Genomic DNA, 226,376 nt, shown 5'->3' with positions numbered 1-226,376 from the left:
TAGCAAGACAAAATCATGAAAACCAGCTGGACAAGAAAACAATGAACAAATAATGATTATCAGGAACTTAGCTTCTGCAGGAGAAGGCAGGTCACCAGAGAGATCCAGGAGCGAACTGAACCAATGCAAAAACATTGACAGCTGGCATGGAGTAACGATCTGAGAGGAGTTAAATAGAGCAGTCAACCAAAGGATAAACCACGTCACCTGTGTAAGGAACCTCAGAAGCAGCAGCTTCACTCACAGCCACCAGAGGGAGCCCATAGATAGAACTCGCCGAAGTACCATTCACGACCACAGGAGGGAGTTCGACAACAGAATTCACAACACTACCCCCCCCTTGAGGAGGGGTCACCGAACCCTCACCAGAGCCCCCAGGCCGATCAGGATGAGCCAAATGAAAGGCACGAACAAGATCAGCAGCATGAACATCAGAGGCAAAAACCCAGGAATTATCTTCCTGACCATAACCCTTCCACTTGACCAGGTACTGGAGTTTCCGTCTCGAAACACGAGAATCCAAAATCTTCTCCACCACATACTCCAACTCCCCCTCGACCAACACCGGGGCAGGAGGATCAACGGAGGGAACCATAGGCGCCACGTTTCTCCGCAACAACGACCTATGGAACACATTATGGATGGCAAAAGAAGCAGGAAGATCCAAACGAAATGACACAGGATTAAGAACTTCAGAAATCTTATATGGTCCAATGAAACGAGGCTTAAACTTAGGAGAGGAAACCTTCATAGGAACGTGACGAGATGACAACCAAACCAAATCCCCAACACGAAGTCGGGGACCAACACAACGCCGGCGGTTAGCGAAACGTTGAGCCTTCTCCTGGGACAATGTCAAATTGTCCACCACATGAGTCCAAATCTGCTGCAACCTGTCCACCACCGCATCCACACCAGGACAGTCCGAAGGCTCAACCTGCCCTGAAGAGAAGCGAGGATGGAAACCAGAATTACAGAAAAAAGGAGAAACTAAAGTAGCCGAGCTGGCCCGATTATTAAGGGCGAACTCAGCCAAAGGCAAGAAAGACACCCAATCATCCTGATCAGCAGAAACAAAGCATCTCAGATATGTCTCCAAAGTCTGATTAGTTCGTTCGGTTTGGCCATTAGTCTGAGGATGGAAAGCCGAAGAAAAAGACAAATCAATGCCCATCTTAGCGCAAAAGGACCGCCAAAACCTCGAAACAAACTGGGAACCTCTGTCCGAGACGATGTTTTCTGGAATGCCATGCAAACGAACCACATGCTGGAACAACAATGGCACCAAATCAGAGGAGGAAGGCAGTTTAGATAAGGGTACCAAATGGACCATCTTAGAGAAGCGATCACAAACCACCCAAATGACCGACATCTTTTGAGAAACAGGGAGATCAGAAATAAAATCCATGGAAATATGCGTCCAGGGCCTCTTCGGGATCGGCAAGGGCAAAAGCAACCCACTGGCACAAGAACAGCAGGGCTTAGCCCGAGCACAAATCCCACAGGACTGCACAAAAGAACGCACATCCCGTGACAAAGAAGGCCACCAAAAGGATCTAGCCACTAAATCTCTGGTACCAAAGATTCCAGGATGACCAGCCAATACTGAACAATGAATCTCCGAGATAACTCTACTAGTCCATCTATCAGGGACAAACAGTTTCTCCGTAGGACAACGGTCAGGTCTATCAGCCTGAAACTTTTGCAGCACACGCCACAAATCAGGGGAAATGGCAGACAAAATTATCCCTTCTTTAAGAATACCCGCCAGCTCCGGAACACCCGGAGAGTCAGGCACAAAACTCCTTGACAGGGCGTCAGCCTTCACATTCTTAGATCCCGGAAGGTATGAATCCACAAAATCAAAACGGGAGAAAAAGAGCGACCATCGAGCCTGTCTAGGATTCAACCGTTTGGCAGACTAGAGATAAGTTAAATTCTTGTGATACGTCAAGACCACCACGCGATGTTTAGCTCCTTCAAGCCAATGTCGCCACTCCTCGAATGCCCACTTCATGGCCAACAACTCCCGATTGCGCACATCATAATTGCGCTCAGCAGGCAAGAATTTTCTAGAAAAGAAGACACAGGGTTTCATCACTGAGCCATCAGAACTTCTTTGCGACAAAACAGCCCCTGCTCCAATTTCAGAAGCATCAACCTCCACCTGAAAAGGGAGCGAAACATCTGGCTGGCACAACACAGGGGCAGAAGCAAAACGACGCTTCAACTCCTGAAAAGCCTCTACAGCCGCAGAGGACCAATTGACCACATCAGCACCTTTCTTGGTCAAATCAGTCAACGGCTTAGCAACACTGGAAAAGTTAGCGATGAAGCGACGATAAAAATTAGCAAAGCCCAGGAACTTCTGCAAGCTCTTCACAGATGTCGGCTGAGTCCAATCGTAAATGGCCTGAACTTTAACAGGGTCCATCTCGTTAGTAGAAGGGGAAAAAAATGTAACCCAAAAATGAAACCTTCTGAACTCCAAAGAGACACTTTGACCCCTTCACAAACAAGGAATTCGCACGAAGGACATGGAACACCATTCTGACCTGCTTCACATGAGATTCCCAATCATCCGAAAAGATCAAAATGTCATCCAAGTACACAATCAGGAATTTATCCAGGTACTCTCGGAAGATGTCATGCATAAAGGACTGAAACACAGATGGAGCATTAGAAAGCCCGAATGGCATAACCAGGTACTCAAAATGGCCCTCGGGCATATTAAATGCCGTCTTCCATTCATCACCCTGTTTAATTCGCACAAGATTATACGCACCACTAAGATCTATCTTGGTGAACCAACTAGCCCCCTTAATCCGAGCAAATAAATCAGACAGCAGCGGCAAAGGATACTGAAATTTGACTGTGATCTTATTAAGAAGGCGGTAATCAATACAAGGTCTCAAAGAACTATCCTTCTTGGCCACAAAAAAGAACCCTGCTCCCAATGGTGACGACGACGGACGAATATGACCCTTCTCCAAGGATTCCTTTATATAACTCCGCATAGCGGCGTGCTCTGGCACAGATAAATTAAACAGAGGGCCCTTAGGAAACTTACTACCAGGAATCAAATCAATAGCACAGTCGCAATCCCTATGAGGAGGTAGGGCACCAGATTTGGGCTCTTCAAATACATCCCGGTAATCTGATAAAAACTCAGGGACTTCAGAAGGAGTGGAAGGTGAAATTGAGAGCAATGGAACATCACCATGTACCCCCTGACAACCCCAGCTGGACACAGACATAGATTTCCAATCCAACACTGGATTATGGACCTGTAGCCATGGCAACCCCAAAACGACCACATCATGCAGATTATGCAACACCAAAAAGCGAATATCCTCCTGATGTGCAGGAGCCATGCACATGGTCAATTGAGTCCAGTATTGAGGCTTATTCTTGGCCAAAGGCGTAGCATCAATTCCTCTCAATGGAATAGGATACTGCAAGGGCTCCAAGAAAAAACCACAGCGCCTGGCAAACTCCAAGTCCATCAAATTCAGGGCAGTGCCTGAATCCACAAATGCCATTACAGAATAGGATGACAGGGAGCAAATCAGAGTAACGGACAAAAGAAATTTAGACTGTACCGTACCAATGATGGCAGACCTAGCGAACCGCTTAGTGCGCTTAGGACAATCGGAGATAGCATGAGTGGATTCACCACAGTAAAAACACAGCCCATTCCAACGTCTGTGTTCTTGCCGTTCAGCTCTGGTCAAAGTCCTATCACACTGCATAGGCTCAGGCCTATGCTCAGAGAATACCGCCAGATGGTGCACAGCTTTGCGCTCACGCATGAGCCGATCGATCTGAATGGCCAAAGACATAGACTCATTCAGACCAGCAGGCGTGGGAAATCCCACCATGGCATCCTTAATGGCTTCAGAAAGACCCTTTCTGAAAATTGCCGCCAGGGCACAGCACAGACCACTTTCTAAACTTCTGACAGTACACCTCCGCTTCATCCTGACCCTGACACAAAGCCAGCAAGATTTTCTCTGCCTGATCCACTGAATTTGGTTCATCATAAAGCAATCCAAGCGCCAGAAAAAACGCATCAACATCACGCAATGCCGGATCTCCTGGCGCAAGGGAAAATGCCCAGTCTTGAGGGTCACCACGCAACAAAGAAATAATGATTTTTACCTGTTGAATGGGGTCACCAGAGGAGCGGGGTTTCAAAGCTAGAAACAGTTTACAATTATTTTTGAAATTCAAGAACCTAGATCTATCTCCAGAAAATAAGTCAGGAATAGGAATTTTAGGCTCTAACATAGGATTCTGAACCACAAAATCTTGAATGTTTTGTACCCTTGCAGAGAGATGATCCATACAAGAGGACAGACCTTGAATGTCCATATCTACACCTGTGTCCTGAACCACCCAAAGGTCTAGGGGAAAAGAAAGACAAAACACAGTGCAAAGAAAAAAAAATGGTCTCAGAAGTTCTCTTATCCCTCTATTGAGATGCATTAATACTTTGGGCCAGCTGTACTGTTATGACCTGGTGATTAGGAGCACCCGGAATGACCTGATAGTTAAACCTCATACAGGACGAGCTCTGGGATGTGGGAGCTCTGCTGACCGCAAGCCCTAATCCTATCACACACACTAGAAATAGCCGTGGAGCGCTCCTGACCAGACCTAGGCGCCTCGTCACAGCCTAAGAACTATCTAGCCCTAGAGATAGAAAATAAAGCCTACCTTGCCTCAGAGGAATTCCCCAAAGGTAAAGGAAGCCCCCCACATATATTGACTGTGAGTAAAGAAGAAAGTCACAAACGCAGTAATGAAACAGGTTTCAGCAAAGGGAGGCCAGACTTACTAAATAGACAGAGGATAGGAAAGGTAACTTTGCGATCAGCACAAAAACCTACAAAAGACCACGCAGAGCGTGCAAAAAAGACCGACTCACGGTGCGGAGGGGCCACTCTGCATCCCAGAGCTTCCAGCTAGCAAGAGAAAATCATGAAAACCAACTGGACAAGAAAACAATGAACAAATAATGATTATCAGGAACTTAGCTTCTGCAGGAGAAGGCAGGTCACCAGAGAGATCCAGGAGCGAACTGAACCAATGCAAAAACATTGACAGCTGGCATGGAGTAACGATCTGAGAGGAGTTAAATAGAGCAGTCAACCAAAGGATAAACCACGTCACCTGTGTAAGGAACCTCAGAAGCAGCAGCTTCACTCACAGCCACCAGAGGGAGCCCATAGACAGAACTCGCCGAAGTACCATTCACGACCACAGGAGGGAGTTCGACAACAGAATTCACAACAGACATTGACCCACGTTACTCACTAAGTGACAAACAACCATCTATTTCTTCAATGTGAATAACTCAAAATCTGTACTGATTACAAAATAATTACATTTTATTAAAAATGTATGTTTTATGCATTACAGTTTGTTTTCTTATCAACATCATAAAACAAAACTACTTTTTAAGTGTATTTTTTAATTCAGAATAATATGAAGGGCCAATCAAAGATCTGGTCTGACTTAAGCCAAAGCCAACCATATGCACGCAATAGCTGTTGTCCAAATGCTCGTCATCTTCTATCTCTGTGACTCACGAATGAGTCATGTTGAAGTCCGACATGTTAGATTCATCTTCCTCTTCTACACTGTATTGTTATGATCTGGTGGCCTAGGAGCAGCATGTGACGTACTCTGGAGAAGGTGGTACCTGTACTGACCGCAGACCCTGAACTTAGCACCGCAACTAGAAGTAGCCAGTAGCCGTGGGATGTACCTAACACTCCCTAGACACCTCGACACAGCCTAAGGACTAACTTCCCCTAAAGATAGAAACGGGAAAACTATCTTGCCTCAGAGAAAATCCCCAAAGGATAGACAGCCCCCCACAAATATTGACTGTGAGAGGAGAGGGAAAAGACATACGCAGACTGAAATCAGGATTTAGCAAAGGAGGCCTTTCTAGCTAAAAAGAAAGAATAGGACAGAGTACTATGTGGTCAGTATTAAAACACTAGAAAATATCCACCACAGAAAATACAAATCTCCACATCTAACTAAAGACATGGAGGGTATATCTGCATCTCCAGAGATACAGCTTGGCTGCAAAAAATCCTTACACAGACAAAGCTGGACAAGACAAAACATTAAAATGCACAGAACTATAAGACCCACAGCATGTGGACAGCAAAAACAAAGCCAGAACTTATCTTTGTTGAAAAGAACAGCAAAACAGGAGAGACCAGTCAGGGATTTGAATCCTCCAAAAACAATGGACAACTGGCACTAACTAAAGGATCAAGCAAGACTAAATAGCCCAGTCCAAATTGCAATAAGTGGACACACCTGATAAATGCTGCGAACCAAAGACAGCAGCACTACCACTCATAACCACCGGAGGGAGCCCAAGAGCAGAATTCACAACAGTATTCCCCCTTGAGGAGGGGTCACCGAACCCTCACCAAAGCCCCCAGGCCGATCAGGATGAGCCAAATGAAAGGCACGAACCAAATAGTCAGCATGAACATCGGAGGCAACAACCCAAGAATTATCCTCCTGCCCATAACCCTTCCATTTGACAAGATACTGAAGCTTCCGCCTCGAAACATGAGAATCCAAAATCTTCTCAACCACATACTCCAACTCCCCATCATTCAACACCGGGGCCGGAGGATCAACAGAGGGAACAACGGGCACCACATACTTCCGCAACAAAGATCTATGGAAAACATTATGGATGGAAAAAGAGGCTGGAAGGGCCAAACAAAAAGACATTGGATTGATAATCTCAGAAATCCTATAAGGACCAATAAACCGAGGCTTGAACTTAGGGGAAGAAACCTTCATAGGAACATGACGGAAAGACAACCAGACCAAATCCCCAACCCGAAGCCGGGAACCAACACACCGACGACGGTTAGCAAAACGCTGAGCCTCCTCCTGAGACAACACCAAATTGTCCACCACATGAGCCCAAATTTGCTGCAGCCTGACAATCACAGAATCCACACCAGGACAATCAGAAGGCTCAACCTGCCCTGAAGAAAAACGAGGATGAAAACCAAAATTACAAAAAAAAGGCGAAACCAAGGTAGCAGAACTAGCCCGATTATTAAGGGCAAACTCGGCCAATGGCAAGAAAGCCACCCAATCATCCTGATCAGCAGACACAAAGCATCTCAAATAAATTTCCAAAGTCTGATTAGTTCGCTCGGTTTGGCCATTTGTCTGAGGATGAAATGCGGAAGAAAAAGACAAATCAATGCCCAACCTTGCACAAAAAGCCCGCCAAAACCTAGAAACAAACTGGGAACCTCTGTCGGACACAATATTCTCCGGAATGCCATGCAAACGAACCACATGCTGAAAAAACAAAGGAACCAAATCAAAAGAGGAAGGCAATTTAGGCAAAGGTACCAAATGAACCATCTTAGAAAACCGATCACAAACCACCCAGATAACCGACATCCTCTGGGAAACCGGAAGATCTGAAATAAAATCCATAGAAATATGCGTCCAAGGCCTCTCAGGGACCGGCAAAGGCAGAAGCAACCCACTAGCACGGGAACAACAAGGCTTGGCCCGCGCACAAGTCCCACAGGACTGCACAAAAGAACGCACATCCCGCGACAAAGAAGGCCACCAAAAGGACCTACCAACCAAATCTCTGGTACCAAAAATCCCAGGATGGCTAGCCAACACAGAACAATGAACCTCAGAAATCACTTTACTAGTCCATCTATCAGGAACAAACAGTTTCCCCACTGGACAGCGGTCAGGTTTATCAGCCTGAAATTCCTGAAGAACCCGTCGTAAATCAGGGGAGATGGCAGAAAGAATCACCCCTTCCTCCAGAATGCCGACCGTCTCAAGGACCCCAGGTGTTATGAAAGGCAATTCAGAATCACAATGGACATGGAGGTCAGAGCACATACAGTGATCTGACAATAACCCAAAATAATAGAACGAGCTCTGAGACGTGGGAACTCTGCAGACCGCAAACCCTAATCCTATCAAACCACACTAAAGGTAGCCGTGGAGCGCTCCTGACCAGAACCTAGGCGCCTCGTCACAGCCTGAGAAACTAGCTAGTCCTGAAGATAGAAAAATAAGCCTACCTTGCCTCAGAGAAATTCCCCAAAGGAAAAGGCAGCCCCCCACATATAATAACTGTGAGTAAGATGAAAACACAAACATAGAGATGAAACAGATTTAGCAAAGTGAGGCCCGACTAGCTGAACAGAACGAGGATAGGGAAGATAACTTTGCGGTCAGCACAAAAACCTATAAATAACCACGCAGAGGGGACAAAAAGACCCTCCGCACCGACTAACGGTACGGAGGTGGTCCCTCTGCGTCTCAGAGCTTCCAGCAGGCGAGAAAAACCAATAAAGCAAGCTGGACTGAAAAATAGCAACAAAATAACATAAGCAAAACTTAGCTTTGCAGAGCAGCAGGCCACAGGAATGATCCAGGGAAAAAACAAGTCCTACACTGAAACATTGACAGGAAGCATGGATCAAAGCATCAGGTGGAGTTAAGTAGAGAAGAAGCTAACGAGCTCACCAGATCACCTGAGGGAGGAAACTCAGAGGCTGCAGTACCACTTTCCTCCACAAACGGAAGATCCCAGAGAGAATCAGCCGAAGTACCACTTGTGACCACAGGAGGGAGCTCTGCCACAGAATTCACAACAGTACCCCCCCCTTGAGGAGGGGTCACCGAACCCTCACCAGAGCCCCCAGGCCGACCAGGATGAGCCACATGAAAGGCACGAACAAGATCGGGAGCATGGACATCAGAGGCAAAAACCCAGGAATTATCTTCCTGAGCATAACCCTTCCATTTAACCAGATACTGGAGTTTCCGTCTTGAAACACGAGAATCCAAAATCTTCTCCACAATATACTCCAATTCCCCCTCCACCAAAACCGGGGCAGGAGGCGCAACAGATGGAACCATAGATGCCACGTATATCCGCAACAATGACCTATGGAATACGTTATGTATGGAAAAAGAATCTGGAAGGGTCAGACGAAAAGACACAGAATTAAGAACCTCAGAAATCCTATACGGACCAATAAAACGAGGTTTAAACTTAGGAGAGGAAACCTTCATAGGAATATGACGAGAAGATAACCAAACCAGATCCCCAACACGAAGTCGGGGACCCACACGGCGTCTGCAATTAGCGAAAAGTTGAGCCTTCTCCTGGGACAAGGTCAAATTGTCCACTACCTGAGTCCAAATCTGCTGCAACCTGTTCACCACAGTATCCACACCAGGACAGTCCGAAGACTCAACCTGTCCTGAAGAGAAACGAGGATGGAACCCAGAATTGCAGAAAAATGGCGAAACCAAGGTAGCCGAGCTGGCCCGATTATTAAGGGCGAACTCAGCCAAAGGCAAAAAGGACACCCAGTCATCCTGATCGGCAGAAACAAAGCATCTCAGATATGTTTCCAAGGTCTGATTGGTTCGCTCGGTCTGGCCATTAGTCTGAGGATGGAAAGCCGAGGAAAAAGACAAGTCAATGCCCATCCTACCACAAAAGGCTCGCCAAAACCTCGAAACAAACTGGGAACCTCTGTCAGAAACAATATTCTCTGGAATGCCATGCAAACGAACCACATGCTGGAAGAACAAAGGCACCAAATCAGAGGAGGAAGGCAATTTAGACAAGGGTACCAGATGGACCATCTTAGAAAAGCGATCACAGACCACCCAAATGACTGACATCTTTTGAGAAACGGGAAGGTCAGAAATAAAATCCATAGAGATATGTGTCCAAGGCCTCTTCGGGACCGGCAAGGGCAAAAGCAACCCACTAGCATGAGAACAGCAGGGCTTAGCCCGAGCACAAATCCCACAGGACTGCACAAAAGTACGCACATCCCGCGACAGAGAGGGCTGTTGTGAATTTGCTTTTTGGCTCCCTCTAGTGGTTACTAGTTTTTTGACTCTGGTTTTTCTGTCTTTCCTTTTATCCGCACCTGGGTCGTTAGTTAGGGGCGTTGCTTTATAAGCTCCCTGGACACTCAGTTCTATGCCTGGCAACGTAGTTATCAGAGCTAATCTGCTGTGCTCTTGTCTACTGATCCTGGTCCGGTTATTCAGCTAAGTCATTTTCTTTGCTTTTTGCTATTTGTTTTTGGTTTTGTATTTTTGTCCAGCTTGTTCCTAATCTGTATCCTGACTTTTGCTGGAAGCTCTAGGGCGCTGGTGTTCTCCCCCCGGACCGTTAGACGGTTCGGGGGTTCTTGAATTTCCAGTGTGGATTTTTGATAGGGTTTTTTGTTGACCATATAAGTTACCTTTCTATATTCTGCTATTAGTTAGCGGGCCTCTCTGTGCTAAACCTGGTTCATTTCTGTGTTTGTCATTTCCTCTTACCTCACCGTTATTATTTGTGGGGGGCTTCTATCCTGCTTTGGGGTCCCTTTCTCTGGAGGCAAGAGAGGTCTTTGTTTTCCTCTACTAGGGGTATTTAGATTCTCCGGCTGGCGCGAGTCATCTAGGATCAACGTAGGTATGACCCCCGGCTACTTCTAGTGTTGGCGTTAGGAGTAGATATATGGTCAACCCAGTTACCACTGCCCTATGAGCTGGATTTTTGTATCTTGCAGACTTCCACGTTCCTCTGAGACCCTCGCCATTGGGGTCATAACAGTTTGCCAGGCCTATATTAAATGTTTAATGCATTGCAAAAGAGGGATTATAAGAAAGAAGATTCTGAGTTTTTTTTTTCTCCTCTCTCATTTTTTTTTTTTTTTTTTTTTTCTTCATCCCCTTTACCTCAGAGTGGCTTATGCTTGCTGCAGACATGAATGTCCAGACCTTGATTACAAGTGTGGACCAGCTGGCTACTCGTGTGCAGGGCATACAAGATTATGTTATCAGAAGTCCTGGGTCAGAACCTAAGATACCGATTCCTGAACTGTTTTCCGGAGACAGGTTTAAGTTTAGGAATTTCAAGAATAATTGTAAATTGTTTTTGTCCCTGAGACCCTGTTCATCTGGAGACTCCGCTCAGCAAGTAAAAATTGTTATTTCGTTCTTACGGGGTGACCCTCAAGATTGGGCTTTTTCGCTGGCGCCAGGAGATCCGGCATTGGCTGATATTGATGCGTTTTTTCTGGCGCTCGGTTTACTTTATGAGGAACCCAATCTTGAGATTCAGGCAGAAAAGGCCCTGCTGGCTATGTCTCAGGGGCAGGACGAGGCTGAAGTGTATTGCCAAAAATTTCGGAAATGGTCCGTGCTGACACATTGGAACGACTGTGCACTGGCCGCTAATTTTAGAAATGGTCTTTCTGATGCCATTAAAGATGTTATGGTGGGTTTTCCCATTCCCACAGGTCTGAATGATGCTATGGCACTGGCTATTCAAATTGACCGGCGATTGCGGGAGCGCAAGACCGCAAATTCCCTCATGGTGTTGTCTGAACAGACACCTAATTCGGTGCAATGTGATAGAAAAACCGCAAATTCCCTCATGGTGTTGTCTGAACAGACACCTGATTTAATGCAATGTGATAGAATCCTGACCAGAAATGAGCGGAAAATTCATAGACGCCGGAATGGCTTGTGCTACTACTGTGGTGATTCTACACATGTTATCTCAGCATGCTCTAAACGTATAGCTAAGGTTGTTGGTCCGGTCACCGCTGGAAATTTGCAACCTAAATTTATTCTGTCTGTAACTTTGATTTGCTCACTGTCGTCTTATCCTGTCATGGCGTTTGTAGATTCAGGTGCTGCCCTGAGTCTTATGGATCTGTCATTTGCTAAGCGCTGTGGTTTTACTCTTGAACCATTAGAAAATCCTATTCCTCTTAGGGGTATTGATGCTACGCCATTGGCAGCAAATAAACCGCAGTATTGGACACAGGTTACCATGTGCATGACTCCTGAACACCGCGAGGTGATACGTTTTCTTGTTTTACATAAAATGCATGATTTGGTTGTTTTAGGGCTGCCATGGTTACAGACCCATAATCCCGTCCTGGACTGGAAGGCTATGTCAGTTTCTAGTTGGGGCTGTCGTGGTATTCATGGGGATATCCTGCCTGTGTCTATTGCTTCTTCTACGCCTTCGGAAGTTCCGGAGTATTTGTCTGATTATCAGGATGTCTTTAGCGAGTCCAGGTCCAGTGCATTGCCTCCTCATAGGGACTGTGACTGTGCTATAGATTTGATTCCAGGCAGTAAATTTCCTAAGGGAAGACTCTTTAATCTGTCGGTACCTGAACATACCGCTATGCGTTCGTATATCAAGGAGTCTTTGGAGAAAGGACATATTCGTCCGTCTTCTTCCCCTCTTGGTGCAGGATTCTTTTTTGTGGCTAAAAAGGACGGATCTTTGAGGCCTTGTATTGATTATCGGCTTTTAAATAAGATCACTGTCAAATTTCAGTATCCTCTGCCGCTGTTGTCTGACTTGTTTGCCCGAATTAAAGGTGCCAAGTGGTTCACCAAGATAGACCTTCGTGGTGCGTACAACCTTGTGCGCATTAAGCAAGGTGATGAATGGAAAACCGCATTCAATACGCCCGAAGGTCATTTTGAGTACTTGGTGATGCCTTTTGGGCTCTCCAATGCGCCTTCAGTTTTTCAGTCCTTTATGCATGACATTTTCCGGAAGTATCTGGATAAATTTTTGATCGTTTATCTGGATGATATTTTGGTTTTTTCTGATGATTGGGACTCGCATGTGGAGCAGGTCAGGTTGGTCTTTAAAATTTTGCGTGAAAATTCTTTGTTTGTCAAAGGCTCAAAGTGTCTCTTTGGTGTACAGAAGGTTCCCTTTTTGGGGTTTATTTTTTCCCCTTCTGCTGTGGAGATGGACCCGGTCAAGGTCCGAGCTATTCTTGATTGGACTCAGCCCTCGTCAGTTAAGAGTCTTCAGAAGTTCTTGGGTTTCGCTAACTTCTACCGTCGTTTTATCGCTAATTTTTCTAGCGTTGTGAAACCTTTGACGGATATGACCAAGAAGGGCTCCGATGTAGCTAACTGGGCTCCTGCTGCCGTGGAGGCTTTCCAGGAGTTGAAACGCCGGTTTACTTCGGCGCCTGTTTTGTGCCAGCCCGATGTCTCACTTCCCTTTCAGGTTGAGGTGGATGCTTCGGAGATTGGAGCAGGGGCCGTTTTGTCGCAGAGAGGCCCTGGTTGCTCTGTTATGAAACCTTGTGCCTTTTTCTCTAGGAAGTTTTCGCCTGCCGAGCGAAATTATGATGTGGGCAATCGGGAGTTGTTGGCCATGAAGTGGGCATTTGAGGAGTGGCGTCATTGGCTCGAGGGTGCTAAGCATCGTGTGGTGGTCTTGACTGATCACAAAAATCTGATGTATCTCGAGTCTGCTAAACGCCTTAATCCGAGACAGGCCCGCTGGTCATTGTTTTTCTCCCGCTTTGATTTTGTTGTCTCGTATTTACCAGGTTCAAAGAATGTGAAGGCCGATGCTCTTTCTAGGAGCTTTGTGCCTGATGCTCCTGGAGTCGCTGATCCTGTTGGTATTCTTAAGGATGGAGTTATCTTATCAGCTATTTCTCCGGATCTGCGACGTGTGTTGCAGAGATTTCAAGCTGATAGGCCTGAGTCTTGTCCACCTGACAGACTGTTTGTTCCGGATAAGTGGACCAGCAGAGTCATTTCCGAGGTTCATTCCTCGGTGTTGGCAGGTCACCCGGGAATTTTTGGCACCAGAGATCTGGTGGCCAGGTCCTTTTGGTGGCCTTCTTTGTCAAGGGATGTGCGGTCATTTGTGCAGTCCTGTGGGACTTGTGCTAGAGCTAAGCCTTGCTGTTCTCGTGCCAGCGGGTTGCTCTTGCCCTTGCCTGTCCCGAAGAGACCTTGGACACATATTTCCATGGATTTCATTTCTGATCTTCCGCTATCTCAGGGCATGTCTGTTATCTGGGTGATATGTGATCGCTTCTCCAAGATGGTCCATTTGGTTCCTTTGCCTAAGCTGCCTTCCTCTTCCGATCTGGTTCCTGTGTTTTTCCAGAACGTGGTTCGTTTGCACGGCATCCCTGAGAATATTGTGTCAGATAGAGGATCCCAGTTCGTTTCCAGGTTCTGGCGATCCTTTTGTAGTAGGATGGGCATTGATTTGTCGTTTTCCTCTGCTTTCCATCCTCAGACTAATGGACAGACGGAGCGAACCAATCAGACTTTGGAGGCTTATTTGAGGTGTTTTGTCTCTGCTGATCAGGACGATTGGGTGACATTCTTGCCGTTGGCTGAGTTTGCCCTTAATAATCGGGCTAGTTCCGCCACCTTGGTTTCGCCTTTTTTCTGCAACACTGGTTTCCATCCTCGCTTTTCTTCAGGTCATGTGGAGTCTTCTGACTGTCCTGGGGTGGATTCTGTGGTGGATAGGTTGCAGCGGATCTGGAATCATGTGGTGGACAACTTGAAGTTGTCACAGGAGAGGGCTCAGCGCTTTGCCAACCGCCGCCGCGGTGTGGGTCCCCGACTACGCGTTGGGGATTTGGTATGGCTTTCTTCCCGCTTTGTTCCTATGAAGGTCTCCTCTCCCAAATTTAAACCTCGTTTTATTGGTCCTTACAAGATATTGGAAATCCTTAATCCTGTATCTTTTCGTCTGGATCTTCCTGTGTCGTTTGCTATTCACAATGTATTTCATAGGTCCTTGTTGCGGCGGTACGTTGTGCCTGTAGTTCCTTCTGCTGAGCCTCCTGCTCCGGTGTTGGTTGAGGGCGAGTTGGAGTACGTGGTGGAGAAGATCTTGGATTCTCGCCTCTCCAGGCGAAGACTTCAGTACCTGGTCAAGTGGAAGGGCTATGGTCAGGAGGATAATTCCTGGGTGGTCGCCTCTGATGTTCATGCGGCCGATTTAGTTCGTGCCTTTCATGCCGCTCATCCTGATCGCCCTGGTGGTCGTGGTGAGGGTTCGGTGACCCCTCACTAAGGGGGGGGTACTGTTGTGAATTTGCTTTTTGGCTCCCTCTAGTGGTTACTAGTTTTTTGACTCTGGTTTTTCTGTCTTTCCTTTTATCCGCACCTGGGTCGTTAGTTAGGGGCGTTGCTTTATAAGCTCCCTGGACACTCAGTTCTATGCCTGGCAACGTAGTTATCAGAGCTAATCTGCTGTGCTCTTGTCTACTGATCCTGGTCCGGTTATTCAGCTAAGTCATTTTCTTTGCTTTTTGCTATTTGTTTTTGGTTTTGTATTTTTGTCCAGCTTGTTCCTAATCTGTATCCTGACTTTTGCTGGAAGCTCTAGGGCGCTGGTGTTCTCCCCCCGGACCGTTAGACGGTTCGGGGGTTCTTGAATTTCCAGTGTGGATTTTTGATAGGGTTTTTGTTGACCATATAAGTTACCTTTCTATATTCTGCTATTAGTTAGCGGGCCTCTCTGTGCTAAACCTGGTTCATTTCTGTGTTTGTCATTTCCTCTTACCTCACCGTTATTATTTGTGGGGGGCTTCTATCCTGCTTTGGGGTCCCTTTCTCTGGAGGCAAGAGAGGTCTTTGTTTTCCTCTACTAGGGGTATTTAGATTCTCCGGCTGGCGCGAGTCATCTAGGATCAACGTAGGTATGACCCCCGGCTACTTCTAGTGTTGGCGTTAGGAGTAGATATATGGTCAACCCAGTTACCACTGCCCTATGAGCTGGATTTTTGTATCTTGCAGACTTCCACGTTCCTCTGAGACCCTCGCCATTGGGGTCATAACAGAGGGCCATCAAAAGGATCTAGCCACTAACTCTCTGGTACCAAAGATTCCAGGATGACCAGCCAACACCGAACAATGAAGTTCAGAGATAACTCTATTCGTCCACCTATCAGGGACAAACAGTTTCTCCGCTGGGCAACGATCAGGTTTATTAGCCTGAAATTTTTGCAGCACCCGCCGCAAATCAGGGGAGATGGCAGACACAATTACTCCTTCCTTGAGGATACCCGCCGGCTCAGACAAACCCGGAGAGTCGGGTACAAAACTCCTAGACAGAGCATCCGCCTTCACATTTTTAGAGCCCGGAAGGTACGAAATCACAAAGTCAAAACGGGCAAAAAACAATGACCAACGAGCTTGTCTAGGATTCAAGCGCTTGGCAGACTCGAGATAAGTCAAGTTCTTATGATCAGTCAATACCACCACGCGATGCTTAGCTCCTTCAAGCCAATGACGCCACTCCTCGAATGCCCACTTCATGGCCAGCAACTCTCGGTTGCCCACATCATAATTTCGCTCAGCAGGCGAAAACTTCCTGGAAAAGAAAGCGCATGGTTTCATCACTGAGCAACCAGAACCTCTCTGTGACAAAACAGCCCCTGCTCCAATCTCAGAAGCATCAACCTCGACCTGGAACGGAAGCGAAACATCTGGTTGACACAACACAGGGGCAGAAGAAAAACGACGCTTCAACTCTTGAAAAGCTTCCACAGCAGCAGAAGACCAATTGACCACATCAGCACCCTTCTTGGTCAAATCGGTCAATGGTTTAGCAATACTAGAAAAATTGCAGATGAAGCGACGATAAAAATTAGCAAAGCCCAGGAACTTTTGCAGACTTTTCAGAGATGTCGGCTGAGTCCAATCATGGATGGCTTGGACCTTAACAGGATCCATCTCGATAGTAGAAGGGGAAAAGATGAACCCCAAAAATGAAACCTTCTGCACACCAAAGAGACACTTTGATCCCTTCACAAACAAAGAATTAGCACGCAGGACCTGAAAAACCGTTCTGACCTGCTTCACATGAGACTCCCAATCATCCGAGAAGATCAAAATGTCATCCAAGTACACAATCAGGAATTTATCCAGGTACTCTCGGAAGATGTCATGCATAAAGGACTGAAACACTGATGGAGCATTGGCAAGTCCGAACGGCATCACGAGATACTCAAAATGACCCTCGGGCGTATTAAATGCAGTTTTCCATTCATCGCCTTGCTTAATTCGCACCAGATTATACGCACCACGAAGATCTATCTTTGTGAACCAACTAGCCCCCTTAATCCGAGCAAACAGATCAGATAACAATGGCAAGGGGTACTGAAATTTAACCGTGATCTTATTAAGAAGGCGGTAATCTATACAAGGTCTCAGCGAACCATCCTTCTTGGCTACAAAAAAGAACCCTGCTCCTAATGGCGACGATGACGGGCGAATATGCCCCTTCTCCAGGGATTCCTTCACATAACTGCGCATAGCGGTGTGCTCAGGCACGGACAAATTAAACAATCGACCTTTTGGGAATTTACTACCAGGAATCAAATTGATAGCACAATCACAATCCCTATGCGGAGGTAGGGTATTGGACTTGGGCTCATCAAATACATCCCGGTAATCAGACAAGAACTCAGGAACCTCAGAAGGGGTGGATGACGAAATTGACAGAAATGGAACATCACCATGTACCCCCTGACAACCCCAGCTGGACACCGACATGGATTTCCAATCTAATACTGGATTATGGGCTTGTAGCCATGGCAACCCCAACACGACTACATCATGCAGATTATGCAACACCAGAAAGCGAATAACCTCCTGATGTGCAGGAGCCATGCACATGGTCAGCTGGGTCCAGTATTGAGGCTTATTCTTGGCCAAAGGCGTAGCATCAATTCCTCTCAATGGAATAGGACACTGCAAGGGCTCCAAGAAAAACCCACAACGCTTAGCATATTCCAAGTCCATCAAATTCAGGGCAGCGCCTGAATCCACAAATGCCATGACAGAATACGATGACAAAGAGCAGATCAAGGTAACGGACAGAAGAAATTTTGACTGTACAGTACCAATGGTGGCAAACCTAGCGAACCGCTTAGTGCGCTTAAGACAATCAGAGATAGCATGAGTGGAATCACCACAGTAGAAACACAGACCATTCAGACGTCTATGTTCTTGCCGTTCAACTCTGGTCAAGGTCCTATCACACTGCATAGGCTCAGGTTTAAGTTCAGGTAATACCGCCAAATGGTGCACAGATTTACGCTCACGCAAGCGTCGACCGATCTGAATGGCCAAAGACATAGACTCATTCAAACCAGCAGGCATAGGAAATCCCACCATGACATCCTTAAGGGCTTCAGAGAGACCCTTTCTGAATATTGCTGCCAGCGCAGATTCATTCCATTGAGTGAGCACTGACCACTTTCTAAATTTCCGACAATATACCTCTATCTCATCCTGAGCCTGACAAAGAGCCAGCAAATTTTTTTCTGCCTGAATTAGGCTCATCGTACAGCAATCCAAGCGCCAGGAAAAACGCATCGATATTACTCAATGCAGGATCTCCTGACGCAAGAGAAAACTCCCAGTCCTGAGGGTCGCCGCGCAAAAAAGAAATGACGATCCTAACCTGTTGAATTGGGTCACCAGAAGAGCGAGGTTTCAAAGCCAGAAATAGTTTACAATTATTTTTGAAACTCAGAAATTTAGTTCTATCTCCAAAAAAAAACTAATCTGGAATAGGAATTCTCGGTTCTAGCAAAGAATTCTGAACCACAAAATCTTGAATATTTTGAACTCTTGCCGTGAGCTGATCCACACATGAAGACAGACCTTTAATGTCCATTGCTACACCTGTGTCCTGAACCACCCAAATGTCTAGGGGTAAAAATAGACAAAACACAGTGCAAAGAAAAAAAAATGGTCTCAGAACTTCTTTTTTCCCTCTATGGAGAATCATTAGCACTTTTGGCTTCCTGTACTGTTATGAAAGGCAATTCAGAATCACAATGGACATGGAGGTCAGAGCACATACAGTGATCTGACAATAACCCAAAATAATAGAACGAGCTCTGAGACGTGGGAACTCTGCAGACCGCAAACCCTAATCCTATCAAACCACACTAAAGGTAGCCGTGGAGCGCTCCTGACCAGAACCTAGGCGCCTCGTCACAGCCTGAGAAACTAGCTAGTCCTGAAGATAGAAAAATAAGCCTACCTTGCCTCAGAGAAATTCCCCAAAGGAAAAGGCAGCCCCCCACATATAATGACTGTGAGTAAGATGAAAACACAAACATAGAGATGAAACAGATTTAGCAAAGTGAGGCCCGACTAGCTGAACAGAACGAGGATAGGGAAGATAACTTTGCGGTCAGCACAAAAACCTATAAATAACCACGCAGAGGGGACAAAAAGACCCTCCGCACCGACTAACGGTACGGAGGTGGTCCCTCTGCATCTCAGAGCTTCCAGCAGGCGAGAAAAACCAATAAAGCAAGCTGGACTGAAAAATAGCAACAAAATAACATAAGCAAAACTTAGCTTTGCAGAGCAGCAGGCCACAGGAATGATCCAGGGAAAAAACAAGTCCTACACTGAAACATTGACAGGAAGCATGGATCAAAGCATCAGGTGGAGTTAAGTAGAGAAGAAGCTAACGAGCTCACCAGATCACCTGAGGGAGGAAACTCAGAAGCTGCAGTACCATTTTCCTCCACAAAGGAAGATCCCAGAGAGAATCAGCCGAAGTACCACTTGTGACCACAGGAGTGAACTCTGCCACAGAATTCACAACACCCAGGAGAATCAGGCAAAAATCTCCTAGAGAGGGCATCAGCCTTAACATTCTTAGAACCCGGAAGATACGAGACCACAAAATCAAAACAGGAGAAAAACAGGGACCATCGAGCCTGTCTAGGGTTCAGTCGTTTGGCAGTCTCGAGGTAAATCAGATTTTTATGATCGGTCAGGACCACAATACGGTGCTTGGCCCCCTCAAGCCAATGTCGCCACTCCTCAAATGCCCACTTCATAGCCAACAACTCCCGATTGCCGACATCATAATTGCGTTCCGCAGGCGAAAACTTCCGAGAAAAGAAGGCACACGGTTTCATCAAGGAACCATCAGAATTCCTCTGAGACAAAACGGCCCCTGCCCCAATCTAACACCGGATTATGTATCTGTAACCATGGAAAACCTAGCACAATAGCATCATGCAAATTATGCAACACCAGAAAGCGACAATCTTCCTGATGGGCTGGCGCCATGCACATGGTCACCTGTGTCCAAAACTGAGGTTTATTTTTAGCCAACGGTGTAGCATCAATGCCCCTTAAAGGAATAGGGTTCTGCAAAGGTTGCAAGGGGAAACCACAACGTCTGGCAAATTCTAAGACCATTAAGTTCAGAGCGGCACCTGAATCCACAAATGCCATGACAGAAAATGACGATAATGAGCAGATCAAGGTCACAGATAACAGAAATTTAGGTTGTACAGTACTGATGGTAACAGAACTAGCGATTCTCTTAGTACGCTTAGGGCAATCAGAAATAACATGAGCAGAATCGCCGCAGTAAAAACACAACCTATTCTGACACCTGAATCTTTGTCGTTCAGCTCTAGACAAAATCCTATCACACTGCATAGGCTCAGGGCTCCGCTCGGAGGACAACGCCACAGTGTGCACAAGTCTGCGCTCGCGCAAGCGCCAATCAATCTGAATGGCCAGAGACATAGAATCACTCAGACCAGTAGGCGTGGGGAACCCCACCATAACATCTTTAACCGATTCAGAAAGACCCTTTCTGAAAATTGCCACCAAGGCATCCTCATTCCATTTAGTCAATACAGACCATTTTCTAAATTTCTGGCAATACGAATCTGCCGCTTCTTGACCCTGACACAGGGCCAACAAGGTCTTCTCTGCATGATCCACTGAATTAGGTTCATCATACAATAACCCTAGTGCCTGAAAAAAGGTGTCTACATTAAGCAAAGCAGGATTCCCAGATTCCAGGGAAAATGCCCAATCCTGAGGATCACCACGCAGCAGGGAAATAACAATTTTAACCTGCTGAATGGGATCACCAGAAGAACGGGGTTTCAGAGCAAAAAACAGTTTATAGTTATTTTTAAAGCTAAAAAATTTGGACCTGTCCCCAAAAAAACAAATCAGGAGTTGGAATTCTAGGCTCTAAAACCGGAGTCTGAACGATATAATCGGAAATACCCTGTACTCTAGCAGCAAGTTGGTCCACACGAGAAACCAATTCCTGAACCTCCATGCCAGCGCGTAACTCCTGAGCCACCCAGAGGAAAAGAGGGAAGGAAAGACACAACAGACTACAGAAAAATAAATGGCTCAGCACTTTCCTTCCCTTCTTCTGAGATGCGTTTAACTCATTGTTGGCCAGTTGTACTGTTATGATCTGGTGGCCTAGGAGCAGCATGTGACGTACTCTGGAGAAGGTGGTACCTGTACTGACCGCAGACCCTGAACTTAGCACCGCAACTAGAAGTAGCCGTGGGATGTACCTAACACTCCCTAGACACCTCGACACAGCCTAAGGACTAACTTCCCCTAAAGATAGAAACGGGAAAACTATCTTGCCTCAGAGAAAATCCCCAAAGGATAGACAGCCCCCCACAAATATTGGCTGTGAGAGGAGAGGGAAAAGACATACGCAGACTGAAATCATGATTTAGCAAAGGAGGCCTTTCTAGCTAAAAAAGAAAGAATAGAACAGAGTACTATGCGGTCAGTATTAAAGCACTAGAAAATATCCACCACAGAAAATACAAATCTCCACATCTGACTAAAGACATGGATGGTATATCTGCATCTCCAGAGATACAGCTTGGCTGCAAAAAATCCTTACACAGACAAAGCTGGACAAGACAAAACATGAAAATGCACAGAACTATAAGGCCCACAGCATGTGGACAGCAAAAACAAAGCCAGAACTTATCTTTGTTGAAAAGAACAGCAAAACAGGAGAGACCAGTCAGGGATGTGAATCCTCCAAAAACAATGGACAACTGGCACTGACTAAAGGATCAAGCAAGACTAAATAGCCCAGTCCAAATTGCAATAAGTGGACACACCTGATAAATGCTGCGATCCAAAGACAGCAGCACTACCACCCATAACCACCGGAGGGAGCCCAAGAGCAGAATTCACAACACTGTACATAAGAGAGTTGACTGGTTCTGTTATTATCTGTTTTTATCTTTGGATTCGGTTTTATCTTATGTGATTGATCAGCTTTAGGGCTCATGGACATGGTCAAGTTTGGTCTTTGTTTTTGTATAGGCTTTACACAAAGTAAATGGGTCCTTTTATATATCAACACCTCTGGTTTTATTAAGTTTTCCTGTTAGATTCTACAATGGTCAATCAGAAGACAGATGATGTATGCTGTGGGCATGCCCAAAGTTATTGTCTCTAAGAGATAATATTATGGCCTAGGCCACTTTATACTCCGGGAAATATAAATTGGCCTAGGCCATTTCATACCCCCTCATGCCAGATTATAACCCCCTTGATATCAGCAGTGTTGAGTGGTATACACAAGAATTACATAATTTTTCAACATCTTATTGGGGGCTCAGGTTTATCAGGTAAGCTATGTAAGAAAATAACTGACTTAAATCTTAAAGTTCTAAACACATAGACTTTTATTACTTGAACCAGAAAAACTTCAATCATTAAAAATATTAGACTTCCACAAAGCTATAATAAGGTAAAGAATCCTACCGCACTTCTCAGTAGTTACACATTAAAAGCAACTGTGTGGGGGCCGTGTCCGAATGCTGTGCTGAACGGATGTGTGTTGGTGGAGCTCCTTTAAGTGCGTGTACCAGTTTACTTACCTGCTTCTCAAATGGGACCCAGGAGGGTGAAGACTCCGGTGCTGTCGGGAGAAACTCCAGCCACCCCCGTGACAGCTCTCAATGCATTTCTCCTGAGGGAGCAGGCTAGTGCTGGAGTCCGAGTGAATTCTGTTCTTTTGTCTTTGTCTTTTCCTTGCCCTTCCGTTTTCACCCTTTCCTCCAATTCTGGTACTGTCTTTTGTAAAGGAGAAAGGTGATTATCTGAAGAGCTCAGAGAATCAACGTCTGCTGAGAAGCCTGTGTAAGGAGACATTTAGGGTTTACTGCTTATGTGAGTATTTCACTTGCTCAACATGACTTGTATAATATCAATGAATGTCAGGGGTCTCAATTCCCCTAGAAAAAGGAGGCTTGCCATGCGGGAATTGTAGTCTCAGAAAGCTGACATTGCCTCTATGCAGGAAACCCATTATGATAATACTGGAACATTTAAGATTGCCCTCAGCAACTTCCCTGAGTCTTATTCGGCTTTTATTAATAGTAAGAGGGAAGGGTAGCAATTCTAATATCTTCATCATGCCCTTTGCAGGTGAATAAGACACACATCAACCCTGGGTGCTTACTTCTTTATACGATCAAGATGTTTAATTCCTTTATGGAGGGTTCTCCCATTCTGGACTCGCTGTCACATTCCCATCTGATCCTTGTTCCTAAGGTTGGAAGGGATCCATTGGACTACTCTAACTACCGTCCACTAGCCCTATTAAATTCTGACCAAATAATTTTCACCCGCATACTGGCCAATAGGCTCAACTGCTGACTGCCTCGACTTATTGACAAGGATGAGGTGGATTTTGTCCCCCTTTGTCAGAGGTGAGACAACACTAGAAGGGTGATAGACTTGATAGAGGTTTCCAATAGAAATAATGCACAAACCCTTATTTTGAGCCTAGACGCAGAAAAGCCATTTGATGGACTAAACGGTTCCTTTTTGTTTACGACTATGAGGGCGTTTGGTATCTCGAGTGCCTTTTTAACGGCTATAAGAGCATATACAGATCTCCTTCAGACTCGATTATATTGCCTTTTCAATCCTCTCCTTCTTTTAACATCTCAAATGGCAGATGCCAGGGATGTCCCATATCGCCTTTGCTCTATGTTATGTACATAGAACCTCTAGCAGCCATGATACAGCAAAATCCTAATATTTCAGGGGTAGAAACCTACAAGATATCATTATTCACAGATGATGTCTTTTTCACTTTCACTAAACTTCATACTACACTAAACCTTATGGATGTTTTAAAAGTGTATGGGTTAAGTAAATAAGGCAGCACACTGCAGCGCTAGAACATACAAACTTGAAAAACTAAATTTGAACTGCATTACTGCACTAGAAATATGAAAAATGAGAGCGTTTAGCGCATAAAAATGGCCAATTTTATGTGTACCTGGTAGCCCCTTTATGGCATCTCTCTTATACCAGGTCCTACACTTGCCTTACCTCGCTGAGAATAAACGTCTCCATCTGAATGGATACATGTGAAACCTCTTCGTAGACTAAAATTCTCTCTCTCTATGGAGGGGTATTGGACCTGCTGTAATTAAAACACCTGTGGCTAGGAGGCGGAGTGCACGATCAGAAGGCTAGAGAATACATTTCAAAAACCTGATCGGCACATCCAAACATAGACTCAGTGTGAACAGGTGCTGAACCTAGAGTCGCCAACTCGTATATAGTTAAGTAAATAAGGCAGCACACTGCAGCGCTAGAACATACAAACTTGAAAAACGAAATTTGAACTGCATTACTGAACTAGAAATATGAAAAATGAGAGCGTTTAGCGCATAAAAATGGCCAATTTTATGTGTACCTGGTAGCTCCTGTTATGACCTGGTGGTCAGGACAATAATGGACCTGGTGGATAAGAGCACACGGAATGACCTGATATTTACTGATAATATAGGACGAGCTTTGGGACGTGGGAACTCTGCTGACCGCAATCCCTAATCCTATCAACCACACTAGAAATAGCCGTGGATTGCGCCTAACGCTCCCTATGCAACTTGGCACAGCCTAAGAAACTAGCTAGCCCTGAAGATAGAAAAATAAAGCCTACCTTGCCTCAGAGAAATCCCCCAAAGGAAAAGGCAGCCCCCCACATATAATGACTGTGAGTAAAGATGAAAATACAAACACAGAGATGAAATAGATTTAGCAAAGTGAGGCCCGACTTACTGAACAGACCGAGGATAGGAAAGGTTACTTTGCGGTCAGCACAAAAACCTACAAAAAGACCACGCAGAGGGCACAAAAAGACCCTCCGCACCGACTCACGGTGCGGAGGCGCTCCCTCTGCGTCCCAGAGCTTCCAGCAAGCAAGAACAATCGAAATAGCAAGCTGGACAGAAAAATAGCAAACCAGAGAAAAACAAGCAGTCACTTAGCTTCTGCTGGGAAGACAGGTCACAAGAACGATCCAGGAGTGAACTAGACCAATACTGGAACATTGACAGGTGGCCTGGAGCAAAGATCTAAGTGGAGTTAAATAGAGCAGCCAGCTAACGAATTAACCTCGTCACCTGAGGAAGGAAACTCAGAAACACCCACAGCCACCAGAGAAAGTCCATGGACAGAACCAGCCAAAGTACCATTCATGACCACAGGAGGGAGCCCGACAACAGAACTCACAACAGTACCCCCCCCTTGAGGAGGGGTCACCGAACCCTCACCAGAGCCCCCAGGCCGACCAGGATGAGCCAAATGAAAGGCAAGAACCAGATCGGCAGCATGAACATCAGAGGCAAAAACCCAGGAATTATCTTCCTGACCATAACCCTTCCACTTGACCAGGTACTGGAGTTTCCATCTCGAAATACGAGAATCCATAATCTTCTCCACCACATACTCCAACTCCCCCTCAACCAACACCGGGGCAGGAGGATCAACGGATGGAACCACAGGCGCCACGTATCTCCGCAACAATGACCTATGAAACACATTATGGATGGCAAAAGAAGCAGGAAGGGCCAAACAAAATGACACAGGATTGATAACCTCAGAAATCTTATACGGACCAATGAAACGAGGCTTAAACTTAGGAGAGGAAACTTTCATAGGAACATAACGAGACGACAACCAAACCAAATCCCCAACACGAAGTCGGGGACCCACACAGCGCCGGCGGTTAGCGAAACGTTGAGCCTTCTCCTGGGACAATGTCAAATTGTCCACCACATGAGTCCAAATCTGCTGCAACCTATCCACCACAGTATCTACACCAGGACAGTCCGAAGACTCAACCTGCCCTGAAGAGAAACGCGGATGGAAACCAGAATTGCAAAAAAACGGCGAAACCAAAGTAGCCGAGCTGGCCCGTTTATTAAGGGCGAACTCAGCCAACGGCAAAAAGGACACCCAATCATCCTGATCAGCAGAAACAAAGCATCTCAGATATGTTTCCAAAGTCTGATTAGTTCGTTCGGTTTGGCCATTTGTCTGAGGATGGAAAGCCGAGGAAAAAGACAAATCAATGCCCATCCTAGCACAAAAAGATCGCCAAAACCTCGAAACAAACTGGGAACCTCTGTCAGAAACGATGTTCTCCGGGATACCATGTAAACGAACCACATGCTGGAAAAATAGTGGCACCAAATCAGAGGAGGAAGGCAATTTAGACAAGGGTACCAAATGGACCATCTTAGAGAAGCGATCACAAACCACCCAAATGACCGACATCTTTTGAGAGACGGGGAGATCCGAAATAAAATCCATAGAAATATGCGTCCAGGACCTCTTCGGGACCGGCAAGGGCAAAAGCAACCCACTGGTACGAGAACAGCAGGGCTTAGCCCGAGCACAAGTCCCACAGGACTGCACAAAAGAACGCACATCCCGTGACAAAGACGGCCACCAAAAGGATCTAGCCACCAAATCTCTGGTTCCAAAGATTCCAGGATGCCCAGCCAATACTGAACAATGAATCTCAGAGATAACTCTACTAGTCCATTTATCAGGGACAAACAATTTCTCTGCTGGGCAACGGTCAGGTCTATCAGCCTGAAATTTTTGCAGCACCCGCCGCAAATCAGGGGAGATGGCAGACAAAATTACCCCCTCTTTGAGAATACCCGCCGGCTCAGGAACACCCGGAGAGTCAGGCACAAAACTCCTTGACAGGGCATCAGCCTTCACATTCTTAGAACCCGGAAGGTACGAAACCACAAAATCAAAACGGGAGAAAAATAACGACCATCGAGCCTGTCTCGGATTCAACCGTTTGGCAGACTCAAGATAAGTCAAATTCTTGTGATCTGTCAAGACCACCACGCGATGCTTGGCTCCATCAAGTCAATGACGCCACTCCTCGAATGCCCACTTCATGGCCAACAACTCTCGATTACCAACATCATAATTGCGCTCAGCAGGCGAAAACTTTCTAGAAAAGAAAGCACATGGCTTCATCACCGAGCCATCAGAACTTCTTTGCGACAAAACAGCCCCAGCTCCAATCTCAGAAGCATCAACCTCAACCTGAAACCGGAGCGAAACATCTGGCTGGCACAGCACAGGGGCAGAAGAAAAACGACGCTTCAACTCCTGAAAAGCCTCTACAGCTGCAGAAGACCAATTGACCACATCAGCACCCTTCTTGGTCAAATCAGTTAACGGTTTAGCAACACTAGAAAAATTAGCAATGAAGCACCGATAAAAATTAGCAAAGCCCAGGAACTTTTGCAGGCTCTTCACAGATGTCGGCTGAGTCCAATCGTAAATGGCTTGGACTTTAACAGGGTCCATCTCGATAGTAGAAGGGGAAAAAATGAACCCCAAAAATGAAACCTTCTGAACTCCAAAGAGAAACTTTGACCCCTTCACAAACAAGGAATTCGCACTAAGGACCTGGAACACCATTCTGACCTGCTTCACATGAGACTCCCAATCATCCGAAAAGACCAAAATGTCATCCAAATACACAATCAGGAATTTATCCAGGTACTCTCGGAAGATGTCATGCATAAAGGACTGAAATACTGATGGAGCATTGGAAAGCCCGAATGGCATAACCAGGTACTCAAAATGGCCCTCGGGCATATTAAATGCTGTTTTCCATTCATCGCCATGTTTAATACGCACAAGATTATACGCCCCTCGAAGATCTATCTTGGTGAACCAACTAGCCCCTTTAATACGAGCAAACAAATCAGACAGCAACGGCAAAGGATACTGAAATTTGACTGTAATTTTATTGAGAAGGCGGTATTCAATACAAGGTCTCAAAGAACCATCCTTCTTGGCCACAAAAAAGAACCCTGCTCCCAATGGTGACGACGACGGGGGAATATGACCCTTCTCCAAGGATTCCTTTATATAACTCCGCATAGCGGCGTGTTCTGGCACAGAAAAATTGAACAATCGGCCCTTAGGAAACATACTACCAGGAATCAAATTAATTGCACAATCGCAATCCCTATGAGGAGGTAGGGCACTGGCTTTGGGCTCATCAAATACATCCCGATAATCCGACAAAAACTCTGGAACTTCAGAAGGAGTGGAAGACGAAATAGACAAAAATGGAACATCACCATGTACCCCCTTGGCAACCCCAGCTGGACACAGACATAGATTTCCAGTCCAATACTGGATTATGAACCTGTAGCCATGGCAACCCCAAAACGACCACATCATGCAGATTATGCAACACCAGAAAGCGGATATCCTCCTGATGTGCAGGAGCCATGCACATGGTCAATTGGGTCCAGTACTGAGGCTTATTCTTGGCCAAAGGCGTAGCATCAATTCCTCTCAATGGAATAGGATACTGCAAGGGCTCCAAGAAAAAACCACAGCGCCTAGCATACTCCAAGTCCATCAAATTCAGGGCAGCGCCTGAATCCACAAATGCCATAACAGAATAGGATGACAAAGAACAAATCAGAGTAACGGACAATAGAAATTTAGACTGTACAGTACCAATGGTGTCAGACCTAGCGAACCGCTTAGTGCGCTTAGGACAATTGGAGATAGCATGAGTGGCATCACCACAGTAAAAACATAGCCCATTCCGACGTCTGTGTTCTTGCCGTTCAGCTCTGGTCAAAGTCCTATCACATTGCATAGGCTCAGGTCCATGCTCAGATAGTACCGCCAAATGGTGCACAGCTTTACTCTCACGCAAGCGTCGATCGATCTGAATGGCCAAAGACATAGACTCATTCAGACCAGCACGCATGGGAAATCCCACCATGACATCCTTAAGGGCTTCAGAGAGACCCTTTCTGAAGATTGCTGCCAGGGAACATTCATTCCACTGAGTGAGCACAGACCACTTTCTAAACTTCTGACAATATATCTCCGCTTCATCCTGACCCTGACACAGAGCCAGCAAGATTTTCTCTGCCTGATCCACTGAATTAGGTTCGTCATAAAGCAATCCAAGCGCCAGGAAAAACGCATCAACATCACGCAATGCCGGATCTCCTGGCGCAAGGGAAAATGCCCAGTCTTGAGGGTCACCGCGTAACAAAGAAATAATGATCTTTACTTGTTGAACAGGGTCACCTGAGGAGCGAGGTTTCAAGGCAAGAAACAATTTACAATTATTTTTGAAATTCAAGAACTTAAATCTATCACCAAAAAACATATCAGGAATTGGAATCCTAGGCTCTGACATCGGATTCTGAACCACAAAATCTTGAATGTTTTGTACACTTATAGTGAGATTATCCATCAAAGAGGACAGACCTTGAATGTCCATGTCTACACCTGTGTTCTGAACCACCCAGATGTAAAGGGGAAAAGAGAGACAAAACACACTACAAAGAAAAAAAAATGGTCTCAGAACTTCTCTTATCCCTCTATTGAGATGCATTAGTACTGTGGGCCACCTGTACTGTTATGACCTGGTGGTCAGGACAATAATGGACCTGGTGGATAAGAGCACACGGAATGACCTGATATTTACTGATAATATAGGACGAGCTCTGGGACGTGGGAACTCTGCTGACCGCAATCCCTAATCCTATCAACCACACTAGAAATAGCCGTGGATTGCGCCTATTGCTCCCTATGCAACTTGGCACAGCCTAAGAAACTAGCTAGCCCTGAAGATAGAAAAATAAAGCCTACCTTGCCTCAGAGAAATCCCCCAAAGGAAAAGGCAGCCCCCCACATATAATGACTGTGAGTAAAGATGAAAATACAAACACAGAGATGAAATAGATTTAGCAAAGTGAGGCCCGACTTACTGAACAGACCGAGGATAGGAAAGGTTACTTTGCGGTCAGCACAAAAACCTACAAAAAGACCACGCAGAGGGCACAAAAAGACCCTCCGCACCGACTCACGGTGCGGAGGCGCTCCCTCTGCGTCCCAGAGCTACCAGCAAGCAAGAACAATCGAAATAGCAAGCTGGACAGAAAAATAGCAAACCAGAGAAAAACAAGCAGTCACTTAGCTTCTGCTGGGAAGACAGGTCACAAGAACGATCCAGGAGTGAAATAGACCAATACTGGAACATTGACAGGTGGCCTGGAGCAAAGATCTAAGTGGAGTTAAATAGAGCAGCCAGCTAACGAATTAACCTCGTCACCTGAGGAAGGAAACTCAGAAACACCCACAGCCACCAGAGAAAGTCCATGGACAGAACCAGCCGAAGTACCATTCATGACCACAGGAGGGAGCCCGACAACAGAACTCACAACAAGCCCCTTTACGGCATCTCTCTTATACCAGGTCCTACACTTGCCTTACCTCGCTGAGAATAAACGTCTCCATCTGAATGGATACATGTGAAACCTCTTCGTAGACTAAAATTCCCTCTCTCTATGGAGGGGTATTGGACCTGCTGTAATTAAAACACCTGTGGCTAGGAGGCGGAGTGCACGATCAGAAGGCTAGAGAATACATTTCAAAAACCTGATTGGCACATCCAAACATAGACTCAGTGTGAACAGGTGCTGAACCTAGAGTCGCCAACTCGTATATAGTTAAGTAAATAAGGCAGCACACTGCAGCGCTAGAACATACAAACTTGAAAAACGAAATTTGAACTGCATTACTGCACTAGAAATATGAAAAATGAGAGCGTTTAGCACATAAAAATGGCCAATTTTATGTGTACCTGGTAGCCCCTTTACGGCATCTCTCTTATTCCAGGTCCTACACTTGCCTTACCTCACTGAGAATAAACGTCTCCATCTGAATGGATACATGTGAAACCTCTTCGTAGACTAAAATTCTCTCTCTCTATGGAGGGGTATTGGACCTGCTGTAATTAAAACACCTGTGGCTAGGAGGCGGAGTGCACGATCAGAAGGCTAGAGAATACATTTCAAAAACCTGATCGGCACATCCAAACATAGACTCAGTGTGAACAGGTGCTGAACCTAGAGTCGCCAACTCGTATATAGTTAAGTAAATAAGGCAGCACACTGCAGCGCTAGAACATACAAACTTGAAAAACGAAATTTGAACTGCATTACTGCACTAGAAATATGAAAAATGAGAGCGTTTAGCACATAAAAATGGCCAATTTTATGTGTACCTGGTAGCCCCTTTACGGCATCTCTCTTATACCAGGTCCTACACTTGCCTTACCTCGCTGAGAATAAACGTCTCCATCTGAATGGATACATGTGAAACCTCTTCGTAGACTAAAATTCTCTCTCTCTATGGAGGGGTATTGGACCTGCTGTAATTAAAACACCTGTGGCTAGGAGGCGGAGTGCACGATCAGAAGGCTAGAGAATACATTTCAAAAACCTGATCGGCACATCCAAACATAGACTCAGTGTGAACAGGTGCTGAACCTAGAGTCGCCAACTCGTATATAGTTAAGTAAATAAGGCAGCACACTGCAGCGCTAGAACATACAAACTTGAAAAACGAAATTTGAACTGCATTACTGCACTAGAAATATGAAAAATGAGAGCGTTTAGCACATAAAAATGGCCAATTTTATGTGTACCTGGTAGCCCCTTTACGGCATCTCTCTTATACCAGGTCCTACACTTGCCTTACCTCGCTGAGAATAAACGTCTCCATCTGAATGGATACATGTGAAACCTCTTCGTAGACTAAAATTCTCTCTCTCTATGGAGGGGTATTGGACCTGCTGTAATTAAAACACCTGTGGCTAGGAGGCGGAGTGCACGATCAGAAGGCTAGAGAATACATTTCAAAAACCTGATCGGCACATCCAAACATAGACTCAGTGTGAACAGGTGCTGAACCTAGAGTCGCCAACTCGTATATAGTTAAGTAAATAAGGCAGCACACTGCAGCGCTAGAACATACAAACTTGAAAAACTAAATTTGAACTGCATTACTGCACTAGAAATATGAAAAATGAGAGCGTTTAGCGCATAAAAATGGCCAATTTTATGTGTACCTGGTAGCCCCTTTACGGCATCTCTCTTATACCAGGTCCTACACTTGCCTTACCTCGCTGAGAATAAACGTCTCCATCTGAATGGATACATGTGAAACCTCTTCGTAGACTAAAATTCTCTCTCTCTATGGAGGGGTATTGGACCTGCTGTAATTAAAACACCTATGGCTAGGAGGCGGAGTGCACGATCAGAAGGCTAGAGAATACATTTCAAAAACCTGATCGGCACATCCAAACATAGACTCAGTGTGAACAGGTGCTGAACCTAGAGTCGCCAACTCGTATATAGTTAAGTAAATAAGGCAGCACACTGCAGCGCTAGAACATACAAACTTGAAAAACGAAATTTGAACTGCATTACTGCACTAGAAATATGAAAAATGAGAGCGTTTAGCGCATAAGAATGGCCAATTTTATGTGTACCTGGTAGCCCCTTTACGGCATCTCTCTTATACCAGGTCCTACACTTGCCGTACCTCGCTGAGAATAAACGTCTCCATCTGAATGGATACATGTGAAACCACTTCGTAGACTAAAATTCTCTCTCTCTATGGAGGGGTATTGGACCTGCTGTAATTAAAACACCTGTGGCTAGGAGGCGGAGTGCACGATCAGAAGGCTAGAGAATACATTTCAAAAACCTGATCGGCACATCCAAACATAGACTCAGTGTGAACAGGTGCTGAACCTAGAGTCGCCAACTCGTATATAGTTAAGTAAATAAGGCAGCACACTGCAGCGCTAGAACATACAAACTTGAAAAACGAAATTTGAACTGCATTACTGCACTAGAAATATGAAAAATGAGAGCGTTTAGCGCATAAAAATGGCCAATTTTATGTGTAGCTGGTAGCCCCTTTACGGCATCTCTCTTATACCAGGTCCTACACTTGCCTTACCTCGCTGAGAATAAACGTCTCCATCTGAATGGATACATGTGAAACCTCTTCGTAGACTAAAATTCTCTCTCTCTATGGAGGGGTATTGGACCTGCTGTAATTAAAACACCTGTGGCTAGGAGGCGGAGTGCACGATCAGAAGGCTAGAGAATACATTTCAAAAACCTGATCGCCACATCCAAACATAGACTCAGTGTGAACAGGTGCTGAACCTAGAGTCGCCAACTCGTATATAGTTAAGTAAATAAGGCAGCACACTGCAGCGCTAGAACATACAAACTTGAAAAACGAAATTTGAACTGCATTACTGCACTAGAAATATGAAAAATGAGAGCGTTTAGTGTATAAAATTGGCCAATTTTATGTGTACCTGATAGCCCCTTTACGGCATCTCTCTTATACCAGGTCCTACACTTGCCTTACCTCGCTGAGAATAAACGTCTCCATCTGAATGGATACATGTGAAACCTCTTCGTAGACTAAAATTCTCTCTCTCTATGGAGGGGTATTGGACCTGCTGTAATTAAAACACCTGTGGCTAGGAGGCGGAGTGCACGATCAGAAGGCTAGAGAATACATTTCAAAAACCGGATTGGCACATCCAAACATAGACTCAGTGTGAACAGGTGCTGAACCTAGAGTCGCCAACTCGTATATAGTTAAGTAAATAAGGCAGCACACTGCAGCGCTAGAACATACAAACTTGAAAAACGAAATTTGAACTGCATTACTGCACTAGAAATATGAAAAATGAGAGCGTTTAGCATATAAAAATGGCCAATTTTATGTGTACCTGGTAGCCCCTTTACGGCATCTCTATTATACCAGGTCCTACACTTGCCTTACCTCGCTGAAAATAAACATCTCCATCTGAATGGATACATGTGAAACCTCTTCGTAGACTAAAATTCTCTCTCTCTGTGGAGGGGTATTGGACCTGCTGTAATTAAAACACCTGTGGCTAGGAGGCGGAGTGAACGATCAGAAGGCTAGAGAATACATTTCAAAAACCTGATCGGCACATCCAAACATAGACTCAGTGTGAACAGGTGCTGAACCTAGAGTCGCCAACTCGTATATAGTTAAGTAAATAAGGCAGCGCACTGCAGCGCTAGAACATACAAACTTGAAAAACGAAATTTGAACTGCATTACTGCACTAGAAATATGAAAAATGAGAGCGTTTAGCGCATAAAAATGGCCAATTTTATGTGTAGCTGGTAGCCCCTTTACGGCATCTTTCTTATACCAGGTCCTACACTTGCCTTACCTCGCTGAGAATAAACGTCTCCATCTGAATGGATACATGTGAAACCTCTTCGTAGACTAAAATTCTCTCTCTCTATGGAGGGGTATTGGACCTGCTGTAATTAAAACACCTGTGGCTAGGAGGCGGAGTGCACGATCAGAAGGCTAGAGAATACATTTCAAAAACCTGATCGGCACATCCAGACATAGACTCAGTGTGAACAGGTGCTGAACCTAGAGTCGCCAACTCGTATATAGTTAAGTAAATAAGGCAGCACACTGCAGCGCTAGAACATACAAACTTGAAAAACGAAATTTGAACTGCATTACTGCACTAGAAATATGAAAAATGAGAGCGTTTAGCGCATAAGAATGGCCAATTTTATGTGTACCTGGTAGCCCCTTTACGGCATCTCTCTTATACCAGGTCCTACACTTGCCTTACCTCGCTGAGAATAAACGTCTCCATATGAATGGATACATGTGAAACCTCTTCGTAGACTAAAATTCTCTCTCTCTATGGAGGGGTATTGGACCTGCTGTAATTAAAACACCTGTGGCTAGGAGGCGGAGTGCACGATCAGAAGGCTAGAGAATACATTTCAAAAACCTGATCGGCACATCCAAACATAGACTCAGTGTGAACAGGTGCTGAACCTAGAGTCGCCAACTCGTATATAGTTAAGTAAATAAGGCAGCACACTGCAGCGCTAGAACATACAAACTTGAAAAACGAAATTTGAACTGCATTACTGCACTAGAAATATGAAAAATGAGAGCGTTTAGCGCATAAAAATGGCCAATTTTATGTGTAGCTGGTAGCCCCTTTACGGCATCTCTCTTATACCAGGTCCTACACTTGCCTTACCTCGCTGAGAATAAACGTCTCCATCTGAATGGATACATGTGAAACCTCTTCGTAGACTAAAATTCTCTCTCTCTATGGAGGGGTATTGGACCTGCTGTAATTAAAACACCTGTGGCTAGGAGGCGGAGTGCACGATCAGAAGGCTAGAGAATACATTTCAAAAACCTGATCGCCACATCCAAACATAGACTCAGTGTGAACAGGTGCTGAACCTAGAGTCGCCAACTCGTATATAGTTAAGTAAATAAGGCAGCACACTGCAGCGCTAGAACATACAAACTTGAAAAACGAAATTTGAACTGCATTACTGCACTAGAAATATGAAAAATGAGAGCGTTTAGCGTATAAAATTGGCCAATTTTATGTGTACCTGATAGCCCCTTTACGGCATCTCTCTTATACCAGGTCCTACACTTGCCTTACCTCGCTGAGAATAAACGTCTCCATCTGAATGGATACATGTGAAACCTCTTCGTAGACTAAAATTCTCTCTCTCTATGGAGGGGTATTGGACCTGCTGTAATTAAAACACCTGTGGCTAGGAGGCGGAGTGCACGATCAGAAGGCTAGAGAATACATTTCAAAAACCGGATTGGCACATCCAAACATAGACTCAGTGTGAACAGGTGCTGAACCTAGAGTCGCCAACTCGTATATAGTTAAGTAAATAAGGCAGCACACTGCAGCGCTAGAACATACAAACTTGAAAAACGAAATTTGAACTGCATTACTGCACTAGAAATATGAAAAATGAGAGCGTTTAGCACATAAAAATGGCCAATTTTATGTGTACCTGGTAGCCCCTTTACGGCATCTCTATTATACCAGGTCCTACACTTGCCTTACCTCGCTGAAAATAAACGTCTCCATCTGAATGGATACATGTGAAACCTCTTCGTAGACTAAAATTCTCTCTCTCTGTGGTGGGGTATTGGACCTGCTGTAATTAAAACACCTGTGGCTAGGAGGCGGAGTGCACGATCAGAAGGCTAGAGAATACATTTCAAAAACCTGATCGGCACATCCAAACATAGACTCAGTGTGAACAGGTGCTGAACCTAGAGTCGCCAACTCGTATATAGTTAAGTAAATAAGGCAGCGCACTGCAGCGCTAGAACATACAAACTTGAAAAACGAAATTTGAACTGCATTACTGCACTAGAAATATGAAAAATGAGAGCGTTTAGCGCATAAAAATGGCCAATTTTATGTGTAGCTGGTAGCCCCTTTACGGCATCTCTCTTATACCAGGTCCTACACTTGCCTTACCTCGCTGAGAATAAACGTCTCCATCTGAATGGATACATGTGAAACCTCTTCGTAGACTAAAATTCTCTCTCTCTATGGAGGGGTATTGGACCTGCTGTAATTAAAACACCTGTGGCTAGGAGGCGGAGTGCACGATCAGAAGGCTAGAGAATACATTTCAAAAACCTGATCGGCACATCCAAACATAGACTCAGTGTGAACAGGTGCTGAACCTAGAGTCGCCAACTCGTATATAGTTAAGTAAATAAGGCAGCACACTGCAGCGCTAGAACATACAAACTTGAAAAACGAAATTTGAACTGCATTACTGCACTAGAAATATGAAAAATGAGAGCGTTTAGCGCATAAAAATGGCCAATTTTATGTGTAGCTGGTAGCCCCTTTACGGCATCTCTCTTATACCAGGTCCTACACTTGCCTTACCTCGCTGAGAATAAACGTCTCCATCTGAATGGATACATGTGAAACCTCTTCGTAGACTAAAATTCTCTCTCTCTATGGAGGGGTATTGGACCTGCTGTAATTAAAACACCTGTGGCTAGGAGGCGGAGTGCACGATCAGAAGGCTAGAGAATACATTTCAAAAACCTGATCGGCACATCCAAACATAGACTCAGTGTGAACAGGTGCTGAACCTAGAGTCGCCAACTCGTATATAGTTAAGTAAATAAGGCAGCACACTGCAGCGCTAGAACATACAAACTTGAAAAACGAAATTTGAACTGCATTACTGCACTAGAAATATGAAAAATGAGAGCGTTTAGCGCATAAAAATGGCCAATTTTATGTGTACCTGGTAGCCCCTTTACGGCATCTCTCTTATACCAGGTCCTACACTTGCCTTACCTCGCTGAGAATAAACGTCTCCATCTGAATGGATACATGTGAAACCTCTTCGTAGACTAAAATTCTCTCTCTCTATGGAGGGGTATTGGACCTGCTGTAATTAAAACACCTGTGGCTAGGAGGCGGAGTGCACGATCAGAAGGCTAGAGAATACATTTCAAAAACCTGATCGGCACATCCAAACATAGACTCAGTGTGAACAGGTGCTGAACCTAGAGTCGCCAACTCGTATATAGTTAAGTAAATAAGGCAGCACACTGCAGCGCTAGAACATACAAACTTAAAAAACGAAATTAGAGTCTATGTTTGGATGTGCCGATCAGGTTTTTGAAATGTATTCTCTAGCCTTCTGATCGTGCACTCCGCCTCCTAGCCACAGGTGTTTTAATTACAGCAGGTCCAATACCCCTCCATAGAGAGAGAGAATTTTAGTCTACGAAGAGGTTTCACATGTATCCATTCAGATGGAGACGTTTATTCTCAGCGAGGTAAGGCAAGTGTAGGGCCTGGTATAAGAGAGATGCCGTAAAGGGGCTACCAGGTACACATAAAATTGGCCATTTTTATGCGCTAAACGCTCTCATTTTTCATATTTCTAGTGCAGTAATGCAGTTCAAATTTCGTTTTTCAAGTTTGTATGTTCTAGCGCTGCAGTGTGCTGCCTTATTTACTTAACTATATACGAGTTGGCGACTCTAGGTTCAGCACCTGTTCACACTGAGTCTATGTTTGGATGTGCCGATCAGGTTTTGAAATGTATACTCTAGCCTTCTGATCGTGCACTCCGCCTCCTAGCCACAGGTGTTTTAATTACAGCAGGTCCAATACCCCTCCATAGAGAGAGAGAATTTTAGTCTACGAAGACATTTCACATGTATCCATTCAGATGGAGACGTTTATTCTTAGCGAGGTAAGGCAAGTGTAGGACCTGGTATAAGAGAGATGCCGTAAAGGGGCTACCAGGTACACATAAAATTGGCCATTTTTATGCACTAAACGCTCTCATTTTTCATATTTCTAGTGCAGTAATGCAGTTCAAATTTCGTTTTTCAAGTTTGTATGTTCTTGCGCTGCAGTGTGCTGCCTTATTTACTTAACTATATATGAGTTGGCGACTCTAGGTTCAGCACCTGTTCACACTGAGTCTATGTTTGGATGTGCCGATCAGGTTTTGAAATGTATTCTCTAGCCTTCTGATCGTGCACTCCGCCTCCTAGCCACAGGTGTTTTAATTACAGCAGGTCCAATACCCCTCCATAGAGAGAGAGAATTTTGGTCTACGAAGAGATTTCACATGTATCCATTCAGATGAAGACGTTTATTCTCAGCGAGGTAAGACAAGTGTAGGACCTGGTAAAAGAGAGATGCCGTAAAGGGGCTACCAGGTACACATAAAATTGGCCATTTTTATGCGCTAAACGCTCTCATTTTTCATATTTCTAGTGCAGTAATGCAGTTCAAATTTCGTTTTTCAAGTTTGTATGTTCTAGCGCTGCAGTGTGCTGCCTTATTTACTTAACTATATAAGAGTTGGTGACTCTAGGTTCAGCACCTGTTCACACTGAGTCTATGTTTGGATGTGCCGATCAGGTTTTTGAAATGTATTCTCTAGCCTTCTGATCATGCACTCCGCCTCCTAGCCACAGGTGTTTTAATTACAGCAGGTCCAATACCCCTCCATAGAGAGAGAGAATTTTAGTCTACGAAGAGGTTTCACATGTATCCATTCAGATGGAGACGTTTATTCTCTGCGAGGTAAGGCAAGTGTAGGACCTGGTATAAGAGAGATGCCGTAAAGGGGCTACCAGGTACACATAAAATTGGCCATTTTTATGCGCTAAACGCTCTCATTTTTCATATTTCTAGTGCAGTAATGCAGTTCAAATTTTGTTTTTCAAGTTTGTATGTTCTAGCGCTGCAGTGTGCTGCCTTATTTACTTAACTATATACGAGTTGGCGACTCTAGGGTCAGCACCTGTTCACACTGAGTCTATGTTTGGATGTGGCGATCAGGTTTTTGAAATGTATTCTCTAGCCTTCTGATCGTGCACTCCGCCTCCTAGCCACAGGTGTTTTGATTACAGCAGGTCCAATACCCCTCCATAGAGAGAGAGAATTTTAGTCTACAAAGAGGTTTCACATGTATCCATTCAGATGGAGACGTTTATTCTCAGCGAGGTAAGGCAAGTGTAGGACTGGTATAAGAGAGATGCCGTAAAGGGGCTACCAGGTACACATAAAATTGGCCATTTTATGCGCTAAACGCTCTCATTTTTCATATTTCTAGTGCAGTAATGCAGTTCAAATTTCGTTTTTCAAGTTTGTATGTTCTAGCGCTGCAGTGTGCTGCCTTATTTACTTAACTATATACGAGTTGGCGACTCTAGGTTCAGCACCTGTTCACACTGAGTCTATGTTTGGATGTGCCGATCAGGTTTTTGAAATGTATTCTCTAGCCTTCTGATCGTGCACTCCGCCTCCTAGCCACAGGTGTTTTAATTACAGCAGGTCCAATACCCCTCCATAGAGAGAGAGAATTTTAGTCTACGAAGAGGTTTCACATGTATCCATTCAGATGGAGACGTTTATTCTCAGCGAGGTAAGGTGTCATGATCTGGCAATTCAGTACCACAATGGACATAGGAGTCAGAGCACATACAGTGACCTGACAATAACCCAAAAACATAGAACGAGCTCTGAGACGTGGAAACTCTGCTGACCGCAATCCCTAATCCTCTCCAACACAACTAGAGGCAGCCGTGGATTGCGCCTAACGCTCCCTATGCAACTCGGCACAGCCTGAGAAACTAGCTAGCCTGAAGATAGAAAATAAGCCTACCTTGCCTCAGAGAAATACCCCAAAGGGAAAGGCAGCCCCCACATATAATGACTGTGAGTTAAGATGAAAAGACAAACGTAGAGATGAAATAGATTTAGCAAAGTGAGGCCCGACTTTCTGAACAGAGCGAGGATAGGAAAGGTAACTTTGCGGTCAACACAAAACCCTACAAACAACCACGCAAAGGGGGCAAAAAGACCCTCCGTACCGAACTACCGGCACGGAGGTACACCCTCTGCGTCCCAGAGCTTCCAGCAAGCACGAGAAAACAAATAAGCAAGCTGGACAGAAAAAAACAGCAAACAAAAAGCAAAAGCGGAACTTAGCTATGCAGAGCAGCAGGCCACAGGAACGATCCAGGAGGAAACAGGTCCAATACTAGAACATTGACTGGAAGCCAGGATCAAAGCACTAGGTGGAGTTAAATAGAGCAGCACCGAACGACTTCACCACATCACCTGAGGAAGGAAACTCAGAAGCCGCAGTACCACTTTCCTCCACCAACGGAAGCTCACAGAGAGAATCAGCCGAAGTACCACTTGTGACCACAGGAGGGAGCTCTGCCACAGAATTCACAACAGTACCCCCCCCCCCCCTTGAGGAGGGGTCACCGAACCCTCACCAGAGCCCCCAGGACGACCAGGATGAGCCATATGAAAGGCACGAACAAGATCGGGAGCATGGACATCAGAGGCAAAGACCCAGGAATTATCTTCCTGAGCATAACCCTTCCACTTAAACAGATACTGGAGTTTCCGTCTTGAAACACGAGAATCCAAAATCTTCTCCACAATATACTCCAACTCCCCCTCCACCAAAACCGGGGCAGGAGGATCAACAGATGGAACCATAGGTGCCACGTATCTCCGCAACAATGACCTATGGAATACGTTATGTATGGAAAAAGAATCTGGAAGGGTCAGACGAAAAGACACAGGATTAAGAACCTCAGAAATCCTATACAGACCAATGAAACGAGGTTTAAACTTAGGAGAGGAAACCTTCATAGGAATATGACGAGAAGACAACCAAACCAAATCCCCAACACGAAGTCGGGGACCCACACAGCGTCTGCGATTAGCGAAACGTTGAGCCTTCTCCTGGGACAAGGTCAAATTGTCCACTACATGAGTCCAAATCTGCTGCAACCTGTCCACCACAGTATCCACACCAGGACAGTCCGAAGACTCAACCTGCCCTGAAGAGAAACGAGGATGGAACCCAGAGTTGCAGAAAAACGGCGAAACCAAGGTAGCCGAGCTGGCCCGATTATTAAGGGCGAACTCAGCCAAAGGCAAAAAGGACACCCAGTCATCCTGATCAGCAGAAACAAAGCATCTCAGATATGTTTCCAAGGTCTGATTGGTTCGTTCGGTCTGGCCATTAGTCTGAGGATGGAAAGCCGAGGAAAAAGACAAGTCAATACCCATCCTACCACAAAAGGCTCGCCAAAACCTTGAAACAAACTGGGAACCTCTGTCAGAAACGATATTCTCTGGAATGCCATGTAAACGAACCACATGCTGGAAGAACAATGGCACCAAATCAGAGGAGGAAGGTAATTTAGACAAGGGTACCAAATGGACCATCTTAGAGAAGCGATCACAGACCACCCAAATGACTGACATCTTTTGAGAGACGGGAAGATCTGAAATAAAATCCATAGAGATATGTGTCCAAGGCCTCTTCTTGACCGGCAAGGGCAAAAGCAACCCACTGGCACGAGAACAGCAGGGCTTAGCCCGAGCACAAATCCCACAGGAGTGCACAAAAGTACGCACATCCCGCGACAGAGATGGCCACCAAAAGGATCTAGCCACTAACTCTCTGGTACCAAAGATTCCAGGATGACCAGCCAACACCGAACAATGAACCTCAGAGATAACTTTATTCATCCACCTATCAGGGACAAACAGTTTCTCCGCTGGGCAACGATCAGGTTTATTAGCCTGAAATTTTTGCAGCACCCGCCGCAAATCAGGGGAGATGGCAGACACAATTACTCCCTCTTTGAGGATACCCGCCGGCTCAGATAAACCCGGAGAGTCGGGCACAAAACTCCTAGACAGAGCATCCGCCTTCACATTTTTAGAGCCCGGAAGGTACGAAATCACAAAGTCAAAACGGGCAAAAAACAGCGACCAACGAGCCTGTCTAGGATTCAACCGCTTGGCAGACTCGAGATAAGTCAAGTTCTTATGATCAGTCAAGACCACCACGCGATGCTTAGCTCCTTCAAGCCAATGACGCCACTCCTCGAATGCCCACTTCATGGCCAGCAACTCTCGATTACCCACATCATAATTTCGCTAAGCAGGCGAAAACTTCCTGGAAAAGAAGGCGCATGGTTTCATCACCGAGCAATCAGAACTTCTCTGCGACAAAACAGCCCCTGCTCCAATCTCAGAAGCATCAACCTCGACCTGGAACGGAAGCGAAACATCTGGTTGACACAACACAGTGGCAGAAGAAAAACGACGCTTCAACTCTTGAAAAGCTTCCACAGCAGCAGAAGACCAATTGACCACATCAGCACCCTTTTTGGTCAAATCGGTCAATGGTTTAGCAATACTAGAAAAATTGCAGATGAAGCGACGATAAAAATTAGCAAAGCCCAGGAACTTTTGTAGACTTTTCAGAGATGTCGGCTGAGTCCAATCATGGATGGCTTGGACCTTAACAGGGTCCATCTCGATAGTAGAAGGGGAAAAGATGAACCCCAAAAATGAAACCTTCTGAACACCAAAGAGACACTTTGATCCCTTCACAAACAAAGAATTAGCACGCAGGACCTGGAACATCGTTCTGACCTGCTTCACATGAGACTCCCAATCACCCGAAAAGATCAAAATGTCATCCAAGTACACAATCAGGAATTTATCCAGGTACTCTCGGAAGATGTCATGCATAAAGGACTGAAACACTGATGGAGCATTGGCAAGTCCGAATGGCATTACTAGATACTCAAAATGGCCATCGGGCATATTAAATGCAGTTTTCCATTCATCGCCTCGCTTAATATGCACAAGATTATACGCACCACGAAGATCTATCTTGGTGAACCAACTAGCCCCCTTAATCCGAGCAAACAAATCAGATAACAACGGCAAGGGGTACTGAAATTTAACCGTGATCTTATTTAGAAGGCGGTAATCTATACAAGGTCTCAGTGAACCATCCTTCTTGGCTACAAAAAAGAACCCTGCTCCTAATGGCGACGATGACGGGCGAATATGCCCCTTCTCCAAAGACTCCTTCACATAACTCCGCATAGCGGCGTGCTCAGGCACAGATAAATTAAACAGTCGACCTTTTGGGAATTTACTACCAGGAATCAAATCGACAGCACAATCACAATCCCTATGCGGAGGTAGGGTATCGGACTTGGGCTCATCAAATACATCCCGGTAATCAGACAAGAACTCTGGAACCTCAGAAGGGGTGGATGACGAAATAGTCAGAAAAGGGACATCACCGTGTACCCCCTGACAACCCCAGCTGGACACAGACATGGATTTCCAATCTAATACTGGATTATGGACTTGTAGCCATGGCAACCCCAACACGACCACATCATGCAGATTATGCAACACCAGAAAGCGAATAACCTCCTGATGTGCAGGAGCCATGCACATGGTCAGCTGGCTCCAGTACTGAGGCTTATTCTTGGCCAAAGGCTTAGCATCAATTCCTCTCATTGGAATAGCACACTGCAAGGGCTCCAAGAAAAACCCACAACGCCTAGCATACTCCAAGTCCATCAAATTCAGGGCAGCGCCTGAATCAACAAATGCCATGACAGAATACGATGACAAGGAGCAGATCAAGGTAACGGACAGAAGAAATTTTGACTGTACCGTACCAATGGTGGCAGATCTAGCGAACCGCTTAGTGCGCTTAGGACAATCAGAGATAGCATGAGTGGAATCACCACAGTAGAAACACAGCCCATTCAGACGTCTGTGTTCTTGCCGTTCAACTCTGGTCAAAGTCCTATCGCACTGCATAGACTCAGGTTTAAGCTCAGGTAATACCACCAAATGGTGCACAGATTTACGCTCACGCAAGCGTCGACCGATCTGAATGGCCAAAGACATAGACTCATTCAGACCAGCAGGCATAGGAAATCCCACCATGACATCCTTAAGGGCTTCAGAGAGACCTTTTCTGAAAATAGCTGCGAGCGCACCTTCATTCCATTGAGTGAGTACGGACCACTTTCTAAATTTCTGACAATATACCTCTATCTCATCCTGACCCTGACACAGAGCCAGCAAATTTTTCTCTGCCTGATCCACTGAATTAGGCTCATCGTACAGCAATCCGAGCGCCAGGAAAAACACATCAACATTACTCAATGCAGGATCTCCTGGCGCAAGGGAAAATGCCCAGTCTTGAGCGTCGCCACGCAAAAAAGAAATAATAATTCTCACTTGTTGAACTGGGTCACCAGAGGAGCGAGGTTTCAAGGCCAGAAACAGTTTGCAATTATTTTTGAAATTCACAAACTTGGCTCTATCACCATAAAACAAATCAGGAATAGGAATTCTTGGTTCTAACATAGGCTTCTGAACCACCAAATCTTGAATCTTTTGTACATTTATAACGAGATTATCCATTGAAGAGCACAGACCCTGAATGTCCATGTCCACACCTGTGTCCTGAACCACCCAAATGTCTAGGGGAAAAAAAAGGCAAAACACAGTGCAGAGAAAAAAAAAATGGTCTCAGAACTTCTTTTTTCCCTCTATTGAGAATCATTAGTACTTTTGGCTTCCAGTACTGTCATGATCTGGTAATTCAGTACCACAATGGACATAGGAGTCAGAGCACATACAGTGACGTGACAATAACCCAAAAACATAGAACGAGTTCTGAGACGTGGAAACTCTGCTGACCGCAATCCCTAATCCTCTCCAACACAACTAAAGGCAGCCGTGGATTGCGCCTAACGCTCCCTATGCAACTCGGCACAGCCTGAGAAACTAGCTAGCCTGAAGATAGAAAATAAGCCTAACTTGCCTCAGAGAAATACCCCAAAGGGAAAGGCAGCCCCCACATATAATGACTGTGAGTTAAGATGAAAAGACAAACGTAGAGATGAAATAGATTTAGCAAAGTGAGGCCCGACTTTCTGAACAGAGCGAGGATAGGAAAGGTAACTTTGCGGTCAACACAAAACCCTACAAACAACCACGCAAAGGGGGCAAAAAGACCCTCCGTACCGAACTACCGGCACGGAGGTACACCCTCTGCGTCCCAGAGCTTCCAGCAAGCACGAGAAAACAAATAAGCAAGCTGGACAGAAAAAAACAGCAAACAAAAAGCAAAAGCGGAACTTAGCTATGCAGAGCAGCAGGCCACAGGAACGATCCAGGAGGAAACAGGTCCAATACTAGAACATTGACTGGAAGCCAGGATCAAAGCACTAGGTGGAGTTAAATAGAGCAGCACCTAACGACTTCACCACATCACCTGAGGAAGAAAACTCAGAAGCCGCAGTACCACTTTTCTCCACCAACGGAAGCTCAGAGAGAATCAGCCGAAGTACCACTTGTGACCACAGGAGGGAGCTCTGCCACAGAATTCACAACAGTAAGGCAAGTGTAGGACCTGGTATAAGAGAGATGCCGTAAAGGGGCTACCAGGTACACATAAAATTGGCCATTTTTATGCGCTAAACGCTCTCATTTTTCATATTTCTAGTGCAGTAATGCAGTTCAAATTTCGTTTTTCAAGTTTGTATGTTCTAGCACTGCAGTGTGCTGCCTTATTTACTTAACTATATACGAGTTGGCGACTCTAGGTTCAGCACCTGTTCACACTGAGTCTATGTTTGGATGTGCCGATCAGGTTTTTGAAATGTATTCTCTAGCCTTCTGATCGTGCACTCCACCTCCTAGCCACAGGTGTTTTAATTACAGCAGGTCCAATACCCCTCCATAGAGAGAGAGAATTTTAGTCTACGAAGAGGTTTCACATGTATCCATTCAGATGGAGACGTTTATTCTCAGCGAGGTAAGGCAAGTGTAGGACCTGGTATAAAAGAGATGCCGTAAAGGGGCTACCAGGTACACATAAAATTGGCCATTTTTATGCGCTAAACGCTCTCATTTTTCATATTTCTAGTGCACTAATGCAGTTCAAATTTCGTTTTTCAAGTTTGTATGTTCTAGCGCTGCAGTGTGCTGCCTTATTTACTTAACTATATACGAGTTGGCGACTCTAGGTTCAGCACCTGTTCACACTGAGTCTATGTTTGGATGTGCCGATCAGGTTTTTGAAATGTATTCTCTAGCCTTCTGATCGTGCAATCCGCCTCCTAGCCACAGGTGTTTTAATTACAGCAGGTCCAATACCCCTCCATAGAGAGAGAGAATTTTAGTCTACGAAGAGGTTTCACATGTATCCATTCAGATGGAGACGTTTATTCTCAGCGAGGTAAGACAAGTGTAGGACCTGGTATAAGAAAGATGCCGTAAAGGGGCTACCAGGTACACATAAAATTGGCCATGTTTATGCGCTAAACGCTCTCATTTTTCATATTTCTAGTGCAGTAATGCAGTTCAAATTTCGTTTTTCAAGTTTGTATGTTCTAGCGCTGCAGTGTGCTGCCTTATTTACTTAACTATATATGAGTTGGCGACTCTAGGTTTAGCACCTGTTCACACTGAGTCTATGTTTGGATGTGCCGATCAGGTTTTTGAAATGTATTAAAAGTGTATGGGGGCCTATCGGGATATAAGTAGACTGTGATATTTATCTTGCGGAGACTGAGTGTCTTCCAAAGATAAATAGACATGCTGCGGTATATAAAGATGCGCGACATTTGCATATACACAGGTCTGTCACCTGCATCTTTGAAATCATAGTGGAGATGGGATTTCATAAAATGCTGTAACATCTGGCCGCTGCAAATTGGACGCTGCGGCTGTACGCATTATCCAATCCGCAGCAAATAGTGAACGTGGAAACATACCCTAAAGGTTTGAGTTTCATTATTGGGTTCTAAGCAGTTTAGGAGAGAGGTTTGGCTATCGTGTATGAGTTGGTTTAAACCGTCCTCTCCCAATTCACCAATGATATCTTTTATTTATCAACCCCTGATACCAAATAGCCTGGACCCTGCGATAGTTCACCCTTGGATCTCAACGGGATTATTCAGATTTGCGGATATGGTAGAGGGGGACACACTGGAGGTCCTTTGATTTGATGATATCAAGTCTAGATTTGCCGTATCTAATAGGGAGTTCTTTCAGTATATGCAGATTAAACATCTTGCTCTATGGCTATATGGAGGGTCAAAGGTGTCTCTGCCATCTGATTTTAAGAGGATTTGCAAACGAAAACCATTAACTGAGGGATTGATCTCAGATATATAGGATTATAAATAACCCTCAAGGAGGTCAACAGTTAAAACATTCGTGTATGAGCAGATGAAAGTCTATTTTAAGTTGGGGTTCTCGCACCAGACTTGGCAGCACTTCTGGGAAAAAGTGGCTAAATCTTCTATTTGTACTCTTAACAAGTAGAATTAGTATAAAATTCTGATGTTCTGGTATTATACCCCAGACCTCCTCCGAAGACTGAACCCTCAGCTCTCGAACCTCTGTTGGAGTTGTGGCTCAGAGGTGGGATCTCAGTATCACATTTTTTGGTCCTGCCTGGAGATCATTTATTTTTGGGAAAACGTTAGAGCCTTAATACACAGGGTTCTTTTCGTGGATGTTTAGTTGGATCCGACTATCTTTCTCCTAAATGTCTGTCCTAGGGAGATGAGAAAGAACTCAGCTAGGCTGTTAGGCTACATTCACATTAGCATTGCGTCGGGGGCAGCCGCGGCGACGCATGCGTCATGCACCCCTACAATTAACATGGGGGCGCATGGACATGCATTGCTCTTGCGTTTTGTGACGCATGCGTCACTGTGGCGCAAGCGTCAGGGCGCAGAGGACACTGCATGATGTAGTTTTTTCTGCGCCAAAAAGCATGCAAAAGTGAACGCATGCATCACAAAACGCTGCGTTGTGCATGCGTTTACATTTGCGTTGTGCATTGCGTCGCTGACGCTGCACCACACAACGCAAATGTGAACGTAGCCTAAGTCAACATTCTTACAGCAGCTAGATAGCCATACCCTGGAAGCCAACCTCCCCACTATTTCAACATTTACTGAATAGAATCGTTGATATTTGCAAGATGGAATATATGATGGCCTTACTGGGAGCGAGAGTGGACAGACTTGATACAGTTTGGGTGCCGTGGGACTATTACTGGGCTCAGATTAGTGTCTAGTTCTTTCTCGTCTTGTCTCTTCCATAGGGACTAGTGCCTCTCCCCCCTCCCCTTCTTATCTATGTCTTTTCTTTCTATGTGTGTCTTTTCTTTCCATGTGTGGATTAGTCATCAAGTAGTTAATAAAGAGATGGAGCTAGCTGATGGTGGTGTTAAATTATCCTTTATTGAGAAATATCCTCGATTTATTGATATTTAATAAATCATTTGGTTTTCCACCATCAGGGGAACTGTTCCCCTATATATATTTCAGTTTATCGTACTCTCTACTTGTGGCTCCGTTCAATTTCTGTATTTGTCCTTTTCACAGACTTCTGGAAAATGTTCAGAGTGTAATTAATTGGATTTTTGTTTTCAATTGGTGAAATATAAAATTTAATAAAAATGTACAGTTTAAAAAAAAAAGCGTCTGAGTATGACAGAAAGAGATCTGCACACTCTTCAACCAATCAAAGACAGGGTGAGAAAAGCAGTGAAGTGACAAGATCAAGCTACAATTGCATTCTAAAGGTACCGTAACACTAAACGACTTACCAACGATCACAACCAGCGATACGACCTGGCCGTGATCGTTGGTAAGTTGTTGTGTGGTCGCTGGGGAGCTGTCACACAGACAGCTCTCTCCAGCGACCAACGATCAGGGGAACGACTTCGGCATCGTTGAAACTGTCTTCAACGATGCCGAAGTCCCCGGGTAACCAGGGTAAACATTGGGTTACTAAGTGCAGGGCCGCGCTTAGTAACCCGATATTTACCCTGGTTACCATTGTAAAAGTAAAAAAAAAAAAACAGTACATACTCACATTCTGATGTCTGTCACGTCCCCCAGGGTCAGTTTCCCTGCACTGACTGTCAGCGCCGGCCGATACCTTAAGGTACCTTCACACATAACGATTTCGTTAATGATACCGTTGCAACGTCACGCTTTTTGTGACATAGCAACGATCCCGCTAACAATCTCGTTATGTGTGACAGCGACCAACGATCAGGTCCCTGCTGGGAGATCGTTGGTCGCTGGGGAATGATCAGGACCTTTTTTTGGTCGCTGATCACCCGCTGTCATCGCTGGATCGGCGTGTGTGACGCCGATCCAGTGATGTGTTCACTTGTAACCAGGGTAAATATCGGGTTACTAAGCGCAGGGCCGCACTTAGTAACCCGATATTTACGCTGGTTAGCATTGTAAAAGTTAAAAAAAAAACAGTACATACTCACATTCCGATGTCTGTCACGTCCCCCGCCGTCAGCTTCCCTGCACTGACTGTCAGCGCCGGCCGTAAAGCAGAGCACAGCAGTGACGTCACCGCTGTGCTCTGCTTTACGGCCGGCGCTGACACAGTGAGTGCGGGAAGCTGACGGCGGGGGACATGACAGACATCAGAATGTGAGTATGTACTGTTTTTTTTTTTACTTTTACAATGGTTTCCAGGGTAAATATCGGGTTACTAAGCGCGGCCCTGCACTTAGTAACCCGATGTTTACCCTGGTTACCCGAGGACTTCGGCATCGTTGAAGACTGTTTCAACGATGCCGAAGTCGTTCCCCTGATCGTTGGTCGCTGGAGAGAGCTGTCTGTGTGACAGCTCCCCAGCGACCACACAACGACTTACCAACGATCACGGCCAGGTCGTATCGCTGGTCGTGATCGTTGGCAAGTCGTTTAGTGTAACGGTACCTTTAAGGTAAAAGCACTTATCTTAATGAACAACAGTGACATCTCAGATGTAGATTAGGCCTCAGTACCACGCCAGAGATAAGGTCTGGTTATCTTCTCTGAACATTTGACTGAAGGCGCCTTCATACAAGTTTGCTCCTCCATACTGTTCAAGATTCTCAGGCAGGTTAATCCTGTGTCCTATACACTTCAGCTGCAGCCCAATTTTCAGATGCTGAATTATTTCTGCGTCTCACTATTAAAACCAACAGTCCTAAAACGGTTCTCCAAGGGTTGTTCTCCTGTCTCTGCTGTGTGTCATTTTTGGGCGTTTACACCTATTGGAAGAGGACAGTCAGACGCAGTTACTGCATCTGACTGTCCACCTCCAGTAGGCATACATGCCCGAAAATGATGCACGACAAAATGAACATTTGCTCTGCCGACACCGGCAACATCGGCGCATATGTCCAAATCCTATCTTGCAGGGGGTTTGAGAGTAAGCCACAAAGGGGCCACCAAATGGGTGCCTGAACGCAATGTGAAAGAACCCTAAGACTAAGGGTACCGTCACACAGTGGCACTTTGATCGCTAGGATGGCACGATCCGTGACGTTCCAGCGATATTGTTACGATTTCGCTGTGTCTGACACGCTACTGCGATCAGGGACCCCGCTGAGAATCGTACGTCGTAGCAGATCGTTTGAAACTTTCTTTCGTCGCTGGATCTCCCGCTGACATCGCTGAATCGGCGTGTGTGACGCCGATTCAGCGATGTCTTCACTGGTAACCAGGGTAAACATCGGGTTACTAAGCGCAGGGCAGCGCTTAGTAACCCGATGTTTACCCTGGTTACCAGCGTAAACGTAAAAAAAACAAACACTACATACTTACCTTCCGTGTCTGTCCTCCGGCGCTGTGCTTCTCTGCACTGGCTGTGAGCACCGGCCAGCCGGAAAGCACAGCGGTGACGTCACCGCTCTGCTTTACGGCTGACCGGCGCTGACAGTGCAGAGGAAAGCACAGCGCCGGAGGACAGACACGGAAGGTAAGTATGTAGTGTTTGGTTTTTTTACGTTTACGCTGGTAACCAGGGTAAACATCGGGTTACTAAGCGCGGCCCTGCGTTTAGTAACCCGATGTTTACCCTGGTTACCAGAGGACTTCGGGATCGTTGGTCGCTGGAGAGCTGTCTGTGTGACAGCTCTCCAGCGACCAAACAGCGACGCTGCAGCGATCGACATCGTTGTCGTATCGCTGCAGCGTCGTTTCAGTGTGACGGTACCCTAAGTTTATGACTGTATAAAAAAAACCATCTGATTTACATCTTAATCTTTATGCAATCTGTATGGCATTCATTTTATACATCAGCAGTGAATAACATTTCCAACACCACAAAGTTTCCTGTGTTCAAAATGGCAAAGTATCTGTAAAAATTGTATTCGTTATGACTTATCTGAATGGATTCGATTTTTGTGCACAGTAGATTTAAATGGGCGAGATTCAGAATAGTCTATGCTGCAATTTTATTTACAAAACATTCGGAGCATATAAAAAAAATGGTAATTTTGAATGTTCTAAAGCTGCAATTGTGATCTTGTTTTTTTTTTCCTCAGACAGTGCCCAGATTTAATATATTATCATGTAAACATAGCCTAATGTCACTGAGAGCAGGTTGCCGGATGCAGTGACGGACAGGAGGCAGAGCAAGAGTTAACAGATTTATTAACATGGTCAATACTCCACGCAGGGAGGTAATGGTTAAACGGGAGTATGGCAGATGTAATAAGCCCAGTATGGGTGCAGGGTGAGAGAGTTCTAACAATAAGTAAAGCAACTGTTCATGAAGGGTTAACTTATCAGTTAGACTGTAGAGTCTTAGATTCCAACGGTGGAGCCTACGCAACTGGCGCGTGGTGTTCCCGGTGTCATCGCGAAGAAGTTGAGGATCCGGTTCCCAGCATCGTCTGTTGTGAATTCTGCTCTTGGGTTTCCTCCAGTGGTTGTAGGTGGGAATGCAGTTGTCTCTGAGTCACAGACCTGGCCAGGTGTATCGGATGATTACAATTCTGACTGGGATATTTAAGTGAGCAGGATCCTTTAGCCCTTGCCAGTAGTCAATGTTCCTTGTGAAGTGTTGGATCACTTTCTGGCTTTTCCTGCTCGCTGCCTATTTCAGCAAAGAAGGGAATTTTTTCCCCAATGTGGAGCTTACTCTTTGCCACATGGGTTTTTTTTTGCCTTCCTCTGGATCAACATGTTAGGGCATGTTAGGTTAGGCTATGGGTTGAACTAGATGGACATATAGTCTTCCTTCAACCTTAATAACTATGTAACTATGTAACTATGTAAGATAAGTGTTTGGTTTTTGTTTCTGTGGCACACTGCCAGTGTGCTTGTTTCAGTTTTATTCCTGCTCTGATTGTAGGATTCACTGGAGTTGCAGATTTACGCTCCTACATCTTTTAGTAAAGATGTAGGAAGTTTTTGTATATTCTGCTGTGGATGTTTTGAAGGGTTTTTATACTGACCTCACAGAACTCTGTCCTATCCTGTCCTATCTAGCTAGAGTGGCCTCCTGTGCTAATCCTGTTTTTCTGCCTGTGTATGTTTTTTCCTCTCCGACTCACCGCCAATATTTGTGGGGGGCTGTCTATCCTTTGGGGATTTTTTCTGAGGCAAGATAGTATTCCTATTTCCATCTTTAGGGGAATTTAGTTCTCCGGCTGTGACGAGGTGTCTAGGTGTGTTAGGTACACTTCACGGCTACTTCTAGTTGCAGTGTTAAGTTCAGGATTGCGGTCAGTACAGTGGCCACTTTCTCCAGTGAAAGTTCTCATGCAGCTCCTAGGTCACCGGATCATAACAGTCGTCCTGAAGAAGTTGAGGATATGGATTCCAGCGTCGGTGAGTACTAGCTGACTTGGGCAGAGTCCAGGGCCCAGGAAATGTTGTGCGGAGTGCGGGGAAAACTGGCACACTAACGGAGCGTGACTCAGCTAGCCGGTAATACTGATGTGGGTGATAAGGACACAGTTCTGGATCAGTCACCCGGTCTGTCTTGGGCGGCACGCGCGTGGTAACAGCTGGTCGGGAGCTCTTGGCACCTCCGGTTGCCAACGAGCCAGCGGTAGATCTCTATACAGTCACTGTACCTGGCCTTCGGGGACCTATAGCGCACACCTACGCTGTCACGGTGCCCAGAGGATGGAGCACCAAACTTCCCCTGCTGCGCGCGTTGTCTTTCCGCCAAGTCTCTGCTCTCTTTCCCATGCCCAGACACTTTTATCTTCGTTCCGCCCCCCGCTGACAAGAGCAAAGGTCGGTCTGGGTTGGAAAGCTTTCCCCTGGATAACAATGGGGACTGCCCAGACAGTTCCGGAACCGGAGAAAGAGAGGTACCCCCGATCCGGTCCATGTTCTTACACCACATTCACACATTCAGTATTTGGTCAGTATTTTACCTCAGTATTTGTAAGCTAAAACCTGGAGTGGGTGGAAAAATGCAGAAATTGCAACGTGTTTCTATTATACTTTTCCTCTGATTGTTCCTCTCCTGGTTTTGTCTTACACATACGAATGTAAAATACTGACCAAATACTGAACATCTGCATGTGGCCTAATAGTGAGTTGTGAGTGGCCTATTAATTACATTATTGTTTGGTTAATTAAGATTAGCTGGCCATGTAATTGGGTAACAAGAAGTCATTTTGGTGTTACGGCATCATAAGCTTCATGATCATGGAACATACGAATGTCCAGATAAAGACATAGCATATGTGATGACAATAGAGTATAAATATATTTTAAAGTCATTTGTTGACCTTAAATGCAATGCAAGGTAAGTTTGTCTGAGGGGCTATCTTAGGGAATCATAGAATGTTAGAGTTGGAAGGGACCTCAAGGGTTATCGTGTCCAACCCCCTGCTCAGTGCAGGATTCACTAAACCATCTCAGACCGATGTCTGTCCAGCCTCTGTTTGAAGATTTCCATTGAAGAAGGACTCACCACCTTTTGTGGCAGCCATTTCCACTCATTGATCACCCTCGCTGTCAAAAAGTTATTTTCTAATATCTAATCTGTATCTTCTCCTTTTCAGTTTCATTCCATTGATTCTCATGTTTCCATGTGCAAATGAGAATAATGATGACCCCACTACACTGTGACATCCCTTCAGATATTTGTAGACAGCTATTAAGTCTCCTCTTAGCCTTCATTTTTGCAAGATAAACATTCCCAGATCCTTTAATCGTCCCTGATAGTTTGCAGTTCGCTCACCATCCACCCATCTCTTCCCTGAACTTGCTCTAGTTGTGTAGTGCTCTAGTTGTCTTATTTAAAATGTGGTGCCCAGAACTGGACACATTATTCCAGATGAGGTCTGACCAAGAAGGAGTACAGGGGGATTATTACTTGACGTGATCTAGACTCTATGCTTCTGTTAGTACATTCTAGAACTGTGTTTGTCTTTTTTGCTGCTGCATCACACTGTTGACTCATGTGAAGCCTGTGATCTATTAGTATTCCCAAGTCTTTTTCACATGTGCTGTTGCTTAGTTCTATTCCTCCAATTCTACAGTATAGATATCATTTTCGTTTCCATGCCCAGATGTAGAAACTTGCGTTTCTCCCTGTTAAATTCTATTAGTTGCTGTCCATTGTTCAAGCTTATCTAGAGCCTTCTGAATACTTTCTCTGACTTCTCTAGTGTTAGCTATCCCTCCTAGCTTTGTATCGTCCACAAATTTTATTAGTTTACCTTCAGTTCCCTTACCTAGATCATTTATAAAAATGTTGAACAACACTGGAACAGCAGGAAAAATTAAATGAATTCTAAAAATAAAAAACGCTCACTAACCACCCAGGTTCATGTAAAAATTTTATTCAACAGAAAATATTCAACTTACAGTAAAATCCAAGTCAACAAGGCATTGAAGACAGAAGAGGTCATACAACAAGTATCTTACACAGAGACGTTCAAACATTTAAGTGCATTCATCAAAAGTTTGTACATTCAGACACACTAACATTCACTTTTCTGTCTGTTCTGCTGCATCTGCTGACATCGCACATTCGGTGCCAGGCAAAAACAAGCAATAATTCAAACCAAGTTTCTAGCTAACCTGGGCTAGACCATTAGTATGAAACGGTATGGTTCATTTTCTTTGTTGTTTAAAGATCAGTATCCTTAACACCATATTTTATTATCAGAAATTCACGTGGATTCTGAATACCACAGAGAATGCTGGAATTATAAGATGAACATTGCACCAACATCGTCAAGGTCTGCTGAATAAATTAGTTACTGCCAATAATTTTTGGACAGATCCTGTCATTAGTAAATACAGGTACCACTGAATATTTTGGAGCAGGTGAAGCATGTTCGTATATATGAAGTGGATAGAAAAGTCTACACACCCCTGTTGAAATGCCAGGTTTTTGCTATGTAAGCTGAGGAAGATTCTTACCCAAAATGTCTGAATGCTGTCATAAATTCATAGGGTACTTCAACAAAGTATTAGTTTAAGGGTGTGTCTGTACGTTATTTTAGTTCATTTTTCTTTTTTTTTTATTCAATTTATTCTTGCATTGAATTGGACAGATTATAGGTGACATTAAAATACATGTATCAGCAGGTTTTTGTAAATGGAATCTGTGTGCTGCATGATGTAGGTTCAGAGAACATGGTTCCAGAGATATGTCACTGATTGGACTGCTTGGTGCAATTTTCATAGAATCCCTTTTTCTCTACTGCAGATGTAGTAGTGGTCAAAATGCTGAGATGAGTAAAACCCGGCCAACACCCTTGACTAGCAGCTTGCTGTATACACTGTACATTGTCAGCAAACTGTCAATCAGTGGTGGAGGGCGGGTTACTGTTGTGAATTCTGTGGCAGAGTTCACTCCTGTGGTCACAAGTGGTACTTCGGCTGATTCTCTCTGGGAGCTTCCGTTTGTGGAGGAAAGTGGTACTGCAGCTTCTGAGTTTCCTCCCTCAGGTGATCTGGTGAGGTCGTTAGCTGCTTCTCTACTTAACTCCACCTGATGCTTTGATCCATGCTTCCTGTCAATGTTCCAGTGTTGGACTTGTGTTTCTCTGGATCATTCCTGTGGCCTGCTGCTCTGCATAGCTAAGTGCTTCTTTGCGATTTGTTGCTATTTTTTCTGTCCAGCTTGTCTATTTGTTTTGCTGGAAGCTCTGGGACGCAGAGGGTGTACCTCCGTGCCGTTAGTTCGGTACGGAGGGTCTTTTTGCCCCCTTTGCGTGGTTTTCTTTAGGGTTTTGTGTAGACCGCAAAGTTATCTTTCCTATCCTCGTTCTGTCTAGGATATCGGGCCTCACTTTGCTGAATCTATTTCATCCCTACGTTTGTCTTTTCATCTTACTCACAGTCATTATATGTGGGGGGCTGCCTTTTCCTTTGGGGTATTTCTCTGAGGCAAGGTAGGCTTATTTTTCTATCTTCAGGCTAGTTAGTTTCTCAGGCTGTGCCGAGTTGCATAGGGAGCGTTAGGCGCAATCCACAGCTGCCTCTAGTTGTGTTTGGAGAGGATCAGGAATTGCGGTCTACAGAGTTTCCACGTCTCAGAGCTCGTTCTATTATTTTGGGTTATTGTCAGATCACTGTATGTGCTCTGATCGCTATGTACATTGTGTTACTGAATTGCCTATCATAACAGGTTACACAGATTACCTGGACTTAATTGCATGCGACAGCTAGTCCTGCAGTGATAATCTCCTACTGATAAAACACTGATTGTGTTGAAACAGCAAAACACTACCCAGTAGATGACACATCCCTGGAATCAACTTCTGAAATGATTCTTATTGGTATGATTTTTTACATGCCAAAAACCTGACATTTAACAGGTGTGTGTAAACAGTTAATTCCCACTATATATATTTATATTCAGAGGCATGTAAAAGTTTGGGCACCCCTGGTCAAAATTACTGTTATTGTGAACAGTTAAGCAAGTTTAAGATGACATGATCTCTAATAGGCCTAAAGTTAAAGATGACACATTTCCTTTGTATTTTAGGCAAAAAAAATATACAATTGTGTGAAAAAGTATTTTACTCCTTCCTGATTTCCTATTCTTTTGCATGTTTGTCACACTTAAATCTTTCAGATCACCAAACAAATTTAACCCCTTAGTGACCGAGCCAAATTTTTGAAATCTGACCAGTGTCACTTTATGTGGTAATAACTCTGCAACGCTTCAACAAATCCCAGTGATTTTGAGATTGTTTTTTCGTGACACATTATACTTTATGATAATGGTAAATTTAGTTCAACATTTTTTGTGTTTATTTATAAAAAATATCAAAAATTTGAGAAAAATGTTAAAAAATTAGCAATTTTCTAAATTTGACTGATTATCCCTTTAATCCAGATAATCATACAACAGCAAACCATTAATAAATAACATTTCCCACATGTCGGCTTTACATCAGGACCATTTGTAAAATGTTATTTTATTTTGTTAGCATTTTAGGAGGTTTAAAAATGTAGCAGCAATTTTTCATTTTTTCAAAGAAATTTACAAAATTTATTTTTTTAGGGACTTATCTATGTTTGAAGTGACTTTAGGGGTCCCATATATTGGGAAACCCACAAACGTGATACCATTTTAAAAACAGCACCCCTAAACATATTGAAAACTGCTGTCAGGTAGTTTATTAACCCTTCAGGTGCTTTACAGGAATTAATGCAAAGTGGTATAACAGAAATGAAAATGTGAATTTTTACCACCTAAATGTTGCTAACTTCTAAACAGATTACTACAGCCGTCAGACTCTAAGGCCACTATTTGGTCATGAATTGCCATGGCAAACATCAGGACAACAAAATCATGATCTGAGGGCACCAATTGGGACAAAGAAGAAGCCCCCACACTCTGTTAACCATTTATAATGATGTAGTCACTATTGACAGCAGCATCTAAGGGGTTAAACAGATTTAGATGGTGCAAATACTGATCGTGGCTGATACAGAAAGTTGTCAGCTATAGTGTACAACCGACAGATGCTAGATTGTCATCTGTATGGGGAGGCTATTCTCTTATATCTCAGGTCAGTTAAAAGACGTATTGGCGGTCATTAAGGGGTTAAATATTATTTTAATATTATTTTCACACAACTGTATATATTTGCATCTTTTACATTTTGCAAATTACAAAAAGGAAAATGGGCCAATGCAAAGGTTTGGGCACCCTTGGAGATTTGTGTGCCGAGATAACTTTGACCAAGATTTCAGACCTTAACCCCTTTACCCCCAAGGGTGGTTTGCACGTTAATGACCGGGCCAATTTTTACAATTCTGACCACTGTCCCTTTGTGAGGTTATAACTCTGGAACGCTTCAACGGATCCCAGTGATTCTGACAATGTTTTCTCGTGACATATTGTACTTCATGACAATGGTAAAAATTCTTTGATAGTACCTGCGTTTATTTGGGAAAAAAACAGAAATTTGGCGAAAATTATGAAAATTTCGCAATTTTCCAACTTTGAATTTTTATGCAATTAAATCATACAGATATGTCACACAAAATACTTAATAAGTAACATTTCCCACATGTCTACTTTACATCAGCACAATTTTGGAACCAAATTTTTTTTTGTTAGGGAGTTATAAGGGTTAAAAGTTGACCAGCAATTTCTCATTTTTACAACACCATTTTATTTTAGGGACCACATCTCATTTGAAGTCATTTTAAGGGGTCTATATGATAGAAAATACCCAAGTGTGACACCATTCTAAAAACTACACCCCTCAAGGTGCTCAAAACCATATTCAAGAAGTTTATTAACCCTTCTGGTGCTTCACAGGAATTTTTTGAATGTTTAAATAAAAATGAACATTTAACTGTGGGGGTAAACCACTGTTTGGGCGCATGGCAGAGCTCGGAAGGGAAGGAGCGCCGTTTGACTTTTCAATGCAAAATTGACAGGAATTGAGATGGGACGCCATGTTGCGTTTGGAGAGCCACTGATGTGCCTAAACATTGAAACCCCCCACAAGTGACACCATTTTGGAAAGTAGACCCCCTAAGGAACTTATCTAGATGTGTGGTGAGCACTTTGACCCACCAAGTGCTTCACAGAAGTTTATAATGCAGAGCCGTAAAAATAAAACTAAAAATTTTTCCCACAAAAATTATTTTTTTAGCCCCCAGTTTTGTATTTTCCCGAGGGTAACAGGAGAAAGTGGACCCCAAAATTTGTTGCCCAATTTGTCCTGAGTGCGATGATACACCATATGTGGGGGGAACCACTGTTTGGGCGCATGGGAGGGTTCAGAAGGGAAGGAGTGCCATTTGAATGCAGACTTAGATGGAATGGTCTGCAGGTGTCACATTGCGTTTGCAGAGCCCCTAATGTACCTAAACAGTAGAAACCCCCCACAAGTGACACCATTTTGAAAAGTAGACCCCCTAAGGAACTTATCTACATGTGTGGTGAGCACTTTGACCCACCAAGGGCTTCACAGAAGTTTATAATGGAGAGCCGTAAAAATAAAACAAAAATTTTTTCCCACAAAAATTATTTTTTAGCCCCCAGTTTTGTATTTTCCCGAGGGTAACAGGAGAAATTGGACCCCAAAATTTGTTGTCCAATTTGTTCTGAGTGCGCTGATACCCCATATGTGGGGGGAACCACTGTTTGGGCGCATGGGAGGGCTCGGAAGGGAAGGAGCTCCATTTGGAATGCAGGCTTAGATGGAATGGTCTGCAGGTGTCACATTGCATTTGCAGAGCCCCTAATGTACCGAAACAGTAGAAACCCCCCACAAGTGACACCATTTTGGAAACTAGACCCCCTAAGGAACTCATCTAGATGTGTTGTGAGAGCTTTGAACCCCCAAGTGTTTCACTACAGTTTGTAACGCAGAGCCATGAAAATTGAAAAAAAAAAATCTTTCCCCCAAAAATTATTTTTTAGCCCCCAGTTTTGTATTTTCCCGAGGGTAAGAGGAGAAATTTGACCCCAAAAGTTGTTGTCCAATTTGTCCTGAGTATGCTGATACCCCATATATTGGGGGGAACCACCGTTTGGGCGCATGGGAGGGCTCGGAAGGGAAGGAGTGCCATTTGGATTGCAGACTTAGATGGAATGGTCTGCAGGCGTCACATTGCGTTTGCAGAACCCCTAATGTACCTAAACAGTAGAAATCCCCCACAAGTGACCCCATATTGGAAACTAGACCCCCCAGGGAACTAATCTAGATGTGTTGTGAGAACTTTGAACCCCCAAGTGTTTCACTACAGTTTATAACGCAGAGCCGTGAAAATAAAAAATCTTTTTTTTTTCCACAAAAATTATTTTTTAGCCCCCAGTTTTGTATTTTCCCAAGGGTAACAGGAGAAATTGGACCCCAAAAGTTGTTGTCCTATTTGTCCTGAGTACGCTGATACCCCATATGTTGGGGTAAACCCCTGTTTGGGCACACGGGAGAGCTTGGAAGGGAAGGAGCACTGTTTTACTTTTTCAACGCAGAATTGGCTGGAATTGAGATCGGACGCCATGTCGCGTTTGGAGAGCCCCTGATGTGCCTAAACAGTGGAAACCCCCCAATTATAACTGAAGCCCTAATCCAAACACACTCCTAACCCTAATTCCAACAGTAACCCTAACCACACCTCTAACCCTGACACACACCTAACCCTAATCCCAACCCTATTCCCAACTGTAAATGTAATCTAAACCCTAACCGTAACTTTAGCCCCAACCCTAACTGTAGCCTTAACCCTAGCCCCAACCCAAACTTTAGCCCCAACCCAAACTGTAGCCCTAACCCTAACCATAGCCCTAACCCTAACTTTAGCCCCAACCCTAACTGTAGCCTTAACCCTAGCCCTAACCATAGCCCTAACCCTAGCCATAACCCTAACCCTAGCCCTAACCCTAGCCCTAACCCTAGCCCTAGCCCTAACCCTAGCCCTAACCCTAGCCCTAACCCTAGCCCTATCCCAAACCCTAACCCTAGCCCTAGCCCTAGCCCTAGCGGAAAAATGGAAATAAATACATTTTTTTAATTTTTCCCTAACTAAGGGGGTGATGAGGGGGGGTTTGATTTACTTTTATAGCGGGTTTTTTAGCGGATTTTTATGATTGGCAGCCGTCACACACTGAAAGACGCTTTTTATTGCAAAAAATATTTTTTGCGTTACCACATTTTGAGAGCTATAATTTTTCCATATTTTGGTTCACAGAGTCATGTGAGGTCTTGTTTTTTGCGGGACGAGTTGACGTTTTTATTGGTAACATTTTCGGGCACGTTACATTTTTTGATCGCTTTTTATTCCGATTTTTGCGAGGCAGAATGACCAAAAACCAGCTATTCATGAATTTCTTTTGGGGGAGGCGTTTATACCGTTCCGCGTTTGGTAAAATTGATAAAGCAGTTTTATTCTTCGGGTCAGTACGATTACAGCGACACCTCATTTATATCATTTTTTTATGTTTTGGCGCTTTTATACGATAAAAACTATTTTATAGAAAAAATAATTATTTTTGCATCGCTTTATTCTCAGGACTATAACTTTTTTATTTTTTTGCTGATGATGCTGTATGGCGGCTCGTTTTTTGCGGGACAAGATGACGCTTTCAGCGGTATCATGGATATTTATATCTGTCTTTTTGATCGCGTGTTATTCCACTTTTTGTTCGGCGGTATGATAATAAAGCGTTGTTTTTTGCCTCGTTTTTTTTTTTTTTCTTACGGTGTTTCCTGAAGGGGTTAACTAGTGGGCCAGTTTTATAGGTTGGGCCGTTACGGATGCGGCGATACTAAATATGTGTACTTTTATTGTTTTTTTTTTATTATTTAGATAAAGAAATGTATTTAGGGGAATAATATTTTTTTTTTTTTTCATTATTTAGGAATATTTTTTTTAATTTTTTTTTACACATTTTGACATTTTTTTTTTAACTTTTTTACATTGTCCCACGGGGGGACATCACAGATCAGTGATCTGACAGTGTGCACAGCACTCTGTCAGATCACTGATCTGACATGCAGCGCTGCAGCCTTCACAGTGCCTGCTCTGAGCAGGCTCTGTGAAGCCACCTCCCTCCCTGCAGGACCCGGATCCGCGGCCATCTTGGATCCGGGGCTGGAGGAAGCAGGGAGGGAGGTGAGACCCTCGCAGCAACGCGATCACATTGCGTTGCTGCGGGGGGCTCAGGGAAGCCCGCAGGGAGCCCCCTCCCTGCGGGAAGCTTCCCTATACCGCCGGCACATCGCGATCATCTTTAATCGCGGTGTGCCAGGGGTTAATGTGCCGGGGGCGGTCCGTGACCGCTCCTGGCACATAGTGCCGGATGTCAGCTGCGATAAACAGCTGACACCCGGCCGCGATCGGCGGCGCTCCCCCCGTGAGCGCCGCCGATCGCGCTGGACGTATTATCCCGTCCGTGGTCATGGGGGCCCACCCCACCTCGACGGGATAGTACGTCCCATGTCAGAAAGGGGTTAATTAGCCTGTTAGGGTTATGGCTTGTTCACTATCATCGTTAGCAAAGGCCAGATGATGCAAATTTACCAACTTTATAAAAACTCTGCCTCTTCCAATCTTGTGCCAAAAAACTGCAGCCATGTGTTTTTCTTAGGAGCTGCCTAGCACTCTGAAAATTAAAATGGTGGAGGTCCACAAAGCAGGAAAAGGCTATAAGAAAATAACAAAGCGTTCAAAATGTACTTAAGAAATGACAGTTAACAGGAACAGTGGTCAAGATAAGTTCTGGAAGACCAAGCATAATTTCAGTGAGAGCTGCTCGTAGGATTGCTAGGGAGGCAAATCAGAACCCAGCTTGGACGCAAAAGACCTTCAGAAAGATTTATCAGACTCTGAAGTTGTGGTACCTTGTTCCACTGTTCACATATGCCTGCACTAATATAACCTTCATGAAAGAGTCATCAGAAGAAAACGTCACCTGTGTCCTCCCCATAAAATTCAGCATCAGAAGCATGCAAAAGAACATCTAAACATGCCTGATGCATTTTGGAAACAAGTCCTGTGGACCGACGAGAGTAGAATAGAACTCTTTGGCCAAAGCTATGTGTGGAGAAAAGAGAGCACAAAATTTCAAGGAAATAAATTCTTGCCAACCATTAAGCATGGAGGTGGATCAATCATGCTTTGGAACTGCGTTGCAGCCAATGGCACGGGGAACATTTCATTGGTAGAGGGAACAATGGATTCAATGAAATTTCAACAAATTCTTGATGCAAACATAACACCATCTGTAAAAAAAAAGCTGAAGTTCAAAACAGGATGGCTTCTAAAAATGGGTAATGATCCTAAACACACGAGCTGGATTCTACAATCCACACAAGTGGCTCAGGTCGTGCAGCTCATCCAGGATGGCACATCAATACGAGCTGTGGCAAGAAGGTTTGCTGTGTCTGTCAGCGTAGTGTCCAGAGGCTGAAGGCGCTACCAGGAGACAAGCCAGTACACCAGAAGATGTGGAGGGGGCCGTAGGAGGGCAACAACCCAGCAGTAGGACCGCTACCTCAGCCTTTGTGCAAGGAGGAACAGGAGGAGCACTGCCAGAGCCCTGCAAAATGAACTCCAGCAGGCCACAAATGTGCATATGTCTGCAATAACGGTTAGAAACCGACTCCATGAGGATGGACTGAGTGCCCGATGTCCACAGATGGGGGTTATGCTCACAGCCCAACACCGTGCAGGACGATTGGCATTTGCCACAGAACACCAGGATTGGCAAATTCGCCACTGGTGCCCTGTGCTCTTCACAGATGAAAGCAGGATTACACTGAGCACATGTGACAGACGTGACAGAGTCTGGAGATGCCGTGGAGAGCAATCAGCTGCCTGCAACATCCTTCAGCATGACCGGTTTGGCAGTGGGTCAGTAATGGTGTGGGGTGGCATTTCTTTGGAGGGCCGCACAGCCCTCCATGTGCTAGCCAGACTGCCATTAGGTACTGAGATGAGATCCTCAGGCCCCTTGTGAGACCATATGCTGGTGCGGTTGGCCCTGGGTTCCTCCTAATGCAGGACAATGTTAGACCTCATGTGGCTGGAGTGTATCAGCAGTTCCTGCAAGATGAAGGCATTGAAGCTATGGACTGGCCCTCCTGTTCCCCAGACCTGAATCCGATTGAGCACATCTGGGACATCCTGTCTCGCACCATCCACCAATGTCACATTGCACCACAGACTGTCTAGGAGTTGCTGGATGCTTGAGTCCAGGTCTGGGAGGAGATCCCTCAGGAAACCATCCGCCGCCTCATCAGGAGCATGCCCAGGTGTTGTAGGGAGGTCATACAGGCATGTGGAAGCCACACACACTACTGAGCATCATTTCCTTGTCTTGAAGCATTTCCACTGAAGTTGGATCAGCCTGTAATTTGATTTTCCACTTTGATTTTGAGTATCATTCCAAATCCAGACTTCCAAAGGATATTAATTTTGATTTACATTGATCATTATTATGTTTTATTGTTCTCAACACATTCCACTATATAATGAATAAAGATTTGCAACTGGAATATTTCATTCCGTGATATCTAGGATGTGGTACTTTAGTGTTTTCTTTATTTTTTTTGAACAGTGTATATTGCTTCAAATACAAAGAAAATGTGTCATCATTAGCTTTAGCTCTTTTACAGATCATTTCATCTTAAACTTGCTTAACTGTTCACAATAACAGTAATTTTGACCTTTTGACCAGGGGTGCCCAAAATATATATTTATATCAATACATGGATGCATATAATATACTATATTCTTTGTGTATCCATTTTTCATATGCTTTCCCTTAGATATGACTGGAATGCCTGTCACAAATCTAAATTATGTTCCAATCAATTCAATAGAATGCAAGCAAAATGTATTAGAGATAATGAATATAGGGATAGTCTAATTAGGTAAGTGCTCCATAAAAGTTTATAGTCTATAAAGCAAGGATCAGGATACCGGTAATTATGTTTGGAAGCAATGTACCATTTTAATGTATAATATTTGTTTCCAGACGGAAATAATAGAAACTGCAAAAGGTCTTAAGCAGCATCCAGCCATTTTCTGTAGGATACTCGGCTACCAATGTTGATCTCAAACACATCGGCATCCAGAAGCCACGGCACATCCACAGGAACTGAGTCATTTTCACCCAGTGCTGACGACTGCCTTTGTTGTTAGAGCTAAAAATACAACATATTATTTGACTGTTTTTCTAAATTAATGGCATTAAACAGAGTCCATTTCTATCCCTGTAACAGGATTACTGCACATTTGTTAACCCTTTCAGACTGCTTTAAGCCTGCCCTTATGCTATCACTATTGTAGTGCTCTTTTTTAAGCAGCACATTGGCCACCGCTGTCCACTCTTTAATTAATCCATGTAATGGTAGATGTGAGACTGAATGGCTATATGTATGTGGGTGGGTGAGCAATGGGTGGAGTGGAAGGGTCACTCTTGTGATCCAGAGTTTGAGGGAGTGACCCCAGAATTGTGTGCACCTCTTCCCACCATTTCTTGACCCCATTCTCTGTGGCTCGACTCTTGAAGACCTCGACCTTTGGTTTCAATAGGAAGAAAGCAAGAAGCCAATGCTGCCAGAACACAACAGCCACTGTAAACCAACACTGTGAGATATATAGAAGACTCAAGCATCACCTGGGGACAGAAAAAAGGATAAATGGCAAGTTCTGTGTGGAAGTTAGTTTTCAAAAACCAAATGAAGGGAAAACTTCATAATATTGGCCACCTTGTTAGTAATGATATGAGTGAATGTCAGAGTTAGCGTAAATTAACCACCCATGAAGGTTTCAACAGGCAGATCGTCAAACTGCAGACCAAAAGTGTCACTGTAAGTCAGTTCTCCCCCTTGATCTTGCATTTAGTGTGGAGAGATGACCAGTAACACACAAGGCAGGAAAAATACTGAGGTAGCCATGCAATGCCCAGGCAGTACTGAGCAAGGGTCCTATAAATCCAAATACAACCAGGGCCCAAGACTCCTTGGGTGCTGTATGATTGCCACCCAGTGAGACACTGCCACCTCTTGGTCCTAATCTAAGATAGGACAGGAAAGGCAAGTCATCAGTTATCATACTGCTTATCTGACTGACAGCTATCTCCACTGACAAGGATACTGCCATAGATAAAGGGGAACAAGGAACTATTAGAAACATCTCATCCACAGGAGTAACAAAGGATTTGATGGGAAAAATTAATTTTGGCTAAGCTTTGTGTCCCCCAACAGCAGACATTAGGGGGCATTGGTGCTCCCCCTGTTCTCAATAGATTGGAAATGAATCCCGCTAACATCACTGATAATTACTGTATCTAACGTGCGCTGTCCCTTATTAAAAAATTGACAGAATAATCCAAATTCTTCTGGGTTAATGATTAAGACATTTATGGGAAATTTGTCAAATCGATTACTGGTCAATTTCTCATTTAAAAAAAAAATACCTGTGCAATAAATGGTGTAACTAATGCCCCGACCCTCGCCATCCCGCTGCATGTTCCTAGACCTAGTGCCCGTGTAGCTGTAGGATAAACCTGGAAAGGAGGAAGTAACAAATGTGAAGAAAAATACACCAAGATTCTGAGAAATACATTCATTCAAACATTGGGCATTTGTAAATAGATAAAACTAAAATAACAGGAACATTTCTTTATTTGTGACAAACTACGGTAGATATCAAGATGGACATATGGACATATTCTTTATCCCATGTCTTCATCTATTCATTCATTAGAGGCACAGGTGGCTCTAGGGCCCTGACGTTTGTTGTTATTGTTAGTACAATATATGGCAGTTGGGGGCCCTGCTACAGATTTCGCATTGAGATCCAGATCTTCAATATATGACTCTGCTTTTGTTCATCTAGGTAACATTTTTAGCAGCGCAAAGCCATCTTCATGTCATGGCCATGGACCTACCTCTGGTGTGTAAACATAGGCAGCTTGGAATCCACCTGAAATAAAGGCTCTTCCAATGAAGAGTAAAACAGTGAGGACATTCCTGGAAAGAAACAAATTAACAAATTAATTAACCCAAGCAAGAGCTACAATGATACTCTGATGTTACTTAGAAATTAGGATGCATTTACACTGGCTGATCTTGGCCATTAAATGACCACTGATTGGCTACATTTAAGCTGGTGGTCATTTAATAGCCTGTTTAGACAGACGGACAGCACTTCCATACACACAGAACAATCGTTAGTACTAGAGATGAGCTGATCTACCAAAATTTGAATTCAGCAAATCACGCAGACTCTACAGGAAAATTCGAAAAGATATTCTCTGCAAATCGAAAGATCCTTATAATGTTCTGGAGTCTTTCCAGACCCCAGAGCATTATAAATGTTGTATGTAAAAAAAAAAGTACTCACTGCTCACCTGTGCTGCAGCTCCCACAGCCTACACTCTAGTCCTCAGCTCCTCTTCTTTTCCCATTCTCCCTAGGCGCACATTCTCTTTGGAGTCGTCACTCCAGGCCGCAGCTTCCATCTGGACCAGTCTGTGCTGTCCCTTGTGTGTCGATATAAAATGTGCTGCAACAGCACAGTGCAATCTGACCACAATCTCTTTGTCTGGCCCTGAAATGGTTCTGCTAAATGGTGACTGCAGCTGTCACCATTTTAATAAATCGGCATGGAGAAAATTGTAAAAATGATTCTGTACTCTAGAGAATGTGGAATTTTGTAACATTTTAGGAGAATTCAATTCCCCTCGAATTTGCTCATCTCTAGTTAAAACCATCATTCTGTGCTCAGAGGATAACTTTGTTCCAGACAATGGGTTTCCAAGAACGATCATTTTTAAAGAAAACCTGTCAGCAGGATTAAGTAATGTAAAGTAAAGACATGGCCATAATAGCAGTGCTATACTGATTACATCAATACCTTTGTGGTTCTTGTTTAAACAGTAAATTACATTTTATTCTAATGATATTTCAGTGCACGAAGGCAAGACTGTGGGTAGGGTCTTCTCCTCCTGCTCTGGCCCCTCCACCTACCTCCTGTATGTCAATGACAGATCACTGATTTCTAAGTGACCTGCCTCCTGTTTCACATTTCACATCACCGCCATCATCGGTGTGGGGTTTGATTTTACATCTGGTATTCTTCTGTTTAATAGAATACTGCCGGAGGCGGCTCATGCGTAGATAAACATCTCGCTCAATGATGTCTTCATTGTGCCAAGATGTTATTTTGAGCATGAGCATGTGCCGCCTCCAGCGCCATTTTATTGAAGACAGGCAGCGAAAACAAACTGCGCATGCGCCGCCCATGCCAATGCCGGCTGCGTCGTGAATTTTCAAACAGGATGCAGGTCACTGAAAACCCAATGACTTGTCATTGAAATACAAGAGGCAGGTGTAGAGGCAGGAGGAGACCCTGTCCACAGTTTATCCATCAGAAAACTTCAATGCTTATTAAACAAGAATAATAAAGCAGATTTCTTGGCCAATTGTATACATGTAATCAGTATAACAATGCCATTATAGACATGTCTTTATTTTACATTGCTAAATTGTGCTGACAGGTTCTCTTTAAGCTAGCTTGAAAGTCATTTCACTTGATGGGCGAGCAAAACTGTTTAGACAGACAGATAATCAGGAGACGAGCATTCCTAGAAACGCTTGTTTACCATTTTCAGCTAGTGTACTTTTTTAATTTACTGTATTTTTGTCATTTACTAATTTTAAAAATATTTTCCATACCTTCCAACACAAAGGAAAAGAAGAAGGGCACATAATGAGAAAACAAAAAAACAAATGGCCATGGTCTTTTTCCGTCCAAGTCGATCAATGATCCATAATGTCACCAACACACCTTGTACAATAAAAAAGATAAAGGAACATCAGATGAATAATAACTACATTTAACTTTGTTAACCCTTTACTGGCATCCCTTGTACATTTTCTTATGGAGAAATGCATGGCTAGCTGCCCAGCAAATCAGCTGTGTGCCATGGGTGGTGTGAGCATTTGAAAAGAATGCCTTGAAAATGAGGTTGTCTATTACGAGAAAGCCACTCTTAATTTAGATAATTTTTGTAAATTATTTTAATATTAGGTGTATATGGTATTTTCTACTAAAACAGTCCCTAATATTGCTAGGCTTTGAGCTAGTCATAGCAGATGAGATGTCAGCGGTCCTAAAAATGAACTTTGCTGTTACAGTGGCCACAGTCTGTATATACCAGGTGAACATCTGACGAGACTGTTCTAGCACCACCAACCTGGAAATTCAGATAGTGTGGTCCATAATAAATCAGTGTAATCTTCCACAGTTAGAAATTCACAGGAGAGACTACATTTCGGCTTGACTGCCTTCCTCTGACTGGAAACTTGGAAAAGGAATAGAAAAACACATGAAAGTGCTAGCCAAAAACCACATCAATATGACTGCATGAAAAAATTAGATTTCATCATTTACAGTTATGAATTAATTATAATATTACAATTACTAACTGTATAGACTAAAGAGATTTATCATTGGTGGAAACAGGGAGCTCACACCTAGAAATTATCACTATCATTTATTAAATTGTAATATACTGTAATAATAGTTGACCTGATACTGAATAAAATTGTTAATCTCCCGATCACAGGGAGGCCAATGTGGTGGAGCTGGCTGTCTAATGGTGGTCGGAAAGCTGCATGAAAACCAGGAGATCCAGAACAAGGACAGAAACATCACGCAGGTGGGATGGTCAGAATAAAGGCCAAGGTCAAAACCAGGAAATCCAAAATAGTACCGGAAATGTCATGCAGGAGTGATGGTCAAAATTAGGACCAACGTCAAATCAATAGAGAAATGCAAGCAGGATAAATGGTGACAGAAAGTGTGGACCAGATCTAAAGAACTATAACTGGCAATGGGGATCAGGCATTCACGATCTTAAACAGCCTTCAGCCTTGCCCAGGGTGAACAGCAAGAGTTAAGATAAAATTAACTTTTAAGCAAGATGCTTTCACAAGTCCCAGAATCACACAGAACAACCACGTTTTCACTCAGCGTCATCAACAACAGAAACTTGACATGGCCTGGCAATGGAAACACAAACATAGGGGAAAGGCACGGATGGAGATGTCACATAATCTATGGCTAATTAGTTGTGTCAAGTTTTTGCGTCTAGATCTGATGGAAATGATAGAATGTCTAGCATACATTGACAGCCATCCATATAAAAACACTCAATAATTGAAATGCTGTGCCATTAACTGTAAAAGCTACTACTTACCGCTGCATACATCTCCAGCTTGGAAAAGCTCTGTTGTTAATAGAACCAGCCCATAGTATGAAAAGGCATTAGAAAACCTGTAATATAAAATGAGAAGATCTATTATCAGTGAATGTTTAACCCCTTTACCCCCAAGGGTGGTTTGCATGTTAATGACGGGCCAATTTTTACAATTCTGGCCACTGTCCCTTTATGGGGTTATAACTCTGCAACGCTTCAACGGATCCCAGTGACTCTGACATTGTTTTCTCGTGACATATAGTACTTCATGATAGTGGTAAATTTTCTTTGATATTACTTGCGTTTATTTGTGAAAAAAAAGGAAATTTGGCCAAAATTTAGAAAATGTAGCAATTTTCCAACTTTGAATTTTCATGCCCTTAAATCACAGAGATATGTGATACGTGATACGATATGAAAATACGTAATACAGTCATGGCCAAAAGTATTGACACCCCTGCAATTCTGTCAGATAATACTCAGTTTCTTCCTGAAAATGATTGCAAACACAAATTCTTTGTTATTATTATCTTCATTTACTTGGTCTTAAATGAAAAAAACACAAAAAGAATTGTCCTAAAGCCAAATTGGATATAATTCCACACCAAACATAAAAAAGGGGTGGACAAAAGTATTGGCACTGTTCGAAAAATCATGTGATGCTTCTCTAATTTGTGTATTTAACAGCACCTATAACTTACCTGTGGCACCTAACAGGCGTTGGCAATAACTAAATCACACTTGCAGCCAGTTGACATGGATTAAAGTTGACTCAACATCTGTCCTGTGTCCTTGTGTGTACCACATTGAAACTGTTTGAGGACTTGAGAAACCAAATTGTGAGGAAGCATGAGCAATCTCAAGGCTACAAGTCCATCTCCAAAGACCTGAATGTTCCTGTGTCTACCATGCGCAGTGTCATCAAGAAGTTTAAAGCTCATGGCACTGTGGCTAACCTCCCTAGATGTGGAGGGAAAAGAAAAATTGACAAGAGATTGCAACGCAAGATTGTGCGGATGTTGGATAAAGAACCTCGACTAACATCCAAACAAGTTCAAGCTGCCCTGCAGTCCAAGGGTACAACAGTGTCAACCCGTACTATCTGTCGGCGTCTGAATGAAAAGGGACTGTATGGTAGGAGAACCAGGAAGACCCCACTTCTTACCCCGAGACATAAAAAAGCCAGGCTGGAGATTGCCAAAACTTACCTGAAAAAGCCTAAAACGTTTTGGAAGAATGTTCTCTGGTCAGATGAGACAAAAGTAGAGCTTTTTGGCCAAAAGCATCAACATAGAGTTTACAGGAGAAAAAATGAGGCATTCAAAGAAAAGAACACGGTCCCTACAGTCAAACATGGCGGAGGTTCCCTGATGTTTTGGGGTTGCTTTGCTGCCTCTGGCACTGGACTGCTTGACCGTGTGCGTGGCTATATGAAGTCTGAAGACTACCAACAAATTTTGCAGCATAATGTAGGGCCCAGTATGAGAAAGCTGAGTCTCCAAGGAAATAGCCAAATACTAGGTGTATCCAGATATGGTACCCCTGTAAGGTCCTCTAATAGAAAGTCTATATATATAAAGCCAGGAGGAACCTGATAAATCTAAAACATAACCTTTATTTGTATCCTTCTAAAAAGATTTCTTATGGACAAAACAGTGCAAAGTGCATAAAGTGCTCAAAATAACCAGTGCTCAATAAAAAATGGTTTGATCTCACCACATCAATCGTTTCTCAGGAGCGTCCTCATGTATGTTTAAGGGCAAGGGAAAAGTACACAATAACTATGCTACCCAGTCGTGCCCCTGTATTGCTCCCGTCCTGACAAGGACAGTCCCCAAGTCAGGCTAAGTTTTGTACCCACCACAACCAGATTACTTTCCCCACGCGTTTCCTCTCCCATAGGGGAGATTCATCAGGGGAATAGAAAGACGGTGGTATGCACATAATGCGATATTCTATTTGGGGATATCAAGTCCCTGCATTGGCAGGCGGCTCCTATGTGTCCAGTGCACTTGACTTCCAGTGTGGACTATGGTGAGGTGAGATGCACGCAGGGACCATACTCCCTAATGTAGTCTCACCCCCTCTCAATCTAATTACATGGCGCTCTACCTCACTTCCGGTTAATGGTTATGGCCGGTGAGCTTCCTGCGTGTTCAAGGCGTCATGTTGCCATGTGAACGCCCGTCCGAGTACCAAGCCGGTCTCCATTACTGCGCATGCGGACTCTGCCCACTGCTGAGTCCGCCCTCACTTCCGGTTCATAATACTCGTTATGTCCGGTCCTGCGCAGTCCCGACTCAGGATCCGCTCTGTTGTCTGCCTGCGTCTCCATCCCCATGACTACCCACGATATGTCATGGTAGTGCGCATGCGACCTTTTTACCCGTGATCACGCGCTATGCGGGCCGGCAGCTCAGGTCCCCAATCTTTTTCGCCTCTATGCGCATGCGGACTTCTTTTGTGTCTACCATTACTCGCTCCGCAGTCAGGTGCATCAAGTTCCTAGTGCCTCTGCTTCTTGTATAAATACTAGTGAGAGGTGTGTGTTAATATCCTAATATGATCACCTTGATCCCTATATTAGTACCGGAAAATTACATAACGCTAGTTTATTTCTTAGTAAAGAAAACAGCCGCTATGCCAGGATATTCTTAGATATAGCCATGAGAGGAGGTGGCTAGGCATAGGGGAAGAGATCCCTCTAGGTAAATCCATAAAAAATATATAAAATCTCCCTTTAATACCCCCTATATTTGGGTCGGAGAAATATGTATATCTGCAGGGTATGGCAATGGCTCATAGCCTAAATATCACAATGGATAATGAACGTCCTGTTTTATTGACTTACAGCCCCCAAGGACCGCAAACCAGACTCCAACCTATAAGCCCATTAAAGACTAGAGAGGGAAATGAAAATATGTACACCCCTCTTTTAATTCAAAGAAAGCAGCCGTAATTCAATTGATCATTCAGACCTTGCGGATGACAGGTCTGAAGGCGAAAAATCCACCTTGACTCTTTTTGGAGCAAAATCCTATCAAAGTCACCCCCTCTCCTTAGTGGTCTCACTTTCTCAATACCCATAAACTTAATGGCCTTCATGTCCCCAGGGGAAAGTAATCTGGTTGTGGTGGGTACAAAACTTAGCCTGACTTGGGGACTGTCCTTGTCAGGACGGTAGGAATACAGGGGCACGACTGGGTAGCATAGTTATTGTGTACTTTTCCCTTGCCCTTAAACATACATGAGGACGCTCCTGAGAAACGACTGATGTGGTGAGATCAAACCATTTTTTATTGAGCACTGGTTATTTTGAGCACTTTATGCACTTTGCACTGTTTTGTCCATAAGAAATCTTTTTAGAAGGATACAAATAAAGGTTATGTTTTAGATTTATCAGGTTCCTCCTGGCTTTATATATAAAGCTGAGTCTCCCTCAGAGGTCATGGGTCTTCCAGCAGGACAATGACCCAAAACACACTTCAAAAAGCACTAGAAAATGGCTTGAGAGAAAGCACTGGATACTTCTAAGGTGGCCAGCAATGAGTCCAGACCTGAATCCCATAGAACACCTGTGGAGAGATCTAAAAATGGCAGTTTGGAGAAGGCACCCTTCAAATATCAGGGACCTGGAGCAGTTTGCCAAAGAAGAATGGTCTAAAATTCATTGATGGTTACCGGAAGTGGTTGGTCGCAGTTATTTTGGCTAAGGGTTGTGCAACCAAGTATTAGGCTGAGGGTGCCAATACTTTTGTCTGGCCCATTTTTGGAGTTTTGTGTGAAATGATCAATGTTTTGCTTTTTGCTTCAATCTCTTTTGTGTTTTTTTCATTTAAGACATATTAAATGGAGATAATAATACCAAATAATTTGTGTTTGCAATCATTTTCAGGAAGAAATTGAGTATTATCTGACAGAATTGCAGGGGTGTCAATACTTTTGGCCATAACTGTAAGTAACATTTCCCACATGTCTACTTTACATCAGCACCAAATTTTTTTTTTGTTAGGGAGTCATAAGGGTTAAAAGTTGACCAGCGATTTCTCATTTTTAAAACACGATTTTTTTAGGGACCACATCACATTTGAAGTCACTTTGAGCGGTCTATGTCAGCTGTAATAATCAGCTGACACCTGGCAGCGATCGGCTGCGCTTCCTCTGTGAGCGCGGCCGATCGACTATCACATACTATCCCGTCACTGGGAATTAAGTCCCAGGTCACCTTGACGGGATAGTACATCATATGGAATTAAGGGGTTTATAGTTGAATTTTCAGGCACATGACATTTTTTGATTGCTTTCTATTCCAATTCAGGAATTGGCCCATACCACCTCGATGGGATAGTACGTCAGATGTCAGAAAGGGGTTAAACTATTGTTTATGCTTAACAGTGTTAAATTGATCTCTACTAGTGCTGAACTGGGGTGCCAGGGGCCCACCAGTAACCAACTCCAGGGCCCCACTTTTCAACTACATGCAACTGTGACATTATGTGCTGCATTTGTCTGTATATAGTGATTTAAGTGTAGGGGCGGACATACCACAGATGCAGCCAGTGCAGCTTCTCCGGGGCCCGGAGGTGCAGGGGGGCCTTGCAAGACGTCTAAAACTGAGGTCAATCTTGCCTGTTTCTGTGAGGCCATGGCCAGATTGCCCTCATCATACGCAGCGGGCAGGGAGTGATCCCTGCAGCTCCACTTCCTACAGGAGAAAATGGCAGCAGAGCTGCAGGGATCCGTTCTCTGCCTCCTGCCTAGTGCTTTCTCCCTGACACAGGCGCGCGGTTTGATGACATCAGCAAGCAGCCAGCGCCTGTGTCAGAGAGAAAGTTGTCGGCAATGACGATGTTGCGGGGGAACGATCAGGGGGTGGGAGGTGTTATTGTGTTGTTGTTGTTTTTTTTTTTTAAACTGGCAAGAATAATGATGAGGGTGGGATAGGACACTGAGGTGTGGTGGGGGAGAACAACGATGAGGGTAGGAGAGAAGACTCCAAGGTGGGGTGGGGGGAACAATAATGAGGGTGGGGGAGAAGACACTGAGGTGTGGTGGGGAGAAGGATGATGAGGGTGGGTGAGAGGACATTGGGGTGTGGTGGGGAGAACAATAATGGGGCTGATGGAGAGGAAACTGAGGTGTGGTGGGGAGAACAATGATGGGGTGGTGGAGAGGACACTGGGGTGTGTGGTGGGAGAGAATGATGGGGTGGTGGAGAGGACAATGATTGGTGGGGAGAGGACAGTGAGGTGTTTTGGGGAGAACAATGAAGTGGGTGGGGAAGAGGACAATGAGAGTGGGGAATTGGGATGGGAGTAAAGGGGACTTATAATGGACTTATGAACAGGGGGAGAGCACGTGTTCACATTAGGAGTGCTGGTTATTTTTTTGTCTATTTAGTTATTGGATGCTGGCTGCCTCCAGACTGATCTTGCACTCCTCCCATTGACTTTGCAGGTGGCCATAATCAGCTCTACCTGCCCATAAATTGTAGGCTTAGCCCGAGAGTGACATGTTTTGTCCATAAAGGCACAGATGATTGGCCTCGGGGAGACCAAAACATCCAACACCGCGGAGACACCATCACGTGTTTCTCAACGCAGTGATTCCAGAACACTGCCCCCATCCCTTATGGGAAATATGCAGATGCATGTAAAGAAGCTGCGGAGACACCATCACGTGTTTCTCGACGCAAGCAGTGAATAGCCAGGCCTTTCCCCGGGAAGGAACAACCACGGGAAGGGCAGCATCCTATGAAGGAAAGCCACCTATGCCAAGCATGGTATCCATCCACAGACAGCTGTTTCGGGGTTTTTGCCCCTCATCAGTGTGGAGTAGGAATCTGGCTATTAGGAGCAGTGCCTAGTAAAAAGGCTATAAAGGCACAGATGATTGGCCTCGGGGAGACCAAAACATCCAACACCGCGGAGACACCATCACGTGTTTCTCAACGCAGTGATTCCAGAACACTGCCCCCATCCCTTATGGGAAATATGCAGATGCATGTAAAGAAGCTGCGGAGACACCATCACGTGTTTCTCGACGCAAGCAGTGAATAGCCAGGCCTTTCCCCGGGAAGGAACAACCACGGGAAGGGCAGCATCCTATGAAGGAAAGCCACCTATGCCAAGCATGGTATCCATCCACAGACAGCTGTTTCGGGGTTTTTACCCCTCACCAGTGTGGAGTAGGAATCTGGCTATTAGGAGCAGTGCCTAGTAAAAAGGCTATAAAGGCACAGATGATTGGCCTCGGGGAGACCAAAACATCCAACACCGCGGAGACACCATCACGTGTTTCTCAACGCAGTGATTCCAGAACACTGCCCCCATCCCTTATGGGAAATATGCAGATGCATGTAAAGAAGCTGCGGAGACACCATCACGTGTTTCTCGACGCAAGCAGTGAATAGCCAGGCCTTTCCCCGGGAAGGAACAACCACGGGAAGGGCAGCATCCTATGAAGGAAAGCCACCTATGCCAAGCATGGTATCCATCCACAGACAGCTGTTTCGGGGTTTTTACCCCTCACCAGTGTGGAGTAGGAATCTGGCTATTAGGAGCAGTGCCTAGTAAAAAGGCTATAAAGGCACAGATGATTGGCCTCGGGGAGACCAAAACATCCAACACCGCGGAGACACCATCACGTGTTTCTCAACGCAGTGATTCCAGAACACTGCCCCATCCCTTATGGGAAATATGCAGATGCATGTAAAGAAGCTGCGGAGACACCATCACGTGTTTCTCGACGCAAGCAGTGAATAGCCAGGCCTTTCCCCGGGATGTTTTGTCCATAGTTGTAGGCTGATGGCCCAAAAGTGGCATGTACAGTAGAGTAGGACCCATCAGAGGGAGGTCACCTTGCCATGGTTGATGGGCATACATAAATTGGCCAATTTATGTGCTAAGAACCTTCATTTTCATCTATTACTGTAAGTTATTTTGTAACCTTGGACAGATCTGTGCCTTGCCACAATTCTGTCTCTGAGCTCCTTGGCCATTTCCTTTGACCTCATGATTCTCATTTGGTCTGACATGCACTGTGAGCTGTGAGGTCTTATATAGACAGATGTGTGCCTTTCCAAATCAAGTCCTATCAGTTTAATTAAATACAGCTGGCCTCTAATGAAGGAGTAGAACCATCTCAAGGAGGATCACAAGGTAATGGACAGCATGTGACTTAAATATGAGTGTCTGAGCAAAGGGTCTGAATACTTATGACCATGTGATATTTAATTTTTTCTTTTTTAAAGATATGCAAAAATTTCTACATTTCTGTTTTTTTTTTCAGTCAAGATGGGGTGCAGAGTATACATTAATGAGAAAAAAAGAACTTTTTTGAATTTACCAAATGGCTTCAATGAAACAAAGATTGAAAAATTTAGAGGGGTCTGAATACTTTCCGTACCCACTGTATATTGTTCCCTTATTTATTGCAAATTAGGTGATAGGCAACTCACCTGACGAAGAAGTGAAAGGTGCTTTGGGGCGGCGGGGACTTCACACTGACAGGTAACCTGTTTATGTAAGTGTTAATCTTTTATACTATCACCTAACTTACAGTAAGTAAAGGTACCGTCACACATAACGATATCGTTAACGATATCGTTGCAACGTCACGCTTTTGGTGACGTAGCAATGATCCCGCTAACGATCTCGTTATGTGTGACAGCGACCAACAATCAGGCCCCTGCTGGGAGATCGTTGGTCATTGGGGAATGATCAGGACCATTTTTTGGTCACTGATCACCCGCTGTCATCGCTGGATCGGTGTGTGTGACGCCGATCCAGCTATGTGTTCACTTGTAACCAGGGTAAATATCGGGTTACTAAGCGCAGGGCCGCGCTTAGTAACCCGATATTTACCCTGGTTACCATTGTAAAAGTAAAAAAAAAAAAAAAACAGTACATACTCACATTCTGATGTCTGTCACGTCCCCCGGCGTCCACAGGGTTAAAACTGCTTTCAGCAGGAGCGCTGCTAATGCACGCGCTCCGGCCGAGAGTTTCCCTGCACTGTGTCAGCACTGGCCGTAAAGCAGAGCACAGCGGTGACGTCACCGCTGTTACTGCCGGCGCTGACACAGTCAGTCAGGGAAACTCTCGGCAGCAGCGCGTGCATTAGCAGCGCTCCTGCCAAAAGCAGTTTTAACCCTGTGGACGCCGGCGGGGGACATGACAGACATCAGAATGTGAGTATGTAGTGTTTTTTTTTTTTACTTTTACAATGGTAACCAGGGTAAATATCGGGTTACTAAGCGTGGCCCTGCACTTAGTAACCCAATGTTTACCCTGGTTACCCGGGTGCTGCAAGGGGACTTCAGCATCGTTGAAGACAGTTTCAACTATGCCGAAGTCGTTCCCCTGATCGTTGGTCGCTGGAGAGAGCTGTCTGTGTGACAGCTCCCCAGCGACCACACAACGACTTACCAATGATCACGGCCAGGTCGTATCGCTGGTCGTGATCGTTGGAAAGTTGTTCAGTGTGAAGGTACCTTAAGGGAGCAATATATCCCATTGAAAGAGCAAAGGATACTAGATGTTATCTTTATTTAAACCATGTGAACTGGTGTCACTCTGTATTATGTGGTTTAGAGTCTTTGCTCTTGGATAGCAGCTACCTTGTCAATACTGGTTATATGATTATGATTAGCTCATTTACTCTGATTAAATAAAATAGTTTTGATATTTTCAATTTATACTTTTTCTGTTCTTTGTTGTTAATTCAGCACTTAAGTTGTTTTACCTTTCATTTTCTCCATGGGTATTTTTCTGCAGTTACTATTCATTTATTATATATAGCACCGTGCTTAGTTGCATGGTTTTCTCTTTTATTATGTATAACACCGTCCCTTTATTATGTACTATCCTCTCTTTTTATATATGGTGCCCTCCCTTATATAGCTTCCTCTGCTGTTATGTACAGCGGTGTCCCCTACATAGCATATTCTTGTTATTTTTGTGATTCACAGTGCCCTCTTTTATTACATAGTACCCTCTCTTGTTAGATATAAAATGACTGCTGATGGAGCAGCCGGTGACCAGACGACCAGTCTATCAGCTCCTCCATTAGAAAAGAGGCTTTCCCATGCTCCATCCGCCGTCATTGCTGTATGTAATAAAGACAGGGGGCACTATAAATAATCCGATATGTAAGGGACGGTGATGTATATAACAAGAGAGGGCATTGTGTAATAAGGGACAGCAATATACATAATAAAGGAGACTATATAAGACATATACAGTATGTGTGTGGCTATATATATCAGTAGCTTTATCGCCGTAAAAGGAGGGGGGATACATTTCTTACACAGGGGGCCCAAGCTATCAGTGTTCGCCCGTGTTCAAGTGTATAGTGCCAAGTACTGCTCATATAAGAGTATGGTGGCCCACTCTTGCACATTGGTGCTCACCGGAGGACCCTCCTGTGAGCCAGTCCAAGCCTGATCTCTACTCAAATGTCTGACAAAGAATGTGTTTCATTCTCTCTACATATTGATCGATTTGCTCCTTCACTCCTGACTTACTAGTGCTGACAATTCTCAGGGATGGTCTCTCCTCCTGAGTGTGCATACAACAGAAAGCTATTAATCACTCACTTTGGAGGGTGTCGAGGACACACTCTAATGCCACGATAATGTTTGTAATAAAAATCCTCATAGCAAATCCATACCTAAACCACATTCAGGGCCACTTTTTAAAAAATTGGGATTCTAAGCGGAAAAAAAAATGGGGTCCCATATGATAAAATATTGCACCACCAACATTTTACAGAAGGTACCGTAATTTTAGCCATTAAACGAGCGCATATGATGTAAACAATGGTCCTTCTATACTACCACTGTGGTTTCTGGCTTGCAAAGGCTGAAGGACATTTTAGGAATTGAAAACCCTGGACAATTGCCCAGTTTGCCTTCTCCCTCTACCCAATGCCAGCCCTGCCAATGATGTTTTTTAATAGGATTGGAAGTTCCTTAACTCTACTGCTTTAAAATGAGCATGTCGTCTCTCTTGAGATGTCTGATTTAGAAACTAACTGAATTCCTCATAAGATATAAATTCGGGAATATCTTTTTAAAAAACTCTTCTTTTTGTTATGCAATGGTCTCTGCCAGAAATGTACGCAAAACCTGCATAAGGACCTGCACAGATAAAGGCACATGATCCTGGAGCCAGACAGTAGAGCAGCAAGGCTTCAGAGAGGACAGTGTGAGCTGATGAGTAAAAGTATGGAGTCTGGCCTGCTAAGGTTTGCACTTATTTGGATGGTTTGGTGTCTGAATTTATTTAGGGATCTTGTCTGTGTCTGTAGTTATAAGGTCTAGTATGTTTCTTTAAGAAGACTGAAATAGTTTATTTGCTTATTTGGTTCAGTATGGAATCTGAATTTAATCTTGGGTCTGTATTTATTCAAGGTTTTTCTGGCATCTGTATTTCATTTAGTTTAATATAATTAATCCAGTTTACAGCCATTTACAATTAAAAGCTTCAATCAGGACTTTACTGAGGTATATAGAAAGACACACTAAGTCCACAAAAAAATCCAACTTGTTTTAAACAAATATTTCTTACTCATTGTTTAAAGGGAACCTGTCACCCCCAAAATGGAAGTTGAGCTAAGCCCACCGGCATCAGGGGCTTATCTACAGCATTCTTTAATGCCATAGATAAGCCCCCGATGTAACCTGAAAGATGAGAAAAAGAGGTTTGATTATACTCACCCAGGGGCGGTCCCGCTGCAGTGGGCGTCGCAGTCCGGTCCAGGGCCTCCCATTTTCTTACGATGATGTCCTCTTCTTGTCTTCACGCTGGGGCTTCGGCGTAGGCGTACTTTGTCTGCCCTGTTGAGGGCAGAGCAAAGTACTGCAGTGCACAAGCCCCAGGAAAGGACAGAGAGGGCCAGCTCCTGTGCACTGCAGTACTTTGCTCTGCCCTCAACAGGGCAGACAAAGTACACCTGCGCTGGAGCCGCAGCATGAAGACAAGAAGAGGACATCATCCTATGAAGATGGGAGGCCCCAGACCGGACCGTGACACCCATCGGACCGGACTGCAGCGGGAACGCCCCTGGATGAGAATAATCTAACCCTTTTTTCTCATCTTTCAGGATACATCGGGGGGCTTATCTACAGCATTACAGAATGCTGCAGATAAGCCCCTCATGCCGGTGGGCTTAGCTCACCTTCTATTTTGGGGGTGACAGGTTCCCTTTAAGCTATGAATTAATTGTTCCTATTCATTGCTTAATCAAAACTTGTTGACTGATTTGTGGAATCGAGTAGCTTTTAAATATCCTATAATAAAGTCCAGTAGGTTTTTTTTTTACTGGAATTGACTGTGAGATGGAGTAATTATATTACACTATAATTTGCTTATGCAGGGGGTTCAAACTGGATCTGTGTCAAAGCTAGTAGTGGGATGATGTTGCAAGTGTGGTGAGCTGAAATGTTCTTATTTTAGCTATCTCTATTTAATCTATGAATCTATGAATTAATCTAGGGTCAAATATTATTTAGGGGTCTTGTCTCCGGTCTGAACAAAGTTAGGAGTGTGGGATAAGATCTCATTGTAGATAGTGGTCTGGTTTGAGGTAGGAATTGATTTAGTGGTTTGGTATGGTGTCTGAAATAATCTAGGGATGTGGTCTGGTGTCTCACTTAAGTAGGTTGCTATAGAAGCGAGTGTCCAAAGAAATCTCTGACTTGTGGTCTTCCAGTCACATTTACTAATAATCACAGGTGGCATTTAAATAATCAATTTTGGACATGATCAATTATGCTGTAGCGCAGGTGCCATGACTGACACCTGCTTGTAGAACGTTTTTATTTTTTCAGTATATACATATATTCATTACGTAAACTATGGGGCAGGTCACAGAGGGATCAGTGACCTGTTAGCAGTCTTCATTATGAATACCTAATTAGTGCACCACATAAAGACCCCCCCTCCAGGCCGCCCCAGGGCACAGGCATATCATTAACTCAAAACTGAAAATAAAGATTAAACAACAACCACAAGATGGATTTCATCAACCCAGGTATCATTGTAATCAGTATAACGGCATTGACCTGACGATGTCTGCAGGTTATTGTGCACAATCATGCTGACAGGTTCCCTTTAAAAATAACCTTTCCTCAGTATGAGCATATCAAACTGGCCATGTCATGTAATAGTGGCTACTCCTCTCCAATGCGGAGATATTAGCTCATAAAGTATAGGTTATAATTTATGTTATAGTCCAAGTAGTTGTTACCACAGATTTGTCTCTGGTGGTGTGTACTTCTTCTCCTGTATGAAGTTGACCAATCATAAGTAGTAAGGAAAAAAAAACAAATGCCTCTCCTCACTGATCTCAAGTAGCTACTACTGACTGTTCCAGATCTAATCTCACAGCAGTTAGTGTTTAGGGAGGGTCAGAATTGACAGGACTATGAGATGGGTTCAGAAAGGGTTAGTAATAATATATAACTCAGCTCTGCTGCATCTCTACACAATAGCTGCAGAGATCAGTGACAAGATTGGTCAACCTCATGCGGGGAAGAAGTACATGCCCCCAGAGACAAATCTCTGGTAACGCCCAGTTGAACTATAACATAAATTATAATCTAAACGTTACAAACTAATAATTCTGCAACAGAGAGGAGAAATTAAAGAATGAAAACAATGTTTTACTCAGCTCTGCAGCCACTGTTCCATGATGTGGCCAAGTAACATGCACAAGCTGGTGAAAGGTCCTCTTTGAGGTGCATTATCACTGCATGATTATCATGAACCTAAATTCCTAGGAATACTCGTTTCAATATTCATGCAAAATAAACAGACTGCAGTTCACCCAGCGAATAACAGACTTGAAATTACCTTTTAGTTTGCCCAAAAGATCATAGTTTTCGGCAGCGCATCATCCTGAGTAAACAGGACCTGCACTGCCCACAACAAAGTCAGCTTATGCAAACTGAACGATCTGGTACTAGCTATTTCTGCTCCGTGTAAACAGGCTATTAAACAACCATTGATCAGCAAACAAGTAGCTGGTATTGCATTGAATATTATATTTTGGTAATACTATTATAACATATATTTGTTACAGATCATCAACCAATTATTGCAGATGGGTAACATAATCACTTACCATATAAACCAAAGCAACAGCGTTGTGCATCTGAACTGAGGTGAAAAAAGGTCCCGAATTTTACCACGATCCTCCTATAAATGTGAAAAAGCTTTAGGTTTATTACTGTATAGTCAAACCCTGATCAAAAGCCTCAAATATAGCAGATCAGAAAAGCATCTTTAACTTCTATGTGAGTCGCCCACCAGGGCAGCGGGGTACTCGGTACCATGTCCGGTATTAAAGGGGAAGTCACGGTGGCGGCGACCCAGTCCGTGGCCCTGGGCGCCCAATAAAGGGGACGGTCATTTATGGGAAAAGTGTTTATAAGTCTGTCGTGACGCCACCTGTGGTGTTCGGTCAATAGTGGGACCAACGCTGCGTTAAAGGGGTCCTCTGGGGGATTTTATTGCAGCACCGATGGTACACTTCCCCAGGTGAAGCGGGGTCCCCAGGGGTCCTAAGGTGTATGGTGGTGATGACGGTTGCCGATAAATGAGTAAAGGACACAAGTTGTAAGTCTTTACCTGGTTTACTGTAGTTGGCAGGCCACAGTCAAGGGCACTGGCAACAGGTACATAGGAGTACAGGCAGCCCAGAAACAAGCGGACTCCCCTTGGCAAGTCAGGTTAGGAGCCTTCCACTCTGCGCTTGCTTAAGTCCCTTGCTGCCTGAAGTGTTCCAAACAAGGTCCTAATTCTTTCAGTTCTTTCTCCTGTCCTGGGACAGGTACCTGTATGGCAGGCAGCTTGAGCCGTACTTTCTGGGGTCTCTACACGGTGACTCCAGGCTCCAGGAGGCTGCTGTTCCACAGACGTAATTTGGGCAATGTCTGTATGATCTTATGCCCTCCGGTTCTGTTGAGTGTCCTGTAGTTCCACTCTAGCCTCGGGCTTCCGGTACCCGGTCTCTGCGCACTGACACCTCGGAGGCCTATTCTCAGCCTCCTTGAGCCCTGAATCTCTCCTCTGCTCCTTTCCTGTCTGTCCTCGCTCACAGACTTTCTGTACAAACTGAACTAGCTCCTCCTCCAAACCAGGATCTTTATCCAGGGAAGCTGCCCTAAAACAGGGTTTTGAGCTCCCCCTCCTGGTCTGGATTTGGAAGGTGTTGTGTGTGTTATAACCTGCCAAAGGGAATCTCACTTGTCTCCAGGCATAGCACTACCCTCCCCGAGAGGAAGGCAGCACTACTGTGGTACCCGAACTCCTGGGGTGCCACATGTGTGCTGTCCTTATGTAAATTGGACAGCATATGGACAGCACACAGACAATACAACAAATTTTTACACATGGACCAATGGTGTGCTAACTAAAAATCGTGCACTATTCTGATCCATTTTTTTGGATCAGACTTGCCCATTAGACACATCTGTGGCATCTGTTGTTTTTTTACAGGATACACTGGAATTATTAACATAGAAAACTGTGTTACTGTTACGTACGCTGCGCACGCTGCGCATACTTACCCGGCTTCTCCCGTCCCTCTGCGCACTCGCGTTCCTGTCCAGTGCCGCTCTGCTTCCTCCTTTGCCGGCTCACGGCGTCCGGTCCCTCTGCGCATGCGCAGTCGCGTCTCCTACATCGCAGAGCCTTCTGGGAGGTCGCGACCCGGTGGCTCCGCCCCAACATGGCGGCGCCCATCGGGTATTTCTTCCCGGCGTCTCCCTAGGTAAGACGCCTTTGCTTTGTAGGTGCACTGTCTGCCGTCAGTGTCCCTATGCCCTAGGCTCCCCTGCACCAGTGTCTTCTCTCAGCCCAGTCTTTACTTTGTCTTAGTGTCCTGCCAGCCCGTGTTCCTGCTGTGTCTTGCCTGTCCGTGTTCCTGCTGTGTCCTGCCTGTCCGTGTTCCTGCTGTATCCTGCCAGTCCGTGTTCCTGCTGTGTCCTGCCTGTCCGTGTTCCTGCTGTATCCTGCCAGTCCGTGTTCCTGCTGTATCCTGCCAGTCCGTGTTCCTGTTGTATACTGCCAGTCCGTGTTCCTGCTGTATCCTTCCAGTCCGTGTTCCTGCTGTATCCTGCCAGTCCGTGTTCCTGCTGTATCCTGCTAGTCCGTGTTCCTGCTGTGTTCTGCCAGCCCGTGTTCCTGCTGAGTCCTTCCGGTCCGTGTTCCTGCTGAGTCCTGCCAGTCCGTGTTCCTGCTGTGTTCTGCCGTTCCGTGTTCCAGTCATTTTCAGTTAAGTCTTGTTTTCCTATTATTCCCTGCCATCCTTTTAGCCTTTGGTTTCCTTCTTTATCTTGGGTCGCCCCTTTGGCTCTAGCTGTTGTGTCTCCATTCCCCCGAGGTCCTGCTCCTAACACTCCCTGTATAGGGGGTGATTCCATCTGGTCCGCTCGACCCCGGGGGCTCTAGAGTCACGACCCAGAGGGTCCACTCTCGGATTTCTGCCCGAGTACTTACAGTTACATCTTGTAATATTTTTTAATTAATGATTTTTAAAAACAGTTGCCAAGGATGTCAAAAACAGGCAAACAAATGACATACAGAACACAATGTGGGTGACAATACAAATAAAAAATTGTCTTTTTTTCTGGAAAAATAACCTAACAATTTTACATATGCTATTCTGAACCTGGTCTTATCTTATAAAGAAATTACTCATTGCTAGGATATGCTATCACTTTATGATCAGTGGGTGTCTGCTGGGTCCAAAAGTATATAGTTAGGTTAGAGCTTCTCAATATTTTTTCTGTTAGTGCCACACCAGCCAAAACTTACCGTAGTAATATCTGGACCACACAATTGGTGATAGTCCATAATCTTACAATTTGTCTCCTTAAAGGGGTTTTCCCACGAAAAAAGGTTAATTTAATCAATAAATCTTGGAATAATAATAATACGTTCCACAATTGTATGTGTTGATAAAATGTCCCTGTGCTGAGATAACCTTATACATGTGCCCCTGCTGTGTACTGTGTAATGGCTGTGTCTAAACGTACAGGAACATGGTCTGATCATACTATTAGTTTGAGTCAAAAGACCTGTAGCAGATCCGAGCAAGGGGGTTCATACAATGACTATGAAACACGGACATACCAATTCAGCCTTACTCAGTAGTACATTAAAGTGGTTATCCAACCTTTTAAAAAAAACTCAGAACTTGGGCCCACCATTAAAATACCGTGAGTGGTTGATAAAGGCTTAAAATGATACCCCCAAAAAATCCAGGTCAACCTATGGTAGAGTATTCCAAAGACTTATGCTTGTTGGGGGGTCCTGTTGGAGATTTTACATTGGGACCCATGAGCTTCAAGTTATGCCATTGAGAGGGACATTTCACCAATGAAGCCTGTCAAACTTAATTAAAAATGTATTATTTATAAGTATTTCTCGAATTTTCAATAATCAAATATATCAATATAATCAATCAGTTTTACTATATTTTAAATAATCTACTATATAATTGTCTAAGGGGTACTTCCGTCTGTCCTTCTGTCTGTCTGTCTGTCTGTCACGGATATTCATTGGTCGTGGCCTCTGCCTATCATGGAAATCCAAGTCGCTGATTGGTCGCCGCAAAACAGCCACGACCAATCAGCGACGGGCACAGTCCGGAAGAAAATGGCCGCTCCATACTCCCCGCAGTCAGTGTCCCCGGTGCTCCGCTCCCCGCAGTCAGTGTCCCCAGCGTTCCGCTCCCTGCAGTCAGTGTCCCCGGCGCTCCACTCCCCGCAGTCAGTGTCCCCGGCGCTCCGCTCCCCGCAGTCAGTGTCCCCGGCGCTCCACTCCCCCTAGTCAGTGTCCCCGGCGCCCACTCCATACTCCCCTCCGGTCACCGCTAACACAGGGTTAATGCCGGCGGTAACGGACTGCGTTATGCTGTGGGTAACGCATTCCGTTACCGCCGCTATTAACCCTGTGTGTCCCCAACCTTTTACTATTGATGCTGCCTATGCGGCATCAATAGTAAAAAAAAGTAATGTTAAAAATAGAAAAAAAACAAAAAATCTGCTATACTTACCCTCCGTTGTCCGCTGAGACGCTCGCGCCTGCTGCCATCTTCCTTTCCCAGCGATGCTTTGCGAAATTACCCAGAAGACCTAGCGGTCTCGCGTAATTTCGCAAAGCATCCTGGGAACGCAAGATGGCGGCAGCCGTGCGCCCATCTGCACAGCGCCGTTGGATCCCAGGAGGCGGAGAGACGGGACGCTGAGGAGCAGCGACCAGAATGGTGAGTATGTTAAACCACAAGGGGCCCTCGGATCGTTAGGTGAGTATGTTTATTTTTTATTTTTTTTAACCTGTGACATACGTGGCTCGGTAATATACTACGTCACTGGGCAATATACTACGTGGCTCTGTGCTGTATACTACAAGGCTGGGCAATATACTACGTCGCTGTGCAATATACTACGTGGCTCTGTGCTGTATACTACGTGGCTGGACAATATACTACGTGGCTCTGTGCTGTATACTATGTGGCTGGGCAATATACTACGTGGCTGGACAATATACTACGTCGCTGTGCAATATACTACGTGGCTCTGTGCTGTATACTACGTGGCTGGACAATATACTACGTGGCTGGACAATATACTACGTCGCTGTGCAATATACTACGTGGCTCTGTGCTGTATACTGCGTGGCTGGACAATATACTACGTCGCTGTGCAATATACTACGTGGCTCTGTGCTGTATACTACGTAGCTGGACAATATACTACGTGGCTCTGTGCTGTATAATACGCGGCTGGGCAATATACTACGTGGCTGGCCAATATACTATGTCGCTGTACAATATACTACGTGGCTCTGTGCTGTATACTACGTGGCTGGACAATATACTACGTAAATGGGCAATATACTACGTAACTGGGCAATATACTACGTGGCTGGGCAATATACTACGTCGCTGGGCAATATACTATGTAGCTGGGCAATATACTACGTGGCTGGACAATATACTACGTGGACATACATATTCTAGAATACCCAATGCGTTAGAATCGGGCCACCATCTAGTTTTGAAATAAAAGGTAAAGATGGAGAATTAAAAAGAGCATGTATTTTTTTCTCACTGGCTTCAATGAAAAAGTGGTTATCTATTCTTGATACAGGAAAGATATATATCTTTGTACCGTGTTAGCCAGTAGGTAAAAAAATATTTAGAATTGAGAGTCCTCAGTGGTTGATACATTTTAATGGCTAACTGAAAAGATGGTGACAAATTGCAAGCTTTCGAGACTACACAGGTCTCTTCATCAGGCAAAGACTAATACAAAATCTGAAGAAACACATACTTATACACAACACAGCAAAGAAATAATTCGATAGATAAGACAAGTGACGCAAAGCAGAATGTGTCTCATGGATTTATGTCTTTTTACATCAATTAAAGAATTTGTTCCTCAGACCTTGTGGGGGCATCACAACACAGAATCAGACCCCAATCAGAGGACAATAAAACTTTCACACTGCTTATCAATGCACTGTTTCAATATTTATGCCCACAACTGTTTATCACTTTCCCATAATGATAGTTCTGCTTCAAGTCACTTATCTTATCTATTCCATTTTTTCTGTGCGGTGTTGTGTATAAATATGTGATTCTTCAGATTTTGTATTAGTCTATGCCTGATGAAGAGACCTGTGTAGTCTCAAAAGCTTGCAATTTGTTACAATCTTTTCAGTTAGCCATTAAAAGGTATCAACCACTGAGGACTCTCAATTCTAAATATTTTTCTATCTATTCTTGGGGAGCAAACAAAAAACAACATATTTTTACTATCAATACAATGGATTTAAACACAGCACCCTTTACTATCAGCTCTGCACCAACCAATACAGCATTCTTACCATGGGAGAAGATATGCATACTCACCTGCCTGGATAAGATAAGTTTCCCTAAAGGCATCGGAGCACCATTCTCTGTTGCTATACGCTTTAAGGTAGCGAGAGCTTTCTCCTGATTTCCAGACAGGACATCATATCTAGCGCTCTCCGGTAACCACTATAAGGTAACATATATTGACCAAGTTGAGTAACATAAACTAACATAAATAGTAATTGTCGGCATAAGGATGACTCTTTTACAAAAGAGAGATTATATAATAAAGAGATCTGTTCCCTAAAACGTCCTTAATGCATCCTGTGTTGTTAAATTGTAAACTACGTCCTTAATATGGAATGAACATTACAAATGCTTGAAAAAGTCTAATTTAGTACATAGTTGCTAAATACTTACAAAACATAAAATTGCAAAGACTATCAGTGGCACAGCAGAAAAAATCAGGAGCCAACGCCATCCTAAGGTGGGCATCACAAAGATAGCCAGCAGAACTTCAAATACTGTGCCTACTGCCCAGAATATCTAGCAATAGAAAACAAATGTTATTTTATATGAAAATTTACATTTAATGGTTAAAATATGCTACATTTGACACTGTGGATCATCAGCTCCTCCTCTCTATGCTCCGCTCTATCAGACCCATTCTCTTGGGTCTCCGCCTACCACTCTGACCATTCCTTTGTTGTATCTTTTGCTGGTTCTTCTCCTCTCTTCTTCCCCTTACTGATGGAGTCCCTCAAGGTTCCATCATAGGCCCACTCCTCTTCTCTCTATAAACTGCCCCTATTGGATAAACCATCAGAAGATTTAGTTTCCAGTACCATATGCTGATGATACCCAATGATATAAACAAAAACCAAAGAAAATATAATAGGGTCTTGGAAATTTTTGGGAACCGAATATGAAACAAAAAAAAACCTAAATAATTTTTAATCAATACTTCTAAAAGTCCAATATCCCAATTATTCCTTAAAAAGGGAGTTGGTATAGGGTCTAATGAAGATAGCCCATGTAATTTATCAATCAAGATAGAAAATTATATGATTAATATATCCAATAGCTATATAAAGATACCGGAAGAGTCTAGGGAAGATAGGTTGTGTGTTACCCTATATAGATCGCTTACCAGCAGCAGAGGTTGGCACCCTGGGTAGCGAATTGGCGCCCCCACTCCACATCGACTGACCCTCCCTGGCCCTGACCAGGACTCCTTAAAGGGAACCTGTCACCCCCAAAATCGAGGGTGAGCTAAGCCCACCAGCATCAGGAGCTTATTCCAGAATGCTGTAGATAAGCCCCCGATGTATCCTAAAAGATAAGAAAAAGAGGTTAGATTATACTCACCCAGGGGCGGTCCCAGTCCCGGTCTGGTCCGATGGGTGTCGCAGTCCGGTTTGGCACCTCCCATCTTCTTACGATGACGTCCTCTTCTGGTCTTCATGCTGCGGCTGCGGAGCAGGCGTACTTTGTCTGCCCTGTTAAGGGCAGAGCAAAGTACTGCAGTGAGCAGGCGCCGCGCCTCTCTGACCTTTCCCGGCGCCTGCGCACTGCAGTACTTTGCTCTGCCCTCAACAGGACAGACAAAGTACGCCTGCTCCAGAGCCGCAGCATGAAGACCAGAAGAGGACGTCATCCTATGAAGATGGGAGGCCCCGGACCGCGACGCCCACCGGATTGGACTGCCCGCCCAAGTGAGTATAATCTAACCTCTTTTTCTCATTTTTTAGGATACATCAGGGGCTTATCTACAGTATAACAGAATGCTGTAGATAAGCCCCTGATGCTGGTGGGTTTAGATTTTGGGGGTGACAGGTTCCCTTTAACAAAAGCCACCACCAAACACAAAATAAAGTGCTTTTAGTGCAATTTAGTCCATTTATACTCATATCTCAGTGTGGTAGAGAGAAGGGATAACCAGACCCTAGGTCACAAGGAATTTGAATAATGTCTAGAAGTATCTCTCAATTAAATGAGAAGGAAAAAAGGCAGGAAAGAATGATCTGATATCAACCACTCACATAGAAATATGCATGGTCCCAGAGGCACAATGGCATCATATCCCCACCAGCACCAGGGGTCCTTAAAAGCACCAATGTAATAAGCAGCCAGAAATAGATAAACACTTATCTCAAAGGGGCAGTTGCCCCATCCCGACACGTTTCCCCCAATATTACCAGTCCAAAATGAGGTTCATCAGGGAAGATGGCAGCAATGAGCTACAAGCAGCATCTGTCAATAGGGCTGTTCTTTCTTTCTGCAGCTCTGTCTGTATAGATTAGCTTATAATTCATCAGGGCATCATGGAGACCTAATATGTGGATGCTAGATAGGGATGTCCTGTTTACACATCTATGTTGGTGAACAACCTATTGTTCTATCATGTTAGCAGTTCTTAATGAGTGCAGACAAGCATTACTCTGAAGTTTGATAACTACAAGAAAAAATGTAATTGCTCATAACCAAGATTTATTTGAACAATTAACTGAAATAATCTAAAATATGAATAATAATTCAAACTCATCCGTAACAGAGTATCCTCACTCTTTAATAAATCTTGTAAGCATTCAACCCTTCTCCAGTTGTCTTAAAGGACCTCTCTGGTGTTTTGTTTTTTATTGTCCCCTCTGTTAGCAATTCGTGAGTGTATAAAAATTCTTACCTGTCTTACTTGTCTTCCGTTTCCAGCACCGCTCTGGCCTCTCCTCCATCATGTGACCACATTTGTCATTTGACGGCCCACACAGCAATTTTTGTGTGTATCTGACATCACTTTCTCAATTTACAACATAAGTTCATAAGACTCAGATCGAGACGCTCCCACTTCATAGTCTGGGTCATATAGATTTACATTGCGAAAGTGTCTGCTGGTCCACACAGAGGGTGTTTTGAGATCTGGATGGTCACAAATGCTGTCACATGATCTAGAAGAGGACCAGAAGAGCACTGGAAGGGGCAGAAGACAGTAACCGGTAAGTATTTTAATGTACTCACTACAGACGCATTACATAACTGATTGCTAATGGAGGGGACACTAAAAAACAAACAAACAGTGGAGTGGTACTTTGATTTCCAAGAACTCTGTATGAAAATGTTAAAAAAAACACATTCTCACCTCTATCAAAAGTATACACTTTGCTCTTGATTTCATAGGAAGAAACTCTGCATACAGTGTCACTCTGGTCAATAAAAAAAAAAAAAAGAGAGAGAGGTGTAGATTTAAGGTAGATTTAAGGTTTATTCAGACTATGTGGTCAAATCACATATGACATCTGTTCCTGCGGGGGACACACTACAGATTGAAAATCAAGGGTGTAGACTGTTACTTCCATTTAATTTGCATCATAAACAGTTATTGACGAGATAGGAAAATGTCATTAAAAATGAAAAAAAATGAGATGTAATAAAATAATAAAAATGTTTTATTTAGAAAATACAGAATAAACTAGAAATAAAATCCATACTCAATATTTTGATAAGGTATTATTCAAAAGCAGATCAACAGCACACTCACGACTGAGGGACACCTCCAATTCCAAAACCAACTAGCCCCCTGAGTACAATAATCCAGCTGTAGACAGGCGCAAATGCACTGAGGATTCCATAATACAGTGTCCAAAATACACTGATCTTCAGACCCTGGAAAGAAATGGCGCCAGCAGTTGTCAAAAAAGGATAATCCCAATAGAATTTGATCAAAACATTAACAAATTACCAAATGACCCGACAGTATGACTTACAGTTTTCCTACCATACTGGTCTGAGAGATTTCCCCAAAGGGATGAGCTGGACATCATCCCAATAAACACGACCTGTTGAGAAAGCAGAACACAAACATCAGCAATCTTTGTGTCCCAGTGTCCTTTAAATCCCTTAAGGTGGCATCTTTCCCCCGCAGGTCTGGAAGTAAAGTGACAGATTTAGTTGCTTATTTGCTAATCTATAATGAAGGGAATGAAAATTTGTGATCAATTATGCAAATTATAATTTTTATTTAATTTTGCATTTTATGTTATCATCATAAAGTGTCATCCCAAGAAGAAGCCTTTCTATAAAGCATAAAGAAAATCTACATACAGTATAAATGGCCACATTCATAGTGGGCGACAGCATATGTACTGTAACTAGCACAACGGATTGAGATTTTTAGTAAAGAAACATGTTTAGCTGCCTATAGATTTGAGGGTTGACACGACACAATTTAAAGAAGAAATTGATATGTTTTATTATTACTTTTTAAGACACAGTTAAAAATTCAATTACCAAGGGCATTGTAGTATAAATTTATCACAGAGCCACTGCAGCTAACAGTTTTATATTCAATAACTGCGCCAGCAGAGCTTTGTGCTTACACAGGATAAGTGCAAGTCCTCAGGCGCATATTACGTCAATGCAACACCTGGAATTAGATCCAAGAAGTGGTCAGTGCATCTGCTTACCGATGTGAGCAGAGCAACCTGCCAACTGGGTAATCTCCATTCACAGTGGAGCTGTGGAGCCAGGATACTAAGAATCATCATTTCCATTGCATCTGCCATCTACATAAATCAAGAGGCAAAGGATTAAAGAGGAAGATGCATCAAGAAGGACAAACAGAGAGACCACCAAGAAAAATTGGCAATAAAGTCACATAGAAATATCAAAGATAAAATCTATGAATATTAATTGTCATCACAGATCCTGCGCGCCTGCGCGAAAAGGACCTTCCATGACGTCACGGTCATGTGATCGCGACGTCATCACAGGTCCTGCGCGCCTACGCGCGAAGGACCTGCCATGATGTTACGGTCATGTGACCGCGACGTCATCACAGGTCCTGCGCGCCTATGCGAGAAGGACCTGCCATGATGTCACGGTCATGTGACCGCGACGTCATCACACCCTGGGACCGGAAGCTGGCGACAGAACTACAAGGGGCCTTCGGATCGAAAGGTGAGTATATGTTTATTTTTTATTTTTTAACCTGTGACATACGTGGCTGGGCAATATACTACGTAGCTGGGCAATATACTACTTGGCTCTGTGCTGTATACTACGTCACTGGCCAATATACTACGTAACTGGGCAATATAATACGTAACTGGGCAATATACTACGTGGCTGGGCAATATGCTCTGTGCTCTATACTACATCGCTGGGCAATATACTACGTGGTTGGGCAATATACTACGTCACTTGGCAATATACTACGTAGCTGGGCAATATAGTACGTGACTGGGTAATATACTACGTGGCTGGGCAATATGCTCTGTGCTGTATACTACGTCGCTGGGCAATATACTACGTGGCTGGGCAATATACTATGTAGCTGGGCAATATAGTACGTGACTGGGCAATATACTACGTGGGCTGTGCAATATACTACGTGGCTCTGTGCTGTATACTACGTCGCTGGGCAATATACTACGTAACTGGGCAATATACTACGTGGATGGGCAATATGCTCTGTGCTGTATACTACGTAGCTGGGCAATATACTACGTGACTGGGCAATATACTACGTCACTGGGCAATATACTACGTGGCTGGGTAATATACTATGTGGCTGGGCAATATACTACGTGACTGGGCAATATACTACATGGCTGGGCAATATTCTACATGGCTGGGCAATATACTAGATGGCTGGGCAATATACTACGAGGACATGCATATTCTAGAATACCCGATGCGTTAGAATCGGGCCACCATCTAGTCTATGAATATTGATCAATATTGAGAAACTAATATTATTTATGGACATAACGTTACAATAGAAAAAAATAGACTCTTTTACAACAACTTGGAACCCATTCACAAACTTTGCACATGTAGCACAGTTCAGGTCTTGCATCTTCTTACCATTGCCTTTTACACATTAAGTGTTTATTTGTAAAACAGAAAGGCATGTATGCATAATCACATACTCGCGCCCGCAGCTCCTGGCACCAGAAAATGTTCACAACACTCAATGTACGTAATGTGAGGATTCAAAAGTCTGCAGTCACATAGCGTGACTGCGGACTTGAAAACCTAAGGCTGGACAGTTCCTTGCTGGATACTGTGCTAGTGAGGAGCTTGCTGTGACATGACTCAAAGGCATGTAGGTATTTGCCAAGGAATTAGGCATGTCAATGTGCATCCATATAAGGGTTGGTAGCTTGGAACACTTAGATGAAGCATTAGCCTATGTATGCTCCTTGTGAGAGCCTCTCTTGGGGATCGCAGTTCCTTTTCAGAGGTTGTAGTTAGTCGCTGTGAGTCTAACAACAGAAGCGACTGCAGAACTGTGAGGCCTTGGACGTGTGTGGAGAACAGAGTCTCCTTGTGGCAGGAGTTCATGGCAGGTGGAGATCGGCATCTCAATCATGTTTGTGAGAGGCCATCTTGGTCAGAAACCATGGCTTTATACCCTGTGAGCCACTTTCAACTTTGAATGCTGGTTGCGAGTCACATGTCAAAAATATATTAAACTACAAAATAAGAAATCATGAGTTTGCAGATATGTTACTATTAAATTTGGCAAAAGGGTATTCTACCATCCAACGTGGCATGGTGGCATCTTTCTGTAATATTGTGTGGATGTTGTTTTGTACCGAGTGCCATATTTAGGGATCTTTGACAAGCCACTTCATAGGGACTAACACAATAGATGAATGAAAGATAAATATTGATCATTTACAGTGTTGGCACCATTGAAATTGTTCCAGAAAATGAAGATTTCTCCCATAAAATTATTGCAGTTATACAAGTTTTGTTATACACATATTTATTTCCTTTGTTTGCTTTGAAACAACATAAAAAATTTAGAAAAACAGGCAAATTGGCCATAATTTCACACAAAACCCCCAAAATGGGCACAATTGTTGGAACTTTTCCAAAATTGGGGGTAAACGACTTTGTTTCAAGCACGTGATGCTTGTTTAAACTCACCTGTGACAAGTAACAGGTTTGGGCAATATGAAAATCACAACTGAAACCAGATAAAAAGAGGAGAAGTTTACTCAACCTTTGCACTGTGTGTCTGTGTGGGCCACACTAAGAATGTAGAACAGAAAGAAGAGATGGTAACTACCTGAGGACTTGAAAACCAAAATATTTTTTTTTTGGGGGCATTCTTTGCGTCTGGAGGAGAGAAGGTTTTTCCACCAACATAGAAGAGGATTCTTTACTGTTAGGGCAGTGAGAATCTGGAATTGCTTGCCTGAGGAGGTGGTGATGGCGAACTCAGTCGAGGGGTTCAAGAGAGGCCTGGATGTCTTCCTGGAGCAGAACAATATTGTATCATACAATTATTAGGTTCTGTAGAAGGACGTAGATCTGGGTATTTATTATGATGGAATATAGGCTGAACTGGATGGACAAATGTCTTTTTTCGGCCTTACTAACTATGTTACTATGTTACTATGTAAAATTGTTGATAAATATCAAAAATAGCAAGGTTAAAAAATCTTGATGTTCCTTTGTCCACAGGGTGCAACATAATCAAGAAGTTTACAACCAATGGCACAGTAGCTAATCTCCTTGGACGTGGATGGCAGACAAAAAATGATAAAAGGTTGAAACGCAGGAGTGTCCGGATGGTGGATGAGTAGCCCCAATCAAGCTCTCCTACAGGTTAAGGGTGCATCAGTGTCAGCAAGAACTATCTGTCGACATGTGAATTAAATTACACGCAATGGCAGGAGACCCAGGAGGACCCCACTGTTGACACAGAGACATAAAAAAGCTAGACTGCAGTTTGCCAAAATGTACATGAGTAAACCAAAATCCTTCCTGAAAAGCATCTTGTGGACAGATGAGACCAAGATAGAGCTTTTTGGTAGAGGATATGATTCTACTGTTTAGAAAGCTAGGTTTGACCCCAAGCATACTTCAAGAAGCACCCAGAAATGGATGGAAACAATGCGCTGGAGAGATCTGAAGTGATCTAGGGCAGCACGGTGGCGCAGTGGTTAGCACAGCAGCCTTGCAGCGCTGGAGTCCTGGGTTCAAGCCCCACTAAGGACAACATCTGCAAAGAGTTTGTATGTTCTCTCCGTGTTTGCGTGGGTTTCCTCCGGGCACTCCGGTTTCCTCCCACATTCCAAAGACATACTGACAGGGAATTTAGATTGTGAGCCCCAATGGGGACAGCAATGATAATGTGTGTAAAGCGCTGCGGAATATGTTAGCACTATATAAAAATAAAGATTATTATTATTATTATTATTATAAGTGATCAGCAATGAGCCTGGATATAAATCCCATTGAACACCTGTGGAAAAATCTTAAAATTGCTGTTGGGAGAAGGCGTCCTTCAAATATGAGAGACCTGGAGCAGTTTGCAAAAGAAGCGTGGTGCAAAATTCCAGTTGAGAGGTGTAAGAAGCATGTTGATGGTTATAGGAAGTGATTGATTGCAGTTATTTATTCCAAAAGTATGCAGCCAAATATTAGGCTGAGGGTGCCAACAATTTTGTCTGGCCCAATTTTGGGGTTTTGTGTGAAATGTCCAATTTGCCTTTTTTTGCCTCAATTTTCCTTACAAAACAAGTGTAATAACAATAATTTTCTGGGAGAAGTACTTCATTTTCTGGAACATTTTCAGGTTCAAAATAAACAATATATTATTTATGTATTTAAAAATAAGGCACTTTCTTTAAATGCAGTTAAATTTAGTACTGTGATATAACAGTTACTTACCCAGGCCAGTCCAGTGAGGATTGACAGTTTCCACTGGAATTTCCCAAATCCAATAGCTTCCACGGCATCTTCCACCATAAATGTGTCTGTGAGGGAGAATAAAGCAGACTCCGACTGAAGGCATTGACTACTAAACAGGAGGCAGAGATGATTTATCCTTGTCAACTGATTAAGTAAATCTGTCGAACACAAGACTTTAGGTAGAATTTATCAAGGGCTGTGCAAAAGAATTTTGATAAAAACCTGTATTATATGAGCATCTTCACATTTATCTGATTTATGTCATTCTCACCAATTGTTTTAAAAGAGGAATGGGTTTAATCTTAATAAATCCCAGACTGCTTTATAGCATAAATCATATTTTGTGCAAAATAATTACAATCAAGGATCTTGAACTTTTTCTACTCATATTCTATCTACCACATGTTTTGATTACTTATTCTACACAGCTGTCACTGTCAATAACCTGCATATAAAAGGCATTATCGTTGTATCACATGTACAGATGCCAGAAAATGTAAGTGGACCCTTTGGAATTACCTATACTCCTGCATTGATTATTAGTAAAATGTGATCTTATTGTTATGTAAGACGCAATTGTGGACAAACCAAAAGTAACTAAACTAATAGCATGCAAACGTTTGTACTGTTCATGTCTTTTATTGAGCACATTCAATAAACATCCCCTTTGCAAGGACATAAAGTAAGCAAACATCTATGTTATTAACTTCTCCAATAGCCAATTGGAAAACAGTGCTTCAGTTAAGGAGATTAGGAATGTGGGTATTGTGCCCATTATAAAAGGGCACACAAAGCCTGGTTACTGACAAATCTGTTCTTCTCAAGAAAAATTGGTTTGAGTGAGCCATGCCTTGATGCATATAACAATCTGAACACCTCAGAAGATGTGTTATAGAGACACATGGATCTAAAAAAAAGGCTACAAAAGCAGTGGCTTTCCTGGAGGGACTGGGGCTGCTGAGGCTGAGTGAGGAAGACAGAGAAGGCTTAGAGGCTCCTATCACAGAGGGGGAGCTGGGTCGGGCATTACAGTCTATGGCTAATGGGAAGGCGCCTGTAGTGGATGGGCTACCCGCTGAAATGTATAAAAATATGGGGGAGGTGTTAGTTCCCAGATTAAAGGTGGTTCTAGATGAGGCTAAATGTAGAGGTGCAGTGCCCCAGAGACCTGGTCGTTGCAGTATGACGCTCTGCCACTAAGGGGAGTGATGGTACGTCTGATGGCACTAAAGGAGTTCTCCTGACCAGGTATCACCAGAACACATTACACTTCACACTCCGGCCACTAGGGGGAGAAAAAGGCTTTATTTATTGGGCCACTCCTCACCCCTAAAACTAGGGGTTGGGGAGGAAGTTAGTCAGAAGCTGACTGGGTTGGACTCAGGCAACATCCCGTGGCAGGGGGTGTTGCAGGGAGAAGACACAGGAGGGTCCCTGTCAGGCGTGGGAACCTGGCAGGTGCCAAGCGAACAGAACGTACCGGAACCGCACCTGCACTTCCTTGCGGTGGTATCCTAAAAAAGAGACACGAAGGGAAGGATATTTTGGAACAGTGTAAACAAGATCAAGCACAAAGGAGTACCAGTAGGAGTCGTGCCGTGAGACCGAGGCAACATCCTACTGAGGCGCATAGCCGGTGGCCGGAACACCGCGGGAGTAACTGACTCTAGGCCTTACTTCGAACTCCGCAGGACAGTTAATTATAGGTTGGCTGTCTACCTTAAATTTCCTACGAAGACATAGGGGGCAACAGTGGGAGAGGGGCGTCTCTAGGGTCCCGGAAGACCTCCAGGCCTTCCCGTCATACGGGTGCGTCCTAGCCATAACATATCTGGGGGACGAGAAACTAGTAACATCTGGAACTAAAGAGAGAGAGAGCTGTAGAGAACGAACGAACGAGAACAGCAGTTGTGAGGACTATTCCGAATGCTCAGCAGGGTAGGACTACAACACACAGGCACTATTGGTGGGCAACGATTTCCATCTGCGAGGGAAACTCTGGAAGTGCCCATCGGACCAGCCGGTCTCTGATAGCCCTGTTAAACGTGCTCTGGATTGAGGATCCTGAAGTCTTCAGTAAAGAGGTAAAGAGACTGCAACCTTGTGTCCTCGTTATTGCCTGCACCTCACACCATCACCATCCACCATACTGGGAAGCCCTGGGGACATACTTCACCTGTGGGAAGGTATACCATCCAGCTGCCATTCCATCACCCCAGCAGACCCCACAGCAGCGTCGGTCACCCTGACCGAACACCACAGGTGGCGTCACGAACCCCTGACAAACTGCATCACCTTTATTGGACGCCCCTTAGCAGGGTCGCGGACCGGGTCTAGCCACCGTGACAGCCTCAGAACTGAACCAGAGAGGCCCGAAACCGAGAACTCGTGGCCCTGTGTCTGGGGGCAATCCAACTTGGCATCACGAACAGGATCCTACTTAAGCCTGAGAAGCAGGTCATGTGTGCCTTGGAACTGTGACTGAAATGTGTTGGACTGTGATTTATTGCAAAGACTGTGTACTGCTATCTGCTGCAAGATTCCCGCCAAAACTGCCGCCATTATAGCGCCACGAGGAGTGCAAGAGAAGAAGGGCGTGGAAGTGGGTGTGAAAGAACTGAAGAGCGCGAAAGATAATGGCCGCCCAGTCTAAGTATTTTTGTATCCTGAGGGCGGGCCAGTCAGCCGCTGAGGTCCACCTTCTCATCCTCTATGGAGTGTGAGGACAGTAGGGACGGAGCCACCCCCGAAAAAGAGCCCGGGAAGAAGATCCAGAGGAGGGGACAAAGATGGGGACTTCCAGGCCACCACATGGACACGACCCGGCCAGGCGCAGGCCTGCACCACCCGCAGCGACCCCGGAGTCGCCGACGCTGCAGAGATCGACCGCTGTGGAGCTGCCTGAGGGAAAGCCCGGCGGACGGAAGCCTGATGGCTGGGTGGCCGCCGCTGAGGCTCGGTGGCTGGCGCGCTGCCTGGAGGCCCGCGCTCGGGTGAGTTCCCGGTTGGGCTACCCGACGGAGATCCGCCTCTCTCCCGTGTCCCCTCCTCTATCCACTCTGGCCGCGTCAGATCCCCGCACCAGACCAGGAAGTCGCGCTCCGCAGGAGCCGGACTTGAGAATCCTGCCGGTGACGGAACACCAGCGACGCCTAGTGGCGGCATGGAGGAAACAGCCTCGACCTGTGACCATGATAGACCTCACAGAAGAGGAGAAGGTCCCACCATCACAGTGGGGAGTGGTGGTCTTCTATAACCCCAAGGAGGAGAGGGGGGTCATCCAGGAGATTTGGAGAGCCCTTGCAGGTCCGTGTTGATCGGAACGAGGTGGAGCCCTGCTATGGAACGGTTGAGGAGGACCGTGACCTGAGACCTGGGGATGCTGTGACTTACACCCGGTGGCGGAGGGAGACCGGCTGGGTGGCCAGGGTTGTCCAGCGATGCGCAGTCCTACAGGTTGCAGCTGAGGTTCCAGAGGGAGAAGCCCCTGCTGCGGACCACCAGACAGACCAGGCCCCGCGTGCCATTGTGGGTCCCACCCGATCTCAACGGAGAGGAGTGGTCTGCGAGGTAAGACCACAGCCTTCCCAGAACTAAACCTCGGAGGCCCGAATATGTAAATAGTTAACTGTTTCTTGCTGCTGCTTAAAACCCATCCAGGGTTAACTCCTAGGGATCCCTTTGTTTACCCGGGATCCCTATTGTTTATAGTTCTTTTTCTAGTTTTGCACAAGTTCATCATTGTTTCCAAAGACTGCCGGATCATGGACGGTGAATGATTCAAAACTGTTTTGTACATAGTTTGCACCTTCTTAAAGGTGCTCCCTACTGGTTTTACAAGCGAAAGAAGACTTTGCGAAGATAATACTTCTGGACATGACGCAGAAGGTCTTGCTTTCAGTGGACTAGCAGACAGAGAGAATCTGCACTATTTCCTAGAGACTTGGTTCCCTCTTAAAGGGAATGTTGACATGTTGTTTTAGAAAAGATTGAAATGTTAATAATGTTGAAAGTTAATAAAGTTTGACAATGTTAATAAAGATTGAGGACAGGAAAGCTTGAAGTGAACCCATAGGGGTTAGAGAGAGAGTCCTCCTGAGAACTGTAGAATGATGGTCGGTACAATAACAGTAGGCCCAGCCAAGGAGCTAGGCGGTCCTGCATTGGGGAAGCTAGAACGGAAAGAAAAGTTGAGTTATTTATATAGTATTTTATAGTAGGCCTTTAGTGGGTTCAGCGTATACGCCCTTAAAGGAAAAGTTAACTTATTGTTCAGAGTTTGAACTTGGTAGAATACCCGGCTGGGTACTGAGAGTTATTTATAGTCAACTTGTTATTTAAAAATATATTTAATTTTGTTTGTAACGTTCAAGTGTCCTCACCTGTTATGATACGGTGGTCTAGGAGCAATATGGAACGAGCTCTGAAGAAAGTGGTAACTGTACTGACCGCAGTCCCTAAGCTTAACACAACACTAGAAGTAGCCGTGGAATGCTCCTAACTCTCCCTAGGCATCTCATCACAGCCTAAGAGCTAACTACCCCTCAAGATAGAAGCAGGAAAGCTATCTTGCCTCAGAGAAAATCCCCAAAGGATAGATTAGCCCCCACAAATAATGACTGTGAGTGGAGAGGGAAAAGACATACACAGAATGAAACCAGGATGAGCACAGGAGGCCAGTCTAACTAAATAGATAGGACAGGATGGAATACTGTGCAGTCAGTATAAAACACTACAAAAATCCACGCAGAGTTTACAAAAAATCTCCACACCTGACTAAAAGTGTGGAGGGCAAATCTGCCTCCCAGAGCTTCCAGCAAGACAGAATTAATTCACACTGATAAGCTGGACAAACATAGAAAGCACAGAATGGATAAGTCCACAATCTATGGACAGAAAAGGGCAAGCAAAAACTTAGCTTAGCTGAACTGGTCAGGATAACAGGGAACTCCAAAGAGATGTGAATCCAAACAGGAACTATTTACAAGTGGCACTGGCTGAAGATAGAGCCAGACTTAAATAGCCGAGCAGAAGAGACGATAAGTGGAGGCAGCTGATGACAGCTAACTCCAAGGAGCAGCCATACCACTAGAAACCACAAGAGGGAGCCCAAGAGCAGAACTCACAAAAGTGCCACTTACAACCACTGGAGGGAGCCCAAGAGCGGAATTCACAACAGTACCCCCCCCCCTTGAGGAGGGGTCACCGAACCCTCACCAGAGCCCCCAGGCCGATCAGGACGAGCCAAGTGAAAAGCACGAACCAAATCGGTGGCATAGACATCGGAGGCAACAACCCAAGAATTATCCTCCTGGCCATAACCCTTCCACTTGACAAGATACTGAAGCCTCCGCCTCGAAAAACGAGAATCCAAAATCTTCTCAACCTCATATTCCAACTCTCCCTCAACCAACACCAGGGCAGGAGGGTCAACCGAGGGAACAACGGGCACCACATATCTCCGCAACAAAGATCTATGGAAAACATTATGAATGGCAAAAGAGGCAGGAAGAGCCAAACGAAAAGACACCGGATTAATAATTTCAGAAATTTTATAAGGACCAATAAACCGAGGCTTAAACTTAGGAGAAGAAACCTTCATAGGAACGAAGCCGGGGACCAACACACCGACGGCGGGTGGCAAAACGTTGAGCCCTTTCCTGAGACAACATCAAATTGTCCACCACGAGTCCAAATCTGCTGCAGCCTGTCCACCACAGAATCAACACCAGGACAATCAGAAGGCTCAACCTGCCCAGAAGAAAAACGAGGATGAAAACCAAAATTACAAAAGAAAGGTGAAACCAAAGTAGCCGAACTAGCCCGATTATTAAGGGCAAACTCGGCCAACGGCAAGAAAGACACCCAATCATCCTGATCAGCAGACACAAAGCATCTCAAATAGGTCTCCAAGGTCTGATTAGTTCGCTCAGTTTGGCCATTAGTCTGAGGATGAAACGCCGAAGAAAAAGACATATCAATGCCCATCCTAGCACAAAAGGCCCGCCAAAATCTAGAGACAAACTGAGAACCTCTGTCAGACACAATATTCTCCGGAATGCCATGCAAACGAAGCACATGCTGAAAAATTAATGGAACCAGATCTGAGGAGGAAGGCAACTTAGGCAAAGGTACCAGATGGACCATTTTAGAGAACCGGTCACAAACAACCCAGATAACAGACATCTTCTGGGAAACAGGAAGATCTGAAATAAAATCCATGGAAATATGCGTCCAGGGCCTCTCAGGGACCGGCAAAGGCAAAAGCAACCCACTAGCGCGGGAACAGCAAGGCTTGGCCCGGGCGCAAGTCCCACAGGACTGCACAAAAGCACGCACATCGCGCGACAAGGAAGGCCACCAAAAGGACCTAGCAACCAAATCTCTGGTACCAAAAATCCCAGGATGTCCAGCCAACACTGAACAATGAACCTCAGAAATTACCTTACTTGTCCATCTATCAGGAACAAACAGCTTCCCCACAGGACAGCGGTCAGGCCTATCAGCCTGAAATTCCTGAAGCACCCACCGCAAATCAGGGGAGATAGCAGAAAGAATCACCCCCTCCTTAAGAATGCCAACCGGCTCAAGGACTCCAGGAGAATCAAGCGAAAAACTCCTAGAGAGGGCATCAGCCTTAACATTCTTAGATCCCGGAAGATACGAGACCACAAAATCAAAACGGGAGAAAAACAGGGACCATCGAGCCTGTCTAGGATTCAGCCGCTTGGCCGACTCGAGGTAAATCAGATTCTTATGATCGGTCAGGACCACAACACGGTGTTTAGCTCCCTCAAGCCAATGTCGCCACTCCTCAAACGCCCACTTCATAGCCAACAACTCCCGATTGCCGACATCATTATTGCGTTCTGCAGGCGAAAACTTTCTGGAAAAAAAAGCACACGGTTTCATCAAAGAACCATCAGACTCCCTCTGAGACAAAACGGCCCCTGCCCCGATTTCAGAAGCGTCGACCTCAACCTGAAAAGGAAGAGAAACATCCGGTTGACGCAACACAGGGGCAGAAAGCTCCTGAAAGGCCTCAACAGCCTCAGAGAACCAATTCGTCACATCAGCGCCTTTCTTTGTCAAATCAGTAAGGGGCTTAACCACACTGGAAAAGTTGGCAATGAAACGGCGATAGAAATTAGCAAAACCCAAAAATTTTTGAAGACCCTTCACAGATGTGGGTTGGATCCAGTCATGAATAGCTTGGACCTTAACAGGATCCATTTCTATAGACGAGGGAGAAAAAATAAAACCCAAAAAAGAGACCTTCTGAACTCCGAATAGGCACTTAGACCCCTTCACAAATAAAGCATTATCACGAAGGATCTGGAACACCATCCTGACCTGCTTCACATGAGACTCCCAATCATCGGAAAAAATCAAAATATCATCCAAATATACGACCATGAATTTATCAAGATAATTGCGGAAAATATCATGCATGAAAGACTGGAACACAGATGGAGCATTAGAGAGCCCAAATGGCATCACAAGGTATTCAAAATGGCCTTCGGGCGTATTAAATGCAGTTTTCCATTCGTCACCCTGTTTAATACGAACAAGATTATATGCCCCTCGGAGGTCAATCTTAGTAAACAAACTAGCCCCCTTAATCTGAGCAAACAAATCAGAAAGCAAAGGCAAGGGGTATTGGAATTTGACCGTGATCTTATTAAGAAGACGATAATCTATACAGGGTCTCAAGGAGCCATCCTTTTTAGCAACAAAAAAGAAACCTGCTCCCAATGGTGACGAAGACGGCCGAATATGCCCCTTCTCCAAAGATTCCTTAACATAACTCTGCATGGCGGCATGCTCTGGCACAGACAGATTGAAAATTAAAAATTGAAAAGTTGAAAATTGAAAAATTGAAAAGTTCCTTAGGGAACTTACAACCAGGAATCAAGTTAATAGCACAATCACAGTCCCTGTGCGGAGGAAGGGAACTGGACTTGGGCTCATCAAATACATCCTGGAAATCCGACAAAAACTCAGGGACCTCAGAAGAGGGGGAAGAGGAAATTGACATCAAAGGAACGTCCTATGTACTCCTCGACAACCCCAACTAGTCACCGACATAGTTTTCCAATCCAGCACTGGATTATGTTCCTGTAACCATGGAAATCTCAGTACAACAACATCATGCAGGTTATGCAACACCAGAAAACGGCAATCTTCCTGATGTGCAGGAGCCATGTACATAGTCATCTGTGTCCAGTACTGAGGTTTATCCTTGACCAAGGGTGTAGCATCAATACCCCTCAAAGGAATAGGGCTCTGCAAAGGCTGCAAGGAAAAACCACAGCACATGGCGAATTCTAAGTCCATTAAGTTCAGGGCAGCGCCTGAATCCACAAATGCCATGACAGAAAAGGACGACAATGAGCAAATCAGGGTCACAGATAAGAGAAATTTAGGCTGTATAGTACTAATGGTAACAGACCTAGCGACTCTCTTAGTACGCTTAGGGCAATCAGAGATAACATGAGCCGAATCACCACAGTAAAAACACAGGCTATTCTGACGTCTGAATTCCTGCCGTTCTATTCTAGTCAAAATCCTATCACATTGCATAGGTTCAGGACTTTGCTCAGAGGATACTGCCATATGGTGCACAGCTTTGCGCTCACGCAGACGCCGATCAATCTGAATGGCTAGAGACATAGATTCGCTCAAACCGGCAGGCGTAGGAAAGCCCACCATAACATCTTTAAGGGTTTCAGAAAGACCTTTTCTGAAAATAGCAGCCAGAGCCTCTTCATTACGTTTAGTGAGAACAGACCATTTTCTAAATTTCTGGCAGTATAACTCTGCCGCTTCCTGACCTTGACACAAGGCCAACAGGGTTTTTTCCACATGATCCAGAGAATTAGGTTCGTCATTCAATAATCCGAGCGCTTGAAAAAATGCATCTACATTCAATAATGCCAGATCCCCTGTTTCAAGAGAAAAAGCCCAGTCTTGAGGGTCACCACGCAGCAAGGATATGATGATTTTTACTTGCTGAATGGAATCACCAGAAGAACGGGGTTTCAAAGCAAAAAACAATTTGCAGTTATTTTGAACCCCTTCATGACCGGGGGATTTTTCGTTTTTCCGTGTTCGTTTTTCGCTCCCCTCCTTCCCAGAGCCATAACTTTTTTATTTTTCCGTCAATTTGGCCATGTGAGGGCTTATTTTTTGCGGGACGAGTTGTACTTTTGAACGACATCATTGGTTTTAGCATGTCGTGTACTAGAAAACGGGAAAAAAATTCCAAGTGCGGTGAAATTGCAAAAAAAGTGCAATCCCACATTGGTTTTTTGTTTGGCTTTTTTGCTAGGTTCACTAAATGCTAAAAATGACCTGCCATTATGATTCTCCAGGTCATTACGAGTTCATAGACACCAAACATGACTAGGTTATTTTTTATCTAAGTGGTGAAAAAAAATTCCAAACTTTGCTAAAAAAATTTAAAAAAAAATTGCGCCATTTTCCGATACTCGTAGCGTCTCCATTTTTCATCATCTGGGGTCGGTTGAGGGCTTATTTTTTGCGTGTCGAGATGACGTTTTTAATGATAGCATTTCGGTGCAGATACGTTCTTTTGATCGCCCGTTATTGCATTTTAATGCAATGTCGCAGCGACCAAAAAAACGTAATTCTGGCGTTTCGAGTTTTTTCCCGCTACGCTGTTTAGCGATCAGGTTAATACTTTTTTTTATTTGATAGATAGGGCGATTCTGAGCGCGGCGATACCAAATATGCGTAGATTTGATATTTTTTTATTGATTTATTTTGATTGGGGCGAAAGGGGGGTGATTTAAACTTTTATGTTTTTTTTATTTTTTTCACATTTTTTAAAACTTTTTTTTTTTACTTTTGCCATGCTTCAATAGCCTCCATGAGAGGCTAGAAGCAGGCACAACCCGATCGGCTCTGCTACATAGCAGCGATCTGCTGATCGCTGCTATGTAGCAGAATTGCACGTGTGCTGTGAGCGCCGACCACAGGGTGGCGCTCACAGCGACGGGCAATCAGTAACCATAGAGGTCTCAAGGATCTCTATGGTTACAATATACAAGCATCGCCGACCCCCGATCATGTGACGGGGGTCGGCGATGACGTCATTTCCGGCCGCCCGGCCGGAAGCGGTAGTTAAATGCCGCTGTCTGCGTTTGACAGCGGCATTTAACTAGTTAATAGGTGCGGGCAGATCGCGATTCTGCCCGCGCCTATTACGGGCACATGTCAGCTGTTCAAAACAGCTGACATGTCCCGGCTTTGGTGCGGGCTCACCGCGGAGCCCTGAATCAAAGCAGGGGAGCCGGCATCGGACGGTATAGTACGTCCGATGCCGGTAAGGGGTTAAAGTTCAAAAACTTGGATCTGTCCCCAAAAAACAAATCAGGAGTAGGAATTCTGGGCTCTAAAGCCGGAGTCTGGACAACATAGTCCTGGATACTCTGTACTCTTGCAGCAAGTTGATCCACACGAGAAAACAAACCCTGAACATCCATGCCAAAGCATATATCCTGAACCACCCAGATATCAAGAGGAAAAGAAAAAAAAAAAAGACAAACTAGAGCACAGAAAAAAAAATGGTTCAGAACTTTCTTTTCCTTCTTTTGAGATGCATTTAATTCATTTTGGGCCACTTGTACTGTTATGATACGGTGGTCTAGGAGCAACATGGAACGAGCTCTGAAGGAAGTGGTACCTGTACTGACCGCAGTCCCTAAGCTTAACACAACACTAGAAGTAGCCGTGGAATGCTCCTAACTCTCCCTAGGCATCTCGTCACAGCCTAAGAGCTAACTACCCCTAAAGATAGAAGCAGGAAAGCTATCTTGCCTCAGAGAAAATCCCCAAAGGATAGATTAGCCCCCCACAAATAATGACTGTGAGTGGAGAGGGAAAAGACATACACAGAATGAAACCAGGATGAGCACAGGAGGCCAGTCTAACTAAATAGATAGGACAAGATGGAATACTGTGCGGTCAGTATAAAACACTACAAAAATCCACGCAGAGTTTACAAAAAATCTCCACACCTGACTAAAGGTGTGGAGGGCAAATCTGCCTCCCAGAGCTTCCAGCAAGACAGAATTAATTCACACTGATAAGCTGGACAAACATAGAAAGCACAGAATGGATAAGTCCACAATCTATGGACAGAAAAGGGCAAGCAAAAACTTAGCTTAGCTGAACTGGTCAGGATAACAGGGAACTCCAAAGAGATGTGAATCCAACCAGGAACCATTTACAAGTGGCACTGGCTGAAGATAGAGCCAGACTTAAATAGCCGAGCAGAAGAGACGATAAGTGGAGGCAGCTGATGACAGCTAACTCCAAGGAGCAGCCGTACCACTAGAAACCACAAGAGGGAGCCCAAGAGCAGAACTCACAAAAGTGCCACTTACAATCACCGGAGGGAGCCCAAGAGCGGAATTCACAACACTCACCTCCCATAAAGGGAAGCATTGTTCTATTTACTTGTTTTAGCATTTCAAAAATTTTGTATGACTTTTGCTGCTGTGTATTGTTGTTCTTCTTCCCAGTCCAGGAGTACTGCATTTAACCGGGGGGGAGTGCAGCGCCACAGAGACCTGGTCGTTGCAGTATGACGCTCTGCCACTAAGGGGAGTGATGGTACGTCTGATGGCACTAAAGGAGTTCTCCTGACCAGGTATCACCAGAACACATTACACTTCACATTCCGGCCACTAGGGGGAGAAAAAGGCTTTATTTATTGGGCCACTCCTCACACTGGTAAAACTAGGGGTTGGGGAGGAAGTTAGTCAGAAGCTGACTGGGTTGGACTCCGGCAACATGCCGTGACAGGGGGTGTTGCAGGGATAAGACATAGGGGGGTCCCTGTCAGGCGTGGGAACCTGGCAGGTGCCTAGCGAACAGAACGGAACGGAACGTAACCGCGCCTGCACTTCCTTGCGGCGGTATCCTAAGAAAGAGACACGAAGGGAAGGATATTGTGGAACAGTGTAAATGAGATCAAGCACAAAGGAGTACCAGTAGGAGTCGTGCCGTGAGACCGAGGCAACATCCTACTGAGGCGCGTAGCCGGTGGCCTGAACACCGCGGGAGTAACTGACTCTAGGCCTTACTTCGAACTCCGCAGGACAGTTAATTATAGGTTGGCTGTCTACCTTAAATTTCCTACGAAGACATAGGGGGCAACAGTGGGAGAGGGGCGTCTGTTATGATAGGCAATTCAGGAACACAATGTACATAGCGATCAGAACACACACAGTGATCTGACAACAACCCAAAATAACAGAACGAGCTCTGAGACGTGGAAACTCTGTAGACCGCAATTCCTGATCCTCTCCAAACACAACTAGAGGCAGCTGTGGATTGCGCCTAACGCTCCCTATGCAACTCGGCACAGCCTGAGAAACTAACTAGCCTGAAGATAGAAAAATAAGCCTACCTTGCCTCAGAGAAATACCCCAAAGGAAAAGGCAGCCCCCTACATATAATGACTGTGAGTAAGATGAAAAGACAAACGTAGGGATGAAATAGATTCAGCAAAGTGAGGCCCGATATTCTAGACAGAACGAGGATAGGAAAGATAACTTTGCGGTCTACACAAAACCCTAAAGAAAACCACGCAAAGGGGGCAAAAAGACCCTCCGTACCGAACTAACGGCACGGAGGTACACCCTTTGCGTCCCAGAGCTTCCAGCAAAACAAATAGACAAGCTGGACAGAAAAAATAGCAACAAATAGCAAAGAAGCACTTAGCTATGCAGAGCAGCAGGCCACAGGAATGATCCAGAGAAACACAAGTCCAACACTGGAACATTGACAGGAAGCATGAATCAAAGCATTAGGTGGAGTTAAGTAGAGAAGCAGCTAACGACCTCACCAGATCACCTGAGGGAGGAAACTCAGAAGCTGCAGTACCACTTTCCTCCACAAACGGAAGCTCCCAGAGAGAATCAGCCGAAGTACCACTTGTGACCACAGGAGTGAACTCTGCCACAGAATTCACAACAGTACCCCCCCTTGAGGAGGGGTCACCGAACCCTCACCAGAGCCCCCAGGCCGACCAGGATGAGCCACATGAAAGGCACGAACAAGATCGGGAGCATGGACATCAGAGGCAAAAACCCAGGAATTATCTTCCTGAGCATAACCCTTCCATTTAACCAGATACTGGAGTTTCCGTCTCGAAACACGAGAATCCAAAATCTTCTCCACAATATACTCCAATTCCCCCTCCACCAAAACCGGGGCAGGAGGGTCAACAGATGGAACCATAGGTGCCACGTATCTCCGCAACAATGACCTATGGAATACGTTATGTATGGAAAAAGAATCTGGGAGGGTCAGACGAAAAGACACAGGATTAAGAACCTCAGAAATCCTATACGGACCAATAAAACGAGGTTTAAACTTAGGAGAGGAAACCTTCATAGGAATATGACGAGAAGGCAACCAAACCAGATCCCCAACACGAAGTCGGGGACCCACACGGCGTCTGCGATTAGCGAAAAGTTGAGCCTTCTCCTGGGACAAGGTCAAATTGTCCACCACCTAAGTCCAAATCTGCTGCAACCTGTCCACCACAGTATCCACACCAGGACAGTCAGAAGACTCAACCTGTCCTGAAGAGAAACGAGGATGGAACCCAGAATTGCAGAAAAACGGTGCAACCAGGGTAGCCGAGCTGGCCCGATTATTAAGGGCGAACTCAGCCAAAGGCAAAAAGGACACCCAGTCATCCTGATCAGCAGAAACAAAGCATCTCAGATATGTTTCCAAGGTCTGATTGGTTCATTCGGTCTGGCCATTAGTCTGAGGATGGAAAGCCGAGGAAAAAGACAAGTCAATGCCCATCCTACCACAAAAGGCTCGCCAAAACCTTTGAAACAAACTGGGAACCTCTGTCAGAAACAATATTCTCCGGAATGCCATGCAAACGAACCACATGCTGGAAGAACAAAGGCACCAAATCAGAGGAGGAAGGCAATTTAGACAAGGGTACCAGATGGACCATCTTAGAAAAGCGATCACAGACCACCCAAATGACTGACATCTTTTGAGAAACGGGAAGGTCAGAAATAAAATCCATAGAGATATGTGTCCAAGGCCTCTTCGGGACCGGCAAGGGCAAAAGCAACCCACTGGCATGAGAACAGCAGGGCTTAGCCCGAGCACAAATCCCACAGGACTGCACAAAAGTACGCACATCCCGCGACAGAGACGGCCACCAAAAGGATCTAGCCACTAACTCTCTGGTACCAAAGATTCCAGGATGACCAGCCAACACCGAACAATGAAGTTCAGAGATAACTCTATTCGTCCACCTATCAGGGACAAACAGTTTCTCCGCTGGGCAACGATCAGGTTTATTAGCCTGAAATTTTTGCAGCACCCGCCGCAAATCAGGGGAGATGGCAGACACAATTACTCCTTCCTTGAGGATACCCGCCGGCTCAGATAAACCCGGAGAGTCGGGCACAAAACTCCTAGACAGAGCATCCGCCTTCACATTTTTAGAGCCCGGAAGGTACGAAATCACAAAGTCAAAACGGGCAAAAAACAACGACCAACGAGCTTGTCTAGGATTCAAGCGCTTGGCAGACTCGAGATAAGTCAAGTTCTTATGATCAGTCAATACCACCACGCGATGCTTAGCTCCTTCAAGCCAATGACGCCACTCCTCGAATGCCCACTTCATGGCCAGCAACTCTCGGTTGCCCACATCATAATTTCGCTCAGCAGGCGAAAACTTCCTGGAAAAGAAAGCGCATGGTTTCATCACTGAGCAATCAGAACCTCTCTGCGACAAAACAGCCCCTGCTCCAATCTCAGAAGCATCAACCTCGACCTGGAACGAAAGAGAAACATCTGGTTGACACAACACAGGGGCAGAAGAAAAACGACGCTTCAACTCTTGAAAAGCTTCCACAGCAGCAGAAGACCAATTGACCAAATCAGCACCCTTCTTGGTCAAATCGGTCAATCGTTTAGCAATACTAGAGAAATTGCAGATGAAGCGACGATAAAAATTAGCAAAGCCCAGGAACTTTTGCAGACTTTTCAGAGATGTCGGCTGAGTCCAATCATGGATGGCCTGGACCTTAACAGGATCCATCTCGATAGTAGAAGGGGAAAAGATGAACCCCAAAAATGAAACCTTCTGCACACCAAAGAGACACTTTGATCCCTTCACAAACAAAGAATTAGCATGCAGGACCTGAAAAACCGTTCTGACCTGCTTCACATGAGACTCCCAATCATCCGAGAAGATCAAAATGTCATCCAAGTACACAATCAGGAATTTATCCAGGTACTCTCGGAAGATGTCTTGCATAAAGGACTGAAACACTGATGGAGCATTGGCAAGTCCGAACGGCATCACTAGATACTCAAAATGACCCTCGGGCGTATTAAATGCAGTTTTCCATTCATCGCCTTGCTTAATTCGCACCAGATTATACGCACCACGAAGATCTATCTTAGTGAACCAACTAGCCCCCTTAATCCGAGCAAACAGGTCAGATAACAATGGCAAGGGGTACTGAAATTTAACCGTGATCTTATTAAGAAGGCGGTAATCTATACAAGGTCTCAGCGAACCATCCTTCTTGGCTACAAAAAAGAACCCTGCTCCTAATGGCGATGATGACGGGCGAATATGCCCCTTCTCCAGGGATTCCTTCACATAACTGCGCATAGCGGTGTGCTCAGGTACGGATAAATTAAACAATCGACCTTTTGGGAATTTACTACCAGGAATCAAATTGATAGCACAATCACAATCCCTATGCGGAGGTAGGGTATCGGACTTGGGCTCATCAAATACATCCCGGTAATCAGACAAGAACTCTGGGACCTCAGAAGGGGTGGATGATGAAATTGACAGAAATGGAATATCACCATGTACCCCCTGACAACCCCAGCTGGACACAGACATGGATTTCCAATCTAATACTGGATTATGGACTTGTAGCCATGGCAACCCCAACACGACCACATCATGCAGATTATGCAACACCAGAAAGCGAATATCCTCCTGATGTACAGGAGCCATGCACATGGTCAGCTGGGTCCAGTACTGAGGCTTATTCTTAGCCAAAGGTGTAGCATCAATTCCTCTTAATGGAATAGGACACTGCAAGGGCTCCAAGAAAAACCCACAACGCTTAGCATAATCCAAGTCCATCAAATTCAGGGCAGCACCCGAATCCACAAACGCCATGACAGAATATGACGACAAAGAGCATATCAAGGTAACGGACAGAAGAAATTTTGACTGGACTGTACCAATGGTGGCAAACCTAGCGAACCGCTTAGAGCGCTTACGACAATCAGAGATGGCATGAGTGGAATCACCACAGTAGAAACACAGACCATTCAGACGTCTGTGTTCATGCCGTTCAACTCTGGACAAAGTCCTATCGCACTGCATAGGCTTAGGTTTAATCTCAGGTAATACCGCCAAATGGTGCACAGCTTTACGCTCACGCAAGCGTCATTCCATTGAGTGAGTACAGACCACTTTCTAAATTTCTGACAGTATACCTCTATCTCATCCTGACCCTGACACAAAGCCAGCAAATTTTTCTCTGCCTGATACACTGAATTAGGCTCATCGTACAGCAATCCGAGCGCCAGGAAAAACGCATGAATATTACCCAATGCAGGATCTCCCGGCGCAAGGGAAAATGCCCAGTCTTGAGGGTCACCACGCAAAAAAGAAATAATAATTCTCACTTGTTGAGCTGGGTCACCAGAGGAGTGAGGTTTCAAGGCCAAAAACAGCTTGCAATTATTTTTGAAATTCATAAACTTGACTCTATCACCAAAAAACAAATCAGGAATAGGAATTTTTGGTTCTAACATAGGCTTCTGAACCACCAAGTCTTGAATCTTTTGTACATTTATAACGAGATTATCCATTGAAGAGCACAGACCCTGAATATCCATGTCCACACCTGTGTCCTGAACCACCCAAATGTCTAGGGGAAAAAAAAGACAAAACACAGTGCAAAGGAAAAAAAATGGTCTCAGAACTTCTTTTTTCCCTCTATTGAGAAACATTAGTACTTTTGGCTTCCTGTACTGTTATGATAGGCAATTCAGGAACACAATGTACATAGCGATCAGAGCACACACAGTGATCTGACAACAACCCAAAATAACAGAACGAGCTCTGAGACGTGGAAACTCTGTAGACCGCAATTCCTGATCCTCTCCAAACACAACTAGAGGCAGCTGTGGATTGCGCCTAACGCTCCCTATGCAACTCGGCACAGCCTGAGAAACTAACTAGCCTGAAGATAGAAAAATAAGCCTACCTTGCCTCAGAGAAATACCCCAAAGGAAAAGGCAGCCCCCCACATATAATGACTGTGAGTAAGATGAAAAGACAAACGTAGGGATGAAATAGATTCAGCAAAGTGAGGCCCGATATTCTAGACAGAACGAGGATAGGAAAGATAACTTTGCGGTCTACACAAAACCCTAAAGAAAACCACGCAAAGGGGGCAAAAAGACCCTCCGTACCGAACTGACGGCACGGAGGTACACCCTTTGCGTCCCAGAGCTTCCAGCAAAACAAATAGACAAGCTGGACAGAAAAAATAGCAACAAATAGCAAAGAAGCACTTAGCTATGCAGAGCAGCAGGCCACAGGAATGATCCAGAGAAACACAAGTCCAACACTGGAACATTGACAGGAAGCATGAATCAAAGCATTAGGTGGAGTTAAGTAGAGAAGCAGCTAACGACCTCACCAGATCACCTGAGGGAGGAAACTCAGAAGCTGCAGTACCACTTTCCTCCACAAACGGAAGCTCCCAGAGAGAATCAGCCGAAGTACCACTTGTGACCACAGGAGTGAACTCTGCCACAGAATTCACAACAGGCGTCTCTAGGGTCCCGGAAGACCTCCAGGCCTTCCCGTCATACGGGTGCGTCCTAGCCATAACATATCTGGGGGACGAGAAACTAGTAACATCTGGAACTAAAGAGAGAGAGAGCTGTAGAGAAAGAACGAACGAGAACAGCAGTTGTGAGGACTATTCCGAATGCTCAGCAGGGTAGGACTACAACACACAGGCGCTAGTGGTGGGCAACGATTTCCATCTGCGAGGGAAACTCTGGAAGTGCCCATTGGATCGGCTGGTCTCTGATAGCCCTGTTAAACGTGCTCTGGATTGAGGATCCTGAAGTCTTCAGTAAAGAGGTAAAGAGACTGCAACCTTGTGTCCTCGTTATTGCCTGCACCTCACACCATCACCATCCACCTTACTGGGAAGCCCTGGGGACATACTTCACCTGTGGGAAGGTATACCATCCAGCTGCCATTCCATCACCCCAGCGGACCCCACAGCAGCGTCAGTCACCCTGACCGAACACCACAGGTGGCATCACGAACCCTGACAGACTGCATCACCTTTATTGGACGCCCCTTAGCAGGGTCACGGACCGGGTCTAGCCACCGTGACAGCCTCACAACCGAACCAGAGAGGCCGGGTACCGAGAACTCGTGGCCCTGTGTCTGGGGGCGATCCAGAGGGACTCTGCCAGCTTCCATGAGAGAAGCCATAATAGTGGTAATTTCAAAGGAGGATAAAGATTTGGGGCAACCTGAGTCATATCGGCCAATTTCTTTGCTCACTATGGATGTCAAGCTTCTGGCCAAGGTGTTAGCGACCCGTTTGACGAGTGTTATCACTAACCTGGTGCACTCAGATCAGTCTGGCTTTATGCCTGACAGATGTACAGCGGTCAACCTGCGGAGGCTGTTTATGAATTTGCAGCTGAAGTCCGACAACTGTGGCCAGAGAGTTATCGCATCCTTAGATACCCATAAGGCATTCGACAGTGTGGAATGGGGATATCTGTGGCAGGTGCTGCAGTGTATGGGTTTCGGCTGCTGTACTTGCAGCCGGTGGCTAGTCAGAGTGAATGGGGAGTTATCTCATACTATAAAACTAGCTAGAGGGACGAGACAGGGGTGTCCGCTCTCTCCTCCTTTGTTTGCTCTGGCTGTGGAACCATTGGCCGCCAAAATTCGACAGTCTGATGAGGTGTCTGGGTTTAAGTACGGGATAATTGAAGAGAAGATATCGCTATACGCAGACGATATTCTACTGTTTCTGGCTGACCCGGCCGCTTCCTTGAGGACTGCCGATAAATTAGAGTAAGTCAATTCTCTTTAAAGTGGATGACGTGGGGAGGATGGGAGTGAGCTTACGGAGGATGGGAGACTTAAGGTGGTAAATCAATTTAAATATTTGGGGATATGAATCTCTGTGCCAGTCACGGACTTCCTACATAGGAATCTGACTCCGGTTTTAGGAGTTCTTAAGGCAAAGGTGGATGCCTGGATTAAGTTACATCTATCTGTGGTGGGAAGGGTTAATCTCATTAAAATGATTTTGCTGCCTAAAATATTATATGTTCTTCACAATGCGCCAGTTTGGATACCGCACAGGAAATTTCGGCAGATTAACTTCCTGTTCAGGAGTCTGGTATGGGGGAAGACAACATCTACGTATCAGACTGGAGACGCTTCAGCGACCAAAGGAAGATGGTGGCTTGGCTTTGCCCAACCCTGAAGTATATTTTCTTGCAGCCCAGAGTCAGCATTTAAAGGGCTGGGCGCATGAGGTGTCGTCCAGTGCGGTACAGCATTTGATGAAAAAGGTGATGAAAAGAAGTCCAGTAATACAGTGTCTGGAAGATGGTTCCCTGGGGGCATTGGGGAAACTGTATCCAACTATATTTTTGATATGTAAGCTGTGGGGTAGATTGAAACAAATTTGTGGGGTAACGGGTCTGACCAGGTTCTCCCCGTTATGGCATAGTAATAATTTACTGGAGTTTGTGGCATTGGGGGTATTACCAGAGTGGCAGGCCAAGTGAATTCACTACGTGTATCAGATAATTGAGCAGCGAGAGCTGAAATCCTTTTCCCAATTGCAGGTGGAGTTTGGTCTCAGGCCCTCGGGGGAATATCAATATGTGCAGATGAGACATGCATTTGGAGCTCAAAACAGGGGTGAATGTACAAGAATCCAATGAGTAAATCATATAGAGTCACTCCCCCTGACGAAGACACAGCGCCGAAACGCGCGTAGGGGTTGTGGCACCATCTCCCGAGCTCTGGTAAGTCTTTACTATCTATCAATATTAAGCCTTAGGACTGCTGTGCATGCTGTTCCTGCAGATCACTAGATTTTGTAAACTTTGATGTGCCACTGTGGCTTAAAAAGACATCCTGTGAGGTGTAGCGTGCACACTGGCAGGGACCCAGCTTTCTATCACTAGATTATACTATGACTTATTGGCTATTTTGCTAGTTGCTCAGGAGTGGTGCCAAAAATCAGTTTGATTTTTTGTTTGGCTCATTTCTAGCTGTGGGTAATACTTTTGTACGAGTATGTTTTTATTCTAATAAAGATTGTTTATATACAGTTCGTTAATACGCCTCAGTCTCTATATGATTTTGTTTAAGTTTGCGTAGAACGGGGGCAGATGTAGGATTGGTTTGGAGCTTACATTATTATATAATTACTCTAACGATTATTTCCAATCATGGGAGTACTATTTTGATTTTCAAGAATCCAATGAGATATAGTGTTGGAATGTGTGTGTGTGGTGAAGGGACTACGAGGGGGGTTATTTCCACCCTATATAAAGATTTTCTGCATACATTCCTGTTGGGATTTCCGATAAATGCGAGAGCTAAGTGGGAAAGGGTACTGGGCCCACTGGAGAATGAAACTTAGGAGTCGGTGCTGGAGTGGGTTCCACGGCTGTCACTAAGTGAACCATATAGGCTGTCACAGTTCTATATAATACACAGAGTCTACAAATCTCCGGAAGTATTGTATAAAGCAGGTTTGAGTGCTGATTCTGAGTTCCCGAGGTGTAAGACTGTAAATGCTGGAATATTTCATATGATTTGGACATGTCCGAGACTGGCTGCTTTTTGGTTGGTGGTTTTGAGTCGTGTGGATGGAGCGTATAGATGCACGGTACCAAGGGATCCGATGGTGTGTTTGCTGTCATGATCCCAATGGCAGGGGATCACAAAAGGACAAGCACACAAAAAACAGAACAAGCTCTAGGGTGATGGAAACTGAGCTGACCGCGATCCTGAACCTAATTCACAACACTAGCAGTAGCCGGGGAACGTGCCTACGATGATTCTAGACGTCTCGCGCCAGCCGAAGGACTAGCTTCCCCTATTAGAAGAAACAAAGACCTCTCTTGCCTCCAGAGAAACACCCCACAGAAATAGCAGCCCCCCACATGTAATGACGGTGAAATGAGAGGAAAGCACATACGTAGTAATGAAAACAGATTCAGCAAAATGAGGCCCGCTAAAACTAGATAGCAGAGGATACAAAAGTGAACTGCGCGGTCAGCGAAAAACCCTACAAAAACCCATCCTGAAATTACCTGAACTCATGTGCCAACTCATGGAACATGAGGAGTAATATCAGCCCACTAGAGCAACCAGCAACAAGGAATCACATAACTGCAAGCTGGACTAAAACAAAAATAAAGCAAAACGTGGAACAGGAAAATCAAAAACTTAGCTTGTCCTGAAGATTACTGAAGCAGAAAGCAGAGGTAACAAGACACACTGATTACATTGATCGCCGGCGAGGAAATGACAAGAAAGCCAGGTTAAATAGGAAACTCCCATATCCTGATAGAACAGGTGGACACCAGAGACCGCAGAGAACACAAGTCACCCAGTACCATCTGTAACCACCAGAGGGAGCCCAAAAACAGAATCCACAACAGTTTGCTGGGTTATGTGTTATGATCCGGTGACCTTGGAGCCGCATGGAACTTTCTCTGAGTTGGTGGAATCTGTACTGACCGCAAATCCTGAACTTAACACCGCAACTAGAAGTAGCCGTGGGGTGTGCCTAACAAATCCTAGACACCTCGACACAGCCGGAGGACTAAATACCCCTATAGATGGAAATAGGAAACCTACCAAATCTGCAGGTGGTTGGGCATTTAGGAAATAGCGACCACAATATTGTGCAGTTTCACCTGTCTTTCACTAGGGGGACTTGTCAGGGAGTCACAAAAACATTGAACTTTAGGAAGGCAAAGTTTGAACAGCTTAGAGATGCCCTTAATCTGGTAGACTGGGACAATATCCTCAGAAATGAGAATACAGATAATAAATGGGAAATGTTTAAGAACATCCTAAATAGGCAGTGTAAGCGGTTTATACCTTGTGGGAATAAAAGGACTAGAAATAGGAAAAACCCAATGTGGCTAAACAAAGAAGTAAGACAGGCAATTAACAGTAAAAAGAAAGCATTTGCACTACTAAAGCAGGATGGCACCATTGAAGCTCTAAAAAACTATAGGGAGAAAAATACTTTATCTAAAAAACTAATTAAAGCTGCCAAAAAGGAAACAGAGAAGCACATTGCTAAGGAGAGTAAAACTAATCCCAAACTGTTCTTCAACTATATCAATAGTAAAAGAATAAAAACTGAAAATGTAGGCCCCTTAAAAAATAGTGAGGAAAGAATGGTTGTAGATGACGAGGAAAAAGCTAACATATTAAACACCTTCTTCTCCACGGTATTCACGGTGGAAAATGAAATGCTAGGTGAAATCCCAAGAAACAATGAAAACCCTATATTAAGGGTCACCAATCTAACCCAAGAAGAGGTGCGAAACCGGCTAAATAAGATTAAAATAGATAAATCTCCGGGTCCGGATGGCATACACCCACGAGTACTAAGAGAACTAAGTAATGTAATAGATAAACCATTATTTCTTATTTTTAGTGACTCTATAGCGACAGGGTCTGTTCCGCAGGACTGGCGCATAGCAAATGTGGTGCCAATATTCAAAAAGGGCTCTAAAAGTGAACCTGGAAATTATAGGCCAGTAAGTCTAACCTCTATTGTTGGTAAAATATTTGAAGGGTTTCTGAGGGATGTTATTCTGGATTATCTCAATGAGAATAACTGTTTAACTCCATATCAGCATGGGTTTATGAGAAATCGCTCCTGTCAAACCAATCTAATCAGTTTTTATGAAGAGGTAAGCTATAGACTGGACCACGGTGAGTCATTGGACGTGGTATATCTCGATTTTTCCAAAGCGTTTGATACCGTGCCGCACAAGAGGTTGGTACACAAAATGAGAATGCTTGGTCTGGGGGAAAATGTGTGTAAATGGGTTAGTAACTGGCTTAGTGATAGAAAGCAGAGGGTGGTTATAAATGGTATAGTCTCTAACTGGGTCGCTGTGACCAGTGGGGTACCGCATGGGTCAGTATTGGGACCTGTTCTCTTCAACATATTCATTAATGATCTGGTAGAAGGTTTACACAGTAAAATATCGATATTTGCAGATGATACAAAACTATGTAAAGCAGTTAATACAAGAGAAGATAGTATTCTGCTACAGATGGATCTGGATAAGTTGGAAACTTGGGCTGAAAGGTGGCAGATGAGGTTTAACAATGATAAATGTAAGGTTATACACATGGGAAGAGGGAATCAATATCACCATTACACACTGAACGGGAAACCACTGGGTAAATCTGACAGGGAGAAGGACTTGGGGATCCTAGTTAATGATAAACTTACCTGGAGCAGCCAGTGCCAGGCAGCAGCTGCCAAGGCAAACAGGATCATGGGGTGCATTAAAAGAGGTCTGGATACACATGATGAGAGCATTATACTGCCTCTGTACAAATCCCTAGTTAGACCGCACATGGAGTACTGTGTCCAGTTTTGGGCACCGGTGCTCAGGAAGGATATAATGGAACTAGAGAGAGTACAAAGGAGGGCAACAAAATTAATAAAGGGGATGGGAGAACTACAATACCCAGATAGATTAGCGAAATTAGGATTATTTAGTCTAGAAAAAAGACGACTGAGGGGCGATCTAATAACCATGTATAAGTATATAAGGGGACAATACAAATATCTCGCTGAGGATCTGTTTATACCAAGGAAGGTGACGGGCACAAGGGGGCATTCTTTGCGTCTGGAGGAGAGAAGGTTTTTCCACCAACATAGAAGAGGATTCTTTACTGTTAGGGCAGTGAGAATCTGGAATTGCTTGCCTGAGGAGGTGGTGATGGCGAACTCAGTCGAGGGGTTCAAGAGAGGCCTGGATGTCTTCCTGGAGCAGAACAATATTGTATCATACAATTATTAGGTTCTGTAGAAGGACGTAGATCTGGGTATTTATTATGATGGAATATAGGCTGAACTGGATGGACAAATGTCTTTTTTCGGCCTTACTAACTATGTTACTATGTTACTATGTTACCTTGCCTCAGAGCAGAACCCCAAAGGATAGGCAGCCCCCCACAACTATTGACTGTGAGTAGTAGAGGAAAAGACACACGCAGGCAGGAAACAGGATTTAGCAAAAGAGGCCACTCTAGCTAAAATAGGAAAGGATAGGACAGAATACTAAGCGGTCAGTATTAAAACCCTTCCAAAAATATCCACAGCAGAAAATACAAAAATTCCACCATCTAACTAAAGATGTGGAGCGTATATCTGCAACTCCAGAGAATCCAACAAGACTGAGAAAACACTGACACAATCTAAGCTGGACAAGAGAAAACAAATGAATAGCACAGAATTATTAACCACAGCATGTGTGCCACAGAAACAAAAAACAGACACTTATCTTTGCTGAATTGGTAGCAAGGCAGGAGGAACCAGACAAAGATCCAAAACCTCCCAGAACCATGGACAACTGGCAAGGACTAATGAATGCTGCACACCTAAATATCCCAGTCAGAACTGCAATCAGCAGATACACCTGGCCAGGACTGCAACTCAGAGACAACTGCATTCCCACCTACAACTACTGGAGGGAACCCAAAAGCAGAATTCACAACAGTACCCCCCCCCCCCTTGAGGAGGGGTCACCGAACCCTCACCAGGGCCACCAGGACGATCAGGACGAGCCAGATGAAAGGCACGGACCAAATCAGCAGCATGGACATCAGAGGCAAAAACCCAAGAATTATCCTCCTGGCCATAACCCTTCCATTTGACAAGGTACTGAAGCCTCTGCTTCGAAAAACGAGAATCCAAAATCTTCTCAACCAAATACTCCAACTCTCCATCAACCAACACAGGGGCCGGAGGATCAACAGAGGGAACAACGGGCACCACATATTTCCGCAATAAAGATCTATGGAAGACATTATGGATAGCAAAAGAGGCCAGAAGCGCCAATCGAAAAGACACCGAATAATAATCTCAGAAATCTTATAAGGACCAATAAACCGAGGCTTAAAGAAGTTGTCCACTACTATAAAGTTTTTTGTTTTTTTTTCATAAATCTTGCTATTATGTGCCACTGAAAACATCTACTGTGTTTATTTTAGCAATATTACCTGTTATCATGCTGTAGCAGCACATCTTCAGTGCTGGATTCAGCTCTCATGGGGTTAATCGACAACTTCCTTATTGTGCCCTAATACTACAAGTTCCATGATGCTTTGCACTGCCACTAAGCCCGAACCTAGCACACCCACTCCAAAAACACACCCAAACCCCTCCCTCCTCTCCCTCCTCTCTCTTCAAAAAAATTTGTGGTGTCATTTCTGTCCATCTCCTCTTTTACATTTGTCCAACCCACACACTATTACACACAGAGATAGATAGATAGATAGATAGATAGATAGATAGATAGATAGATAGATAGATAGATAGATAGATAGATAGATAGATATTACATAGATAGATATTAGATAGATATTAGATAGATATTAGATAGATAAATAGATAGATATTAGATAGATAGATAGATACTAGATAGATAAATAGATAGATAGATATTAGATAGATAGATAGATAGATAGATATTAGATAGATAAATAGATAGATAGATACTAGATAGATAAATAGATAGATATATATTAGATAGATAGATAGATAGATAGATATTAGATAGATAAATAGATAGATAGATAGATATTAGATAGATAAATAGATAGATAGATAGATATTACATAGATAGATATTACATAGATAAATAGATAGATAGATACTAGATAGATATTAGATAGATAGATATTAGATAGATAAATAGATAGATACTAGATAGATAAATAGATAGATAGATAGATATGAGATAGATAAATAGATAGATAGATAGATAGATATAAGATAGATAAATAGATAGATAGATTTGGGATAGATAGATAGATAGATAGATAGATAGATAGATAGATAGATAGATAGATGTGGGATAGATAGATAGATAGACAGACAGATAGATAGAATTAGATAGATATGGGATAGATAGATACATACAGATATATCTGTATCTATTTCCATAGATATGTCCATATCCATGTTTCTAAACCCCTTCACCCCTGGAGCTTTTTTCTTTTATCGGTCCCCTTCTTTCCAGAGCCATAATGTTTCCGTCAGTATGGCCATGTGAGGGCTTATCTTTTGCGGGACAAGTTCTACTTTTGAACGACACCATTGGTTTTACCATGTCGTCGTGTAACAGAAAATGTGAAAAAAATTCAAAGTGCGATGAAATTGCAAAAAAAGTGCAATCCCACACTTGTTTTTTGCTTGCCTTTTTGCTAGGTTCACTAAATGCTAAGGCTGTGTGCACACGTTGCGGATTTGATTGCAGATCCGCAGCATTTTTTGCAGTACGGAATTGCATTAAATCCGCAGTGTAGTGCACAACTAATGTAAGTCTATGGGAGCCGCAGACTTGTTGTGCACATGCTGCGGAAAAGGCCGCACCGAAACGCAGCTTTTTTTTTTCTCCGCAGCATGTCACTTCTTTTGTGCCGAACTGCAGCGTTTCTGCACCCTTAGGCCGGGATCACACTACAGTGAGATACAGCCGTGTCTCGCAGGTTAAATACAAGCTCTAGCACCGGCACTCTGGAGCGCAGCGTGCGGCCGCATAGCAATACATGGAGCCGCACGCTCCGCTCCAGAGCACCGGTGCCATAGCTTGTATTTAATCTGCGAGACTCGGCCATATCTCGCTGTAGTGTGACTCCGGCCTTAGACTTTCATTGAGATGTAAAACATATCTGCAGTTTTGCTGCGGATGTGGGCCCGAGAAACGCTGCAGTTCAGGAGGAGGGAAGTGTGTGGGCGGTGACCAGGGCCGGACTGGCCATCGGGCACTTCTGGCAAATGCCAGAAGGGCCGGTGCCAATAGTGGGCCGCTGCACTCTTTCCCCCCTACTCCCGCCAGTGCCGCCGCCGCATTCAACTATACCGGCGTCTGTGACGCCGGTATAGTTCAATGCAATGATGGAGGAGAGAGCGTCCGCTGACGCTCCCTCTCCCATCATTCCCCGCTCTGCCTCTGACACTGCGGGTGCGCGATGACGTCATATCATCACAGACCTGCTGTGTCCCGGGCAGACTGCAGACGCCGAGACAGGAGCAGCGTGGGCAAGAGGAAAGGTGAGGAGAGTGTGGAGCCATTATCGGGGGGATGAGATGTGGGTTGTGCTGTATATACCACTGTGTGGGCTGTGCTGTGTATATACGACTGTGTGGGCTGTGCTGTGTTATATATACCACTGTGTGGGTTGTGCTGTGTATATACCACTGTGTGGGCTGTGCTGTGTATATACCACTGTGTGGGCTGTGCTGTGTATATACCACTGTGTGGGCTGTGCTGTGTATATACCACTGTGTGGGCTGTGCTGTGTATATACCACTGTGTGGGCTGTGCTGTGTATATACCACTGTGTGGGCTGTGCTGTGTATACTACTCCGCGGGCTGTGCTGTATATACTACTATGCGTGTTGTGCTGTATATACTACGACCCGGGCTGTGCTGTATACTACTACACGGGCTGTGCTGTATACTACTACGCGGGCTGTGCTATATTATGTAGGCTGTGCTATATACTATGCAAGTTGTGCTATATTATATGCGGGCTTTGATATATACTATGGGAGGTATATTATATTCTATGGGGGAGGCCGTGTTATATACTATGTGGCTGTGTTATATACTATTGCGGGGGTATATTCTATTCTATGGGGGAGGCTGTCTTATATACTATGTGGGGTATATTATATTCTATGGGGGAGGCTGTCTTATGTTATGTAGGCAATCCAGTGACACAGTGTGCCAGCAATCAGAGCACATACAGTGATCTGACAATAACCCAAAAACAATAGAACGAGCTCTGAGACGTGGAATCTCTGTAGACCGCAATACCTGAACCTAACCTAAACACAACTAAAGGCAGCTGTGGATTGCGCCTGATACTACCTATGCAACTCGGCACAGCCTGAGGAGCTGACTAGCCTGAAGATAGAAAAACAAGCCTGACTTGCCTCAGAGAAATACCCCAAAGGAAAAGGCAGCCCCCCACAAATAATGACTGTTAGCAAGATGAAAAGACAAACGTAGGGATGAAATAGATTCAGCAAAGTGAGGCCCGATATTCTAGATAGAGCGAGGATAGCAAAGAGAACTTTGCAGTCTACAAAAAACCCTAAAGCAAAAAACCACGCAAAGGGGGCAAAAAGACCCACCGTGCCGAACTAACGGCACGGCGGTACACCCTTTGCGTCTCAGAGCTTCCAGCAAAACGAAATGACAAGCTGGACAGAAAAAGTAGCAACAAAAGCAAAAAGCACTTATCTAAGCAGAGCAGCAGGCCACAGGAAAGATCCAGAAGCTCAGATCCAACACTGGAACATTGACAAGGAGCAAGGAAGACAGAATCAGGTGGAGTTAAATAACAAAGCAGCCAATGAGCTCACCAGAACACCTGAGAGAGGAAGCTCAGAAGCTGCAGTACCACTTGTGACCACAGGAGTGAATTCAGCCACAGAATTCACAACAGTACCCCCCCCTTGAGGAGGGGTCACCGAACCCTCACCAGAGCCCCCAGGCCGACCAGGATGAGCCACATGAAAGGCACGAACAAGATCTGGAGCATGGACATCAAAGGCAAAAACCCAGGAATTATCTTCCTGAGCATAACCCTTCCATTTAACCAGATACTGGAGTTTCCTTCTAGAAACACGAGAATCCAAAATTTTCTCCACAACATACTCCAATTCCCCCTCCACCAAAACCGGGGCAGGAGGCTCAACAGATGGAACCATAGGTGCCACGTATCTCCGCAACAACGACCTATAGAATACATTATGTATGGAAAAGGAGTCTGGGAGGGTCAGACGAAAAGACACAGGATTGAGAATCTCAGAAATCCTATACGGACCAATAAAACGAGGTTTAAATTTAGGAGAGGAAACCTTCATAGGAATATGACGAGAAGATAACCAAACCAGATCCCCAACACGAAGTCGGGGACCCACACGGCGTCTGCGATTAGCGAAAAGTTGAGCCTTCTCCTGGGACAAGGTCAAATTGTCCACTACCTGAGTCCAGATCTGCTGCAACCTGTCCACCACAGAATCCACACCAGGACAGTCCGAAGACTCAACCTGTCCTGAAGAGAAACGAGGATGGAACCCAGAATTGCAGAAAAATGGAGAGACCAAGGTAGCCGAGCTGGCCCGATTATTAAGGGCGAACTCAGCCAACGGCAAAAAGGACACCCAATCATCCTGGTCTGCAGAAACAAAACATCTCAGATATGTTTCCAAGGTCTGATTGGTTCGTTCGGTCTGGCCATTAGTCTGAGGATGGAAAGCCGAGGAAAAAGATAGGTCAATGCCCATCCTACCACAAAAGGCTCGCCAAAACCTTGAAACAAACTGGGAACCTCTGTCAGAAACAATATTCTCAGGAATGCCATGCAAACGAACCACATGCTGGAAGAACAGAGGCACCAAATCAGAGGAGGAAGGCAATTTAACCAAGGGCACCAGATGGACCATTTTAGAAAAGCGATCACAGACCACCCAAATGACTGACATCTTTTGAGAAACGGGAAGGTCAGAAATGAAATCCATCGAAAAATGTGTCCAAGGCCTCTTTGGGACCGGCAAGGGCAAAAGCAACCCACTGGCACGTGAACAGCAGGGCTTAGCCCTAGCACAAATCCCACAGGACTGCACAAAAGTACGTACATCCCGTGACAGAGATGGCCACCAGAAGGATCTAGCCACTAACTCTCTGGTACCAAAGATTCCAGGATGACCAGCCAACACCGAACAATGAAGTTCAGAGATAACTTTACTAGTCCACCTATCAGGGACGAACAGTTTCTCTGCCGGACAACGATCAGGTTTATTCGCCTGAAATTTTTGCAACACTCGCCGCAAATCAGGGGAGATGGCAGACACAATGACTCCTTCCTTGAGGATACTCGCCGGCTCAGATGAACCCGGAGAGTCGGGCACAAAACTCCTAGACAGAGCATCCGCCTTCACATTTTTAGAGCCTGGAAGGTACGAAATCACAAAATCGAAGCGGGCAAAAAATAACGACCAACGGGCCTGTCTAGGATTCAAGCGCTTGGCAGACTCGAGATAAGTAAGGTTCTTATGATCAGTCAATACCACCACGCGATGCTTAGCTCCTTCAAGCCAATGACGCCATTCCTCGAATGCCCACTTCATGGCCAGCAACTCTCGGTTGCCCACATCATAATTACGCTCAGCAGCCGAAAACTTCCTGGAACAGAAAGCACATGGTTTCAGCACTGAGCAACCAGAACCTCTCTGTGACAAAACCGCCCCTGCTCCAATCTCAGAAGCATCAACCTCGACCTGGAACGGAAGAGAAACATCTGGTTGACACAACACAGGGGCAGAACAAAAATGATGCTTCAACTCCTGAAAAGCTTCCACAGCAGCAGAAGACCAATTAACCAAATCAGCACCCTTCTTGGTCAAATCGGTCAATGGTTTGGCAATGCTAGAAAAATTACAGATGAAGCGACGATAAAAATTAGCAAAGCCCAGGAATTTTTGCAGACTTTTCAGAGATGTCGGCTGAGTCCAATCCTGGATGGCTTGGACCTTAACCGGATCCATCTCGATAGTAGAAGGGGAAAAGATGAACCCCAAAAATGAAACTTTCTGCACACCGAAGAGACACTTTGATCCCTTCACAAACAAAGAATTAGCACACAGGACCTGGAAAACCATTCTGACCTGCTTCACATGAGAGTCCCAATCATTTCAGAAGATCAAAATGTCATCCAAGTAAACAATCAGGAATTTATCCAGATATTCACAGAAGATGTCATGCATAAAAGACTGAAACACAGATGGAGCATTGGCAAGTCCGAACGGCATCACTAGATACTCAAAATGACCCTCGGGCGTATTAAATGCAGTTTTCCATTCATCTCCTTGCCTGATTCTCACCAGATTATACGCACCACGAAGATCTATCTTAGTGAACCAACTAGCCCCCTTAATCCGAGCAAACAAGTCAGCTAACAATGGCAAGGGATACTGAAATTTCACAGTGATCTTATTAAGAAGGCGGTAATCAATACACGGTCTCAGCGAACCATCCTTCTTGGCTACAAAAAAGAACCCTGCTCCCAGTGGTGATGACGATGGGCGAATATGTCCCTTCTCCAGGGATTCCTTCACATAACTGCGCATAGCGGCGTGTTCAGGCACGGATAAATTAAATAATCGACCTTTAGGGAATTTACTACCAGGAATCAAATTGATAGCACAATCACAATCCTATGCGGAGGTAGGGCATCGGACTTGGGCTCTTCAAATACATCCTGATAATCAGACAAGAACTCTGGGACCTCAGAAGGAGTGGATGACGAAATAGACAAAAATGGAACATCACCATGTACCCCCTGACAACCCCAGCTGGATACCGACATAGAGTTCCAATCCAATACTGGATTATGGGTTTGCAGCCATGGCAATCCCAACACGACCACATCATGCAGATTATGTAGCACCAGAAAGCGAATAACTTCCTGATGTGCAGGAGCCATGCACATGGTCAGCTGGGTCCAGTACTGAGGTTTATTCTTGGCCAAAGGTGTAGCATCAATTCCTCTCAACGGAATAGGACACCGCAAAGGCTCCAAGAAAAACCCACAACGTTTAGCATAATCCAAATCCATCAGATTCAGGGCAGCGCCTGAATCCACAAATGCCATGACAGAATACGATGACAAAGAGCATATCAAGGTAATGGACAGAAGGAATTTGGATTGTACAGTACCAATGACGGCAGACCTATCGAACCGCTTAGTGCGCTTAGGACAATCAGAAATAGCATGAGTGGAATCACCACAGTAGAAACACAGACCATTCAGACGTCTGTGTTCTTGCCGTTCAACTCTGGTCATAGTCCTATCGCACTGCATAGGCTCAGGTTTAATCTTAGACAATACCGCCAAATGGTGCACAGATTTACGCTCGCGCAAGCGTCGACCGATCTGAATGGCCAAAGACATAGACTCATTCAAACCAGCAGGCATAGGAAAACCCACCATGACATCCTTAAGAGCCTCAGAGAGACCCTTTCTGAACAAAGCTGCCAGCGCAGATTCATTCCACAGAGTGAGTACTGACCACTTCCTAAATTTCTGACAATATACTTCTATATCATCCTGACCCTGGCACAAAGCCAGCAAATTTTTCTCAGCCTGATCCACTGAATTAGGCTCATCGTAAAGTAATCCGAGCACCAGGAAAAACGCATTGACATTACTCAACGCAGGGTCTCCCGGCGCAAGAGAAAATGCCCAGTCCTGAGGGTCGCCGCGCAAAAAAGAAATAATAATCAAAACCTGTTGAATAGGATTACCAGAAGAATGAGGTTTCAAGGCCAGAAATAGCTTACAATTATTTTTGAAATTAAGAAACTTAGTTCTATCACCAAATCAGGAATAGGAATTCTTGGTTCTAACATAGATTTCTGATCAATAGTATCTTGAATCCTTTGTACATGTGTAACGAGATTATCCATTGAAGAGCGCAGACCCTGAATATCCATGTCCACACCTGTGTCCTGAAACACCCAAATGTCCAGGGGAAAAAAAAGACTGAACACAGAGCTGAGAAAAAAAAATGATGTCAGAACTTCTTTTTTCCCTCTATTGAGAATCATTAGGTTGGCTCCTTGTACTGTTATGTAGGCAATCCAGTGACACAGTGTGCCAGCAATCAGAGCACATACAGTGATCTGACAATAACCCAAAAACAATAGAACGAGCTCTGAGACGTGGAATCTCTGTAGACCGCAATACCTGAACCTAACCTAAACACAACTAAAGGCAGCTGTGGATTGCGCCTGACACTACCTATGCAACTCGGCACAGCCTGAGGAACTGACTAGCCTGAAGATAGAAAAACAAGCCTGACTTGCCTCAGAGAAATACCCCAAAGGAAAAGGCAGCCCCCCACATATAATGACTGTTAACAAGATGAAAAGACAAACGTAGGGATGAAATAGATTCAGCAAAGTGAGGCCCGATATTCTAGATAGAGCGAGGATAGCAAAGAGAACTTTGCAGTCTACAAAAAGCCCTAAAGCAAAAAACCACGCAAAGGGGGCAAAAAGACCCACCGTGCCGAACTAACGGCACGGCGGTACACCCTTTGCGTCTCAGAGCTTCCAGCAAAACGAAATGACAAGCTGGACAGAAAAAGTAGCAACAAAAGCAAAAAGCACTTATCTAAGCAGAGCAGCAGGCCACAGGAAAGATCCAGAAGCTCAGATCCAACACTGGAACATTGACAAGGAGCAAGGAAGACAGAATCAGGTGGAGTTAAATAACAAAGCAGCCAATGAGCTCACCAGAACACCTGAGAGAGGAAGCTCAGAAGCTGCAGTACCACTTGTGACCACAGGAGTGAATTCAGCCACAGAATTCACAACAGTACCCCCCCCTTGAGGAGGGGTCACCGAACCCTCACCAGAGCCCCCAGGCCGACCAGGATGAGCCACATGAAAGGCACGAACAAGATCTGGAGCATGGACATCAGAGGCAAAAACCCAGGAATTATCTTCCTGAGCATAACCCTTCCATTTAACCAGATACTGGAGTTTCCGTCTAGAAACACGAGAATCCAAAATTTTCTCCACAATATACTCCAATTCCCCCTCCACCAAAACCGGGGCAGGAGGCTCAACAGATGGAACCATAGGTGCCACGTATCTCCGCAACAACGACCTATGGAATACATTATGTATGGAAAAGGAGTCTGGGAGGGTCAGACGAAAAGACACAGGATTGAGAATCTCAGAAATCCTATACGGACCAATAAAACGAGGTTTAAATTTAGGAGAGGAAACCTTCATAGGAATATGACGAGAAGATAACCAAACCAGATCCCCAACACGAAGTCGGGGACCCACACGGCGTCTGCGATTAGCGAAAAGTTGAGCCTTCTCCTGGGACAAGGTCAAATTGTCCACTACCTGAGTCCAGATCTGCTGCAACCTGTCCACCACAGAATCCACACCAGGACAGTCCGAAGACTCAACCTGTCCTGAAGAGAAACGAGGCTGGAACCCAGAATTGCAGAAAAATGGAGAGACCAAGGTAGCCGAGCTGGCCCGATTATTAAGGGCGAACTCAGCCAACGGCAAAAAGGACACCCAATCATCCTGGTCTGCAGAAACAAAACATCTCAGATATGTTTCCAAGGTCTGATTGGTTCGTTCGGTCTGGCCATTAGTCTGAGGATGGAAAGCCGAGGAAAAAGATAGGTCAATGCCCATCCTACCACAAAAGGCTCGCCAAAACCTTGAAACAAACTGGGAACCTCTGTCAGAAACAATATTCTCAGGAATGCCATGCAAACGAACCACATGCTGGAAGAACAGAGGCACCAAATCAGAGGAGGAAGGCAATTTAACCAAGGGCACCAGATGGACCATTTTAGAAAAGCGATCACAGACCACCCAAATGACTGACATCTTTTGAGAAACGGGAAGGTCAGAAATGAAATCCATCGAAAAATGTGTCCAAGGCCTCTTTGGGACCGGCAAGGGCAAAAGCAACCCACTGGCACGTGAACAGCAGGGCTTAGCCCTAGCACAAATCCCACAGGACTGCACAAAAGTACGTACATCCCGTGACAGAGATGGCCACCAGAAGGATCTAGCCACTAACTCTCTGGTACCAAAGATTCCAGGATGACCAGCCAACACCGAACAATGAAGTTCAGAGATAACTTTACTAGTCCACCTATCAGGGACGAACAGTTTCTCTGCCGGACAACGATCAGGTTTATTCGCCTGAAATTTTTGCAACACTCGCCGCAAATCAGGGGAGATGGCAGACACAATGACTCCTTCCTTGAGGATACTCGCCGGCTCAGATGAACCCGGAGAGTCGGGCACAAAACTCCTAGACAGAGCATCCGCCTTCACATTTTTAGAGCCCGGAAGGTACGAAATCACAAAATCGAAGCGGGCAAAAAATAACGACCAACGGGCCTGTCTAGGATTCAAGCGCTTGGCAGACTCGAGATAAGTAAGGTTCTTATGATCAGTCAATACCACCACGCGATGCTTAGCTCCTTCAAGCCAATGACGCCATTCCTCGAATGCCCACTTCATGGCCAGCAACTCTCGGTTGCCCACATCATAATTACGCTCAGCAGCCGAAAACTTCCTGGAAAAGAAAGCACATGGTTTCAGCACTGAGCAACCAGAACCTCTCTGTGACAAAACCGCCCCTGCTCCAATCTCAGAAGCATCAACCTCGACCTGGAACGGAAGAGAAACATCTGGTTGACACAACACAGGGGCAGAACAAAAACGATGCTTCAACTCCTGAAAAGCTTCCACAGCAGCAGAAGACCAATTAACCAAATCAGCACCCTTCTTGGTCAAATCGGTCAATGGTTTGGCAATGCTAGAAAAATTACAGATGAAGCGACGATAAAAATTAGCAAAGCCCAGGAATTTTTGCAGACTTTTCAGAGATGTCGGCTGAGTCCAATCCTGGATGGCTTGGACCTTAACCGGATCCATCTCGATAGTAGAAGGGGAAAAGATGAACCCCAAAAATGAAACTTTCTGCACACCGAAGAGACACTTTGATCCCTTCACAAACAAAGAATTAGCACGCAGGACCTGGAAAACCATTCTGACCTGCTTCACATGAGAGTCCCAATCATTTGAGAAGATCAAAATGTCATCCAAGTAAACAATCAGGAATTTATCCAGATACTCACGGAAGATGTCATGCATAAAAGACTGAAACACAGATGGAGCATTGGCAAGTCCGAACGGCATCACTAGATACTCAAAATGACCCTCGGGCGTATTAAATGCAGTTTTCCATTCATCTCCTTGCCTGATTCTCACCAGATTATACGCACCACGAAGATCTATCTTAGTGAACCAACTAGCCCCCTTAATCCGAGCAAACAAGTCAGATAACAATGGCAAGGGATACTGAAATTTCACAGTGATCTTATTAAGAAGGCGGTAATCAATACACGGTCTCAGCGAACCATCCTTCTTGGCTACAAAAAAGAACCCTGCTCCCAGTGGTGATGACGATGGGCGAATATGTCCCTTCTCCAGGGATTCCTTCACATAACTGCGCATAGCGGCGTGTTCAGGCACGGATAAATTAAATAATCGACCTTTAGGGAATTTACTACCAGGAATCAAATTGATAGCACAATCACAATCCCTATGCGGAGGTAGGGCATCGGACTTGGGCTCTTCAAATACATCCTGATAATCAGACAAGAACTCTGGGACCTCAGAAGGAGTGGATGACGAAATAGACAAAAATGGAACATCACCATGTACCCCCTGACAACCCCAGCTGGATACCGACATAGAGTTCCAATCCAATACTGGATTATGGGTTTGCAGCCATGGCAATCCCAACACGACCACATCATGCAGATTATGTAGCACCAGAAAGCGAATAACTTCCTGATGTGCAGGAGCCATGCACATGGTCAGCTGGGTCCAGTACTGAGGTTTATTCTTGGCCAAAGGTGTAGCATCAATTCCTCTCAACGGAATAGGACACCGCAAAGGCTCCAAGAAAAACCCACAACGTTTAGCATAATCCAAATCCATCAGATTCAGGGCAGCGCCTGAATCCACAAACGCCATGACAGAATACGATGACAAAGAGCATATCAAGGTAATGGACAGAAGGAATTTGGATTGTACAGTACCAATGACGGCAGACCTATCGAACCGCTTAGTGCGCTTAGGACAATCAGAAATAGCATGAGTGGAATCACCACAGTAGAAACACAGACCATTCAGACGTCTGTGTTCTTGCCGTTCAACTCTGGTCATAGTCCTATCGCACTGCATAGGCTCAGGTTTAATCTTAGACAATACCGCCAAATGGTGCACAGATTTACGCTCGCGCAAGCGTCGACCGATCTGAATGGCCAAAGACATAGACTCATTCAAACCAGCAGGCATAGGAAAACCCACCATGACATCCTTAAGAGCCTCAGAGAGACCCTTTCTGAACAAAGCTGCCAGCGCAGATTCATTCCACAGAGTGAGTACTGACCACTTCCTAAATTTCTGACAATATACTTCTATATCATCCTGACCCTGGCACAAAGCCAGCAAATTTTTCTCAGCCTGATCCACTGAATTAGGCTCATCGTAAAGTAATCCGAGCACCAGGAAAAACGCATTGACAACAAGTGACAGCAAAAAGTACAGCCAAGAAGCAACGAAGAGTGGTGGTGGTGGGAGACTCACTACTGAGAGGCACAGAAGCAGCCATCTGCAGACCGGACATAACTGCAAGAGAAGTATGCTGCCTTCCAGGTGCGATGATCAAGGATGTGACCGATAGGATACCAAAGCTCTTCAGCTCCAAGGACGTCCACCCATTTCTTCTGATACATGTTGGCACCAATGACACGGCAAGGAAGGACCTACCGACAATCTGCAAGGACTTTGAAGAGTTGGGGAAGAAAGTAAAGGAACTGGATGCACAGGTAGTTTTTTCTTCTATCCTTCCAGTAGATGGGCATGGCACCAGGAGATGGAACAGGATCCTTGATGCAAACAACTGGCTAAGACGATGGTGCAGACAACAAGGATTCGGATTCCTGGACCACGGTGTGAATTACTGGTATGATGGACTCCTCGCCAGAGACGGACTACACCTCAACAAACCTGGGAAACACACATTCGCCAGAAGACTCGCTACACTCATCAGGAGGGCGTTAAACTAGAAGAAGAGGGGACGGGAAGAAAAACATTAGACTCAAACAAAGACGACCCAGGAAAACATACTCAGAAGGGAGGTAAGAACATTTCTAAAACAATCCACAGTGAGGAGATTGGAACAAAACAAAATCCTCTAAACTGCATGCTCGCAAACGCCAGAAGCCTGACAAACAAGATGGAAGAACTAGAAGCAGAAATATCTACAGGTAACTTTGACATAGTGGGAATAACCGAGACATGGTTAGATGAAAGCTATGACTGGGCAGTTAACTTACAGGGTTACAGTCTGTTTAGAAAGGATCGTAAAAATCGGAGAGGAGGAGGGGTTTGTCTCTATGTAAAGTCTTGTCTAAAGTCCACTTTAAGGGAGGATATTAGCGAAGGGAATGAGGATGTCGAGTCCATATGGGTTGAAATTCATGGAGGGAAAAATGGTAACAAAATTCTCATTGGGGTCTGTTACAAACCCCCAAATATAACAGAAAGCATGGAAAGTCTACTTCTAAAGCAGATAGATGAAGCTGCAACCCATAATGAGGTCCTGGTTATGGGGGACTTTAACTACCCGGATATTAACTGGGAAACAGAAACCTGTGAAACCCATAAAGGCAACAGGTTTCTGCTAATAACCAAGAAAAATTATCTTTCACAATTGGTGCAGAATCCAACCAGAGGAGCAGCACTTTTAGACCTAATACTATCTAATAGACCTGACAGAATAACAAATCTGCAGGTGGTTGGGCATTTAGGAAATAGCGACCACAATATTGTGCAGTTTCACCTGTCTTTCACTAGGGGGACTTGTCAGGGAGTCACAAAAACATTGAACTTTAGGAAGGCAAAGTTTGAACAGCTTAGAGATGCCCTTAATCTGGTAGACTGGGACAATATCCTCAGAAATGAGAATACAGATAATAAATGGGAAATGTTTAAGAACATCCTAAATAGGCAGTGTAAGCGGTTTATACCTTGTGGGAATAAAAGGACTAGAAATAGGAAAAACTCAATGTGGCTAAACAAAGAAGTAAGACAGGCAATTAACAGTAAAAAGAAAGCATTTGCACTACTAAAGCAGGATGGCACCATTGAAGCTCTAAAAAACTATAGGGAGAAAAATACTTTATCTAAAAAACTAAATAAAGCTGCCAAAAAGGAAACAGAGAAGCACATTGCTAAGGAGAGTAAAACTAATCCCAAACTGTTCTTCAACTATATCAATAGTAAAAGAATAAAAACTGAAAATGTAGGCCCCTTAAAAAATAGTGAGGAAAGAATGGTTGTAGATGACGAGGAAAAAGCTAACATATTAAACACCTTCTTCTCCACGGTATTCACGGTGGAAAATGAAATGCTAGGTGAAATCCCAAGAAACAATGAAAACCCTATATTAAGGGTGACCAATCTAACCCAAGAAGAGGTGCGAAACCGGCTAAATAAGATTAAAATAGATAAATCTCCGGGTCCGGATGGCATACACCCACGAGTACTAAGAGAACTAAGTAATGTAATAGATAAACCATTATTTCTTATTTTTAGTGACTCTATAGCGACAGGGTCTGTTCCGCAGGACTGGCGCATAGCAAATGTGGTGCCAATATTCAAAAAGGGCTCTAAAAGTGAACCTGGAAATTATAGGCCAGTAAGTCTAACCTCTATTGTTGGTAAAATATTTGAAGGGTTTCTGAGGGATGTTATTCTGGATTATCTCAATGAGAATAACTGTTTAACTCCATATCAGCATGGGTTTATGAGAAATCGCTCCTGTCAAACCAATCTAATCAGTTTTTATGAAGAGGTAAGCTATAGGCTGGACCACGGTGAGTCATTGGACGTGGTATATCTCGATTTTTCCAAAGCGTTTGATACCGTGCCGCACAAGAGGTTGGTACACAAAATGAGAATGCTTGGTCTGGGGGAAATTGTGTGTAAATGGGTTAGTAACTGGCTTAGTGATAGAAAGCAGAGGGTGGTTATAAATGGTATAGTCTCTAACTGGGTCGCTGTGACCAGTGGGGTACCGCAGGGGTCAGTATTGGGACCTGTTCTCTTCAACATATTCATTAATGATCTGGTAGAAGGTTTACACAGTAAAATATTGATATTTGCAGATGATACAAAACTATGTAAAGCAGTTAATACAAGAGAAGATAGTATTCTGCTACAGATGGATCTGGATAAGTTGGAAACTTGGGCTGAAAGGTGGCAGATGAGGTTTAACAATGATAAATGTAAGGTTATACACATGGGAAGAGGGAATCAATATCAACATTACACACTGAACGGGAAACCACTGGGTAAATCTGACAGGGAGAAGGACTTGGGGATCCTAGTTAATGATAAACTTACCTGGAGCAGCCAGTGCCAGGCAGCAGCTGCCAAGGCAAACAGGATCATGGGGTGCATTAAAAGAGGTCTGGATACACATGATGAGAGCATTATACTGCCTCTGTACAAATCCCTAGTTAGACCGCACATGGAGTACTGTGTCCAGTTTTGGGCACCGGTGCTCAGGAAGGATATAATGGAACTAGAGAGAGTACAAAGGAGGGCAACAAAATTAATAAAGGGGATGGGAGAACTACAATACCCTGATAGATTAGCGAAATTAGGATTATTTAGTCTAGAAAAAAGACGACTGAGGGGCGATCTAATAACCATGTATAAGTATATAAGGGGACAATACAAATATCTCGCTGAGGATCTGTTTATACCAAGGAAGGTGACGGGCACAAGGGGGCATTCTTTGCGTCTGGAGGAGAGAAGGTTTTTCCACCAACATAGAAGAGGATTCTTTACTGTTAGGGCAGTGAGAATCTGGAATTGCTTGCCTGAGGAGGTGGTGATGGCGAACTCAGTCGAGGGGTTCAAGAGAGGCCTGGATGTCTTCCTGGAGCAGAACAATATTGCATCATACAATTATTAGGTTCTGTAGAAGGACGTAGATCTGGGTATTTATTTATTATGATGGAATGTAGGCTGAACTGGATGGACAAATGTCTTTTTTCGGCCTTACTAACTATGTTACTATGTTACTATGTTACATTACTCAACGCAGGGTCTCCCGGCGCAAGAGAAAATGCCCAGTCCTGAGGGTCGCCGCGCAAAAAAGAAATAATAATCAAAACCTGTTGAATAGGATTACCAGAAGAATGAGGTTTCAAGGCCAGAAATAGCTTACAATTATTTTTGAAATTAAGAAACTTAGTTCTATCACCAAAAAACAAATCAGGAATAGGAATTCTTGGTTCTAACATAGATTTCTGATCAATAGTATCTTGAATCCTTTGTACATGTGTAACGAGATTATCCATTGAAGAGCGCAGACCCTGAATATCCATGTCCACACCTGTGTCCTGAAATACCCAAATGTCTAGGGGAAAAAAAAGACTGAACACAGAGCTGAGAAAAAAAAATGATGTCAGAACTTCTTTTTTCCCTCTATTGAGAATCATTAGGTTGGCTCCTTGTACTGTTATGTAGGCAATCCAGTGACACAGTGTGCCAGCAATCAGAGCACATACAGTGATCTGACAATAACCCAAAAACAATAGAACGAGCTCGGAGACGTGGAATCTCTGTAGACCGCAATACCTGAACCTAACCTAAACACAACTAAAGGCAGCTGTGGATTGCGCCTGACACTACCTATGCAACTCGGCACAGCCTGAGGAGCTGACTAGCCTGAAGATAGAAAAACAAGCCTGACTTGCCTCAGAGAAATACCCCAAAGGAAAAGGCAGCCCCCCACATATAATGACTGTTAGCAAGATGAAAAGACAAAAGTAGGGATGAAATAGATTCAGCAAAGTGAGGCCCGATATTCTAGATAGAGCGAGGATAGCAAAGAGAACTTTGCAGTCTACAAAAAACCCAAAAGCAAAAAACCACGCAAAGGGGGCAAAAAGACCCACCGTGCCGAACTAACGGCACGGCGGTACACCCTTTGCGTCTCAGAGCTTCCAGCAAAACGAAATGACAAGCTGGACAGAAAAAGTAGCAACAAAAGCAAAAAGCACTTATCTAAGCAGAGCAGCAGGCCACAGGAAAGATCCAGAAGCTCAGATCCAACACTGGAACATTGACAAGGAGCAAGGAAGACAGAATCAGGTGGAGTTAAATAACAAAGCAGCCAACGAGCTCACCAGAACACCTGAGAGAGGAAGCTCAGAAGCTGCAGTACCACTTGTGACCACAGGAGTGAATTCAGCCACAGAATTCACAACAGTCTTATATACAATGGGGGGCTGCATTATATTCTATGGGGGCTACATTATATTCAATGGGGGCTACATTATATATTATGGGGAGGTGGGCTGCATTATATTCTATGGGGGGCTGTATTAGATTTTATGAGGGATGATTGCATCATACTCTTTGATGGGGCTGCATTATATTCTATGGGGAGGTGGGCTGCATTCTATTCTATTCGGGGCTACATTATATTCTATGGGGGGCTGTATTATATTTATATTCTATGAGGGGTGATTGCATCATACTCTATGGGGGGCTGCATTATATTATTTGGGGGGTTACATTATACTCTGGGGTGGCTGCATTATACTCAGCAAATTCAGATGTAAGGCTACTTTCACACTTGCGTCGGTAAGGGGCCGTCGCAAACCTTCGGCCAGACGTACCGACGGACGTTATGCTAAATTTAGCACAACATGGGCAGCGGATGCAGTTTTACAACGCATCCGCTGCCCATTGTGATGAGCGTGGAGGAGGGGGCGGAGTTCCAGCCACGCATGCGCGGTCGGAAATGGCAGACGTCGCACAAAAAAAGTTACACTGAACTTTTTTTTGTGCGTTGCGTCCGCCAAAACACGACGGATCCGTTGCTAATACAAGTCTATGGGTACAAAACGCATCCTGTGAGCACATTTGCAGGATCCGTTTTTTTTCGCCGGATATTTTTTTTCTGCTGGATATTTTTTTTTCCGCCGCATCCGTTTTTTACCACCTGATCGTTTTTTCCCGCCAGATCCGTTTTTTTCTCATAGAGTTGTATTAGCGCCGGAGTGCGTCTGATAGCCACACGTTTCATCCGTTTTTTGCTACATCAGTCGCTGTGCATTTTTTCGACGTACCGAAAAACCGTTCCTCTGTATGTGTTTTCCGTCCGGTGGAAATAGCTTTTTTGACGGATCCTGCAAAAACGGATTAAACGTGTGGCCACCAGGCGCAATCCGGCGCTAATACAACTCTATGAGAAAAAACAGATCTGGCGGAAAAAAAAACATCCGGTGGAATAAAATGGATCCGGCGGAAAAAAACGGATTCGATTGAAAAAAAAACGATCTGGCGGAAAAAAAACGATCCGGTGCAAATAAACGGATCCTGCAAATGTGCTTGCAGGATGCGTTTTACCCATAGACTTGTATTAGCGACGGATCGTGACAGATGGCCAGACATCGCCTCCGTCGTGCTACGGATCCGTCGTGTTTTGGCGGACCATAGGCACGAAAAAACGTTCAATAGAAAATTTTTTTGGCTGTCTCGCCCGCCATTTTCTACCGCGCATGTGCGGCAGAAACTCCGCCCCCTCCTCCCCGCAATTCAGAATGGGCAGCGGATGCGTTGAAAAACTGCATCCGCTGCCCACGTCGTGCACAAATTTCACAACGTGCGTCGGTACGTCGGCCCGACGCATAGCGATGGACCCGTACCGACGCAAGAGTGAAAGAGGCCTTAATGAGCGTTGAATTTAAAAAAATAAAAATAAAGCGAAACAAAAAACGGCGTGGGCTCCCGCGCAATTTTCTGCACCAGAGGGGGAAAGCCGACGGCCGGGGCCAATATCTGTAGCCTGCTATGAATGCCAGCCCGCAGCTGTCTGCGTAGCCTTTACTGGCTATTAAAAGAGGGGGACCCCCCCAAAAAAAATGATGTGGGGTCCCCCTATATTTTATAGCCAGAAAGGCTACGCAGACAGCTGCAGGCTGATATTCATAGCCTAGAGAGGGGCCATGGATATTGCCCCCCCCCCCCCGGCTACAAATACCAGTCCGCAGCCGCCCCAGAAATGGCGCATCTGTAAGATGCGCCAATTCCGGCACTTAGCCCCTCTCTTCCCACTCCCGAGTAGCGGTGGGATATGGGGTAATAAGGGGTTAATGTCACCTTGCTATTGTAAGGTGACATTAAGCCGGGTTAATAACGGAGAGGCGTCAATAAGACGCCTATCCACTACTAATCCAATAGTAAGAAAGGGTTAATAACACACACACACATTTGGAAAAAAGTATTTTAATATTCTTCATTTAACCATACTTACCATACTTCAGCGCCTGCAAAAAAAAGTAAAATAATAAACCGTATACTACCTTTCCGCCGTAGTCCAATTAATAACGAGTGTCCCACGACCATCTCTCCTATAGAACAGTGACATCGGGTGATGTCACTGCTCTATAGGACCCTCAGTGACACACTGACAGGAGACAATGGCTCCTGCAGTGCATCACTGAGGTTACTCTAGTTCACTGGTCTCACTTTATGGCAATTGCTGCGTGGGAAAATGTCTCACCCAGCAATGCCAATAGTGAGACTAGGGACTATTTTCTCACAGGGCGTAGGAATACCTTGTGAGGAATACATGATGGAAGGATACCTTCCATCATTGTGTTCCTGGAGCCCCTGGAGAGTGGTCGCATCAACTGATGCTCCTGCTCTCCACGGGAGATCGTCGTGGGACACTCGTTTTAATTGGATTTCTGCGGACAGGGAGTATATTGTTTGTTTATTATTTTAATATTTTTTACAGGTGACAATGGCTTCGGGGAACAAAGTGACAAGTGATGGTGAGTATGTAATCTATGTTATATGTACTGTATGTCTGTAGTATGTATGTATGTACTGTATGTCACATGTCGTTGCATGTCGCATGTCGTCGCATGGTACATGTTGCATGTCGTCGCATGGTGCATGTCGCATGTCGTTGCATGGTACATGTCGCATGTCGTCGCATGGTGCATGTCGCATGTCGTCGCATGGTACATGTCGCATGCCGTCGCATGGTACATGTCGCATGCCGTCGCATGGTGCATGTTGTCGCATGGTGCATGTCGTCGCATGGTGCATGTCGCATGTCGTCGCATGTCGCCGCATGGTACATGTCGCATGCCGTCACATGGTGCATGTCGTCGCATGGTGCATGTAGCATGTCGCATGGTGCATGTCGCCGCATGGTGCATGTCGTCGCATGGTACATGTCGTCGCATGGTGCATGTCGTCGCATGGTGCATGTAGCATGTCGTCGCATGGTGCATGTCACATGTCGTCGCATGGTGCATGTAGCATGTCGCCGCATGGTGCATGTCGTCGCATGGTACATGTTGTCGCATGGTGCATGTCGTCGCATGTTGCATGTCATTGCATGGTGCATGTCGTCGCATGGTGCATGTCGTCGCATGGTGCATGTTGTCGCATGGTGCATGTTGTCGCATGGTGCATGTTGTCGCATGATGCATGTCGTCGCATGGTACATGTCGCATGTCGTCGCATGGTGCATGTCGTCGCATGGTACATGTCGCATGTCGTCGCATGGTGCATGTCGCATGTCGTCGCATGGTACATATCGCATGCCGTCGCATGGTACATGTCGCATGCCGTCACATGGTGCATGTTGTCGCATGGTGCATATCGTCGCATGGTGCATGTCGTCGCATGTCGTCGCATGGTACATGTCGCATGCCGTCACATGGTGCATGCAGCATGTCGTCACATGGTGCATGTCGTCGCATGGTGCATGTAGCATGTCGCATGGTGCATGTCGCCGCATGGTGCATGTCGTCGCATGGTACATGTCGTCGCATGGTGCATGTCGTCGCATGGTGCATGTAGCATGTCGTCGCATGGTGCATGTCACATGTCGTCGCATGGTGCATGTAGCATGTCGCCGCATGGTGCATGTCGTCGCATGGTACATGTTGTCGCATGGTGCATGTCGTCGCATGTTGCATGTCATTGCATGGTGCATGTCGTCGCATGGTGCATGTCGTCGCATGGTGCATGTTGTCGCATGGTGCATGTTGTCGCATGGTGCATGTTGTCGCATGATGCATGTCGTCGCATGGTACATGTCGCATGTCGTCGCATGGTGCATGTCGTCGCATGGTACATGTCGCATGTCGTCGCATGGTGCATGTCGCATGTCGTCGCATGGTACATATCGCATGCCGTCGCATGGTACATGTCGCATGCCGTCACATGGTGCATGTTGTCGCATGGTGCATATCGTCGCATGGTGCATGTCGTCGCATGTCGTCGCATGGTACATGTCGCATGCCGTCACATGGTGCATGCAGCATGTCGTCGCATGGTGCATGTCGTCGCATGGTGCATGTAGCATGTCGCATGGTGCATGTCGCCGCATGGTGCATGTCGTCGCATGGTACATGTCGTCGCATGGTGCATGTCGTCGCATGGTGCATGTAGCATGTCGTCGCATGGTGCATGTCGCATGTCGTCGCATGGTGCATGTAGCATGTCGCCGCATGGTGCATGTCGTCGCATGGTGCATGTTGTCGCATGGTGCATGTCGTCGCATGGTGCATGTCGCATGCCGTCGCATGGTGCATGTTGTCGCATGGTGCATGTTGTCGCATGGTGCATGTCGTCGCATGGTACATGTCGCTGCATGGTGCATGTCGTCGCATGGTGCATGTCGCATGCCGTCGCATGGTGCATGTTGCATGCTGTCGCATGGTACATGTCGCATGCCGTCGCATGTTACATGTCGCATGGTGTGTGTTGTATGTATGTATGTACTGAGTGTTTTTATTTTTTTTCATTCAACACATTAGCCGGATGATGGGACTACTACTGTCCCATCATTGGCTAATGTGTCACTCACTGTCAGTGTAGCAGGCAGAGCCCGATGGGACTTGTAGTCCCATCGGACGATGCCTGCACACACACACACACACACACACATACACATACACACACACGACCACACACACACACATGACCACACACACACATGACAACCCCCCGCAGCAGACCCCGGCGCCGAGCGGCACAGGAGACCCCGGCGCCAAGCGGCACAGGAGACCCCGGCGCCGAGCGGCACAGGAGACCCCGGCGCCGAGCGGCACAGCAGGCCCCGGCGCCGGGCGGCACAGGAGACCCCGGCGCTGGGCGGCACATGCCGGCACCCAGACCCCGGCGTCAGGCATCCACACACTCACCCCAGCAGAGCCAGCACAGCCCCGCCCGCCGCCAGCACAGCCCCGCCCGCCCCCAGCACAGTCCCGCAGGCAGCCCCCCAGCACCGCCCACAGCCCAGTCACTCTTGCTGAGTGACTGCTTACTGTGGGGGCTGGTCACGCCTGCTGCTGACGTCACGTCAATTTCTAGAGTCTGGAAATTGACGTGACGTCGGCGGAAATGAGCGGCGGCTGCAGCCTGGGGGTCACGTGACCCGTACCCAGCCGCAGCCATAGCGCCGCTCACAGGCGAAAACGACAACGCAAGGTATTTACACAATTCAATAGGGGCCCTGGGGGGATACATTGGGGGGTTACATGAAAGTAGTGGACAACCCCTTTAAACTTAGGGGAAGAAACCTTCATAGGAACATGACGGGAAGACAACCAGACCAGATCCCCAACCCGAAGCCGGGAACCAACACACCGACGATGGTTAGCAAAACGTTGAGCCTCCTCCTAACACAACACCAAATTGTCCACCGCATGAGCCCAAATCTGCTGCAACCTGTCAACCACAGAATCCACACCAGGACAGTCAGAAGGCTCAACCTGCCCAGAAGAAAAAACGAGGATGAAAACCAAAATTACAAAAGAAAGGCGAAACCAAAGTAGCCGAACTAGCCCGATTATTAAGGGCAAACTCGGCCAATGGCAAGAAGGCCACCCAATCATCCTGATCAGCAGACACAAAGCATCTCAAATAAGTCTCCAAAGTCTGATTAGTTCGCTCGGTCTGGCCATTTGTCTGAGGATGAAATGCAGAAGAAAAAGACAAATCAATGCCCAGCCTAGCACAAAAGGCCCGCCAAAACCTAGAAACAAACTGGGAACCTCTGTCGGAAACAATATTCTCCGGAATACCATGCAAACGAACCACATGCTGAAAAAAACAACGGAACCAAATTTGAATAGGAAGGCAATTTAGGCAAAGGCACCAAATGAACCATCTTAGAGAACCGGTCACAAACAACCCAGATAACAGACATCTTCTGGGAAACTGGAAGATCAGAAATAAAATCCATAGAAATATGCGTCCAGGGACTGGCAATGGCAAAAGCAACCCACTAGCACGGCAACAACAAGGCTTGGCCCGCGCACAAGTCCCACAGGACTGCACAAAAGAACGCACATCACGTGACAAAGAACGCCACCAAAAGGACCTACCAACCAAATCTCTGGTACCAAAAATACCAGGATGACCAGCAAACACAGAACAGTTGTAAGTACTCGGGCAGAAATCCGAGAGTGGACCCTCTGGGTCGTGACTCTAGAGCCCCCGGGGTCGAGCGGACCAGATGGAATCACCCCCTATACAGGGAGTGTTAGGAGCAGGACCTCGGGGGAATGGAGACACAACAGCTAGAGCCAAAGGGGCGACCCAAGATAAAGAAGGAAACCACAGGCTATAAGGATGGCAGGGAATAATAGGAAAACAAAACTTAACTGAAAATGACTGGAACACGGAACGGCAGAACACAGCAGGAACACGGACTGGCAGGACTCAGCAGGAGCACGGATCGGAAGGACTCAGCAGGAACACGAACAGGCAGGACACAGCAGGAACACGGGCTGGCAGAACACAGCAGGAACACGGAGTAGCAGGATACAGCAGGAACACGGACTGGCAGGATACAGCAGGAACACGGACTGGCAGGAAACAGCAGGAACACGGACCGGCAGGATACAGCAGAAACACGGACTGGCAGGATACAGCAGGAACACGGACTGGCAGGATACAGCAGGAACACGGACAGGCAGGACACAGCAGGAAGACGGACAGGCAGGACACAGCAGGAACACGGACAGGCAAGACACAGCAGGAACACGGGCTGGCAGGACACTAAGACAAAGTAAAGACTGGGCTGAGAGAAGACACTGGTGCAGGGGAGCCTAGGGCATAGGGACACTGACGGCAGACAGTGCACCTACAAAGCAAAGGCGTCTTACCTAGGGAGACGCCGGGAAGAAATACCCGATGGGCGCCGCCATGTTGGCGCGGAGCCACCGGGTCGCGACCTCCCAGAAGGCTCTGCGATGGAGGAGACGCGACCGCGCATGCGCAGAGGGACCGGACGCCGTGAGCCGGCGAAGGAGGAAGCAGAGCGGCGCTGGACAGGATCGCGAGTGCGCCGAGGGACGGGAGAAGCCGGGTAAGTATGCGCAGCGTTCGTAACAGTACCCCCCTCCTTAGTCCCCCTCTTTTTAAAGGCTAGAAAGGAATCTTTTCATGATAAGAGGAGCATTGATGTTCTCTCGGGGCTCCCAGGACCTCTCCTCAGGGCCAAATCCCTCCCAATCAATCAAAAAATAAGTTTTACCCCTAACTACCTTTTTGGCAAGAATGTCTTTAACATTAAAGATTCCATCAGAAGTACAGAGCTGAGGAGAGGAAGAGGTAGCGGAGTGAAAACGATTAAAGACTGCAGGCTTGAGAAGAGACACATGGAAGGCATTGGGAATGCACAAAGAGGCAGGCAACTTCAACTTATAAGAAACATCATTAATGCGACTCAAGATAGGAAAAGGACCAATATAGCGGGGACCCAGTTTGCAAGAGGGAATTTTAAGCTTGATATAGCGAGAGGAAAGCCAAACTTTATCACCCGGAGAATATGGCGGAGCATCCAAACGCCTTTTGTCAGCAAACTTTTTCATATTAAGGCTAGCTCTCTCAAGAGCCACTTTGGTCTCACTCCAAATCGTAGAGAATTCCCGGGACAAGAAATCCGCTGCCGGTACACCCGAGGAAAGAGAAACAGGAAGAGGAATGTTCGGATGTTGACCATAGACTACAAAAAAGGGAGTTTTGGAGGAAGATTCGCTGGGAAGATTGTTATATGAGAATTCGGCCCAGGAGAGAAGAGAGACCCAGTCATCTTGGTGTGCATTGGAGAAATGTCGCAGATATGTAGTCAGGACTTGATTAACTCGCTCCACTTGTCCGTTGGACTGAGGGTGATAGGCGGAAGAAAAGTCCAAGTTAACCTTTAATAGACTGCAGAGAGCTCTCCAAAAACGTGAGGTAAATTGAACTCCACGGTCTGAGACGATATGATGAGGAAAACCATGAAGACGGAAGACTTGGTGTAAACAGATCTTTGCCAACTCAGGAGCGGAAGGCAGACCAGGCAATGCGATGAAGTGAGCCATCTTGGAGAACCGATCTACAACAACCAAGATGACAGAGCAATTCGAGGAACAAGGTAGATCAGTGATGAAGTCCATAGCTATATGACTCCAAGGAACGGAAGGCACAGGCAGAGGATGCAGGAGACCGGAAGGAAGCTGCCTAGGGACTTTATTTTTTGCACAAGAAGGACAAGAAGCGATGAATTTGGTGACGTCTTGTCGGAGAGATGGCCACCAGTAATGCCGAGAGATAAGAGAAAGTGTCTTCTTGACTCCTACGTGACCTGCAATTTTGGAGGAGTGACCCCAACGTAAAACTCTCTCCTTGTCTTGGTTAGCCACAAGAGTCTTGCCAGGAGGAGTTGAAATCACTCTTAGAGGAGCAAGAGTGACGATCTTCGCAGGATCAATGATGTGAGCCGGAGAATCCTCTAGGTCCAGAGGCTGAAAGGATCTTGAAAGAGCATCTGCTTTGACATTCTTATTTCCGGGTCGGAAATGAAGTTCAAATTCAAATCGTCCGAAGAATAAAGACCATCTGGCCTGTCGTGGATTTAGTCTTTGGGCAGACTGAATATAGGCCAGATTCTTGTGGTCTGTGTAAATGGTGAATGGATGAAGAGCCCCCTCAAGGAGATAACACCATTCCTCCAAGGCTAGCTTGATAGCCAAAAGTTCTTTATCTCCAATAGAGTAGTTACGCTCAGGAGCGGAAAAGGTTTTAGAAAAAAAACCACAGGTCACCAAACGTCCGGACGAGGATCTTTGCAAAAGTACAACACCAGCTCCAATAGAGGATGCGTCGACCTCAAGGACAAACGGTCTATTAGCATCAGGACGATGAAGCACAGGGGCCGTAGCGAAGCTTTGTTTAAGAGACAGAAAGGACTCTTCAGCCTCAGGGGTCCAAAGACTGGAGTTGACTCCCTTGCGAACTAGAGCAGAGATAGGCTTGGTCATGGAAGAAAAATGAGGAATAAATTGTCTATAGTAGTTGGCAAAGCCAAGAAAACGTTGGATTGCTTTTGTTCCAAGAGGACGAGGCCAATTCAGGACAGCAGAAACCTTCTCTGGATCCATCTCTAAGCCAGATCTTGAGACAATATATCCCAGGAAGGGAAGAGAAGATTGTTCAAAGACGCACTTCTCAATCTTAGCGAACAGATGATTCTCTCTTAGCCTTTGCAGAACACGACGGACATCTCGCCTGTGAGTGGAGAGATCCGGAGAAAAGATGAGAATGTCATCAAGGTAAACTACGACCGAGGAGTAGAGAAGATCCCGAAATACATCGTTCACAAATTCCTGGAAAACCGCGGGGGCGTTGCAGAGACCAAACGGCATAACCAAGTACTCGTAGTGACCGTCACGAGTATTGAAGGCAGTCTTCCACTCATCGCCTGCACGAATACGAACCAAATTATATGCGCCACGTAGATCTAATTTGGTAAAAATTTGCGCACCCCGAAGACGGTCGAAGAGTTCCAGAATGAGTGGCAGAGGATATTTGTTCTTCACCGTGATGTTGTTTAGGCCTCGATAATCAATGCAGGGACGGAGAGAACCGTCTTTCTTCTTCACGAAAAAAAACCCTGCTCCGGCCGGAGAAGAAGACTTGCGAATGAATCCTTTAGCAAGATTTTCTTGAATGTACTCTGACATAGCTTGAGTCTCAGCAGGAGAGAGAGGATAGATCCTGCCCCTGGGCGGGTTAGTTCCAGGCACGAGATCTATGGGACAATCATAGAGCCGGTGAGGCGGAAGACCCTCAGCCTCCTTCTTGTTGAAGACATCAGAATAAGCGCTGTAGACACAGGGTAAGGCGGGAAAAGAAGAGGAAGGAGAAGAATTAGAGGAAGATCCCACAGGACGCACCGGCAGCAGACAACGTTCCCGACAAAGCTCACCCCAGCGCAAGATATTACCATTGCGCCAATCTAAAATGGGCTCGTGGTTCCGTAACCAAGGAAGACCTAAGAGCATAGGATGAGACAGACCCGCTAAGGGTACGTTCACATTTGCGGTTTGCGCCGCAGCGTCGCCGCCGCAACAAAACGCATGCGTCGTGCGGCCCTATCTTTAACATTGGCGCCGCATGGGGCCGCATGTGCATGCGTTGTGTTGCGTTGTGTTGCGTTTTACGCCGCATGCGGCGTTAGGGCGCACCTGTCTGGGCGCGGCAAACGCAACATGTTGCATTTTTCTGGCGGCGCCGACCTTTTAAAAAACACATGCGTCGTGTTTGCGTCGTGTTTGCGTCGTCGATGCGCCTTTTTTCCCATTGACTTGTATTGACAACGCAGACGACGCAAGTACTTGCGTCGTGGTGCGTTGTACGACGCATGCGTTTTCCAATAAAAAATGCAAAACATTGTCTAGACTTTGTCTAGACACAAAAAAAACAACCTATATATATAAAGAAACGAGGGGTTTGCCATTGTCTTTCACAAGTCATCACACAAGACAAGACTGAGAGGAGAATCTGCTTTCCAAACTTGTAAGTATATATTTCTCTTTGCACATTTTGTATTCTGTGTTTTATTTCTTGATTTGTCTATATTTTTGTAATGTTTGGTCTGTGCTATTACGGTTATGGGTTGTTATTGAAAAATTGTTTTTCTGGTTCTGATGTTCTTCTGGGTTAATAGGATTGCATTTATTTTCTTTTGTTTTTTTTTCTTTTCTTTTTTTTTTTTTTACGTTAGTTTGGGTTTGGTTATGTGTTTTGTTCTTGTGTCATGTGGTTGTTCAATGTATTGATTTTTGCTCATTTTGTCTTGTAAAATTTCTGGTGCATGTTTTTCTAGTTTCTATTGTTGGTGGTAACTGTGTGGCATTTTCTTGGCTCATGTCTTGCTGTGTTTTGGATTATGCTGTTGGCTTTATTTTTTCTTTCTTTGAGTGTATTTTTCTGCTGGTGGGGGGGCAACATTTATGATGTCTTTGTATTGTATAGTTCCGTGCTGCTGCTATGCCATTATAGTTTCAATTGTACTTTCCCTTTATTTTAAAAAATATCGCTGATGTTTTTACGTCGTTTTCCGTATGGCATATATGTTCCTTCATTGACTGATTGCATTGCGAAGTGTGTAGTATAATTTTTATTTGTTTATATTATTTTTGGTGGTGGCCTTTTTTAAAAATTCCATGTGTTTTCTTTTCTATTTGGCTATGGTTTATCTTTGGGTTGCTGTATATTTTTACAGCGGTTGTCCCGTAATGTTTATTGCTTGTTATCTAGAATGGTTTTTATTGCCTTTTGTCTTTCTGTGGTTAGATGTCACAAGATGTTGTTTTTTAGGATCATGTCTTGTTGCAATTGTAAAGTATTGCGTTCATTATTTTGCTCTTTCATTGTATTTTTGTGCCTGTAATGTTTTTTCCGAAAGTTTTGATATGTCCATTTTTGGACATAGGTGTCTATTTTTGCTTTTTGGTTTGGGTCTATTCTTGTATGGTTTCTTCTATTGATTGTCTTCTCTTGCAATGTATGGCGTTGTGGTGTCGCTTTCTTATTTTTGCTTTGTCCGATCAGTCAAAAGTAAATTGTGGTTGTTGTAAAAAATTTTGGGCATATTTTATTGTATGTGCCATATTTAGGTTTAGTTTTGATTTTTTTTTTTCATTTTTTCATGCCAGAACAAACGTGCTAGAATGGCCACTGTGTCAGAATCGAGCCAATCGGCGCAGGGGAGTGTGGTGAGTAATTTTGTCAATTTCCTTACTATTCGCAGTCATTTGTAGTTTTTAAAATAATTTCTTTATACAATTTTTACAGGCTTCTTCAAGTGAGGGTGAAGGAAGTCAGCGGGAGCAGAGAGGTCAGGGCCAAGGTGTGGCGTCAGCACGGCGAGTGAGTATTTTTTTTAAACAATTTCTTTTTTTTTGTTGATTAGCATCCTGCTTTCACTAGGGATGTTTAGTAAGCTTACATTCAAACTTTTCAGGGTAGCAAGTATTGGGGGAAGGTAACAAAGGTGAAACAACCAAAACATTCAAAAATACAGGTGTAGAAACCATCAATATACATATATCAAATGACAAAGGATAGGGCCAAGGTACATATCATGACAGGTGCTGGTGTTTGTTAATATTTGCATATTTGTAACCTTTTCTGTTTGTAATTTTTCTAGGTTTCACAACGGGACCATGGAGTCATTGATGTGGAGCTCCTCATATCAAGCATCCAGGAGCGTGGCCCGTTGTGGGACAGCCGTGACTCCCGGCACATGGACCAGGTGGTGTTGAGGCGTTTGTGGGTAGAGGTGGCAAAGTCGCTGTGGGAGGGCTTTGACATAGCTCCTGCAAAGGACAAAGCCAACTTTAGTGAGTATTGCTGATACGCCGTGCAGATACGTTGCTATGACCCACCATCTTTCCAGGATAAACACAACCGTGTGTGATGCAATAAACGCCTAAAGTTTTGCATCGCACACGGTTGTTTTATCCATTTCAAATGCTACATATGTAACCTTTTTTTTCCTTTGCATTCACAGTTAAAAGGTTGAGGATCAGATGGCGATCCATCAAGGACCGTTTCAATAAGGGGCTACGGGCAGAGGAGGAGCGCTCGAAGAGCGGTGCTGCTGCGGCCAAGTCTGTGCCCTATAAATATTCAAAATGTTTACAGTTCTTAAGACCAGTCCTTGGCCGCCATCAGTAAGTATTTTGTCCACAAAACATATTGCACAGCCCCATTACAGTGCCCAGCCACATAGCCTACTGCACAAACACATAGTACATTGCCCAGCCACGTACATTGTGCATCCACATAGTATATTGGCAGGTAACAATATCGCAGCCACATAGCACACGTTCTAGCCACGTATCCACATAGTATATTTCCCAGGCACATACTGTATTGCCCATCCATGTAGTCAGCGTAACATATTGGCCATCCACGTAAATGTATCCCTATTAAAATGCTATATAGGCCATTAGTTAATTTTTTGGGTTAAGCGTGAGTCCTTGTAGTCCATGACAGGTTAAGTTCTGAGTCAGGGTAGTTCTGATTGCAGGAATAATGATGAAGTCTCGATCACATGATCCTAACATCATGGTCGTTCCTGCAATCAGATCAGTGAAATCACTGGGTTTTTTTTTATTTAATTTTTTATCTTGACATTAAATTTTCAACTATTTTTGTGGCATAGGCAGCTTCCAGAAAGAGTTTTCGATTACCAAATTTTTATACCCACAGTGGTATACGGTCAAAATGCTTTGACAGCGGGAATGTTCATGATTGTTATCGTCGGCCCTAACGGTCAGCTGGCGATAACAATCAGAAATTAATTATTGGCCACACAGACTGTGAGACCGAGGATTTGTATTATTGTGTAATGTAATGCTATTTTTATTCCAGGAGTTGGCGTATGGGAGAGGTTATTCATTGAAGACTAATTTTTTCATTATCTTTTCACAGGACACACAGCAGCACCCTCGAGAGAGCTCGCCCCGCAGAAGCGGTCCTTCATGAATCGCCATCTGATCCATCACAGCCCTCCCACAGCGACAGCAGGCTTGCACCACCATCTGGTGAACCGGCAGCCGGTACATCAGGTGTTCCCCTGGCCGAGGCCTCTGGCGCACCTTCGTTTGGGTATTCCCGACAGCGCCAGCGGGCCTCGGACAGGCCAACCATGCCCGAATTTTTGCATTTGAGCACGGTTTTCCAGAACTGTTTCAAGGCGTCGAGCGATAACATGGACACTCGTCTGTCCAATATCGACCGGCGCCTTGAAACAATTGAAACCGAGCTCTCAAATCCGGCAAAACATTTTTTTAGTACCATTGCTAAGGGCATGGTGGAACACCTTACGCCGGAACTACAGATTTCAGTGATGCAGTCCTGCAACACTTCCTACGTGAGGGCTCTCCAGCAGGCTGGGGTCATGCAGTCAGCGACAATGGCAGTAGTGCCGTCGCTGGCAAGCATGACTCCCACTCCTGCTGGAGAGCCACTCCAGCCACCCCACCGTGGTCCACGTGCCGAGCGACGCCACCACAGGCACCATATCATAGTGCCGCCGACTCCTGCTCCTGCCATGCCTTCATCCTCCCGTAGGCGTCATCATGCTGGGGAACCTGCCACAGGACCCAAAAAAAAAAAAAAAAAGAGGAAACACAGACGGGCACACACAGAGGCTCTGGTTGCTGTTCCAGTGACAACACCAACTGTCCGTAGGGGCTCGAGTCGCAGTAGGAGCAGCCAGGGCCAAACAAGGCTTGTGTTGCCTCCTCCCTCCCCTACAGAGGTGGCGGTTTCCTCCCCAGTATACCCTGGGGAGGGTTTGGATCTCCCATCAAGTCTACTTGACTATGTATCCTCCTCTTCGCCATCATCGTCATCTTCTCCATCATCCTCCCATTGCTCTCACCATTCCAGAGAAGACACCTACCATTCCCCCCTGGTGGCACAGGTGGAAACCCCCTAAGTTTAAGAACCCTTTTTGTTTTCTGTTTTCCCCCAATAAAAAATTTTATTTAAAAAAAACACTATTTGTTATTATTTATGCTATTATTTTCCAGAATTTATCTCGGCAAATCACGCCATGTGCTGTCTACACATATTTTGTGCTTCAAACACCTCATATATGCAATGTCAGACACTATTTTTTCAATTTTTAGTTTGCCTTTTTTTGGGTGTCTCTCATTGCTGTATGAGGTGTTCACACTTAATGCAGCAGCGAAACAGACAATGATGCAGATCACTGCAGCGTCCGCTGGTTGGTCCCTGGAGAGCTGTCACAGACATCTCTCCAGCGAACAACAATGCAGAGGCCCACGTACATCATGTTGATAAGCGCAGGGCCACGCTTCAGATATTTACCCTGGTTTCAATTGGAAAACATCGCTGTTATCGTTGCTTATCAGGTAAAACACAAAGATACAGGTCGATCAGACAAACAAGTATATGTAATATTATGGTATAAAAATTGTATTTGAATCGGTATAGAATTTAAAAACTTTTTTATTTAATATTTTAAAAACAACAGGTTCAAGTTTTTATAGGAACATTAAATTTGTGAACTATACTTAGATGCACAATTTGACATATACCAAACCAACCTAAACGGAACTTTTATTGCACATTTAACGGAAAATTATTTTTTTTTAATATATTTCTAACTGTCACAGTAGAGGTATTATTGGTGTAGTTACAATCAGAAGACAGTCCAAAAGTAACATTACTACACCATTTGATCTTGCCATGACACACGGCCAACATCTGACACAAAATAGGCCGCAAAACGATCACGCATCTGCGCAATTTCCACACTTGTCCTCAGAGGATGATCATGGTAATCGGGCAAGGGGTTGGCTATGGGTTCATCCAGTTCAACATTTATTCTCTCTTTGGCCATAATGAAATTGTGGAGAACCACACAAGCCTTCACCACCTCATCCACTGTTTCAATTTTAAGATTAATGGCCGATCCCAATATCCGCCATTTGGAAACAAGGATGCCAAAGGCGCACTCCACAGTCCTTCTGGCCCTGGACAGTCTGTAATTGAAAACCCTTTTTGTATGGTCCAAGCCCCGACTGGAGTAGGGTTTCAATAGGTTGGCAGACATTTGGAATGCCTCATCCCCTACCACAACAAATGGCATCGCAGGGCCTTCGGTGTGGGGAAGAGGTCGTGGCTGTGGGAAATTAAAATTGTTTCCATATAGCTTTTGGCCCATATCCGACTCTTTAAATGTGCGCGAGTCATTTGCACGCCCAAATGCACCAATGTCCACTGCGAGAAAACGGCAGTCCGCACCGGCAATTGCCATGAGAACAGTTGAAAAGTATTTTTTATAATTGTAGAAAAGGGATCCACTTTTCGCAGGCTTGGTAATCCGAATGTGCTTTCCATCGACAGCGCCAATACAGTTTGGAAAATTACACACTTGGTTGAATTTCTGTGCGTTGGCCTCCCAGATTGCACTTGTAGGGACAGGTAAATATTCCTCCCGGAGATTATTCCACAAAGCGCGGCATGTCTCTGCAATAATTCCTGAAAGTGTGGAGACTCCAATCCGGAATTGAAAATGAAGTGACCTCAACGTTTCTCCGGTAGCCAGGAAACTGCAAAGAAGATAAAGAAATTTAGAATAAAGCACATTATAATTTATAAAAGTACATTGAACATTACAATTGAAAAAAATTAATAAAATAAAATAAAAAGTAAATACATATCACAGTCATTCAAACAGCAACGTACCGTAGAGTCACCAGCAGCCGTTCCTCTGCGGAAATAGCTCTCCGGAGCTGCGTGTCCTGCCTGCTAATGGATCCTTCCACCCGACGCAGAAGATAGCGGAAGCTCTCCTGTGACATCCGGGTATATTTGAAATATTTTTCTCGGTTGTCATTCAGTTCGCCAAACAAGCAATGGTATGCTCCACGACTCTCACGGACTTCAACTATAGGGTGGATCCAAAAGCGGCGACGACTCCATCTCCGTTTTTCCCTTTCCCTTTCATTAAAACAGGCAACAGCATAGGCATGAGCCAAGGCAAATTCCATCTCCATATCCATGTAGATACTGTTCATGGTTCGCTCCATCATAAATACCAGCAAAATGGGAGGAATTCATCTCTGCCAGGGTATATACACATTTGTTAACACCAACCCTCTTCTAGCCATTGGTGGTCCTTTATCTATTGTGTAGACACTTTTTATTGTGGGTGGGGGATGATGAATGACTCACTGCACTAAAAATGCATGCGTCTAAAAACGCTGCGTTTTTTGGTAAAAACGCAACTGCGTTTCAAAAACCCGCAGCGTTTTGCGACGCATGCGTTGAACGCATGCGGCGCAAAACGCTGCGTTGTACATGCGTTTTGGTGCGTTTTTGTTTGCGTTGTGCGTTGCGGCGACGACGCTGCGGCGCACAACGCAAATGTGAACTTAGACTAAAACATAAAATGCAATTCTCTCCTTGTGAAGAGCCCCAACCTGAAGTTCCACCTCAAGTGTTACTTGAGTAATGGTCTCCTGTAACGGTTTACCATCCACAGATGCAAGAATCACAGGAGCCTCTAAGGTTTTGACTGGAACGGAGAATTTCAAAACCTCCTCCAACCTGATAAAATTCCCTGCTGCGCCCGAATCCACATACGCATCCAGAGAAATGCCTTTGCTCGCAATATGCAAAAGAACGGACAAAGTAAGGGGTTGAGAGGGATCACACACACCTAGGGAGGCCTCTCTTACCTGACCTAGGCGGAGGAGTTTTCCGGACATTCAGGGCAAGAGCGTAATAAATGAGCAGCACTCCCGCAGTAAAAGCATAATCCCTGAGTGCGCCTCTCTTTACGACGTTGTTCGGACATCTTAAGACGGTCCACTTGCATAGGTTCCGGTGCGGACGCCTGAGAGGAGGTTCTAGGCTGAGGACTGAGTGGTTTACGGGTGGCAGAAGAAGGACGAAGAGACCTCCGCTCACGGGCGCGTTCTTGGAACCGAAGGTCAATACGGGTAGCTAAGGAAATTAATTCCTCCAAAACAGTAGGGGTGTCCCAACCGGCTAACTCATCTTTTATGCGCCCAGAGAGACCCCGCCAAAAAGCACCCACCAACGCCTCATTGTTCCATCCCAAGTCAGAGGAGAGTGTGCGGAACTGAATAGCGTACTGGCCTACGGATAACGATCCCTGATGGAGAGAAAATAGAGCTTCAGTTGTAGAGGCCAGACGTCCAGGTTCGTCAAAGACAAGACGGAAAGTCTCCAAAAATTCAGACAACCGGGAGACTAGGGGATCGTCTCGCTCCCAGAGTGGATTAACCCATGCCAAGGCATCTCCCTCCAGATGGGAAATCAAAAACGCAACTTTGGACCGATCCGTCGGGTAATGCTGAGGCAGAAGCTCAAAGTGAAGACGGCATTGGTTTAGAAATCCTCGGCAGGACTTAGGATCCCCATTGTACTGAGGCAGTTTAGCCAAGCGGGGTGGAGGGTGGGACGCAGGAGCAGACGTAGAAGCGGCTGTCTGGATGGAAAGCAGCCGATCGTCAATAGAAGACATATAACTAAGTATATGGGCCTGGGTGTCACGCTGCTGAGCTAACTCTTGCTGTAAGCCAACGAGTAGAGCGGCGTTGCCAGGATCGGAGGACTGGAGCGTGGACAAACGAGTATCCATAGCTTTCATAAAAAACATGATGCGGGACTGATTCTCTCGCAAAAAGAGTAGCTCTTTCTGCGCAGCAGAGGCCCCAGCGGGGTCCATGGCCTTTGCTTACTGTAAGTACTCAGGCAGAAATCCGAGAGTGGACCCTCTGGGTCGTGACTCTAGAGCCCCCGGGGTCGAGCGGACCAGATGGAATCACCCCCTATACAGGGAGTGTTAGGAGCAGGACCTCGGGGGAATGGAGACACAACAGCTAGAGCCAAAGGGGCGACCCAAGATAAAGAAGGAAACCACAGGCTATAAGGATGGCAGGGAATAATAGGAAAACAAGACTTAACTGAAAATGACTGGAACACGGAACAGCAGAACACAGCAGGAACATAGACTGGCAGGACTCAGCAGGAACACGGACCGGAAGGACTCAGCAGGAACACGAACAGGCAGGACACAGCAGGAACACGGGCTGGCAGAACACAGCAGGAACACGGAGTAGCAGGATACAGCAGGAACACGGACTGGCAGGATACAGCAGGAACACGGACTGGCAGGATACAGCAGGAACACGGACCGGCAGGATACAGCAGGAACACGGACTGGCAGGATACAGCAGGAACACGGACTGGCAGGATACAGCAGGAACACGGACAGGCAGGACACAGCAGGAAGACGGACAGGCAGGACACAGCAGGAACACGGACAGGCAAGACACAGCAGGAACACGGGCTGGCAGGACACTAAGACAAAGTAAAGACTGGGCTGAGAGAAGACACTGGTGCAGGGGAGCCTAGGGCATAGGGACACTGACGGCAGACAGTGCACCTACAAAGCAAAGGCGCCTTACCTAGGGAGACGCCGGGAAGAAATACCCGATGGGCGCCGCCATGTTGGGGCGGAGCCACCGGGTCGCGACCTCCCAGAAGGCTCTGCGATGGAGGAGACGCGACCGCGCATGCGCAGAGGGACCGGACGCCGTGAGCCGGCGAAGGAGGAAGCAGAGCGGCGCTGGACAGGATCGCGAGTGCGCCGAGGGACGGGAGAAGCCGGGTAAGTATGCGCAGCGTTCGTAACAACAGTGAACCTCAGAAATCACTCTACTAGTCCATCTGTCAGGAACAGTTTCCCCACTGGACAGAGGTCAGGTCTGTCAGCCTGAAATTCCTGAAGAACCCGTCGTAAATCAGGGGAAATGGCAGAAAGAACCACCCCTTCTTTCAGAATGCCGACCGGTTCAAGGACCTCAGGAGAATCAGGCAAAAAACTCCTAGAGAGGGCATCAGCCTTAATATTCTTAGAACCCGGAAGATACGAAACTACGAAATCAAAATGGGAAAAAAACAAGGACCATCGAGCCTGTCTAGGATTCAACCATTTGGCAGACTCGAGGTGAATCAGATTCTTATGATCGGTCAAGACCACAATACGGTGCTTAGCTCCCTCAAGCCAATGTCGCCACTCCTCAAAACGCCCACTTCATAGCCAACAACTCCCGATTGCCGACATCATAATTGCGTTCAGCAGGCGAAAACTTACGAGAAAAGAAGGCACACGGTTTCATTAAGGAACCAACAGGATCCCTCTGAGACAAAACGGCCCCTGCACCAATCTCAGAAGCGTCAATCTCAACCCGAAATGGAAGAGAAACATTCGGTTGGCGCAACACCGGAGCAGAAGTAAATCGGTGTTTAAGCTCCTGAAAGGCAGAGACAGCCACATAGGACCAATTCGCCACATCAGCGCCTTTCTTCGTCAAATCGGTCAAGGGTTTAACCACGCTAGAGAAATTAGCAATGAAACGGTGATAAAAATTAGCAAAACCCAAAAATTTCTGAAGGCTCTTCATGGATGTGGGTTGAATCCAATCATGAATGGCCTGAACCTTAGCCGGATCCATCTCCATAGATGAGGGAGAAAAAATGAAGCCCAAAAAAGAAACCTTCTGCACCCCAAAGAGACACTTAGACCCCTTCACAAACAAAGCATTGTCACGAAGGATCTGAAACACCATCCTGACCTGTTGCACATGAGACTCCCAATCATCGGAAAAAATCAAAATATTGTCCAAATATACAATCAAGAATTTATCAAGATAAGTCCGGAAGATATCATGCATGAAGGACTGAAAAACAGATGGAGCATTAGTGAGCCCGAATGGCATCACAAGATATTCAAAATGACCTTCGGGCGTATTAAACGCAGTTTTCCATTCATCACCCTGCTTAATACGAACAAGATTATATGCCCCCCCCCCCCCCCCGAAGGTCAATCTTAGTAAACCAACTAGCCCCCTTAATCCTAGCAAACAAATTAGAAAGCAAAGGTAAAGGGTATTGAAACTTGACCGTGATCTTATTCAAGAGGCGATAATACAGGATCTCAAAAAGCCGTCCTTCTTAGCAACAAAAAAAAATCCCGCTCCCAACGGTGAAGAAGATGGCCGAATATGCCCTTTTGCCAAAGACTCCTTAATATAATTCCGCATGGCGGTATGTTCAGGCACAGACAGGTTGAAAAGTCGGCCTTTAGGAAACTTACAGCCTGGAATCAAGTCAATAGCACAATCACAGTCCCTGTGCGGTGGAAGGAAACTGGACTTGGGCTCATCGAATACATCCTGAAAATCAGACAAAAACTTAGGAATTTCAGAAGAGGAAGAAGAGGAGATTGACATCAAAGGAACATCATTATGAATCCCCTGACAACCCCAACTAGTCACAGACATAGACTTCCAGTCCAGCACAGGATTATGTACCTGCAACCACGGAAAACCCAGCACGATAGCATCATGCAAATTATGCAACACCAGAAATCGACAATCTTCCTGATGGGCTGGCGCCATGCGCATGGTCACCTGTGTCCAAAACTGGGGCTTATTTTTAGCCAAAGGTGTGGCATCAATGCCCCTTAAAGGAATAGGGTTCTGCAAAGGCTGCAAGGAAAAACCACAACGCCTGGCAAACTCAAAGTCCATTAAGTTCAAGGCGGGACCTGAATCCACAAACGCCATGACAGAAAATGATGACAATGAGCAGATCAAGGACACAGATAACAGAAATTTAGGTTGTACAGTACTGATGGTAAATGAACTGGCGATCCTCTTTGTCCGCTTTGGGCAGACAGAAATGACATGAGAAGCATCGCCACAATAATAACACAACCTATTCTGACGTCTGAAACCTTGTCGTTCCATTCTAGACAGAATCCTATCACACTGCATTGGCTCAGGAATTTGCTCTGAGGACAACGCCACAGCGCGCAAAGTTTTGCGCTCCCGCAAGCGCCGGTCAATCTGAATGGCCAGAGACATAGAATCACTCAGACCGAAAGGCGTGGGAAACCCCACCATAACATCTTTAGCGGATTCAGAAAGACCCTTTCTGAAAATTGCCGCCAAAGCATCATCATTCCATTTAGTCAACACAGACCATTTTCTAAATTTCTGACAATACAATTCTGCCACCTCTTGACCCTGAGACAGGGCCAACAAGGTCTTCTCCGCTTGATCCAGAGAATTAAGTTCATCATATAATAATCCAAAAGCCTGAAAAAAGGAGTCTACATTAAGCAAAGCTGGATTCCCAGATTCCAGGGAAAATGCCCAATCCTGTGGATCGCCACGCAGCAGGGAGATGATGATTTTAACCCGCTGAATGGAATCACCAGAGGATCGAGGTCTCAGAGCAAAAAACAGTTTACAGTTGTTTTTAAAACTCAAAAATTTGGACCTGTCACCAAAAAACAAATCAGGAGTAGGAATCTTCGGCTCTAAAACAGGAGTCTGAACAATATAATCAGAAATACCCTGTACCCTAGCAGCAAGCTGGTCCACACGAGAAGCTAATTCCTGAATATCCATGCTAGCACAAGACTCCTCAGCCACCCAGAGAAAAAGAGGGAAGAGAAGAGAAAGCAGAGTACAGAAAAAAAAATGGCTCAACACCTTTCTTCCCTTCTTCTGAGATGCATTTAACTCATTATTGGCCAGTTGTACTGTTATGATCCGGTGACCTTGGAGCCGCATGGAACTTTCTCTGAGTTGGTGGAATCTGTACTGACCGCAAATCCTGAACTTAACACCGCAACTAGAAGTAGCCATGGGGTGTGCCTAACAAATCCTAGACACCTCAACACAGCCGGAGGACTAAATACCCCTATAGATGGAAATAGGAAATCTACCTTGCCCCAGAGCAGAACCCCAAAGGATAGGCAGCCCCCCACAACTATTGACTGTGAGTAGTAGAGGAAAAGACACACGCAGGCAGGAAACAGGATTTAGCAAAAGAGGCCACTCTAGCTAAAATAGGAAAGGATAGGACAGAATACTAAGCGGTCAGTATTAAAACCCTGCCAAAAATATCCACAGCAGAAAATACAAAAATTCCACCATCTAACTAACGATGTGGAGCGTATATCTGCAACTCCAGAGAATCCAAGAAGACTGAGAAAACACTGACACAATCTAAGCTGGACAAGAGAAAACAAATGAATAGCACAGAATTATTAAGCACACAGCATGTGTGCCACAGAAACAAAAACCAGACACTTATCTTTGCTGAATTGGCAGCAAGGCAGGAGGAACCAGACAAAGGTCCAAAACCTCCCAGAACCATGGACAACTGGCAAGGACTAATGAATCCTGCACACCTAAATATCCCAGTCAGAACTGCAATCAGCAGATACACCTGGCCAGGACTGCAACTCAGAGACAACTGCATTCCCACCTACATCCACTGGAGGGAACCCAAAAACAGAATTCACAACCGTTATGTAGACGAGATTGGAGTTGATAACACCCTGAAAATAGCAATTGCCAGATTGTTGTATATGGCCCGAAAGGTAATAGCACGAAACTGGATAAAGGATGAATCGCCCACAAGAGGAGAATTCCTTAAATATGTGAAGCAGGGTCTGACATTGGAAAAAGGGATTTATATGAAAAGAGGGAAAATAGAAATGTTCAACAAACTGTGGTCTGCGTGGCTTGAAATGGGATAGAGGTTAGGTATAGGGGATAGGAGAGTTGAGGGCCTGACTCGGTGAGAACAAAACATGGTGTATGCGGTCCTAATTGGGATAAAATCCATTAAGTATCATTGGTTGAAGTTTTATTAAAAGAGGTGAGCTGTCTTATTGGGGTGGGGAGGGATAAGTTGGGAATATTGGGTTTTTGATACTGGCAAAATATTGTATTGAAAACAAAACTGTAATATGTAAAATTACAATGTTATTCTTAATAAAAAGCTATTTGAGTAAAAAAAAAGACTAAGGTGTACATAAAATAGTCTAAGGCCATGTTCACACGATCCTTTTTTTCATGCGGAATTGCCGCGATTTTCCCGCTGCGGGTCCGCAGCTGTTTTCCATGCAGGGTACATTACATTGTACCCTATGGAAAACAGGAACTGCTGTGCCCACAATGCGGAAAATCAAAAAAAAAGCCGCGCTGAATAGCTGCGGGAAAAAAGAAGTACCATGTCACTTCTTTTTTCGGAGCCGCAGCGGTTCTGCACCCATTGACCTCCATTGTGAGGTCAAACCCGCAGTAAAACCCGCAGATGAAAAAAATATCTGCGGGTTTTACTACGGTTTGTGGTGCAGAACCGCTGCAGCAGGAAGTGCGGGGAAGCGGGCGGAAGTGCGTGGGCGGAGTGTGGCTGCCCCCCCGTGCTCCGATCCCGCCCCCCCGTGCTCCGATCCCACCGCCCCGTGCTCCGATGCCCCCCCCAGTGCTCCGATGCCCCCCCCGTGCCCTAATCTCCCCCCTTATACTTACCCGGCGTCCCGGTGTCCGTCCGGCCGTCTTCTCCCTGGGCGCCGCCATCTTGCAAAATGGCGGGCGCATGCGCAGTGCGCCCGCCGAATCTGCCGGCCGGCAGATTCGTTCCAAAGTGCATTTTGATCACTGAGATATAATCTATCTCAGTGATCAAAATAAAAAAAAATAGTAAATGACACCCCCCCCCCCCCCTTTGTCAGGGGTGTAAATACAAAGTATCCCAGAAATACTCCTCAGCTGTGTGAGGATTATCTGCAGCTACAGAAAATGCTTTGTGGGGTGATTGTTCCTTAAGGAGATTGATGTTGGTGCTGCTAAAATGCAGGATTATGATTGAAGTTTTATTTATTGTGTTTAGATTGATTTATATAATAAGAGGGAATCCAGTCGAAATCCCTTTCTGTAGGTCATGGATACGTTTAGAGTGCATGACGAAGACTGTAATCTTGGAACATAGACACATTTAATTACTACTGGTTACATACAAAACATCTTAGTGGCAAAGTAGAGTCCCTACCATCAGTAGGGTTGGCAAATTCCTTTGGCACCGTGGTTCCATCTTCTAGCTCCACTGCTTCCAAATCTGTGCGGACTGGTCCAATTTGAATTTCATGCTCCCCAGAGATGTTGTCCTCTTCTGATCTGGCACTTTCTCCAGTTCGACGGAATTTGACAACACTGTAAAGAGAATCTTTAGTAAATTTACTGAAACTCGAGGTCCAACTTTTATTTTTATGGTTGTGAGTCATCTATTACGAATTTGGATGATACATTGTTTGAGAGTTTTTCAGAATTATTCTTAAAAAGGTTGTCTGGTTTAGAAATCGAATTTTCAAAGTAACTCATGATTGTATTCTGAAGTGGTTATTTGAGACTTCTTCTACTGGGCCCCCTACAGGTTTGATAGTCATTGGCTAAACAACAGCTATCTCTCCTGACTCCTTCCATACACAGGAACACCCAGCTAAAGGTACCGTTACACTAAACGACTTACCAATGATCACGACCAGCGATACGACCTGCCCGTGATCGTTGGTAAGTCGTTGTGTGGTTGCTGGAGAGCTGTAACACAGACAGCTCTCCAGCGACCAACGATGCCGAAGTCCCCGGGTAACCAGGGTAAACATCGGGTTACTAAGCGCAGGGCCGCGCTTAGTAACCCGATGTTTACCCTGGTTACCATTGTAAATGTAAAAAAAAAAAAACACAACATACTCACATTCCGGTGTCTGTCACGTCCCCCGCCGTCACCTTCCCGCACTGACTGTGTCAGCGCCGGCCGGCCGTAAAGCAGAGCACAGCGGTGACAACATGACGCCGGGGGACGTGACAGACATCAGAATGTGAGTATGTTGTGTTTTTTTTTTTTAAACTTTTTCAATGGTAACCAGGGTAAATATCGGGTTACTAAGCGCGACCTTCACACACGCCGATTCAGCGATGACAGCGGGTGATCAGCGACCAAAAAAAGGTCCTGATCATACCCAGCGACCAACGATCTCCCAGCAGGGGCCTGATCGTTGGTCGCTGTCACGCTTAACGATTTTGTTAACGATATCGTTGCTACGTCACAAAAAGCAACGATATCGTTAACAAAATCGTTATGTGTGAAGGTACTTTTAGAATTCCTTTGTTCTTTATAAGTGAGCCACTGCCAGACCCCTCTGGTAGCAATCTTAGAAGCAAACAAAAGTATTGGCCATTGAAATTCAAAATGTAGGATCTCTTTCCCAACATTATCTGTTGAAGGAGAGTCAGGAGGCCTCCATACACATTACACTTTTTGCCAATTCTTATTTTGCCAACTTCAGTCCTACTTTTTCTGTGAACCTCACAGACATTGAGACTTAGCAAGTGTGTATATAGTATATCTAGTTAATGGTTAGAAATTGTAATGAAAAAGATTTTAGAAAGCTTCAGATAACTTTTTGTTCAATTTACATTAAAAAAAATCCAAATCCTTAAAATGTACCTTTCATTTATACAGGAAAGATCTTGGTACCGTATTAGCCAGTAGATAGAAAAATTCTAAATTCTAAATATTTTCCTTTCATTTATAGTAACTTTTCAGAATAAGTTGTCATATGTGTACATGAGTAATAAGTGTCTCATAAGTGGAGGAAGAAGAACCTCCAGTTGTTCAGAATATCGTTGTTACTTACCAATAACGGTATTTCTCTGATCCCATAACGGCACCATGGAGAGAGGGATCCGCCCTCAGGGACAGGAAACCTACAGGTGAAAAAGGCGATACCTCTCTCCCACATCAGTAGGTTTACAGAGCCTTAACAGAACTTCAGCTGTAACTTAAATGTTATCAAACAAAATTTTAATTTTAACTTATTAGAGGCACCGCGTGACTAAGTATTAAGACTAAATCTAGTGTTCACACTCACACGTGAAGGGAGGGAATGTACGGGTGCCGTCATGGGATCAGAGAAATACCGTTATCGGTAAGTAACTACGATATTCTCTTACCCCCATGACGGCACCACGGAGAGAATTTCATAGATGTACATTAGGGAGGGACCACTGCCTCTAGAACCCTTCTGCCAAAGGTGAGGTCTGAAGAGGGAGTCAGGTCTAGTTGGTAGTGTTTAAAAAATGTGAAAGGAGATGACCAAGTGGCCGCCCTACATATCTGCTCAATTGATGCTCCTGCTCTCTCTGCCCAGGAGGTCGCCACCGATCTGGTTGAATGAGGTCTGACTTGCTCTGGAATGGCTTCATTACTTGACGAATATGAGAGGATGATGGCGTCCCTTATCCATCTTGCAATTGTCTCCTTTGATGCTTTATGCCCTTTATTTGGACCCTGAAAACACACAGAGACCTATCCTTCCTATAGTCCCTTGTGGCCGCTAGATATTGGACTAAACATCTTTTAACGTCTAGTGTATGTAGATGCTCCTCTTTCCTATTTCTGGGATTTGGACAGAAAGAGGGTAAAGAGATTTCCTGAGATCTATGGAAACGTGATGCCACTTTAGGAAGTTAGGATGGATCGGTTTTAAGGATTATTCTGTCATCTAGTATGCGTGTCAGAGGTGGGTATGCTGATAGGGCCTGCATGTCACTAATCCTCCGTGCTGACGTTAGTGCCACAAGAAGGGTGATTTTGAGAGATATTAGTTTTAAAGAGGCTTGGGACAGTGGCTCAAAAGGTGCTTTAGTTGGTGCAGAGAGAACTAAATTTAGATCCCAGGGAGGTGTAGTATGGTGTACCACTGGTCTAGATCTGGTCGAGGCCTTAATGAACCTCTTTATCCAGCGGTTCCCCGCCAAGTCGTAGTTGTAAAGGGCCCCCAGCGCTGCTACCTGGACTTTATGTGTACTTGTTGCTAAGCCTTTTTCTAGCCCCTTCTGAAGAAAATCTAGTACCTTCTGAATTGGGATTTCCTCAGATAAACTGGCACCTGATACTGATAAAAATCTCCGCCAAACCTTCCCATACGCCCTAGTAGTCACTGGCTTTCTATTTAAGAGAAGAGTGGAAACTAGGTTTGAAGAGAACCCTCTCTTGATTAGAAGCTTCCTTTCAAATTCCAGGCCGTCATATGCAAGTTCTTTACTTGCGGGTGATTTACCGGCCCCTGATACAGCAGGTTCTGTATCTCTGGAAGGACCCATGGGTCTGTTAAAGACATTATCCTTAACCGAAGGAACCATGCTCTCTTTGGCCAAAAGGGAGCTATCATGATGACTCTCACTCCGTCCTCCCTGATCTTCCTCAACACTAAAGGAATTAGCGCAACTGGGGGAAAAACATAGGCTAGACGAAAATTCCAGGGAATTGAAAAGACATCTAGGGTCACCGGGTTCCTGCACGGGTCGATTGAACAAAAGGCCCTAGTCTTTCGGTTTTGGTTGTTTGCAAATACCGTATATACTCGAGTATAAGCCGACCAGAGTATAAGCCGACCCCCCTAATTTTGCCACAAAAAACTGGGAAAACTTATAGACTCAAGTATAAGCCTTGGGTAGGAAATGCAGCAGCTACCGGTGAATTTCAAAAATAAAAATAGATGCTCCATACCGTTCATTATTGCCCCATAAGATGCTCCATATAAAGCTGTGCCACATATAATGCTCTGCACCGTTCATTATTGCCCCATAAGATGCTCCATATAAAGCTGTACCACATATAATGCTCCATACCGTTCATTATTGCCCCATAGATGCTCCATATAAAGCTGTGCCACATATAATGCTCTGCACCGTTCATTATGGCCCCATAGATGTTCCATGTAAAGCTGTGCCCCACATATAATGCTCTGCACCGTTCATTATGGCCCCATAGATGCTCCATATAAAGCTGTGCCCCATATATAATGCTCTGCACCGTTCATTATGGCTCCATAGATGCTCCATATAAAGCTGTGCCCCATATATAATGCTCTGCACCGTTCATTATGGCTCCATAGATGCTCCATATAAATCTGTGCCATATATAATGCTGCAGCTGCTGCAATAAAAAAAAATCACATACTCCCCTCTCTTCGCTCAGGACGCCAGCGCTTTCAATATTTACCTGCTCCTCGTGCGGCTCCGTCTCCAGCACTGATGCTCAGCAGAGGGCGCGCACTGACTATGTCACCGCGCCCTCTGACCTGAGCGTCACAGCCAGAGGACGCTGGAGATGGAGCCGCACCGGAACGAGGAGCTGGTAAATATCGTGCAGCGCTCCCCTCCCCGTATACTTACCTGCTCCTGGCGCAGTCCCTGCTTCTTCCACCGCTGCATCTTCTTCCTGTATTGAGCGGTCACAGTTACCGATCATTGCAGCAATGAATATGTGGCTCCACCTCTATAGCAGGTGGAGCCGCATATTCATTACTGTAATGAGCGGTACCATGTGACCGCTCAGTACAGGAAGAAGCTGCAGCGCTGGAAGAAGCAGGGACGCGCAGGGACCGCGCTAGCAGTAGGTAAGTATAACTAGACAGCCCCCGCCCCCCTCACCTGCCGACCCCCGGGCATGACTCGAGTATAAGCTGAGAGGGGGGCTTTCAGCCCAAAAAAATGGGCTGAAAATCTCAGCTTATACTCGAGTATATACGGTAAATCTATTTCTGGGAGACCCCAAAATTATACTATGGGGTTGAAGACTGCCTGATTCAATTCCCACTCTCCCTGTTTCAGTTGTGTTCGGCTTAGAAAATCTGCAGTTCGATTTTCCGACCCTTTGATGTGAAGGGCTGATAGTGACCACAGTGGTCTCTGCTAACAATAGAATGGATTTTGTCACTTCCATCAGTGTACGAGATCTCATGCCCCCCTGGTGATTTAAAGGGACTCTATCACCTGAATTTGGAGGGAACAATCTTCAGCCATAGGGGCGGGGTTTTCGGGAGTTTGATTCACCCTTTCCTTACCCGCTGGCTACATGCTGGCTGCAATATTGGATTGAAGTTCATTCTCTGTCCTCCGTAGTACATGCCTTTTTAGAAAATGAACATTCACAAAGATCACTTACCCTCCTAATTTAAGGGGGATACCGGTTCTGGTGTAGGAGTAGCTTCCTCGACTTGACTGTTATTGGTCTTCCAGATCCACCCGAGCCTCTGCTACGCTGAGATCCGGAGCTGCGATGCTGGGAAGGAGTAACATGCTGCTGTCGTCGCTGCTGGTGATGGTGCTGCTGCTGCTGACGTTGCTGTGGTTGGCGCTTTTTCGGAGGGGACTGCAGAACTTCGTCTGCCGGTTGCTCCTTCTCACTCATGGTGAGACTATTTTTCTGAGCACCGGCCATGTGGTTTCTTCTTCTCTTATATCCGTAAGCCCCGGAAGTGACCCCTGCGCTGAGTATTCTGGGATTACCAGAATACTTTGCGGCCAGTATGCGCGTGCTCACGCTCATTTTCTCCGGCGCCCTGCTTCCTGGAGGGAGCGTCAGAGGCGCCGCCATTCCACCGCCTGCCAGATCACCACACCGAAGGGGGCTCCCGAGATGCTCCCTATCTTACCGGTGCCCAGCCCCTCGGAGGGAGTGTCGAAGAGTCAGCTCCGCGACGCCCACAAGGTGAGCCGGCGGTAAGACACCAGGTGACCGCCGTCACCTATTACCGGTTTTCTACCTTTTATAGGGAGAGGCAGACTGGGTCCTATTCTTCACTGCCTCTCCCCCGACTCACGCACAAGGCCCGCCGACCCTGGGATCGTGGCATTCGGGGAGAAATATCCACCGTGTCCGAAGCAGGGCCTCCCGCTGCCAGTAATCGAACCGATGAACCCCCGGCATCCCACGACGATCATGCTGCAGGTTCCCCGACAGGGACAGGAAATCGAACTGATGTGGGAGAGAGGTACCGCCTTTTTCACCTGTAAGTTTCCTGTCCCTGAGGGCGGATCCCACTCTCCGTGGTGCCGTCATAGGGGTAAGAGAAAAATTATTACATTGGCCCTTCCGTGTCTCAGTTTTTTGTCTCTGGCACTATGGAATGTAATATGATTATACCACACTGTAAACCACAGCTGCTCCTGAGTGCAAAATTGTTAATGAAAGAGATTGATAAAACAATTATTCTGCACACTCCTGTACTATAACCATTTTGGTGTATAAAGGGGGTATACTTTAAAGGGGTATTCCCATCTCCAAGATCTCATGCAAACATACTGTATAGTAGGTGTAATAATAATAATATTAGCAAATACCTCCAATTAGAAATGTAGTATAGTGTGACTACACAGCATTTTATCTTAATTAACCAGACGTGTATTTTCAGCAAGCCAGGAGGAATGACTTTTGAATTTATGTGTTTTTTATTCAGTTGGTCAAGAGTCTGAAATGTTGACTCTTCTAGCAGGTTAAAATGATATTTTTGAATGGCTAATGTTTGCGTCTGATATCAGATCCTGCAACTTATTTTCTGCTATCTTTGTAAAACAGTCATGCAGGGTCATTGAACAATTAAGTTTGCTGATATGCTGATTACACATTGTCCTGGTCAGCTAGTTTGTTGACTTGCAAAACACAGGAGGAAAAACTATGGAAATAGATTACATAATCAAACAATGCGAGTTGGTCTCATCATCATTTTTCACTTTTACCTGTGAATGCTAGTTTGAAGGACATTTGTTAACTATAAAAAGAATAGATACCTCCATATACAGAAATACATCCAGAGATATAAAAAAAAAGAAACTCAGTCTCTACAGGACAGCAGCAAAGACATCATGGCTACATCAGGAGGGACACAGATTTGTCATTCTACAGGATGCCAGCTTAAGGGACCATGGTCCTGGCTGAAAGAATACAGATCTGCTCCACTGACCATCTCTGAAGAATGGATACATTTGGGGTAGTTGGGATTTAAACCCAATGGTCACCTGAGCCCCCATGAATGTTTTGTGAAAGCCAGGGTTGGGAGAAGCCAGTCACCTGGCTCCATGGATATGTTCAGAGAAGCCAGATTGTGACCCTCCGGTCAACTGGCCATGTACCTCAATGGACTGTCATCTTCCTAAGCTTGTCGTTACCTCCTCTCTGTGTGCGTGCCATAGGTGGGGTAGTCAGCCCTGGAAGCTCTGAAGTAACAGCTCCTTTTATTCTGGCGAGTCAGCGGAAGACTGAGACTCCGTAATTTGCAACATCTTGCGTATATTCTGGGGCTGTTCTATGTGTTATTTGCCTCTTTTTGTGGTTCAGTTCAATAAAGCATTGCCACACTCTTTTACTCTCAACCTGTGTTGTTTGAGTAGTAATATGCCCATGGGAAAAGGAGAGCAGGTATTTGGTGGGATGATCCCTGGTCCATGTGGTTTCGGCTAGCGGACCAGAGAACATGCTGACCCCAGTGTCTCCATATATAATTTTTTTTTTTTTCCAAATTTGTTTATTAGGTTTTGAATGAAAAGACATATAAAACAAATAACCCCTGAATCCAAACTTTCCCCACCCCCTCCCCAACTATATAATTTTTTTAATTCACTATATCTCTTTCCTTACGTGCAGGTATTACAGGACCTTAGGTATCCATGGTTACAACCACTGATATAGTGACAGTTAGTTAGCTAGTTGATGGTCGTAACCATGGATACCTAACGTCCTGCAATGCCTGCACATGAGGAAAGAGAACTAGTGAAAGAATATACTACATTTCTAATTGGAGGTATTTGCTAATATTATTATTATTATTATTATTAATAATAATCTACTATCTATTGGGATAGGATCGTGGAGATGGGAATACCTAATTATGTAGCCACTAGATGGTGGCCCGATTCTAACGCATCGGGTATTCTAGAAAATGCATGTCCACATAGTATATTGCACAGCCCACGTAGTATATTGCCCAGCCACGTAGTATATTGCCCAGCCACGTAGTATATTGCCCAACCACGTAGTATATTGCCCATCCACGTAGTACATTGCCCAGTCACGTAGTATATTGCCCAGTCACGTAGTATATTGTCCAGCCACGTAGTATATTGCCCAGACACGTAGTATATTGCCCAGTGACGTAGTATATTGCCCAGTGGCGTAGTATATTACCCAGCCACGCAGTATATTGCCCAGCCACGTAGTATATTGCCCAGTGACGTAGTATATTGCGCAGCCACGTAGTATATTGGCCAGTTACGTAGTATATTGCCCAGTCACGTAGTATATTGCCCAGCCACGTAGTATATTGCCCAGTTACGTAGTATATTGCCTAGTGACGTAGTATATTGCGCAGCCACGTAGTATATTGCCCAGTTACGTAGTATATTGCCCAGTCACGTAGTATATTGCCCAGTCACGTAGTATATTGCCCAGCCACGTAGTTTATTGCCCAGTGACATAGTATATCGCACAGCGACCTAGTATATTGCCCAGCAACGTAGTATACAGCACAGAGCCACATAGTATAGTGGCCAGTAACATAGTAAATTGCCCAGTTACGTAGTATATTGCCCAGTTACGTAGTATATTGCCCACTCACGTAGTATATTGTCCAGCCACGTAGTATATTGCCCAGACACGTAGTACATTGCCCAGTGACGTAGTATATTGCCCAGTGGCGTAGTATATTAGCCAGCCACGCAGTATATTGCCCAGCCACGTAGTATATTGCCCAGTGACATAGTATATTGCACAGCCCACGTAGTATATTGCCCAGCCACGTAGTATATTGCCCAGCCACGTAGTATATTGCCCAGTCACGTAGGATATTGCACAGCCACGTAGTATATTGCCCAGTTACGTAGTATATTGCCCAGTCACATAGTATATTGCCCAGCCACATAGTATATTGCCCAGTTACGTAGTATATTGCCCAGTGACGTAGTATATTGCACAGCGATGTTGTATATTGCACAGCGACGTAGTATACAGCACAGAGCCACGTAGTATATTGGCCAGTAACGTAGTATATTGCCCAGTGACATAGTATATTGCCCAGTTACATAGTATATTGCCCAGTTACGTAGTATATTGCCCAGCCACGTAGTATATTGCCCAGTCACGTAGTATATTGCGCAGCCACGTAGTATATTGCCCAGCCACGTAGTATATTGCCCAGTCACGTAGTATATTGCCCAGCCACATAATATATTGCCCAGTCACGTAGTATATTGCCCAGTCACGTAGTATATTGCGCAGCCACGTAGTATATTGCCTAGTTACGTAGTATATTGCCCAGTCACGTAGTATATCGCACAGCGATGTAGTATACAGCACAGAGCCACGTAGTATATTGGCCAGTCACTTAGTATATTGCCCAGCTACATAGTATATTGCCCAGCCAGGTTTGTCACAGGTGAAAAAATAAAAAATAAACATATACTCACCTTTCTGAAGGCCCCTTGTAGTCCACGGCAGCTTGCGGTCCCAGGGTTGGTATCAGAGCGCAGGACCTGTGATGACGTCGCGGTCACATGACCGTGACGTCATGGCAGGTCTTTCTAGCGCAGGCGCGCAGGGCCTGTGATGACGTCCCGGTCATATGACCGTGACGTCATGGCAGGTCCTTCTGCCATACCATCTTTGCCACCGGAAACTGCAGCGGAAGATGGTGGCCGGCGGGAGCGGCTCAGCGGACTACGGAGGGTGAGTATAGCAGGTTTATTTTTTTTAAATTATTTTTAACATTAAATTTTTTACTATTGATGCCGCATAGGCAGCGTCAATAGTAAAAAGTTGGGGACACACAGGGTTAATAGCGGCGGTAACGGAGTGCGTTACCCGCGGCATAACGCGGTCCGTTACCGCCGGCATTAACCCTGTGTTAGCGGTGACCGGAGGGGAGTATGCGGGCGACAGGCACTGACTGCGGGGAGTAAGGAGCGGCCATTTTCTTCCAGACTGTGCCCGTCGCTGATTGGTCGCGGCAGCCATGACAGGCAGCTGGCGAGACCAATCAGCGAATGAATAACCGTGACAGACCGAAGGACAGACGGAAGTGACCCTTAGACAATTATATAGTAGATTTGAAATCCAGTAAATCTGGTTCTTAGGACTAATAAAAATGCTTGCATAAATGGCACACATACAGGTCCTTCTCAAAAAATTAGCATATAGTGTAAAATTTCATTATTTACCATAATGTAATGATTACAATTAAACTTTCATATATTATAGATTCATTATCCACCAACTGAAATTTGTCAGGTCTTTTATTGTTTTAATACTGATGATTTTGGCATACAACTCCTGATAACCCAAAAAACCTGTCTCAATAAATTAGCATATTTCACCCATCCAATCAAATAAAAGTGTTTTTTAATAACAAACAAAAAAACCATCAAATAATAATGTTCAGTTATGCACTCAATACTTGGTCGGGAATCCTTTGGCAGAAATGACTGCTTCAATGCGGCGTGGCATGGAGGCAATCAGCCTGTGACACTGCTGAGATGTTATGGAGGCCCAGGATGCTTCAATAGCGGCCTTAAGCTCATCCAGAGTGTTGGGTCTTGCGTCTCTCAACTTTCTCTTCACAATATCCCACAGATTCTCTATGGGGTTCAGGTCAGGAGAGTTGGCAGGCCAATTGAGCACAGTAATACCATGGTCAGTAAACCATTTACCAGTGGTTTTGGCACTGTGAGCAGGTGCCAGGTCGTGCTGAAAAATGAAATCTTCATCTCCATAAAGCATTTCAGCCGATGGAAGCATGAAGTGCTCCAAAATCTCCTGATAGCTAGCTGCATTGACCCTGCCTTTGATGAAACACAGTGGACCAACACCATCACTGACTGTGGGTACTTGACACTGGACTTCAGGCATTTTGGCATTTCCTTCTCCCCAGTCTTCCTCCAGACTCTGGCACCTTGATTTCCGAATGACATGCAAAATTTGCTTTCATCAGAAAAAAGTACTTGGGACCACTTAGCAACAGTCCAGTGCTGCTTCTCTGTAGCCCAGGTCAGGCGCCTCTGCCGCTGTTTATGGTTCAAAAGTGGCTTTACCTGGGGAATGCGGCACCTGTAGCCCATTTCCTGCACACGCCTGTGCACGGTGGCTATGGATGTTTCCACACCAGACTCAGTCCACTGCTTCCTCAGGTTCCCCAAGGTCTGGAATCGGTCCTTCTCCACAATCTTCCTCAGGGTCCGGTCTCCTCTTCTCGTTGTACAGCGTTTTCTGCCACATTGTTTCCTTCCAACAGACTTACCATTGAGGTGCCTTGATACAGCACTCTGGGAACAGCCTATTTGTTGAGAAATTTCTTTCTGGGTCTTACCCTCTTGCTTGAGGGTGTCAATGATGGCCTTCTTGACATCTGTCAGGTCGCTAGTCTTACCCATGATGGGGGTTTTGAGTAATGAACCAGGCAGGGAGTTTATAAAAGCCTCAGGTATCTTTTGCATGTGTTTAGAGTTAATTAGTTGATTCAGAAGATTAGGGTAAAAGGTCGTTTAGAGAACCTTTTCTTGATATGCTAATTTATTGAGACAGGTTTTTTGGGTTATCAGGAGTTGTATGCCAAAATCATCAGTATTAAAACAATAAAAGACCTGACAAATTTCAGTTGGTGAATAATGATTCTATAATATATGAAAGTTTAATTGTAATCATTACATTATGGTAAATAATGAAATTTTACACTATATGCTAATTTTTTGAGAAGGACCTGTATATACAGATTTATGCCACAAACAAGATGCAGATACAACTCAATATAGAAGGCACAGCAGTAATGAAAGGAGAAATTAAAACTAGAGAAAAGCAAAAGTTAAGAACTGTCCCAGTTTGATTTCACTTCTTTTAAAAAAACTCTTTGGTAAATGAACCTCTTCACTTGCTTTTGACAACTCCACTACTTGTAATTAGACCAGCACTAATTTCTATAAATCCCTCAAATGGCATTTGTAATCTATTGTACTTACGAAGGAATGAACTGAACTAAAAAGGGTTCATTATTAGTAACATTATTCACCTTTAAGAAGGCACAGTGATCAATACGGTATAAACAATAAATGAGGACACGGTTCATTCAAACGTAGAAGCAATTCTTACATCTTTCTATAGTTGCTGAATGGCTATTCACACAGAAGTGGAAAGTATCTAACCAGCCTTTATGTGCTGGCGCATAATATCTGATCTGCTTGTGAAATGGTGAAGGCCGTGAACCAATATGTTCAGGACATTCTCTACAAACATTACAGAAATATTCTGATTTTGGTATGGTACTAGTTCAGCAGTCAGAGAACTTCATACTTGCTTTGTTTCATTTGTAGATAGGAAAAATCAGCAGCAAACAAAAGACTGAAACACGGGGAAAAGGAATAGACATAGCTATAGAGGGAACATAGGATGCAGTTGCATCTGAGCTTTGGCATCTTAGAGTAAGTTCTTCACACATCTAAAAACCGCATCAAAACCATTTTTAAGGGTGATTTTTTTTATGCAGCTTTAGTGCATGGAGCATTTTTCTGCTTCAATTGATTCTGTCTGCAGATTTCACTTACCGTATATACTCGAGTATAAGCCGACCCGAGTATAAGCCGACCCCCCTAATTTTGCCACAAAAAACTGGGAAAACTTATTGACTCGAGTATAAGCCTAGGGTGGAAATGCAGCATTTACCGGTGAATTTCAAAAATAAAAATAGATCATTATTTCCCCATAGCTGTGCCATATAGTGCTCTGCACCGTTCATATTTCCCCATAGCTGTGAACCATATAGTGCTCTGCACCGTTCATTGTGCCCCCTAGCTGTGCCATATACGGTGCTCTGCACCGTTCATTGTGCCCCATAGATGTGCCATATACGGTGCTCTGCACCGTTCACTGTGCCCCATAGCTGTGCTGTGCCATATACGGTGCTCTGCACCGTTCACTGTGCCCCATACATAGCTGTGCTGTGCCATATACGGTGCTCTGCACCGTTCACTGTGCCCCATAGCTGTGCTGTGCCATATACGGTGCTCTGCACCGTTCACTGTGCCCCATAGCTGTGCTGTGCCATATACGGTGCTCTGCACCGTTCACTGTGCCCCATAGCTGTGCTGTGCCATATACGGTGCTCTGCACCGTTCACTGTGCCCCATAGCTGTGCTGTGCCATATACGGTGCTCTGCACCGTTCACTGTGCCCCATAGCTGTGCTGTGCCATATACGGTGCTCTGCACCGTTCACTGTGCCCCATAGCTGTGCCATATACGGTGCTCTGCACCGTTCACTGTGCCCCATAGCTGTGCTGTGCCATATACGGTGCTCTGCACCGTTCACTGTGCCCCATAGCTGTGCTGTGCCATATACGGTGCTCTGCACCGTTCACTGTGCCCCATAGCTGTGCTGTGCCATATACGGTGCTCTGCACCGTTCACTGTGCCCCATAGCTGTGCCATATACGGTGCTCTGCACCGTTCACTGTGCCCCATAGCTGTGCTGTGCCATATACGGTGCTCTGCACCGTTCACTGTGCCCCATAGCTGTGCTGTGCCATATACGGTGCTCTGCACCGTTCACTGTGCCCCATAGCTGTGCTGTGCCATATACGGTGCTCTGCACCGTTCACTGTGCCCCATAGCTGTGCTGTGCCATATACGGTGCTCTGCACCGTTCATTGTGCCCCATAGCTGTGCTGTGCCATATACGGTGCTCTGCACCGTTCACTGTGCCCCATAGATGTTCCACATAAATTTGTGCCGCCGCTGCCGCAATAAAGAAAAAAAAACACATACTCACCTCCCTTGATTGCAGCTCCCGGCGTCTCGTTCCGGCGCCTCCATCTTCCCGGCGTCTCTGCGCACTGACTGATCAGGCAGAGGGCGCCGCGCACACTATATGCGTCATCGCGCCCTCTGCCTGATCAGTCAGAGAGCGCAGACGCCGGGAAGATGGAGGCGCCGGCCGGGAAGATGGATCGGCGCCCGGCGGCTGGAACGAGGACAGGTGAATATAACATACTCACCTAGTCCTGGCGATCCTCGCGCTGTCCCCTCCTGTCTTCGGTGCCGCAGCTTCTTTCTCTATCAGCGGTCACCGGCACCGCTGATTAGAGAAATGAATAAGCGGCTCCGCCCCTATGGGAGGTGGAGCCGCTTATTCATTTCTGTAATGAGCGGTCCCACGTGACCGCTGAAGAGAGGAAGAAACTGCAGCGCCGAAGCCCGTGGGACGGCAGGGACAGCGCGAGGATCGCTGGGACTAGGTAAGTATACCTCAGCGCCCTCACCCCCTCACCTGCCGACCCCACCGCTACCGTGACTCGAGTATAAGCCGAGGGGGGCACTTTCAGCCCAAAAATTTGGGCTGAAAATCTCGGCTTATACTCGAGTATATACGGTACTTTTTTCCAAACAAACACTTCAAAAACTGACTCATGGACAAAAATAGCACCATGTACTATAGGCATGTTTTTCCTATTGAAGTCAATACACAGCTTAGGGCAAGTTCAAACAAAGTTTTCTGACCTTCATACTTATGTCTGAAACATCCACGTAAAAAAAAGGTAAAAAAAAACCAAGTCACTTTTTCTGCTTCACTTGACTCAGCAGTCGAATATGAAGCATTATTGAAGGCAGAATACTTAAAAAATATACATATTGCTTCTTTTCCCACACTGAAAACAGGACCATGTGCATTATAAAATTGTCTTTGCATTGAAAGCAATAGGAAGTGAGTATTTGAAGCAGCTTTTGATGTGGTTTCAACAACAGTTACATAGGTGAACAAAAGACCTATTAATCACGTCACGGTACAGAGGCCTAAGAAAGACACACAAAGTCCTTGTGCAACTTCTAGGTAAAAAATGGTCTTCCATGTTTCTTCACTCACCACCCTTTAAAAAAGCAAGAGGACAAAAATATTATATAGTCAAGGCCAAAAGTTTTGAGACTGACACAAATTTTATTTTTCCCAAAGTTTGCCGCTTCAGTTTTTCTAGTGGAAATTAACTCTAGATTGTTATGATGAGTGTTCAGATAAATTGCAAATGTAATTTATCGAATCATCAAGGACTTTTCCACATACATTATTGCCAGTCATGATATCATGAACTTCACATATTTTTACCTGTCTTTCTTATCTACTATATAATTGTCTAAGGGTCACTTCCGTCTTTCTGTCTGTCCCAGATATTCATTGGTTGCGGCCTCTGTCTGTCATGGAATCTAAGTCGCTGATTGGTCGTGGCAAAACGCCCACGACCATTGCCACGACCAATCAGCGACAGCCACAGTCTGGCGGCAATATGGCCGTTCTTTCCTCCCTGCAGTCAGTGCCCGCTCCATACTCCCCTCCAGTCATCCAGTCAGCCCTCACACAGGGTTAATGCCAGCGTTACCGGAGCGCGGTGTAACACACTCCGGTTACGCAGCTATTAACCCTGTGTGACCAACTTTTTACTATTGATGCTGCGCATGCAGCATCAATAGTAAAACGATCTAATGTTAAAAATAATAATAATAATAAAAAAAAAAGGTTATTCCCTCCAACGTGCGTGCTGTCCTCGGCAGTGCAAGCAGCAGGTTCTGGTTCCAAAGATGCTATGCGAGAAGGACCTTCCATGACGTCACGGTCATGTGACCGCAACATCATCACAGATCCTGTGCTCATACCAACCCTGAGACCGGAAGCTGCCGCGTGCACTGCACACAGGCGACAGGACTACAAGGGGCCCTTGGAGGGTGAGTATATGTTTCTTTTTTCTTTTTTAACCTGTTACATACGTGGCTGGGCAATATACTACATAGCTAGGCAATATACTACGTGACTGGCCAATATACTACGTGACTGGGCAGTATACTATGTGTCTGTGTTGTATACTACGTGGCTCTGTGCTGTATACTACGTCGCTGTGCAATATACTACGTGGCTGGGCAATATACTACGTGGCTGGGCAATATACTACGTCACTGGGCAATATACTATGTCACTGGGCAATATACTACGTGGCTGGGCAATATACTACGTGGCTGGGCAATATACTACGTGGCTGGGCAATATACTATGTCACTGGGCAATATACTACGTGGCTGGACAATATACTACGTGGCTGGGCAATATACTATGTGGCTGGGCAATATACTACGTGGCTGGGCAATATACTACGTCACTGGGCAATATACTATGTCACTGGGCAATATACTATGTGACTGGGCAATATACTACGTCGCTGGGCAATATACTACGTGGCTGGGCAATATACTACGTGGCTGGGCAATATACTATGTCACTGGGCAATATACTACGTGGCTGGACAATATACTACGTGGCTGGGCAATATACTACGTGGCTGGGCAATATACTACGTGGCTGGGCAATATGCTACGTCGCTGGGCAATATACTACGTGGCTGGGCAATATGCTATGTCACTGGGCAATATACTACGTGACTGGGCAATATGCTACGTGACTGGGCAATATACTACGTGGCTGGGCAATATACTACATCACTGGGCAATATACTACGTGGCTGGGCAATATACTTCGTGGTTGGGCAATATACTACGTGGACATGCATATTCTAGAATACCCGATGCGTTAGAATCTGGCCACCATCTAGTCGTTGCCATGACCAGTTCTGAGTTTATGTTCAGCTGTCCTGTTTCTGGACTGGTCATGTGGGAGTTAATCCTCTCTGCCTCACTTTGAAGCTGACTGAGCTATTTAAGTCCTCTGCAGCCTGTGGGCCAGTGTCAGCTATAGTTCATGTTGCATGGCTTGAGCACCTGACCTGTTCACTTGTACTAGTGTTCCTTTTTGCCTCTGACTACCTGTACCCGTTTATGACTTGTTCTGACCTCTGGCTTGTATCCCGATTTCGTCTTGCGGCTTACGTTTTGGTTACCACGTTCCCGGTAGGCTCTGACTTTTTGTTTGTCCCCGACCATTCTTCTGACCCCCCCTGTGTACTGCACTTATCTCTCTGTGTATGATCTTGGCTTGCGTGACTTCCCTTTCATTACCTGTGACACCTGTGTTGTAGTTCAGCATTGCTGCGCTGTGTGTACAACCTCTTTTCATTAACCAGCACCCCCTGGTGGAGGTTGCACTATACTGCACTGCAGCAGCACATTACAGTCGTTAGTGTTACTTAAAAATCCAAAGATTGTGAATGTTACAAATATTTTTTGTTTCATACTAAAACATTGAGGTAGTTTAATATATATCCTTATCCATTTATTTAATTCCTTATTTAGTTTATTATTCTGTAGTCTTTTTTTGTGTTTGTCCCAAAAGAAGCCTCCCACATTCTTATTATGCTTCTAACCATTCACCATATTTAAAAACAATGAAGGCCTCACATTAGAATCTCCACAGAAACGCCATACACATTTTGACTAAGAAGAGAAGTGAGAAGAGCTTTTGGTGTTTGGACACAAGTGGTTCTGCACAGACTTGAGTTTCTTAAAGAGCTATACTCAAGTTTGGAAGTTATCCCCTATCCATGATTGGGCCCAAAAATATCTGAAGACTGATTTTTCAAAAGTTTTATAGACTCAAGAAACGAGAGTGACTTTTCACAATCCGGATAGATGGAAACATGTCTTTATCAGTAATCGGCACAGATCTCAGGTCAGCTCAGATGCCAGCAAGGTGGCATACTGGAAAAAGTCAATTAAATCACAATTATTATGCAGCCAATAAAAGCCTTAGAAATAAACAGATGGAAATAAACAAACGAGATGCGAACATTTACATTTTTCATTTAGTTGCATAATAATTCTGTACACATAAATATTTTCCTTAAATATATAAGTTTTAGGTTTATTAATCTTTTGGATTAATTGACAACACTGTAGTTGTTTAAGAATAAAATTAGTCATCAAACGTGCAAATTGACTAATAATTGTGCACATAGTGTACAATATATAACAAAGTGTCACGTATCTCCTATTTCCATTAACCTGTGGATATGGTAATGCAAAGTATTATATGTACAGTCATGGACAAATGTGTTGGCAGCCTTGAAATTGTTCCAGAAAATGAAGTATTTCTCTCAGAAAATTATTGCAATTATACAAGTTTTGTTATACAGATAGTAACATAGTTATTAAGGTTGAAGGAAGACTTTAAGTCCATCTAGTTCAACCCATACCCTAACCTAACATGCCCTAACATGTTGATCCAGAGGAAAGCAAAAAAAACCCATGTGGCAAAGAGTAAGCTCCACTTTGGGGAAAAAAATTCCTTCCCGACTCCACATACGGCAATCAGACTAGTTCCCTGGATCAACAACCTATCAAGGAATCTAGTTCATTTTCTTTGTGTGTATTGGAACACAAAAAGAAACTGAGGAAAAAAAGGCAATTTGGACATAATTTTTGTTACGGAACTTTAACACAGAACTAGAATAGAAGGGGGGGAAACTGATCCTGCACTGACTCTAGGCTGATACCCTACGATGGAGTGGGCAACCCATTCCTTGTGAATAGACCCACCGACGATCCTAGGATAAACTCAAGCGAAGACCTATAGATAGCGGGGAGGAGGTCCCTAAAGATCTAAGGACTGGGTATAAAAACAGGTCACCACCTAATAGAAAAACACAGAGAAGGCTGCAGAAACCAACTGAAAACAGAAACTAAGGATGGCAGACCCAGAGATCCCAGAACTGCACAATATCAAACACAGAAAGCTATCAAAGCACCTAGCCAGAACGCTAGCGGTTTAACACTGTTGTCCAGCAAGGAATGGAAGGCAGGTGCTGGGTAATAAAGGGTGATACAATCACCTGACTTAAGACAACCCAGCACCAGGGGGTAAAGACCAGCAGCCAGAAAACCACAACAACATGGCGGATGGTCAAAAACAAAACAGATTCTAACAATACCTCCCTTTTTACGAGGATCCTCCGGATCCTCTTTGCCGAGCCTTATTTGGAAATCTCCTGTGAAAAGCCTTAATCAGCCTTGAGGCCGAGACGTCCTCAGCTTTCACCCAGGAATTATCCTCGGGACTGAAACCCTTCCAGGACACGAGATACTGCAACCTTCCTCTGTGCCACCAGGAATCTAAAATGCGTGAAATCTCAAACTCGCCGTCCTCATCAACTGGAGGAACACTCGGCATTGCCTCCTTATCTGGTGTGTCAACTTTCTTTAGTAAAGATACATAAAAAAATGAATTCATTCTCAAGAACGAGGGGATGTCTAATCTCACCGCTGCCGAGTTGACAACCTGAACCACTTTGAAGGGTCCTACAAACTTAAGCCCCAGTTTTTTAGAAGGGATCTTCAAACGCAGATTCTTTGAGGACAACCAGACCATGTCCCCAACTGCAAACAACGCCTCCCTTATTGAACGGGATAAGATGACACATCTTACAAAACCGGTCTACAACAACCCAGATGACAGAAAAACCCTTAGAGACCGGCAGATCAGTGATAAAATCCATAGCAAGATGGCGGATGGTCAAAAACAAAACAGATTCTAATAGTACCATCCTGTTACGGATCTGCAACACAGAACTAGAATAGAAGGGGGGAAAACTGACCCTGCACTGAGACTAGGCTGATACACTACAATGGAGTGGGCGACCCATTCCTAGCGAATAGACCCACCGACGATCCTAGGATAAACTCAAGCGAAGACCTACAGATAGGGGGGAGGAGGTCCCTGAAAGATCTAAGGACTGGGTATAAAAACAGGTCACCTCCTAATAGAAAAACACAGATAAGGCTGCAGAAACCAACTGAAAACAGAAACTAAAGATAGCAGAACCAGAGATTAGTGATGAGCGAATATACTCGTTACTTGAGATTTCCCAAGCACGCTCGGGTGTCCTCCGAGTATTTTTAAGTGCTCGGAAATTTAGTTTTTATTGCCGCAGCTGAATGATTTACATCTGTTAGCCAGCTTAAGTACATGTGGGGATTCCCTAACAACCAGGCAACCCCCACATGTACTTATGCTGGCTAACAGATGTAAATAATTCAGCTGCGGCAATAAAAACTAAATTTCTGAGCACTACAAAATACTTGGAGGACACCCGTGCGTGCTCGGGATATTTCGAGTAACGAGTATATTCGCACATCACTACCAGAGATCCCAGAACTGCACAATATCAAACACAGAAAGCTATCAAAGCACCTAGCCAGAACTCTAGTGGATTAACACTGTTGCCCAGCAAGGAATGGGAGGCAGGTGCTGGGTAATAAAGGGTGATACAATCACCTGACCTAAGACAACTCAGCACCAGGGGAAAAAGACCAGCAGCCAGAAAACCACAACAAGATGGCGGATGGTCAAAAACAAAACAGATTCTAACAATTTTACACAAAACCCCCAAAATTGGCCGAACAAACTTTTTGGCACTTTTCCAAAATTGAAACTTTGTTTCAAGCATGTGATGCTCTTCAAACTCACCTGTGGCAAGTAATAGATAAAAAGGGAGAGGTTGACTCAATATTTGCATTGTGTGTTTGCGTGAGCCACACTAAGAATGGAAAAGAAAAAGAGAAGAGAACTGTCTGATGACTTGAGAACCAAAATTGTCAACAATCTCAAATTTGCAAGTCCACCTCCAGAGATCTTGATGTTCATTTGTCAACGGTGCGCAACATAATCAAGAAGTTTACAACCCATGGCAATGTTGCTAATCTCTCTGGATGTGGATGGCAGAGAAAAAAGTTTGACGAAAGGTTGCAACACAAAACAGTCTGGATTGTGGATAAGCAACTCCAATCAAGTTCTAAAGAAATTCAAGCCATTCTGCAGACTCACGGTGTATCAGTGTCATCGCCAACTATCTGTCGACATTTGAATGAAATGAAACGCTATGGCAGGAGACCGAGAAGGACTCCACTGCTGACACAGATATAAAAAAAGCTAGACTGCAGTTTGACAAAATGTACATGAGTAAGCCAAAATCCTTGTGGGAAAGCGTTTTGTGGACAGATGAGATAAAGATAGAGCTTTTTGCTAAAGCACATCATTGTACTGGTTACCGAAAACAGAATTAGACTTACAAATAAAAAAAACACTGTACCTACAGTCAAATATGGTGGAGGTTTAAAGATATTTTGTGGTTGTTTTGCTGCCTTTGGCACTAGGTGCCTTGATTGTGTGCATCAAGGCATCCTGAAATCTGAAGATTACCAAAGGGTTTTGGATCACAATGTAGTGTTCAGTGTCACAAAACTAGGTTTGCGTCGTAGGTCTTTGGTCTTCCAGCAGGACAATGACCCCAGTGACCCCAAACATACTTCAAGAAACACACAGAAATGGATGGAAACAAAGCACTGGAGAGTTCTGAGGTGGCCAGCAATGAGTCCAGATTTAAAACCTATTGAACACCTGTGCAGAGATTTTAAAATTTCTGTTGGGAGAAGGCATCATTAAAATATCAGTAAACTGTAGCAGTTTTCATAAGAAGAGTGGTCCAAAATTCGAGTTGAGAGGTGTAGGAACCTTGTTGATGGTTATAGGAAGAGATTGATTGCAGTTATTTATTCCAAAAGGTGTGCAAACAAATATTAAGGTGAGGGTGCCAACAATTTTGTCCAGCACATTTTGGGGGTTTTGTTTGAAATTATGTCCAATTTGCCATTTTTTCACTGTTTTTGTGTTGTCACAATACATGCAAAGGAAATAAACATGTGTATAACAAAACAAGTGTAATTGAAATAATTTTCTGGGAGAAATACTTCATTTTCTAAAACAATTTCTAGGGTGCCAACAGATTCCTGTAAATATAAAAGTTATAGATATCGTGTATAGTGGGGAAAATAAGTATTTGAAATGAGCCAATGGACTGCAGCACAGGACGACGCTGCTCGTATTTTGCATATCCGGCCTGCAGTTCTATTCCCCAAATGGGAGAGGGGTCGCAGTCATGCCCTGTGACAGTAAACGGAGTGCAAGTGACTGGTCTGCTGGACTCAGGAAGTTTGGTAACCCTAGTGAGGGCCACAATTCCTAATCGGCTGATTTTTGGAAAGGGTGTGGGCATCCGCTGTATCCATGGCGATGTGAAGGACTACCCTGAGGCCCAAGTGGTCGTAAATACAAACTGTGGCATCGACTCCCTTGAGGTCGGCATGGTTAAAGACCTATTGCACCCTATTATAATAGGGCGGGACTTTGTATTATTTTGGGACTTGTGGGGAAAAGGGAGGACGCCTGGTTGTTCGGAGGACAGCCAGGTTGTTCCCGAAGAAACCTCGTTGCAGGCTGCAGATGACAGGTTTCCATTTCGTGTACTTGTTGGCGATGAGGATGAGGCCATATCCACAGGGGCCAGCATCCCTGGGCTGCAGGTGTCCGGGGGAAACTTTGGAACCATCCAACTCAGGGATTTAACTCTAAAAAGGGCCATTTAATAATGGTACTAAATGGGGTAGGTCAAGAGCCGAAGATTGTTACTCGATAACCACATTTTTCCACAAATGAGGAGGTGAGACGGGAGATAATTGAGCAATCAGCCGCTGCTGGTAGCACCTGATTTCTCCAAGGAGTTTGTGGTCCAAATGGACGTATCAAATGTCGGGCTGGGCACAGTCTTATCTCAAGAGGTGAATGGGAAAGAGCATCCCATCATGTATCTTAGCCAGTAGTTGTCATCCTGCGAGAAAAACTATTCCATAGTGGAGAAGGAATGTTTAGCCATCAAGTGGGCGTTGGACTCTCTAAGGTACTACCTCTTGGGCAGGAAGTTCAGACTGGTGTCAGACCATGCCCCACTGAAGTGGTTGCATGAGATAAAAGGGAACAATGTCCGAGTGACCAGGTGGTTCCTAAAACTTCAGGATTTTAACTTCCAGGTGGAGCATAGGTCAGGGAAACTGCATGGCAATGCTGACGTTCTGTCGAGTGTCCACTGTTTATTGGCAGAAGGTGCCAAGCCCTCTGGCTTTGGGGAGAGGGGGAGGGTATGCAAGATGGCCACAGCACAAGTCATTGAAGGGAGATATGTGCCATCACAGCTGTTAACTGCGGTGATGTGAGCTCGGAAGTATGCTCCAGCACTTATAGTACTGAGAGAGTTATTTGGGCCATTACAGGGCTGGGTTTTACAAGTGGTCATAAGAGACGGGTGGGAATGACACATATACCAACACCAGGGGCCTGATTTGGCAGATAAAATGGAGGTCGAGTCTCTTATTCAGTGTCTGTGTCTGGAGGTGTGGAAACCTCCAGTGTGTGTTGTTAAAGACAATAACCTGTGAGAGTGGACCCGCAGGGCTATATGGACTATTTACTTGAAGTTCGTGTTTACCTTCAGTGTGTTGGTAAAGGCACTGACCTGAGCGGGCGGATCAGCAATACCATATGGACTATTTCTTTTCAGTTTGTTTTCACTTTGTGCCAGAAAAGGCTCTTTTTTGTCACCTGGAGCAGTCTATGAAGTTAAATAAACTTGCCTGGACTATTGCGTTGAAACAGCCTCCTGTGCTTACCTCAAGAGCAGCTGAGTGAGTACAATGTCCATAAAAAAAACAAGTGAGCTAGACATAAGGTGTTGAAATCATGTAATGATGTACATTAGCCAAGCTTCAGAAGAAGGCAAAACCTAAGTTGGGTTGAAAGCTGAAATATTGGTCTGTTTATGACAGCACGAGTGCTATATTTGAAATTGTGATTACAGCCAATAAACGCGCCCTCATTTTTTATTCATGGAAGATTTGCACTATGTCTACTTGTTGGCTTTATATAGGACTCTGAGTTAGGGAACAACCATGGGACTTGCTTTATGAAAAATATAGTTTAGTATGGACAGTAAAAACACAACTCACAACGTTATAAATATTGCCTACTATTGCGACCGAGAGGACAGAAGAACTCAGACAGAGAGTGGACCCTCCGGGTGACGGCACTGAAGCTCCAACGGGCGAGCAAACCTGGGAGACCAACCCCTATACAGGGATCGTGAGTAGCAGACCCGAAGAGTCAGATACCGCAACTGCTGGAAACCAAGAGGGACGGCTCAGAAGAGTAAGCAAGGAAATACGGACAACAGAGACAGAGGCAAGACAGAGAAACGAGGAAGAGTCAGATACGGGGCCAGAAGCACGCAGGAAATGCACACGATAATCAGGCGTCGCTGGTAGGGTGGAGACGCCAGATATACCTGATGCCAAAAGCAGAAAGGGTTAATTAGAACAAGGAGTCCGCGCCCGTGCCCTTAAGCACCTGAATGGAGCAGAGGCTGACCGAGAGAATGCAGGAAGAGAAGCACCATGCTGAAGCCCCCTAGTGGCAGTAGAAGGGAACAGAGAACCAGAGAGACGTCTGGAGCGAGGAGGAGCCAGCCGCACAGGAAGCTTGGGAGCAGCGGCGGCAGCAGCAATGGAGGGGAGGACAGCGAGGCGACGAGAGCGGTGAAGAGGAAGTGAAGCAACGGACATCGCAGCAGAACCTGCAGTGGACACTGCTGCGAGCGAGGAGGAGCCAGCGCGACGCCTGGAGAGGTAAGTAGAAGCGACAGTGGTAACACCTTTTGACGTCAGAATCACATACACCATTAGTATCAGGTCCCACAAGAATTCTAAACCACTTCTTTATACTTTAGAACGATCATTCTTTATCCCACTGACATCGTTAACAACTCAGAGATTACTTCATATATGCTTTAAAAATATATTGCCATCCTCAGCATATGGAAATTAACCTGACTCGGCCAGTGGGGTGTCTATTTCCCTCCTGAAAGCATTTAGATCTCTGATGCTTTTATCACACCCCTCACCTTCTGGATGTGATTGACATCTTCTCACTATCCACATAATTTCTACATTGTAGCAAACCCCATACATGAGTGAGAAATCTTTCCTGCTTGGATATACACAATGTCACAAAGAAATTGTCTTGCACAATGAAGCAATGGCATGCATAGTGGCAAGATGTCAAATAGGCTGAAGGAGGCGTAATAACAGCATCAGTGTAATGACGTTCTGTCAGTGGTCGCCTGGGAAATTTAAAATGGCTACCGCTAACAGGCTTACCAGATCCTAGGGGTTGCCGTGGCCCTCACTCTTTAAAACCCGTATGGGTGTCTGGACTTAAATAGGGACTCTTGGGCTGGGGCCACAAAATAAGCTGTTGTTTGCTGGTGCAGGATGGCAGGAGTGTTCAAGACTTAGAAGGCTGGAAAGGTACAAAATCAGAATTTGCAAGAATAGTAACACAAGCCAAGGTCAAAACAAAGAACAATGATAACAACAAGGACCTAAATAGACAGGACTGAACCAGAAAAAAAAACCACAACACTATATCTGGCAGATTCCTGCAGTAAGCTGGAAGCTTAAGTATGGTGTGGTGCTCCCCAATTGTCTGAAGCAGGAAGCCGATAACTTGAGCTGGACAACATGCACACCCTTACTGTCAGACAGCAGTGCAGGTCCCAGCTGACCAAATCTAAATGGCTGGACATAGCCTGCGATGTCCAAAGCTTCTGGCTCCTACATCTCTTCTATCACCAGCACCGCCCACAAAATGAGCACGGCGGCATCTGGCAACAGAAGAAGATGTCTCGGGAGCAGGTCCTGGTGGAGATTTGACAATCAGAGGCTGGACTGCTATAGAGAAAAAGAGAGACCTACTATTCACCCAACCTAGTCAGGTAAATTTTCAAATGCCAAGAATGACAATAAAACTTGCATTGGGATAAAGGATTAGCTCTGTAATCAATCTAAATAATAATGAAGGCAGACTGGTAGGCTTGAAGGGTTTTTATATAAGTTCCCTTTAAGTCAATAAAACACATTAAGCTGACATATTTCCTTGACTTCCCCAAAATATCCATGTTATATTTAGCCAAATTGACATGCTGTTTAAAGGAAGAAGTCCCCTCTATAATTTGTAAAGCGCTGCGGAATATGTTGGCGCTATATAAATAAAAATTATTATTAAGAAGGATATCAATGGATCTACATACCACAGCTAAGAGAGTGGAAGCCACTAGCTGCAGCAAAAGCACCACGACCACCACTGGCACCCACTGCCTGTACAGTAGCACTACTCAACTCAGGCAACAACTGGCCTACTTTTCCTAAAGGACCCATATTAGTGTGGAGGAAGTAGAGTATATTATGGAGTCCAGTATATAGTCACAGCAGGATGATGTTACCTCTGACAGCGTCTCTGTCAGTTTGAGTGCTTGTTCTGCATAAAACTGCCTGATGATAAATAACTATGTGTGATCATTTTTGGTCTGTTATTTAAAGGAAACCTGACAAGTGATATATGCTGTCTAAATCATGGGCAGCATGCATGTATCAGCCACTGGCTGTAAGATCACATCAGGTACGTTTGACCCTGAACACTAGTCGTACAGGTGGGTCCCGTTGGCTTTTTCCCATCTACTAGCATTGACTGACAAATCTTCTTGCCTATACCCGTGTTTAGGCATTAAAAAAACATGAAAACCTGTGTGCACTGTATTATTAAATGGGTTGTTGGTTACTACCGCTTTCCATCCGTTTTTATGGTGAGGTCACTGACATCACTAAAGCCGTATTTACATAAAAGAGATTGAAAGACATTAGGTACAGTCCTAGGAGATGTTAGGAGATATGCACATCATTACAGGGAAGTCACAGTACCTGTGATTAATACATTTGCTGCAAATCGAATTTTGGGGAAAAAGTGAGCACACCTGAAAAATACGAATTTCAGAAATTCAATCATCTCTACTATTGACACTTTTGCATTGATTTTTCATTTTTTTTTTATGTGGAATATGTCAGGTGATTCATACTGCCCAAACCAAAGGCAGCATGCATCAGAGCCTGCCTTCACAATGGCGGCAAAGGTATGTTTTTCTCTGAAACACTCCAGCATTTCAGAATAAAACATAGTTTGCAGATCTGGCCAGGGATTATAGGAATAGACTAAACTAGTCCAGTCTCGTCCTGGTCAGCTTCCTCCTGCACTGTTTTAGTTGGTTGACAGTCCTCTCCAGATGTACACACCATAACCAACTTTCTAAATAGTCTTCATAAAAATTCTTACCATTTTGCTGCTGTAGCGTCTGTGTAACTGCTTTATATTGCTGACTGTGAAGCTGTTTCTAATATAAATGTGACAGCACATACCTTGTGGCTGCTATCAGCCTAAGGCTGGTATGGACATTTTCATGCCGTTATTTATAATTGTTCATTGGCTTGCTGAATGCAAAATCAAGCCATTTTTTAAAAAGTCTTAATTTAAACGTACCTACTATCTTGCTGTGGTAGAGTCTGTGCAACTCCTTTACACAGCTGGCTCTGCAGCTACTTTTGACACAGATTTGAGAGCACACTCTCCCTGGTTACTATCAGCTCATTTAGGGTACCGTCACACAGTGCAATTTTCATCGCTACGACGGTACGATCCGTGACGCTCCAGCGTCGTAACAATATCGCTCCAGCGTCGTAGACTGCTGTCACACTTTGCAATCTACGACGCTGGAGCGATAATTTCATGACGTATGTGCGATGTAGAAGCCGTTGGTTACTATGCGCACATCGTATACGATATATGTTACACCATGCAATCATGCCGCCACAGCGGGACGCTAGACGACGAAAGAAAGTTTCAAACGATCTGCTACGACGTACGATTCTCAGCGGGGTCCCTGATCGCAGGAACGTGTCAGACATTGCGATCTCGTAACTATATCGCTCGAACGTCACGAATCGTGCCGTCGTAGCGATCAAAATTGCACTGTGTGACGGTACCCTTATTCTACTCTCCGTTTGCTAACTGTTGCACGTATCAGTAGGGAGAAAGAGGGACGAGAGCACTCAAAGTCTTCAAGGGATATTACACAGGCTGTTTCAAAAGAGAAATGATCAGAGTGACTATACACCTGTAGTATCAGTGTAGAAAGAGGAAAGCTAGTTGGAATAGAGGACAAAAACACACAGGCAGCAAATGTAGAAGAATAGGAGAGAACACAGAGTAAAATCTGCAAGGCATAATGATCATACACACACATGCTTTAGTGCAAGAGCAAGCAGAATTTTCAAGGGGATCAGAGACGGACCACAACCACACACACCTAAACACACAAGTACAACACACACCCACTAATAAACACAAAGCAACAGCACAATGTTCACATCCTCCATGTATTGCAAGCAATGGAATTTGAAGCCTGAAACATAATGCATTTTTTCTAAGTTTACAGCTAACAAATCTGAAATCTATGTTTTTCTTGTCAAAGGTCTAGATAGCCTTTAAGAATAATAAAAAATTACAGAAACTAAGAATCTAAACCAAATAAAGAATAAGTAGTAAAATTTAATATTACATTAACCCCTGAGCGACTACCGATATGCATTAAAACAGCAGCCGCTAAGTGTAATTATTCCCTAATCGCCAAGGAATAAGGCTGTAGTGCCCCCAGGGTTGGAAAATCTCTGGGGTCTCAGCTAGCTGAGACCCCAGAGAACATGATCAGGGCTGGATTTTTCGGTCCCCGATCACAAAACTAAAAAGTGTGCCCGGTGTTTAAATGATTTCTATTTCTTCTGACATGATATAAATGTCAGAGGAGAGAGAATTGATGCCCCCCAAGACACCTCAGTACCTCCGCCATCCCCGGGCACTCCTGATCCATCCCCCATCATTTTCCTTAGCAGTTGGGGTTAAGTGTTTTGGTTGGGGTTGAGGTTAGGGTTAAAATTGTTTGTTTTTCAAAATCTAAAAAAATGACCCAATGACGGCTGATGTTGAGCGCAAGTGCTCACTACTCAAGTGTGCATTGGGTGCTCGGGTATGCACGCAGTATTGCGGATCCCCACATGTTTATTTGGGGGTGTCTAACAGCCGCAAAACATGTAGGTCTGGGACTTGAGCATGTCACTTGAGCACCCGTGATATTCGGTGCATACCCGAGCACCCAATGCAAACTCGAGTAGCGAGCACTTGTGCTCAACACTAATGACGACATGTTCAATCTGACGACCTAACCAAATTCTGTGTCGTACCTGTAGGTTCAACATACTTACTATACCCCTGGGTAAAATCCTTGAGGGGTGTGGTTTCCAAAATGGGGTCACTTGTGGGGGGTTTCCACTGTTTAGGCACATTAAGGGCTCTGCAAATGCAATATGGCGTCTGCTAATTATTCCAGCAAATTTTCCATTCAAAAAGTCAAATGGCGATCCTTCTCTTCTGAGCCCTGCCGTGAGCCCAAACAGTAGATTTCCCCCCACAAATAAGGTATCAGTGTATTCAGAAGAAATTGTACAACAAAACTTGGGGTCCATTTTCTACTTTTACCCTTTTGAAAATAAAAAAGTTTGAGTCTAAAGTAGATTTTGGTGAAAAAAATTAAATGCTAATTTTTCCTTACATATTGCTTCAGTTCCTGTGAAGCACTTCAAGGGTTAATAAACGTCTTGAATGTGGTTTTGAGCACCTTGAGGGGTGCAGTTTTTAGAATGGCGTCACTTTTGGGTATTTTCTATCATATAGACCCCCTCAAAGTCAATTCAAATGTGATGTGGTCCATAAAAAAATGGTTTTGTAAATTGTTGTGAATTCTGTAGTCGAACTCCCTCCTGTGGTCGTGAATGGTACTTCGGCGAGTTCTGTCTATGGGCTCCCTCTGGTGGCTGTGAGTGAAGCTGCTGCTTCTGAGGTTCCTTACACAGGTGACGTGGTTTATCCTTTGGTTGGCTGCTCTATTTAACTCCTTTCAGATCGTTACTCCATGCCAGCTGTCAATGTTTTTGCATTCGTTCAGTTCGCTCCTGGATCTCTCTGGTGACCTGCCTTCTCCTGCAGAAGCTAAGTTCCTTATTGTCTTATTTTGTTCTCTGTTTTCTTGTCCAGCTGGTTTTCATGATTTTGTCTTGCTAGCTGGAAGCTCTGGGATGCAGAGTGGCTCCTCCGCACCGTGAGTCGGTGCGGAGGTCTTTTTTGCACACTCTGCGTGGTCTTTTGTAGGTTTTTGTGCTGATCGCAAAGTTACCTTTCCTATCCTCTGTCTATTTGGTAAGTCTGGCCTCCCTTTGCTGAAACCTGTTTCATTTCTGCGTTTGTGACTTTCATCTTTACTCACAGTCAATATATGTGGGGGGCTTCCTTTACCTTTGGGGAATTTCTCTGAGGCAAGGTAGGCTTTATTTTCTATCTCTAGGGCTAGATAGTTCTTAGGCTGTGACGAGGCGCCTAGGTCTGGTCAGGAGAGCTCCACGGCTATTTTTAGTGTGTGTGATAGGATTAGGGCTTGCGGTCAGCAGAGCTCCCACATCCCAGAGCTCGTCCTGTATGAGGTTTAATTATCAGGTCATTCCGGGTGCTCCTAACCACCAGGTCATAACAGTAAATGTTGTTTCAAAAAATGAGAAACCGCTGGTCAACTTTTAAACTTTCTAACTTCCTAACAAAAAAATTATGTTTCAAAAATTGTGCTGATGTAAAGTAGACCTGTGGGAAATTTTATTTATTAACTGTGTTGTGTTACATATCTCTCTGATTTAAGGGCATAATAATTAAAAGTTTGAAAATCGTTACATTTTCAAAATTTTTGCCAAATTTCCATTTTTTTTCCACAAATAAACGCAGGTAATATCAAATAAATTTTACCACTGTCATGAAGTACAATATGTCACGGAAAAATAATCTGAGAATCAGTGGGATATGTTGAAGCGTTTCATAGTTATAACCTCATAAAATGACAGAATTATAAGATTTGGCTTTGTTATTAAGGTGTTAACGTACAGTGCATTGCTCTGACATGTTTTTGGATTATGAATGCTTGGTAAATCAAGCAGTACATCCAATATCGCAGGCGTTTTACATTGATATTTCCTCACTGTTTATACAGTGGGTTTTGCTTCGATCAGACAATAACAACAATGAAGCTTAGCTGTGCCAGAATGCTCAAATTAGACCAATTACGGTAGCTAAAAACCTTGGAAGGAGGAAGTAATTTATAGAAATGGTTTGAGTATTGCCATAGCAATATTAATAGGGATGAGGGAATAGCTTCTCATAACTCCATATCTGAATAGCTGCAGCGCTTACCGAATAGCTGCAATGGGAACCCGGATACCTGGAGTTCTCCCGATAATCAGGTGTTTGGCACCGCAGCTGCTTGTGTCACGGCTGTGTGACAGTCACACCACATGCATGGAGAGCCCAACAAACAGGCTCTCCATGCACCAAACAGCTGATTATTGGGAGCGCTTCAGGCATCCAGGTTCCCGATGCAGCTATTCGGTAAGCGCTATAGCTATTCAGATAAGGAGGAACCCGAAGCTATTCGCTCATCCCTAAATATTAACTTAGGCTCTTCTAGAGGATTGAAAGATACAGAAGATTGTTAATATGGAGGAATTTCTACAGTTGGTTATCATTCATTGTACAATATGTAGTGAATATTGTTCACACGTCATCCAATTGTTGCTCGTCACAAATTTTTGAGTAAAGTACAAGTTATAAAATCTGTTTTATTAAGGTAGGTAGACTGTTGTAATGTTCTTTGATGTAGATAATAGGTGAACATTCGATAATTCTCAAAATATCATAACCTTTTATTTTGCTAGTGTGAGCCAGTATGTCCATGTGTTTTGTTGATGTTGTTTTTCAACCCTTTAGTGACAGAGCCAATTTGGTACTTAATGACCAAGCCAAATTTTACAATTCTGACCACTGTCACATTATGAGGTCATAGCTCTTCAATGCTTCAACATATCCCACTGATTCTGAGACTGTTTTTTCATGACACATTGTAATTCATGTTAGTGGTAAAAAATTTATTCTATATAATTTGCATATATTTATGAAAAAAATGGAAATTTGACAAACATAGTGAAAATTTTGCACTTTTTTAACTTTTTGTGCCCTTAAATCAGAGAGAGGCGTCACACAAGATAGTTAATAAATAACATTTCCCATGTCTACTTTACATCAGCACTATTTTGGAAACATAATTTTTTTTGTTAAGACGTTATAAGGGTTAAAAGTTGACCCGCGATCTCTAATTTTTCCAACAATATTTACAAAACCATTTTTTTTTAGGGACTAACTCAAATTTGAAAATACCCAAAAGTGACACCATTCTAAAAACTGCACTCCTCAAGGTGTGCAAAACCACACTCAAAAAGTTTATTAACCCTTCATGTGCAACACAAGAACTATAGCAATGTGGAAGCAAAAAATGAACATTTTACTTTTTCACAAAAAATTTACTTTGGAACCAATTTTTTTTTTTTACCATCAGACCCATAGAAGCGCAGGAGTGCGAAACGGCCGTCGTCTCTCTCCACAGTTTCTCCCTGCCATGTCCTGCTATTTTAATGTGAAGCCATAATAAAGAACGGACTTTTTTGCACGGACGGTGAGTGCTGTTAAAAAGCGGCGTTGAGGCATAAGTATGCTTAATTGCCACCATTAAAAGGTGGATTGGTAGTCGTTAAGGGATTAAAAAAACATTTATTTATATTTTCCTATAGACAGTAACTTAGGGGTCACTGCTCCAAGTGCTCCTATCATCACTGGAATTCACCTCCCACATCTTCTCTATTTCTCCTTTGAGGCCCTGGTATTTCTCCAGCTTCTCATATTCCTTCTTTCTGATGTTGCTGTCACTTGGCACTGCCACATCTATTATCATTGCTGTCTTCTGACCCTTGCCTACTATCACAATGTCTGGTTGGTTAGCCAACACCTGCTTATCCCTCTGGATCTTGAAGTCCCACAGGATTTTAGCCCTTTAATTCTCCACCACTTTTTCTGGGGATTCCCACCTGGACTTAGGGGGATGTAGCCCATATGCTGTATACAATTCTATCTATCTATCTACTTTCTGTATCAGTTATATTGTGTTCTGCAACTAAATTCAGCATTCAAAAGGCCAAGTTATTCTCTTTTGAAATGGCGGTGTAGAACAGCTACTCTATTTCAGTAATTACATTAATTCACTTTCTACAAGGAATGCGAAATAAAGCTTAAAGCGTAACTGTCATTTTTTCCCCCATAAATCAATAGTACATATGAAAATTAGAAACTTGTCAGAGAAATCTGCTTTCTCCTTCTGGACTGATAATTCATTCCCAAAAATCTCAATTCGCAGGTAAAATTTGTCTTCGGTGAACACAGATTTTCCCGTTACTGAGACAGGAGATAATAGTTGATACTTGCAGCAGAATGTGTTTTCTTCTAGCTCTTCCCCTTTTTAAAGAATTCTAAAAGCACTAACTGTCATCTCTTATCTTAGTTATGGGAAAATCTATCTTCACCGAATTCAGAGTGAAGGATTAATGCAGGACAAATTAGCAAATTCCTTTGATGAGATATGTTACAAAGTGGCTTATTTTCATGTGCACTACTGATGTATGAAAATGAAAAATAAAAAATACACTTTAAAATAACGTATTCTATTTACAGTATGTTGTTGGTACAGTGTTACTGTTTCTTAAACAAAACTTCAAACAAAAAAAAGAACTATGTAGTAGTACAGCGTATATATATTATTTCATCTTGAAATGAGGCAAGACTATTTCATTGCACATACTCCTCTTAAGACAGAGCTCTTACAGTATTTACATACTGTGGTTTTTCAGCAATACTGGGTATTGCCCTTTAAATTATGGACATGTCTTTCTCATCTCTCTAAACATTAGACAATAGATAATTACACAATGTCTTGTAAATAAGGTTAAGTGAGGTGGCTCAGTGGTTAGCGCTCAGTGGGGTCCAGGGTTCAAATCCCACCTAAGACAACATCTGCATGGAGTTTGTATTTTCTACCTGTGTTTGTGTGGATTTCCTCCCACGCTCCAAATACATACTCATAGGGAATCTACACTTTGAGCCACAGTGGGGACGACAATGATAATGTTTGTAAAGCACTGCGGAATATGATGGCGTTAGATAAGAAAAGCATAACAAAAAGCACAGGTGTGCTAGAATGTATATATACATATATACATTATTTGTATGTTTTTTTGCCAATTTTATGACGAATCCCCCCCCAAAGGTTTTACTTTCTATGACCATGCATTAATATCTTGTGTGCCTACTGCCTGCACAGCGTCCCTCTCATAAGGGAAATGGTTAGCCGACCCCCATATAATTCCTTGCATTGTTAATGATAAAGAAGACGATGGAACTCCTCATAGACAACCCCCTTTCCGTCTCTAAATCCAGCCCTGCTCATGCTTGAGTCATTAACCCTTTGATAGAGAAACCATCCCTTTAGTCTATTTGACTGTTCGTCTGCCATGAATTCCCCTTGCAATGTTACTCATCACATGAGGGGCCTTATCCTGCTCCTTGGATGCAGAAGAGATTGCTCTTTACAAAGAGATAATGAAGATGATGAAGATCTTTGAGCTACTCACGGAAGATGTCTTAGCTGGAACAGGTCCTCCTCCATCTCTGTGCTGTGTGTGGTACAGATGCACCTTCTGCTCTCATGGCCTCTCACATTGTGCTGGATTCAGGAGGTCTGCCTGCTGGACAGCTCCAGTGTGTTGTGAGCACAAACAGATGTGTCACACTTCAGGAATGGTCCCTTGCCAGGAATGCTAGCCACACAGGCCCTCCTCTCCTCTCACATGTAACATAGCCCCCCATTGGCTCTCCCTCTATTTCCCACATTGCTTACTGCATAGCTATTTCCTATTGGCTTCCCATAGATCCCTGGCTGATAATAAGAGCTGATTGATAAAACTCAGCAAGTCTGGTACTTGGTTTGAAGAATACAGATTTTACATTTGCAACATTGTTACCTGGTTATATCAGACACACTAAACACAACTTGAATGTAAAGCCTGCTGTTTATGAGATGCATTCAAAAAATAGCCTACCTTGTCTTGAAATATGTGATTTGTATTCATTTTTTTTTTTTAACTATTTTCTTCCCAAAGTATAGATGAGTAGATGACCAGCAGCAAGACAGGCAAGTCATGAATCCAGAGAAGCCCATTTAAGGGGAACCTGTTAGGCCAATAATGCTATTAACCTGCAAATATGGGCTTAATCTTAAGGTTAATAGTATTATGAAGGTGCCTGGCCACAATACTTTAAGTTCAGCACCTGGGACAAAATGAACTTTATTTCCCCAGCAGCTGCTGACTTTCATTTTCTCCCGGGTGCAGCACCTTTATAATGCTACTAGATGGTGGCCCGATTCTAACGCATCGGGTATTCCAAAATATGCATGTCCACGTAGTATATTGCACAGCCAATGTAGTATATTGCCCAGTCACGTAGTATTTTGCCCAGTCACGTAGTATATTGCCCAGTCACTTAGTATTTTGCCCAGTAATGTAGTATTTTGCCCAGTCACGTAGTATAATGCTCCATGCAGTTATGGCCCCATAGATGCCCCATATAATGGTCCATGCAGTTATGGCCCCATAGATGCTCCATATAATGCTCCATGCAGTTATGGCCCCATAGATGCTCCATATAATGCTCCATGCAGTTATGGCCCCATAGATGCCCCATATAATGCTCCATGCAGTTATGGCCCCATAGATGCTCCATATAATGCTCCATGCAGTTATGGCCCCATAGATGCCCCATATAATGCTCCATACAGTTATGGCCCCATAGATGCTCCATATAATGCTCCATGCAGTTACGGCCCCATAGATGCCCCATATAATGCTCTATGCGGTTATGGCCCCATAGATGCCCCATATAATGCTCCATGCAGTTATGGCCCCATAGATGCCCCATATAATGCTCCATGCAGTTCTTTATGGCCCCATAGACGCTCCATACAGCATTGTGCCACATGTAATGATGCTGCTGCGATAAAAAATAAAAAAATCACATACTCACCTCTCGTCGCTGCTCCTCAGCGTCCCGTCTCTCCGCACTGACTGTTCAGGCAGAGGGCGGCGCGCACACTAATACGTCATCGCGCCCTCTGACCTGCACAGTGACTGCAAGAGGACGGATGGAAGGCGGACAGGTGAATATGAAATACTCACCTGCTCCTGGCGCTCCTGACGCTGTACCTGCCTGTCCCATGGTACCGCAGCTTCTTTGCGCCTGCGCGAGAAGGACCTGCCATGATGTAACAGTCACATGATCGTGACGTCATGGCAGGTCCTTCTCGTGCAGGTGCGCCTTGCCTGTGATGACGTTGCGGTCACATGACTGTGACATCATGGCAGGTCCTTCTCGCGCAGGCGCGCGGGGCCTGTGATGACGTCGCGGTCAAATGACCGTGACGTCATGGCAGGTCCTTCGCACATACCATCCTTGCCACTGGAACCTGCCGGCGGAAGGTGAGTATATACTGATTTTTTATTTTTTTAATTATTTTTAACATTAGATTTTTTTTACTATTGATGCTGCATAGGCAGCATCAATATTAAAAACTTGGTCACGCAGGGTTAATAGCGGCGGTAATGGAGTGAGTTACCCGCGGCATAACGCGGTCCGTTACTGCTGGCATTAACCCTGTGTGAGCGGTGACTGCGGGGAGTATGGAGCGGGTGCCGACTGCAGGGGAGTAGAGAGGGACTAATCGAACTGTGGCCGTCGCTGATTGGTCGCGGCAGCCATGACAGGTAGCTGGCGAGACCAATCAGCGACTTGGATTCCATGACAGACAGAGGCCGCGACCAATGAATATCTGTGACAGACAGACAGACGGAAGTGACCCTTAGACAATTATATAGTAGATTAACCTGCAAATGAACCCTATATCTGCAGGTTAATAGCGTTACCACACATGGCAGGTTCCCTTAACATTTATCATACTATTCTAATGCAGACCTGGAATTGTAAAACTGGTAGGTGCTATCTGTGCATATCAAAATATCCCAAGTTTATAGCTATATCAGTGGTCCCCAACCTTTCTTACATTGAGAACCACATTCAGCTCTGAGAGATGGTCACGAGCCACATTCAGTGCCTGCTGCCTCCCCCAATTCCCTACCTCTGTAGTGACACCCAAAACCTGGTATAAAGACAGTCAAAGTTCTCACAAAACCAGAACGAGTCTGTGTGCCCCCTACTTTATGGTCAGTATACTTGCATCTACATTTTACCCTCATTCAGTATTTGTATATCAAGAACACTCACCACACCATTGCCTCCAACTTCAAGCACCAAGTTCCGTGGGTACGGAAAGTATTCATACCCCTTTAAGTTTTTCGCTGTTTGTTTCATTGCAGCCATTTGGTAAATTGAAAAAAGTTCATTTTTTCTCATTAATGTTCACTCTGCACCCCATCTTGATGGGAAAAAAACTGAAATGTAGCAATTTTTGCAAATTTATTAAAAAAGAAAAACTGAAGTATCACATGGTCATAAGTATTCAGACCCTTTGCTCAGTATTGAGTAGAAGCATCCTTTTGAGCTAGTACAGCCATGAGTCTTCTTGGGAATGATGCAACAAGTTTTTCACACCTGGATTTGGGGATTCTCTGCCATTCTTCCTTGCAGATCCTCTCCAGTTCCGTCAGATTGGATGGTGAATGTTGGTGGACAGCCAATTTCAGGTCTCTCCAGAGATGCTCAATTGGGTTTAGGTCAGGGCTCTGGCTGGGACAGTCAGGAATGGTCACAGAGTTGTTCTGAAGTCACTCCTTTGTTATTTTAGCTGTGTGCTTAGGGTCATTGTCTTGTTGGAAGGTGAACCCTTGGCCAAGTCTGAGGTCCAGAGCATTCTGGAAAAAGTTTTCATCCAGGATATCTCTGTACTTGGCCGCATTCATGTTTCCTTCAATGACTACCAGTTGTCCTGTCCCTGTAGATGAAAAATACCCCATAGCATGATGCTGCCACCACCTTCTTTCACTGTTGGGATTGTATTGGGCAGGTTTCTGAGCAGTGCCTGGTTTTCTCCACACATACCACGTAGCATTATAACCAAAAAGGTTTATCTTCATCTCATCAGACCAGAGAATCTTATTTCTCATAGTCTGGGAGTCCTTCATGTGTTTTTAAGCAAACTCTATGCAGGCTTTTATATGTCTTGCACTGAGGAGAGGCTTCCGTTGGGCCACTCTGCCATAAAGGCCTGACAGGTGAAGGGCTGCAGTGATAGTTGACTTTGTGGAAGTTTCTCCCATCTCCCTACTGCATCTCTGGAGCTCAGCCACAGTGATCTTGGGTTTCTTCTTTACCTCTCTCACCAAGGCTCTTCTCCCACGATTACTCAGTTTGGCCTGACAGCCAGGTCTAGGAAGACTTCTGGTGGTCCTAAACCTCTTCCATTTAAAGATTATGGAGGCCACTGTGCTCTTAGGAACCTTGAGTACTGCAGAAATTCTGTTGAAACCTTGGCCAGATCTGTGCCTTGCCACAATTCTGTCTCTGAGCTCATTGGCCAGTTCCTTTGACCTCATGATTCTCATTTGGTCTGACATGCACTGTGAGCTGTGAGGTCTTATATAGATAGGTGTATGCCTTTCCAAATCAAGTCCTATCAGTTTAATTAAACACAGCTGGACTCCAATAAAGGAGTAGAACCATCTCAAGGAGGATCACAAGGAAATGGACAGCATGTGACTTAAATATGAGTGTCTGAGCTAAGGGTCTGAATACTTATGACCGTGATATTTCAGTTTTTCCTTTTTTTTTAATTTGCAAAAATGTCTACATTTGCTTTTTTCAGTCAAGATGGGGTGCAGAGTGTACATTAATGAGAAAAAAAAGAACTTTTTTGAATTTACCAAATGGCTGCAGTGAAACAAAGAGTGTAAAATTTAAAGGGGTCTGAATACTTTCCGTAACCACTGTATATGCACATTCAGAACTGCTCTTTTGGGTGGGGTTACTTACAAAAGTCACTATCTGGAGACCTTCTATTCACAGCTGTTTGCTATACCTGGTGCTAATGCATCAAGGTGGCAGACCACCACGGGCAGGGACATAATGATCATTGTCGCAGAGGTCGCGTGTGCCTGTGTGTGTGAGGGGCACACCAACACCAGCACAAACTTCAACTGGATGTGTGTCCTTGAACGCACAATTACCTGAAGTGTATTGCGGCACAAGGGTCAGTGCACTGTAATACACACTGCCAGCCAGGGGCCAGCAGCTGATGTCAGCAAGCACATAACTGGGAGCGCACTACAGTGATATCATGCGCTCCTGTCACCTGCATGCTGTAGTCAGCTGCCAGACTCAGAAGAAGATGTTGAGTAGAATAATTTCTTTATCTCTATGCATTAAAGAACGGCGACAGAATGGGGACATATATACCAGGAAGGGACCCAGGATAAGAGACACGTGTACCAGTATTGGGAACATGTATACCAGGATGTGTCCACAATGGGATATATAGATATACATATATGTATATATTTCACATGGGGATATATATACAGTATATATATATATACATGGGGATATATATATACACCAGGTGGGGAACCTATATACTAAGAAGGGAGGATGGGGAACCTATGTAATACAATGGAGGCCATTATATATATATATATACAGTGGGGCAAAAAAGTATTTAGTCAGTCAGCAATAGTGCAAGTTCCACCACTTAAAAAGATGAGAGGTGTCTGTAATTTACATCATAGGTAGACCTCAACTATGGGAGACAAACTGAGAAAAAAAAATCCAGAAAATCACATTGTCTGTTTTTTTATCATTTTATTTGCATATTATGGTGGAAAATAAGTATTTGGTCAGAAACAAACAATCAAGATTTCTGGCTCTCACAGACCTGTAACTTCTTCTTTAAGAGTCTCCTCTTTCCTCCACTCATTACCTGTAGTAATGGCACCTGTTTAAACTTGTTATCAGTATAAAAAGACACCTGTGCATACCCTCAAACAGTCTGACTCCAAACTCCACTATGGTGAAGACCAAAGAGCTGTCAAAGGACATCAGAAACAAAATTGTAGCCCTGCACCAGGCTGGGAAGACTGAATCTGCAATAGCCAACCAGCTTGGAGTGAAGAAATCAACAGTGGGAGCAATAATTAGAAAATGGAAGACATACAAGACCACTGATAATCTCCCTCGATCTGGGGCTCCACGCAAAATCCCACCCCGTGGGGCCAGAATGATCACAAGAACGGTGAGCAAAAATCCCAGAACCATGCAGGGGGACCTAGTGAATGAACTGCAGAGAGCTGGGACCAATGTAACAAGGCCTACCATAAGTAACACACTACGCCACCATGGACTCAGATCCTGCAGTGCCAGACGTGTCCCACTGCTTAAGCCAGTACATGTCCGGGCCCGTCTGAAGTTTGCTAGAGAGCATTTGGATGATCCAGAGGAGTTTTGGGAGAATGTCCTATGGTCTGATGAAACCAAACTGAAACTGTTTGGTAGAAACACAACTTGTCGTGTTTGGAGGAAAAAGAATACTGAGTTGCATCCATCAAACATCATACCTACTGTAAAGCATGGTGGTGGAAACATCATGCTTTGGGGCTGTTTCTCTGCAAAGGGGCCAGGACGACTGATCCGGGTACATGAAAGAATGAATGGGGCCATGTATCGTGAGATTTTGAGTGCAAACCTCCTTCCATCAGCAAGGGCATTGAAGATGAAACGTGGCTGGGTCTTTCAACATGACAATGATCCAAAGCACACCGCCAGGGCAACGAAGGAGTGGCTTCGTAAGAAGCATTTCAAGGTCCTGGAGTGGCCTAGCCAGTCTCCAGATCTCAACCCTATAGAAAACCTTTGGAGGGAGTTGAAAGTCCGTGTTGCCAAGCGAAAAGCCAAAAAAATCACTGCTCTAGAGGAGATCTGCATGGAGGAATGGGCCAACATACCAACAACAGTGTGTGGCAACCTTGTGAAGACTTACAGAAAACGTTTGACCTCTGTCATTGCCAACAAAGGATATATTACAAAGTATTGAGATGAAATTTTGTTTCTGACCAAATACTTATTTTCCACCATAATATGCAAATAAAATGTTAAAAAAACAGACAATGTGATTTTCTGGATTTTTTTTTTCTCAGTTTGTCTCCCATAGTTGAGGTCTACCTATGATGTAAATTACAGACGCCTCTCATCTTTTTAAGTGGTGGAACTTGCACTATTGCTGACTGACTAAATACTTTTTTGCCCCACTGTATATATATATATATATATATATATATATATAGTGACAGGGTCAATGGCCCTGTATGTGAGGAGAGATTGCTTTCCTCCGTGATCTAGAAACTGTAAAGCTGCAGTAGCATCGTACGCAGTGAAGAAGCAGTGACCCACAAATTCAAACACAAAAGTCTCTTTTAATGTGTTTCTTCAAAGCATTAAAGTCCAATTCACATAAATGCATATAACTTCAGTGGATAATATCAGTGACCAGTTTACACCAGTTCAAAGTAATACATATCACATGGCTTTAGATTTGCGGTCCCTACACAGGCCAGACTTCCCTTGTCCAGTTTCCCTGGGCGACCGCACGCCATCTCACAGTCTCTATACGTCTCCATACACACAGCCTCATATGTTGCAGACACTACACACGCCAGCCCTCCAATGACTAGTTCTCGTGGGTGTCCTGCATCGCTGTATCACGTCTCTTTACAGACTCTTTACTCACACAGTCGTACACAGTTCAGGATATCCTCCGGATAGCAGCCGGGCACCATATCCACCTGTTTGCAATCATAGCACATGCTAGTCCTCTTTTGGGCACAGGACATCCACCTCCAGGCACAGGACTGTCCACATCCGACTCATCTGGGCACAGGACATCCACCTCCGGGCATAGGACTGTCCACATCTGACTCCTACGGGCACAGGACATCCACCTCTGGGCACAGGACTGTCCACATCCGACTCCTTTGGGTACAGGACATCCACCTCCGGGCACAGGACTGTCCACATCCGAGACCAGTACCATGGACGACTTGCATCTCTGTGTATGCTGCGGGTGCCAGGCTATTCAGCTGCCCTGGGTGCTGGCTCTGCTGGCCTCCATGCACTCTGCAGACCAGCACACACCAGACTGACACTGACGTGCACCTCACACACCTGGCCAGACACCTGACACACCCCTACCCCTTACTGCAGGGTTTTTAAACACACCAACCTGTGGCCTTCAGCCACCTGGAAAACCTGGAACGGAGATCAGTGACTCTCATGCACACCTATGGACTTCATCCGTCTGCATGCACATTCTGGGGAGAACAAACAGCGCCCCCTAGCTGTATCAGAGGCCACAGCCTCACAAAACACATGAGTTTGTTTTCAGCATGTGCTGAAGGAGTTAAGCAGCCATGTGTGAGACAGTGACCGTCAATGTTGCAAATGGCCGGTATGTGTCACAGAGGAGGGCGTCCTCTGCGCTGTAAGCCTGAAATGTTGCTCTGAGACCTGTAGTTCCACAAGCCTTGTTATTGCTTATAAAGGGGGGCTTACAGGATTAGCCGGAGAGCTAGGTGGGACTGGCTAACCACACACACCTCTGTTGTGAATTCTGCTCTTGGGTTCCCTCTAGTGGTTGTAGGTGGGAATGCAGTTGTCTCTGACTCGCAGTCCTGGCCAGGTGTATCGGATGATTACAATTCTGACTGGGATATTTAGGTGTGCAGGATCCTTTAGCCCTTGCCAGTTGTCAATGTTCCTTGTGAAGTGTTGGATCACTTTCTGGCTTCTCCTGCTTGCTGCCAAATTCAGCAAAGATAAGTGTTTGGTTTTTGTATCTATGGCACACTGCTGTGTGCTTGTTTCAGTTTTATTCCTGCTCTGATTGTAGGATTCACTGGAGTTGCAGATTTACGCTCCTACATCTTTTAGTTAGGCTAGGTTCACACTAGCGTTGCGCCGCCCTGCGTCGGCGACGCAACGCGCGACGCACGTAAAAACGCGCGCAAAAACGCGCGCGTTTTGCGACGCGTGCGTCATTTTTGACGAAAATCGGACGCACAGAAAATGCTACAATGTAGCGTTTTCTTGCGTCCGACGCTAGCGTCGGAAACGACGCACGTGGCAAAAACGCCACCAAAACAACGCACGCGTCCCCTATGTTAAACATAGGGGCGCGTCGCCGCTGCGTCGCCGGCGCAACAGCGACGCACATTGGCGGAACGCCAATGTGAACGTAGCCTTAGATGTAGGAAGTTTTTTGTATATTCTGCTGTGGATGTTTTGAAGGGTTTTAATACTGACCGCACAGAACTCTGTCCTATCCTGTCCTATCTAGCTAGAGTGGCCTCCTGTGCTAAATCCTGTTTTTCTGCCTGTGTATGTTTTTTCCTCTCCGACTCACCGCCAATATTTGGGGGGGGCTGTCTATCCTTTGGGAATTCCAATTTCCATCTTTAGGGGTATTTAGTCCTCCGGCTGTGACGAGGTGTCTAGGTGTGTTAGGTACACTCCACGGCTACTTCTAGTTGCGGTGTTAAGTTCAGGATTGAGGTCAGTATAGTGGCCATCTTCTCCTGTGAAAGTTCTCATGCAGCTCCAAGGTCACCGGATCATAACAGTACAACTGGCCAACAATTAGTTAAATGCATCTCAGAAGAAGGGAAGGAAGCTCTTGAGCCATTTTTTTTTCTCCAGTCTGTTTTGTGTTCTCTTCCCTCTTAATATCTGGGTGGCGCCTGGTGCAAGCATGAATGTTCAGGAATTAGCTTCTCGTGTAGACCAGCTTGCTGCTAGGGTGCAAGGTATTTCTGATTATATTGTTCAGACTCCTGCTTTAGAACCGAAGATTCCTACTCCTGATTTGTTTTCTGGTGACAGGTCTACATTTTTGAGTTTTAAAAACAACTGCAAACTGTTTTTTGACCTGAGATCTCGATCCTCTGGTGATTCCATTCAGCAGGTAAAAATTGTAATCTCCCTGCTGTGTGGCGACCCGCAGGATTGGGCGTTTTCCCTGGAATCTGGGAATCCGACTTTGCTTAATATTGACTCCTTTTTTCAGGCTTTAGGACTATTATATGATGAACCTAATTCTGTGGATCAGGCTGAGAAGACCTTGTTGGCCCTGTCTCAGGGTCAAGAGGTGGCAGAATTGTATTGTCAGAAATTCAGAAAATGGTCTGTGTTGACTAAATGGAATAATGATGCTTTGGCGGCAATTTTCAGAAGGGGGCTTTCTGAATCCGTTAAAGATGTTATGGTGGGGTTTCCCACGCCTTCCGGTCAGAGTGATTCTATGTCTCTGGCCATTCAGATTGACCGACGCCTGCGGGAGCGCAGAACTGTGCGTGCTGTGGCGTTATCCTCAGAGCAAATTTCTGAGCCTATGCAATGTGATAGAATTCTGTCTAGAACGGAACGACAAGGTTTCAGACGTCAAAATAGGTTGTGTTATTATTGTGGCGACGCTTCTCATGTCATTTCTGTCTGCCCTAAGCGGACAAAGAGGATCGCCAGTTCAATTACCATCAGTACTGTACAACCTAAATTACTGTTATCTGTGTCCTTGATCTGCTCATTGTCATCATTTTCTGTCATGGCGTTTGTGGATTCAGGCGCCGCCTTGAACTTAATGGACTTTGAGTTTGCCAGGCGTTGTGGTTTTCCCTTGCAGCCTTTGCAGAACCCTATTCCTTTAACCCCTTCCCGACCTGTGACACAGCGTATGCGTCATGAAAGTCGGTGCCAATCCGACCTGTGACGCATATGCTGTGTCACAGAAAGATCGCGTCCCTGCAGATCGGGTGAAAGTGTTAACTCCCATTTCACCCGATCTGCAGGGACAGGGGGAGTGGTAGTTTAGCCCAGGGGGGGGTGGCTTCACCCCCCCGTGGCTACGATCGCTCTGATTGGCTGTTGAAAGTGAAACTGCCAATCAGAGCGATTTGTAATATTTCACCTAAAAAACTGGTGAAATATTACAATCCAGCCATGGCCGATGCTGCAATATCATCGGCCATGGCTGGAAACACTTATGTGCACCCACCCCACCCCACCGATGGCCCCCCCAGCCCCCCGATCTGTGGTCCGCTCCCCTCCGTCCTGTGCTCCGCTCCCCCGTCCTCCTGTCCGCTCCCCCCGTGCTCCAATCACATCCCCCGTGCTCCAATCAAACCCCCCCGCACTCCGATCCACCCCCCGCACTGCGATCCCCCCCGTGCTCCAATCCACCCCCCCGCACAGCGATCCCCCACCCCGTGCTCCAATCCACCCCCCCGTGTTCCAATCCACCCCCCGTGCTCCAATCCACCCCCCGTGTTCCGATCCACCCCCCAGTGCTCCGACGTCCCCCCCGTGCCCTGATCTCCCCCCCCTTATACTTACCTAGCCTCCCGGGGTCCGTCCGTCTTCTTTCCTGGGCGCCGCCATCTTCCAAAATGGCGAGCGCATGTGTAGTGCGCCCGCCGAATCTGCCTTACGGCAGATTCGTTCCAAAGTGAGTTTTGATCACTGAGATATAACCTATCTCAGTGATCAAAATAAAAAAATAGTAAATGACCCCCCTTCCCCTTTGTCACCCCCATAGGTAGGGACAATAAGAAAAAATAAAGAATCTTTTTTTTTTGTTCCACTAATGTTGGGGTAAGAACTAGGGGTAGGGTTAGGGTTAGGGGTAGGGTTAGGGTTAGGGGTAGGGTTCGGGATGTGCACACGTATTCTGGTCCTCTGCAGATTTTTCCGCAGAGGATTTGATAAATCCGCAGGGCTAAACCGCTGTGGATTTATCGCCGATTTACCGCGGTTTTTCTGTGCATTTCACTGCGGTTTTACAACTGCGATTTTCTATTGGAGCAGTTGTAAAACCGCTGCGGAATCCGCAGAAAGAAGTGACATGCTGCGGAATGTAAACCGCTGCGTTTCCGTGCAGTTTTTCTGCAGCATGTGCACAGCGATTTTTGTTTCCCATAGGTTTACATTGAACTGTAAACTCATGGGAAACTGCTGCGGATCCGCAGCGTTTTCCGCAGCGTGTGCACATACCTTTAGAATTAGGCTATGTGCACACGGTGCGGATTTGGCTGCGGATCCGCAGCAGTGTTCCATCAGGTTTACAGTACCATGTAAACCTATGGAAAACCAAATCCGCTGTGCCCATGGTGCGGAAAATACCACGCGGAAACGCTGCGTTGTATTTTCCGCAGCATGTCAATTCTTTGTGCGGATTCCGCAGCGTTTTACACCTGTTCCTCAATAGGAATCCGCAGGTGAAATCCGCACAAAAACACTGGCAATCCGCGGTAAATCCGCAGGTAAAACGCAGTGCCTTTTACCCGCGGATTTTTCAAAAATGGTGCTGAAAAATCTCATACGAATCCGCAACATTGGCACATAGCCTTAGGGTTAGGGTTGGGTTGGAATTAGGGTTGTGGTTAGGGTTAGGGGTGTGTTGGGGTTAGGGTTGTGGTTAGGGGTGTGTTGGGGTTAGGGTTGTGATTAGGGTTACGGCTACAGTTGGGATAAGGGTTAGGGTTGTGGTTAGGGTTAGGGGTGTGGGGGGGTTAGTGTTGGAGTTAGAATTGAGGGGTTTCCACTGTTTAGGCACATCAGGGGGTCTCCAAACGCAACATGGCACCACCATTGATTCCAGCCAATCTTGTATTCAAAAGGTCAAATGGTGCTCCCTCACTTCCGAACCCCGACGTGCGCCCAAACAGTGGTTTACCCCCTCATATGGGGTACCAGCATACTCAGGACAAACTGCGCAACAATTATTGGGGTCCAATTTCTCCTGTTACCCTTGAGAAAATAAAAAATTGCTTGCTAAAACATCATTCTTGAGGAAAGAAAAATGATTTTTTATTTTCACGGCTCTGCGTTGTAAACGTCTGTGAAGCACTTGGGGGTTCAAAGTGCTCACCACATATCTAGATAAGTTCCTTGGGGGGTCTAGTTTCCAAAATGGGGTCACTTGTGGGGGGTTTCTACTGTTTAGGCACACCAGGGGCTCTGCAAACGCAACGTGACGTCCGCAGACCATTCCATCAAAGTCTGCATTTCAAAAGTCACTACTTCCCTTCTGAGCCCCGACGTGTGCCCAAACAGTGGTTTACCCCCACACATGGGGTATCAGCGTACTCAGGAGAAACTGGACAACAACTTTTTGGGTCCAATTTCTCCTGTTACCCTTGGGAAAATAAAAAATTGCGGGCTAAAAAAATCATTTTTGAGAAAAGAATTTTTTTTTTCATGGCTCTGCGTTATAAACTTCTGTGAAGCACTTGAGAGTTCAAAGTGCTCACCACACATCTAGATTAGTTCCTTTGGGGGTCTAGTTTCCAAAATGGGGTCATTTGAGGGGGATCTCCAATGTTTAGGCACACAGGGGCTCTCCAAACTCGACATGGTGCCTGCTAATGATTGGAGCTAATTTTCCATTTAAAAAGCCAAATGGCGTGCCTTCCCTTCTGAGCCCTGCCGTGCGCCCAAACAGTGGTTTACCCCCACATATGGGGTATCTGCATACTCAGGACAAACTGGACAACAACATTTGTGGTCCAATTTCTCCTATTACCATTGGCAAAATAGGAAATTCCAGGCTAAAAAATCATTTTTGAGAAAAGAAAAATTATTTTTTATTTTCATGGCTCTGCATTATAAACTTCTGTGAAGCACCTGGGGGTTTAAAGTGCTCAGTATGCATCTAGATAAGTTCCTTGGGGGGTCTAGTTTCCAAAATGGGGTCACTTGTGGGGGAGCTCCAATGCATAGGCACACAGGGGCTCTCCAAACGCGACATGGTGTCCGCTAACAATTGGAGCTAATTTTCCATTCAAAAAGTCAAAAGGCGCGCCTTCCCTTCTGAGCCCTGCCGTGTGCCCAAACAGTGGTTTACCCCCACATATGAGGTATCGGCGTACTCGGAAGAAATTGCTCAACAAATTTTAGGATCCATTTTATCCTATTGCCCATGTGAAAATGAAAAAATTGAGGCGAAAAGAAATTTTTTGTGAAAAAAAAGTACTTTTTCATTTTTACGGATCAATTTGTGAAGCACCTGGGGGTTTAAAGGGCTCACTAGGCATCTAGATAAGTTCCTTGGGGGGTCCAGTTTACAAAATGGGGTCACTTGTGGGGGAGCTCCAATGTTTAGGCACACAGGGTCTCTCCAAACGCGACATGGTGTCCGCTAACGATGGAGATAATTTTTCATTCAAAAAGTCAAATGGCGCTCCTTCCCTTCCGAGCCTTACCATGTGCCCAAACAGTGGTTTACCCCCACATGTGAGGTATCGGCGTACTCAGGAGAAATTGCCCAACAAATTTTAGGATCCATTTTATCCTGTTGTCCATGTGAAAACAAAAAAAATTGAGGCTAAAAGAATTTTTTTGTGAAAAAAAGTATTTTTTCATTTTTACGGATCAATTTGTGAAGCACCTGGGGGTTTAAAGGGTTCACTATGCATCTAGATATGTTCCTTGGGGCGTCTAGTTTCCAAAATGGGGTCACTTGTGGGGGAGCTCCAATTTTTAGGCACACGGGGGCTCTCCAAACGTGACATGGTGTCCGCTAAAGAGTGCAGCCAATTTTTCATTCAAAAAGTCAAATGGCGCTCCTTCCCTTCCAAGCCCTGCCGTGCGCCCAAACAGTGGTTTACCCCCACATATTAGGTATCAGCGTACTCAGGATAAATTGGACAACAACTTTCGTTGTTCAGTTTCTCCTTTTACCATTGGGAAAATAAAAAAATTGTTGCTGAAAAATCATTTTTGTGACTAAAAAGTTAAATGTTCATTTTTTCCTTCCATGTTGCTTCTGCTGCTGTGAAGCACCTGAAGGGTTAATAAACTTTTTGAATGTGGTTTTGTGCACCTTGAGGGGTGCAGTTTTTAGAATGGTGTCACTTTTGGGTATTTTCAGCCATATAGACCCCTCAAACTGACTTCAAATGTGAGGTGGTCCCTAAAAAAAATGGTTTTGTAAATTTCGTTGTAAAAATGAGAAATCGCTGGTCAAATTTTAACCCTTATAACTTCCTAGCAAAAAAAAATTTTGTTTCCAAAATTGTGCTGATGTAAAGTAGACGTGTGGAAATGTTATTTATTAACTATTTTGTGTCACATAACTCTGTGGTTTAACAGAATAAAAATTCAAAATGTGAAAATTGCGAAATTTTCAAAATTTTCGCCAAATTTCCGTTTTTATCACAAATAAACACAGAATTTATTGACCTAAATTTACCACTAACACGAAGCCCAATATGTCATGATAAAACAATCTCAGAACCGCTAGGATCCATTGAAGCGTCCCTGAGTTATTACCTCATAAAGGGACACTGGTCAGAATTGCAAAAAACGGCAAGGTCTTTAAGGTCAAAATAGGCTGGGTCATGAAGGGGTTAAGGGGCATTGATGCTTCACCCTTGGCTAGAAATAAGCCCCAGTTTTGGACACAGGTGACCATGCGCATGGCGCCAGCCCATCAGGAAGATTGTCGATTTCTGGTGTTGCATAACTTGCATGATGCTATCGTGCTGGGTTTTCCATGGTTGCAGGTACATAATCCTGTGTTGGACTAGAAGTCCATATCTTTGACTAGTTGGGGTTGTCAGGGGGTTCATAACGATGTTCCTTTGATGTCAATTTCCTCTTCTTCACCTTCTGAGATTCCAGAGTTTTTGTTTGATTTTCAGGATGTATTCGATGAGCCCAAGTCCAGTTTTCTTCCACCGCACAGGGACTGCGATTGTGCTATTGACTTGATTCCAGGCTGTAAGTCTCCTAAGGGTCGACTTTTCAAACTATCTGTGCCGGAACATACCGCCATGCGGAGCTATATTAAGGAGTCTTTGGAGAAAGGGCATATTTGGCCATCTTCTTCACCATTGGGAGCGGGGTTCTTTTTTGTTGCTTAAAAAGATGGTTCCTTGAGACCCTGTATAGATTATCGCCTCTTGAATAAAATAACGGTCAAGTTTCAATACCCTTTACCTTTGCTTTCCGATTTGTTTGCTAGGATTAAGGGAGATTGACCTTCGAGGGGCATATAATCTTGTTCGTATTAAGCAGGGTGATGAATGGAAAACTGCATTTAACACGCCCGAAGGCCATTTTGAATACCTTGTAATGCCATTCGGACTCTCTAATGCTTCATCTGTTTTTCAGTCCCTCATGCATGATATCTTCCGGACTTATCTTGATAAATTCTTGATTGTATATTTGGACGATATTTTGATTTTTTCCGATGATTGGGAGTCTCATGTGCAACAGGTCAGGATGGTATTTCAGATCCTTCGTGACAATGCCCTGTTTGTGAAAGGGTCTAAGTGTCTCTTTGGGGTGCAGAAAGCCTCTTTTTTGGGCTTCATTTTTTCTCCTTCGTCTATAGAGATGGATCCGGTTAAGGTTCAGGCCATTCATGATTGGATTCAGCCCACATCTGTGAAGAGCCTTCAGAAATGTTTGGGTTTTGCAAATTTTTATCGCCGTTTCATTGCTAATTTTTCCAGCGTGGTTAAACCCTTGACCGATTTGACGAAGAAAGGCGCTGATGTGGCGAATTGTTCCTCTGCGGCTGTCTCTGCCTTTCAGGAGCTTAAACGTCGATTTACTTTTGCTCCAGTGTTGCGCCAACTGGATGTTTCTCTTCCGTTTCAGGTTGAGGTTGACGCTTCTGAGATTGGGGCAGGGGCCGTTTTGTCTCAGAGGGATCCTGTTGGTTCCTTAACCCCTTCCCGACCCATGACGCCACGTAGGCGTCATGAAAGTCGGTGCCATTCCGACCCATGACGCCTATGCGGCGTCATGGAAAGATCGCGTCCCTGCAGATCGGGTGAAAGGGTTAACTCCCATTTCACCCGATCTGCAGGGACAGGGGGAGTGGTAGTTTAGCCCAGGGGGGGTGGCTTCACCCCCTTGTGGCTACGATCGCTCTGATTGGCTGTTGAAAGTGAAACTGCCAATCAGAGCGATTTGTAATATTTCACCCATTATAACGGGTGAAATATTACAATCCAGCCATGGCCGATGCTGAAATATCATCGGCCATGGCTGGAAATACTAGTGTGCCCCCACCCCACCCCTCCGATCGCCCCCCCACCCCCCCCGATCTGGCCGGTACACTGCTCCGGCTCCCCTCCGTCCTGTGCTCCGCTCCCCCCCGTGCTCGTGTCCGCTCCCCCCGTGCTCCAATCACCCCCCCGTGCTCCAATCACCCCCCCTGCACTCCGATCCACCCCCCCCCGTGCTCCGTTCCACCCCCCCGTGCTCCATTCCAGCCCCCCCGTGCTCCGTTCCACGCCCCCCGCGCTCCGTTCCACCCCACCCGCGCTCCGATTCCCCCCCCCCGTGCTCCGATCCCCCCCCCGTGGTCCCCCCCCACCCTATCATACTTACCGATCCAGCCGTGGTCCCGTCCGTCTTCTCCCGGGCGCCGCCATCTTCCAAAATGGCGGGCGCATGCGCAGTGCGCCCGCCGAATCTGCCGGCCGGCAGATTCGTTCCAAAGTGCATTTTGATCACTGAGATATAATCTATCTCAGTGATCAAAATAAAAAAAATAATAAATGACCCCCCCCCCTTTGTCACCCCCATAGGTAGGGACAATAAAAAAATAAAGAAATTTTTTTTTTCCACTAATGTTAGAATAGGGTTAGGGTTAGGGGTAGGGTTAGGGTTAGGGGTAGGGTTAGGGTTAAGGTTAGGGGTAGGGGTAGGGTTAGGGTTAGGGCTAGGGTTAGGGTTAGGAATGTGCACACGTATTCTGGTCCTCTGCGGATTTTTCCGCTGCGGATTTGATAAATCCGCAGTGCTAAACCGCTGCGGATTTATGGTGGATTTACCGCGTTTTTTTCTGCGCATTTCACTGCGGTTTTACAATTGCGATTTTCTATTGGAGCAGTTGTAAAACCGCTGCGGAATCCGCACAAAGAAGTGACATGCTGCGGAATGTAAACCGCTGCGTTTCCGTGCAGTTTTTCCGCAGCATGTGCACAGCGATTTTTGTTTCCCATAGGTTTACATAGAACTGTACACTCATGGGAAACTGCTGCGGATCCGCAGCGTTTTCCGCAGCGTGTGCACATACCTTTAGAATTAGGCCATGTGCACACGGTGCGGATTTGGCTGCGGATTCGCAGCAGTGTTCCATCAGGTTTACAGTACCATGTAAACATATGAAAAACCAAATCCGCTGTGCCCATGGTGCGGAAAATACCGCGCGGAAACGCTGCGTTGTATTTTCCGCAGCATGTCAATTCTTTGTGCGGATTCCGCAGCGTTTTACACCTGTTCCTCAATAGGAATCCGCAGGTGAAATCCGCACAAAAAACACTGGAAATCCGCGGAAAATCCGCAGGTAAAACGCAGTGCCTTTTACCCGCAGATTTTTCAAAAATGGTGCGGAAATATCTCACACGAATCCGCAACGTGGGCACATAGCCTTAGGGTTAGGGTTGGAATTAGGGTTGTGGTTAGGGTTAGGGGTGTGTTGGGGTTAGTGTTGTGGTTAGGGGTGTGTTGGGGTTAGGGTTGTGATTAGGATTATGGCTACAGTTGGGATTAGGGTTAGGGGTGTGTTGGGGTTAGTGTTGGAGTTAGAATTGAGGGGTTTCCACTGTTTAGGCACATCAGGGGTCTCCAAACGCAACATGGCGCCACCATTGATTCCAGCCAATCTCGTATTCAAAAAGTCAAATGGTGCTCCCTCACTTCCGAGCCATGACGTGTGTCCAAACAGTGGTTTACCCCCACATATGGGGTACCAGCATACTCAGGACAAACTGCGCAACAATTACTGGGGTCCAATTTCTCCTGTTACCCTTGTGAATCTAAAAAAATGCTTGCTAAAACATAATTTTTGAGGAAAGAAAAATGATTTTTTATTTTCACGGCTCTGCGTTGTAAACGTCTGTGAAGCACTTGGGGGTTCAAAGTGCTCACCACATATCTAGATAAGTTCCTTGGGGGGTCTAGTTTCTAAAATGGGGTCACTTGTGGGGGTTTCTACTGTTTAGGCACACCAGGGGCTCTGCAAACGCAACGTGACACCCGCAGACCATTCCATCAAAGTCTGCATTTCAAAAGTCACTACTTCCCTTCTGAGCCCCGACGTGTGCCCAAACAGTGGTTTACCCCCACATATTGGGTATCAGCGTACTCAGGAGAAACTGGACAACAACTATTGGGGTCCAATTTCTCCTGTAACCCTTGGGAAAATAAAAAATTCTGGGCTAAATAATTATTTTTGAGGAAAGAAAACGTATTTATTATTTTCACGGCTCTGCATTATAAACTTCTGTGAAGCACTTGGGGGTTCAAAGTGCTCACCACACATCTAGATAAGTTCCTTTCAGGGTCTAGTTTCCAAAATGGGGTCACTTGTGGGGAGTTTCTACTGTTTAGGCACATCAGGGGCTCTGCAAACGCAACGTGACGCCCGCAGAGCATTCCATCAAAGTCTGCATTTCAAAACGTCACTACTTCACTTCCGAGCCCCGGCATGTGCCCAAACAGTGATTTACCCCCACATATGGGGTATCAGCGTACTCAGGAGAAACTGGACAACAACTTTTGGGGTCAAATTTCTCCTGTTACCCTTGGGAAAATAAAAAATTGCAGGCTAAAAGATCATTTTTGAGAAAATAATTTTTTTTTTTATTTTCATGGCTCTGCGTTATAAACTTCTGTGAAGCACTTGGGGGTTCAAAGTCCTCACCACACATCTAGATTAGTTCCTTTGGGGGTCTAGTTTCTAAAATGGTGTCATTTCTGGGGGATCTCCAATGTTTAGGCACACAGGGGCTCTCCAAACGTGACATGGTGTCCGCTAATGATTGGAGCTAATTTTCCATTTAAAAAGCCAAATGGCGTGCCATCCCTTCCGAGCCCTGCCGTGCGCCCAAACAGTGGTTTACCCCCACATATGGGGTATCAGCGTACTCAGGAAAAACTGGACAACAATATTTGGGGTCCAATTTCTCCTATTATCCTTGGCAAAATAGGAAATTCCAGGCTAAAAAATCATTTTTGAGGAAAGAAAAATTATTTTTTATTTTCATGGCTCTGCGTTATAAACTTCTGTGAAGCACCTGGGGGTTTAAAGTGCTCAATATGCATCTAGATAAGTTCCTTGGGGGGTCTAGTTTCCAAAATGGGGTCACTTGTGGGGGAGCTCCAATGTTTAGGCACACAGGGGCTCTCCAAACGCGACATGGTGTCCGCTAACAATTGGAGCTAATTTTCCATTCAAAAAGTCAAATGGCGCGCCTTCTCTTCCGAGCCCTGCCGAGTGCCCAAACAGTGGTTTACCCCCACATATGAGGTATCGGCGTACTCGGGAGAAATTGCCCAACAAATTTTATGATCCATTTTATCCTACTGCCCATGTGAAAATGAAAAAATTGAGGCGAAAAGAATTTTTTTGTGAAAAAAAATTACTTTTTCATTTTTACAGATCAATTTGTGAAGCACCTGAGGGTTTAAAGTGCTCACTAGGCATCTAAATTAGTTCCTTGGGGGGTCTAGTTTCCAAAATGGGGTCACTTGTGGGGGAGCGCCAATGTTTAGGCACACAGGAGCTATCCAAACGCGACATGGTGTCCGCTAACGATGGAAATAATTTTTCATTCAAAAAGTCAAATGGCGCTCCTTCCCTTCCGAGCCTTACCATGTGCCCAAACAGTGGTTTACCTCCACATGTGAGGTATTGGTGTACTCAGGAGAAATTGCCCAACACATTTTAGGATCCATTTTATCCTGTTGCCCATGTGAAAATGAAAAAATTGAGGCTAAAAGAATTTTTTTGCGAAAAAAAAGTACTTTTTCATTTTTACGGATCAATTTGTGAAGCACCTGGGGGTTCAAAGTGCTCACTATGCATCTAGATAAGTTCCTTGGGGCGTCTAGTTTCCAAAATGGGGTCACTTGTGGGGGAGCTCCAATTTTTAGGCACACGGGGGCTCTCCAAACGTGACATGGTGTCCGCTAAAGAGTGGAGCCAATTTTTGATTCAAAAAGTCAAATGGCGCTCCTTCCCTTCCAAGCCCTGCCGTGCGCCAAAACAGTGGTTTACCCCCACATATGAGGTATCAGCGTACTCAGGACAAATTAGACAACAACTTTCGTGGTTCAGTTTCTCCTTTTACCATTGGGAAAATAAAAAAATTGTTGCTAAAATATAATTTTTGTGACTAAAAAGTTAAATGTTCATTTTTTCCTTCCATGTTGCTTCTGCTTCTGTGAAGCACCTGAAGGGTTAATAAACTTCTTGAATGTGGTTTTGAGTACCTTGAGGGGTGCAGTTTTTAGAATGGTGTCACTTTTGGGTATTTTCAGCCATATAGACCCCTCAAACTGACTTCAAATGTGAGGTGGTCCCTAAAAAAAATGGTTTTGTAAATTTCGTTGTAAAAATGACAAATCGCTGGTCGAATTTTAACCCTTATAACTTCCTAACAAAAAAAAATTTTGTTTCCAAAATTGTGCTGATGTAAAGTAAACATGTGGGAAATGTTATTTATTAACTATTTTGTGTCACATATCTCTCTGGTTTAACAGAATAAAAATTCAAAATGTGAAAATTGCGAAATTTTCAAAATTTTTGCCAAATTTCCGTGTTTATCACAAATAAATGCAGAATTTATTGACCTAAATTTACCACTAACATGAAGCCCAATATGTCACGAAAAAACAATCTCAGAACCGCTAGGATCCGTTGAAGCGTTCCTGAGTTATTACCTCATAAAGGGACACTGGTCAGAATTGCAAAAAACGGCAAGGTCTTTAAGGTCAAAATAGGCTGGGTCTTGAAGGGGTTAATGAAACCGTGTGCCTTCTTTTCCCGTAAGTTTTCGCCTGCTGAACGCAATTATGATGTCGGCAATCGGGAGTTGTTGTCTATGAAGTGGGCGTTTGAGGAGTGGCGACATTGGCTTGAGGGAGCTAAGCACCGTATTGTGGTCTTGACCGATCATAAGAATTTGATTTACCTCGAGTCTGCTAAACGGCTGAATCCTAGACAGGCTCGATGGTCCTTGTTTTTTTCCCGTTTTGATTTCGTGGTCTCGTACCTTCTGGGTTCTAATAATATCAAGGCTGATGCCCTCTCTAGGAGTTTTTTGCCTGATTCTCCTGAGGTCTTAGAGCCGGTCGGTATTCTGAAAGAGGGGGTGGTCATTTCTGCCATTTCCCCTGATTTACGACGGGTTCTTCAGGAATTTCAGGCTGAAAAACCTGACCGCTGTGCTGTGGGGAAATTGTTTGTTCCTGACAGATGGACTAGTAGAGTGATTTCTGAGGTTCACTGTTCCGTGTTGACCGGTCATGGCAGGTCCTTTTGGTGGCCTTCATTGTCACGTGATGTGCGTTCTTTTGTGCAGTCCTGTGGGACTTGTGCGCGGGCCAAGCCTTGTTGATCCCGTGCTAGTGGGTTGCTTTTGCCATTGCCAGTCCCTGAGAGGCCCTGGACGCATTTTTCGATGGATTTTATTTCTGATCTTCCGGTCTCCCAGAAGATGTCTGTTATCTGGGTTGTTTGTGACCGGTTCTCTAAGATGGTTCATTTGGTGCCCTTGCCTAAATTGCCTTCCTCTTCTGATTTGGTTCCGTTGTTCTTTCAGCATGTGGTTCGTTTGCATGGTATTCCGGAGAATATTGTGTCCGACAGAGGTTCCCAGTTTGTTTCTAGGTTTTGGCGGGCCTTTTGTGCTAGACTGGGCATTGATTTGTCTTTTTCTTCTGCATTTCATCCTCAGACAAATGGCCAGACCGAGCGAACTAATCAGATCTTGGAGACTTATTTGAGATGCTTTGTGTCTGCTGATCAGGATGATTGGGTGGCCTTCTTGTCATTGGCCGAGTTTGCCCTTAATAATTGGGCTAGTTCTGCTACCTTGGTTTCGCCTTTCTTTTGTAATTTTGGTTTTCATCCTCGTTTTTCTTCTGGGCAGGTTGAGCCTTCTGACTGTCCTGGTGTGAATTCTGTGGTGGACAGGTTGCAGCAGATTTGGGCTCATGTGGTGGACAAGTTGGTGTTGTCTCAAGAGGAGGCTCAACGTTTTGCTAATCGTCGTCGGTGTGTTGGTTCCTGGCTTCGGGTTGGGGATCTGTTCTGGTTGACTTCCCGTCATGTTCCTATGAAGGTTTCTTCTCCTAAGTTTAAGCCTCGGTTTATTGGTCCTTATAGGATTTCTGAGATTATTAATCCGGTGTCTTTTCGACTGGCGCTTCCGGCCTCTTTTGCTATCCATAATGTCTTCCATAGATCTTTGTTGCGGAAATATGTGGAGCCCGTTGTTCCCTCTGTTGATCCTCCGGCCCCTGTGTTGGTTGATGGGGAGTTGGAATATGTTGTTGAGAAGATTTTGGATTCCCGTTTTTCGAGGCGGAAGCTTCAGTACCTGGTCAAATGGAAGGGATATGGCCAGGAGGATAATTCTTGGGTTTTTGCCTCTGATGTCCATGCTGCTGATTTGGTCCGTGCCTTTCATCTGGCTCGTCCTGATCGTCCTGGGGGCCCTGGTGAGGTTTCGGTACTTTTGTGAATTCTGCTCTTGGGTTCCCTCTAGTGGTTGTAGGTGGGAACGCAGTTGTCTCTGACTCGCAGTCCTGGCCAGGTGTATCGGATGATTACAATTCTGACTGGGATATTTAGGTGTGCAGGATCCTTTAGCCCTTGCCAGTTGTCAATGTTCCTTGTGAAGTGTTGGATCACTTTCTGGCTTCTCCTGCTTGCTGCCAAATTCAGCAAAGATAAGTGTTTGGTTTTTGTATCTATGGCACACTGCTGTGTGCTTGTTTCAGTTTTATTCCTGCTCTGATTGTAGGATTCACTGGAGTTGCAGATTTACGCTCCTACATCTTTTAGTTAGATGTAGGAAGTTTTTTGTATATTCTGCTGTGGATGTTTTGAAGGGTTTTAATACTGACCGCACAGAACTCTGTCCTATCCTGTCCTATCTAGCTAGAGTGGCCTCCTGTGCTAAATCCTGTTTTTCTGCCTGTGTATGTTTTTTCCTCTCCGACTCACCGCCAATATTTGTGGGGGGCTGTCTATCCTTTGGGAATTTTCTCTGAGGCAAGATAGTATTCCAATATGTCAGGTCACCTTGTGTGCTCTGAACTTCAAGGTTCATTGTGGTTCTGAATTACCTGTTCATAACACGGATCATAACACACCTCCCACCTATGGGGGTGGTTTCAGCTACATAATGTGATTGTGGTGTGGTCACATGGTCTGTGCTGTGTTGTAAGGTCCTGAAAGAGGACAGGTCTCTGTGTGTTGGAAGGTCCTGCGAGTGGACCAGATTCCTGAAGAGCACAGGGGGAAACCCACGTACCTGGATGGTCTCTGTGTTAGAAGGTCTGGCGAGGGAATCAGATTTCTGAAGAGCACAGGGTGAGACCATGTACCTGCAGAGTCTAGGACGGCTAACTGCATTGGTGGAAGCTACCGACCTTCTGAGGGTCTGGAACTGTCGAGTGGCCTGTAGAGCAAGTCATCTTCCAGGACAGTGATCCCAGTGAGGCAGCTTCCCCAGGATCATAGGACTGACGAGTCAGCATGTGGAGCGGAACTCCTGGAAGGTAACCCAGAGTATGGGGGACTTTGTACACTGACGAGGGTCAGTGAATAAGCTGTGCGGCCACCCATGGTAACTGGACGAAGTGAGGTCCAGCATGTTTAGAGACTGCAATTTAATGTTGTGTGTTATGGAATAAAGTTGTGAGAGACATTGGCACGGCGAGCGGTCGCCCGCGGTAGCTGGACAAGGAGAAGTCTGGTGTGTTTAGTGATTGCGATTTAAAGCCGTGTACTATGAAGTGCTATGGACTATAAGTTAGGTCTGTGATATATAACATGGCCTACAGTGGTTTATAAGTGTAAAATAAACCACATAGACTGTTTAAGCGAGAAAACATTCCTGTGTGCCTTAAACCCGTTGCCAAGCGGGTTTTTTGGTGAGATGGTAGAAGATGGGCAGGATGCCTACTCACCATATCTCCACCTCAAGGGTGTGGCTGGGGAAATACTATGCATGTTAAGCTGCTCCACCAATCGTCAAGGTATACCTATAATAGAGCAGTCCTACCTAATGTATATAATCCCTATCTGATGTATTTAAAAACCTGATCATCTGTACAGTGCCTGTATAAGCAGGGTTCAGAGAGAAAAAAATATACATGTGGACATGCAGAATGGAACAGCTACAATGCAAATGACCCACAGAGGAGTGGTGGACTCCCCAGTCTTGTAGAAACAAGAGAACAATTATAGAACCAGAGAGGTAAAAAATACTCTGCTGTAAAAGTCACTGACTTTTTTACAACAGAGTATTTTTTACCTCTCTGTGCGTTTTTGTGTCTTCAAGTTCTTTGGTGGTGTGAACAGGTTTCTACAGACTTGTTCACTATGCAAGTAGCCCATGTGTTTTTGGTTCTATAATTGTTCTTTTGTTTCTACAAGACTGGGGAGTCCACCACTCCTCTGTGGGTCATTTGCATTGTAGCTGTTCCATCCTGCATGTCCACATGTATATTTTTTCTCTCTGAACCCTCTCTGTGCGTTTTTGTGTCTTTAAGTCCTATACCTGTGTCTGTTTGTATCCCTGTCTGTAGCCTTTCCTATCCTGCTGTGTTTCCTTGTGTTCACTCCTGCTTTTTGCTCTGCATCTGCAGCTCTGCTCTTTGCTCTGCAACCTGTGGCTCTGCTCTTTGCTCCATAACCTACGGCTCTGCTCCGCACCTTGCAGTTCTGCTTTGGTGCGCACCTTTCGGTTCTGCTCTGCTGGGCACCTTGCAGTTCTGCTCTGCTGGGCACCTTGCAGTTCTGCTCTGCTCACCGCAACCTGCGGTTCCGCTCTGCTCGCCGCATTCTGCGGCTCTGCTCTACTCCCATATCGCCTCCTGCGGCTCTGCCCTGCTCTCGGCATCCTGTGGCTTTGTTCTGCTTCCGCTCCAAGCCCTGTGTGTCCTTGTCCTTCTAGTCTGAACTGTTTCTTTGCAGTTCCTGTCCCTCCAGCCTGTAGTGGTTCCTACCTGCTCCCTTACCCTACTCATTCCTGCCTGTTCCCGTGTCTCCTGAAGCAGTTCCTGTCCCTCCAATCTGAACTGGTCCCTAACAGTTCCTGTCCCTCCAGTCTGATTTGGTTCCGATCTGTTCAATACTCGTACCTGCCTGTTTTCCTGCCCTAACCGTTACCATCCCGATTCCTTCAGTGTGTTCCATGTCCACCTGCCTGCCAGAGTGCCAGCCATGCCCACCTGCCTGCCAGAGTGCCAGCCATGCCCGCCTGCCAGAGTGCCAGCTGTGCCCGCCTGCCTGAGTGCCAGCTGTGCCCGCCTGCCCACCAGAGTACCAGTCGTGTCAGTCCATACTTGCTCGCACCTGTCACTAGAGTTTCTTCGCTCAGTGGGATCAGCTGCCACAGCCAGATACTGTCCTGGAATAGTACCTGGCAGCTACCTTCCATACAAGCTTGACCACACCATCAGAGGCTTCAGTGAACACCAAGGTAGCTGCTTAATCACGCTCCTTCTAGGGTAGTCTGGTTTGTGGCACAGTGGGGCCATAATCCCACGCTCGCGCCACCCAGTCAGGGTGCGAACGTTACACATGTATATGTTATTATTATTATTATTATTATTATTATTATTTATTGTTATAGCGCCATTTATTCCATGGCGCTTTACATGTGAAGAGGGGTATACATAATGAAAACAAGTACAATAATCTTAAACAATATAAGTCATAACTGGTACAGGAGGAATGAGGACCCTGCCCGCGAGGGCTCACAATCTACAAGGGATGGGTGAGAATACAGTAGGTGAGGGTAGAGATGGTCATGCAGCAGTATATGTGTGTATAAGTGTGCACCATGTACATATGTGTATACATGTGTGCAATGTACATGTGTGTATAATTGTATGCAGTGTACATCTGTGTATAAGTGTGTGCTGTGTACATGTGTGTATAATTTTGTGCCGTGTATGTGTGAATAATTGTGTGCCATGTATAAGAGAGTGCCATGTACATGTCTGAATAAGTGTGTGCCATGTACATGTATGTATAAGTGTGTTCTATGTACATCTATGTATAAGTATTCCATGATGTATAAGTGTGTGCCATGCACATGTGTGTATAACTGTGTGTGCCATGTACATATATGTATTAACTAGATCGTGGCCCGATTCTAACGCATCGGGTATTCTAGAATATGTATGTATGTATTGTGGTGTGACTGGTGGTCACGTGGTTAATGGGAGGTATGTGTCACAGGGATGGATGCTCCCTGCGATGCAACCTGGAGTATTTTGTCTTTAGTGCACGTGAGCACTAAAGATATCATTTCGTACACCTGGGTCCGGGTAGCTATGAGAGATGGGAGGGTCTGGCTACCAATATACCTCACCTCTGAGTGGGGGCGCTAACTATACCCTTTTCCCTGCATGAGTCTGAGGACCTGTAGTGATGTCATGATCACGTGACAGTGCATGTGATGTTACCTCACCTGTGGGTGTGGTTACAGACTACCTAAAGGAGGTGTGTTTGGCACAGGGAGGGTAATGAGTGTTTGGGAGTGTGGACAGACTTCCATGTGTCCCGGCTGGACACTACAGAGAGACCGTGTTTAGGCTGTAGAGCCTGCATGCTGGACATAGCACAGCCTGTGTGCCCACAGACCTGAGAGAGCGGAGCTCTACTATGGACATTGAGGATTTATCTGTCTGATGTAAGACTGTTTACCTTTTTGTTGCTGCCTTGATGGTTTATGGAGCAAATAAACCCACATGGACATTGAAGAGAATGTGCCTCCTGTTTCCTCCTACGCATCTGAGTGAGTACAATCCTTACAGTATGTATATAGCAGCCACATAGTATATAGCAGAGGCCACTTATTGTGTAGCAAATACTACGTGGCCTGTGCTATATACTATGTGGCTGCTATATACATACATACATACATACATATTGTAGAATACCCGATGCGTTAATGCAGGCCACGCAGTATATAACAGTGACCACGCAGAATATAACAGGCCAAACAATATATAACACAGCCCACATACTATATAACACAACCCACGCAGTATATAGCAGCCACGCAGTATATAAGACAGGCGACGTAGTATATCACACAGGCCATGCAGTATATAACAAAGGGCACGTAGTATATAGCACAGCCGATGCAGTATAGCAGCCACGCAGTATATAACACTGGCGACACAGTATATAACACAGCCCACGTAACATATAACACAGGGCACGTAGTATATAGCACAGCCCACGGAGTATATCACACAGCCCATGGAGTATA

General features: G+C 44.9%; 2 protein-coding genes across 2 annotated transcripts; both read right to left on the bottom strand.

The window, feature by feature from the left end:
* Nucleotides 1-61,405: 61,405 nt before the first annotated feature.
* On the bottom strand, nt 61,406-198,855 carry SVOP (SV2 related protein). The gene is made up of 16 exons (XM_069759596.1): nt 198,642-198,855; nt 164,506-164,666; nt 97,642-97,727; nt 93,417-93,515; nt 92,718-92,789; nt 92,492-92,616; nt 92,093-92,156; nt 89,377-89,502; nt 89,014-89,142; nt 83,215-83,288; nt 70,087-70,163; nt 69,082-69,189; nt 68,561-68,672; nt 66,772-66,853; nt 66,298-66,387; nt 61,406-65,496 (listed from the first exon to the last, which is right to left on the bottom strand). The coding sequence occupies exons 1-16, from the start codon at nt 198,674-198,676 to the stop codon at nt 65,290-65,292; spliced, it is 1,647 nt and encodes a 548-aa protein (XP_069615697.1). The 5' UTR covers nt 198,677-198,855; the 3' UTR covers nt 61,406-65,289.
* LOC138671434 (uncharacterized) lies at nt 155,044-156,741 on the bottom strand. Its single transcript, XM_069759609.1, has 2 exons — nt 156,304-156,741; nt 155,044-156,167 (listed from the first exon to the last, which is right to left on the bottom strand). The coding sequence occupies exons 1-2, from the start codon at nt 156,648-156,650 to the stop codon at nt 155,282-155,284; spliced, it is 1,233 nt and encodes a 410-aa protein (XP_069615710.1). The 5' UTR covers nt 156,651-156,741; the 3' UTR covers nt 155,044-155,281.
* Nucleotides 198,856-226,376: the final 27,521 nt, after the last annotated feature.

Source organism: Ranitomeya imitator, chromosome 1 (genome assembly GCF_032444005.1).
Source record: "Ranitomeya imitator isolate aRanImi1 chromosome 1, aRanImi1.pri, whole genome shotgun sequence".
In the NCBI taxonomy this organism is placed as follows: Eukaryota; Metazoa; Chordata; class Amphibia; order Anura; family Dendrobatidae; genus Ranitomeya; species Ranitomeya imitator.
Note: the sequence above shows the minus strand (reverse complement) of the source record. Positions and strands in the feature narration are given on the sequence as shown.

What these genes read in the sequence shown, in the direction of transcription:
- LOC138671434 (XM_069759609.1), bottom strand. Translation starts at nt 156,650, where the DNA reads ATGATGGAGCGAACCATGAACAGTATCTACATGGATATGGAGATGGAA. An exon ending in CGGCTGCTGGTGACTCTACG is followed by an intron (nt 156,168 to 156,303) that starts GTACGTTGCTGT and finishes TCTTCTTTGCAG; the next exon opens with TTTCCTGGCTACCGGAGAAA.
- SVOP (XM_069759596.1), bottom strand. Translation starts at nt 198,676, where the DNA reads ATGGAGGAGGACCTGTTCCAGCTAAGACATCTTCC. An exon ending in AGGTTGCTCTGCTCACATCG is followed by an intron (nt 92,790 to 93,416) that starts GTAAGCAGATGC and finishes CTTTCTCAACAG; the next exon opens with GTCGTGTTTATTGGGATGAT. An exon ending in AGCTGGAGATGTATGCAGCG is followed by an intron (nt 69,190 to 70,086) that starts GTAAGTAGTAGC and finishes TCCTTTTCCAAG; the next exon opens with TTTCCAGTCAGAGGAAGGCA.